Below are 288,358 nucleotides of genomic sequence, written 5' to 3'. Positions count from 1 at the left end.
TACCATCTTAACCATTTTTAAGTGTATGGTTCATCCTCATTGCATTTTATGTTTCTGCATTATATGTGGAAGCTCTTCCTGCTTCCTGGAAACGTGAAACTCTTTCATGCCTCAGTGCCCCTGGCTGTTCCTGCATTGCCTTTACCTTTACCCTTCCTTGTCCCACGCCTTCCAGACAATTAACCACCCTCTCTTCTATGCTGCCTCTGTTCTTTGTATATATTTCTATTTAGTGTGTATCACAGTGCATGATTATTTATGTGCCTGTCTCCCTTATTACTGGACTCTGAACTCACTGACAGAAGGATCTTTATCTTCTTATTTTTGCTTTCTATGCCCCAGAACAGAGTCTGGTACATAGTAGATGCCCAAATAAGAATTTACGGAATTGACCTGAAGGACATTCCAGGCTGTAGGAGCCATATGTGAAAGGGCCTATTTGGGGACTGTGAGAAGGTTAGTGTGTCTAGAGTGTACATTGAGTGGAGAGCAGTTGGAGCTGATGAGGCTGAAGAAAAAGCCTTAGAGTTACGTTTGGAGCCAGACTGAGGCAGGGCCTAACCCAAGAAGTTGAAGTTTGTCTTATGGGCATAAAGAATCATAGGAAATAAAGTGTTAAAAAAGCAGAATTATGACATGGTTATAATTTAATTTTGACAGTTACTGTGGCGTCACTGTGTGAACTAGACTGCAGTAGGGAGAGACTGATGGCAGAGAAACCAAAGAAATGAGAGGGAACAAGGAACTCGACTAAGACAGCAGATGAAGGAATGGGAGAAAAGGTTGGATGTGACAAACCTTTTTTTTTTTTTTTTTTTAGTTTCTGCTTTATAACAAAGTGAATCAGTCATACATATGCATCTGTTCCCATATCCCTTCCCTCTTGCGGCTCCCTCCCTCCCACCCTCCCTATCCCACCTCTCCAGGCGGTCACAAAGCACCGAGCTGCTCTCCCTGTGCTATGCGGCTGCTTCCCACTATCTATCTACCTTACGTTTGGTACTGTACCTTTTTTTTAAATACTGAATTGATAGGGTTCAGAGGCCATCTGGATGAGGAGGAAGAATGCATTGTTGAGGGACAAACAGAAACTGAGGAAGATTTTCAGGTTTGTAGTTTTTTTTTTTTTTTTTTTTTTTTTTGCGGTACGTGGGCCTCTCACTGCTGTGGCCTCTCCCGTTGCGGAGCACAGGCTCCGGATGCGCAGGCTCAGCGGCCATGGCTCACGGACCCAGCCGCTCCGTGGCATGTGGGATCTTCCCGGACCGGGGCACGAACCCGTGTCCCCTGCATTGGCAGGCGGACTCTCAACCACTGCGCCACCAGGGAAGCCCAAGGTTGGTAGTTTATGAAAGTGAATGACTAGAGCAGGTTGGGATAGGTGAATCCATGTTGGGGTGCAGATAGGGAAGGGAGGGAGAAGAGGGTGAGTTCAGGGTTAGACATAGTAAGTTTGAGACGTCTGAAGAATGCACTAATAAGTTATAATACGCAACTGGAAATAATAATCTGAAGTGTAGGAGAAGGTTGGGGTCATAAATACAGTGTTGAGAGTTGTCAGCAGATGGGGATTGAAACTAGGAGGGCTGGATGAGATTTCCCAGGGACAGTGTATAGAGTGAGAAGGCAACCAAGGGTGGAACACTGGTCCAAGCAGTTAGAGGAGCAGTGACTTGTAAAGCAGATAAGAACCAGATAGAGAGGGAAAAGAATCAAGTAGGTGTTGTTATAGAAACCAAAGAATGAGAAAGTTTCAAGTTGTTAACAACGTAAGACAACACAGAATGAGTAAGTCACATAAGATTTATAATAGGACAGTAATGCTGTCAAACAGGAAGGTGTTGGTGACTTGTGAGAACAGGAGCTGAAGAAATGCAGGTATGGGCTTCCCTGGTGGCGCAGTGGTTGAGAGTCCACCTGCCGATGCAGGGGACACGCGTTCGTGCCCCGGTCCGGGAAGATCCCACATGCCGCGGAGCGGCTGGGCCCGTGAGCCATGGCCGCTGAGCCTGCGCGTCCGGAGCCTGTGCTCCGCAGCGGGAGAGGCCACAACAGTGAGAGGCCCGCGTACCGCAAAACAACAACAACAACAACAACAACAACAACAACAAAAAAGAAATGCAGGTATTGATGGTGTAGTACTCTGTTTAGATCTCTTTAATTTTGTTAAGCCTATAATCATTAGCGCAGTGGTTCCCAAACCAACAGGAATGTGAGAAGTCTGCAAAAGTTCTTTACATCTTACAAGTGTGAAACACACCCTTCCTCTCCTCCCTTATGCCCTCCTTGGTTGAGAACCACTACAGTAGGGCATGGAATATTGCCTTTTTTTTAAAAAAACAAAAGGTATAAATTATATTCTTGGGAATATTCATTTATTTGCTTACTCAACCAACATGTGTTAGTTAATAATTCTAATGTTTATGAAGCATTTGTAGTCTACGAAACACAACTGCCCCTTAATCAAACATTTAAGATCCTTCATACTATGGCCCTAGCCCACTTTTCCAGTCTTACTTTTCATTACTCTCTTGCCTATAGCCCTTATTCTAATCGAATGGGATGAATTCTTGCAGATAGCCTTTATTCTAATTAAATGAAACCCCAATCTTTCCTGTTTCTGTACCTTTATTAACTCCAACAGGGAAATCTTTTCTCCTATATCTATCTTTCAAAATTCTACATGTCCTTTAAGATGTATTCAAGTGTCACCCCTAAAGTTGTCACTGGAAGGGTATGGTCAAAGCAATTCAACCATTTGGAGCAGTGGAAGCGCACAAGGTAGCAGCTCTGTTTGCATCTTTCTTGTAAAGACAGAACTTCAAAACTGATATTCAGTGATATTCAGAAAAGAGATGCAGCGCCCTTCCCTCTGCTGCCCTCTCCCACCTCACCAGGTATGAAGACCAAAGCAGCCATTCCAGTCACCCATCTGATGGACAAGTTTACCTTCTTTTAGAAGTCATTCCTTATTTCAGCACAGTTGAATATGATTTCATCCTTTCTTTGAAACCCTCTAGTGCTTTAAAAATAACATTTCTTCTTATAGCTCTGGTCACTTCTACTTTGCATTTCAGACAGTCAGAGGTTTACTTTTCTCTGTCAAACCGGTATGTAAATTCCTTGAAGGTGAGCATGGGTCTCACTCACCTATCCCCTGAAGGGTTTAGTGGCGGTAGACTTGGGTTCAACTCCTAGCTAAATGTTTATCTTTATGAGCCCTGCATTTCTATTTTACCAGGTGGTACTGAGAGTTAAATGAGACATAATGTATGTCCCTAGCACTTAACAGGCAATTAGCAAATCGCAAATTATGGCTACTCAAAAAAAGACTGTTTTTGTTTGTTTTTATTCTTATTCCTCTTCTTTGAAGTCTGTCTTCTTGATCTTTCCCTATTTTCTATTGGATTATTGTTCTAAAACAGACTGTTTAATTGAATTAAAAGGCAGTGATAAAAAAAACTATTTACAAAGGGCAGAGGAGGAAAACACCATAATAGATTTTGTTTGAAAGGATAACAATGTGTGTGTTTGTTTAAGGCAGCATTTATTTATCTGTTCACTTACTCAACAGACATTTAATGAGCATCTACTATGTGCTAAATACTGAACAAACTCCTAGGGATAAGACAGTCTTGGCCCTTAAAGAGATTCATAATTTAGAAGAATAATTATTACAAGATTAAAAAAAAACTTACCTAACGCAAGAGAGAAGTAAATATTTTGCTTCTAAAACACTGAATTTCTCAGGAGACCAGTTTTATTTTAATTCATACGGTTACGGTGATTGCTATTTCCACATTAAATCCCCAGATGTTTTTTCTTTTGGTTGGGCCTCATTATGAAAACATTAGGCATTTTCTCTTAAGATAGCAAAGCACTTTTGATTTTTCATTTGTTTTTAATTAAATAATTTGGAGGTATTATATAATATGTAACATGAATGTATCAAAATGCTATGACTTTAAATTAAATCCCATAATCCAGTATAAACATTTCATCATTTTGAGGTGACTAAACCAATAGTTATTGTATCACTCAGTTAAGTCAACTTGGTTCTTGACAGCAGACAGGGAGCCAGAAGAAAGACAATGTAGGACTCTCATCTGTTATTATATGGTATTCCACCACCACCACCATTATCTTTTACTCTAATAGAAGATCCAATCCTTTCTAGGATTTGACCTCTCTGTACTGCCATGTATTTTATTTTATTTATTTATTTTTAAAATAAATTTATTTATTTTATTTTTGGCTGCGTTGGGTCTTCATTGCTGCGAGCAGGCTTTCTCTAGCTGCGGTGAGCAGGGGCCACTCTTCGTTGTGGTGTGCGGGCTTCTCATCACAGTGGCTTCTCTTGTTGCGGAGCACTGGCTCTAGGTGCACAGGCTTCAGTAGTTGTAGCTCGCGGGTTCTAGAGCACAGGCTCAGTAGTTATGGCGCATGGGCTTAGTTGCTCCGCGGCATGTGGGATCTTCCTGGACCAGGGCTCGAACCCGTTTCCCCTGTGTTGGCAGGTGGATTCTCAATCACTGCGTCACAAGGGAAGCCCTGCCATATATTTTAAAACCTACACACATTTCAGGAATGGCCAGAAGAATGTGATTCTATCACACGTGCTAGTGGATTTCTGTCAATGTGACTTTTCACATAATTACAAGATAAAAATACCATTTGGAAACTATGCAGAACTAGCTTCAGGCAGAAGGCTGTGACACCTTTCATGGCATACTTTTTCAGACTGCACACGGAGGCTTGCCTTGCATACCTATCTCTTGAAGTTTGTATAGCAGGAAATATCTGACACACATAATCTACATTTCTTATTTTCTTCCAAAATGCACATATATTTTCTTCTTGCTTGGGGGGAAAAATGTTCTTCTTAGATTCTGGTTCAGGTTCTGATCCTCCAGCATATATTTCTTTAAAAAAATTTTTTTTTATTAATGTATTACTTTTGGCTGCGGGTCTTCGTTGTTGTGCGCAAGCTTTCTCTAGTTGTGGCGAGCGGGGGCTACTCTTTGTTGTGGTGCGCAGGCTTCTCATTGTGGTGGCTTCTCTTGTTATGGAGCACGGGCTCTAGGCATGTGGGCTTCAGTAGTTGTGGCACACGGGCTCAGTAGTTGTGGCTCGCGGGCTCTAGAGCGCAGGCTTGGTCGTTGTGGCACACGGGCTTAGTTGCTCCACGGCATGTGGGATCTTCCCGGACCAGGGCTCGAACCCATGTCTCCTGCATTGGCAGGCGTATTCTTAACCACGGCGCCACCAGGGAAGCCCCAACATATATTTCTTACCAGTTGTTGATTCTAAAATGCAACCCAAGCACTTACTTTTTATGCATTCATTATGATGAACGTCAAATTAGAACCCAATTGCAATGACATAAATCCTTGACTTCAGCTCTGTCTTCTCCTTGTTAGACATAAAACCCAATAGTAAAGATTGAACTAACATCATATACTATTATTCTAAACTTAATTATTTGTTTAATTACCACTTATGGTGTATTCAGCTGTGGTAAATTGTTCTTGACAGCCAAAAATTGCCTGGTAACCAGTTATGTTTAGAAACTATGTGGCTTCTTACCTAGGTAGCAAATCATTACTGGAGTAATTATTACCACTACCCCCCAAAAGAAAATTTGCCCTAGGCTGCTCTCACATAATCATATTGGCAAAGCAAAATTATTAAAAATGTCATTTTAATTCCTCACTATTGTCACAAGATTTCTTTAATAATGAAAACACCTTATTTTAAACAGTATGTTCTGTACTGGTATGTCCTGTTATAAGAAAACATAACATAGTAATACAAAACTTCCAGAACAGATGAGATAGAGGAAATGGGTACTTTACAAAACATTTCACGACAATTTTCCTTCAAATAATGAATTTAGATAATTGCTAAATGTTGTACAAATTTTACAGATATATATTACAGATGTATATTTGTAATTACATCTATTTTGTGAAGTATTGTCCCTCCATAGAGCATGCACAGAAAAGAGGACATGAGCTGCTTTTCTCCTAGGAAACATAACTATTAATGAAACAATGGCTGAACACGTTTTTAAATAACCTTGTGTATCTGTAAGGCTCTAAACTAATAATTGTTTCAATCGCAAAGGCTGACAATAAATACAGCTGTCTGGAAAGTACCTGTAATATCTCAGGAAGACGTAAAATAAAACAAAGGCAATGTAATAGAGTTGGTAAGGGCACAGACTTAGGAGTCAGACTAGAAGAGTTCAAATTCTGGTTATGAGGCTTACTCCTTATATGACTGAAATTAACCCCCTCAAGTCTCAGTTTTCTCATTCATGAAGGAAGAGTAAAACTACCTAGGCTATAGAGTTGTTTGTGTAAGGACTAAATGAGATAGTGTATATGTGTAGCAATGTTTCAGGCATTTAGTGGTACCATATGCTTAGATAAGAACTATTATTGTTATCTGGATGAAACATATTGATTTTAAAATGTCCATCATTCATTCATTCATTCATTCATTATACCTTTACCAAAGAGTTCTTGAGCTTTAGTGTTAACATGAATTATGCTAGGGGCTGAAGATACAAAGACAAATACAGTCATATCTCTTCAGAGAGGGAAGAGAGATATGCAAATAAATAATTACAGGACAGTAAATGTTAAAACAGAGGTAGACCAGGGTGCATGGAAACACAGAGGAAAGAATAATAACTGCCTCATTATAGATATGGGTTGTTTTTTAAGGAAATTAATGATCTAATTGGCTTTCAAAATAGGCTGAAATTCCTTGCTTTGCACCTGTGAGGAATTGGTGGCAAACAGCTTTCCTGACTAATCTAAATCCTATAGAATTAGGTTCTCTCTTGTTACATGTTCCTTTCTTTGCTTAAAAAAAAAAAATTAATCGGCTATTACTCTCATTTTTTGGATCACAGTATGTTGAGAAAAAGTAGCGTATTATCTATGATCCTGCTGCTTATAGGGAGATACCCTGCCATGGAATGTAGGACAAAAGTCACAGCTGTCAATCTACATGAACATAATAAGCATGTAAACATGGGTACAAAATGGCCAGGAACATAATGGAAGAGTTATGGCTTCCTTTATTTTGATGGGGTTGCTAAAGCATTTGGTGGTAGAGTCACAGGAGACCACTGCTGCCTTTTCATCTTTATTCCCACCTTCACTTGAGCTCTATGAGTCTGCACATCTTTCACTCAGAGAGTGATCCACAGTGCCAAGTGTGCAGCAGGGACAGCCTGCTAAGTTTAGCGTCTCACCTTTTTTAAATTGCCAGAACTCCTTAGTATTACCTGATGGCTCTAGCTTTTGACATTTTATTAGTAAAAGCTACACTTAGAGCAAAATACCCTGAAAGTGTTTGCTCCTGATTTAGCTTTTCTAAAAACAGAACTCAAAGTTCAAGGCCCTTAGCTGGGAAAGAAACTGCTCATCAAGCCCTTTCACCACTGCTCAGCGGCCACTCCTTCAGCTGCGCCTCCCAACCTCCCAACATTGTTTTCTCCTGCAAAGGCCAAGGCCCTACAGAATTTCTGATAGAGAATTTTTTTTTTTCTTCTTTTTTGTGGTACGCGGGCCTCTCGCTGTTGTGGCCTCTCCCGTTGCGGAGCACAGGCTCCAGACGCACAGGCTCAGCGGCCATGGCTCACGGGCCCAGCCGCTCCGCGGCATGTGGGATCTTCCCGGACCGGGGCATGAACCCGTGTCCCCTGCATCGGCAGGCGGACTCTCAACCACTGTGCCACCAGGGAAGCCCGAGAATTTTTAATATCAAAGCCATTTTGAAAGCTGTCCAGCTTCCTGCCGAGGTTCTTAGAAGGAACAGAAGATGACTTTGAGATGTAGCTCCAAACAGAAGGAGACAGTATGAACTGTCATTACTATATTAAGTGTGAAGTTAAATGTTAGATAAAATGAAGTCTTCTACATTTTTTTGGCGTTATTTTCTCCTTCTACTATCAACTGTTGTTTTTTTTTTTCTAGTGGATGGATAGCTACAAATAATAAAGAAAAAACTGTAAATGAACTTTACTCAAAGACAATATGGTTTACCCCTTTACTCTCCTAAGGAGCATCTTTCTATTCATCCTTTAAATGTTATATACATTGTATTCAAAGATAGCTAGTTCCACAATATTCAAGGTATATGTTAATTTCAAAAAAAATTACACTAGAATAAATTTAATAAGAAAATAATCTAAATTAGGATTTGCCTATCAGTTACTGAAATGCAATGTCTCCTGAACTGTACACCCCACACAAAAGAAAGAGATCCATTTATGCATGAGATCTATTCATTCTTGCCTCTGTTGAATGCTTTTAAAAATAAATATAAGGGGGCCTCCCTGGTGGCGCAAGTGGTTGAGAGTCCGCCTGCCGATGCAGGGGATACGGGTTCGTGCCCCGGTCTGGGAGGATCCCATATGCCGCGGAGCGGCTGGGCCCGTGAGCCATGGCCGCTGAGCCTGCGCGTCCGGAGCCTGCGTGTCCGGAGCCTGTGCTCCGCAACGGGGGAGGCCACAACAGTGAGAGGCCCGCATACCGCAAAAAAAAAAAAATAAATAAATAAATAAATAAATAAATAAATAAATAAATATAAGGTATTTAAGTGTATTTCCTATCTGTCTTCTATAAGCTTGTAAATGGGTAATGCAAATAAATACAAAAGTCATGCCCTTTAAAAAACTTTTTAAATTCAATTGTTTGAATATATTCCCACTGAATTTTTATTTTATTTATTTACTTATTTTTGGCCACACCACGCAGCATGCAGAATCTTAGTTCCTCTAACAGGGATCAAACCGTACCCTCTGCAGTGGAAGCACACAGTCTTTTTTTTTTTTTTTTTTCTGCTTTATAACAAATTTAATCAGTTATACATATACATATGTTCCCATATCCCCTCCCTTTTGCGTCTCCCTCCCACCCTCCCTATCCCACCCCTCCAGGCGGTCACCAAGCACCGAGCTGATCTCCCTGTGCTATGCGGCTGCTTCCCACTAGCTATCTACTTTACGTTTGGTAGGAAGCACACAGTCTTAAGCAGTGGACGGCCAGGGAAGTCCCAATGCCCTTTATTTTTAATGCTTTACTATGTGACCACTGCTCAGACCCTCAGTTTGATTTCTGTATCATTCTTTTCCTGTTTACTAGTTGTAACTGAGCCAGTTCCTATTTATTTCTGAGTATATCTAAGAGATCTTAGCAAGCTAAATAGCCAATTTTATATTCCTGGGTTGCTACTTTAGTTAAAATTGAAGAAAGTACTTTTGAGTGTACAAATTTTACTATGGGAAAACTTTTTAGTATAATTTTGGACATTGTATTTTGCTTTGGAGAATTTGGTTTGATCATACACCATTATCTTTTTTGTTGAAGACAGACTTCTATATTCCCAGGCCACTCAGGTACCACACAGGTGCCCAGTTCCTAGCTAGGCATCTAGTGAGAAACTGGGGTCATCTCTAACTCCTTTTTCCTTTGGAGAAAGAATCCCTATTGACTCCATTTATCTCCATGGAACTGACGGGTTAGCCTCTGCTAGATTCTGTCATGGTACCCTTTTCTTCTTAATACTTAATGCAGTTTTTAATTTACATATTTACTTGGGTAAATTTATTTATAGTTTGTTCCCATGGGGTTAGGGACTCTTTTGTTGTATATACCGTGAATAGGATAGTGCTGCCACATGATAGGCACTGAGTAAATCCTTGTGGAGTTTTTAAAAAATGGATTAATTATAGCCAGTTAATAGATATTTCTTAATGACTGATGGTCTTCTGGCCTCCAATGTAATTTTGTTATGATTTTTCGCCTCATTGCTGTCTCCATAGTACATTGTGAAGGCCTAGAAGGTAGGGGCCATGTCTTTTCATCTCTGTATCCCCAAAACCTAGGACCATGACTGACCCATTTTCAGAACTTAATCTCTGTTGAATGAATGTGCCTCTCAATGAGCAACAACCAGGAAATGATTTTATGTTTTGATGAACCTCCTAAAAGGCTCATACTATTTCTTTTACAGGTTTTTAGTATCTTAGCGTCATAGCATTGCAACACTAAGATATTAGAAACAGAACAAACACAGCAAATTCATAAAAAACTGAAATGGTCAAACAGAACAGAATATTCTTTTTTTTTTTTTTTTTTCAGAACAGAATATTCTGAATCTTCCCAGTGCAAGACTGTTCCCTGCATGAGTGCAAGACTGCTTCCGACATTTAAGGCTACACTCAATCTAGTATTATTATCTATTATTTGTAAGAAAAGTTCTTTATTCTAACTCTGCGGGAGACATTCCCCACCCATAAATGCCTCTCACTGGCAGCAAAACATTTTTTTTCACATTAATCAATCTGAAATTCCTTTCCTCACTTTCATCCAATTATATCTAATTATGACTCTTTGTTCTAGGTAAGTTAAGTTATTCTTTGCCCCTCCCTATGTCCCCTTATACCTTTCAAGTATATGTAAAAAGTTGTTGTATTCTCCCTGAGCAGTTTACTAGTTGATCTGAGAATATTTATCTTCTTTCATATTTATTCATTAGTATCTCTCTTTTCCTGATTGTTTTGTTGGTCTATTTGAAGCACTCTCCATTTACCTCCACCTTTCTTATACTAAGATTCCTTAAGATAAATACAGCTCTTAAGATCTAAGAATGCAAGTGTGTGTGTGTGTGTGTGTGTGTGTATATATATATATATATGATATATATATATATATATATGATATATATACATATATATCATATATATATATATATATAATTTCAGATTATTTCTGCCTTTGTTTACTCATTTTGTTTTCATCAGTTAGGTCACAGTATGGAATCAAGTTCTTCGGATCTTTATAGGTCTTTGGATCAAAGTCTGGGGTCAGACAAATCTGGGTTCAAATCTCTGCCTCTGACCAGCTGTGTAAACTTGGACAAATTATGTAGTCAGTTTAAGCCTTGGTGTCCTCATTTATAAAATACAAAAGATACCACCTAACTCTTAAAGATTGCTAAATGAGATAACTTATGTAAATTGCCCAGCACAGTGTCTGACCTATAATAGCCACTCAACAAATGCTAGTTCCCTTCTTTATACCCCATCTAGTTTTGTCTAGGCTTTCTGAGAGTTTAGATATTTTATAATTATTTGCTTGATTATTTAATGCTGCTTCTCATCAAATGCAGAATAGCATATTATTTATTTATTCAGTGAACTGTTCTGGAGACATTTTAGAGAATTCCATGACCTCTCCCACTTCTCTTCCCAAATTTGACTGACTTTTATTATTCATCAGTTCATAAAATGTCTCCTTTTTGTGGTGAATTTTAATGTTATTTAATCTTTTTAAAGGATAGTCCTAGTATGATTATTACATAATGATATATGTATTTTACCTAGCTCTTTCACTTCTTAACCTTCTGGTTTTACATCCTAGATTTTTTTAAAACTGAGATTAAAGTTTCCCAACTCTTATTGCCAAGTCACTGTTCTATTTAAAGTTTGCTTTTCAAAAACAGTTACTTCATATTGGTTCTATGCTGGAATCATTCACAATTGCTTCCAAAATAAAACAAAGATGTCTGTGTTGTTTATATGACGTAAGATGAATTCATGTGGATTTGCTAAAACTACAATTTGAAAGAAAAAGCCCACTGAGCTACTACTGGAAGAAATGTCAGTGACCCTTGGGGAACAATTCTGAGATGGACTGGAATACAGGCACAAGAATGAAAAATGGAAGGTGATGTTGTGATAAGGTATTCTGGATTTGATTAATTTAACAATTTTACTTCAAAGACAATTTGAAGGTAAAGAATAACCATGCTAAAGGTAGAATGAAATAATTGTTAAATAGAGGTACAAGCAGAGAGAGACAGTGATTCTTCTTGGGACCATGTTGAGAAGGTGATATCTGAGTAGACTGTGAAGGATGGAAAGATGGTCTGCAGCAAGATAGTCACCCACTCAAGGCACTTGTATTTCCATCAGTTGAACACTTTTCATCTAAGCCAGAAAGAAGAAAGAAGAAATAAAAAGCAAGAAGGAACACAAGAGAGATTTGAATGGACGATAGAACTCTTTCTTTACAGAGATAGCTTGCTACTTAGGGTAATGGTAACCAAGTAACCAGAGAGTATCTTGGTAAACATTTGGTTTAGGTTTTAGGGCAGAGGGACTAAGTTTATTTTTATTCACTCTCTGCTAAAAGGCAGTTGAATACATTTATTTTGTCCCACCAGGGAAGAAGGAAGGGCATGTCAGTTCTTCAAGAGGTTGTTTACTCTGACAGAGAATGAATGATATTTTCTTTTCCATTTGCTGATTTTTCTTTAGATGTAGAAAGAGACTATGCAATAGTTAAAAATATGTTTTGACATAAAAGTCAATTCATTTGTTGTAAAGTAACTAACTGACTATTTCCCAAAAAGAGAACTAATTCTGTTCTATAAAGCATTTCTTCAAACATCTGTTTCAATCCATGTGTCCCACTAAAGGAAGGGAAATTTTCTATAGAAAAATGTCATGGACTAGCTGTCAATATTCCATACCCAATCAATTCCCACCCGTTGAACATTTAACGTATCCTTTGGTGTTAAAAGAATAGGGAAGCGGGGGAGGATGGGACTTCATGAAGTACTAGCTTCAATATTTATTTAAATACCAACATAACATACTTATATTAGTTTAATGCTATGTTCTGGAATATGTAAACATGGAAGTAAAAGTAAATTGTCAATGAAGTGATAAGCTAATTTTACTATAAATTCCAATCTCATTATAATAATTCACTTTAAAGTATGAGGTACTTATGGTAAATAAATCTGTATACTATGAGTAAGGGAGTCCTCTGAATGGAATTGCTTGGTATTTATTTTGAAACTGTTACATGAAAAACAGACATCCTAGAATTCTTCCAGAAATTTTCTTGGAGAAAAGCAGAGGTTCTGAGTTAGACAGTCTTATGTGGGAGAAGATAATTGAATGAATGCTTACCAGCATTTATATCTATCATTGAGTCAGGAAAAACATGTCTAGCCAGAGTTTTAGTAATCCTTTAGGATTTTCCACCAGAGATATGGCTAATTCAGGGAGTGGATTAAGTTATAGATGAAACTTAACTCAAAATCTTTGATCCAAGGATGAAAGTGAACAGAGTTCACACTAGAAACAGGAATAGTATGTGTAGTGGTTCTCACATGCTAGCCTGGAGACCAAAAGGCTGTCAGAGTCACCAATGATGCTTTTTAAAATAAAATACAGACTTCTGTCTCCATCCCTGTTGGAGATTCTGATTCAGCAGATCTAGGGCAGGGCTCTGAGATTTCATATTTCAGCAAGTTTTCCCAAGCAATTCTGGTCCACGTACAGGTTTGGGAACCAGTGACTAGATAGCAACAGTGCTTGAGATCAGATAAGGGGGCTGTGAAAGTAGAAGCCAGACTTTGTTCAAAGGAGAGAAACCATCCCACTTTTGGTTTAGAGTCTGAGTTCCTGATATTAAAAAAATATATATGGTAGCTTGAAATAGGCCATGGCGGGAATATCTATCTATTTATTTATTTATTTATAATATTTATTTATTATTTATTTATTTGGCTGCTCCGGGTCTTAATTGCGGCACGTGGGATCTTCATTGCCACGTGTGGGGTCTTTGTTGCAGCATGCAGGATCTTTCAGTTGTGGCACATGGGATCTTTAGTTGCAGCATGTGAACTCATAGTTGTGACATGCATGTAGGACCTAGTTCCCTGACCAGGGATCGAACCTGGGTCCCCTGCATTGGGAGTGTGGAGTCTTAACCGTGGACCACCGGGGAAGTCCCCATGGTGGGAATATTTAAACCATAGAAATTGACCAGTGCTACAAATCAGGGCTTTCTCCCCCCTAGAAAGCCAGCATGCCACTGTCCAGTAGGATTATTCTCTTTTTAATATGCTTGCCATAGGAAAATCTACTTAGGTTATAGGCTACTAAAGGCACATAAGTGACTTTAAAGATTTCAAGTGAGCTACTCTAGAAGAAGCTTCTCTTTATTTATTTTTTTATACAGCAGGTTCTTATTAGTTTTCCATTTTATACACATTAGTGTATATATGTCAATCCCAATCTCCCAGTTCATCACACACACACACACACACACACACACACACACACACACACTTTCCTCCCTTGGTGTCCATACGTTTGTTCTCTACATCTGTGTAGAAGAGACTTCTCTTTTAGAACAAAGAGACAGTATTCCTCCAAGTGTCTCAGTACACAGTGATAGTTATATTTCTCATGTATCTTAACAACCAGTTTGTGCCTCCATTCTGCTCTCAGCCCTAGGTTCAGCTGGAGAGATTCACGTTGTCCCTTGTGTTTATAGACGTTAAATGCACTGTCCTTGAAAAAAATTTTTTTTCTGAGTTGTAGAAATAAATTCAGTTTCAATGATCTCCACTAGTCTTAAAACAAAAAAACCCCAACATCTCTAAAATCCTCAGAAGTAATTTCTTGACTATGAAAATATGTAGTTGATTGTTTGGGTCCCACAGTTGACTCTAGTTAAGGTTAAAATAAAGAGGAAGTGAGAACAGAGATGATTTAATTTCTCACAGGAATAAATCTATTGGCTAGTAGATTTGGTTCAGGGCCCTGTTTATTCAGCTTTGGTGAACTTACGGCCATTAACTAAAAGTGTACACATAAGGACCATAGTATTTAGCATGATGTTTGTCAGGAGGAAAAAAATAGCCTAGAACATCCATGGGGCCAATAAGTCCTTGGCTTATTTGGCAGGGAACTAGCTACCTAACTGTGAATAGAGTCCCAAGAATAATGTCACCAATATTTGTTGAATGAATTAATGTGCCCAGACAAGTATTCTATTCAGTGTATAGTATATAGATTCTGTGAGGAAGAATAAACGTCAATTCATTCCCTTTTCTAGATTATCTCGTTAAAGGCAACAAAGGCAATCATCAATTAGAAAGTAGGACAAACTTTGCATTTCGGCACTTTAAAAGGAAAAAATAAAAACAGCCACCAAGGAAGTATCGAAGGCATCTTTTTAAGGAAGCCTCCCCTTAATTGCCCTCACACCATCCCCACACTCTCCTTGAGGCACTTTGTGTATCACTTTCATTGCATTTTCCTCATATGATGGGGGGACATTAATACTTTTGTGCTTTTGTGAAAGTTAAGTGAGTTACTAAATATACAGCCCTTTGAACAGTGAACAGAAAAGAGTAGGCACTCAATAAATGTCAGCTAATTACTATTATATCATTACCATCACCACAGTGTATTGAAATGATCTGTTACTATAAATTTCTCCCCATCTAGGATGTAAGATCCTTTAGGGAAGACCTTTTCATCTTTACAGAGCTAGTGCTTACTGCAGTGCCTGCCATAGAGGAGATGTTTTTCCAATAAGTGCTTCTTTGGCTAAATTGAGCTATGATTTATAAACTTCTAGTAAACTTTGACCTGCTGTTTCAGGTTTTCAATAGTTCCAACTCCTGAGAAGACATAAACTAGGAAATAAGGGTGAGAAGGGTTTTGATACATCATCGCTGATAATCCAATAGATGGTAATTGTCCAGGCCTATTTAATATTAGGTTTGTAATTATTTCACTGATAGAAATATAAAGTTTATTATTTCCTTGATATACAGTTGTAGGCTCTAGCACTTGGAAATGAGGAACAAACATACAGAAGGAATCTTCTAGGATATGTCTTTGTAAGTGACTCTTCATATAGATATGGCCACAAGACAATAGCAATATTTCCCGTGCATTTTGTAGAATGCTGGTCCTAAAAGATGCTCTGTAAGAAAAGCATTCTCTGATTAAATTTGGGAGACAGACTTCAGAGCTCTATAGGAGGTTTATCATGAACACTAGCATATTAAAAGCTCTGAGAAATCCCAAAGAAAAGAAACCTTTGACTAATTCACCACTTCCTGAATTTGAAGGCTGTAGAAAAATTTCCCCATATCTGGTTCCTATTAACATCTTTCGGAGTTAGTGTTCCATGAATCAAACTTTGGAAAATGCTATATCACAGAAACACATTTATTGAGATTTCCATTTTTTTCCTCAATAAATCTCTAGGTAATTCATTAAAAAAATAAAAAAATCTAAGTCTATGTGCATACAAACAGAGATGCAAACTCTGGTTAATTTGGATGCTAAGGGAATAGTGGGATATTGTCTGGCTAACTAATTTTTAAAAATTAACTGTAGAGTAAATGTTAACTGCATTTAACCCTTGATGAAAAATACTCTGCAGCATTCTCAAACTTTAATATAATACAACCACCTGAGAATTTTGGTAAAGTGCATGTTTGATTCAGTAGGTCTGGGGTGGGATGAGAGGTTCTGCAACTTCTAATCAGCAACTGGATGATGCCAGTGCAGCTGGTCTTTGGATCACACAGTGAGTATCAGGTTACTTTTCTGCCTTGGTAAGCACAGTAGAGTAAATATAATAAAATTGTTACTTTGAATAACATTGTACATGCTGTTGATGGAGCCACACACTGAGATAGTTTAAATTTTTAGAGATATCCATTTGTTTTCTTGATACTACCTTCCTCATAAAAGTAAAGTGGGACCCAATGGGCAGAAAAGTTGTAGCTCTAGCGATATTTCTATCAGCACTTAGCGTGAAATGTGGTGTACTGTAGGTACTTAATAACTGTTAAGTACATTAACCTATTTGTCATAAACTTTATTATCAGCCTTGGTAACTCTAAAGGTGATATAGAGACACATCTGCTAAGGAGGGAGTTAATGATAAGAAAATATTACTAAATAAAAATGAAAATGTTGCCAAACATGGCCAATCAAACAGTATAGTATGGGAAATACTTGAAAGAGAAAAAAATTGAATGTGCTAATAAGTGGTGGAATTTACCCCTGGCTCGGAAAAGGGAAGGGAAGAACCAGAATAGTGTTCTCGGAGAAGGTGCCAGTAAGAAAACCCATGCTAGGGAAGTGGACACAGGCATCTCTGCCCCAAACATATGCTGGAATAGTCATAAAGTGAATGGAGATACGCCTTCCTCAGGCAGCCTACCCAGGATCAAGGGTATGTCTAGAAAAGGAAAAAAGGAAATACAGATCTTCCATACTAATCCATCCACCTCCTACAAATTATGCTAAAAGGACTAAATTGGTACCAGTTATTTTCGTAATCCCCCTACTTGGTGCAAGTATTGTGTAAATGTTTTTAACTAGGAGTGATTAGCAATATGAATTATTGGTAGTAGTTTCTAGCTTGAAGTCTTTCAGTACCCCAGATGCAGCGGAATTCTATGATAATTTAAGGGGTTGAGAAACTAATCCAGACAAGTATGTTACAATTGTCTTATAATGTTTTCTTCCTTCCTTCCTCCCTTCCTTCCTTCTTTCTCTGTCTTTCTTTCTTTCTTTCTTTCTTTCTTTCTCTCTTTCTCTCTTTCTGTCTTTCTCTCTTTCTTTCCTTCTTTCTTTTAAATATATTAATGTGCTCTTCATGGAGTTTTCATTAAAATAGCTTTGATACTTTTGGTCTTCTGACACTTGGATATTGCCTATAAATATCAATTGGTAGGGTCCAGGTAATTATACTAAAGGTACCTATTGACTGATTATCGTCTACTTGTGGATAGTTCAATCCACGCCATCTCACTGACTGAGGCGTCCAAGATGAGGGCACCTCCAGCCAACCACCCATCTTCTCTATTTCTCTCATCCTCATACTCCTTTATTGTCCTCCCCCTCTTTTTTTGCCTCTATAACCATTCTGAAATTTTTTCAGTTCTTTGAACATGCTATAGTCTTTCTTCCTTCTGCTCCTTTTTAGCACTGGTTGTTCTCTCTGCTGGGAATATTCCTACCTATGTTATGTTGATTCCTATTAAACTTCAGGTCTCCTTAAGTCAAAAAATTAACTCTTGTTCATTGCCCCTCCTATGAGCTGCCCTGTACACTCTCTAAACAATACTGGTCATACTTGTGTGATCTAACACACACACGTATATACCACTAGTTGCCTATACACACACACACACACACACACACATATATATACACATACATATATACATTTATATGCACATACACACACACACACACACACACTCATAAGCTCTTTAAAAACACTGTGTCTCTCTTGCTCATTGTTATAATTCCCAAGAATTAGAACACAGTAGTGTTCAATAAGAATTTGTAGGGGCTTCCCTGGTGGCGCAGTGGTTGAGAGTCCGCCTGCCGATGCAGGGGACGCGGGTTCGTGCCCTGGTCTGGGAAGATCCCACATGCCGTGGAGCGGCTGGGCCCGTGAGCCATGGCCACTGAGCCATGGCCACTGAGCCTGCGCGTCCGGAGCCTGTGCTCCGCAACGGGAGAGGGCACAACAGTGAGAGGCCCGCATACCGCAAAAAAAAAAAAAGAATTTGTAGAATGAAAGAATACGTTTTTAAAATGTCCTAATTTTGGTCAAGTCTACTGACCTTGGAAATCAAACACTATAATATGGAAAATATTGTCTCTATTGACATTTTCACAGGCTAAAAAATAATTAAAAGTTATGTGTTTTGTTAGTTTTAGCTACCTTCTCAAATTTTGCTTATGTTTTTATAGAACTGTAGTTTGGGGACCAAAAACATATAAAGCCTTTTCGGCACAAGTCCCTAGAAGAGCTATATAAGTAGTGGGGTAACTTTTAAAATAATCTCCTCTTTCATGCTCTTTTTATAAAACTCTGAAGCCATGAGCCCTCTAGGATTTAAATAGTTAGAGCTGGCAACCTTTTTATGTTTTGTAAGAATATGGGCAGTAGCTTGAACATAGAACAGTAACAAAACAAAACAAAACAAAACACAAGGTATTTATCTTGACTCCAAGTCTGCCAATAAACCTTTCTATTTTTCTTTTTATTGGTAAGACAAAGACATTTTTTTAAAAAGTCACTGTTTTAATCTTTTGTACATTTACTCATCTTACAATTTTGTAAAGCTGCAGAATTTAAAATTTGATTAGTAAAGTAAAACACAGTGCATAATATGCAATGCTTTCAAATTAATCTGAACATTATATCAGTAAAATATCTTGGAAATATATGAAACTTTCCTAATTAAATCACTACAATTGCTCCCAGTACCCTAGGGAATAAATACTAAAAAATTTAGGATACCATACAAGACTCTCTAAAATCTAGCCCTAATCAATGTTTCAAAGTTTTCTTTCACTATTCTTGTAGATCTTCTACTTGTTACTCTAATGAAAGTGACCAGCCATTTGCTATACCAGAACATAGGAGATACCTGAATGTTAGTTAGATATTAGAAACTGGGTTTGTTTTAACCAATGTAAGTAAAATTGGGGGGGCCTTCAACTAGACCAGTGTTTCTCAAACTTTAGCTTGCATCAGAAATACCTGGAGGACTTGGAAAACTCAGATTTCTGGGCTCCACCCAAACAATTTTTGATTCAGTTCGTCTAGGCTGGAGTCTGAGAATTTGCATTTCTAACACATTTCCCACGTGATGCTGTTGCTGATGGCCCCGCAACCACACTTTGAGAATCACTGGTTTGCTTGTTAACTTCAACTAAAGTTAAAAAAAAACAGAAAACTCCACAAACTTCCAGTTACAAGATAAATAAGTTTTGGGGTTGTAATGTACAACATGATAACTATAGTTAATACCATACTGTATATGTGAAAATTGCTAAGAGAGTACATCATAAAAGTTCTCATCACAAGGAAAAAAAACTGTAACTATGTGAGGTGGTGGATGTTAATTAAACTTACTGTGGTGATCATTTCACCATTATACATATACTAAATGATTATGTTGTACACCTTAAACTTATACAATGCTATATGCCAAATATTTCTCAATAAAACTGGGGGAAAATAAAAAAAAATACTGCATCTTGTCACTCCTCATTCCAAATCTCTGGCACCTTGGATCCTTCTTAACTTGTTTTGGTGATAAAAGCACTTATCACCTTCTAACATACTATATATTTCACTTACTACTTGTATTTATTGTGTGTCTTCTCTGCTAGAATATAATCTCCTTGAGTGCAGGGGTCTTTGTTTTGTTCCTGAACACATCCTAAGCCCTTGGCACATAGTAGGCACTCAATGTATATCCATTGAATGAACGAATGAATGAATGAATACGTTAGGTACATTGTATAACATACTGTTTCAAGTCAGTGCTATATAACAGTATCTTTTTGAAAATGTTGCCTGTTGCTATACAAGACAGTTACAAGTATCTAATTTACTCAATGACAAATTAATTTCCTTTCCTGTTTTATCTGCTTGTTAGTCCATACATTCTTATTTTTAGACATTTCTACTAGTGGTCTGAGGATGTGGAATATACACATACCCATATCTATTTAAATATATCCTGTACAAATGGTGTTAGGGCTGAATATATTCTAGATTGAAACAGTTTCATAAGCAGACCCTTCAGTCAGCACATGGAGTTGAGGAAACTACATTTTAGTCCCTAAGGTACTGTGGATTTTAAAGAAGTAATTATCTTTGACATAAGGTATTTTTAGTCAATAAAGAGTAGAAACTCTATAGTATTACTTCCCACTGTCTATCTTATAGGACAACAGTTATTACAATACTAGTTTTCATTTCTTGGGGGCTTACTATATGACAAGCAATGCGCTAAACACTCCACATACTTTAGCTTATGTAATTCTCATTACAACCCTGTTGGGAGAAGGAAATCGAAGTGCAAAGAGCTTCAACAGCTGGCATGGGATGACACGGCCGTGAGGGGCAGGGAAAGCTTCTACTCTAGATCTGTTTGAAACCTATTAAAATGAAAGTCTGAGTACAACAAGGAGCAGGAGTAAAACAGAATTCTTGGAGAAATATTATGACATAAATCCAAATTTGGGGCTCAAGGTTGAAAGGGAGCTGTTCCACATTCTATCTTCCAAAGTCTAAGCGAGAATGCTTGTAACAAGTAAGACAACTCATATTTCATGTAGGTATCTCCTGCCTGAGGTTAAAACTGTATTTTCAAGAGCAATAGAATTTTTCCTTTAAATTAAAAACAAACCCAAGATTTTAAATGATTGTTTCCCATTGTATTGCTCCTTTCCTGTCACTGTTTTTTTTTTTTTTTTTGCGGTACGCGGGCCTCTCACTGCTGTGGCCTCTCCCGTTGCGGAGCACAGGCTCTGGACGCGCAGGCTCAGCGGCCATGGCTCACGGGCCCAGCTGCTCCGCGGCATGTGGGATCTTCCTGGACCGGGGCACGAACCCGTGTCCCCTGCATCGTCTGGCGGATTCTCAACTACTGCACCACCGGGGATGCCCCGTCACTGTTTTTGATCTAGAACGTGGAGTCCTTGGCGGGGAAAGGAAGGGCATGATCATTCATCTCCATTAACAGTCTTGAGTGGTTTCTGTTATCTAATAATTTCTGAGTTGACAGACATGGACATGCTCATGTAGTTAAATGACTATTCATCCACACTGGACTTCTGCTTAAGCTCTGCATATATCTTTCACAGTCATGTTTCAGGTAATGTCTCATTAATTGAGCAGATCTTTGAAGATTCTACTCTTTTTTCAAATAAACCTCTTCTTGGAGTTATACCAACAAAAAAGCAGAACCATTCTGTAACAGTTTAGTATTTGGGGGAAGAGTAGGGAATTATTGTTATGTTCTAAATTCATTTATGATACATTGCTACATTAGAGCAGAGTCAACCAAACTGCGTTCACAATGAAACCAGAACCTGTCATTTTTCAGGTGTTCAAATTCACTGCAGAGATGAACACGAGAATGACCCAAGTGCAGATAACCACTCTTTCTTTCATCTATTTGAGTCCATTATTGTCTGCGTCCTACTCATATGTTTGGTCTTAAGATGATCTTAAATATATCTCCCTCTTCATCATTCTTTTTTCTCTTTTATTAGTCATCTTGTTTTCCAAAATGTGGTGCTATAGGAAACAAATTTACTTCATGGAGAGTAAGAAAGGACATTGTTTTTATGAATATTGTACTGTTTCCACCTAACAGATTGAAAATTCTTACTCCTTATTAATGAAGTTAACTGATGTGTGTGAGTGGATTGTCTGAGAATTTCATGACCTCTCTCCCATGCGTGAGCAAATGAAGGATGGAGAGTCATCTCTTCTGTACAAATCAACCTTTTTTTTTTTTCTCCAGTAACCATTAATTCACTTACATTTGCAAGCATCTGGGGCAGAGAAAGGTCTTCGGAGGTCCCGGTAGAAGCCTGGCTTACATCGTTGGCAATGCTGACCTTCTGTGTTGTGCTGACAGTCATTGCAGATGCCACCACTACGATTCCCTGATGCCTCCCACACATTAATGTCAAAGTGACAGGCATCAGCATGTCCATTGCACTTGCAGGCTGGGAAAAAGAAGCATGGGAGGAAAACAAAGAATTAAAAATAAAATGACAGGTTCTCTAATATTCAGGCAGTTAAAAGTAGGGTAAGCTGATTCCTAATTTTTAAAAATTTATTTTTTTCACACTCAGAGACATAGAGAACAGACTTGTGGTTGCCAAGGGGGAGGGGAGATGGGGGAGGGATGGAGTGGCAGTTCGGGGTTAGCAGATGCAAACAATTATATATAGAATGGATAAACAACAAGGTCTTACTGTGCAGCACAGGGAACTATATTCAATATCCTGTGATAAACCGTAATGGAAAAGAATATTTTTAAAAGAATGTATATATATGTACATACATCTATATGTATGTATAACTGAATCACTTCGCTGTACAGCAGAAATTAACACAACATTGTAAATCAACTATGCTTCCATTAAAAAAAATTTAGTTTTTTGAATAGTATACATTTTCACAGTACAAGATTCAAAACAGTATAAAAACATTTATACATTAAGAACTCTTTCACCCTGTTTCCTCTGGCCTTCAGTAGCTGCTTTCCCTTCTTCCTTCCTTCCTTCTCTTTCTCCCCTCCTTCCCTCCCTCCTTCCTCCGAGCCTAGAAGGAACCTTCTGGTGGACAGGGGTTAGTAACTTGGCAGATAGATTGATTTACCTTTCATGAAGTACTATTCCTCAGCTATTGCTGTACTGGTGAGTATGAGGTAGTCTCCTATAGAAGCCTTAATTTTCTTATAGAAGAGGCTTGCAGAGTTTCTTATATAACAATTTCTCAAAGGCATTTCTAAGATTATCAGTCAATAGTGCCAAGTGACAAGTCTCTGTGTTCTATATGTATTTAGGTATGCAAGGGCCAGAATGGCACTCGAGGAATTTAGGAGAAATTCTTTAGATTCTCTTGATGAGTGATTTGAATAAGGATCCAGACTTTTTTCTGGAGGTCAACTGCATTTGAAAATGTTTGTGCTATTGTTTTTCATTGTTTCCTTGATGTGTTATGATATTTTGACCAGACTCATAGTCTTTAAAAAGCATATTGTAAGATAATTTAAGACTTATGCTTAGAGGAAATCCTTTACATTTCCTAGAAACTAAAATAAATCAGTTATGATTCCAAATTATGTAAGGGAAGAGACTTCTCACAATTTTACCCACTGTACTTGCCTTTAAATCCTAGTAAAACTGAAGTCTGTGAGTGTAAAAGTTGTTACGGGCATGTGTATTTCTCTGTGCATGTGTATTTCTATTTCATGTATATTTCATTTTGAATTGCAAAGAAAAAAATGATTCATGTTCCCATATTTTTTACCCTTCTATCTAATCTCCAACCTCAAACCCAAAGTTAGCCATGGCAATGTTAGTCTCATTCTTGACGAATTGGCTTAGTTTTAAATCTAATTTGTCACTACAAGTATCATAAGTGAAAAGAAAGGCATTATGGTATTACAGAAAAAAAGCATTTAATTTGGAGTCTGAAGAGCAGGGATCAAGTCCTGACTCTATCATTTACTAACTTTGGCAAGTTACTTAATCTTATTGAGCCTCAGTTTCCTGATCTCTAAAATGGGATTAACACCACCTACTTTATAGGGTTGTTTTGAGAACTGAATTCAAGATAGCTATTTTCATGATTATAATTCAATATCTCAGCTATGATGGTAACTGCACATTCTAATCCTCAGTTGCTCTTGCATCTAGCCATGTTTTATTATGTCAAAGTCTCAGGGAAGGTGCTTAGGTCCCACGTAGTGTCCCAGCAAATGGGCAACACATTCTTGGCAAAATAGTATATCGGTGATTTTGCAAGCAGTAATTGTTTCCAAATGGCTGAAGTTACAGTGGTCAGTGATATGGTTTATGTTTGATATGGGCTACTACTTTATATTGTGTTTCTAGAGACAACAAGGAGTCCATGGATGTTTACTTTACAAAGAAGGCTTTGAGTCTGTGTGTTTGGTACTTACTTCTGCACTCTTTTGGAGACCCTGTTTTGCCATCAGCTGCCTCCCAGGGGCGGTCATTGTATAAAGGTGCACAATGTTGGCAGTGGGTGCCTGCTGTGTTGTGCTTACACATACACTTTCCATGGACCTGCAAACAAAAATAAGTAAGCGCTATGAGCACAAACAATGCTAGGAAAGAGCACTCTTCCCACAACCTCATCTCATTGGTTGGCTTTAGCCATATGACATTCGTTCATTTTTGCTAAGAAGTTAGTCATCAAGATGAAAGATCCTTTCTTTAGTTTGTCTTGTTGTTAATTCATATCCTTGGCTGTAGGATATGTGACCCTAATGAGCAATTCTGAGATACTGGCTAGGCATTTACTTAAATTTTTTTGGTTTTGTTTTTTGTTGTTTTTTGTATTTTGTTTCTGTTTTTTTAATTACTTATTTATTTTTGGCTGCGTTGGGTCTTCGTTGCAGTGTGCAGGCTTCTCATTGTGGTGGCTTCTCTTGTTTCGGAGCACGGGCTCTAGGCACACGGGCTTCAGTAGTTGTGGCACACCAGCTCAGTAGTTGTGGCTTGCAGGCTCTAGAGCGCAGGCTCAGTAGTTGTGGTGCACGGGCTTAGTTGCTCCATGGCACGTGGGATCTTCCCGGTCCAGGGCTCAAACCCGTGTCCCCTGCATTGGCAGGCAGATTCTTAACCACTGCACCACCAGGGAAGCCCTACTTAAATTTTTAATACCTTTAAATTATTTTATTCTTTACACAGAATTAATACATCTTCAATACAGAAAACTTAGAAATCTGTAATCCCATCACAAAGTGACATCATTATCAACACTTGAAGCATATATTTGAGGTACTTTAAAAATAAAATTATATTTAATAAAATTTTAAAAAACACAATTATATTTAAAACTTCTTTTTTGGATTGAGATCATCATTTCATGTCATTAAATATCCTTGTACAACACACATTTTAATGGCTCCCTTGTATGATGTAAAATTTATTTGACCAATCACCTATTTTTTGCCATTTAGGCTTTAAAATATTTTTACATACTATATTTTAATTCTATAATGAATATCCTTGTAGCTAACAATTTGTGTCCATCTTTATTAGGAATGTGTTTTCTAGAGGTAAAATTGAACAGTCAACATTTGTATATTTTTAAGGCTTTGAACACATTTTGTCATAATGACTGGGCATTTTCTTTTAATCCCACAATTCAGAGTAGTTGAGGGTTTTTAAAATAGTATTTCTCACAGGGAGGAACACTTTAGTGGAATTATCTGGGATCTGAGAGTTTTATGAGAATTTTAATATTTTTTGTATTATCTCACCAATAATTTCTTTTTTAAAAATTTATTTATTTATTTTTTTGGCAGCGTTGGGTCTTCATTGCTGCACACGGGCTTTCTCTAGTTGCGGTGAGTGGAGGCTACTCTTCATTGCAGTACTCAGGCTTCTCATTGCAGTGGCTTCTCTTGTTGTGGAGCACAGGCTCTAGATGCACGGGCTTCAGTAGTTGTGGCTCATGGGCTCAGTAGTTGTGGCTCGCGGGCTCTAGAGCGCAGGCTCAGTACCTGTGGTGCACGGGCTTAGTTGCTCTGCGGCATGTGGGATCCTCCCAGACCAGGGATAGAACCCGTGTCCCCTGCATTGGCAGGCGGATTCTTTACCACTGCGCCACCAGGGAAGTCCCCACACATTCACAGATTTCCCCTAGCCTCCTAGCACCGCAGCTTGGTTAATTTTGTTTCCTCTTCCTGGAAAGTCTCTTCCCTTCTGCCTGTCAGAAATACTGCCCAACTTCAAGAACCATCTCAAAACCCAGTCCCTCTCATAAAGTCCTAAATAATTTCTAAAAATTAATACTTGGGATCATCTGGGATAGTTCCTAATAACTAAGTATTGCCCTGAATTCCAGTAGCAAAATGCATTTATTGACACATGATGTCATGACTGTACAAATGAACGTTTTGTAAAGCAGCTCAGAATGGGATTCTCAAATTTAGATCTATGAGGTATTGTTTTCTTGAGAAACAGTGTAAGAGGTAAATCAGCATAAAGGTAGTAAATTATATCAACCAGTCAACAATTATTTAATGAATATCTACAAGAGAGAGTTGCTATGTTAGGCAATGTTTTGTACACGAAGCATTACAAAACATGATTTCTGTCTTTAAGCAAAGTATAATGTAGCTGGAAAAAAAATTTACATAGAAAAAAATTACAGATAAACAAGACAGTAAATAAATACCTAAGAAACAAAATGATGTTGGAATGCAAAGGATGCAGAAATCACCATAGATTAGCAGTTGTTGAGGACTTCATGAGAGGGACTGGGTTTTGAGATGGTTCTTGAAGTTGGGCAGTATTTCTGACAGGCAGAAGGGAAGAGACTTTCCAAGAAGAGGAAACAAAATTAACCAAGCTGCAGTGCTAGGAGGCTAGGGGAAATCTGTGAACAAAGTTTATTTTAATACATCCAAAATATTCTGACTGTGATGATAAAGGAACTACTAAAAACAACATGTACTTAGAGTGGCCAGAAACAAAATGAATCTTAGAGTTCAACAAATGTGGAAATAACCAAAACCAGTACATTGATGTACTATTGCGGGACCTAATTTAACACTTGAGTAAGTTGTGTTATCTTATCCAGGATCCCCTTTCTCTTTTCATTCCCTTGGTATATATGTCTTTGGTTCTACAGGTACAGGAACTCTGAAAATAGCATATGCATTATCCAAGTGTGTTACATGACTACTGTAGACTTTTATGCACACATAAAGTTCAAGTGCAGGATTTATTCAGGGCTTGGAGGACAACAGCCTACTTGTGAATGAATCACATGAGGCCTAAGAGTTATAATCTGGGAAATTTCATAAATAATAATTTTGGTGGCCATCTTGCTAAATTTAATTTCTATGTATTGTAAAGTAAGGTTTTTGTGCTTAATGAAAATTAATTATAGCTGTCCTTTTCGTTCTTAGGGATTAGCCAGGATATAGATTTTTTAAATGGTAGAATTGACTCAGAGTACAATGCTGTTGCAAAAACTTTTGTTGATTTTCTTTATAGAAACTCAGCTAATATTATAGATTCAACTTATTGGTTTTGCTCTTGGAATGCCCAAGTGTAAGGTGAGTTATAGTTACCTATTTTCCTGGGCTTCTCTTTGTGAGTATGTCTGCTAGGAGCTGTTTATACATAAAGTCCCATGGAGTTGTAAGAGTTTACCATACATCACTATTCACATGTCCAGGCAAGAGCTAAAGACAAATTTGCACTTAAATTTGGAGATCTGCAGGAATTCAATTTCTACTGCTCTGTAAGAATGAGGTCTTTTCATCCTAGCTCCTGGATATCCAATTTTTCATATATTCTGGTAGAAATGCTCCAGTCCAACTGCTTTTTATTAAACATTTTAAATTCAACATTCCTTATCATAATGAAAAAGATAGAAATTCTATCAAATAACTTCTGCATGGTAAGATTCTTTTTTAATTGAAATATAGTTGGTTTACAATGCTGTGTTAATTTCTACTGTACAGCAAAGTGATTCAGTTATGTGCATATATATATATTCTTTTTTATATTTTCCATTATGGTTTATCACAGGATATTGAATATAGTTCACTGTGCTATACAGTAAGACCTTGTTTATCCATTCTATATCTAATAGTTTGTATCTGTTAACCCCAAACTCCAACTTCTTCCCTCTTCAACCCCCCTCCCCCTTGCTAATCACAAGTCTGTTCTCTATGTCTGTGAGTCTGTTTCTGTTTCGTAGATAAGTTCATTTGTGTCATATTCTAGATTTGAATGGTAAGATTCTTTAAAGGCTGTCAGTAAAAGATGGATGATTCTTTGTTTACTTGTACTAGATCCTGATTTCAAACAAAATGGAGTCTTTTGAAAAAAATGAATAAGAAAAATCTTCCGAAGTTGAAGAATTTAGTGAAGCAAAGGCATACTTATGTAGCTGGCACAAGTTAGTAGCATAATGAAGATTAGCAGAAAAAGCAGTTTTGTAACTGTCTAAATTCTATAATAACCTGTGAAAAAATAAAAAACAAACCACTACATACAAAACACCCAGGATACAAATATTTGATAGAATTAGAGTCAAAGTTCCTAGAATAAACCACCCCTAATTCATCATTGCTGTTAAGGAGATTATATGGAATACTATCCGAGGAGGGCATTTGAAACAATGTTAAGAAGTCCAAAGTAAATATAGTAGAGACCAAGGTCAATAATTGCTATCTGTATAAAACTCTAAGTGCGGTCACTGAGGTTGTGTCTTGAAGAGTACCTAGGATTTTCCTTAGGGAACAAAGACAAGAAGATAACCCCAAAGGAATATTCTGAATACTCAGTAAGTAAACCAGAGGACATGTGTTGAATAAGTAGGTTCTATCTAGACCACAGAATACATTAAATAACTTAAGAATGATGAATTTATCCTGTAATACTGAAGATCCTTGAAGATTTTTGAGTAAGGAAGTGATTGAAAGGTATATTATATATACTTTATTTTCCTCTCTTTTAAAAGATTTCCTTTTATCTCCTATCTTGTCTGTTATGTTGTTTCTTCTCCCTCCTTTATTATTTCTTTTCCAAAATTTTTTACCCCAGCTTATACCTTCCAACAGCCAATGGCAGTCAAATGTATTTTCTGATAATGTTTGGAATTTTAAAAGGTTTTTAGTTTTTATTTTATTGCTTTTTTGTATCCTTCCTACTTTTAAAACAACCAGTTATTGAATACTATATAAACATAGATGCTGCAAATTATTGCTACTTTTCTTTAGAGGAACTAAACTATCATTATAAGTCAGTTTATCTGGTTTGGTCTTGGAATGCCCAGGGCCTATATGTAATTTCATCCAACTCATAGGTTAGTCCTGGCCCACAAATTCCAGGCCTCAGGAGGCCACAGACATTTAGGGAAACCTCATCAAACATTCACATGTATCACAAGATAATGTGGACAGGTCAGTTCCCTCTGGAGTAAAGATTTCAGAGCATTCCCTCATTCCTGCATGCCAAGGATTGGGATGAACCTCCCAGGGTCTGAAAGATGCCAGCCCAGCAAATATTTCTGCACACAGAAAAATTCAAGGAGCTGTCATTTTGAGAATTACCAAAAATAGCTGTAAATCATTACCTAGACCATTTGAAACAAGAAATCCTTCCTCAGCAATACAACTGTTACAGTTCAAGCTTGAAAGATCACCCACTATTTGATGCTCGTGAAAAATGTGCAAGTAAAACTAGATCTTCATTGAAAAAAAAAACCAAAACAGAAAAAGGAAAATTTAGTAACAAGTTAAACATAGCTCTTATTTGGTACAGAAACATAAGCTAGATAAAGAGCAGGAAAATGGGATTATGTATTTAAGGCTTAGTTGAAGAAGAGTGATGCCTGGCTTTATAATTGGAAAATGAGAAATCTATTTCAACAAAAAAACTACAACTCCTAATTATCTAAGAGGTATACCTCTTAGATAATACCTTGGCATTTTGGATATTCTATGAATTTCATAAACTCCTTTGTTATGCTGAGAGTATGTTTCTCTGTTGATGTCAAAAGTTTTCCTACCTATATCTGAAACCAAGCAAGACCCTGTGGGACTCCTGGGCATGAAAGCCTTTATGTGTTCCCTGTTTTTTGTTTGCAGGGAATAGACTTCAGCCTCCATGACCTCCCCTGTGTTCCAAAGGGCAGGTCCAAACAGTTGCTAATCAAGGAATGGAGGGGATGCAAAGATAAGGGAGGAGCAGCCAAGAAACAGTAGTGCAGCCTTGGGGCAGGGTCCTGCTTCTGCCTCAAGGGACACACATAACAATATCTTTAAGCTCTTTACAGAACTAAAATTCCCAACAAATGGAAGATGTTAGCATTCTTCATTCCAGAGAAGCTTATCAAGAGACTACCTGAGGCCAGATTAAAGGAGTGCAGGCCCTGCACACACCCTGACCCTTATCAACAATTCTGCCCTTGAACCATCGCTATAAAACTCCTCACCAAATCCTCCCAGGTTGGGACACACACTTTTTTTTTTTTTTTTTTTTTTTTAATTTATTTATTTTATTTATGGCTGTGTTGGGTCTTCGTTTCTGTGCGAGGGCTTTCTCTAGTTGTGGCAAGCGGGGGCCACTCTTCATCGCCATGTGCGGGCCTCTCACTATGGCGGCCTCTCTTGTTGCGGAGCACAGGCTCCAGACGCGCAGGCTCAGTAATTGTGGCTCACGGGCCCAGTTGCTCCGCAGCATGTGGGATCTTCCCAGACCAGGGCTCGAACCCGTGTCCCCTGCATTGGCAGGCGGATTCTCAACCACTGCGCCACCATGGAAGCCCCGGGACACACACTTTTGAGAGGCATGAGCCCGCTGTGTCCCTCTTTGCCTGGCAAAGCAATAAAGCTATTCTTTTCTACTTCACCCAAAACTCTGTTTCCAAGATTTGATTCAGCACCAGTGCACAGAGGCCAAGTTTTCAGCCTCATGTCTAATAGTATTTATTTGTTACTAATATTAACCTACTTGCAAGTCATTTTTAGCATATTTATCTTACAAGGAGGAAATCATACAAACTTTGAACCAGTAGTTTAAGGAATTACTGGAACAACTTGCTTATTAATACCTGTGCACTTTGACAAATATTATATATTAGAGGCAAATAGACATGGAAGAGAAAATACCACTCCTTCATATGTAAGGCTATGGAAGTAAGAATCTAGGTGGGTGCAAAATGAGGAAACAATTCTTTCAAATCCGTCATTAGAAGATACACATCTTGCTTAGAAAAGCTGCTTTCTTTTTTATTATTTTTATTTATTTATTTATTTTTGTCTCTGTTGGGTCTTCGTTGCTGCGCGTGAGCTTTCTCTAGTTGTGGCGAGCAGGGGCTACTCTTCATTGAGGTGTGAAGACTTCTCATTGCGGTGGCTTCTCTTGTTGCAGAGCACGGGCTCTAGGTACATGGGCTTCAGTAGTTGTGGCTCACAGGTTCTAGAGCGCAGGCTCAGTAGTTGTGGCACACAGGCTTAGTTGCTCCACAGTATGTGGGATCTTCCTGAACCAGGGCTTGAACACGTGTCCCCTGCATTGGCAGGCAGATTCTTAACCACTGTGCCACCAGAGAAGCCCGAAAAGCTGCTTTTTAATTGTTCTCTTTGGGGCAGAAGGCCTTCTAGTAGTCAGCAAACATAGAGTTGAGGAAATTGGCCATGGCAGGAGGTTGTGAGAATCTGGTTGTTTGCCATGTCAAGCATATGGGTTGGACAATCACTTATCAAGATGTTGTAGAATATTTAAACATTAGATGGAAGATTGGCTTTGACAACTTGTAAGGTCCTTCTAGTCTTAAGGTTCTATGATTCTAAGCCCTGCTGCTCTGTATTGTGAATACTGCCTGGTTGTAGGCAACTATCCATAATCCTTTCTGAGCTAGCAGATAAGACCTAAATGTCATATGGCTGGGTCCTGTTGGCATCTCTCCAATGCAGCATGTTTCCAAATGATGTGAAACTCAAACAAGGGAGAGCTAGGAGAATATCTCTTCTTTGTTGCAGGCACTACCCGATGTGGCACAAATGAAAAATAAATGTTAATAGTCTCTGAAGATGGATTTGCATTTGTCAATAATGACTATACCTAAACTAAATTGTATTCTTTCTGATTTTTCTTCTACTGTTTTCCTCCTTCTGAACTGCATTTTCCCGATTGCTTGTGACTAAAGTAATTGTAGACTGTCATGCTAGCACCTGCCTTCCAAATAAAGGTATATTTCATCATCTGGTGATGCTCACCACAGACATTCACCATAATGGAATTATCAAAGCGAATAATCAATCTGGTTAAAGCTTTGAAGGACTCAAATTAACTGAATTGTTTTGTGAATGTCTGATAAAATTTACTTCCCAACTGCTTTCCAAGAAAGAAAGGACCAACTATTGTTCATGTCCTACTAAACTTTGTAAAGAAAGTTAGCGGGGAAAAAAAGATTTTACAGCTAAATATTCAGAAATTCCTGAATTTCATCAATTGACTAATTTCCTTGAGCTCTTGTGCCATTATTGTTTACATATACATGATTTTATTTTCATTCTTTGAATTCCAGTGGGAAATGAATATTCTTTCATACCATCATTGGAACTTTAAAAAATGTTTGTGAAAAAAGGATACAAACAGTGCCTATTCTATGAACCTAAGAAAAATGCCCACTTAAAGGCAGCTGTGGTAATTCACGGACCTCCATTTAGCTGTGACAAACCAATGATTTAGAAAGTGGAACAAAAAAAAAAAAAAAAAAAAAGAAAGTGGAACAATGCTTTGTGGCGCCTTAAGACAAAATGTAAAGGCAAAAATCTGATTTAATTTCTAAAGAGATAGTATGTCCCTTTTAGAGAAAAGGATTAACTTCTAAAAGAATGAACTTCTTATGCATGAAAAGAGATAAATTCTAATAAAGGCTAGCCTGTTAGAACCTGCTCCTCTTAAGCAGGGCAAAAACAGGCACAACAATGCGACAGCATAAACCTTTGAATAGAAAGCATTGTGAGGAAAACATGTCTTTTCATTAACAAATAAAATATTCCTCTACCCCTATTAAAGGTTTGCATGCTTTAATTTAACAGAAGAAGTGGGAGTTCTATGGTGAATATGAAGCATAATAATTGAGTTTGGTAAAAGGGGGCTTGAAACATACTGTCAGAATGGGATAAAATAGGCTGAAGCCCGAGTATTCCAAACCCTTGCCCAATAATATATATAGCAAGAATGTAAGAAGTTGAAAAGCTCTACAGTCTATTCCTTGGTCTATACTTTAACACTAGAGAAAACGGGACTTGTAAGAAAGCATGGGCAAAAAACTAAAGAGGTATAGAGCAGAAACAATTATGAGCAAAGAATGAAAATCAGCCACGAGAGGCTTCCCTGCCAGCCTGTTGCCTGAAATTCTTCCTACTGGGACTCATTCCTTTAGCTTCTGAATGGTGCTTTAGGTTCAAGAGCTCCCTACAAAAATGTACTTAAGCTCAGAAGGCGTAAATCCTTAAATTATTAGCAACAAACATATCAGCAGGGATTATAACCATCTGTTTTCAATCCTAAAACTGTACTGAGTTGCTTAAAGGAGGGAAGTAGTTTCCTGGTGGAAGGAAAGGGAATGTCTAAAGGGGAGAGGGAAGGAGCCAAAGACAAACTGTGCCTACTTCACTATTTTGCCAAGAACCTTGCTCTGGCTGACAAACCTGGAAAAACAAAAACAAAAACAAAAAACATGCATGAAGCCAATACACATTTCATAGGAAAACTGCATGTAAGTACACTGTATGGTAATCGTGTTTATATACCTCTCTCCACTAAACTCTTGCAGGGAAGAAACTGTGGCTTAAATTTCTTTGAATCCCCAGTAACTGGCATATAATAGGTTTTCAATCAATATGTTAATTTTTTTTATTCAGCCAATGTATATTCAAATGAACATTGAGAACCTTAGTTATTGAGTTTAGTTCCATTTTAAAAACTTCCCAAGAAAGCAGGGTGCTAATTATTCATTTGAAGTGGGAATAGGATACTTTTGTTTGTCACAGAGCAGGATTTTGGGCAGAGTAGGATTGAAAGACATTCAGCTTTGTCCAGAGTGCTTCTGGTCAAGGAATATTGGTAAATATGATGTTACATAGAGTGGTCATCTATAGTTGATCTGGGAGAACTACTGTAGGCCCAAGGAACATGGATTAGTCAGGGAGGGAAATGGGAACAATAAAGATGAAGAAGAAGATGATGATAATGATGATGATAAATAATAACAATTAATAGTAGTAGTTAATATTGATTAGCACTTAACTATGTACCAGGCACTGTTCTAGGCATTGTATAAATATTAATTCATTGGATTTACACAAGAATAAGTTAGGTATAATTATTACTTCCATTTCATAAATGAGGAAACTGAAGCCCAAAGAGTTTAAGTAATTTGCCCAAGGTCACAAAGCCAGTAAGTGGTGGAGCTATTTGAATTCTAGCAGTCTGACTCCAGAGCCACCATCTTAACCCTTAAACTATACTATTCTAAAGACCCTGGGGAGTAGGATTTTTGAGGGATCTACTTTGGCCAGATCTCTTCAGTGTGTTACTTAAATAATATTGGTATGTTTCAAACCAATTTGTCCTTGAAGAGCTCCTTGGGACAAAGGCTGGTTTGGACTCAAAGTGAGCCATTTCAAGGGTATTAAGTTCTTGAATGGATTATTTGTCCTATTCCTCTGGGAGAAACCTAGCAGTTTTCAAGATGGGTGAATATAGGAAGATTGGCCCCCATTTCCCATACCTGGCATGAATAAGTTCAGGGCATGTACTGGTAGAGAATACTTTTAGATTCTCATTGGTTCAGTGTAAAATCTGTCTGTACACTGAAAATTCTGATGCCTCCTAGGGGCATTTCTGGGTCACTGCAAGTGTTAACAACTCTTAACTTATCAGAAACTCCCCTGAATAAATTTGCAAATGGAGATAACAGGAATGTAAATGAATTCTAATTAAAGATTTGCTCTTTGTGAATAGCCTCCCTTTTGTTATGGGCTCTCCCTATTAGATATGATTTGGTAGGGATAGATAGTAATATTATGTAGTGTGATGGCTTTTAAACAGTTAGTTTTAATTTATAAAGAATGGTAAGTGAGAACACTGCATAGCCTAATGATTCAGGTCAATTTTTAGATTCAGGTTGCTGGCTTATTTGAATTTTTTCACGTGCAAAACTTTGTATGCCCCCAAAGCTTTTATTTATATATCTAAATGGCAGTTTTTCTGTGCCATTGTGCATGCTATTTATCATATGAAATCAGGAGTTGAAGTAGTATTCAGAAGCGTGAATCCACACACACAAAATTTCCAAATGCTACTAAATCTGTGTACTCCAAATTGTGGACATTAATTTTAAGATTTCGTAAAGATGTGTTTCAGCAGACCTCTGTTTTGTAGAACTAAGAACTAAAATCACGTTTTGTGGTTTACCTTTCAACATTCATCATGGCGCTTTCTGTGAAATTAGATGATTGGTCAAAACCAAAAACAAAACAAAGCAAAAACAAAACAGAGCAAAAACAAACTTTCCAAACCAATTTCCCTGCAGAAAGGAAGGCAGAAACTGCTCCAGGACAGAGAAAAGCATTTTGGGCTTTCCAAATAAATTTCAAAACACTTTTGAGTTAAAAAATATTGTTAATAACATAACCTTATTTAAAAGCCACATGAAAGAAGGTTTTAAAATAATCCCATTGTTTTAAAATGTACTATTAGCTCAACAATGGTTTTAAAGTGAGCACTTTAGTTTAAATTTTGGGTTCTTCAGTAAATTTTAGGTAGGATTCTCTCTTACTCTTCAGAGTGATGATTTCCTAGAATAAAGAAAATCTCTCTCTCTTTGTGAGTCCAGGTATAGGGACTACTTTTATTTGTAACAATGGGCTTAAAAGGTTCAAATGTAGCAAGTTTTGGGAAACCACATTATCAACATTATCAGAATACTTTTCTTTGCATATTTCCCTAATTAACAAATAATGTTCTTTTTGCTTGGTAAAATTCAGATAAACTTTGAAATGCTGCCTCCCCCCACCCACAACCCCATGCCAAAAAAAAAAAAAAAAAAAAAGACTAAGTGTTCTGGCTAGCATACTTTTGTGGGTTATCTCTGCCTTTTTTTTTTTTTGTAACTGAAGCATAGTTGATTTTAAATGTTGTGTTAGTTTCAGGTGTACAGCAAAGTGATTCAGTTTTTTGTTTGCTTGTTTGTTTGTTTGTTTAACATCTTTATTGGGGTATAATTGCCTTACAATGGTGTGTGAGTTTCTGCTTTATAACGAAGTGAATCAGCTATACATATACATATATCCCCATATCCCCTCCCTCTTGCATCTCCCTCCCACCCTCCCTATCCCATCCCTCTAGGTGGTCACAAAGCACAGAGCTGATCTTCCTGTGCTGTTCGGCTGCTTCCCACTAGCTATCTATTTTACATTTGGTAGTATATGTAAGTCCATGCCACTCTCTAACTTCGTCCCAGCTTACCCTTCCCCCTCCCCGTGTCCTCAAGTCCATTCTCTACGTCTGCGTCTTTATTCCTGTCCTGCCCCTAGGTTCTTCAGAACGATTTTTTTTTTTTTTTAGATTCCATATATATGTGTTAGCATACGGTATTTGTTTTTCTCTTTCTGACTTACTGCACTCTGTATGACAGACTCTAGGTCCATCCACCTCACTACAAATAACTCAATTTTGTTTCTCCTTATGGCTGAGTAATATTCCATTGTATATATGTGCTACATCTTCCTTATCCATTCATCTGTCGACGGACACTTAGGTTGCTTCCATGTCCTGGCTATTGTAAATAGAGCTGCAATGAACATTGTGGTACATGACTCGTTTTGAATTATGGTCTTCTCAGGGTATGTGCCCAGTAATGGGATTGCTGGGTCGTATGATAGTTCTATTTTTAGTTTTTTAAGGAACCTCCATACTGTTCTCCATAGTGGCTGTATCAATTTACATTCCCACCAACAGTGCAAGAGGGTTCCCTTTTCTCCACACCCTCTCCAGCATTTATTATTTGTAGACTTTTTGATGATGGCCATTCTGACTGGTGTGAGGTGATACCTCATTGTAGTTTTGATTTGCATTTCTCTAATAATTAGTGATGCTGAGCATCTTTTCACATGCCTGTTGGCCACCTGTATGTCTTCTTTGGAGAATGTCTACTTAGGTCTTCTGCCCATCTCTGTATTTTTATTATCACTGAACCATTTTACAACTCTGTAAGTTGTAGAAAATAAATAATAATTCAAATAACTCTTGTCCATAGATATGCAAATCAGTTGTGTCTGACAATGCAATTGATCATTGCCCTTCATATTGACCTATTTTGCACCTCTTTGTATATTTCTTCATTTGCCAGTGTATGTGTGGTTCTTCGAATTTTCCTTTGAAGCAATTATAAGGTCTTACTGGTCCCTCATTAATTACTGAGTTAAGTAAAATGGTTGACACGTTTATTTTATATCTGTGTGACAGTCATGGCTTTACTCTTTAAAAATGTATCCTTGGAGGGGCTTCTCTGGTGGTGCAGTGGTTGAGAGTCCGCCTGCTGATGCAGGGGACACGGGTTCGTGTCCTGGTCCGGGAAGATCCCACATGCCGCGGAGCGGCTGGGCCCGTGAGCCATGGCCACTGAGCCTGTGCGTCACCACAAAAAAAAAAAAAAAAAAAAAAAAAAAAACAACCCTTAAGGGTATGCCAAAATGTATCCTTGGGACTTCCCTGGTGGTGCAGTGGTTAAGAATCCGCCTGCCAATGCAGGGGACATGAGTTCAAGTCCTGGTCTGGGAAGATCCCACATGCTGCAGAACAACTAAGCCCATGTGCCACAACTACTGAGCCTGTATTCTATAGCCCGCGAGCCACAACTACTGAGCCTGCGGGCCACAACTACTGAGCCCATGTGCCACAACTACTGAAGCCCGTGTGCCTAGAGCCTGTGCTCTGCAACAAGAGAAGCCACCACAATGAGAAGCCCGCGCACCACAACGAAGAGTAGCCCCTGCTCGCTGCAACTAGAGAAAGCCTGCATGCAGCAACGAAGACCCAACACAGCCAAAAATAAATAAATAAATTTAAATAAATAAGTTAAAAAAAATTGTATCCTTTAACCTGCCATTTCTTATCCTCCACATGTTACCTAACGTTCTTCTGTCTAGACTACTTGAGGATATACTTCTAAAAGTGGAATTTCAACACGCTTTATATAGCTAAATGGGTTTTGAATGTCTCGTATTTTTACAAGATTAATTCTACTAGCTTCTTTTTTTCAGTTTCATCTTTCCTGTGGGGACTGTAATAAATATTTCTGCCATAAAAGTGAAAATAGCATTAAACTAAAAATTGTGATGCTCAGGAAGCTTATGAAGATTACATTTAGACAAGATCATACTATTACCAATTTATATGATTTTTTTTCTATCATTACTTCCTTACATAGTATTATTTCTTATTTGCTTTTTGTTTCCAATGGGTTTTTTTTGTGTGTGTGTGGTACGCAGGCCTCTCACTGTTGTGGCCTCTCCCGTTGCAGAGCACAGCCTCCGGACACGCAGGCTCAGTGGCCATGGCTCATGGGCCCAGCCGCTCCGCGGCATGTGGGATCTTCCCGGACCAGGACATGAACCTGTGTCCCCTGCATTGGCAGGCGGACTCTGAACCACTGTGCCACCAGAGAAGCCCTCCAATGGGTTTTAAGAATTATTTCTGACTACTGGGCTTTTAAAAATTATGTCTGTCCAACAGGTATATTTATTTGGATAAATCCTACAAATGAATAGTTAGGTTACATGCATAATTTGGTTTCAGATTTGCATGTGTACAATGGCAATAAAGTAAGGTACTCTGATTTTAAGACATTTATTTCAGTGTATCTAAGGAATTGCCTCATAATATCAAATTAACTCCTTTTCTCCTCTATAACAGCTACAATTTCTTCAAGATATAGAACAAGAGAAGATTAACAAATATCATTAGAGTCTTGCTGCAGTTCTTTTTTATAGGCAGACTTTGACTTTCCTAAAATACTATATAAGAAACTATCTTACTATACAGCTAAGGCATCTGAAATTTCTTTCAAGCCCGATTACTGCCTGCGTTACTGTGTTGAGTCACTGGGACAGTTGCTATCATACATAGCCGTGTGACCCAATCCATCTTTGCTCTTCGTTTGATCTCAGTTAAGTCTTGTTTTCATAAGTTTACTTTGCACTTGTCTTTTTATATTTAAACTTTTCCAAGGTCACAACACAAATCAGTGGCAAAACGGAACAGAACTCCCAAGAGAGTCCTAAAATATTAGTCTTCCATCTTAGAACAGTGATGTCATGAGGAAGATTTTGTTTTTTTCCTTTCCACAAACACCTAAAATAACTTCTTATGATAAAATCTCTGGAGGGAAAAAGGGATCATATCAATTTCAATTTTTTAGTATCTATTTAATTTGAATAATTTTAGAAAGAAATAGCAAAAGTAGAATTAACAATATATAACTTCTCCTATGCTGTTAAAACTATCAGACAAGAACCTGAGAAACTAAGTGAAGGGAAAAACTAGAACTCATTTTCTAAGCAACTTATCTGTCAAGCAGCATTTGATGCAAGAAAGAAGGAAGGTCTTGTGGGGTTCTGTTCAATGTCTTTGAGGATTTAGATGGGTTTTTATAATTAGTTGGGGACCAGGTAAATTCTATTAGAAATGCTGTGGGGGATTTTTAAGTACTTTCCACCACATTGACATTCACTTGCTCAGTATATTCACATAGCTTTTGGTTATTTTAAAGGAAAATTCCTTGTCACCGACTATTTTGCATTCTTATAAAAAGTTTTTTCTTCCTTTCTTTCTTTCTTTTTTTTTTTTTTTTTTTTTTTGCTGTATGCAGGCCTCTCACTGTTGTGGCCTCTCCCATTGCGGAGCACAGGCTCCGGATGCACAGGCTCAGCGGCCATGGCTCACGGGCCCAGCCGCTCCAAGGCACGTGGGATCTTCCCGGACCGGGGCACGAACCCATGTCCCCTGCATTGGCAGGCAGACTCTCAACCACTGCGCCACCAGGGAAGCCCTCTTTTTTTTTTTTAATTCATTCTAGTTCACATTTCCCACTGTTTTCCTTTTTTCTTGACAGTTCTGTTTAACTGTCACTCAGTATTCTCTACAGTGCAGAGGGTGTTACAAAAGTTGACTTAAGATAAATGAGCCCCTGATTATAGTACAAGAAGCCAGTTGCTAGGGCATGTTTTCTTCCATAGTCTTTTGTTGTTGAATTAATTCATTCAGGTGATTCTTTTCATATGGAAAATTGCTTGTTTCCAGGTGAATCTTGTAAAACATAGTCTTCATTATTGAGTATGCTCATATGAAAGATTAAGGTGGAAGTACTGATATTAAAAACTTATGCTTGTTTGGCAACTCTATCAGAAAGCAGTCATTACCACATCTGTGATCATTTGAATATGTCCAGAAACAACAACCACAGATACTGAAAGAATTGGTTTTCTTCAATACCCATCCATCCAAAGCTACTGCTTTTTAAAACAGTCAGCTGAATGACTGGGACTTGAAAAGAAATATATTCATTTTGTAAAGTTCCTTTATAACCAGCCATGGATTGGTTGGTTTGTTTTTCTTTTTTTTTTTTTTTTTCTTTTTGCGGTACGCGGGCCTCTCACTGTTGTGGCCTCTCCCGTTGCGGAGCACAGGCTCCGGATGCGCAGGCCCAGCGGCCATGGCTCACGGGCCCAGCCGCTCCGCGGCACATGGGATCCTCCCAGACCGGGGCACGAACCCGCATCCCCTGCATCGGCAGGCGGACTCTTAACCACTGCGCCACCAGGGAGGCCCGGTTGGTTTGTTTTTTAGCTTTTGATTTTTTCTTATTGAGATTATATTCACATAGCATAAAATTCATCATTTTAACAATTTTAAAGCATGCAATTCAGTGATTTTTAGAATATCCAAAAAAATTGTGCAATCATTGCCATCATCTAATTCCAGAGAATTTCCATCACCCCAAAAAGAAAACCTGTGTCCATTAAGCAGTCACTCCCCATTCCTCCCTGAGCTCCAACTCCTGGCAACCACTGACCTACTTTGTCTTTATGGATTTGCTTTTTCTGGACATTTCATATAAAAGGAATAATACAATAGGTGGCCTTTTGTGTCTGGCTTCTCTCACTTAGCATATTGTTTTCAAGGTTCATTTACGTTTTAGCATGTATCAGTACTGCATTCCTTTTTATGGTTGGATAATACTCTATTGTATGGATATACAACATTTTGTTTATTCATTCATCAGTTGATGGACACTGGGTTGTTTCCACTTTTTTTGTTTGTTTGTTTTGTTGTTGTTTTTGGTTTTTTTTGTTTCCACTTTTTGGCTCCTATGAGTAATGCTGCTATGAACATTCATGTAAAAGGTTTTGTGTAGACATATGTTTTCAATTCACTTGGGCAGATACTGAAGAATAGAATCACTGGATCATATAATAACTCTATGTTAAACTTTTTGAGGACCTGCCAGACAGCAGCAGCACCATTTTACATTCCTGCCAGCAATGTATGAGGGTTCCAATTTCTCTACATCCTCATTAACACTTGTTATTATCTGCCTTTTTGGTTATAGTCATCCTAGTGAATGTGAAGCAGTATCTCACTGTGGTTTTGATTTGCATTTCCCTAATGCCTAAGAATGTCAAGCATCTTTTTATGGGCTTATTGGACATTTGCATGTCTTCTTTGGAAAAATACCTATTTGAACCTTTGCCCTTTTTTTTTTTTTTTTTTTTTTTTTTCAGTACGCGGGCCTCTCACTGTTGTGGCCTCTCCCGTTGCGGAGCACAGGCTCCGGACGCGCGGGCTCAGCGGCCATGGTTCACGGGCCTAGCCACTCCATGGCATGTGGGATCTTCCCGGACCGGGGCGCGAACCCGTGTCCCCTGCATTGGCAGGCGGACTCTCAACCACTGCGCTACCAGGGAAGCCCAACCTTTGCCCTTTTTTTTTTTTTTTTTTTTGCTGTACGCGGGCCTCTCACTGTTGCGGCCTCTCCCGTTGTGGAGCACAGGCTCCGGACGCGCAGGCCCAGCGGCCATGGCTCACAGGCCCAGCCGCTCCGCCACATGTGGGATCCTCTCGGACTGGGGCACGAACCCACGTCCCCTGCATCGGCAGGCGGACTCCCAACCACTGTGCCACCAGGGAAGCCCTGCCCATTTTTAAATTGGGTTCTTTTCTTAGCATTATGTAGATAAATGTGACATAAAGAGAATAAATTTTGGAATTAGATACATGGGGTTTCCAACCCCTGCTCTCAATAATCTTGGGTAAATTTCTTCATAAAAAGACATAGCTTCCTACCTATAAAATAAGGATAATAGTGGTGGCTCCATGTATTTGAGGATTAAAGAGAAAATGTATGTAGATGTGTGACACAATCAAGAACAGTCAGTATTATTGATATTTTTAACATTATTATCTGAAATGAATCTCTTATTTTTTCAATGCCATTGATTAATTCATTCATATATTGACTGGGGATTTTTTGAACCCACTATATGTTAGACATTGTGACTATCCCAGTATCTGCCATTAAAAAATCAGTAGTTTAGCAGATAGGGAAAGCTAGATATGTAAGCAAATAATACAGTGAAGTAAATATTTTAATCGTGATAAGTACAGTGGACTCTTGGAGGTCTGAGGAATGATTGGGGCTTTGTGTCAAGGCCACTAATAACCTACTTGTTTGACAAAAGAGGCTGTAATTCTTTGCTTTGCATGTTAGTGAAGTTAGGTGTCAAAGTGTAATTCTCTTTTTATTACCTATGAGAATTGAATTAAATTACAAATGAGAATTAGAAGATAAATATACTACAATTATGATCTTTAGCCTCTATTTAGCATATGGAAATACTACAATTCCATGTTTCCTTTAATTTTAATGCCTACGAGGGGCTTATCTGGGAAACAATGAAACCATTGCCCTTCAGGAATTCTGAGAGCTGACTGAGCCAGCTAAATTACATGCCTGGTACTGGTGCCCTTAGAGATGCAAAAATCGAAGGACAAAGACACTTGATCAGTGTTTACTTTTACAAATTTCGTAATTGTTTGTATATATAACATATTTAATAGTAGGAAAAAGTAATCATTTTTCCATTTCCATATACAATATATTGTAGTTTTTGAAACCATAATTTTCTCTGCTTTTTCTATCTAAACAGCTCTAGAGAGTTAAAAAAGTATCAGAATTCCATATGATTAAAAAAATCTTATTAAGAATTAACAAGTACCATACTACTTCTGTATCCCCACACATGTACTGTTTTATTCCATTAAATATTTACATTGCTAAGATGACTCAAGCTCCAATTATAGTATTAAGGTTTTGAATGCCAAGATTAAGAGACCTTGTCTTCCTCACTATTTGAAATGGCTGTGAGCTTCCTCCATCTTGTGGAATAATTATTATATATATCTATATACTTGTCTGTGTGTGTGTGTGTGTGTGTATGTGTGTATTTTAAACTTATGTGTCTGGTAACTAAAATTCGCCTCATAAGAGGGAACAAGACTTAAATTACAACTTATCTTCTACTGAATGTAATTGTTTTAAGACAAATTGAAGTACATTTCCAGCTCTTACAAAATTGGCAAGACACAAATGAGATACCACAGAGATATGAGACCTGGGGTTGTGAACCAGAAGTCAGATATCTGTAACCTCAGCTTTTCTCTTTCCATGTAGCTTCACCCTCCACTCACTCCATTATCTTAGCAATTAAACAGGGAGACTAGGCTTTCCAGATCCAGAGATCTGACTCTAGGCTCCCAGCTATCCACAGGATGGACCCCCAAATGCTACTGGACTGAAAAGGAAATATTCGTAAGAAAATCTGCAAAGTGAGATATGCCTTGAATATCTAAGGAGTATTTTACAGTAGGAAAAATGTCAAATTTAAGTTGTTGTTTCCCAGTTTATAGAACTAGCAGCTTAAACCTGTTAAAGAAACTCATTTTTGTATCCTTACAGTGCCCAAATTTTGACCTAAAAATACACGTGATTCACTTTCTGTAAAGCATGTTCATGAAAAGTTGAATGTACAAATATTATACTATTTGGAGAATCAACCTTACTTTCCTATTGGCTTATATTTTACTTTCAGAGATGTCAGCTCTCACACTAACATTTTAGCTTTCTGGTATTTTTATCCTTCAACCTCTCTGTGAAGTAGTCAAAAGCCTATAAACAAATACTTAAATGTTCTGGGGGAACCCTTGAAAGGAACCCCACAGGGAATTCCTTTCCTGAGTGCAAAAATTTATTTTGTAACGCCTCTAGGTTTAAAGTTTTCTGGTTTCCTAGTCATCAAATAAAAAGAGTAATCTCAGGCAACTTTTGCCATTAAAAGAGAGTGTGTCTTACTGTTTAGAGGGAAAATAAGGCTAGATTCATTTGCAGTCTTATAGTCAAAACACTAACAATTTGCAGCCATGAACATGTTTTACTGACTTGCCCTGCTACTAGGAAACACAAGGTAGTAAATGAAGTATAAAGAACACTCTGTACACCTTCTATGTAGTTACTCACTGCCAAGGGACTACTGGCAAAGTTATACTATACTAACATAGGAATATTGAAAGAAGAACTCTAAGACCTTGAATTGAGAATAGTCTCACACTAACTGCATCAAGCTGACAGTTTCTATTTTGTTAATATTAGGAATACAACATTGCACGCCCCTTGGTGATAGGATTACCCATTCCTCCTGGTCTAATGTGACAAGTGAACTGCTTGGGATTGCTGCTGCCTTTCATTAGCAGTGAAAATGATTTATGGCTAGAGATGGAAGTAAAGAATGGTAGATCCAGAAATCCCTCTTCCTAATAAAACCAAAGATACTGATCAAAGATGATTCATACCCCCCAAAAGATAGTCACTTCTGAATTATTTTCTTTGTAGATTTTCCAAACTTATTGCTTTTACTCTTTCTTTCTTCCCTTTGGGCCATTTCAGTAATGAATAGAAGAGAAGAGAGAATCAATGATAATTTCTGGTTCAACAGAAATTAGATGACTTGGATAGATTACCTATTCCTATAAAAATAGTCTTTTTAATGAGAGCTTTTTCCTTGGTACCATATTGGTGGTGGAGGTAGGGTATGGTAGTAAGAACTCTGAATGTGAGAAATTGCTCTCTATCACTGTGACTACAAGCAGGTAAATTAATCTCTCTGTACCTCAGTTCCCCTTATCTGCAGAATAGAAACAAAAATGCTTATCTTCTAGGATTGTAGTAAGGATCAAGTGAAATAATGCATGGGAAAGGGCTTTATAAAATATAAAACAAGGAAACTTTGGTTGTGGGAATAGTGTTTTCTCTCTTGTGTCCTCACTTCCCTCTTTGCTCAGTTTATTATTTATTTATTTTTTGGCTGGGCCGCACAGACCCATGCCCTCAGCAGTGAAAACTAATCACTGGACCACCAGGGAATTCCCTTTGCTCAGTTTAGATTCCATGTTCCATGATGACAATCAATCACTTGAGCCCACCCCTACCACACTTGCCCTCCTGTGCTTTCTCCCCTCTTTTTTACTCTGTTCTTGGCATAATATCAAGTATAGATTAAGTACAGATTAAGTTTTTAACAACACAACAACAACAACAAAAAGAGAATGGGTGGTGAATTTAACCTGAGCTCTACTTTTTATTAACTTTTGGGAAATCAGTTAGCATTCCCAAGCCTCAGGCCTCAGTTCCTCATCTATGAAAGAAAGTGATGATGATACTTCATGCAGTTGTTGTGAAGATAAAATTCAATAACATTTGTAACATGACAGCACAAGACCTGGCACACTATAAGCATTTAATAAGTTGTAACTATTATCAGCAGTATTTATAATCCATGATAATTATTTTTTCTCTGCTGAGAAGACCTGACACTAATTTATAGATGTTCATTTCCAAATATACATGCATGTTTTCTATATGAAAATATTTTAAAATTCTGATTTAATATTCTCATTTAATAACTTTATTGATTGTTTTTAAACCCTCTGCTCTTTTCCTTAATACCTGAAGAGCCAAAAGCTTTCTAATTATTATTGTACATTTGACTTATTCACAGTACAAAAAAGAATTTTTAAAAAGAAAACTATGGTCTTAAATCTGTCCTGAATTTATAAAACATGACATATAAGATGTGCAAATATAAATACATGAATAAATGTATTCAGATTCAGATTAGAAAAATTTTTGTAATGAAACTATATGAATGATTCTGAAACTTGCCTTACACAGCTAGGTAGGCTAAGTAATATTTTCCTCAAAACCCACATTATGTTTCCATGGGTTTTAATGTTTTCTTTTAGATTTAGAACACATTTAGTCAAAATGGTGACACTCTTTTATAATGAGTTTCTGGTTACAAAAGAAAAATCCACTTTAACCTTAGTGTAACTCAAGGCATTTAAACAATTCTCCACGGCATTCTATGGCCTCTTGTTATCCAATGAATGATATTTTAGTAAAACAATGAAACGTTCCATGTTCCTTCTTATTACCATCCATCATCCAACAGCTGTAAAATCACCAGCTGCTGGGAAAAAGAGAACTACATCAGTTCTCCCAGCTGCAAGGAGAAAAAGCTTAAGATCTCCTCTTCACATAATTTCTGGGATCCCAGCAGGCTGGAATCAAAGTACAGTTTTCCTTGACACAAAACCTCTAGCCTTGTAAACATGTCAAAAAGCACATACACTATGATTTATTCTTGTCGCTACTGGGGAGAAAGTGTCTGTGAGAAATGTGGTAGAAAAGGCTGAGATAATATAAGATAACAACAGCAATGTAGATAGAGGCTACCATATGCCAGGCACTGGCTATCATATTTTTAAGCCTCACAATAACTATATAAGGTAGACATTGTTCTCATTTTCTTAGGGAACTGAGGTTCAGTGAGACATTAATTTAGTAAATGCTGTGGTGAGTCAAATCCAGATCTATTTGACTCCAATGCTAGGGTCTTAAACACTGCGCTGTTCTGCCTTCCAGTGACATGAACAGATAAGGAAAAATTGAACTGGTGAAGGCTAAATGGAATGGATTGGGAAGAAGGGGAAAATGGAAAAGGTGGTACTACTTTAAAAGACACAGGAGGAGTGTTTAAAGGTAAATGAGGCTGCGAACTGGTACCCCACTTCATGCCTTTTCCTACCCCCCTCTTTCAAAGAAGGAAAATGGCCCTAAAATCTTATATAGCTTAAGAAACAGACTAAGTATCATTTCCATTAACTTCCCTAGTTCTCTATCATCAGCCATCAAAATTTCTAGCCCGTAAAACCAGATTTCATTAACTAATTACTCATCCTCACAACATTGGCTGCAGGGGGTTTGGCATAGTCTATAAAGCAGCAGCTCTCAAACTTTAGCAAGCACTGGAATCACCTGAGGGCTTGTTAAACACAGATACCTGAGCCCCATTTTTAGAATTTCTGATTCAGTAGGACTGGATATATATTTGCAATTATAACAAGTTCTCAGGTAATCCCGATGCTGCTGGTGCAGAGACCACACTTTGAGAATGACTGATATAAAGAAAAACTGTGCTAAAGAAAGTCATTTATACACACATATCTATGACAAGCTGACTAGTAAAAGAATACTCTCTTAAGAGGCTACCTTCTGTTCTGCAGGCACAATTTATGAATCTGGTTATTTACAGCTGCATATGTATAATGAATGGTGTTCACAGATACACAAATATGGGAGGACAATTGACCTTATGACCATGCTCTTAACAAAGCAAAAGACTATGCTTTTAATGTGCAATTTGCTCAGCTAAGCAATCATAGGGATAAGAATATCACATTCAAACCAGGCAACTATGTCCAAATTTAATACCAACTCTTTATAATCCAGAAAAAAATATACATGAAAATAAAATGCACCTAAGCTTAGGGATGGGAAAAATCTGAAACCAGAACCATTCACATTTCTAGTCATAAGCCTCTGCTGGTCCAATTGCTTATGGCTTTTTTTTTTTTTTTTTAAAGAGAGTCGAGACAGCAGGAATCCTTCTGGAACCAGATCCCTGCAAACCATCATGGCCTTGGCCACTTACCTGTTTCTAACCCCTTACCTGGCCCTAGCTCCACGTGTGACTTGGTCTTGCCTGGTTTTGGTACATGCTATAGTTACAGCACTGGGGGCTACCACCATTGTTGCAGAAGTTGAAATCAGTATGAAAGCTGGGGAGTAGGATGTCACAAAATGAGTATTATTTTAAGAAGAAATGGCTTCCAATTTCAAAGGAGCCTGAGGTGAGTAAGGAAATGAGGTTTCCATCCCATAGGGTCTTCGAGGCTGGAGACTCCTCATTCTAACATCCTTTTGAAATGGAAAAAAACACCTACTATACAATCCCCTTTACTTGGTTATCCAGATCCTCTTTTTAGGTTGATAGTTATCTATTTGGGTGGTGTGGGGCAGGGTCTACAGTAACTTTAGTGTAACAGAGAAACCAAGCTGCAATAAGTCTACATGATTAGAGCAGATGAAGCTTACCTTTCCAAAGGGTAAAGCCTAAGCCTAGCTGGCAGCACACAAAGATTAACACTAAAGCCCAGGGAATTCTCTTTTCTGGTACAACACTGCATTGGCCTACTCATGATATGAAATGAGTGACTGCACAAACACGCTGAATGAAAGTATGAGGTCCGACTGGCCAGAGGCAACATCCCGACAGGAGATAATCACTGAAGAGGTTGCTGAAATAAAGTGCAGTTACCTACTCTCCACTACTCCTTGCTGAGAGAGGTAGGGTATGGGATGAGCAGTAAATGATGTTCTTCATTCTTCAAATAAGTAAATCCTGATAGGATGGGGTTGATGGTCAATCAAGTAGCAGAACAGGATGAAAATCTAGGCTAGTTCTAGATCTTTCTAAGGAAAAGAACAGCAGTGATAAGGGAAAAGAGAGGAACATTAAAAATGCCTGCAAGTATTAAAAAGGAGAGCCTTCTTTCTTTTCACTTATATAAGACAGGAGACGGCATCTCTTTTTTTTGTTGCAGTGGCAGCAGACTTGCTGGTTTTCACAGAACACGATTTCTGTATTATGGTCTGTTGACAAGGCTCCTCGACCACTGGAGAACAAACAGGCTGACCGTTAATGTCAGAGCTAGGTCTTCTCACGAAGCCTCGGACAGGGGCTATCTCACATACTGGATCCACAGAGGAACCCCCGACACTGCAGGGCAGTTAAACTTCCGTTAAACTTCTGAAATATTACAATGGAGTGATTGGCAGGTTTTGGGGGGCTCTGACTTCCTTGCACATGTAAATTCTTACAGAAAAGCTGGAAATATAAGGATGGGGAAGATTTAGTTTAGAGCCACAAAGTTCCAGACACCAGCCACAGATGTTTCTGCCCCATTTCACTACATGTTCTTTTCTGAGAAACACATTGCTGAGTGTTAAGCACTGTGGTTGAAAAAAATGATTCACCCTCCCTCATCCTCCGTGTGAATCTCACAACTGCAGAGGCTGAAGACAGGAAAGTTGTCTCTGTTCCCTCTCATCAGAGAACTCACTTGGTGACCTGGTGGATGTCATGAGCAAGGTAGCCCAGTTGTCTGTGTCCCCTGCCACAGAGATGTGGCTGACCTTTGTCATGTAGATGGAGAATTCCTTGGTCAGCCACTCCACCTGTTCAGGCATTAGCCCTGTGAAATAAAACATGCCAATTTGGTTAGCAATGTGCTGCCCATTGTGGGAGAAGCCCTCTTTCTTGAGGCTGGAGACAAGCTGAATCCGAATCTAATGACACAGTCGGCCATGCCTTTCACTTCTTGCAACCGTTGTTTTTGCAAATCCAGGCTGGTCACAATGGTTAAGGCAGTCAGGGCTCCATTGAGAATACATGGGATGGATCAAGATCTTCAAATGTGACTCCACCCTTTTGGCTTCATCAGCATCTTTGTAGGACCACAGTGAAGGCTCCCACATGCTCACCATGTAAGCCCATGTTCTTGGCATAGGATCGGCAGAGACAACATTAATGCCCTCTTGAATGAAGTGGTACACAGCCCAGACATCCATGTTACCATCACCACTGTCCAAGCCTTGGTAGGCTGGCAGAAGATTGTAGAGAACAGTTGTATTTTAAGACTTTTGCCATCAGCAGACCAGGTCAGAGAGGTGTACTGGGTGGCTCTGCTTTGCTGCTGGTACTGATAACTTCTTGCTTCAGTTCATGTACAATGAACTTGCCCTCCAAGTCCCAGAGCTGGGTGTTGGGGCCCATGGTGGCACAGAGCCAGCAGTGGTTGAGGCTGAAGCACAGGGAATTGATGATGTCCCCACCATCTGGCATATAAAGGTGCTTGCTTTTATTGAGGTGCCACAGCATGGCCTGGCCATCCTTGCCTTCGGAAGCACAGAGGGATCCATCTGGAGAGACAGTCACAGTGTTCAGGTGGCCCAGGGGGCTGATATGGTTGGACTTCAGTTTGCAGTATTCCAGTTTCCATACCTTAACCAGCTTGTCCCGGGCACAGGAGATGATGATGGGATTGCTGCTATTGGGTGAGAAGCAGATGCAAGATACCCACTCCCAGTGGCTCTCACCCTGGGCAGTGTATTTGCATATACCCAGAGTATATAATAAAAACTTCCAGAATTTTCTCTTCAGCCTAAGAAAGTGTTGCTAACTCTTTGAAAGTTTACATTCAGAGGATTTACTTTAAAAAAAAAAAAGAGGGCCTCCCTGGTGGCGCAAGTGGTTGAGAGTCCGCCTGCCGATGCAGGGGATACGGGTTCGTGCCCCGGTCTGGGAGGATCCCATATGCCGCGGAGCGGCTGGGCCCGTGAGCCATGGCCGCTGGGCCTGCGCGTCCGGAGCCTGTGCTCCGCAACGGGGGAGGCCACAGCAGTGAGAGGCCCGCATACCGCAAAAAAAAAAAAAAAAAAAAAAAAAAAAAAAAAAAAAAAAAAAAAAAAAGAAAGAAACCACTGCTTTTTTTTGCGGGGGAGTGGCCATGTGGCATGCAAGATCTTATTTCCCCGACCAGGGATCGAAACCATGCCCCCTGCAGTGGAAGCGTGGAGTCTTAACCACTGGACCACCAGGGAAGTCTCAAAACTATTGCTTTTAAATGCATACTCATGAATGCTTTACAAGGCTCTTGAGAACTCTGGTAATTTAGTTTGGTTGACCAGAGCCATTCAGGTTGTCTCATAGGTCATGAGACAAATCAAATATGGCCTATTCTGGGCCATGTTTTGTGGGCTTCTAAGCTTGTATCTGTCCTTTTGCTCAGGACTCTACCCTGAAATAATCCTATAAGGCTTGGATTAAAAGATAGCTGAGGAAACAAAAGGCCAGTGTCGTGGTCCATTTGGGCTCCTAGAACAAATTTCCATAGACTGGGTGGATGATAAATAACAGAAATTTATTTCTCACAGTTTTGGAGGCTAGAAGTCTGAGATGAGGGTGTCAGCATGGTCAGGTACTGGTAAAAGCGTTCTTCCAGGTTGTAGACTGCAGACTTCTCACTGTGTCCTCACATGGCAGAAACAGAGTTAGCTAGCTGTCTGGCCTCTTCTTTTAAGAGCACTGATCCCATTCATGAGGGCTCCCCTCTCATGACCTAATTACTTCCCAAAGGCTCCACCTCCATATACCATCACATTGGGATTAGGGTCTCAACATACAGATTTGGGGGTGGGGACACAAACATTCAGTACATTGCAGCCGGCCGGCCCTCCTTCGCTAATGCACTTAAATATAATGGCAGAACTTTATTAGCATCTTACCTCATGCAAATTTTCTTGTTACAGTCTAGTTGGTTGACATGTATCTAGAATATCTAGGTTATTTTCTATTTGAATAATACCTGAACCCAATTAACTTAGGTATAACAAATTATTCCATCCTTTATTTGAAACAATATTGGTTCAAAAATCCATTAATGAGTAGAAACTAGTAGATGTTTGTTGAATGAGTATTGCACTTCCTTCAACTTGGAAGCCCCAGCTTCACTTCTAGAAGTAATAGCATTGTTTCTATTTTTGTAACTTCCTGGCTACTGTCCTAGTCATTTCAGCTATTCTGCACCCCAGCAACTCAGCCCAGCTAACACAGACTATCCTGCTGGCTAACTGGTTCATGGTCCCTCACGGCCATACCTTTATCAGGGCTGGGAGAAAGAAGACAAATGTGTAAGTCTACTCTTTAGGTAATGAAGTAAGGATATTCTGAGGCCTTTTAAGTTTTATTTATTTATGTTTGGTTTGGTTTGATTAGAAGTATCGGAGCAAAATATCAAATGAAAGAATTAGAGTGTTCTCCTACTTGCCTAATCCTCATTCACAGCTCTGGATGCATCCCAACAAGGTACTTGCTGTCTGAGCCACTTTGTATCTTTTTTGGAAGAAGATGAGGTGAGGACAATGACAGTAATTTTCATCATCTCCCTGTTCCTATGTTGCTATCATTCAACCAAACACCTACTGAACACCTTCTTCTGGCTCAGGTAATACACTCGGTCCTGAGGATGTGAAGATCACACAGTCCCTGTCCTCAGGAAGTTCGTGATCTCCTGGGAGATGCAAACAGTAAAAGTTCAGAGGAAAGCGCAATGAGACGTGTGAGCCTAGAGGAAAGAGCATTTAAGTCTTCCGTAGGGTGAGAGGCTACTCTTTTTTTTTTTTTTTTTTTTTGCGGTACGCGGGCCTCTCACTGTTGTGGCCTCTCCCGTTGCGGAGCACAGGCTCCAGACGTGCAGGCTCAGCGGCCATGGCTCACGGGCCCAGCCGCTCCGTGGCATGTGGGATCTTCCCGGACCGGGGCACGAACCCGTGTCCCCTGCATCGGCAGGCGGACTCTCAACCACTGCGCCACCAGGGAAGCCCTGAGAGGCTACTCTTTACAGAGGAAAATTATTGTTCATTCTACTGGCTGGCCAGCAAAAGATACTGGGCATTAAATTGAAGTTCTTATTTTTTCCACTCTAAAATCTCCTTAACAATGGCACCCATTTACTGTCAAAGCTGGTTTCTATGTGATAATGCCACAAATATGATTATGCCAACCTCTCCTACTGCTCGCCTTACACTTTATATCTGGAAGTCATGGTACTAAAAACTGGCATGGATGTTTTCCAAGGAATCTGGTTATCATACTTGACTATTTATAATTCTAAAATGGAAGATTAAAAACCAAGTTAATAGGCACTTTATAGGATGGGCATGGAGTCAGAGGAGTGAATCAGCAGAGGAAGAAAGAAGAACCATGTAAGCACAGACGCACTCTAAGGGAACTTAGACTACCAAATGATTTTTTTTCGTAAGTGAGGACTTGTTTTACATACCACGTGGAATGCTCCAGGGGCCTTGACAGGTCTGAAGCCATCAACAGGTATACACTGATCAGCGTGGCCATTACAGAAGCAGCTGCCCTTGACAATGAAGTCATAGATTGCATAGTGCGTAAAATGTTGAGGCTTTGCATTCAGGTTGTTTCTCTGACAGGGGCAAGACTGTCGTTTTAGCAGCTGCACACGGAGGTTGGTGATCTTTAGCTGCTCCTGCGCTTTGGCACTGTAAGGGTTCTCCACATCATACGGTGGTGACAAAGCTCTGAAAATAACCTGTAAAGAAAAAGAAAATGCTGTGCATATATAGGACTGTGTGCAAACCCGGAACTATTTGCCCCGTGTAGTCCTGGTTTGATTTATACCTTTTATTATCTGCAAGTAATAAGATAACAAGAGGTTTTCAGACCTTGATCACCACTGGGGAAGAGCTGCCCTGTTATTCCAAGGAACAGATGTGCTGCCTGTTGGGATGCAGAAGAAGTATAAATTGAGTAATCAGCAGAAATCTGACTCTTGGGATGAAGGCAGCCATACAAAGATCTTGCGGGAAGAGCATTCTGGGCAGAAGGAACAGCCAGTTTAAAGGCCTTGAAGTGGAATCAAGCTTGGCTTATCCAAGGAAGAACAAGACTAGTGTGACTAGAGTTCAGGGGACAAGGGGACAGTGGAGAGGAAGACAGAGGCCACGTATGACAGGTCATGAATAGAGAGCCCTTTAAAGGCCGTGGTAGAGTTATCCTAACTGTAGTGGGAAGCCACTGTAAGGTAATAGGCAGAGAAGTGATGTGATCTGATTTGCATTTTTAATAAAGGTAACTCTCTCTTGCTTCTGCGAGGAGAATGGATTATAAAGCGTAAAGAATAGAAGCAGGAAGACCAGTTAGGAAGTGACTGCAAAATAAAGATCCAGGCACTTATATTTCTAAATGAGGTATGACCCTTTCAAAGACTCATCAGTTATTAATTGGGACCACTTTCTCTATGAGTATTTTTGGTTCTCCTTTTCTGGATCTGCCTTGCAACTTGTGGCATATATTTGGAATATTTTTACTGGAAATAAATATACAACCCTTTGAGGGTGGATTTGATTTCTAAAATTAGTCAGAAGTCGCTTGAATCCAATGCAGTGAGTAATGTACCTGATCAAGTTAGTTAACAGCACTTTTGGTTAAATGCAAGGGGTAACTAAGTAATGAGACTTTTTATTGTGCAGGTTATAGACAGACTCTACAGGCAACCTAAGGCTTTAGTTCTGAGGAGGAAACCAGAGGGAGGAAGGCTCAGAAGGGACAGACTTTGGACATGTCTGTGAGCCTATACATTATACAGGGGCAATAAAATGGGCCTTGGGGTGGGGTGGTGCAAATTCTCTAGTAGACCTGTTACTTTGGAGGAGTAGAGGTTAGTGGAAAGGGAAATCACTGCCCAGGGAAACCAATGAATATAAATATAATGTAACATGAAGCATTATTATAAGGAGGGCAACACTGTTACACCTCATTATGCAGTTAAAAAAAAAACACCTCAATCAATCTTGTTGATTTATATAGTAAGAAATACAAAGCTCCTCTGAAAGAGGAGTTGTATTCTTAAGCATCTCTAGGCTTTTTAAAAATATGTCAAAAAAACCCTATTTATAAAAAAACAGAAATATTTTGATAACCACATACAGTCGTCCCTTGGTTTCCATGGGGGATCGGTTCCAGGCCCCCCACGGATACCAAATTTTGTGAATGCTCAAGTCCCTTAGTTGGCCCTCCATATCTGCAGATGTGGAGCCTGTGGATACAGAGGGCTGACTGTAATATGAAAGTAAAGTAATTATTAAAAAGTAAGCTTTGGATAAACTCCCATTTAGAGAGAATGTATCTAAAAGTAACTTTCCAGAAAAATTTTTTTTTTCTTTAAGGAATACTTTGGATAGAAAAATTTCATTTTATAAATTGCTTTTGCATGAAAAGTATGAAAAGGCAAGAATCTACTCTGTAGCATCACATCTCCAGGTCTATTGGTACAGAACTGTCCTCAATGAAACATAACTTAAGGGAAGGTGATAATCAGCACTAGGCCTCCTATAGCCAATTCTCCGTCCAGCAGCCAGAGTGATTCTCTAATAACAGAAATTGGACCATGTCCTTGCTTAGATCTACACGCACCTAAAGACCTCCCATGTCTCTCAGAATAAAATACAAAGTCCTTATAATGGCCCTGCTTTATTTTTTTTCTTAGTGCTATTACCACCTGCACATTTTAGTTGTAGTTGCTTAATGTTTTACCGTCTTCCCCATCTAAAATGTAAACTTTTTTTTTTTTTTTTTTTTTTGGCTACGTGGTGCAGAATCTTAGTTCCCAGACCAGGGATAGAACCGGTGTCCCCTGCAGTGGAAGCACAGTTTTAACCACTGCACCACCAGGGAAGTCTCTAGAATGTAAACTTCTTGAGTGGAGTCACTGGTGTATCCCAGGACAGTGCCTGGCACAGAATAGGTATTCAATAAATTTTTGGTAAATGAATTGATTAACTATAACATTGTTCTTGGCATTCAAATAATAGGTGAGAATTTCAAATAACTTCCTTTTACAGGGTCCTAAACAGATTCACATACTGAATTCATGTCATAGCACCAGAAGGGGACAGGTAAGAAGCTGTATTAAAGCGATAGTTACCAATAATGAACTATTAACCAGTATCTGCATATGTAGCTAATTTTGAACTTGCAAAACTTAAAAAAGTTGTATCTTAAACAATATTCTGCACCATTTATTCACATGGAGAGTGGTAGAAAGCAACATATTATGGAATAAAATTTTCCAATAAACAATACGTCACCTATTTGAAAGTCAATATAGAATTAATGTCTTTTTCTTTTAACAACAGCCTAAATCAGAACATGATTTCATATTTTGAATCATTAAAAAATTTTTTTAAAAAGCATTGAATCCATTGTGAGCTTTACATGGGGTTTATTTTCCATATGACTCTCAAACACTGGCATTACGTTAGACATTTGTGAAGAACTCTTGCTCTAAATAAGATCAGTGATGTGGCTCCCTTCCAATTTATCAACCACAGTGGTGCAAGGACATGGAAAAAGGTAACCAGTGCTAACTAAATAAGTATTCCACTGAAAAGTCTGTTGCATACTACACTGTCACCCACCCATCCTTTTCCTGAACATTGGTGGCAACTGTTTGCTGTCTCTGCTCCTGGCACGTATTTACCCTTGACATTTACCCTAGTTCCCTCTCTCTCCCTCCCCGTGAGAATTGTTCAGCACATGCAGGACTACAGGAAGATCTGTCAAGGTTTGTAGGAACTTAGAAGCTCTTTTGCTTCCTGGACCCAGACTGTGGAAGCTGAATGGCGGCTCTGTGCTTGGTGTGCATGACACCACAGTTGGCACGCTGATATCAGCAGGGAACGGACATCGTGACCCCTGAGGCTGCGTGCTGGAAAGGAGACAGCGGAGTGCCACAGACACAAAAGTGGATGGGAATTTAAACCATGAAATCTTTTTTCCAGAAAGGAGACGCCTTAATCTGATACCCTGGGAAATGGATCTACCCTGTGTCAGGAAACAAAGAGTGTGCCAATCCAGATGCTTCAAACTTCTGGCAGGTCGCCTTTTGGGTCCCACCCAGTTTTTCTTCAAATATCCCCAGAAGAAGCCTGTATGGCACTACTTAAATGAAAGCAGAAAAAGTGTAGAAGCCCTGCATATAATATCAGCCTCTTCTGTTTTTGTCCCCATCAGGAACTGGATGTACCTATGGGCCCATCACTGTTCCTCTGCCTGTGATTGCTTCTGAAGATGCACTCCTAACAAGACCTAGTTAAAAAGCCAGAGGGGGATTAGGATCAAGCCCACTTTGATGTTTCCAGCTTGTTAGTGCCATTGGCCAGGATTTCATGATCTTATTTTTTTAACTAAGAAATTTGATTATGTTTTAGTGATTAATACTATGCTCATTACAGAAAAATCTGTCACTCAAAATGTAGAAGACATTAAAAAACTACAATTCAATCCATCCTAAAGGCAACCAGGGATACCAGCTTGATAATATTTTTCCATCTAAACTTCTATATGTATACATATAGAATATAATGTAAACAACTTTGTTTCAACTTAGCGATACTTTGTGAATATTCTTCTAAATCATTAAAAATAACTCTACATACATCAGTAGTTCTCCAAGTGTGGTCCCCAGACTAATATCATCAGTATCAACCTGGAAACTTGTTAGAAATGTAAATTCTTGGGCCCTACACCAGACTGACAAATCAAAAATTCTGGAGATGGGGCCCAGAAATCTGTGCTTCAACAAGCCTTCCAAGTGATTCTGATGTACAGTAAATTTTGAGAAACACTGCTACATAATTTAAAACCTGGTTAGAATTCCATTGTGTGGATATGACATAATTTATTCAGCCAGACTGTTACTGTTAGTCATCTAAGTTGTTTCCAACTTTTCAGTATAACATTACAATGTACAATCTTGTAGCTAGAATATGGAAGTTTATAATAATATCCTGACACATTTCCAAATGAGAAAATCAAGAGTTAAAGGAATGCATAGTTTTAAAAGCTACCTGAGTTTCTTGAATGAATCATGGACCCTTTCCTACATAATCTTTGGGATCTTCACATTTCTCTGGTCTTGCCTCACTTCTCTAATCCTGGAATCCCTCAAACTTTGCCTAAGGATCTGGATTCTTGGCTTAGGTTCTGCCATTTCTTATGCCCCACTAAAACAAAGAGACCTTTAAGAAGTTCTGAACAGGTTAGAATCACCTATATGTTCTTTCTTTTCTAGAATCCTTACAAAAAACTCTCAATAATACTGAGAATTAGTAAAAATTGTATTCTACATGTGTTATTTATACTCTGAGATAGAAATTTCAACAGAGTATTAACACAGTGTGAACAGAGTAAGAAGTAGAGGAAGTGTTTGGTACATAATAATCAAGGAATTCTTTCAGTATTGAACTCATACCTGACATATTGCTTTGTACCTAAAATTTTATTGCCTGTGTTGAATCATAATAATTTGAGAAACTTAGTTATCACATTAAAAAAAAACTTTTCAGCTGCTAGCTTGAGGAATATTTCAGGTCCAAGTTGATTACCCATCCCATGGACTCCTCTGGCACTTGTTCTTTCCATGACAGCATTTTTACACTAGTACATTGTTATTGCCTATTTACTTGTCTGTATCTCACATTAGACTCTGCTCAGTGGGCAGGCATCTTGTTTGTCTGGTTAACAGCTGTGTCCCCCAGCATGTCCCACAGTCTTTGGCATATTGTAGCATTTCATAATTATGTTGAACGAATAAATGAATGAATGGTTTCTCCAAATAGCAGTTTTTAAAAGGAGAAGCCAAATAGGGAATAGGGTTTAGAAAAATAAAGAAAGCAAGATGGTCTTACCACCAGTTCTGCACTCTTGATAAGGAGTATGTGAACACACACGTTTGTATAAATACCTATGTAAAAATAGGTAATACATTTCAAATGGCTTTATGGATTCTTTCTCTTCAGTAGCACACAAGATCTTTCATGTTCTTCAGAAAACAAATCAGGCAGGCATGATGAGCAAGCACCCAAACACATACAAATACTAGATATTTCCCATGGTTTCTGGTCTAGTTTTCTTAGTTACCAAAAATAGAAGCTTCAGGATCATAACTGCAACTGTTATTTAATGGTTTTGAAACCCTAGACATCTTCATATTCTCAAAAGAGCAGCTTTTGGTTTCAGTGATTTTCTCTATTTTTCTATTTCATTTTTGCTTTATCTTTATTACTTTCTTCTGCTTCCTTTGGGTTTAATTTTCTTTTCTTTTACTAGTTTCTTAAAATGGAACTGTAGATCATTGATTTGAGACCTTCTTTTCCCCTAAGTGCTTCTTTAGAGGCAGCTCATAAATTTTTCTATGTTGTGTTTTCATTTTTAATTCAGTTCAAATGCTTTCTAATTTCCCTTTTGATGTCTTCTTTGACCCATGGGTTATTCAAAAATACATTATTTAATTTCCAAATATTTGGGGGTTTCCCAGATACCTTCCTATTATTGATTTCTAAGTAATTCCTTTGTGGTCAGGGAATATACTTTGTATGCTTTGAATCCTTTTACATTTATTGGTACTTGTTTTATGGCCCAGAATATGGTCTATCTTGATAAATGCTCCCGTGCCCTTGAAAAGATTGTATATACTACTGTTGCTGGTGAAGTGTTATATAAATGTTAATTAGATCAAGTTGGTTAACAGTGTTATTCAAATCATCTATATCCTCACTGATTTTCTCTACTTGTTCTGTCAATTTCAGAGAGAAAGTTGTTTAAATCTCCAACTATAATTATCAATTTATCTATTCCTTCTTGCAGTTCTTGCTTCATGCACTTTGAAGCCTTGTTATTAGGTGCATAAACATGTAAGGTTGTTATATTCTCTTGATTAATTAGCTCTTGATCAGTATGAAATGTCCCTCTTTATCCCTGGCAATATTCTCTTATCTGAAATCTACTTTGTCTGATAATAATATAGCCACTATCAAAAGCTTTTGATTAGTGTTAGCATGGTATATCTTTTTCCATTCTTCTCCTTTTAACTTACTTAGGTCTTAATATTTAAAGTGGATTTCTTATAAGCAGCATAATTGTGTCTTTTAAAAATTTTTATTCACTTTGATAATCTCTGCCTTTAATTGGAGTGTTTAGACCTTTTAAATTTAATGTGATTGTTGATATGGTTGTGTTTAATCTACCATCTTGCTTTTTGCTTTATATCCTGTCCCCTTCTTTTTCTCTCTTCTGTTGGATTGAACATTTAGGGTCCTTTTTGCTTCTGTTTTTGTTTATTAGTTATAACTCTTTTATAAAAAATAGTGATTGCTTTAGGGTTTATAGTATACATCTTTAACTTAGCACAGTCTATCTTTAAATAATGTTTATCACTTCACATATACTTTAAGACACTTACAGCAGTGTACTCCCATTTCCTCCCCTTAATCTGTGTTGTTTTCATGCATTTGACGTCTATATATATTATAAAGTCCATAACACATTGTTAATATTTTTTCTCTAAAAAGTCAATTATCTTTTAAAGAGATTTTTAAAATAAGAAAACAATTATTTTACATGTAGCTACCTATTTTCCCTTTTTGATGATCTTCATGCCTTTGCACAAATCTAGATATCAATCTGGTATCATTTTTCTTCTGCCTGAGGACTTTTTTTTTTAATATTTCCTGTAGTGCAGCTCTGCTGGTATTTTTTTTTTTTTTTTTTGCTTTTTATGCCTGAAAAATTCTTTATTTCTTCATTTAAAAAAATATTTATGTATTTATTTATTTTGGGCTGCATTGGGTCTTCGTTGCTGCTGCGCACAGGCTTTCTCTAGTTGCAGTGAGTGGGGGCTACTCTTTTTTGTAGTGCACGGGCTTCTCATTGCAGTGGCTTCTCTTGTTGTGGAGCACAGGCTCTAGGCGCACGGGCTTCAGTAGTGGCGGCGTGTGGGCTCAGTGGTTGTGGCGCACGGCCTTAGTTGCTCCATGGCATGGGATCTTCCCAGACCAGGACTTGAACCCATGTCCCCTGCATTGGCAAGCAGATTCTCAACCACTGTGCCACCAGGGAAGTCCCTTCTTCTTCTTCTTTTTTTTTTTTTTTTTTTTTTTTTTTGCGGTACGCAGGCCTCTCACCGTTGTGGCCTCTCCCGTTCTTCTTCATTTTTGAAAGCTATTTTTGCCAGGTATAGAAGTCTAGGTTAACAATTTTGTTTGCTTTCCGGATTCTGCCCCACTGTCTTTTGGCTTGCATTGCTTTTGTACAAAAGCTGCCATTCTTGTATTTGTTCTTTTGTACATAATGTGTTATTTTTTCCCCCCTCTTGCTGCTTCAAGGTTTTCTCTTTACTATTGGTTGTTAAACTGTTTGATTGTGCCTTGGGGCATTTTCTTCCTGTTTCATGTGTTTAAGGTTTGTTGTACTTCTTGGATCTGTGGATTTATAGTTACAGTCAAATTTAGAAAAATTTCAGCCATTATTTCTTAAATTTTCTGTTCCCCTCCTCTCTCTTCTCTCCTTCATGGACTCCAACTACACATATATTAGATTGCTTGAAGTTGTTCCACAGTTCACTGATTTATTTATTTAACTTGCTGATTTATTTATTTATTTTTCTGCATTTTTTTTCTCCCTGTATTTCATATTGGATCATATTTCTATTGCTATATATTGAACTTCACAAATCTTCGCTTCTGTAGTGTCTAACCTACTAATCCCATTCCATGTTTTGTTTTTTTGTTTTTTTTTGGCTGTGCCACGCAGCTTGTGGGATCTTAGTTCCCTGACCAGGGATCAAACCCAGGCCACCACCAGGGAAGCCTGTGAATTTTACCTTGTTGATTGCTGGGATATTTTTGTATTCTTGAGCTCTTTTCTGGGGTGCAGTTACTTGGAAATAGCTTGCTCCTTTTGAGGCTTGCTTTTAAGTTTTGTTAGGTGGGGTCGATGCATTCATTAGTATTGGGCTGGCTCTGCACTTTTACTCAGGCAGTACCCTTCTAATTACTCTACTGATGCATCACAAGGTTGAATTATAAAGTTTTCCACTCTGGCTGACTAGTCCTCGTCCTATATGACCTCTGAGGATTTTCTCCCTCTGTCCTTTAGGGTGGTTCTTTCTTTGGCCTCAGGTAGTTTTCTTAAACACATGTGTTGATCAGTACTCAGTTGCAGACTTGAGGGGGACCATCTGTAGATCTCTGAAAGCCTCTTCCAGTGCAGCTGTTTCTTCTCTGGTACTCTGCCCTGCAAACTCTAGCCACCTTGGCCTTCCCAGACTCTCAGCTCTTTAATTCAGGAAATCCATTAGGCTCCTCCTAGGTTCCTCCTCCCTGTACTCCAGCCTGGAAACTCCAGGCAATAAGCTGGGGCAATCATAGGGTTCACCTCATTTGCTTTTGCTCTCTCAGGGATCACTATCCTCTGCTGCCTGATGTGCAACACCTGAAAACATGTTTCATATATTTTGTCCATTTTTTTTTTAAAGTTGTTTCAGGCAATAGGGTTAGTCTGGTTCTTGTCATTGCATCTTGGCTGAGAGCTGAAGTCTAAAGAACCAAGAGAGCTTAATTGTATAAAATACAATTTATAAAACTGAAATTGGACTAAGCCCTTATTTTTGTATAAAAATATCATAGAAATGACATATTGAAATTTTCATAATAAAGCTAGAAGTGTGGTTCCATTCAGCAGATAAAAAGGCTTGAAGAACAAATGAGTTTTCTTATGGGGCTTATCAAACTAAGAAATGGGAAAAATAATTGAAAACATAAGCATTTAAACTTTATAAGTTTATTCGATAATTCAATTTTGGTAATTTGTATATTTTAATAGGTAAACCTTCACTATAACTTTCTTTATAATTTATTATACTTATTATAATCTACTTTATATTTTTATGTTTATGCTATGCTGTGATGCATCTTTGTATTCCCATGTACTACTGTCTGATAGATTCTCAACAATACATATTGAAAGACTGAGTCAATATAGAATCATGTTAAGACAGATTTATTTTTATTTTCTGATACAAGAATAATAATATGGGAATTCCCTTGGGTCTGGTGGTTAGGAATCTGTGCTTCCACTGCAGAGGGTACGGGTTTGATCCCTGGTCAGGGAACTAAAATCCCACATGCTGCATGGTGTGGCCACCCCCCAAAATAATAATAATATAAGTATAATAAAATTTTATTTATATAATGTGAATTTTATTCATAAGAGAATATACTAGGCACATAGTACTTCATAAGAAACTTTATCATCTTAAAAGTATCTTAGTTGTTTGCTAATCTTATACCACTTAAAAGTTTTACTTAAAAATTTTACTTTATTGAAAAAAATGGATTTACTATTAGTCATTATTAAAATACTTTTTGAGTGCCAAATTTGAATAATGTATTTTCAGTAATAAATTTACACCAACTGCCAGGATGACAACCCATTTAGAGAGGAATCCCTGGTACTTTTGCCTAATATAATCTACAGTAATAACTAACTCTATATTAGAAAAATAATCACACTTCTTCCCTACTCTACTTAAGCCTGGTTAGAATAACATCTGTATTAAGAAATATTTCCTTTACAGATGCCTTTTTCTTCTTGATTTCATTTTTTAAAAATATGTAAAACATTTTTGCTTCCATAGGCAAAACTATAATATAGAGTCTATCTAGAAAAGTCTCATATTATTGATGTCCTCTCCCTCCTCTGAAGGCAGTGCCTTTTATTTGTTCTTAGTTTTCCTTCCAGTGTTTCTTTTGGAAATATGTATATATGTTTTATTCCCTTTTAAAAATTATGTTAAATATAAAAATATATTTACCTCTTTTTCAATGGAAAAAGAAAAAAAAAGAAATATTTCCAATTACATTATAAAGCCATCATTTGTTTTACGTGGTTGTTTACTAGTTGTTTACAAATAGCACCTGATAAATTCATTTGAATCTCATAACTACTACACATTGACAACTGTTCTCTTTATTGTTAGGTTGATGACACACCTAAGACCTAAACATAGAAACTGATATATTTGTCTTCATTTCTACTGTTTATCAAGCTATCTCAAAACTGCAAATTCCCATACTTAAAAAGTTCCTAAAATTTAGTGGGATTCACACACTCTAGTTTTATATTGTCACCACACAAACAAGGATGGCTTTATGTCACTTGACTTCTGAAGTTAGTTGCTGGCACCATTTAAGCTGAAGTTTGAAGTTAGGAATTTGAGATGAAAAGCTCAAAGAGCACAGATTCTTTGAGTACATGTATCCTAATATGTTTTTGAAACCAGCTTTCTGCTTTCCTGGGTAGGTAACCTTTGGGAAAGTATGTGAAGTTTCAGGCTTTTTACGGATTGCCGTGAGTGGAGAGTTCCGGTTTCATGGAGAGAGAAGGCTGGACAAGGAAAAGATAGCATAATTAACAGGTGGGCATCTGTGGCGGAGCAGCTGGTTGGTTTAATTTTAGAACATTTGTCCTTGTCTGTGCCACTTTAAGTGGAGCACCTACTTGTCTTAGAGAAGTGTGTCTGTCTTTGGGCAGTGCCAAAATCCTTTTGCTTACACTCTAGAGCATTAAGCACCCTTTTTCATCAGATAGCCCACCTTTTAAAGTGGGAGAGTCTTATCTACTCAACTAGTTCTTCTAAGATAGGACAATATAAGCTAATAAAGCTCTCAATGGAGCAAGCTGAGGAATGCAGTGCACTCAAGTGACTTACTTGTACTATAATAACCTCGATTTGTAAGTACACAAAAGCCTCTTTGCATGTTTCAAGGGCATATTTACAGTTTTAAAATGATGAAAAGGCAGCTTCTTAAATATCTTCAGGGGGAAAGGAAACGACAGAACTGCAAGGAGGAACAAGAAGACAGAAGACCAAAATAAAAATAAAGATTGGGGCTAAAAATAAATTTTAAAACATTTTTCAATACATTCGGAATCCTAGCTTTTCCTTTGCCCTCAGTACTTGGAGTCATAGGATTTGAGTGTCAAAAGTGCTTAGCAATTGATCTAGTCCGACTAGTGGAAACTGAGGCTCAGAGTGCTTAAAGTGATTTGCCAAAGGTCAATCCATAGACTTGTGACAGAGCTAAGACTAGCACCCAGTTTCCTGACCTCCAATCTAATGATTTTTCCATTATATCCCACTTTATACTTGTTTGGCAGCTAGCCATTCCTGAATTAAGGAAATTAAGGATTAAGGAAAATATTATATATGACTTATCCCACTTCCACTTGTCATCTTAATAATGGATGGGACTAACTGTGCCTGCCACCTTTATTTTATTAATGGATGTGAATAACTGTACCCTTCATAAAAGTAACGATACCTACTCTTGTTTGGCTCACAGGGATACAGTGAAGATTTTTAAAAAGATATCAGATATAGAAACAGCTTGAAAAAATTACTGCTCATTATAAATAAAACTGATTGGTGAATAGCTTTTTATTAGGGACCTGCCTTGTTTTTGCCAGTCTCTCTTCTTTGGGACTGAGCCCTATCAGTAAATGCAGCCCAGTGGCTAGGATTCATTGACGGGCCCTTCAGATGTGGATTGTATGTCAACCTGAGTAACTTCTCAGCATTTACCTTATGTTTCCTAGAACCATGTTCGGCCTACAGTCTGGAATACCCTCTGCTTCATCTTGGATCACTGATACCTTCTGTTTGCCTCACCGATGCTGGAAATTGCATGCATGATCTCTCTGCTTTCACTGCCTGTGAAAATTCCAATTCTTGCTCCCTCTCTTTGTACTCAACTTTATATACTCCAGTCATACTGAACACTTTCTGTTCCTAGAAAGCTCCATGGTCTCTCTCCCTTCCCTTTCCAGCCTTTGCCCATAAAATTCTACTGCCTGGAATACTTTTCACACCTCTTTGTCACTGTCACCCACTGCTTGACCCCCTTACTTGGCCAACTCATTACCTATCTTTTAGGTGTCATCCTAGATGTCACTTTCTTCACCATTCCTCTCCACTGCAAGCCTAGACAAGATGTTCTTCCAGTGTGCTACTTCAAGCACCTGTTATTTCTTTCAGACTTAAAACTTAACCATGTCTATTTTAATTGCTTATATTCCTCTCTAGACTGTGAGCCCCATGAGTGCAGAGGGCCTTGTTTGCTTGCCTACAAGTGTATAGCGAATGCTTGGCACATAGAAGAGTTAACACATATTTGTGGAAAGATGATACTCATGCTTGATAAGGATTTACATGTCACAAACTGCATTCACCTTTATTTATCTCATTTCATCCTTACAGTAAACCTATGGTGTGGTTATTATTCATTTCCATTTTTCAGATATAGAAACCCTGAGAAGGTGTTAGTTGACATGTCCAAACTCACCTAGCTAGTAAATGACAGAGCTAGTACTTGAACCCAGGTTGTTGGAGTCCAAGTTCAGTATTATTACCATTACATCACAACTAATTTTGTTTGGTTATATAATAATTAAAAGCCTAAAGTAAGTGATCAGGGGATATAAATAATTGGAACTTCTCTTCAGGAGAATAAATCTGGCAAAGAGAAGAGCTTGAACCATGGTGGAGGCAGTGGGGGAAGGGTGGGGCAGACCACCCCTAGGTAAGAGGCAAAAAAATGAATATTAGAACAAAAACTAAGAACTAAAGGCTAAGTTTTAGGGGCCACTCATAGTTAGAGGCCAGAAGAAAGGAGATGAGCCAGAAATAATACAAAAGAAGGGTCAGTGAGCAATGTAGGAAAATAATGAAAATTCATTTTCCTAAAAGCCAAAGGAAGTGAGAATGCAAAGAAAGAAAATGTAGCTATTAATGGCAGATTCAATTCAGGAGGCAAGGGAGAAGATTGAGAAAAAAAATGGGGGAGGGGTTGGCTGGCTCACAGAAGACTTTTGAGAGCCTAGATGGAATAAGGAACGGTTTGTAAAGGTTTCAAGAAAGAATAAGGGACAAAGTAAAGGAAGCAAGAAAGAAGCGATGGAAGAATTTTGGCAGTTTGTTTATTCATTCATCCATTGATAGACATTTGGGTTGTTTACAGATTTTGGCTATTATGAATAAAAGTGCTAAGGACATTCACATAGAAGTCATTGTGAGAACCTAAGTTATTTTTCATGGGTACTTAGAGGAATTTCTAGGTGGTTTGATAAGAGCGTGTTTAACTTTAGTGGGAACTGCAAGTCTGTTTTCTAAGGTAATTGTACTATTTTGCATTTCTCCTAGCAATGTATGATGAAAGTTTTAGTTGCTACACATTCTCACCAGCACTTGGTATTGTCAGTCTTCTTAATTTTAGCCTTGATAGTGAATGTGAACAGTCTCTCATTGTGGTTTTAATGTGCATTTCCCTGTTGACTAATGGTGTTGAGCATCTTTTCATGTGTTTATTTGATATACATCTTCTTTGGTAAAGTATCTGTTCAAATCTTTTGCCATTTTTATTCTTGTTGTTTTTCTTCTTGTTGAGTTATGAGTTCTTTATAAGTTCTGATATGTAAATATATATTCAGATATGTGATATGCAAATACTTTCTTCCAGTCTGTGGTTTGTCTTTTTCATTTTCTTAATGGTATCTTAAAAGCAAAAGTTTTAATTTTTATGAAATTCAATTATAAATATTTTCCTTTTATGATTTGTGCTTTTTGTGCCCCAGCTAAGAAATTTTTGCCTAACTCAAGGTCATAAATATTTTCTCCTATGTTTTCTTCTAGAAGTTTTATCGTTTTAGCTCTTACATTTAGATATATAGTCCATTTCAAGTTAATTTTTCTATATGGTATGAACTAAGTGCTGAGAACTAAGTTCTTTTTTTCTTTCTTCTTCTTCTTCTTTTTTCTTTTTGCATGTGGATATCCAATTATTCCAGCACTGTTTGTTGAAAAGACTACCTTTTCTTCATTGAATCACCTTGACAGCTTTGTTTGGTATAGTTTTCTTCATGTTTCTTTTGCTTGAAGTTTATTGATCTTATTAGATCTGTGGATTTATAGTTTCCATCAAGTTTAAAAAAGATTTGCCTGTTATTCCTTAAAAAAAAATTTTTTTGTCCTCTGCTTCTCCTTTTAGATTCCAACTACATGAATGTCAGATCACTCAATATTGTCCCACAGTTCACTAATACTCGTTTCATTTAATTCTCTTTTCTCTATGTGCTTCATTAATTTACAGTTTCCATTGCTATGTTGTCAGGTTCACCAGTCTTTTCTTCTGCACTATCTAATCTGCTGTTAATCCTTTGCAGTATATTTTCATTTCAGATATTGCATTTTTCATCTTTAGAAGGTCCATTTGGGTCTTTTGTGTGTGTGTGTGTGTGTGGTACACAGGCCTCTCACTGTTATGGCCTCTCCCGTTGCGGAGCACAGGCTCCGGACGCGCAGGCTCAGTGGCCATGGCTCACGGGCCTAGCCACTCCGCGGCACGTGGGATCCTCCCAGACCGGGGCACGAACCCGTGTCCCCTGCATCGGCAGGTGGACTCTCAACCACTGTGCCACCAGGGAAGCCCCTGGATCTTTTTTTATATCTTCTATTTCTACCTTCAAAGTGTTTGTGTTTTCTTCAACATATGGAGTATATTTATAATAGCTGCTTTAATTGCCTTTGTTTGCCCATTCTATCAGCTGTGTCATTTCTGAGTTTGTTTCTATTAATTGACTTTTCTTCTGGTCAGGAGTCATATTCTCATGGTTGTTAATTATTTTTTTTTATCTTTTATGTTATTTTATTTTAAATTTTTATTGGAGTTCAGTTGATTTACAGTGTTGTGTTAGTTTCTGCTGTACAACAAAGTGAATCAGTTATACACATACATATATCCAATCTTTTTTAGATTCTTTTCCCATTTGGTCATTACAGAGTACTGAGAAGAGTTCCCTGTGCTATACAGTAGGTCCTTATTAGTTACCTATTTTGTATATAGTAGTGTGTCATGGTTGTTAATTTTGATTAAACATTAGACATCTGTAAATATTATGTTGTTGGTTGCTGGATTTTGATGCATTTCTCTAAGTAGGGTTAGACTTTGTTCTGCAGTTAATTTACTTGGGGTCAAATCGTTTTGAGCATTGTTTTTAATTTCCGTTAGGGCGAATCCAGTTTAGCCTTTATTCTAGAGCTAATTTAACCCCACTACTAAGGCCATCTGAGGACCCTTCTGAGAGCCCTTACCAGTGCCTGTGAATTATGAGGTCTTTCCATTTTGGGTGGTAGGAACATGAACTATTCTCAGCCTTCTGGGAATACTAGGAATTGTTCAGTTAGCCTCTGCATTCTATCAGTTCTTTTCCCCCTCTCATAGAGTTTTAGTTCACACATAAGCAGCTCAGTATTCAGCCAAAGATTTGAGGGGACCTTTGGACAGATCTTTGGACTTCTCTCTTTCTGCAGCTTCCTCTTTTCCAGTATTCTTCCCCACAAATTCTAGCTGCCTTGGCCTCCTTGAGCACTGATCTCCTCAAGTCAGTGAGATCACTGGACTCTGGGTTCCCCTTCCTATGCCATGCCTTAGAAATGCCCCATCAATAAGCTGGACAGTCACAGGGCTTGTCATATTTGTTTCCCCTCTCAGAGATCAGTCTTGTGCTGCCTGTTGGCCAGTCTGAAATAATTGTATCACATATTTTTTCCTGGTTTTCTAGTTTTTTAACGTGGAAAGGTAATTCCTACGGCAGTTAATCCTTCACAAGCAGAAGCAGAAATCCCATTTCAAATTGCTAACTTTTAATATGTTGCAACTTCTTGAGTGTCAGAAATGAGACAAAAGGGAGAACCTAACTGATTTTAAGGAGATCACTTTGAATACTTAAATGTAATTATCCTTTCTTTCTTATTCCTTCCCTGTCCATCTCCCCTTCCTCCCTAAAGGGTAAAGGATTCTACCTGAGATCTTTCCCTTGAGCAAATGAAACTTGCAAATGAAATTGCTTTCTATAATTTGTTGTATTTGGAGGTATACTCAGTATTTAAGGGGCAGAAACCATAGTGTTGCAGATATCCCTTTTTTTATTTTTTCAAAGTAGATGATATTACAATAGCTCTGGGTAGCTCTTTCACTTACTGAATTAAAAGTTCCTAGGGTTTCACTTTGGCCCTGCTGTCATTCAACACGATCAGAACAAGGCTCTTTACCCTCTTCTATGCCTCAGTTGCTTAACTGTAATATCAAGGTACTTTAATGCAGAATGTAAAATTGTGCACATGGAAAAGTGAATTTTCCTGAAGCACAGCAATTGAGATATTCCTTTAAATGAAGTGCACTAAAAGAGTCAGCCTTGGATCTCCAGTTTACTTACAAAACCTACCCACACTGAAAAAAGATAAACCATGAACACTCAGTTATTAACACCCAGAAGAATTCTCTAAGTCTACTATATCTACATTTCTATAAATACATAGTTCTTTTCTTTTAGCCTCCTCTTTAAGAGTAAGACAACTCAAAAAAAAAAAAAGAGTAAGACAATTCTTAAACACTAACAAGACTGAGTGCCAGTAAAATTGTCCATTGTGGCAAAAATTTTCAGCCATTTTTTCATGTTAAAGGCTTTAAAATTTTTATTCCCCTCTGTTTATCCCCTCAATTAATCTTCCTTATAAAAATGCATATATACATATAAGTAAAAAACAAACACTTTCCCTAACTATGTACCATAGAAAACCACAGATGGCAATTAGTTTGACTTTATTATTTTTTACTATAAATTTATTTATTTATTTATCTATCTGTCTGTGTTGGGTCTTTGTTACTGCACGCGGGCTTTCCTCTAGTTGCGGCATGCAGGGGCTACTCTTCATTGCAGTGCACGGGCTTCTCATTGCGGTGGCTTCTCTTGTTGCAGGGCACAGGCTCTAGGCGCACTGGCTTCAGTAGTTGTGGCACATGGGCTCAGCAGTTGTGGCTCGGGGGCTCTAGAGTGCAGGTTCAGTAGTTGTGGCGCATGGGCTTAGTTGCTCCGCGGCATGTGGGATCTTCCTGGACAAGGGATCGAACCCGTGTCCCCTGCATTGGCAGGTGGATTCTTAACCACTGTGCCACCAGGGAAGTCCCAATTAGTTTGACTTTAAAACTAGCTTTCTTATTGAACATTTGTGTGCCTATTGGAGGATTTCCATAATGCAAACCTCCACTAGAATGTGCTTTCAACTTTTCATTCAAGAGACTTAATCAGGAGCAACCAAAATGTACTGCTTAAAGTTTAAAAAATATATCAAACTTTAAACACTGTTACCCTGGAGGGGAGATCCTGGCTACAAAACAAATAGACTTCAAAGGGACCTCCTGACTTTCTCTAAACCACAGATAAATATTTGCTATTACTATGGTAATAGGTAGCATAGGGCCACTTTGTCCTTCACTTGTAGGAGACCTTGAAGATAGGTGTTGATCGCCACCATGAAAGGTTTTCCCAGTAGAGATAAATCTCATATACCTTTTCCCATTAAGTTCTAGTCTGACACACAAGGATTAATTGCAAGAGATTAATTAAAGAAGAGAGCTGAAAGCTAATTAGAAGAGAAACTTGCAGAAATAAAAGCCAATAAACTGGCTTAAAAGATAAAAAGTACATATTATTTTCTCTACTTTGACCTACATGTAATGAAGTACAATCAGTTAAACTGAAAGACTGGTATCCCTAATTTATATGTTTGTAGAGATAGAAAGCAAGGGACTTCCCTGGTGGTGCAGTGGTTAAGAATCCGCCTGCCAATGCAGGGAACACGGGTTCGAGCCCTGGTCCGGGAAGATCCCACATGCTGCAGAGCAACTAAGCCCGTGCGCCACAACTACTGAGCCTGTGCTCTAGAGCTTGTGAGCCACAACTACTGAGCCCGTATGCCTACAGCCCATGCTCCACAACAAGAGAAGCCACTGCAATGAGAAGCCCGCACACCGCAAGGAAGAGTAGCCCCCACTCGCCACAACTAGAGAAAGTCCGCACACAGCAACGAAGACTCAACGTAGCCAAAAATAAATAAATAAAAAAAAATTTTTTAAGATAGAAAACAATAAATACTATAAAATTAGTCTATGTTTCCTTCTGCTCCAGAGTAGAGATTTACAGAGAAGAACTGGAAGTACAGAATTTTCAGGATGTTTAAGCCATTGAGCTTACAGAGCATGAAAGCCCATAACAAAAATCCTGACCTCCAAAGAGAAACAAATTAAATCTCATTTCAGTTTCTAAAAATGTTTTTTTCTCATACTTTAGATAAGAAAAAGACATTTCCAACCTGGATAGATTGCAAGCTTGGCTAATATAAATCCTAATTGTGTCTCTTATCAGCAGTGTCATTTCTGAGTGATGACAGAGCTGTGATTAAAGATAAAATTCCAGGTCTATGTAACATTAAGGCTTTTAATCAGAGAAGCATTTATTTATTCATTCAACCATTATTTATTGAGATACTTTGTATCAGGCACTGTGCTAGGTACTCTGGATACAAAACTGAATAAGAAAAATCAGTCATGCGTAGGATTTCAGTTGTTCCCTAATTCCTGAAAATTGAGCAAGCTCTGTTAAAAGAGGTGTAAGAAAACAGCTCAAAATATTATTATTTTTTTAAATCAGAAGAGCACATAAGGCCATTTAACCAAATTTCTCAATGCTGGAAGTTTCTCTAGAATGGCTGATACCCATCTGTTCTCTATTAGATCCCACACCCTCATCAGGCAGCATATTTCATTTTTTGATGATTCTCATTATCAAAAAGTTCCTCTGTGTTAAGCTAGATCTGTCCTCTGTAACTTCTAATACTGATCTTGAAGCTACACAAAATAAGCCTATTTTACTTTCAACAAGCAAGTCCTTCAAATATTTAACGGCAGCCACCAACTTCACTTTCATTTTCCAGGTAAAATATCTACAGTGTCTCATATCATGTAGTTTTTAGACCATTTACCACTCTGGCTAGGTAGCAAATGACCTCTGTTTTATTTATATATGTAAGCTACCGATGACACTATTTTCCCACATTTCCCACTCTAAGATGTCAAACAAATTCTAAACTCTACTGCTGAACATTTTTTTCCAATTCTTTTTCAATCCAAATGCATTTCAAAGGTTTTTCTGTAACCTAAGGAATATTCAGATTTTAAAACACCTGTAGTATTTCAATACAGCTATTTGGGAAGAAATGGAGTTGATGAGTAGGGACAGTGGTATGAAAGTAAAAAAAAAAAGAATTCACCATGAGAATATTATTTATGTAGCCTACTGAGCACTCACCTACAATCGCGGTAAAACAGGGAGGCAAGATTGCCATTCCAGTGTCATTATTTTGGGAGGTAGGGAAGGGAAGGAAAGAGTCACTTCTATATCTGAATAGAATGTCGTAACATTATCTGCATATTTCCATAGTATCTGTCATTGTATTACTTAGTTCATGAGAAAATAATATTTCTGGTTACACACCAACTAAACTGATAGGCAAACTGGCAGGTAAGGCTGACGTAACAAAGCGAGGTTGGGGGTGGCCACAGCAGTCTAAATATTCAGCAGGTACATATGAACAGAATTGGTTCCCCCTGTCTCCATAAGCAGCTGAAGGGATGAAGGTGACTGGTTGAAACTGACCAGGAGATTAAAATGGCCTCTGAGGATGAAAGTACCAGGGGCCAGCTCCACAAGTAACATATCCTTCTGGTTACACTTAGGGCACCTGCTAGAACATCCAGAAGTAGCTAAATGCTTTCTCAAGTGGGCTTTTTAAAAAGGAGAACTAAAAAGGAACAGCAATAATACATCACTGAACTCTTGGCCCATGAATTTCTACATGCGCCTGGTGCATATTTTATAAAGTTCTTGGAAAACAGGTGTTTCCCACCTGTTCTGGTTACAGAATTTCAAACTGATAATCTTTTAAACATGTTATAACTCCCTGACTAACTTGAACAGGACTTCAAGAGAGACTTTTTCAAGCATATTGTTTTAAAAGACCATTAATTTTAACAAAAAACCTACCATACAAAGTCATGAAGAGTATCTATTCTTAACAAAAGAATAAAGACAAGTCCAAATAGGGAATCCAGACCAGGGTCAGGAACTGAACTTTGCTTGCTCACTCTGAGTTCCCTACAGAGCAACCTCTTACTAGGATCACTTGGAGATTCCTCCATGAGTCTGAAATACCAACAAGGTGTAGGTGGATACATTTGTTTTCAGCTTTGATAAGAAGTTTTACTTTAAGCTCATACTTATCTCAACATAACTTTGCCACCTAAAAATATCTTTTAAAACTTAGTTCTTTATCTTGTACTTGACATTCATAATATAGTTTTAAAAGAATCTGTAGAGTCACAATAGATATGTGGAACTAAATATGGAATGAAGAGACATGAACTGTTCTTTGTACATCTGATTTGTTCATTTTTCTCTAAATCTAACTCCTTCTAGTCTATTTTTGCCTGTTTGTGAAGATGACTGGGCTACTGCTTTAATAAAAAAAAAAGTATATAATTCTTTATATTCACTCTATCTACTATGAAATGACCAAGACTGATGTGTTCTCTAATTAAATATCTGTCCAAAAGCACTAAGCAAAAATGTAGACCCTTGAGGCTCTTGAAAAACATTGACAGTTAACCAATGTTAGTACAGGATGTCCCTAACTTACAAGTGGTTTGTGTTCTAAAAATTTATTTGTAAGTCAGTTGCCTGGGCTTTAGAATGCATTTTATGTCTATTTTTGTTTACTACTGTATCCCCAGAGCCTGAGATAGTGCTAGACACATAGTGGGCATCCAGATATTTGCTGATTGACTGGATGAAGTGACCTAAAAGTGCACTTCACTAATAATGTAATTGAACTATATTATTGTTAATAATAATCAGCATTGGGCTTCCCTGGTGGCGCAGTGGTTGAGAGTCCACCTGCCGATGCAGGGGACACGGGTTCGTGCCCCGGTCCGGGAGGATCCCGCATGCCGCGGAGCGGCTGGGCCCGTGAGCCATGGCCGCTGAGCCTGTGCTTCCAGAGCCTGTGCTCCGCAGCAGGAGAGGCCACAGCGGTGAGGGGCCCACGTACCGAAAAACAAAATAATAATAATAATAATTAGCATTTATAGAGTACTTAGCCATTTATAAAACACATTTATATGTGCCTTATTTTGTCCTTTCTCACATTGATTCAGTTTACAAATGAAGAGTCTAAGACCCCTAAATTAAAGAGAGAGCCATTGAAGCTACTTAAGAGGATTGGGTGTGAGATGAGGAACTTGAATTAAAGTGGTAACAGTGGAGGTGGGAACCAATGAGAGATAGAACCACCAGAACCTGGTGATGGACCTGATATGGGCCTCCAACTCCTACACTTATGCTACCACACTGCATCTAGAAATATAAGTTATAGATAAAATATCATCTATTCATACAAAATAGAGACTCAGAGAGAGTAGGGACTCATTTCTTTTTCTGCTGACACCCTTTTCTTTAGCAGTTAAGTGACTTCCTTATGTTCAGTGGTTAAGAAGAAGGACCCATTCACCTTGCAAGAAATGAGATCTCCCCAAAAAGATTACACCAAAATTGAGGGCTCCTGCCTAGCTAGCAGGAAGACTGATGTGACTAGCTAAGCAGTATCCAGCCCAAGACCCCTGCTATTGGAGTAGTTTGGATGTAAAGAATTTTCTTAAGTCATTTACTCACTCTATGGCATAATCCATGTATTCAGAGGTGGTTGAGACATTAAGGGGTCCTGAGACAAATCTTCAAATCTGTACACAAATCCTTTCTGTAACATCTCTCATAGAGGCTCACTCAGCCTTTGCTGAAACATTTCATGGGATGAGAAACTCAATGGATCTCACTTTGTCTTTTGGATACATCCGTGTTTTTTAAGAGTCTTTCTTTGGTCAAACTCTTGCTTTCTGAAAGCATCAGAGTCCATTTAATCCCTCTTCAAACATCTGAAGAATGCTAGCAATTCCTGAACATCCATAAATCCTCTCTCACAGGCGAAATATCCCAAGTTAATTGTTCATGATATAATGAGGTTTCTAATTGATCTCACCAATTCTGCTCAGCTTTCTCTAAATAGGAATATCTTGACCTGAACATAATATTCTAGCTATGCTTTGACTGGAGAACACAACAAAAGGACTATTCTCTTTTGTGTGGAGCATTATTTTTCTATTAATGCAGCCTAGGACTGCATTAGCTTTTTTGGCAGTCATGATGTATTGTTGACTCACATTGAGATTACAGTCAAATGAAACCCTCAGGTCTTTTTCACATGAATGGCGATAAGTCACACCTCTTTGGTGTATTACAGCTGATTTTTGAAAAGAGGAATTTATCACTATTAAGTTTAATCTCATAAGTTTTGCTCAAGAATCTTTCACAACGTTCCGTGAGTTGTCTTTCTTAAACAGTTCTAATTATGTTATCCTTACCCAGAAGAGCTACTGATTGATCTCCACTACCCACAGGATCAAGTCCAAAATACTTTGCACACTAGACCCTGTATAATCTGAACTGAGCCTTCAGGGTTAGCCTCATCTTCCCTCCTCCCTCTCTCTTCTCCATTCCCCACCATTCCATACTCTCCAACCATTCTGAGCATTGACTTTCTTCACACATGTGCACTTTTCCATGGAATTTCCTTCTCCACCTTTCAATTATTTTTTTATTCTTTAAGAGACAGCAATTTAAAAGTCCCAATCAGACTGTGAACTCCCTGAAGGCAGGAATGTACTACAGTGATGTTCAGATAATAAGAAAGAGACATAACTTACAAGTTTTATATTTTTAAGTTTTTTGGTTTGATTTTTCAAAGAAAAGAATATTTAAACCTCTTTCTTCAAAGCTAGTTTCTCCTCCCAGCTCTAGAAATGCAGGTGAGTGGGGTTTGGCTTACTTGAAATAATATTTCTTAGGGATAGGGAGTAACAACTTTGGCAGTTTATCTGAGTGAACCAGATAGCTGCACAGGTTTGTCCAGAGGCCGTGTCATAAGGTGATTGTTTTCCAGAATCACAAAAAAACCCCACCTTTGCACCCAACACAGCATTGTGAAAAGAAGCCCAGCTGGAAGCACTGCAGGAGCAGAAGCATGAGGCCCTCTATTCAATCATTTCCAATGATATCAATGAAAAACTAAACAAAATCCCCCAGTCAACCTTTACATGCACCTTCTGCTGTTTTCCAACAGGTGTTGATAGATTTGTACCTTTCCATCTAAACTGCAACCCTTTGTACCAGGCCTTTGCAGATTAGCAACAGAGCCTGTGGTTTGGGTTTGCAAAGGGATGGAGGCTACGACATTGTTCTTATTGAGAAATTGTACTAATTAACTATCTGCCTTAGGATCTGTCATCCTAAATGGCTAACTTAACAGACATTTAGCAAGTCATCTCTCAAACATACTGTTTCCTGTGCCTGCAGACCAGGTACTCTGCCATAAAGATGCTTTGAACAACAAAAGGTAACAAATAGTTATTATAGATCATCTTAATAATAATAATGCCTCAGTGTTCATATATTTGATAAACAGCTATTTAACAGGCAACATGTTAGACGCAAGGGTAGTGTTTCTCGAAGTGTGGTCTGGACTGCCTTAAGGAGCTCACAGAACAATGCGATAAACGCCGTGACAGAGGTGAGCGTGTGATAAGGGTGCACAGGTGTAAGGCACATACGTAGTGCACCTAACCCAGAGTTTTGGAAAGAGGTGAAGTTTAAGGAACGTCCTTAAGGATGAATAGCAACTATCTATCCTTTCATCCATCCATCCAAAAATATTTGAGTGACAACTTAGCTAAGTGGATGAGAGGTAGGACTTGGGGAGAGGAACAGAAGAGAGAAGCATCTCAGGAAAAGAAAGCATGTGTGCAAGGGTCAGAGGATGAGAAAGAGCATGGTACCTTGGGGTAATACAGTGGTTCAACAGATAGAGCTGGAGGCTGGGGTATAAGCAGCAGTGATGAGGATGAGGCAGCGGGTATTCAGAAGGGGCCTAGCATGCCCCATTAAACAACATGGACTACGTTATGAGGAAACTGGAGAGTCAGTGAAGGGTTTTAAGCAGAGAAGTGACATTTTAGATTTCATAAAGATCCTTCAGAGTGTGGTATAGAGAACAGATTGGGAAGCAAGCAAGACAGAATAGAGAGAACCTTCAGGAGAACATTGCAATAATACATAGAAATGATGTGCACCACCGTTTGTAGCTGTGGGGACGGAGAGAAGCATATGTACTCAAGAGACACTGCAGTAGCAGAATGGGACAGGCCCTGGTGAATGACTGAGGCTGGGTGAAGGAGAGAAAAGAATCGAGAATGAATCTCAGTTTTTGCCTTGATGGGTCTTTCTGGGTTAGACAGTGATGCTATTTGTTTGGGTTTTTATTTTCTCAGTGAGGTAAGAGGCAAACTCTTTGGCTGAGAGCAAGCAATGGGTGTGAGAAGGGGTTTTAGGGAGAGGGGAAGACACTTTGAAAGAGTCATTGCAGGAATGAAAGGGAGCTGAGGGAAAAAGGATTTCCAGGGAAGTGTGAGGGCCAAATTCAGGCTGGAAAACGTAAATTTGTAGAGGTATCTCTCAGCACAATCGTGTTATTATTTTTCCCATTAGAGTTCAGCTATTTAGCTGAAGGAGCAAGAAGGCGAACAGTAGAATTGATCTAGAATGGGGATGTGATGGACAGACAAGGGGGCAATGGAGTTGAGAGAACCAACAGAAGATTCCAGAGAGAAAATCATGGGAGCAGGCTAGGTATCATGTCCATTTTTGCAGACAAATATATATTTGGGGGCCTGAGAAGAGATAAAAGAAGTGGTCTAATGTGATATAACTAAATTATTAAAGAGAAGAAATAAAAATTAGAAAGAAAAATGGCCAAAAGTAACAAAACAGGATTGATAGAGCACGTGGGCAGGAGTTGACGATTACCTTTCTGTTGTTGCAAACTATACCTCTTCACTACGTCCCCTGCCCCAGAAAGGATTCCCCAGTGGGCCTATGTTCTTCTGAACTTCGGTAAGCATCAGAGAGAGAGCTGTTGTTACAACAGGCTGAGTGTAGTGTCCTACCCCTTTAGGTGTGTTGGGATGGTGAACATGGGTTGTTGGAGAGTGAAGTGCCTAGTTCTTCTGACAGAGAAGTGGTTGATGTGGCCTCCATTTACTTTTGCTTTTTATTTGGAGGTGGGAGTGGAGTCAGAGGGTTATTCACTGGGACACAGGATATGAGAAAAATGTAGGCATCAACAAAAGGAACTGATGGAAAGCCTCAAAGACCTCAGCAAGGTCAGGTTGGCTGAAATAAAAAGAAACACAAATTCTTAATGGAGATTAAACAGTATAAGGGAGTGATTACATTTTCTCTCTTTGATTTAATTTTAAAACACTGAAACCTTTTTCAGTAGCTGCCGAAAGATAGAGTGTTAGCACAAATGATGTCACGCAGAAGGCATTTGAATGTCTTTCATACTTTTTTTGTTTTGTTTTGGGAACTGTGATTATGAAGTGTAAAGTAACAACGGCAAACATAGCTGATGCCTTGAAAGACTTCTGCTCCTGTCAGTTACAGGAAAGTTAGGAAGACAAGTGAAATAGGACATAGAAAGAGGGTTGGTGTTTTGTTTTTGTTTGTTTGTTAACAAGACAAACTATCCAGGAAAAGAGCTTGTTTCTTAGAGATAAAGTGAGATGTATACAAAATGCCCAACAGAATAGAAACTGGCACATTATACTGTGATCTCTAAATGATGCTTTTCTCTTCTCCTCCATAATAGAACAACTAAACATTAATATATAAGCATTAATAAAAACATTAATATTTTTCAAGATTGTGAAAATGTAAATACTTCTACATAAATGGGATTAACTTCCACAGCACCCTTGCCTTAGGTAGATGTTCTCCATCACATTTTGCAAATTAAATTTCACAACCCACTAAGCAGAAAAAATGTGTACAATGCTATATTTTAATTTCATTTCCAATACTGTAATAGCTCAGGGGCATTTAAAAATGCCTTTTTAAAAAAATCATTCCAAAAAATTGCTCCTATAGCTGGAATTTTGGGTCAAAAAAAAGATTAAAAGTTGGATGAGTCAAGATAAAATGGAATGTGAGGCCCTTAAAATCTGAAAGCACCCAGAATCAACATTTCTCTTTCAGCATGATATTTTCAAGGGTTATCATCCTCCTTCAATACTGTTCCCTCTCCCTTTTCTATCATCATTCATTACCTGATCAGTGCTTTCCCTTCTCCTTATTTGTTTCAGTTCATCTTTTGAAAACCTAAAGTTGCAGTTCTCATGCCTTCCCTCTGACTTTCATTTTAGAATTTGTACCCTCTGTTTCGACTGTAGCAAGTCAATGTTATTCGAATTCATGTTGTTGCTTAATTAAACAACCATTTAATTACCAACCCGCAGATTGGTAAGACTGGTTCTCGTATAAGCCTGGGCAGTTCCAAGCGTTTTTGGTAATGGCAGCGTCAGTGGACTAACTTTGATCCTCTCCTGGGCTTAGTTCTTGGACTTTCCTCTTTTCTATCCACACCCACTCCCTTGATGATCTCATCCAGTTTCATGGCTTTAAATATCATCTCTGCACTGATGACTCCCAAGTTTATATCTTTAGTCCAGACCCCTCCTCTGAACTTTAAACTCACAGATCCAACTGCCTACTCGGTATTTCCACTTGGATGTCTCACAGGCAACTCATACCTATCGTGTCCACATATCAGCTCCTGGCATTCCTCTCCAAGTCTTTTCCCTCGAGAGCCTTCTTCATCTCAGTAATTGGCTATCCCATTCTTCCAGGTGCTCAGGCTAAAACCATACTTACTTCTCTCTCTCTCTCATACCCTGCATCCAACCTGTCAGCAAATGCTGTTGGCTTTTGTCCATAAAACGGATCCAGAACTCAACAGCTTTTTACCATTTCCACTGCTACCTTCTGTCCATGCACCATCAGATCTAGCCTGAATTATTGCAGCAGCATTCTAGCTGGTCTCCCTGCTTCCCCCTTTGGTCCTTCCTTAACACACAAACCAGAGAAATCCTATTAAAAATAAATTGATCATATTGCCCCTGTGCTCAAGACTCCATGGGCTTCCAATATCATTCAGAGTAAAACTCGATGACTGTATAATAACTTATTGTCCAAACTGGGATCTCTTTGAGAGTGAAAGGGGATGCTACGAATAATTAACAGGATTTAAGTGATCTAGGTGTAAATTTGGGCCATCCTGGGCACCTACTTATGAGGCTCCACATAATCGCCCACACCTCCCCGTTATCCCTCTGACCTCGCCTGTTATACTACACCTCAACCCCTCTGCTTCAGCACCAGCCTCTTCACAGTCCTATCAGTAGGAGGCAGACTTCCTCAGGGCCTTTGCTCTTCCCCTAGACGTGCCCATGACTCATTTCTGCTTCCCTTCAGGTCCTAATTTAAAAGTCACAGTGAGGCTTTCCCTGGGAGCTCTGTCTAAACATTTAAAAACCCCTTCCTACTTCCTAGCCCCCTTCCCTGCTTTTTTTTCTTTCTTTCTAAATTTACACTTATTATTGATACTATCTAACATTCCATATATTTTACTTACTTAACCTTACATTTAGAATGTAATCTCAGGGGCAGCAGTTTTTGACTTTTTGCTGTGTGTCCCCAACTCCTAAAATAGTTGGCACATAGGAGACACTATATAAATATTTGTAAGAAGAATGAACGAATCATGACTAGTTTGAAAGGATACGTAGGAGTTGTGTAACATCTAACACAATTAGTAAACAGTATTATCATTTTACAGTTATTTTCATATAATTCAAGTCAGCACCAGCCCCCTCACTGTCCTGAAGTATTCTCCAAATGTACTCTGGACATTTATGCCTTGTGGGGATCTGTGCTAGGTTCAGAGGTTGGGGGTCTGGGAGCCACAGAGTGAATACAATGAGAGAGGAGACAAAGTTCCTCAAGAAGTGAACACTGTAGGAACAGAAGAGATGGGGGACATGATATTATAGTTACATGTAAGTGACCAGAGTGCATGGGAGTGCAGACGAGAGAGAGATTACATTCAGTGACTTTTCAGACAATTCTGATTACTGATCAGAAGCAACAACTTCCATATTCTCTGGCATGATTCATTTTCCTCGTCTTCCAGAGCCCCCAACCTCTAATACTCCCAGCCTGGTTTGTGTTCTCCACTCCTTGGTAGGAAGTTACCTTGTATGCCCAGATATACCTGACCTCCAGGTGTCTGTTCCTCATTGTCTGGCCTTAATTTTTCAATATGAATCATCAGTTACTAACTCAGCATTTTGCAATCTGATCTCTCAAAGTTTCCAGAAAATTACAACCAAATACTGGCAAAGTTAAACCATCAAATAGAACAAATACGAAGCAAGCAGATGCTAAACAGATTTTTTTTAATAGCTAGAAAGAAGGTATTTGGTGGGGGGGTATTCACCCATTGAAATCAATAAGTCAAAGTTTATTGATTTAATCTCTGGGTTTGTTCAAATTTTTAATGTAGCTCCTTTGAATAATTTTATTTGATAACCATTCTGTGGGTTTTCCTTAAACTAAAGCCATTTTTTAAAATGTGCTGTTGTAAGTCTCTAGCCCCACCCCTACAGGAAGGGAGTAGCCCCAGGGTGTGGATAATTGAAACACTCTAAACAAATATATACAACATTTTATTTTCAAAAAAGTTCAACAAAATTATAGCTGAGAATATGCTTCAAAGCATAACATTAATAACTTAGAAGAATTACTTAAAGTGGTTACCAACTAGATAAAAAGTATTTCCCTTCTGCCCAACAAACAAATCAAATAAAAAGTATGCTAAATGGTACTGAAGAACTGTAATACTCACTCCCATATCATTTATTTTAAATGATCTTGGGTAATGTTAAGTGCAAAGAATCTTTACTTGTTATTTTTCTATCTAATGTAAAATAAATTAACTTTATTATGCAAAGTTCACATATTACAAATTATCAATTGAACTGTAAGTTTTACAGTTTAATAATTACCAGAGCAATTTAGTTTTAGTTTTGTTTTGTTTTTGATTTTGGAGTTATAATAAAACCTAATCATATAAATAATTTTAAAGCAAGCTAATCATCCCAGCTCTGGCACAAGTTAGCTCATTACTTATTTACTCTGACCGAGTTACTCTGACTCACTAAGTCTCAGGTCCTTTGTCTGTAAAATGGGGTCAATACTGGTACCCAACTAACAGGGTTCTTGTGAAAATAAGGGATGCAGAGGACTCTACAGAATGCCTGGCAGATGGGAAAGCTTCAGTATATAAGAGCTGCCACTATGACTCATGACTGATACTGCTGAAAAAATAGGCATGAGCACATTTCAATGATTGAAGAAAGCAAGTAGCTAACCAAAGAGGAGTGTTTAGAAAGCACTTCTACTCATGTATTACTTTGTTTTATCTTTTCAGTTTAAAAATCCTAAATATTGTTTAGGACATTATACATATAAATACCTGTAAAAACCTGATTAACTTATCATTTTCTGCAAATTTGTGCCATACTGACTTTATCACAAGGTATTGAAATATAATCCTTTTCAATGGCCTAAAGAGACAGATACTCAGATCTTGCAAAGCATATTATTTTCACAACATACTTGGGGAATTAATCATGCACTACCTCATATTATTTAATCAATCAGTCCATAAATTATCACATTTAATCTCTTACCCACCGGACTGTAAGGATTGCAAAGGAAAGGAACGTATATAGTTTTTGTATCTTTCACACCACACAGCTTGGTACAAAGGAATTTCAAACTAGTATAGTGGAAGCAGCACTGGGCTAGAAGTCAGGAAATACGAATTTCAGCTGAGTAATTGTAGACAAGTCACTTAACTCTCTTCAGGCTTCAGATTACTCATCAGTCATGTGCTTTTCCATCAATGACATTCAGGTTCCTTTTCAAATGCTCTCATTTTAAGAAACACTAGCAAGAGGGATTTTTACCAATGTTTGTCATTTTAATACACAACTTCAGTTTTCCATATCAACAGGTTGAAAGAAATAGGACCCTTAAGTATAGATTTTGTTCACTCATGAAAACTTGCCAGGAACTCAGAGTTCTTGTCACTGTCTGCTCCATCAAACACAAATCCTTCACCCTGTTTTAAAAACAGCAAGCCCTCCCCTGCCAGCATTCCCCATCCCCTACCCTGTTTTATTTTCTCCTTACTACCTATCACACTCTGGTGTACTGTATATTTTACTTAGTTATTTGTTCTCTATCTCCCCCTTCCCCACCCCCATTCCCAGTACCATGCCAAGCACCACATCTGCCTGTGCCTTTTTTTTTTTAAATGGAGGTATATTTGAAAATTAAGAATTGTATGTATTTAAGGTGTACAATTTGATGATTTGATATACATAAACATTGTGAAATAATCACCACATTCAGGCTAACATTTCCATCACCTCAGATAGTCACCACTTTTCGGTATGTGTGGTGAGAACACTCCAGATCCACCCTCCTAGCAAATTTCAAGTACACAATAAGGTATGGTTAACTATAGTCATACTGTTGTACATTAGATCTCCAGAACTTGTTCATCTTGCATAACTGAAACATCGTACCCCTTGAACAACATCTCCCCCATCTGTGCCTTTTACCGGGATTTTGGGAGCACTTAATACCTCCACCCCAGCATTTCCCAAGTTGTGCTCTGAGGATCTCTAGAGTTCTGAAAGATAGTAATCGGAGTTCTGCAAAAAGAGGGTTGCATGGGCAAATAAGTTTGGGAATGTCCCATCCTATACTTCCCACTTGGAGACAGAGGACACATAATGAGAATATTTATATACTTATAAATGTCTAATTTTGTTAAACCCAGTCAGTGTTTCCCAATCTGGTTTGGCCATGGAAACTTTTATTCCCAGAACACCACTGACATCTCAGAGGACATTCCTGCTCAGGAGAAAGCCATCTGGCAAATTCTTTTTTACCTTCATGTCACATCCAAATGAATAGCAAATGTGAGAGAGTGAGCGAGGAGAAAGACAGATAGCTCTTTGCTAGCAATTCTTAGAGGTAATGGAGAGAGAACATGGTTTTATGAAACAAATACTATACTTTTAAAGTCAGAAGACTTGTGATTTAGTCCTAGCGCTGTCACATAACTAACTAACTGTATGTCGTTGGGCAAATCGCCCTACCTCTGAGCCTCAATCTCCTCTCCTGTAAAGGAGACACATTTTAGGATAACCATATCCTATTCTTTGAAACTGCTGACCAGTTTAGAAAGTTTCTGTGTAGTAGATTTGACTCGGATTTCAAAAGTATTTAAATTTAAAAAGTATTCTTGGATTTAAAAAGTATTCTTCTGAGTGGATTTTTCGGGCCTATATTTTTAAAGTCCTCTTTCAGATGACTGGTGCCTTCCACTCTGAAGATGGGCATATCTGATTTCTTAGACATGAAACTACAGGACTCTCTAGGGCCCTAAAAGCCCAAAGAAATATTTTAGAATGAATAATGGAAACAAATTAAGTCTGGGATGTATTTAGGTTAGTCTGCGTAGTAGGATAATACCTAGAGAAAGCCTGAGAAGTCTTGTATAGAATGGAGGAAGATACAGGTCTAGTATTATAAATAAGGAGTAAATGAAATTTGAAACTACTTCTTTGATGCTAGATTAATTGGCTTATTTTTCTGATCACTCAATTTTCAAAGAGAGTGATTGAGGATACAGGGTTGTACTGAAAAATTAATTTGTAGCTCAGCACTAATTTATATTCCAAAGCAACATGCAAGAGGTAGATAATAATCATTTCCTAGGGGGCTTCCTCGGGTCCTTACCTTTGAGGAACTCTCTTCTACTCTCTAACTCAGGAGGGAAAGATTCATCCTCAAACCTGTCTCTGAAGGGAAGAAATTCTATGGTGGTTTAATGTACACTTGCAAATAATGCTCTAGAGAGAACTAGGTGGCACCTGATGTTTTTCTTGCCATTGAAATATGTCTGCTGAAATAACAACTACAGTAAAAAAAATTTTTTTAACTGGATATAAAAGGTGACTGCACATTGAAAGATCTATCTAACGTAAATTTTAGTCTCTGCTTGAAATTTGATGTAAGCATTGATGACAATAAGTAGTTTGGCTTTAAAGAAGACAAGATTTTGCTCTGCTATAGGTTAAATAAATGTTCCTTTAGTCATCTCTAAGTAATTGCTGGGCCATTGTAATACATTCAACATGATATTTGCTAAGCAAGCATGCCTGCCATCTGGTTACTGAAACTCTATTTTTGCTACTTCATAGGTACACATGGCCCAGTAGCACTGAGATGCAGGGAACTGATAGGAGCCTGTGGATCAATTCCAAAGCAATTTGAGAGTTCAAGCCATTCATTTGTTTGCAACACAAAGTGTTCTCCACGGAAGAAAACAATGAGTCTAACTTATCTGTCTCTTTCCTGTCCTGGTATCTTTAAAAATGTCCATCATGACAGGGTGCGTGCAGGTTTACAATATTAAGCCAACTTTAGAGAAGAATGGAAAGAAAACTAAGAATGGAAAATAGTCTGTGTGCTGCTTGTACCACATCCTGCTCGGCTCTGGTGCCAGCAACTCTGTTCCTGGTCTGAGGAGTGTCCACAGAAGAAGAAGTAGCTGGGTAACATGGCAAAAGTCCATATGGGTCTATGGTAGGAGGGAGAAGAAGTTTCCAAACCAGTCCTTCCATCAAGTCCCTGGCAAGCACCCCTGTCCCCCAAACCGAAGATAGAATTAGCAGCACGGAGTACAATGCCTGACACACATAGTAGGGGCTCAATGAATGTTTACTAAATATAATCATCTGGGAAGTCTGTGAATAGTAATATAAATGACTGCTAGAAGAATGATTATGTTAGTCTCTGAAGCCATTGTAATACGTGCATTGGATATATGCTTAACACCTGGTCCAGGCTTTCTTAACTTTGACACTATTGACATTTTGAGCTAATAATTCTTTGTTGGGGACAGGAGTGGAAGGGATGCTATCTTGCCCACTGTAGGAGGCTTAGTGGCATCCCTGGCCTCCATCCACTAGATGCCAACAGTGTCCCTCTTCCCCGCAAAAATGTCCCCCTCGTGATGGGGGGTAACAAAATCACTCCTTGTTGAGAACCACTTATCTACTCTGTGTGTCTGTGTCATGTACTAGAGTTAGAAATACTATACTCTCTCTTCTCTTTTTTCCTGCATTGATATTTCTTGATCTACACGTTGAAGGTATTTTATTCTTTGAGTCTGCTTTCTCTCAATTGCCTCTAAATTCCATGTTTTCACATATCTCAGTGGGGGAGGGCTTTCTAGGTACATCTGTACAAGTTAAAAAAGACATGTTTCCCCCTTCGGAGAGGTGAAATATGAAACAAAGGGTAAACATTCCATACAGAAATTGGACTAGTAGCTAAGGAGGCTGTTTTGCAGAATGATATTGAGATGGTCTTGCGCCCCGGATAGACCCAAGACCCTAAGCTGCAACTGATATGTATGTGCGTCCAAAAAGAGTTTCTGCATCTTAAAAGAAACTACCTTCATTTGTTTGCTATGCACTCTTGCAATCTTAACAGTAAAACTCCTCTGTTATATAAAAGTATCCTTCTGACAAACATATTTTTTTCTCCCTTGGTTTTGTTTTTATTTACTTCCTATCTATGTTAACAGTTTCAGGAAGATACCAGCATGGGCTCCAGGAACAGGCTGTCTCAGTAACTCCTGCCTCTTCAGAAGCACAGTAAGCAGTCCTGCTACCTGAAGAAATCAGTAGCCTTTTAAACCTCTAAGGTAAAAGGATAATGTTGCATATTTACTCTTTCTTAAAATGAAAAAAATTAAAATCTTAGAAATCTGACTTAAACCTAGCCAGTGGGCAACCTGCTTGAAAATGACTAGACATCCATGTCTAAGGGTGAGAAATAATTTATGACAAATAAAGCTCATGAAAAATTCTAATTTCACTCATGTTGCTACAAGTATACCTTCATGCTTTAAAAAAAATGTGGGCTGGTAACATTTTTCTACCTTCCTTACAGTGTAGAGTTAAACATGTGCCCTTACCTCTCCTCCAGTGCACGGGAAAGGACTGGAGTATCGAGAAGTGCAAACAGCTCCCTTCTTGACAACATCATCTTCCAGGCCAAATGTAGCCAGGCAGTTAGTTGCAAAGTACTTGTAAGGCTTCCATGTCTTCCCAAAGTCCTGGGACCGGTCCAGCACCATGGCTGCCGGCCTGGGGGACTTGAACACCATAATCAGATGAGTGAAGTAGAATTCAGCTTCCAGGTCTAACTGGATCTTTTCTCTGTGCACATCCTCAGCAGACTGCCACCACGTGCGAGGAAACCTGAAGGATGAGTCTGCCATGGCAGCTGGCAGGTGAGCCAGGTGAGGCTGCGCAGCACTGCATTTGTCACATTTGGGCTGCTGACAAGTCAGATCAGTGTTCTCACTATAGAAGCAGTACAGTTCAGTGGCGTTCTGACCACAGGTGGTGTCTGCCCAGAGTTTTCTTCCTAAAGCCAAATTTCCCATGCGAGGGTTACAGGCTTTTTCACAGCGGGAACTCACTCCAGCCACTCCACTCAGTCCTAGAGATGGGAGAGCATATGTTATTCAAGACAAACCCATCTGGAAACCTCTTTTGTCCACCTAGTCCACCTTCAACAGTCGAGTTATCCCCATATTGCCCCAAGGCTTTCAGTAAAGAGGAAATGCTACCAAATTTGAGCATGAATACTGTTCTGCATTTATACTATTTGCATATGCAAGTGTGTGAATGTGCATGTGTGTGTGAGGGTGTGTGCCTGCATGCCCGTTTCATGTAAAATTCACATAGAAGAAAATAAAATCACTTTGGGTAAAGGGCGAGAGGAAGGAAGGTGGAAACACTGGGTAAAGATAATGGGCCTAAAGATAATGGGACTGCTTTCTAACAGTCTCTATTTTTGAAATACATTCATTTGCTTTTGAAGTCATGACATAAATAATACCAAAAACCAACAATGTTTTTAAGATCACTCAATTTAGTCTTTCGAACATAATTTGAGTCTTTAGCATTATCTAACATGTTTATGAGAATGCATTGAGGAGGAAATGTAGAATTCTACTATATTTTTAAGACAAAAACATGAAAGGACCAATTCCCTAAGAAAATCAATATGAGGTATTGGTATACAGTGGGATCTCATTTAGGGAGACAAAGCTAGAGACCACTGGAGCCAAGATGTGCAATATCTATTTTTAATATTAAGTAAATGTAAGTAAGAAAAAACCCTCTAAACTGCCAAATGACAGAAAAGCTTATTTGACACACTCTCTGCCTCTTGAGTGCTTCTACCTATGACAGGTTCTACAGTAGCTACCTGTTTGCTTAACAGGAGAATGTTTACAGTCTGGCAGCCACTAACAGGACCTTTAAACATAATCTGTGAACTAAAACACCTTCCTAAAGAAACATGTGCTTCCACCCAAACAAAGGTCCAACAGACTTTAATGTTTCAAAATTACTTAAAATGATAAACATTATACACCTACTAACATCCTGACTACATAATATAATCCTTAATTTGGGCTTGTCATTTTAATTATGAATACCTGAAGCAATATTATCTATTTTAAAAGTTAAAACAGAGAGGGAAAAAAAGGAAAAAGTCAAACCCCAAATTCCGGCTAATTGAACGTTTCTGCTTAAGAGGGAGCATCTCTGACTTGTTATCACTATACTGTTGGAGAAGCCAAATGAAAGCTTAGACCAAAAGAGAGACATTGCACACACTCAACTGACTATCACGAGCCTCACGAGCCTTATGGTTCTTTGCAACCATAAGAAAGGGCTTCCTTAGGCATATTTTTTAAATGTCAAATTCAAGTGTGCATTATGCCTGGACTCTGTTTGCCACTTTTCTGATTAGCTGGGGCAACAGTTGCTTGTTTGGGTGGCCAGGATCACCCAAACACACAGTGTGCTATGACTCACCTGTAAAGCATTTCAGGGAAAATCATATACTGCCCGTACAAGTATTTTTGACTTGAAACACTTGCCTTGTGATATTTATTTACAACCTCTTGATTGCTTGCATGTTTTTGCCATAACACGGTTTGAAAAGGGAAAGGTTTATTAAAGTTCACTTTGTGGTTGGGGGAGCATGCATAAGTGCATGCAGGGGTGCCTAAGTAGCAAGAATTAAAGTAAAAGCTTAGACCTTTAACGGCTCCTTGGGAAAAGTACTGAATAATTTTAGATGCCCCCACCCGAAACTAGGAAGAAATCCAGAAAAGACTGGAGCCAGATAAATAATCGGTGGACACAATACTTAGCTATCCCTAAAGAAGTGACCATCCAAGTATAGCAAGGATGCTCCTAAGAGTCCGATGCGTTTGGGATGTAGACTCTAAAGCCTGGCTTTTGCTTCATGCTAGCGTCTCTGGGGGCTGAGTGGATGAAACCGAAGGGAAGGGAGAAGTGTGCCAATGCTCCCTCTCCACCAGTCCGTCCCTCCAGCCCACACTCCTCTTTCTGGAGCAAGCGAGATGCGTTTGAGAGACCAAGTGGCCAAAGAGTCCCTCACTTTCTTTCCCCCTTACACCCTGAACCGCACTTACGCCTAACTGGAAACCAGGTGACCTGCAAGAGGAGGGTGAGGAGCAAAAGGGGTTCCCAAATTTAGAAACGGCAAGCTAGGAACGGGTGGTCAAGGGCAGCCCAAGGCAGCCGGGATGGGAGTGGGAGGGAGAGCGCATCTGACGACGCCTCTACCGGTCGTCCAGTTACCGAGACAGGAAGCAGACCCGCCTCCGACCTCCCGCGGAGCCTCGGCCAGGGTACCAATTCCCCAAGGGCGGCAAGCCGGCTCCGTGCAACCCGGGGCGATCACTACCTATCGTCCCAGCCCGGGGTCTCACTGAGTTCTAGCCGCTGCCCAGGGAGAGGCCACTCACCCCGCCCCAGGTGTCCCTACCTGGCTCCCTAGTACCCAGCATGAGGTCGGGGACGACGGCGATCGCTCTCAACAAGAGAGCGGCCCCGGCCCACGCGCGCCCAGGGTCGCTGGGCCACCCCTCCCCATCATTCCTCAGGCCATGAAGTGCCGGGGGATGGCGAGCTTGGTCCTTTGTTCCCTCACAAAATGGAAAGGCAGTTTTTTACAAGTCCAAACCGAGAAAAAAAAAACCAAGGTCGCGCTGTTTCCGGCAGGGCGCACCCAGGATATCGGGTTATCCAAAGGCATGTGTATCGCAGTTGCAAAAAAAAAAAAAAAAAAAAAAATCAGTAGTATTTTAAAGTGCTGAGACCCGGGGAAAGGAGGCGGAACATGGCCACTCATTTCATCCTTGGGAGCTGAGCTCTGCGCTCTCAGCCTGCACTCGCCTGCACCCCCGAGTTCCGAGGTGGGGCACACAAGGGGCGAAGGAAGGGGGTTGGGGGCCCGGCAGCGTCACCACCCACCTGCGGCCACCGCGGAGCAGCCCCAGAGCAGCAGCAGCCGCGCGCAGCTCCCCATGGCCGGGAGGAGCCGGGAGGACCCGGGCCGGGCGGGTGCGGGAGGGAGTCGAGCCCTCGCGGTCGCGGGATGAAGCGCCAGCAGTCCTCGGGAGGAACCGGGGCTCTTTATTTCTTCCTCCTCCTGGGGTGCCAGGCTCGGTCAGTGGGCGCCGGCGGCGGGGAGCTGCGGGCTGGGGCCGCGCCGGGCGGTGGGGTGACCCTCGCGCACCGGCCTGGAGGGGCGCGGGCACCTTGGGGGCGGCGGGAGCCCCGGCACCATAGCCCGCCTGGCCACGCTGCCCCTCGGAGCGGTCCTGCGGGCTCCTCCGCCGCTAGCCCGGGGCTCGGCGCCCGCAGCAACAGCTGAACTTTGCGAGACCTTTCACTTCCCGGCCGCCTCCGCCGCCGCCGCCGCCACCGCCTCCTGGGCGTCCTCCTCCGCTTTTACCACGTCCTCTTGCTGCTGCGTCTCGGTCCCGTCCTTCTCCATGGGCAGTTCCATGGGATGCATTTTTATTGCACCGACAGCGCGGCGCTCCGGTGCCAGCCCTCCTCCCCTCGCACCTCCACCCCTTCCTCCCGCCCGCCCCCCGCGCTCGCTTGACAGCCTGGGCGCAGTAGCCCGCGCGGTCGGGTCGCCGCCGCCGCCCGGGGAGGGATCCTCTCTCCCGACCAGCCGCCCCCGCTGCCTCGCTGCCAGCTCCACCCGCCCGCCTCAGCCCCCGCGCGCGTCTGTCACCTCGCACCCCAGCTTCCCTCGTGCCCCTCCCGTCTCTTGCCCTGCTTCTCCCTGTGTGACCCCCTTGGTGCCCTCCAGCACCCACAGGCCTCCTCTGGAAGCAGTCTCCCACCTTCTCCCGCAACATTCCAGAGAGCAGTTGACTCCCTCTTGATCAGGTCAGGGCATGCCAAGGGGCTTAAAAAACCGCGAAACAGGCTAGCTCCTACTTCCCACATCCCCCAACAAAAACAAGCCCTCCTCTTCTCCCGCCACCCCTTCTCCAGAGTCTAACGACCCAGGGATGGAACCCCTCATCCAGTCCGGGGTCAAGGGCAAGGGAGAGCTCATTAACTGCTAAGTGGCATTCGCCGCTTCTCTGCCGACTTTCGGGGGGGTGGGGGAGGGCATCTTGGCTAAACAATCAATGCTTACTTTATCCGAGGTGTATCCGTTTTGATGTAAAACGTGTTCCCTAATTCAAACTCAAGTGCTAAAAGAAAAGGGTCACAGGATTAGCTAGTGCCCAGTTTAAGAACATCCTTGTCTAGGGGCAGGGGCACGACAAAGACAACCTCTTTGGTCCTTCTAAGCACTCTCTCTCCAGTTGTGCTGCTAAACAATAATGTTGTGTAATAACGTATGGGGAACAATTTAGTAGCGACGGCAAGCAGCTAATTGTGGATAGGATTACTCAGGGCTGCTGCTTATGGAAGACGATTACACAGCCCTTGAGTCTGGGACTTTTGCAAGTTCTGTGAAGTTATAATTGTACGTACACATCCAGGGAAATTGGTTAAAGTTAAGTAGAAAGCAATTTTTTATTGCAGTTTTCATTTTGTGCCTTTAAATATTTTCCAGAAAATTATCTACTTTACAGATACCATTCAGTTGTGTGTGTTACTGATGACGACAGTTCAGAGCTGTGGGGCATACGTAGATATTATTTATGACTCAGCTGGGGACACGTAAGAAGTTTATATCTCCCAGGAGGGACCGGGGCAAGGTCAGCATCATCCATTTGGGAGACATTAAAATTATTCTGGCCAACACTGGGAAGTGGCAAAAGGTGTGGAACAGCAATTTATGTAACACTTTAGAAAATAAACCCTTTGAATTTTTCAAATATTGGTAGTGTTAGGGCTTTCTTCATATCTTATAGACACGTTCCCAATGAAGTCAGTGAAACACGTCTCCAAATTATTCTTCTTACCAAATAAATGATAGGAAATTATAACAACCAAAGGCTCTTAGCACCAATATTAACCTAATTAACAAAGCAAATCTTAAAAAAAAAGAAAGAAAATGCACTTTTATTATTAACTTCTGATTCTACTATTTTGAGGCAGAACTACTCCATTTCTCATTACAAGTGTTAGGGGCATAATATCTGCACCAATCCTGCCTTGATAATATACTTCCTTGATTGCTCTGTAACTGGTTCCTGTTTCCTGTAACAAGAGAGTAAATGCCTTAATGGTCAAGCAGTCTTTTATACTTAGTCTATATAAAACATTATTATGGTTTTCTTTTATTCTTAACTGAGAACACCTGCTAGATATATAGTAAATTTTCATTAAATGTTTTTGACTGAGTAATGTTAAAACTATTACTATATACTAAGAGCAGGGATTAAGAAGAAAACCAGTGAAATCAGAATGATTCTCCATATTCTAAAGAAATCTGTACGTTTATACCAAGATGAAGCAGCTCAGGAGAGAAAAGTAATTAGCATTCTAATAAATTTCATTTGGTTGTATAGTCTAATTTAGTTATAAATTCTATTTTCATTAAAAAATTTTTTTTCTTTTTTCTTTTTTTCTATTTTCATTTTGAAGAAACTATACAGGAAAAGTTTACCTACCTAAGGAAAATCTTGCTCAGTGATCAGCATATATTGCTTATGATTAAGTGTTTTTGAAAATTTTAGTAAAGAGTTTAGAATTCTTTTTAAAAAATTATGAATTAGTAGGAAGCTTAGCATGGAATTTTGATAACCAGTTTTCAGAAGCCACATAATTGACAAATCTAGACTACTCCTGAGAACTTGAAAGAAAGATAAAAGGTCCTTTAAGAACTAAAATAGATGGCAAAAAGTCCATGCACCAAAGACCTTATTCACAGGAGAGCTCTTTAGGTCTTCACTTAAATTATTCATGCAGTGTTAATAAGTTTGGTTATGCTGTTATCCTAGACCATAGCATATTAGAAGTAACAAAGTAGAATGAAGCAGAATCCTGTTAAAACAAGGAATGAGTTGCAAAGTGGTAAGAAAAACATAGCCATAAGGACCAAAACCCCCACAGCCATCTGAAGACTTTTAGTTTAGAGGCAAAGCACCAAAAGGCTGCAAAGGTATCACTCTAGTATAACTTAGTACAGTAAATGAGGTTTCTAATGGATCATGGGATTATTTAGCAGCAAAAGGAACCTTAGGGGTCTTTGAGGCCAACTTCTTACCGCATCATGAATCCTCTCCACAAAATCTCTGTCCAATGGTCATCCAGTTTCTGTTCTCAAAGTCTCAGTAAACAAAAGCCTCAAAAGCAGCCCTTTTCATTTTTGGTACTATTTTGTTTAACTGTGACATCTTTCTTCTTAAAATTCTACCTATGTTTATAGTTTAGTTGTCTGCAACAATACAGAATAGGTCCAATCTCTTTTCTAATAGGTATTTGAAGATTTGAAGTCAAGTTTTATTGCTCCTCCTAACTCTTCTCTTCTTCAAGTGTTTAATTGCCCATGTAGCATGATTTCCAAACCTTTAACCATCTTATTCACCCCTTTTCAGATATACTACAGTTTGTCAATGTTGCTTTTATACTGTGCACCTAGAACTCAACTCCAGGTTTGTCTGAATCGGTGTAGAATAAAACTGAACTAGTAGTTCCCTTAACTTAGGTCTAGGGCTTATATTTCATCAGCCTAAAAATGTATTAGAAGCTTTATGATGTCAGCTGATATTATGCTTGAAGCAAACTAAAATCCCCTTTTTATATACTGATGTCTTAAAGAGTCATTAATAAAACATAAAACATGTTTTGTTTAACCAGAAGGAAAGAGTTCCACTAAAATACATTGCAGATAGCAAACATTCAATAAATATTAAGGAAAAAAAGCAATAAATTCAAATTGCTAAATTTGAAAAATGGCTAAATTTTTAAAAGGAAACTGTTACTCCTGAATGGGATAAGTATCTATTTTCTGAAAAAATCATCACTTCTATGGAAAATTTGATTCAATAACACAGTATACATTGGTATTACTATACATTTTCAAGGAAAGGAGAGACTTTGAAATAGTGATATTTTTAGTATACCTATTATCTTTCCTCCATGGAACTATAAACAGTATCTCATTTATCCTGGAAGCATCAATGTGTGGGAAGGAACAGGTATAATTTTGCACATTTTCAGAGAGAGAAGATGATGTGAAAGATATAAATGCCAAATTAAGATCATCCAATAAATATACACCAGAGATAGGATATGGGTTTCCAGATTTGTTTGTTTGTTTGTTTGAATCATTGCTTATCCATCAGTTTTCCATGAGTACAGTCTTCTTTTTTTGAACTAGAAGACTTTTAGGAGACAATGAAATGGAGAATTGTTCCCATTGAAATAATCCTATATTTTGTTTTCTACCTGGTCTATGCCCTTCAAATGCCCTTTAAAAACACCGTCCTGGGAATTTCCTTAAGCTTTAATCTAGCCTCCTGCCACTGGCACTGTGTTTCTTATTTCGTCTGCTTCCTGGCTACAGCTGCTCATTCCTAGGAAGGGAGTAAGAGCCTTTGAAAATACATGTGCTCTTCCAGGAAGGTAAGCAGTACTTTCCTTAAAAAAAAAAAAAAAAAAAAAAAAAAATGCACACATGCTCTCTCATGTTCAAATTAATTATATGGAGTCTAGAAAGTTCAAACAAACAAGAACAGTTCTGTTGTTGTTACAGAGATAGCTACTCTGGACAGCGCTGTACTGCACAAATTTTAAACATTTTCTCTTCAAAATAGCTCTTAGCTAAAACTTTCTATACATATTGCTATTTCTGACATTAATGAAAAGAGGCTTAGAGACAAATAACTACGTTTTTAAATGTAGGGAAATAGATAAAGAAACAGCTACCAAAGGCCTCATGAGGATGAAAGAACAGTCAGCAATATGGGTAATTTCTCTTATTTATATCTTTTATATAGCAGTATAGTAATTAGGAGCATGGACAATGGGGTCTGACTCCCCGGATTTTAAGCCTGGCTCTGACACCTGCTAGCTGTGTGAGTGTGGGCAAGTTATTTAACCTCTTGGTGCAACCATTTCCTTATTTGCTGTATGGAAATAATAACAGTATCTAATTAATAAGGTTATTATGAATATTAAATGAGTTTATATTTATGAAATGGTAGAAAAGAGCAAGACACATTGGAAGCACTGTAAGTTTTGTTAAATACATAATATAGTAAACTACAAATCCATCACGTACATACAATCTCTTTTGACCTGCCCTAGAATTCCATCTTCAAGTTATATATGGATATTTAATAGGCAGAAATGAAATCGTTGCCCTGGCTTAATTTTAAGTGCTGTTTTAGCTGTATAAAAGGCACTGCACAGGAGATGAAAGTATGAAGCAACAAATCTTTTTTTTTTTTTTTTTTTTTTTTTTTTTTGCGGTACGCGGGCCTCTCACTGTTGTGGCCTCTCCCGTTGCGGAGCACAGGCTCCGGACACGCAGGCCCAGCGGCCATGGCTCACGGGCCCAGCCGCTCCGCGGCACATGGGATCCTCCCAGACCGGGGCACAAACCCGTATCCCCTGCATCGGCAGGCGGACTCTCAACCACTGCGCCACCAGGGAGGCCCCAAATCTTTTTTAACTAGAGGGAAAGAGGGATTAGCACTGATGGAGCAGCTGCAATTTACCAGGCACAACGTTGAATACTTCATAATTCTCACAGCAACTTTATATGGTTAGGTTGTCAACCACTTGATGAGAAAACTGAAGCTCAGAGAAGTTAACTATCTGAGCCAAGGTCAAACAGCTAAGTAAACTGACAGTGCAGGATTTGAACCCCCAGTGTGTCTGACTTTAAGCACAGTATTCTTTCCGTTTCCTCTTTCAAGAGAGGTGGCATAGCAAGGCAGTTAAAGAAAGGATGTGAGACTAGATTGCCAATTTCCTCATTGGTGAAAACACTCATAGAATATTTTCTACTTTAACAATTACAGTTGAACCCACTGAGCCATGGATTTAACTACCACCTACCTCGTTTACTCCCTAACGTCACTCGTGGGCCTCAGGGCTGTCAATGGACAGCTCCACTTAGACATCTCAAATTCAACACATTTAAAACTAAACTCACTCTCTTTCTTCCCTGGGAGGTTACTCCTCCTGTGTTTCCTATCTTAGTAGAAGGTCACAACTATCCATCTACTGGATCAACACAAATGAGTAGTATTTTCCAAACTTCTGCAGAATACTCATGCTCGGTGAGATATACTAAGTGTTCTGAGGAAAAACAGTTCTGTTGTCAAATGATATCAATATTAGGTTAAACAAAATTAAATAGGACTTCTCAGCACCTTTCATATGCTAAGTTCATTGCAAATCTTTAAGAAATGGACATAACATTATATTACATAGGATTGCATTCAGTTGCGTGGACCCAACTCACTAGCTTAACCAAATTGAGATTGATTTTCTTCCCATGACAGGAAGTCAGGAGGTAGACAGTCCAGAACAAGTGCAGCTGCTCAAGGAAGTCATCAGGACTTGCGTGGCTTTCTTCCTCATGGTCGCAAGATGGCTGTTCCACCTCCAGGACTTGTATCCCCCTTCTAGGCAAGAGAAATGGAACAGAGAAAAGGAAAAAAGATGTATGCCATCTGATTCTTAAAAAGCTTCCCCAGCAGCCCCACCCACCTGCTTATATCTAATTTCCTGAACTGGGTTATCTGGCCTTTCCAGACCCTGAGGAAGTCTGAAGAGGTGAATATTTTAACTGGGCACATTGCCACCCTTAAAAAATCAGGCTTCTTCTATTAGAAGGAAGAGGAGATTGAATGTCAAGTAGACATACTGTGTATGTCATCAAATGTTAGTAATTTCACTAGTGTATCTGGCCCAAGCACCTATTAACATATTTCATGGCTCCACATTGTTGACAGATGGAATTCATGCTGCTTGGCACCCAAACCTGCTGTGATGTACCAGTTCCTGCCACAGGGTCTCTGGCTCCACCCAGAGTGAACTTCCTGCAGTCTCTGAGTGAGTAACGGGCTTCATGCCTCTTGTTTCTGCATGCTCTCTCCCTTCCTTTGCCTCCTCTTCTCTTCTCCTTCTGGCTAATTCTGGCAGGTCCTCGGAAATTCAGTTCAGACAATAACTACTGTGACACGTTTCTCTCTTGCTCTCTCCTCTTCCAACAGGGTTAGTTGCCCCCTCTATCATCCCATGGATCACTTCATTATCCTCAATTATAGTTTTCTTCTTATATATTAAGTGGGGGAAAACAGGAAGCAAAATTATATTTATGCTTTAGTTAGAACTATGGGAAACATACATATGAAAAAGGCATGGAATGTATCAAAAATACTAGAGATGCATGTTTCTCAAGCTTCGAAACTTTCAGCAATACCATATAATTGTTATGATCATATTTTTATTTTAAAATTACAACAAATTTTTTTTAAAGATTTTTTTTGCTGTGGACCATTCTTAAAGTCTTTATTGAATTTGCTACAATCTGTTTTATGTTTTTGGTTTTTTGGCTGCCAGGCATGTGAGATCTTAGCTTCCTGACCAGGGATTGAACCCGCACCCCTGCATTGGAAGGCGAAGTCTTAACCATTGGACTGCCAGGGAAGTCCCTAAAGTTGTAACAACTTAAGGCAGAATATGATAAAGTGATACCTGATTAGTGACATACAAATAGGTGATTAGCAGCAGGTGGAACGCTGTGGGCCTAGGAGGTTAGAAATGCTACATGGAGGATATGGACACAGTTGAGCTCTTAACAATTGGACTGGTTTGGACGGATGTGGTGGCCAGTGTGAGTGAGCCTTGCTTGTAATGGTCAGGTGTGAATACACAAAGTGCCTTCTGGGAGAGTGAGTGGAGTCTAATAGGAGAGGGGATTTATAGGGTCAGTAGGAGATGAGGAGAAAAAGTGGACTAGGGCCAAACAGTTAATGCTTTGGTGAGTCCAGCTGATCTGTGCTGGAAAGTTTCATGATTACAGCTGTTATTATCTAGATGTGGCATATAATATAATAAATTAGAAAAAGGAAGACCTAGAAGGAGTGTTGAGAGCTACTTTATGAGGAGGCTTGGATATAAACCAAGATGATGATAGGAAAAATGGAAAGAGAGAGAGGGGTTGAAGAAAAAACAAAAAAACTAAGGAATTGACAGGATTTTGTAATTGATCATGGGATTGATGGAAGAAGAAGTTAAAATGACTTGGTGACTCTGAACCTGGTTAGTTGAAAAAAATAATAGTTTATTTAGCAAGAACAGGAGAATCAGGAAATTTAGTTAGTTTAGGAGGTGGGGCAATAGGAGATGGCCTTGAACAGGTTGAACTAAAGAGAATGGCAGAGCAGTCAAGTGTCCAGATACAGGTTTACGAATGATTTACATAAAGATACAGTTGAGGGACTTCCCTGGCGGTCCAGTGGTTAGGACTTGCTGCTTTCACTGCCAAGGCCCTGGGTTCAACCCCTGGTCGGGGAACTAAGATCCCTCAAGCTGCACCACGTGGCCAGAAAAAAAAGATACAGTTGAAACAATAAGCAATAAACCATAAATTGAAATCCCCAAGAAAAGTGGATAATTTAAGAACATTTTCCATCGGTATTGTAACTACCTAATTTGTAATTATCATGATAAAACATTGGCATAGGAAAAGACTTTGGATGTTATTAGGCCAACCTCCTTTTTTTGACATGAGAAAGCTGAGGTCTGCTGATATTATACATTTAAAATCTATGGGCTTCCCTGGTGGCGCAGTGGTTGAGAGTCTGCCTGCCAATGCAGGGGATGCGGGTTCGAGCCCTGGTCTGGGAAGATCCCACATGCCACAGAGCAACTAGGCCCATGAGCCACAACTACTGAGCCTGCGCGTCTGGAGCCTGCGCTCCGCAACAAGAGAGCCCGCGATAGTGAGAGGCCTGCGCACCGCGAAGAAGAGGGGCCCCCGCTTGCCGCAACTAGAGAAAGCCCTCGCACAGAAACGAAGACCCAACACCGGCAAAAATAAAAATTAATTGATTAAAAAGCAAGTTTAAAAAAAAATCTATTATTCCATGGGCCCCAGTCCACTCAAGGTTACACAGCTAGTTAGGACCAGTGACTAAGCTGGGGTTGAGCCTTCTCTGTGCCTAGTACTCCTAACTCAGCAATCTAGAGCACAAAGGTCCTACTCAATTTTTCTAGCTATTTAGCTTAAAATCAAATAAACTAGTGTCCAAAAATTAGAAAGTTGATTTTAAAGAGCCCATTATCTCCTAAAGCAGAAATTTTTTAAAAATTTATTTTATTCAAGTATAGCTGATTTACAATGTTGTGTTAATTTCTGCTGTACAGCAAAGTGACTGAGTTATACATATATATGCATTCTTTTTCATATTCCTTTCCATTATGAGTTATCACAGGATATTGAATAGAGCTCCCTGTGCTATACAGTAGGACCTTGTTATTTACATATACCTCCACTGTATATATAATAGCTTGCATCCTGAAGCGGCAATTAAAAAGAAAAAAATTTTGTCGGCAAGTGTGATTTCAAGATAAATAATATAGGACAGTGTATTCAAGCTGCTAATTAAGCTAGGTATGCTTCTAATTCAGTTTTACCTATAGATCTTAATTTCACTGGATATTTTTTAATACTAAACTTGGGCTGCGATTTCAAACACAAGCACTTTTCTGTATGTTTTTATTTCAAATCTTACAAGATTACAATGCAATTTAGAGGGCAAAATGGTGATATAATTTGCTTTAACCCTAAATTCAGTATAATGGACCTCATTATAGAAGAGAGATTCAGTTACCAGGAACATCAGAGAACCTCATTATATAATGTCGAACCATAACACCATCCTCAGAGCTCAAGGTAACAGCTTCAGGGTATTAATACATTTCAAAAGCCTATAAACTGAGCAGTAAAAGAAATTGGAAGGCCATAGCAACTCAAGGTTACAATAAAAATAATTTCATTTATGTTCCTGCAAAATGCAAAATAGCACCTCCAATGTTCTACTTTAAACCTTCTCTACTTATAAATGCTATTTACTCACAGAAATAGTGCCTATTAAACTTGAGGAATAAAGGCCTTAAAGCCAAAGTTAACACAAAATTAATATGAAAATAGTCATTGCTCTGGTGAAGTCTAAGCACTTTTTCATGTATGCAGTTAGTCTCTCTAACATAACTGTAGAAGATTCCTTCATCATAAAGGAATAGTACATCATTTTCCCACCTTCTTCCTTCCTTCAAGAATGTTTGAATGGACTTCCCTGGTGGTGCAGTGGTTAAGAATCCGCCTGCCAATGCTAGGGACACGGGTTCGAGCCCTGGTCTGGGAAGATCCCACATGCCTCAGAACAACTAAGCCCATGTGCCACAACTACTGAGGCTACGCTCTAGAGCCCGTAAGCCACAACTACTGAGCCTGCGTACTGCAACTACTGAAGTCCGCGCGCCTAGAGCCTGTGCTCCACAACAAGAGAAGCCACTGCAAGGAGAAGCCTGCACACCGCAAGCAAGAGTAGCCCCTGCTCACCACAATGAAAAAAAAACCTGCGCCCAGCAATGAAGACCCAACGCAGCCAAAAATAAATAAATTAAACAAATTATATATAAGAAAAGAATGTTTGAATGAAGGCAGGTTTTATTACAAACAGAAAAGAAGGAATCCTCTTTGAAGATGGTTGATTATTGTTAGAATACATGATATCTCTATTACGGACAGAACTCTGCTTTTGGTAATGAAAGCATATAGAATTATATTAACACTTTTAAAGCAGTATTATAATTTATATTAAAAAGAATCCTGAAGCAGTAGGAGATTTCTCAGTCTACTAATGACCCTATAGGAAGTTTGCTCTGAAATTATCATATTCTCTGTCTTCCTACTGACCCAACAGGGGAAAAGAAAGAGGTACAGATTACTATCTCTTACTCTGGAAAAAAAAAAAAATCAAAACCTGCAGACTTGAAGTAATATGTAGCTAAACAGTAGCTTTGAACTCTTTTCTCAGTCTCACTGGTGTGGTCCTGGGTATAGTACTTTGTTTTTTTCCCATGACGCTTTGATGCTTCTTTTGTTTATTTATTTATTTTTTTAACATCTTTATTGGAGTATAATTGCTTTACAATGTTGTGTTAGTTTCTGCTGTATAACAAAGTCAATCAGCTATATGCATACTTTTAAATACATGAAGAGAGTCAAATACATTTGTGGTTTTCTAGTATGTACTTTTTTTGTATACAAAAGGATATTTAATTGCCCCTCTATGGACTCAAAATATCTGGCAATCAGTAAACAAATATCTTGAATATGCATGTAATCCAAAGGGATCAGTAAATAGAAAAAAAAAAATCCCTATGCAAATTTGGATGAACCTGTCCTAATGTGCTTACTCTCCATGGGACATTGTTTTTTAAACTATTATAACTGGTAACAATAGCTAGTGTTTACTGGGGACTTAAAGCATGGCAGGCCCTGTGCTAAACACGTGACATACATTATCACCTACAGTCCTCACAGTCACACTAGGGAGAGACCTTCAATCATCATCCTCACTTTACAAATGAGAACTGAGACTCGCACAGCAGAGCTGAGACCCTAATCCAAACCACTGTTCTCCAAAGCCACTATGTCCATCATGGGTCTTTGGAAAATATGGAAAAGTGGCAAAAAGAGCAAACCCATCATACCAAGAAACCAGTTTTCATTTTGGTATATTTCTTTCTGATTGTATTTCTATCCATACAATTTTTGTTCCATACTCTTTCACTTATTATTATTAATTTATTAGAAATTATTTCAAAATATCAATTTTCATGGGCATTAACTATTCCAGTGATTGGATATCCCTTGTTCAACTTAATGCCACACTTGTATGGACACTTGGGCTATTTTCAGATTTTTGCTATAAATAATACTTTTATAGCTATTTATGTGAATTAAATATTTTCTTAATCTGGGATTATTTGTTTATAATCATTAAAATGGAAACACCAGGTCAAATACATACATTTAAAGGCCACATTAAATACATTTAAGATCACATTGCCAAATTTAGTTTCCAAAAAGTTTACATCAATCTGTACAACTACCACCAATATGGTGCCTATTTCACCTCACCCATAGCAGCATTGGGTATTATACTTTAGAAATATAAATTTCCTAGTTCAGTAAGTGAAAAGTGATTTTTTATTTGCTTTTCTTTTACTGGATTATATGCAAAATTGAACATTTTTTTCTATGCTTGCTATTCAGTTTTATTTTACCCTTTTCACTGAATTCCTAGGGTGGAAGCTTAGATTATTGTTTTTAGTTCTCTTTTTCTGATATATACATTTAATGCTTTAAATTTTCCTCTAAGCAAGTTGATTTTGCTGTGTCCCACAAATTTTGATAAGTTGTACTTTTATTTTTCTTTAATTCAAAATATCTTAAAATTTCTCTTGAGGTTTTTTTCTTTGGCTCATGAGTTACTTAGAGGTATGCTGTTTAATTTCCAGATATTTGGGGATTTTCCAGTTATCTTTCTGTTATTTGTTTCTACTTTAATTCATTGTGGTCTAAGAACATACCATGTTTGATTTCTATTCTTTCAAGTTTATTAACGTATGTCTTACAGCCCAGAATATGGTCTATCTTGGTGTATACTTCTTGTGAGTCTGCTGTTGTTGGATGGAGTATTCTGTAAATGTCAACTCAATCAAATTGACTGATCTATTCAGGTCATCTATACCCTACTGTTTTCACCTTTTTCAAATCATACTCACTTAAAAAAAAGTAATTAATTAATTAATATATTTTTAATTTTTGGCTGCGTTGGGTCTTCGTTGCTGTGCACGGGCTTCCTCTAATTGCGGTGAGTGGGGGCTACTCTTCGTTGCGGTGTGCGGCTTCTCATTGTGGTGGCTTCTCTTGTTTCGGAGCACGGGCTCTAGGCACACAGGCTTCAGTACTTGTGGCACATGGGCTCAGTAGTTGTGGCTCACGGGCTCTAGAGTGCAGGCTCAGTAGTTGTGCCACACAGGCTTAGTTGCCCCGCAGCATGTGAGATCTTCGCGGACCAGGGCTCAAATCCATGTCCCCTGCATTGGCAGGTGGATTCTTAACCACTGCTCCACCATGGAAGTCCTATACTCACTTTTTACAACTAGTGAACAAAACAACAGAAGAGAAAAGTAAATTTAAAAACTTAATTACACTTAAAGTTTATAATGGAGGAAACAGATTTCCATGCATGCTTTTCATGAAGTTTTTCGTTTTTGCCTATTACCTCTTTCTAACAATGAAGAGGATGTATGAGAGGAAAAGCTGGGTGAGAGGGTAAGCCAGAAACACAGAAGAAAATGTTGAAAGGAAACACCAATCACGTCACTAGTCTGAGATTTTTTTCATTTTCTAAATGGTGGTTTCACACCTATTGAAAAAGAAAAGCTTATTTTATCTGTCTTCTTGAGAATTCATAGTTTTTAATTAAAAAGTAATAACTCTTAAAACAACATCTATAATCTCATATTTTGAACTGACCCTGCTTTCACTGTAAAATACCAGAAAATCACAGTTATAGAGTTGTAAAGGTAACTGTAGTACAGAAAGTTTGACCGATTACATAGTGTTATAGTTTTAAGAGCTCCTTCAAAAGCAATCAGACTATTTGGAAAACCTCTTTCATAATATATGTGTTCTTCCTTTAAAATGTAAACACTGGGCTTCCCTGATGGCGCAGTGGTTGAGAGTCCGCCTGCCGATGCAGGGGACATGGGTTCGTGCCCCGGTCTGGGAAGATCCCACATGCCGTGGAGCAGCTGGGCCTGTGAGCCATGGCCGCTGAGCCTGCGCGTCCGGAGCCTGTGCTCCGCAACGGGAGAGGCCACAACAGTGAGAGGCCCGCGTACCGCAAAAAAAAAAAAAAAAAAAAAAAAAGTAAACACTGAGCCAATCTTAGAAGCAAACACTGACTGCATACTTATATCAAGTCAGTTGTTGCATTTTAGTTATAGCAATCCAAAAACGTGAACCATAGGTTTACTTTTTAACTCCAACACTGTTCAAAGATCACTTATTGGCCTCTGAAGGAACAGGTGGCATGTCTGTTATAGTTTAACAAGTGGCCTTTGGGTGAGGTATAGTCATTCAGATACCTCTGGATGCTTTGGATGCTCTCATGTGTGGCAGGGTACACTTGCTAAAACATTCTCCTCTCTAGATCTGGAAACCTAGAGTCTGTATCTTAGGCACTGGGCTGGTATTCCAGACTTCCCTTCTGAGTCATAGATGAAAAATGCCATCTTGCAACTGAGATAGTACTTCCTTTGCCAAGAAATCACATTGCTAATTTCCTAGTGTTGACATTACGATCCAGTTCTTGGTATATAAGACAGCTTTTCTCTTTGCAGTATACATATATTTGAGCATTCATCTTTCTGATAACAAACTTTACAGGGATTTTTTTTTTTCTCTCAGAGGTACCGTTAATTATATTAGGCTCCCCAGAGAATTCCAGATTCAGTTCAAGTACCAGCAACTCAATTCTATTCCACTACTCACATCTGTTGAGTTGGGTTGAATTGAATTGTATTACATTAAAAGTTAATTTTAGGAGTATTTACTTTTTTAGGAAATTGAATTTACATTTTTGGGGGTATGGTATAACTCTCCATGTATTTAAGTCCTCTTTAAGGCATTTCAATAGAGTTTTATACTTTTCTTCATAAAAATCTTGTCAATCTTTAATCAGACAGTCCTAGACACTATTTTTGGTTATTTTTATAAATACCTTTTTAAAAATAATATTTTAAAAATCGTTGTTGTTGGTATATTGGTACATGACTGATTTTTTGTGTATTGATCTTATATCTAGCAACCTTACTAAATTCATAGTTCTGATATTTTTACTTTTTGGATTTTTCTCTATAAGCAATCATATCATATGTGTATACACATGGTTTACTTCCAATCCTTAAAACTTTTGTTTTTCTTTGATGACTACACTGGCTAGAACACTTAGGACATTTTGAATAGTCACAATACTGGAAGTCTGGTGAATTGCTCTTTTATATCTTCCTACAAAGGTGCAGCTTGCTTTGTTGCACAACATCAGAGGCACCATTCACATCACTGTCTCTGTGAATGGCGTTTCCTGAAATTTGCAGTGCACAACCTGCAAGGCTGATGTAGTGGCCTTGCCTGTGTGTTTCATTTTTCTGTCTAATTAGGACTGTGGGTTCTCTCTCAAGCAAGTAGTGATAATCTGCAAATGTCTGGCTCCAAAAATAACCCTAAATGTGTTTCAAAAAGATTCTTCGGCTGCAAGCAGAAAAATACTATGTCTAGGAGATGGGGTACTATAATACAGCTTTAGTAGGGTAGCCTCTTCTTCTACCCCAAATCAGTATTGATTCCGTGTTCTTTAACTTTAGTATTATGTAATTAAGTAAATTGTCACTTCCGTTTATATAAACACACAATTAGGATGAGGTAAAAAAATGGAAAGTTGGGTGAATTGCTTGGGGGAAGAGTCAACATAAAACTAATAAATTACAAATCTCACTAGTAGTAATAATAATATTTGTGATTAGATAATGGTAAGGTGGTAATGATAATAATGAACCGTAGTTGTTTGGCTTAGTTCCCTTTTTTTTATTGAAGTTATAGTTGATTTACAATGCTGTGCCAATCTCTGCTGTACAGCAAAGTGACTCGGTCATGTACATATAGATACTTTTTTTCATATTCTTATCCATTATGGTTGATCACAGGATATTGAATATAGTTCCCTGTGCTATACAGTAGGACCTTGTTGTTTATCCATCCTATATATGATAGTTTACATCTGCTAATCCCAAACTCCCAGTCTTTCCCTCCCCCACCCCCCAGCCCCCTTGGCAACCACACGTCTGTTCTCTATGTCTGTGAGTCTGTTCCTCTTTTGTAGGTAGGTTCATTTGTGCCATATTTTAGATTCCACATATAAGTGATATCATATGGTATTTGTCTTTCTCTTTCTGACTTACTTCACTTAGTATGATAATCTCTAGTCGCATCCATGTTGCTGCAAATGGCATTATTTTGTTCTTTTTCATGACTGAGTGGTATTCCATTGTATATATGTACAACATCTTCTTTATCCATTTATCTGTCAATGGACATTTAGGTTGTTTCCATGTTGTGGCTATTGTGAATAGTGCTGATATGAACATCGGGGTGCATGTATCTTTTTGAATTATAGTTTTTTCCAGTCTATGCCTAGGAGTGGGATTGCTAGATCATATGGTAATTCTATTTTTAGTTTTCTGAGGAACATCCACACTGTTTTCCATAGTGGCTGCACCGACTTACATTCCCACCAACAGTGTAGGAGGGTTCCCTTTTCTCCACACCCTCTCCAGCATTTGTTATTTGTAGACTTTGGCTTAGTTCCAAATTTAAACTGCATTGTGGCTTAGTTTCTGCCATAAAAAGTTCTTGAGAGACAGAGAAAGAGAGAGGATTATGTAGCATAGCTGCTACTTTCTCACTAAGAAATGTCAGTGTTAATGATGTATGCCAAACATACAATGATACCAGATTCTCAACTGTTTGAACTCTCATCTCGTGCCCAAGCAATGTCAAAGTTAATTTTATCTGACTGAACCCATAAAGTTCTCTTTAGAAAGGCAGGTCTTTAGTTATAGACTAAAAAGGGCAAAGATTATAGCCAATTCATCTTTATAGCTGTACATCCGCAGTTTCAAGTTATATATATATTTCACTCACTCATTCATTCAGTATTGGATAGCACAGTTTTAGACCTCACGGGGTAATACCACAAAGGGAATAATATGTACTGGGTGCAAAGTAAGCACATGCAACCAGCTTGCGCTATCAGAAAAAAAGCACTGGATGGAGCCAAAAGAGGAGTGTAGATCAATCATGAACTTGATAGAAAAGGATAAAGTTTGGATGCTTGGACACATTTGCAAATAATGATGCTAGCATAGAAGCTAAGCAGAGGGCTAAAATAGAGACCACAGGTTATACGAAAAAGTTATGAATAGTCAAGAGTTCAAAAGCAACTTAAATGAAAAAAATAAAAACAGTCTGCCCTGGCAATGTGTAAGGTATATTAGGCTTGTCACTAATATGAGGTGGCCAGGGACATCAACTGTATTACTTCATCCTTATATCACCAGTGCCAGGCACAGAATAAGTTCTCAATAAATACTTGTTGAAAATGGAAGAAGGATGATCAATTAGATACCTATGTGACCTAATTTAAAATATTCCGGGACTTCCCTGGTGGTGCAATGGTTAAGAATCTGCCTGCCAATGCAGGGGACACAGGTTCAAGCCCTAGTCCGGGAAGATCCCACATGCGGCAGAGCATGTGCCACAACTACTGAGAGTGCGCTCTAGAGCCCGCAAGCCGCAACTACTGAGCCTGCTTACCACAACTACTAAAGCCTGTGCGCCTAGAGCCCGTGCTCCACAACAAGAGGAGCCACCGTAATGAGAAGCCAGGGCACCGCGATGAAGAGTAACCCCTGCTCACCGCAACTAGAGAAAGCCCACGCCCAGCAACAAAGACCAATGCAGCCAAAAATAAATTAATTAATAAAATAAAATAAAATATCCCAACTCCCAAATGTCACATGTGGCTAAAGAAAATCTGTTTCTAAGTTGTTTTTGTAGGTGTGGTTCAGCCAGCATTGGTGACACATCAGGAAAGATGGCAAACAGACTGAGAACAAGCTGCAAAAAAGTGATCTCACTGTAAGCAGCATGGGTGGGCCTGGTAGGTCAGTTCTCATACAAGCACATTCATTCTAGAAAGTTCTCATATGACTAAGAAGACGCTAACAGAAATTGAACAGATTTCATCATTAAATAAATAGGAAACATCAAATAGGTAATGGAAAATGTTGAATGATGATAGGAGGAGACATTTCTAGATAATTTATAACCTCCTTCCTTTCATTCCCTTTCACATGTTGACTTCTCCTGTTCCCCTTGCCCTCTTCCATCCCTACCCTATGAGGCAGGGATGTTTCCCTGTAATCCACTCAAGAGCACTATCTTTGGAAGTTAAGTAACTTGCCCAAGATCACCTAAGAAGAGACAGAGCCAGGATTTGGAACATTGGACTCCAGAGCCTGTGGCTATTACCATTCTGCTAAACTAGATTATGCAGTAGTTACATGGCAGGTAGAAAGCAAAATGCTGTGGTCATGGGTATTTTCCCTATTCTGTCATTAAGCAGCATTATCCTTCAACTCAATCAACGATTCCAACCTTCCTCACCAGAAAAAGCCACCTAAACATTTCTAATTACCTAACAATATAAAACAAGAAAACACCAAAGATCCAGAAATCTCCAGGAATAAAGAATAGAGGTGGGAGGGGACGGTGAGCATTTTACTGCCCACTTAACCTCATTCATAAAATGGGAGTAATAATAACATGTATTTTGTAGGTTTCCATAGGATTGAATAAGTTAATTAAAGCACTGAGAATAATGCTTGGCACATAGGAAGCATTTAATAAGAGTTAACTATTATTTATTTTTTTTCCTATTGGGGCAGTGGATTGTTTTTTCTAATTTTTATTCTACAAAAAAATTACAATATCACTACATGTTTTCAGTTCCTGTAGCCCAAGAATGTGATTTCTAGCATGTACTCATATTTCTTAAAATCCTATAGAACTTATTTGTATATTCCACATTGTAATACAACTTACCTTAACTTACTATTTTAACCAGGAATTCATATTGCTTTAACAAAAATGAATTAAAAGATTATTGATCATGTTGAAAAGGCAGAATAGTGAGATGCTTAGAGACCGGACTCTGGCATTCTAACTCTAGAAGAATCCCAGATCTTCCACTCACTAGCAGTGTGACTTTGGGCAAATTATCTACCCTATGTATACCTCAGTCTCCTCATCTGTAAATTAGGATAGTAATAGTATCTACATCATAGACTTGTTATGAGGATTAAATGAGTCATTACAAGTAAAGTTCTAGGAATATGCCTTGCGCATAGTCTGCACTTACGTGAGTTATTATTTCTTTTATACTTTTTCCATATAGTTGAAAAATATATTTTGTCAATTGATTTTTTAAAATTGGTCAGCAAATGTCCATAGGAAAACATTCAAATTCCCCTACTCTAAATGCCTAAAATATATTTAATATGTGGTTGAAATTCAAGCCTTTCTATCTGTCTAATTTTTGTATATTGTAATTATTGCTTTAATTCTATTTTAATCCTCAGATACTTAGTTCGGAGTAGTTGCCTTTTACTGTCTCAGCCTGTTACTTTTCCTAAAACCCATGCTTAGGTTTAAACTTGTTTATATAATTTTTTTTAACATCCTTATTGGAGTATAATTGCTTTACAATGGTGTGTTAGTTTCTGCTTTATAACAAAGTGAATCAGCTATACATATACGTATATCCCCATATCTCCTCCCTCTTGCGTCTCCCTCCCACCCTCCCTATCCCACCCCTCTAGGTGGTCACAAAGCACTATCTCCCTGTGCTATGTGGCTGCTTCTCACTAGCTATCTATTTTACATTTGGTAGTATATATAAGTCCATGCCACTCTCTCACTTCGTCCCAACTTACCCTTCGCCCTCCGCATGTCCTCAGATCCATTCTCTACGTCTGCATTTTTATTCCTGTCCTGCCCCTATATTCTTCAGAACCATATATATATTTTTCAGATTCCATATATATGTGTTAGCATACAGTATTTGTTTTCCTCTTTCTGACTTACTTCACTCTGTATGACAGACTCTAGGTCCATCCACCTCACTACAAATAACTCAATTTCATTTCTCTTTATGGCTGAGTAATATTCCATTGTATATATGTGCCACATCTTCTTTATCCATTCATCTGATGATGGACACTTAGGTTGTTTCCATCTCCGGGCTATTTAAATAGAGCTGCAATGAACATTATGGTACGTGACTCTTTTTGAATTATGGTTTTCTCAGGGTATATGCCCAGTAGTGGGATTGCTGGGTCATATGGTAATTACATTTGTAGTTTTTTTAAGGAACCTCCATACTGTTCTCCATAGTGGCTGTACCAATTCACATTCCCACCAGCAGTGCAAGAGTGTTCCCTTTTCTCCACACCCTCTCCAGCATTTATTGTTTCTAGATTTTTTGATGATGGCCATTCTGACTGGTGTGAGATGATATCTCATTGTAGTTTTGATTTGCATTTCTCTAATGATTAATGTTGAGCATTCTTTCATGTGTTTGTTGGCAGTCTGTATATCTTCTTTGGAGAAATGTCTATTTGGGTCTTCTGCCCATTTTTGGATCGGGTTGTTTGTTTTTTTGATACTGAGGTGCATGAGCTGCTTGTAAATTTTGGAGATTAATCGTTTGTCAGTTGCGTCATTTGCAAATATTTTCTCCCATTCTAAGGGTTGTCTTTTTGCCTTGTTTATGGTTTCCTTTGCTGTGCAAAAGCCTTTAAGTTTCATTAGGTCCCATTTGTTTATTTTTTATTTTATTTCCATTACACTAGGAGGTGGGTCAAAAAGGATCTTGCTGTGATTTATGTCATAGAGTGTTCTGCCTATGTTTTCCTCTAAGAGTTTGATAGTGTTTGGCCTTACATTTAGGTCTTTAATCCATTTTGAGTTTATTTTTGTGTATGGTGTTAGGGAGTATTCTAATTTCATTCTTTTACATGTAGCTGTCCAATTTTCCCAGCACCACTTATTGAAGAGGCTTTCTTTTCTCCATTGTATATTCTTTCCTCCTTTATCAAAAATAAGGTGACCATATGTGCATGGGTTTATCTCTGGGCTTTCTCTCCTGTTCCATTGATCTATATTTCTGTTTTTGTGCCAGTACCATAATGGCTTGATTACTGTAGCTTTGTAGTACAGTCTGAAGTCAGGGAGCCTGGTTCCTCCAGCTTCATTTTTCTTTCTCAAGATTGTTTTGGGGGCTTCCCTGGTGGCGCAGTGGTTGAGAGCCCACCTGCCAATGCAGGGGACACAGGTTCGTGCCCCAGTCCAGGAAGATCCCACATGCCGTGGAGCGGCTGGGCCTGTGAGCCATGGCCGCTGAGCCTGCACGTCCGGAGCCTGTGCTCTGCAACGGGAGAGGCCACAACAGTGAGAGGCCCGCGTACCGCAAAAAAAAAAAAAAAAAAAAAAAAAGATTGCTTTGGCTTTTCGGGGCCTTTTGTGTTTCCACACAAATTGTGAATTTTTTGTTTTAGCTCTGTGAAAATGCCATTGGTAGTTTGATAGGGATTGCATTGAATTTGTAGATAGCTTTGGGTAGTAGAGTCATTTTCACAATGTTGATTCTTCCAATCCAAGAATATGGTATATATATATATATATATATATATATATATATTGTTTGTATCATCTTTAATTTCTTTCATCAGTGTCTTATAGTTTTCTGCCTACAGATCTTTTGTCTCCTCAGGTAGGTTTATTCCTAGGTATTTATTCTTTTTGCTGCAATGGTAAATGGGAGCGTTTCTTTAATTTCTCTTTCAGATTTTTCATCATCAGTGTATAGAAATGCAAGAGATTTCTGTGCATTAATTTTGTATCCTGCTACTTTACCAAATTCATTGATTAGCTCTAGTAGTTTTCTGGTAACATCTTTAGGCTTCTCTATGTGTAGTATCATGTCATCTGCAAACAGTGACAGCTTTACTTCTTCTTTTCCAAAATGGATTCTTTTTATTTCTTTTTCTTCTCTGATTGCTGTGGCTAAAACTTCCAGAACTATGTTGAATAATAGTGGTGAGAGTGGACAACCTTGTCTTGTTCCTGATCTTAGAGGAAATGGTTTCAGTTTTTCACCATTGAGAACGATGTTGGTTGTGTGTTTGTCATATAAGACCTTTATTATGTTGAGGTAAGTTCCCTCTGTGCCTACTTTCTGGAGGGTTTTTGTCATAAAATGGGTGTTGAATTTTGATGAAAGCTTTTTCTGCATCTATTGAGATGATTATGTGGTTTTTATCCTTCAATTTGTTAATATTATTTATCACATTGATTGATTTGCGTATATTGAAGAATCCTTGCCTTCCTGGGATAAACCCCACTTGATGTGCTGTTGGATTCTGTTTGCTAGTATTTTGTTGAGGATTTTTGCATCTATGTTCATCAGTGATATTGGCCTGTAGTTTACTTTCTTTGTGACATCTTTGTCTGGTTTTGGTATCGGGCTGATGGTGGCCTCATAGAATGAGTTTGGGAGTGTTCCTCCCTCTGCTGTATTTTGGAAGAGTTTGAGAAGGATAGGTGTTAGCTCTTCTCTAAATGTTTGATAGAATTCGCCTGTGAAGCCATCTGGTCCTGGGCTTTTGTTTGTTGGAAGATTGTTAATCACAGTTTCAATTTCAGTGCTGTGATTGGTCTGTTTAAATTTTATATTTCTTCCTGGTTCAGTCTCGGAAGGTTGTGTTTTTCTAAGAATTTGTCCATTTCTTCCAGGTTGTCCATTTTATTGGCATATAGGTGCTTGTAGTAATCTCTCATGATCCTTTGTATTTCTTCAGTGTCAGTTGTTACTTCTCCTTTTTCATTTCTAATTCTATTGATTTGAATCTTCTCCCTGTTTTTCTTGATGAGTCTGGCTAATGGTTTATCAATTTTGTTTATCTTCTCAAAGAACCAGATTTTAGTTTTATTGATCTTTGCTATTGTTTCCTTTATTTCTTTTTCATTTATTTATGATCTGATCTTTATGATTTCTTTCCTTCTGCTAACTTTGGGGGTTTTTTATTCTTCTTTCTCTAATTGCTTTAGGTGTAAGTTTAGGTTGTTTATTTGAGATTAAACTTGTTTATATAATTTTATAGCAGTTTCCCTTACTAACAAAGCAAACTGTTAAGATATCGTAAATGTGATAAGTACTTAGAATATTTTATTTTTTGTACAGACTCTGCTAAACATCACAAGTCTTAGAGCTCAAAAATTAAGCAAAATACATGTAATTTTTTGTACATATTTTTTAATTTTATGTTTAAGTACTGTTTATGAGTATTGAAATTAACAACAGGCTCAAATCAAGAAGAGAAATATGCCAGTGACTCATCACATTTTTAAAAACATAAATAAATTTATTTATTTATTTATTTTTGGCTGCGTTGTGTCTTCGTTGCTGCACGTGGGCTTTCTCTAGTTGCGGAGAGCGAGGGCTACTCTTCCTTGCAGTGTGCGGGCTTCTCATTGCAGTCCCTTCTCTTGTTGCAGAGCTCGGGCTCCAGTAGTTGTGGTGCACAGGCTTAGTTGCTCCGCGGCATGTGGGATCTTCCCGGACCAGGGCTCAAACCCGTGTCCCCTGCATTAGCAGGTGGATTCTTAACCACTGCGCCACCAGGGAAGCCCCGCAACCCATTTTAATGCTGCTTAATTTTTAGGCTTCCTATGTGAATTAGCTAATAGATACAGCAATTTAAATAATAATGACTAAAACCTTTTCTATTTCCTGTTTAATTTCTTTCTAAAGGAAAGTATTGTTTTTAAATATTTCTCAGGCATTCTCTATATAAAGAAAACCAGGAAATTAGAATTCTCTTAACAGGCATATCTTCTAGAGCTAAGAATTTCGGATGAAGGAGAAAGTGAATAGAAGAAAAGTATTTTTGTGAGTTTAGAAAGGATAGGTCTATGTAGATCTAGAGTTTAAAAAGTCAGTCAAATGTTGTCTGTGTCATGTTAATAGAATATTATTTTGTGAATTCTCCAGTCTCGTCCCAATGTCTGGCATCATTCACATACCTGCATACCAGGTATAGGTGGCATGAAGGCAGCACACACTGATAACCTCCCCTTGGAAAAAAGATGAATAAAGAATATTTGCCATTTTGTTCACTCCTCAGAAAATATCAGAGGCATAATAGGAAAAAATTAAAAGTACAAAAAAAATTTTTTTTAATTAACTTATAAAGAAGTCAGAGTGATCAGCTTTCTTATTTATAATTATGGAAAACAATTTACTCACATTACTAACGGTATAGATAAGACTTTCTTTAACTACAGCTATGTCTTTTCATAGAACTGAAGATTTTAAAATATAATGTACAAAATTTAAAACCTCTACTTATCCACAATCAATTGACTATTCAAGAAACTTGTGTCTTCCTCTGCTTCTATTTCATGATTAACAAGGAATTAGTTTCAGCACTCTTTTTAGAGCATAGGTTGAAAAAGCATTTTAATTTCCATCTCAGGGTAATTTTAAAACCACATCAATTATTTTTTCATGTGCAGCTGTTTTTTATCCACAAATTATTGCTCTAGGCATTTTTACTTTACCACACATTTCAGAAGAGAAGGAATGAAGGGAAACCAGCTAATCTACAAATGTTTCATCAACAGTAGATCAGACCACAAAAAAGTGAAGGAGGAGTTATGAACCAACATTTCTTTAGGAATAAGAACTGCTTATTATATATATATATTATATATATATATATAATATATAATATAAACACTGGATATATAATCCACTTTAATTGCATTTAATTATCACTAAAGAATTGATTTCTGGGGCTTCCCTGGTGGCGCAGTGGTTGAGAATCTGCCTGCCGATGCCGGGGACATGGGTTCGTGCCCCGATCCAGGAAGATCCCACATGCCGCGGAGCGGCTGGGCCCGTGAGCCATGGCCGCTGAGCCTGCGCGTCCGGAGCCTGTGCTCCGCAATGGGAGAGGCCACAACAGAGAGAGGCCCGCGTACCGTAGAAAAAAAAAAAAATAGAATTGATTTCTGATTTGCTTTCCCCCTACCATTTATTCATTTAATACATATTTATTTATGTGCTGGGAAACATAAGTGAAGCATAAGACTGTTCTCAAGAGGCCTACATCTGATTGAGAATACAATAATTGCACGTAAAACAAAGAGAGAATGATATAAAGCAATAAAACACACCAGAGACTGGTGTGCCAAGAAGAGGAAGCAGAAGGGTGAAGGAAGAAGGGAGAAGGGAGAAGGGGAAGAGGAGGAAGAGGAAGGGGAAGAGGAAGGAGACGGAGACGGAGAAGAAGGAGAAGGAGAAGAAGAAGGGCAGCTAAGATTTGGATAAGCTAAAGAAGGGCAGGGGAGACATTCCCCAAAGGCAGGAGTGAAGGTTTAAAGTGAATAAGGAGGGCTTCCCTGGTGGCGCAGTGGTTGGGAGTCCGCCTGCCGATGCAGGGGACATGGGTTCGTGCCCCGGTCCGGGAAGATCCCCCATGCCGCAGAGCGGCTGGGCCCGTGAGCCATGGCCGCTGAGCCTGCGCGTCCGGAGCCTGTGCTCCACAACAGGAGAGGCCGCGACAGTGAGAGGCCCGCGTACCGCATAAAAAAAAAAAAATCTCTTAAAATATATAAAATGAATCTAATTTGACAAAATCTAGTGATTCTGTATGCAAAAATAAATGTAGTTGATTTATTAACTTGTGAAAGTCTTTAAACAACCTAGTGACTCAAGATACCAGAAAATATATAAAGACCGTTTTATAAAGATCACTTCAGAGGTAGAACTTTCTCTGTGAATTTGAAGAATGTTTAAAATTAAGAATTCTTCTTGGTAATCTTTAAAAATCATGATGCTACTTGGCGAGTGGAGACCGTGAGGACTGAGACAGGCTTCTTCTCCCAAAGCCAGAGTCACACAATCCTAAACACTGGATTCGCTCACTCATTCATTCAGTCAATACTGACTGAGTTCTCTCAATGTGCCGGGCATTCTTTCTGTGGGAAATAACACTGACCAGGTTTCTGCTCTTGTGACGTTTAACATTCTTTGGGGGTGAGGGATACAGGTGGGATTTAATCAGGAGTGTAACATATTTTCTGTTTGACCAAAATTATACTTTATTGGATTCCCATCTGCCCCCAATTACTTCTATTATGTTAATAAGAAGGAGAAAAGACTGTAAGAAGGAAAAGGAGACATAACTTGAAACAGAAAGAAAGTCTATTTTTCCAAGGAGCAGCATGAGGAAGGAGGTGGAGCCAGCTTTTAGGAACGCCTGGGTCGGATGCTATCTCCCAACAGTCCTCACTGAACTCCCCAAACTGAGAAATTCTCAACCTTAAAACATGCTAATAATTTTTAAAGTGTCAATAATGATGGTAAACACTCAAATTTAGCATATGGTATTATCATATAAAAGCAAAATATTTTATCACAGAACCAGAAATTGACAGAATGGGCAAATGTTATTACAAGATTTTGGCTATAGAACTGGAAATACGAGTCTATTGATTAAGCCATGGCTCATATAAGATGATTTCCTCCAAGGAAAAGGTGGGTCTTTCAATTAAGCACTTATGCTAATAGTTTTTATGAAGATCAAATGTTTCTAAATTCTAAGGCCAGAGAGAAATAGCTAAATCAATAACTGAAAATTTAGAGATTTTATTGGGTAAATGATTAAATATTTAGCTGTGAAAATATGTTTTTCTGCATAGAGTTAAAAAGTTTATATTGATCATTTTCTTTAAGAAAACATCCTAGGCGCATTGTCAATTATAAATAAGGATCAGAATTCAGGTCTTTGCTTTAAGGAAACAGAGCTCTTAATTTTTAATTGTCCAAATAAAACAGCTGCAATGCAGCCTTTTATACCTCTGATAAAGGCCATATGTTCTTCTCTATTAGGATTGTCTATTGTCTATCTATTAGGATTGTCTATCTATTGAAAGTTTTTGGTGGACAAATAATGAGAACCCAAGAAAGATTCTGTTCTCTTATAGCAGGTTCCATTTTCTACATGTAATTTCACAATGGGTGCTATAACCGGATAGTTCTATACAGAGTCATTGCACCAAATCAGGACGCTAAAATACTCTTAGTTTATTTTACCATGGCCTTGCACATGTAGTAGGGTTGCATAATAGGAGAAAAGTAAAGTCTGGTGCAATTCTCATGGCATTAACATAATCCCTATTGAGTAAAACTACAATTTAAAAAAACTGGCCCAATACATCTACTGTTAACTATGGCCTAAGCTGTTTAAATAAAAAGAATTGTCATGTTAAAGAAGAATCCTGTTTGTCTTTCAACACCTGATATTGGTAGACTGAGAATGACTAACAGAACTGAGAGTTCCTAGAAAGAGGGGAGGCCTTTTGAATAAGGGAAGAATTTGAAACAAAGAAGATAAAGAGGTTTCAGACTTATTTGATTTTGAGTATTTTTACACTATATAGTGAAATTTCATTAACTTGAATTCATAAAATCAACTACTATCACCTAGTTTGGTGCTAAAGATTACTTTTGAACTATTTATGATGCAAGAAAGTCAATAATGAAAAATTAAAATAGTTATTTCCATTTAAAATGCATAAAATGAAAAGAGTTGGACAAGGGGGCACAGAAAATATTTTTAATTTTTTTTTTTTTTTTTTTCTGTACGCGGGCCTCTCACTGCTGTGGCCTCTCCCGTTGCGGAGCACAGGCTCCGGACACACAGGCTCCGCGGCCATGGCTCGCGGGCCCAGCCGCTCCGCGGCATGTGGGATCTTCCGGGATCGGGGCACGAACCCGTGTCCCCTGCATCGGCAGGCGGACTCTCAACCACTGCGCCACCAGGGAAGCCCCAATATTTTTAATTTGTGGAGCAATTCCTGGGACTTAGTTTGCTCCGCAGGGAAGAATAATCTTTCAATAAATATCTTAGCAAATAAATATATTATTACATTTTTTCTTTTCTTAAATATTTTGATAGGAAAAAACATATATATATGTAAATATTTTGATTCATATCTATACGCCAAATATTTCCAAAGTAGATATTACCCATGATTGGTTAATACCTGAATTTACAGAGTTTGTTTCTATACCTTTCATTCACACGATCAAATCGTTAAGCCCCCATCATGTATGCAGGCCTCAGACGCACATTCTGGTTATTGCCAGAGTGAAAGCAGAGTTTAAGAGGCTTGGGAAAAGCACCTAGGCAAGTGCTTTTGCCTATCTCAAGCAGGGGATCTCAATCTGGGGCCCATGCATGAGCTTTAATGAGCCGAGGTCTGCAAATCTGCAGAAACATTTTTATGTGTTTATATGAAATTTTTCAGAGAGTCCATGGTTTTTTGTGGGTTTTTTTGCGATACGTGGGCCTCTCACTGTTGTGGCCTCTCCCGTTGCGGAACACAGGCTCCGGACGCGCAGGCCCAGCGGCTATGGCTCACGGGTCCAGCCGCTCCGCGGCATGTGGGATCTTCCCGGACCGGGGCACGAACCCGTGTCCCCTGCATCGGCAGGCAGACTCTCAACCACTGCGCCACCAGGGAAGCCCCTCCATGGCTTTCATGATTATCAAAGGTCATTAGCCCCCTAAAAAGGTAACAATTATTGATTTAAGGAGTCTTTGTTCATGGAAGATCCAGTGCTCCAATAAAATGCAATACAAGATTGGGATTGACATATATACACTACTATGTATAAATAGATAACTAATGAGAACCTACTGTCTAGCACAGGGAACTCTACTCAGTGTTCTGTGGCGACCTAAATGGGAAGGAAATCTAAAAAAGAGGGGATATATGTATACGTATAACTGATTCACTTTGCTGTACAGCAGAAACTAACACAACATTGTAAAGCCATTATACTCCAATAAAAATTAATTTAAAAAAACCCAAAAAACAACAAAACAGAACAAAACAAAAATGCAATACAACTTTGGATTAAAAGATCTGAAATGAGAATTCCCTGGTGGTCCAGTAGTTAGGGCTCGGTGCTTTCACTGCCAGGGCCCAGATTCAATCCCTGGTCAGGGAACTATGATCCTGCAAGCCTCAGGGCACGGCTAAAAAAAAAAAGAAAGATTTGAAATGACGTCCCATCCCCGTTGACCACAAACTTTCCCTGGAAAACCCTTCAAATACCTAGCTGCCATTTGCAAGAAAAACTGTTCTAAATGTAATGTTATAGGTTTTGGTAATATTAAACATTTCTTCTGTTAAAGTCTCTTATATCCTTCGTTCAGCTAACAATATTTCTGCAAATGTATTATGTGCAAATGTTGAGGATAAAAACGATGAACCAAAACAGACCTGTCCCTCACCTTCCAGGATGGATATATCGCAGAAGACACTCTCAGTTTTCCTTGTTCTCTAAATCAACTGGAGGAAAAAAATGTGTAAGACATACTCAAGTTCATCTAATTTCAACTAAAAGCGCTCACATTAAACTAAATGAATGAAGTAAAGTGACATCTAGTGTTGGTTAAGTGGCAGTGAAATATGTATAAGGACACTGTAGCTTTAACTTATTCTTAGGAAATAATGTTAAACTTGGCTTGACCAACTCTTAAAAGCATAGTTTTGTTTTCATTCTTTTTTACATTTTAGAGTAATTTTGAAATAATCTGAATTTAAATGTCAGTAACATTGTTTTTACTTTCATAAAAAAAATCTCAAAGCACAGAGAGAAGTACTGTATAGAGAATAAAATAACACTCATGGATCTATCACCCAGTTTTGGCATTTTGCTGTATTTGCTTCAGATAGCTTAAAAGTAAGACATAATAGACACATTTGATGCCCTGTGAACTCTCTCCTGATTCATTTTCATCTTTTTCTCCTCAGAAGTAACCACTATCTGGTTTACTATTTCTGTGACTGTTTTTATATTTTTTATTACATATTTATGTACCTGTAAAATTTATAATATTGCACTTTTTATGCTTGATATAAATAACACCATACTGTATAAATCCTTGCAGCTTGTTCTTTCTGTTTCAATATTATGCTTTTCAGATTTATTCATATGGATCATTAGCTCTAGTCATTTATTTTAACTGCTGTGTGGTAGTAATCCATTGAGTAAATTGTAGCACAATTTATGTTACAATTGATGGACATTTGGGTTGTTTCCAGTGTCTTGCTCTTTTAAACCATGCTACAGTGAACACTCATATTTGACCCCTTGTGCACACGTTTGAGAGTTTCTGTAGTCTGAAGGCCAAGAAAGTAGTGCTCAGGTATATGTATATATATATATATATATATATATTTTTTTTTTTTTTTTTTTTTTTTTTTTTTTTTTTGCAGTACGCGGGCCTCTCACTGTTGTGGCCTCTCCCATTGCGCAGCACAGGCTCCGGACGCGCAGGCTCAGCGGCCATGGCTCACGGGCCCAGCTGCTCCACAGCATGTGGGATCTTCCCAGATCGGGGCACGAACCCTTGTCCCCTGCATCGGCAGGCGGACTCTCAACCACTGCGCCACCAGGGAAGCCCTCAGGTATATATTTTTATGTTCAATTTGTATCTCCCTGATTAGTAGTAAAACTGAGCTTCTTAAAAAATATGTTTCTACTGTGAATTGCCTAGACCTCACATGTGTCTATTGGATTGCTAACATTTTCCTTACCGAATTCTTGGGGTTCTTTACATACTCTTGATATGAGTACTTTGTAGGTTTAATGCACTGCAAATATTGTTCCCCAGTTTATGGCTCGGCTCTTCATTATGTTCATAGGATCCTTTCTTTTTAATGTAATCAACTTTATCTATCTTTCCCTTTTTATAGCTTAAGAAATCCTTTTTGCAAGCTTTTCTCCTTTATTTTCTTCTAGAATGTTTAAAGTTTTGATTTACATATTTAGGCTTCCATGTTGCTAACTTCTGTGTATTGTATGAGGTTGCGAATTTGTTTTCTTTTTTCTTATAGATAATAATTGTTCCAGCATTATTCATCGAAGAGACTATCTTTTCTTTATTGTTCACTGTAGAAATTAGTTGTGTCAAATTTCTCTTGTATGGCGTTACTTGAATAGGACCTTGAGTTTCCCTCAAATGAGTCAAGTGTATCTACTGACACATTCCACCTGTGGGCTTTTCCCTACTCACATGCTGAGCCTGATTTCCCATCTGCCTGAGAAATATTGGTCAATCTCAGCACCATTCTTCCTAATGTTCCCAGACTGTGTCTGTGTTCTCACCACTGTTTTTTTTCTTGCAGTCCATACCCTTGCCATTTGCACTCCTATTCTGGATTCTGAGTTAGGGTGACCAACCATGCCAGTTTGCCCAGGACTGAAGAGTTTTCCCAAAATAGGACTTTAAGTGCAAAAACTGGGACAGTCCTTGGCAAACTGGGATGGGACAGTAGATCACTTTAGTTTTTACCTCCAGTTTCAGCTTCCTCCTATATTGACCCCTTGACTCTTTAATTTGGCGTTATCTCTGTGCTCACCAATCATCTTTACATTGAACTTATATTTGTTGAACACCTACTATATCAGAGGCTGTATGAAGCATTTTCACATATAGTATCTCACTGAACACTTACAACAGCTCTGTATGTCTTCCTTTTATACACGAGGAGAGTTGCATATAACTGGCAAAGATCACAAAATTAGTGACACAAAAGATTGAAACCCAAGTCTCTTGACTAAAAGTATGTTAGTTCTACTAAACTTGCTATCATTCTAGCCTGAGGAAAGCACAGTTGTAGTTGCATACATGGGGTCCGCCTCTACTAACTGAACTTCTGGGTGGAACCTCATTACTCCTAGCCTCTCGCTGTTCGTACCTTTTTGGTTGAATGTTATTCCTGGTACATTTGACAGTGTATGAAGTCAACTTCATATATTATAAAGCAAAAGTCACAATTCCATTTGTTTTGCAACAGTACAAACATCTCAAATGTTTCATTAGGATAAAAACTAAGAAGAAAGAGAAACATGAATATTATAGCATGGCACATCACACTGCCACATCAGATTGTATCCCTCCAGTCAAACCATCACTGCATGGATGTAGGATCTTTTCATTTTATTGCATCTACTTTATCAATTGTTCCCTTTTTATAGCTTATTTAAGAAATCTTTCATTAAGTTTTCTTCTTTACTTTCTCAAATCCCAACTCTTACTTGTAGATTATTAATACAAAATATTGTTTGTGTAAATATTAGTTCCCCAAATATCAACAGGAGTTATGTAGGGGAAAAAATAATCCAATTAGTGTGGGAAACAAATTTCTTTATTATAGAACTTCTCAGTCTTTATTTCGTTAGTTTGCATTGCTATTTCCCCACACGGAGATAGTATAGCATCTTCCAAATGATTTGGCCATGAAACCTTTTTGTTTTCTTTTTTCATAACTTTTCCCATACTTTGGAATATACATAGGGAAATTCTGTTTGCATCTGTCACAGCAGAATGCCCTCTAGAGGGCAGCAGATTCCCTTGGCATATGGCCAATCACCTGTTCATTGAACAGGTTGACAAGGGTCCTGGAACATGTTCTATTATTATTCAGTTCATGGATGTAAAATTTCTAGTTCCTATAGTAGGGATAGGCATTGAAATTTAGCTTAAGCCTGATAATAAAATACGTGTGTGGCACTAAGATAAATACTCAAAAATCAACTAACTGAGTCTCTGATTGATCACAATTACATCATTGTATTATAAAGTTCAGATAACAGATCATATCTTTTCCTTCTTCCTTTTTATCTTCAATCAAACTACAAATATTAATCAAATGTTCTATAAGGAATAAAATGAAGTATTACAAACAGTTCCTCTCCCAAGGAGCTACTAAAAGATTGGGGAGATGTTTAGATAAAGCAGCACGTTACCTCAGTGACTGTCACACCTGCCTGTAATTTTGAATCACTTGAGGCACTTTTAAACAATAACAATGCCCAGGTCCCGCCTCAGAACAATTAAATTTGAATCCCTGTGTTTGGTCTCAGGCACGTCATTAAATAAATATTTTCAGATGACCTGATGAGCAGCCAGGGTTGAGGACCACTGTTTTATAATGAGCAAATCATGTTTTCAGGAAGTAGTTTCTCACCTTTTCAAAGAGGAGCAGAAATTTAGGCTTCTTATCCTAGAGGAAGTGTTTTAAATGTGGAAGAAACAAAAAGAAATTTGTCATTCTTACATCCTCTGTCCAAAGTTAACATGTGTCAACATCCTTATTCTTTCTTAGCCATCAGGATTGCATACAACAGAATCAAACAAAACCCCCACATCTTATAGTTCCTAAACTTAAATTCAGAAAACATTTCCTAGTCTTACAGCAAAAGACATCATTTTTTTGCCTCCAAAAATTCATTATAGCTCACCTTAGTTAACAAATAGCCTAGCACATTCCAAATAGATCCACTGGACCCCTGAGGGCCTCATCTGACAAAAATAAATTCTACTCAATTGCTACTTGAATAGAGCTAAGAGGTTTATTTGTACAAAAACTAACTGGTGAGACAGAGGAGGAGAGAGCAAGAGATCGAGAAAATATGAATGACTATATATCTTCCAGTTGCAAAGAGATATGGAACAAGAACCTGCCTGGATGGCTGGAATGAGAAGTGTAGGCTGTAGTTATGGATTGGAAGTTTTCTTTATGTAAAATTAACTGGTTTACAGTGGGAAGTGAATGCATGGAAACGTGTCTCGTTAACATCACATTCTTTTTAAAAATTAATTAATTAATTTTATTTTATTTTGGCTGTGCCGGGTTTTAGTTGCGACACGCGGGATCTTCATTGCGGGGTCATGCAGGATTTTTTTTTTTTTTTTTGGTTGCGGCATGAGGACTCGTAGTTGTGGCATGTATGCAGGATCTAGTTCCCCGACCAGGGATTGAACCTGGGCCCCCTTCATTGGGAACGCCGAGTCTTATCCACTGGACCACCAGGGAAGTCCCAACATCATGTACTTACCATGAGCTCAGTTAGTGTCAATAACCTGATAGGATGGCTGTTTTTAGGGCATCATAGAACTGGAGACCTCCTGAAGACAATGACAAGTCTTTGAACTAAAAGATAGTATTTGAAAATAAAATACAGACAGAAATAATGGGTGCAGTTCCTCTGAGAGCTGATAGATATTTTAAGCAAAGAACCAGATCCATCTTTTGCAAAAGGCTTTAGAAATCAAACTAAAAATGCTTAGCTAGGTCTAATGAAGTGTGCTTTGAATGATCCAGAGGAAATATTATTATCCCTATTTTATCGATGAAGTATCTAAAATCAGAGAAATTAAATAACTTTCCCAGGCCTGCAAGCAAATAAGAAGCAGACTGGCTTCAAAGTCTTCATGCTTGACTACTACACTGTATTGCCTCAGAACTTACAGAAAAAACTTCACGTTGCAATAAACACATGTATGTATGTATCACACAAATTACCTGTTCTAAGGCACATATTTCAACATCTCTAAAATTGGGATATTAACAACCCTCAATGGGGTTTACAATTATAATTGACACCTATATTGATACATAAATGATACCTATAATTATAACTGAAACATAATTGGTACATAAAACAATGGTATGTCTTTGAAGTATAGTAAAATAAATCTCATAGGCACTTGCAGTTGTTCCTGCCCATAGGAAGGTGTTCATAAAATCAGAAATCCTTTTCTTTTTTAAGAAAAGCGATGGAGCTTCCCTGGTGGCTCAGTGGCTGAGAGTCTGCCTGCTGATGCAGGGGACACGGGTTCGTGCCCCGGTCCAGGAAGATCCCACATGCCGCAGAGCAGCTGGGCCCGTGAGCCATGGCCGCTGAGCCTGTGCATCCAGAGCCTGTGCTCCGCAACGGGAGAGGCCACAACAGTGAGAGGCCCGTGTACCGCAAAAAAAAAAAAAAAAAAAAAAAAAAAAAGTGATGAAATAAATACAAATTTCTGTGAATGAAAACTCATTCACTCTTTTAACTAATTTCTTGAGTTTGGTGATCAAAGTAGCAAAAACTCTGGAATCAGATGGACCTGTGTCAAATTCTGCCCAAACTATTTCCAAGCTATGTGACCTTGAATAAGGTACCTAATCTCTCTAAACCTCAGTCAAATGAAGACGTTAACAGCAACTCACAGAGTTATCATGAGGATTCAATGTAATAATTCATTTAAGGGACCAACACAATGTTTGGCACATTTGATAAATGTTATCCACTATTATCACTATTAGTTTTAAAAAGTCTGTTACAACGCCTCCATTGTGTCACACAGAGGTCTAAGGTTTGATAATGACCTTAAAACAATGAAATAAGGAAAAGATTTTGCTCTCATAATGCTTATATATATCCTAGGAGAAAAGGACACAATTATTATTGTATTTACTATGTGATCAGCACCAGGCAAATCACTTCGAGTTAAAAGGTGAGTTACGATGACTTGCCTCTCCTTGAGTGATTTACAGTGTAGTAACCTAGTTAAATAATATTTAAAATCTAATTGTAGAAAGTCTCTTTGAAAGTAGTTATGTCCCTAACAAGGTAATTAAGACATTTCTATTTGAGGTCTAATAAGAGATTCAAAATAGATAATCCAAAAATATTTGTCGAATCAAATTGAGCTGCATATCTCTTCTTTCTAGTTTGCTGTGAGTTGGGAAACCAAACAGGGCCTTCTCCCAGACAGTTTTTTAAAAACCAGTTTTCCTTTAAAACTCTTACTATAAAGTCACAGGAAATTTTAAAACATTAAATAAATAGCATCCACCTTCCAATTACACATTCAGATGTTTCACACATTGCCATGTGTATTATCCTCACATATTAACTAAGTTGTCCTTTATCACTATAGTAATTATCTTCTATGATAACGATATGCTGAGTCACCAAAAAATTCAATCCACCACGTAAGGTGAGTTAGGCCCCAGTGATAATTCTTCGTGATATTTTACCCAACTCTAACAAACTTCACATTTATATAAGATGAGAACAAGAGGAAATGAGATAGTTTAGTGGCTCATTTTCTTTATATCAGATGAGAACTAGAGAAACCATGGTGGTTTCATGACTCTTACCTCATGGCTCAGGAAAAAGTGGCTGAGCCAGCAATTTTCCTCGTTCCAATCTAAGACCATGTTCCACTTAAGTGATATTCCTGGTCTCAGTTTTCTTATTTGGAAATACAGGAATTGTAAGAGTTTTTTTCTTTAAGTATTTTTTGCAAATATGTAAGTAACATATCTACTGATTTCTGAATATTTGGAAAAAACAGAAAAATATAAAAATAACCCATAATATTATCACCCAGAGAGAGCCAAATATTAACATTTTGACATATTTCTCTCTAGAAAGAGGAAAAGACAGGTGAGCACATATATATACAAATTAGGAACGGGATATGACCAAATGCATAGGTGAAATCAACAGACTACTTATTACTTTATGAAAGTAAATAAAAACAAGATATGAATGATTCTCAGGAAAATATAAATTACATTAATTGACTCAAGAATAGTAGAAAACCTGAATAGATCTATAACTATGAAAAAAACTGAAAACACTTGCAGAACCATACTTCCACGAGGTAGGTACCATTACAACCCCCATTTTATAGAATGAAGAGGCTACATGTCAAAGAATTAGCAGAGCTGGGACTTGTCAGTGGTTTCCATGATCGCAATCACCATACTCTAAGTAGGTCTGGACCCCAATGAGAAAAGACTCATCCTATGGTAGGCAAGTCATTTAACAATCAGTAACCCAGCACCTTCTCTCTGCATTGTTCTGGGTGCCAGGGATGCAAAGATGAATAAGTATGCCATGGTCCCTGTGTTCAAGAAGCTTCTAGTTGACTAGTTGACAGACAAATAATTATACAGACTATATTGCAACATGTTAATTGCTATAACAGAGGTTAAAAAAAAAAAAAAGCATTGCCAGATCCCAGAGGAAGAAGTGGTGCCATGGGGGACAGGGAAAGGATCATACTGAATGTACTATTTGGGCTGGCTCTGGAAAGGTCAGCAGAGACGGGAGAGAAAGGCATTCCATGAAGAGGGATGTGCTGAGACAAAATGCTATAGATAATCTATACGTTGATGTGTCATTAAATCTCTCTTTAAAAACAGTGCAAAGAGACATTATGCTGCTTTTGACAGAAGGCAGCAGTTGTCAGCAGCATCTTTTCCTTCTTCCATCATGACAAAAACTGCTGTTAGTTCACATTAAAATTATAGTGATATTTGGCAGAAATCTACTGTATTCTTCCTTAATGAGTTGTCAGAGATTCTGCCATGCCATTTGTCTTCTAAACAAGTTATTATGAAGGCTGTCAGTAAAGAGTAAAGATGAGGATAAGCAATATATTCACCAGTCAGCAGGGGGTTGAGAATCTGTTCAGTCAGAATCAGCAGGGGGCTGTGGGAAAATGTCTGTTCTTTAAGCAAGCCTATGAAGGACTACCATTCAAAAGAGAGGGTAGGTTTGTAAGAAGCTAAGAAAGTCTTCCTCTAATTTAAACTCCCAGGAGCTTTCTGTGGGCACTCTATCTGCTTATGGACAGAGAATGAAATAAAGAGTAGCAGACATTCGGATATAAGAGTGATCTTAATTTTGACCACTCACCAAAACCTAATTTGGAGACTGACAGATGAATCTGATACTATGCAGAAGGTCATGTGTATGGGTAATTAAGTGGACAATCACGTATGTCAAAATAATTCCCACTCAGTCTGCAGTATAGAAATTTCACTCTTACTTAGGCTATTAATTACGTGTGGAATTAAGGATTAAGATGGATTGTGTTTGTTTGTTTTCCCTGAGTTTCTTACAGTTTGGATTAGAAGTGCTAAGGAGCAAAATTAGGAGAAAGATCCTGGCTCTGAGGCTTATTCCTTGTGGGACTTTGTGCAAATTATTTAGCAACTCTAGCTAATAATACCTGCTTAACAGAATTGCTGTAAGGATTAAATGAGATAATATATGTAAAGTGTAGGCACATAAGTGCTCAATAAATGGCATTCATAATGATGCTGCTGCTGGCTTAAATATTATTATTATACAGATCCAAGAACAGTCTAGGCTTTCCCCCAAGTATAATAAGTTCCTGTAAGGAGGAGAAAATTTTTATTGTCTAAATAATTATGGATAAGTAAATTATATTATGAATAAAATATTTTCTGCTGATAAATTTAATCTTTTGTCAGTAATAAAATCTAATTTCTTATCTATGATTGGATAGAAACAGAATCAGTTTCAGTTCCCCTTCTTAAATTATTACATTTCTGATTGCTCTATTATACTTTGAGAATCAAGATACAGATGTTAACAGCATCATTGCAAAATCTCATTTTACAGTGTATGGCTTTAAAAAAAATATATTTTACTGCCTAACATTCTCAACATACATGGAAAACTGAAAGGTTTAAGCCATGAGACACTTACTGAAAAGCTATTCTGTCTTTGGGAGGATGAAGGGTTAACCTCCTGTAATTGAAGCCATAGTTACAGCTCAAGGGATATTCTTTATTTTACTCTTCAGTTAATTCCAGCTATTAATTTAAACTATCAGAGAATAATAGTATATTAAAGGTGGAAAAGTCCTTAAGATGATTTATTTCAATCCCTTAATCTGACTAATGCAAAACTAAGGCCTACAGAAGTCAAGGGACTTCACCAAATATCAATGGGACCAAGGGTAATATTAAAAATTTTTTTGTTTCCAGAATTGCAGCAGCTATAAATAATATAACCTGATAATTGCTAGAAGTAAATAATAGAACTAATTTGGTATGGAATAAATCTGACTTTTAAAATCTTAACTGGTTCTCACACCTGGGGTTAAATATCAGCTATTTGTAACACTGTGAATAACATTAGGTGCTTCATTTCTACAGTTCCTTGAATAACAGCCCACTACATTTCTACAACACATGGACATGTTCTTCAGTGCCTTAAAAGTTAAAGTGCTACTCAAAGTCCATCATTTTAGACATTGGATAGAAAAGGATATAGAATCATATTTGGCTTTGGGAAATTTCACAGTTATTGGGATATATTAATATATCACTCAAATATTTGTCTATATTGTCTTGTTCACTGTAACTCTACTATATATTGGCTAACAAGATCAAATAAAATAATTTTTTAACAAAGGATATTCTTTGTGTTTGAGAATAACACAGAATGGCTATTTTCCTGTAAGCCAGTTGATGTCACTCTATAAAATAGGCAGTAATTATAATAAAAAACTAAAATAGACTTCTTAACCTTACACTTCAACAATTTTTCACTCATGCACATTCAGTCATGCATGTAAAGCTGTCATTTCCAATCTAGACTATTTCTGATTAGTCTTAGCTATTCTGAAGCAATGCCAATCAGAGTGATTATGTTATCACTCTTGTGGCAATTAAATGCTCTATTTGTTTACTACTGAAAGCATGACTGATCTGATACATAGTCAAGTTACAAATAGTTCTGTGTCTGATATTAATGAATGCCCATAATGCATTTCTCCAAAGTTATTTCTTCACAGTTAAAATGACACAATTTACAATGAAAATTTTTCCTCTTTAAATCAGTGGTTCTCAACTAGGGGGAAGTTTGCCTCCTGGGGACATTTGGCAATATCTAGGGACATTTTTGATTGTCAAGACTCGGGGGGAGGAGGGATGCTACTGGCATCTAATGGGTAGAGGGCAGGGATGCTACTAAACATCCTACAATATATAGGACAGACACTCCCCTTCAAGCCCAACAAAGACTTATTTGATCCAGAATGTCAGTAGTGAAAAAGTTCTGGAGATTGATGGTGGCAATGGTTGTACAACAATGTGAATGTACTTAATGCCGATAAACTATACACTTAAAAATAGTTAACATAGTAAATTTTATGTTATGTATATTTTACCACAATAAAAAGAAATCAATAGTGCTGAGACTGAGAGCTTTAAATCACTGAGAGTCCTTTTGTAAGGAATGTATTTCAGTACTTCTAGGAAGGCTAAAAGACTCTACATCTGATAAAGTGACATTAATAAAGCAAACAACTTTACTTTCTTCTATTAAATCATATTTTGTTCTCTCTTGACTTGCTTCCAAATTTCTTTCATCCACTAGTGAATGATTCCAAACAATAGTTTCCTCACCAACATGCATATTGCTGCAACAAAAATGAAAACAGAAACTATAATTAGGGTTTTTGTTTGTTTGTTTGTTTTTGCTTAGGCTAGTTTGACTTAGGTTTCAGTTACATGCAGCCAAAAGTCTTGACAAATACAAGGGGCAGCAAAGAAACTTGGACACAGAAACACAGAAAATAAGAAAATCTGACACATGGGCTGTATGTAGAAGAAAGAACAAAACAATATGAAGCAACAGGCTCCAAAAAACAGTAAAGATAGAAGTGAAGATTTATTTTCTTTTTCTGGTGTTAGTCACAAAGGAAGCTAAATGCAGGCATCCACTCAATAGTGGTCCATTAAGCAAGTTTATCAAGTGTAGACTCCAGCCTCAACCTATGCTTCTTCAAATCTACCTTCCCACTACTTTAAATATCTCCCCTGTGTTCAGAGTTGAACCCAGTAGTAAATAGTCACTTCACTTTATACTATTTCAGCTCTGAAAATATTTTATCAGTATTCCCTCTTCCCCAATTAATCAATGGTAATTAAAACATTTCTTATTGGGACAATACATATTATGAATAGCTCTTGCTGAAACTGGATTAGAGAATATCAGCAAAGCCATAGCCCTTCAAAAGTTTTGATATTAACACAAATGAAAATGAAGCTCTAAAACTGGAACACAATGATTAGAATCAAAAGTTTTCTCACCTGGGGCTTCCCCGGTGGCGCAGTGGTTGAGAGTCCGCCTGCCGATGCAGGGGACACAGGTTTGTGCCCCGGTCCGGGAAGATCCCACATGCCGCGGAGCAGCTAGGCCTGTGAGCCATGGCTGCTGAGCCTGCGTGTCCGGAGCCTGTGCTCTGCAACGGGAGAGGCCACAACAGTGAGAGGCCCGTGTACCGCAAAAAAAAAAAAAAAAAAAAAAAAAGTTTTCTAACCTATAACATAGCCACATCATAAAAATAAATATCTTACACAACTTTTACTAAAATTACTCTTAGTTCCATAACAGCACATTAGAAAAAAGATGCTGATAATCTGTCAAAATAAGAATTTTAGTCATATATGTAGAGAAATTCTTGTCACAAAATTTTAATTTACAAAAGAGATGGGGAGAAGAAAATATAGGGAAATATTTAGTGACATTGGGTAAAGAAAAAAAAAACCAAATGAAAAGCAGAAACTATAAAGAAAACGATTAGTGAACTGAAAACATTAAAATCAAAATTTTCTGTGTGGCAGAAGATACCATAGGCAAAATCAAAGTTCAGGCCACAGTCTGGGACAGTGTTTCTCAGAAGCACATAGTCAGCACCTGGGGAGTTTTTAAAAGTACTGATTCATAGGTCCCATTCCCAGAGATTCTGATTTTATGTGGATGAAGATACAGCTGAGGTGCCTAGAGTTTTAAAAGCTCCCCAAGTGACTAAAATCTATAGCCAAGATGAAGAAAGTTGCAATGCATATAACCTATAAGGTATTTTTAACCAGAATTATAAAAGAATCTTATACATCAATGAGAAAAAGTCAAAGAACCAATGTAAAATTGGACAAGGGATTTAAAAAGGCAAATAATGAAAGAGAAAACTCAGAACAGTAAACATACAAAAGATGCTCAGTTTTCTAGTAGTCAGGGAAATCCAAATTAATATGAGATGCCTGTTCACACTAAGCAGGCTGGCAAAATTACAAGAGTTTGTAATGCTGTGAAGCAACAAGAACTCTCAAACAGTGCTGGTAGGAGTGTAAATTGGTACAACCCTGTGATCGTTAATTTGATGTGTCATCTTGGCTAGGTTATGGTGTCTGGTTGCTTGGTCAGACAGCAGTCCAGATGTTGCTATGAAGGTATATTTTTAGATGTGATTAACCTTTAAATCAGTAGAGCTTGAGTAAAGCAGATTGCCCTCCATGATGTGGGTGGGCTTCACCCAATCAGTTGAAGGACTTAAGAGCAAAGACTGAGGTTTCTTAAAAAAAGCAATTCTGCCCCAAGACTGCCCTGCCTAAATTTTCAGTTGCTGAGCTGCCCTGCAGATTTCAGGCTCAAGCCTGTAACATCAACTCTTACCTGAATCTCTAGCCTGCTGGCCTGCCCCACAAATTTTGGACTTGTCTGCCCTCACAATCTTGTGAGCCAATTCAGTAAAATCTGTCTGTCTCTCTCTCCATATTATACGTATATGATATAATCTCTGCGTGTGTGTGTCTGTGTTTTTGTGTGTTTGTGTCTGTGCGTATATACACAGAACCTCCTGATCCTGTTTCTCTGAAGAACCCTAAATAATACAAATTCACTTTGAAGAACAGTTTGGCAATTTCTGGAAAAGCTGAAGCTGAGTAAGTTCTAGAAAAGCTAAAGATGGGCATGGTCAATTTCAGATCTATGTGCGCAGCCTGCAGTCCCTCTCAAAGGAGCAGTACTGGCATTGTGGTCGGGAGCTGTAAAATGAGATGAAGGGAGGGAACTTCTCTATGTTAAAGAATGTGGGGTGGCGTGGGAGACAAATATGGCAAGACGTTAGAACGTGCTAAATCAGCGATGGAGTGTGTTTCATGTTGCCACACATTATTTTCTGCACTTTTTCTGTATGTTTGAAATAGTCTGAAACTTTAATAAAAACACTTTTAAAGCAACTTCTGTTAAGCATGATGGCAATGGAAGTGGCCCTGGCTGGTAGGCCAAGTGCACTTAATCAAGCTCAAAGTAGAAAAGACAGTCTCAGCAGAGAGCAGGGATGGATGAGGAAGGGTTGAAGGAGAAAGCGAATAACACTCGAGGACCCCGAAACTTTCAGAAGTCCCTTCGTGCACAGAACTTCCTTTGGTTTCAAAGATGGTTCATTCATCGTTAACTGGCAAAGGAGAGCATACACATTTGGCAGATTAAATGAGATCCACAGACATTACTGGTCACCTTGACCTTCATTACTTGGTTGAGGCAGTGTTTGCCCAGTTTCTCTGCTGTAAAGGTACTATTTTCTCTTTTCCTAGAAGTTTTTGAGAATCATCTTGGAAAATGTGATAAAATACATGGTTAACTTGCTGTAATATCAGTAGAACCCTTTGATGATGATTGCAAGTGGGATTTATGAGAAGCTGGGAGAAGACAGCACAGAGCAAGGAAAAACTGTATAAGGATTTGAGTAGGACCGCGGTAGGAAAAAATAAAAGATGTTGCTTAGTCCCTTGTAGTTCACTATCTTTCTACTCTGCCTTCCTTTCCTTGCCTTGAAAGTGTTTTTTTCTTCTTCCTTTTGTTAACTGGGTCCAGTTAGTTCCACATGGGCAGGAACCAAGCCTCTATTTGTTAATCTTTGTATCCCCAGAGCCTGTAATAGAGTCAGTGATAAATAGGTGCTTACTGAAGAAAAGGAATGAAAGGGGAGAGAAGAAAAGGGAAGGGAAAAGATGGGAAAAAAAGAGGAAATAACTGACCATAACAGATTATCAATGTATTCTTTAATATTTATTTTATGTTCCATACACAATTTATTATAGGTGGGAGCAAAAAAAAAAAAAAAAAAAAAAAAGGAAAGCCACATACTCGGTCACCATTGTCAAGGATTTCCTTCTCTGAAAGCATCAACCTAAATTAAGACTAGAAAGAGCAGCAATACCTTATGCTTAACCAATGTAGCATCTTCAGCGGAGCTCCCTGTTTGGAAGAAGAGAAACAAGCATTAAGACTGCAGTTTCAAGGCTTTATTGCTTTCCTCACCTATAATTCTATACTGTAGTATGCCTGTGGGATCATCTAGATCAGAGCTGAGTCTGGTCATCATTTTCTTCCATGTGTTCATTCATCCAGTCAATACTGGCAAAGTGAAACACTGCCTTGGGTGTTATCCAACTGAGTGAAGGGTTAGGGCCAAACAGTGCAGGCAGGAATCTGCAGGCAGAAGGGTCAGCGGCCTGTTTTGCATCCCATGGACAGATATGTGTGGGCTTGGCATGGCTAGACACTTCAAGGGTTGTGCTCCAGAAAAGCAAACTTGCCTGCCCCCTCCTTGTGAGAAGAGCCTTGCATGTAGAGGAAAACTGGTCTTCGAGCTTGGTTGCCAACTGCTCAGGGTTGTTCCATACCAGTGCTGGGAACACTAGTTGCCTAGCTGTGCTAGCACTTGGAACCCTTGCAGAGAGAGGGCAAGGAGCCACCAAGCCCCGCAAGCTTATTACCAAGCAACCCAGAGACAGCCACAGGGATGGTCCAGCAGACGCTTTTGTTTGTCTCACCACACTCAGTCAACATTTATCAGTAACCAATTACTGAATTTTTGTTTACCTTGCACTTAAGGAACTTAGAGTAGGATGTCAAATACATGCACACGAATACCACAATACAGAACGATCTATAATATGTACTATATATGAGTAGTCCAATTATTACAAATAGAGGAGTTTTTATGGCTTCTCATATTTTTGGTGTCAGGTTAAATATCACCTCCTCAGAAAAGCCTTCTCTGACTTCCAGAAGGAAGTCAATTCACTAAACACACACGTGCTGAATTACTGATTGCTTTTGAAATTTTCATTACATGCAAGATTCACGGCAGTCATTTTGCCACAGCTGTTTCACTGCAATCATTTTGCCACAGCTGTTTTCATCCAAGGATTTATGGGTTCAGCTCAGTTGATTATCAGTTTTGCGTGTATTTCATCTGAGGATGCCTAGCACTCTCTGAGGGTAAACTTTCCATCAGAAAGGTTTTGCTGTCTTCTCTATTTTTGTAAACTGGACCTTTGCCTCTACCCTTGCCACTCACTGACAGTGAAACCATGGCAGTGAACATTCTGAACAACCTGTTTTAGATATTTGGCAATTTTTGGTATATTCGTCATTTGGCAGACTGGTCTTTAGACAAATTTAGGCAAAATAGAACTTCCTTATCTGAGTTGGTTTCACTTTCCACCATACCATTTCTCTATCTCCTCGCCCAGTTCATTTCCTTTCAGCACATAATAGTTGTAATTATTCCTTTGCTTTCTGGTTGTGTTTCTCCCACAGATTGTTCCTTCCTTTTGGAACAGTTGCATCCACAGCCCCTAGAATAATGATCAGCACATTGTGACACAGTATATATTTGCTGAATAAATGAATGAAAGTTTCAAGAAGGAAAGGATCTCTTTTAATTAGTAACTAATTTAGTCATCCCAAACCTCAGGAGGTAGAGACTACTGTTGGCCCCACTATACAAATGAAGAACTCAAAGTCAGAAGGCCCATGAAAGAACTTGAACTCAAGCAGTGCCTATTCCAGAGTCCACACACTTTACGCTGAACTACCTCTAGTAGCACAGAGGCACCCATGTTACAGAAAGACTTGTACAGAGATACATGGACACAAAGGAAAGAAATATACATACATAAATAGAATATTGCTAGATTGATATTTTATATAGTAACAAATCAAGAAACAACTTAAATCCCAACAATTAGGGTATAATATCTAAATATATGATAAATATTATGCAGCCATTAAAAATACTGATACTGAAACGTTCCTAAGAGAAATTATTTTTACTATAATGTTAAGTAAAATAGAATAAAAGTTTATATATTATTCCAACTATATCAAAATACATACACTTATACATAGAGAAAAGAGATGATAACAAAATTTAACAGTAGTTATTTCAGCATTGGAATTATAGTTGATAAATACCCCAGGACAAAGAAAGGTGATAATGAAGCTGGATAACAATATTGATATACAGCCTAAAATAGAATGAGTGTAAACAGATGGCATATAAGAGGTTAGGTAAAATTGTAAAAAGTAACCTAATTGTTAGAGTAGAATTTCTGAGTGTGGCAGAGACCACTCTGTGTTCACATTGCCTTTTTCCTCCTGTGCACTGACAAAGCACATTTCCCAGCCTCCACTGGACTTAGGTGAGATCATGTGACTGTGTTCTAGCCGACAGAATGTGGAAAATGATGTGCATTGCATTAGGGCACGAAATGTAACAGCAACAAATGAGTTAATGAACAAAATCTTTTCTTCTCTAAAATAGGTGGTGTTAAAACAGGATAGATGGTGGAGAGCCATGTGACAGAATAACTAATGGCCTGGGGAAGTTCAAGAGAAGTCTTCAGCCCTAAAGTGCCCATTTGAATTGGATCATGGAGATAAGAATTTTCCAGGCAAAGCAAACAGGAGAAAGGATTTCTAGATGGAGAGAGTATCATGTGTAAGTACATGGAGTTGTAAAAAAAAAAACAAACAAACAAAAACATGGCCTGTGATTCAAAGGCCAGCTTTGTGATTTGTGGGACAGAAAGGAAAGGCATAAAGCTGGAAAGAAACTTTGGGAAGGAACTTGTTTTAGGCCGCTGGTAAGTGGGAACCAAAAAAGGTAGCAGAGTAGTATGTCCAGATTTTCATTTTATTTTGGAGGAGGGGAGGTTAGAGATACTTCTAGCAACAAGGTGGGTAACAGATGAAAAGTAGAATAACAAGCTTATTTTTAAAAATTTGATTCACTGGAAACATTTGAGGGATGAGGGCGATGGGGACTGTACAGCACAGGAGACTGTGGGAGAAGTTCTATGTGGTTTTGTTCTGTTTCGTTTGTGTTTTGAGAACAGTGAAGTCCCCTTTTGAACAGATCAACTTCCAAGTAAGTGCCTGTATGGTTAGAAATTTTACTCAAAACTCACCACTGCCACCTTGTGGAAGTACGGCAAAGAACCGAACTGTGTTTAAAGTCAGTATTTAACACTGGTCAGCTAGCTGAGGGGTTCCCAGCCTTTTTACCCCCGAAGGGTTTTATTATCTACCCTCCCCCCAAACTGAATCTATGATTTATGAAACTAAAAAACATCATTTATGGACAATTTGCTTTCCCTTTTTTTTTTTTTTTTTGCGGTATGCGGGCCTCTCACTGTTGTGGCCTCCCCCGTCGCGGAGCACAGGCTCCGGACGCGCAGGCTCCGGACGCGCAGGCTCAGCGGCCATGGCTCACGGGCCCAGCCGCTCCGCGGCATATGGGATCCTCCCAGACCGGGGCACGAACCTGTATCCCCTGCATCGGCAGGCGGACTCTCAACCACTTGCGCCACCAGGGAGGCCCCTGCTTTCCCATTTTTATAAATCAGATACGTATATAAATGCCAATCAGAGCTTCTGATCCATGATTATCAACTAGTATTTGTATTTTGAGTTGATTTCATTCTAATCAAAAGCAGAGAAGCATCAGGTTTTCATCATTCTTATACAGTCCCTGTTAAATAAATGTACGATTTGTTAGTTGTTTTGTTTATTTTTTAATAATACAAATAGTTTGCAAAGCCTCAATACTACCTGCAAAGTGATCCAAGTCTGTGGCCTGTGTTTACAAATCATTGATCTAATCCAGTGGTTTTCAACAGGGGACGACTGTACCCTCCAGAAGACACTGGGCAATGTCTGAAGACATTTTGGTTGTCACAACTTGGAGGGAGGGCGTTGCAACTGGCATCTACTTGGTAGAGGCTGGGGATACTGCTGCAATACGTCCATTCTACAATACAAAGGGCAGTCCCCACAACAAGAACTGTCTGGCCCCAAATGTCACTAGTATTGAGGTTGAAAACCCCGATCGAGTCCAATCCCTTCATTGTTATCAGCGAAGAAACTGAGACCCAGAATGGTCACATGACTTTTCAGATTAGGCAATACATTCAAGGGTTCCAGAAATAGAACATATAAAAAGGCATACAGGACTTGAACAGACATTTCTCCAAAGATATACAAGTGGCCAATAAGCACATGAAAAGACGCTCCACATCATTAGTCATTAGGGAAATACAAATCAAACCCACAATGAGACGGCTTATTATTATTAGGATTACTAGGATGGCTATGATAATATTTTTTAATGGTAAATAAGTGTTGGTGAGAATGTGGGGAAATTAGGAATCTCATACATTGCTAGTGGGAAAGTAAAATGGTGCAGGCATTGTGGAAAGCAGTTTGGTAGCTCCTCAAAAAGTCAAGTACAGAATTACTGTATGACCCAACAATTCCACTCTTACATTAGAAGGATCAATCCGTGATAGCGTAAACATCCTCCACCTTCTGCGCTATACGTGCAGTATAAAGACTGTAGCGAGCCTCTACTCACAACGCAAAAGAAACAGATGGAGCGGGAGCCCAGCACACCATGTTCTAGACTCCATCTAACCTCATCTGAAATATATTCTGTACTTGACTTACTTCGGTGCGTTTCACGTCCCTTAGCCTATCTAGTCTTGCTTCTCCCGCTTCCCCTGAAGTGGGTTGACATGAGCATTGAGCATTACAGAACAGAGAGAAGGGAACCGTGTCAGAGGAGACCTCCCAGCACAGATTCTGTGGGAAAGTGAGGAGGAAACCCGAGAGCCCCAAATTCGTTCTCCCAGGTGTACAAGGACAAAGGAACCCCCCACTAGCCAAGTTGGCAAGACATCACGTCCACTCTGCAGGGTACACAGTGCACCCTCGAGGTAGGTGAGCAAATGAGAAACCCAAGCCGCCTCACGGCCTTTGCAGCCTCGCAGGTATCCTCCCGTCGGCTTGGAGCAGCCGGTTTCCCAGAGGCCCGCGGACTGCCCGGGAGGCACGCACCCACTCGGCGCCGCTGGTTGCCGGGAGACATGCCCAGCCACCTCCTCCAATCAGCAAGCACCTCTTTGCGTCCAATCACAGAAGCCAGAAGAGCGGTAGTCGGAGGTGAAAGGTCACGCAGCTATTTGGCGGCCATTTCTGTGGAAGCTACGCGGCTGGGACCCTGCTGTGGCTACTCCAGTCACGAGGGTCGGACGACAGCTGGGTCGGCGGCGAGTAGCCTGCAGCATTTGCCCACTACTGCAGCAGTAGTCGTCGCGATGGTAAGGAGAAAGTGCGGCCAGTGTCCCGTGAGAGAGAGAGGGCGGGTGACCAGCCTTGCCAGGCCTGGTGGTTGGTTCGCGCGTTTCCCATTCATCCGCGTGAGGCGCGGCGCGCCGGGTGGCCAGCCCCTTTCTCCCTGCTCTGGGTGTTTGAGGCGCGCTCTCCTTCCGAAGCGCTCCCCTCCCCAGGAGTGCCCTTGCCCCCTTCCCCGTCTTCTTCGTTTTGTATCCGAGCCTGAGGTGTCCTTGCTGCCTGGGGCCACAGAGCTGTGGTAAAAATGCAGCGGTTTTTCACGTCCCACTTAGCACACTCCACAATCCGCTTTCGTCCCGTGATGTTGGGGGACCCTGCAGCCCTTTGGAATACAGAGTCCAGGCTTTGAGCATTCTCCTGTTCGTTTAGCAAAGCTTTACTGAGCGCCTGCCACCTGCCAGGGCCAGGTAACGTTCTAGGTGCTAGGAATATAGGATAAAAAAGTACTGATGCGGACCCTGCTCTAGGTTAACTCAGACATTAATCAAACAACGATAAATACATAATTTCGAATAACGTTAAGTGCTAAGAAGGGCGCAAATAGGGTGCTGTGTGGGGGCGCCGTGGTGTTAGGAGAGGGGTTACAGATGGCATCCCTTGGAGGAGGGATTGAACCTGAAATCTAAGCGATACGAAATGCAGCCCCGTGAAGAGCAGGAGGAAGCGTGTGTACCTCAAGCTCAGGGAACAGGAGCACAGGCTCTGAGACCGGAAGGAACACCTGACTAGCTGGAGGAATTGAGAGAAAGCCACAGCCGCCTGCAAGGATAGTGGTCATGAGATAGGGTCGGGCAAGACCTCTTAGGCCGTTTTAGGAGGTCTGGGTTCCACTCCCAAGTGCAGTTGGAAGCCATCGAAGCATTTTAAGCAGAGACGTGGTGTGATAAAAATAATACTTGCCGTGTGGCTAATAAGTTGGAGAAAGACAAAAGTGAAAACTGGAGACCCATTTGAGATCACTGTGAATGTGCTTATTCTAGAGGGGTTTAGTAGCCAGGTTTCTTGGTTGTTTTTTTCTTTGGGCCGATGAGTGAGCAGATGAGGAAAGGAAGAAAAGTCTGAATTCACTGGGGGTACTGAATTCACCGGTTTGCTGAATAAACAAACACAAAGTGACTGCCCATGTGTAGGAGGCACTGCAAAGTCAAAGAAGACGCAGTCCTAGCTCCTGGAATTCCGTTGAAGATCGTGGAGCATGGTCTGCCCCTGTCTCCTTCTGTAGCCTCATACAAAACTAATTCGTGTGTCCCTGAGATCCCTTGTTGATTCACTCTTCCCTCCTTTTACATAGGTACCCCACCCCCCACCCCACCCCGCCAGATCAGCCCTTTTCCTTCTGGAAATACCTCTCATCCTTTAAAACAGAGGCATTACTTATTTCAGGCAACTCTTCCTTTTCTTTTAACCCTGGATTGTTTGATTGTTTGGTACCCTTGTACATAGCATACCTCCTCTTACTACATTGAAAAATAATTGTCTATTTGCATGTATTTTGGCCCTCCCCCCTCCCACTGTGGGCCTGAGGACAGGGACTGTTATCTGCTTTTTTTTTTTTTTTTCTTTTTTCTGCCTTTACCTTTGTTTCTTTATGGCCTTGGAACAGTGAGTGATGTATATTAGGTGTTCAGTGTTTCTTAAGTGAACAATGAATACTTTTACAAGTCTTGATGGATTGAAGGTGAAATTGGCTAACTGGGTATTTAAATTTCTCTGATGCTCTTCAACAAAAGTGAAAATTATGTAATAATGTGAGAGGGAAACAAGAGTTTTGCTTCATTTGGATACAATAAAATATTGGTGATTTGATAGAGAAGAGAGTAGGTAATGGAAGCCAAACTACGGAAAAATAATCAATTGGGTTCTTTTTTTGTTCTTTGTGCAGAGTTTGCCCCTCAATCCCAAACCTTTCCTCAATGGATTAACAGGAAAGCCAGTAATGGTGAAGCTTAAGTGGGGAATGGAGTACAAAGGCTACCTGGTGTCTGTAGATGGCTATATGAACATGCAGGTAAGCTGAAGAGTTACAAAGATCATTAAATTGTATTAATTTTTCTTCACCTGACTCCTCAGAGGTTTAGTGTGACGTACAAAGATGTAATTAATTTAACTGACAAGCACAGAGCAAAATTCAGGAATAAAGTCAAGGCCAAGGAGGATGTTGTAACTGTGATAACTATGTACGAGACATATTAAAGCAAAATTCAAGCACAGATTTGACTCCTAGCGGTTAAAAGTAAGAAGAGCTCAGACATTTGATTCACAGTGCCATAAGACAAATACACTAGAGTTCGCAGAAGAAGCAAAACTTTTCCCAGCACTTAGCTCTGAGAGAAACTTTTCCAGTGGAATTCTTAAGTCTTTTGATGAATGCTAAATGTACAACATCAAAGTAATTTGATAAAAGCAATTCTTGAGGGAAAAGACAGACCGACCAAAAGAATTGATGAACTGGCTACTTGTCTGTTAAACTAGCTTCTGTAAATGTTTCAGCCAGGTTTTGTTTTTTGTTTTTAATTGAGGTAAAATATATATAGCACAAAATTTACCACTTGAACCATTTTCAGGTGTGCAACTCAGTGGCATTGACTGCATTCACGTGCTTGTGCATCCATCACCATTATCCATTTCAAGAACTTTTTCATCATCCCAAAGGGAAACTCTGTACCCATTAAACAAGAACTCCCCATTCCCTTTGCCTCCTGGTAAACACTGTTCTTTTTGTCTTTATTCTAGGAACCTCATATAAGTGGAATCCTACAATATTTGTCCTTGTGTCTGGCTTATTTCATTCAGCATGGTGTTTTCAGGGTTCATCCATGTTGTAGCATGTATCAGAATTTCATTCCTTTTTATGGTTGAAATATACCATTGTGTGTAGCGGTCCCTCAGTATCCTTGGGGGGTTGGTTCCAGGACCTGCCTGGTATACTGAAATCCACAGATGCTCGAGTCCATAGTTGGCCCTCCGTATCCGTGATTCTGCACCAGTTTGTTCATGCGGTCTCAAACCTGTGTGGTTCAAGGGTCAACTCGACCTCATTTTAATCGTTCTTCTGTTGGTGAATATTTGAATTGTTTCCACCTTTTGACTGTTGTGAATAATTCAGTGAACGTAGGTGTACAAATACCAGTTAGAGTCTCTGCTTTCAGTTCTTTTGAGTCTGTATCCAGAAGTGGAATTGCTGGATCATACAGTAATTCTTTGTTTAATTTTTTGTGGAACTGCCAGGCTGTTTTCCACAGCAGCTGCACCATTTTACATTCCACCAACAATGTACACGGGATCCAGTTTCTTAACATCCTCACCAACACTTGTCATTTTCTGGGGTTTTTTAATAGTCATCCTAATGAGTGTGAAGTGGTGTCTCATTGTTTCGATTTGCACTTACTTAATGATTAGTGATGTTAAGATCTTTTTATGTGCTTATTGGTCATTTACATATCTTTGGAGAAATGCCTGTTCGTGTCCTTTGTCCATTTTTAAATTGGGGTGTTTGGTTTTTTGTTGCTTAATTCAATAGTTTTCAGCCAGGTTTTTGAAGAAAGAGTTTGAGGTTATATTTTCCTGAAGCACAGGTATTTATGTGATTGATTAATGGCTGATGAATGAATTTAAAGGGTACCTAGATAGGTGGTCAAACCAATCGTGACTCCAAGTATTCCAAACTGGTAGTGCTGTAGGCAGAGTACTAATAGGAGCACTTGTAGGCCCAAAGCTGAGATTTTCCTTAATTTAAGAGCTTACCACCTGAACAGACAGTGCTCAGGTCCCCAAAGTTCTTATAGAGCATGGTTTTGGCCTGGAAAATTCCCTAAGCAGGAATCATTTACTGAGGCCATAGAGAAATTTGAAGACTATATCCATTGTGCTGAAAATGTTCCAGACTTAGATAGTGGTGATAATTAACATAACTTTATGAATATACTAAAAACCACTGACTTGTATACTTTAAAAGAGAATTTTATAAGAATTATTTCTCATTAAAAGAAAGGAATAAAGAATACCCACCAAATATTTGGTTTTAGAAGTAATATAGCTTCCTAGTGAACCTGCCAGAGTTATGAAATGTATCTCTGAGTAACTAACCACATTGGTGATGCTTTTGAGTTTGTTCACTCAGTGAATATTTACTGAGAGCCCCTTATGTGCCTGGCACTGTGAATACACCAGTGAACAAAACGAAGTCCCTATCCTCAAGAAGTTTGTGTTTTAGTGATGGGAGATGGTAATATAATGTGATATGGTATCAGGTAATGATAGATGCTATGGAGAAAAAGAAAGCAGAAATGGAAGAGGGTGACAGGAGTGTACAATATTAGATAGGATAGCCAGGGAAAGTCTCTGAGGAAATAAATTTAAACAGAGACCAGAATTGAGTGAGCAACTGAAGAGAGTGTTTGGGGAAGGAGCATCCCAATTTGAGGGAACAGCAAGTTGCAAAGGCTCTGCGGCAGAAACATGCTTTTTCTTTCAAGGCACAACAAGAAGGTGAGGGCAGAGTGGGTTACAGGAAGTGTGATAGGAGGATTGGAATGGTAGTCATGGAAGACCTTGTAAGGGACTGTAAGAATTCTGGATTTTATTTAAAATGTGATCGTATACAAACAGCTCATACAACTCAATATCAAAACAAAACAAAACAAAACCAGACAACCCAATCAAAAAATGGGCAGAAGACCTAAATAGACATTTCTCCAAAGAAGACATACAGATGGCCAAAAGTCACATGAAAAGATGCTCAACATCACTAATTATTAGAAAAATGCAAATCAAAACTACAATGAGGTATCACCTCACACTGGTCAGAAGGGCCATCATTAAAAAGTCTACAAATGATAAATGCTGGAGAGGGTGTGGAGAAAAGGGAACCCTCCTACACTGTTGGTGGGAATGTAAATTGGTGGAGCCACTATGGAGAACAGTATGGAGGTTCCTTAAAAAACTAAAAAATAGAGTTACCATATGACCCAGGAATCCCACTCCTGGGCACATATCTGGAGAAAACACTAATTCAAAAAGATACAGGCACCCCAGTGTTCATAGCAGCACTATTTATAATAGCCAAGACATGGAAGTAAAATGTCCATCGACAGATGAGTGAATAAAGAAGATGTGGTACATACGTATCACACACACACAATGGAATATTACTCAGCCATAAAAAGAATGCAGTAATGCCATTTGCAGCAACATGGATGGACCTAAAGATGATCATACTAAGTGAAGTAAGTCAGACAGAAAAAGGTAAATATCATATGATATCACTTAAATGTGGAATCTAAAAAATGATACAAATGAACTTATTTATAAAACAGAAGCAGACTCAGAGACATAGAAAACAAACCTATGGTTACCAAAGGGGAAGGAGTGGGGAGAGAGAAATTAGGAGCTTGGGATTAACAGATACACACTTCTGTGTATAAAATAGATAAACAACAAGGACCCACTGTATAAAACAAGGAACTTTAACTATATTCAATATCTTATAATAACCTATAACGGAAAAGAATCTGAAAAATGTATGTGTAACTGAATTACTTTGCTGTGCACCTGAAACTAACACAGTATTGTAAATCAGCTATAGTTTAATTTTTTTTAAGTGTGGTAGAAGGCCTTTGGAGCATTATTATAATTTAGAAACCAGTTTAAATGTTGGTGAACATCTGCCGGAAATAATCACTTTCAAAAAAAATTAGTTGAGGGCTTCCCTGGTGGCACAGTGGTTGAGAGTCCGCCTGCCGATGTAGGGGACGCGGGTTCGTGCCCTGGTCCAGGAGGATCCCACATGCTGCAGAACGGCTGGGCCCATGAGCCATGGCCGCTGAGCCTGCGCGTCCGGAGCCTGTGCTCCGCGGTGGGAGAGGCCACAACAGTGAGAAGCCGCATACCGCAAAAAAAAAAAAAAAAAATTAGTTGATGTTAATACATTATTTCTGAGAGCTGTTGCATACAGAACTAATTGTTGGCAACAATTTCAGACAAAACCATATCCCCTGAGTATAAGAGGTTATTTTTTGTTCTCTATAGGAGAAGGAATAATATCCAGTAGCATTATTAATTCATTAACATGTTTTAAATGCCTTACCTTATATCCTCTCTAAGACCTATTTTTCTTTCCCATTGCCCACTTGCCTAGTTAATGAAGGAAACTTCCCTGTTTCCTTTCTATCTTGTTCATTTCTTTTGTGAGTTCCAGTAGCACTGATTGTAATTTTTTTTAATTATAAGTAAAGTTTATTATCTTTATGTAAAAGGAAATCTAAACATTTTAATGTAAAATTAGAAATAATAGAGTTCTCTAAAGTAACTATAAAGGTCACTCTTAATTAAACCTCCTCTTAAGAACTTATTTTTTTCCTGTTTATTAGCACATAATTTTTAAAAATTCTTACTCAGTTCTTTAGTTTGGTTGTTGACTAATATAAGAGTATTTGGGGGCTCCCCTGGTGGCGCAGTGGTTGAGAGTCCACCTGCCGATGCAGGGGACGCAGGTTCGTGCCCCGGTCCGGGAGGATCCCACACGCCGCGGAGCGGCTGGGCCCGTGAGCCATGGCCGCTGAGCCTGTGCGTCCGGAGCCTGTGCTCCGCAACGGGAGAGGCCACAACAGTGAGAGGCCCGCATACCGCAAAAAAAAAAAAAAAAAAAAAAAAAATTTGGTATTTTAGCCATAACTTTTGTACCCATTGGGTTCCTCAATATGATATAATGCTATTACTCTGAGAAAAGTTAATGTCTGTTACTTTAGACCTGAATTATTCACAGCTTATTCATAAATTGGAGACTGTTTTCCTTGACATGTTGTTTTAATGTTTAATAGAAAGAAATATTACATTACTGAGATATTTAAAAAATTGTGTTGAAATGAGCTTTGTTATGTATCAGTTCTACATCTATTAACGTTAACTTTACTGAATGTTTATATGAAACCAAAAAGTACTACAGTAGTAATAGAAAGCTAATCTTCTAATTATTGTAGGTAAATGTGAGTCGTTGGTACCGAAAGGTCTCAGTTAATAAGTTCTTTCACCAATATTAGGTGTATAATACTATTTTCCTCTTGTGTGATTATACTAATATATTTTCTTTTTATTTAAAGCTTGCAAACACAGAAGAATACATAGATGGAGCATTATCTGGACATCTGGGTGAAGTTTTAATAAGGTAACAAAACTTCAGTAGTTTATATAAGGAGTTACTGGTGAGCAGTAAAAATACCTGTTTAAATAACCTATTAGTGCCCCAATCTCAGAATTACTTTTTTTAAATCACTATTAATTTAACATAACATTCTACAACTAGACTTCAAGATTCTTGAAATTGTTAAACTCGTTAAAGCAGATTTAAATATTTTGAAGTTGTTCATTCTTAAGGTTTTTCTAGTGTTGATATTAAACTTTCTAGGTCTTAGCTGTACCTTTTTCAGTGGTTTTAGTTGCAAGAGCTTGGTTTTGAATTTTAGGTGGGTCTGGCTGCTGTTAGGGATTCATATTACACTTATTTTCTAGAACTAGCTTCACATCTCCAAATTCTAGTTATTATTCCCTTTGGAAGATCATAAAGATACCGTTTTATAACAACCGCATGGTATAAAAGTGAGTGTCATGTGCTCTTTAACAAACCAAAGGTAAATTTTTTTAAAAAAGAAATGATGTATTTGTAATTTTAGCATTAATATTTTTGGAATGAAAAAATCTAATAAAAGTAGTAATTCAGATCTTATATGGTTTCTTGTTGGAACAACAAAATGGACTGTTTTTCTGTTTACAGGTGTAATAATGTCCTTTATATCAGGGGTGTTGAAGAAGAAGAAGAAGATGGGGAAATGAGAGAATAGCATCTTTCGGGGGGAATTTTTTTTATATATATTTGTAGACAATAAAGATTTGTTTCTTTTTCAACTTGACTGTGAGCTATTCATATTCAGATATTTACATGCAGGGCTCAAATGTTGAAACAGTTGAAAAATTATTCACAGAACTAATGCTTTAAAAGCCACCCAACTTGATTCAAGTTGGTTTTCATGGAAACCCAATGCTGTATTTTTTTTTCTATAAGAGAAATTTATTTATATGCTCTATAAATGTTTATGAAAGTCAATTTTAGCCCTTGTAATTGTATATTAACTGAGATCTTTTAAAAGCAACTGTTTCGGGCCTCCCTGGTGGCGCAAGTGGTTGAGAGTCCGCCTGCCGATGCAGGGGACACGGGTTCGTGCCCCGGTCTGGGAGGATCCCATATGCCGCAGAGCGGCTGGGCCCGTGAGCCATGGCCGCTGAGCCTGCGCGTCCGGAGCCTGTGCTCCGCAACGGGAGAGGCCACAACAGTGAGAGGCCCGCATACCGCAAAAAAAAAAAAAAAAAAAAAAAAGCAACTGTTTCTTTTAAAGTTATTTTTGAGCCACTTTTGACACATATAAAGTTAAATATTTTCTTAGAGTTAATATAGACTGTATTATTTTACTTAGTAGTCAGAAAATTACATGTTAATTCTATATCAATGTGAGCTAAATGATATGCACATTACAGCTAAAATTGAAACATCACCTGAAAGTTAAAATGGTTTTGAGTATAGAACACAACAGAAATTGTGAACTGACATGTAGGCTGAAGACATATGGTTTGTTCACTTAAGAGAATTAAGTTTTCTGAACAGAACCCCTTAATGTGAATTAAAAATCAGTCTCATGGTTGGTTATGTCTCATTATGTTCTCATGAGAACATAATCTAGTAGTTTTCATTTAAGTTTTAAACTCCTCAAATCAATATTTTAGAATTGCACATTGTTAAAATGTATACTCCACAGTGATAAAATTTACACTATGAACTTTCCTGTGGACTAGTTGGAAAAAAAAGATTATTTAAAGTCTTATGTTGTCAGAATGCCACTATTGCACTTAAATGGTTATTCACCGTACAGTTACATCAGTAAGGTCACTATGGATGTGTATCCCCACCTGGGACAACAGAAAGTATAAATGTTTAGCTATATAGAATAATGGTTAGGATATGGATAATAAAGGTCTTCAACAAAAGAAAATAACTTCCATTTCCAATCCTAAGAGCCTTTTAGAGTAAGGACCTGTCTTCCTGAAATTGGTTCGGCCTATGTGTGGGGCAGAATATTGCCATTACTGAAAAGCAAAAATCTACAAAATATGCCTAAAGCATTCTGGTTATAAATGTCTTACTGCTGCTATTCAAGTGAAAAAATATTCTTCCTCCAGTGATTTTGTTCTTGTATCCTTGACTAAAAGTAGTTCACGTTTGTTACCAGATGGAGGTTTTGAGCGGTAGATAAGTTGTCTTCCCAGCTGAAACAAAAGAAAAAGTACTTAATATTTTCATATAACCATTTTCTATTGAAGTGTAACTAAAATACTAATATTAACTTGATTTTTCTGAAGAATAATATAGTTTAAAATAGTAAATAATAATCCCAATTACAAAGGGATTGATAACCTAATGGATGTCCAAATGCAGGCAAAGTTAAGTAACGAATGGAGCATCATGGTATGCAGAAGACAGGGCAGTTAGGTTTTATGGGGAAGTGGGAGGATTTAGATAAAGTCATCAGGTAGCTTGTGTTTCAGATATGCTAAGCTTAGAGAAACTCCATGTTTGAGGCCAACACTTCATTTCTCAGCAACTGCCATAGCTAATTTCTACTCCATTGGTTGGAAGAGATCACTTTCCTCTGCTAAGCAACAGCTGACTGGCATTTAAAAATCCTGTTAAACAAAAAAAAAAACTTGAGAAAACCATGTACTATTTTCTTAGGCACTAGAAATCCTGTTGGCTCTTGGTCCCACCAGGAGAGTCTTAGGGATACCCCAGTTCATACCTATTTATTCTCTCTGGAGCATATACTCAAGTATATCATACTAATCTTTCTCTTTGAGTCTTTTCTCCCCCTTCTCCTTATTTATTTATTTATTTTTTGTTTTGCCTTTATATCTGAATTTGTATAAATTAAATGGATAAGAAAACTGTTCTGTTGGACATGAAATTTGATGGGACGTTTCCATTGTGCCTCAAAAGGGGCACCAACCCTGTGTGTGACTGTCCCCTGCATTACAGAATGTTTGACATTCCTGACTCCAGGGAACTAAATAGCACTAGCAATCCTCCCCTCATTATAACAACAAAAATATCCGTAGAGGACTGGAATCCTTGAATTCCTTTCCTAATGCCATATTTTTCCCCCCACTGGTGATGATCTCCTTTGATAACCTTTGTTATTAATTTCTGTCTGAGAAAATTGCCAGTGATGAAATGTCCTAAATGTCCTCTGAAAGAGTAAAATCTTCTTTCAGAGGTCTTCATACATTGTTGACTTATCAACATTCTTTCTCCAATTTTCTTCCAGATTTAGTTTTCATTCTCATTTTTAGTCTGTTAATTCAGTAAGCATTTATTGAGTGTCCACTATGTGCCAGGCACTGGGGATACAAAGGTCATAAAACTCATTCATGGTCTAAAAGGAAAGATGGATATATTAAAAAATAATCACTTTAATTTGGTGAGTTTAGTAAATAATAGTATATACATGTAGCAGGGTGATGAATGGTTAATTCTCTCTTAGAAGAAGAGAAGTTAGGTCTTCATAGGCAGAGTTGAACTAGATAAGTACAGACCCTTTTAAAGATGAAATGCTTGGGCCTCCCTGGTGGCGCAAGCGGTTGAGAGTCCGCCTGCCGATGCAGGGGATACGGGTTCGTGCCCCGGTCTGGGAGGATCCCATATGCCGCGGAGCGGCTGGGCCCGTGAGCCATGGCCGCTGAGCCTGCGCGTCCGGAGCCTGCGCGTCCGGAGCCTGTGCTCCGCAACGGGGGAGGCCACAACAGTGAGAGGCCCGCATACCGCAAAAAAAAAAAAAAAAAAAAAAAAAAAGATGAAATGCTTATTTAAATAAAATTAATCATCACTTTTTGACATAGTACATATTAACAGTTACCATACTGCGGAACTTTAAGTACTTACCTCAAAAGCTGGTTGTGAGGCGCAGAAGCATTCACTATAGGTTAGCTGTGACTATGGTGAGAATCAATGTCCATATTGGCTTTGCAGATAACTATGAGATTGCCTTCCTGGAATATACTTCAGACTCTAGCTCAGAGGAGGGAGAGTGGCATATAAAAACAAAAGGGCCTTCACACCCAGGGGGAGTCATAGACCACATGCACTCTGTGACTGCCCAATTCTAAACTTACTGAACAGGTAATCTTAAAATATGAAGAACCTTGGCTTCTGGTCAGATTCTGCTGCTAAATCTGAAGTGACTCTGGGTAAATTATTTTAACTTCAACTATAAGTCTAATTATTTTTACAGTGTGAGGATTAAAAGACCCTTCCAGTAATAATGTAATTCACTTACTATTATTTTTTTAATTCTCTAGTTTCATGGCACCTGGAGCTAAGGAAAAAGAGGAGAGGGGAGAGGTTTCTTTTACCAAAAAGTTAGTCTAATGGAGAACTGTAGAACCAGTAATTTGAATCATTCTAAAAGTAGCAAGGAACCAGAGAGAGATCAATTTAAGCTGTTAGCAATCTTACTGAAGTTTAACCTGGACAAATTAGATGAGTTAGGTATTTTGTTTTTGTACTGCAGAAGCCCTCACACATTGATGTAGTGGAAGCTATTAATAACAAAACACAAACCTTTTTCTTTGGTTGTGCTACTGCTCTTTCCAGAGCAGCTTTTAGCCTTTCCTCCTGGTGTTTTTGTTTTTCTTTCACTTTCTCTTCACGCAGCCTGTCAAGAGGGGAAGACATTGTCCTAACTATAAATCACAGAAAGTAAAAAAGACCTACATCATTACTATTTGGTAAAGAATTATCTAAATATTATAAAGTTTCCTTTAAGGTTAAATGAAAATAATACTTCATCTTCACCCAAATCTATGGGTTTTGAATATTCAGGTGAAATTTCAACAACAAATCCTGTTTGTGTTGAAATGGGGAGAAAATGCATGTCACCATTTCGGAAGAAGTAAAATCTATCCAAATCTTGGTCTAAAACAAGCACCTCAGCAAAGCTTTCTCATCACTCCATTTACAGTTCAGTACTTTGCAGTTAATCCGTATGGCGGCCACCTGAATTAATTTCCAGCTATTTCCCCCTCTTTTTAAACCTTTTTATTGAAGTATAATGTGCAGAAAAGTACACAGATCATAAGTGTATATAGTTCAATGGATAACCACAAAAACATACTTTCCAGCAAATCTTTTTGAACGTTATCCTCAAATTAAGGCCAAGAAATAGTATTTATCTTTGTTCTCTTTAGGGTTGCTATGAGGATAAAATTAAATGAGCTGACTTATGCAAACTGTCTAGTCCAATGCCTGGTGCAGAATAACCACTGGACAAGTGATAGCTTTTTTATGGCTGTATATAATTATCAATGTAACATTCACTGAACATTTTTTATGCAAAATTAGGTGTTATGTTAGGTGCCTCCAAACCATGGGAAAAATCCAGTAAAATTCTCCTTTTGATAAGAATGATAAGTAATTGGAATTAGATTCATGTATCACTACTGGAAATAGTAGTAATTACAAGATGCAAATGCTCTCAGTGTAATTAGTCAAAGGTCGTCTTCTGGAAGGAGTGATCTTTCATTTATGATTTCTTAAAAAATTTGCTTCCTATTCAATAAAATCCCATCAGGATCACCTTAATATATTCTGGACTTTGTTTTTATATGGAGGAAACAATATCCCCCCCACCCCAGTAATGTAAGCAGTAACAAAGTATCTAATATTAATGGCTACTATTTGAGTACTTACTATATGCCAAGCATGCTTTAGCGCTTTTACATAGATTATTTAATTTAATCCTCACAACAACCCTGTGAGATAAGTTCCATTATTACTGCCATTTTACAGATAGGGAAACTGAAACTTAAGAGAGGTTGTGTGGCCTGCCTAAGGTCACAAAAGTTGTAAATGGCAGAATCTGGATTGAACCCAGGCAGGTCAGCTCTAATGCCCATGCTCATAGTCGTAGTTCTAGTATGCCTGCCAACATGTCTTTCTGCTATAACGTGAATATTATTCCACCTATAAGCATTCTCTATATGATACATTATACTAGGGATCATATTATATTTATAATAGTCATTGCCTCAAAGGTAGTATGTACATAAAATCCTTATTTAACTTGGTATGAAAATTTGTAAATCAGTGGATTCTCTGGGAAAGGCCCCAAGCTAGGCAAAGATGTGGGGACGTGGGAGCTGGGCAGGGGTGGAGGTGAGGGTGGTGGTATGTGTCCCAGGGATGATAATCCTCATGAGATTATCTTGAGGAATAAATGAGTTAATGAGTAAATGTGATGTATGTAAGTGTTGGCAGTTAGGAACTGAGGAAAACCCTCATTACATGGCTCTAACTTTCAAACAATTCCTTCATAGATTGAGTCTCCCTGTAGTTTTCCAGTGAAAGGCTCCTAATTCTAGTCTTGGGCCCTTCACCACAAGTATAGTTCTCCTTCTACATTATAACCCTTTGAAAATTTTCATGTAAGTAGTGAATATTCACTCTGAAAATCCACTTTTTCAGTCTAGAAGGACCGCTTGCCCACCCGAAACTATGTCATTTGCCCCTGATGAACTGTCCTTCACAGTGCTTGTTTTACCATTGATAACGAGATATTTATTTCATAAGAATATGGATGTTATGCGTCTCCACACTAAATAGTAGCTCCATGAGGAGGGCAGGGCAGGGCTGGGTTTGATTCCACTGTGTCTCTATATGGCATATAATAGAGACTTGCCATATAACAGACTTCCTTAATGTGTGTGGAATCCAAGCAAAAACAGCTTCTCATTAAGTCTTTCACTACCTTTGTATCATAAGACAGTGACTGTACTTTTGCCGTCGTTCTGTTTCATCCTCTCAATTGCCTCCACGTTTTCTTTGGGAACGGATTCAATGAGATCACTCAGTTCCACCAGGCGAGACTCTACTTTTATCAGCTTTTGAACTGGGTTGAGGCTGCCAACCTCAGCATCTCCAATGCAGACTTTGTATACTTGATTAATTTTTTTACTGAGAGAGTCTATCAGTTTTTCCTGAGGTTGAGAAGAAAAGGAGAGCAGAAAACATAAAATTTCATTACTATTTTCTTGTTCATTCAATAAACGTAAAATTCCCTCTTACTATATTGTAATGAAAAAGGCTTTTATGTTCTTCTAAATACTTCCTTTTTTTTTTTTTTTTTTTTTTTTTGTGGTACATGGGCCTCTCACTGTCGTGGCCTCTCCCGCTGTGGAGCACAGGCTCCGGACGCACAGGCTCAGCGGCCATGGCTCATGGGCCCAGCCGCTCCGTGGCACGTAGGATCTTCCCGGACTGGGGCACGAACCCGTGTCCCCTGCATCAGCAGGCGGACTCTCAACCACTGCACCACCAGGGAAGCCCTAAATATTTCCTTTTTTTTAAAGAAAAACTTTAATACAACATAGAACAGTGAGAAAATGCAGCATTGAATTTATATTATAATTTATAGTCAGATCATTACTATAGTAACACCTTGGATTATTTTCTTTAAAAATATTTCAGTCTAGGTATAAAAAGTAACTTAATAGGACAGATTGTCTTTTTGCTTGAATTTTTTTGTGTATCATTCCCATTCAAGTAGACACTACATAAACATTTTAAATCCTTTTTTTCCCCACTCTAATGCATTTCCTAGCAGCACAGTGTGTGCTCCCTTTTTTGCACTTACTATTCTATTTGCTAAAACTATAATCCTGTATGATAGTTATTTGCATACATGCCTTATCTCCCCTCCTAGACTGTAAGCACCTGGAAGGCAGGAGCTATTTCTTATTTTTACACTTATATCTAAAGCAGCACCTTGCACATAACTGCACTTAATAAATGTTTGCTGAATAAATGAATGCATTCTCTAAGAGGAAAAAAAAAGTTACAAGCAAACAGATTCCTAAGCTGGCCTATAAAACCTTCTGAGGAGTTTTCATTCTCTCCACTGGGAAGCCATTGTAGTACTCTAAGCAGAGGCCTAGGCCAAACCTTGCTGATCCCTGTACCTGGCCACTGTGCCGTTTTAGCTGTTGGTAGAGGTGCTCGAGCTTGTAGGTAACATGTTTCGGGACCGTAAGGAAACTCTTTCTGTCTCTCCACTGTGTACCCGGCATTCGTGGATAAAAGGACCTCAGTAAACTTCTGGGCAAAGTAAATCGTTCTCCAGGTAGCATCCTGCCCCCATTCCTGCTTCTGCTCAGGAAGATGAGAATCACCATAAAGCCAAGGACAAATAATACTCAAGACAGATGTAGCTCCAGGAGCCATGGGAGACCCCTCCTGAAACCACAGACTCATTCCAGAGCCACCAACACTTACGTACAAGTCAAGATCTGTTACCAGTAGTTTACTTCAGACAGCTTGTCTGTCCCACCTCCTAGTTCAACAAGCTTTCTGATGGTCCTGTTTGCCATAAAGTCCCCCGTTTTTCTTCTGAAGTAACACTTACTGTATTCCCTATTTATATTTAAAACATGCTTCTAGGAAATTTGGAGAAAGACAAAATAATGTAAAAGGAAAAAGTAAAAAAGAGCAAAAGTCCTATTTGCCATAAAGCTTCTTTTTTTCTTTCCCTTTCTAAATAACATTTATTGTATTCCCTATTTATATTAACACATTCCTTTTAGAAACTTTAGATATATAGAAAAATATAAAAGGAAAAAAGTATAAGTAACTCATCAAGGGGCTAAAATATTGTACTTGGATAAAAAAAATTACTGCAGTGTGGGTCATTAAAAATATATATTCTGGGCTTCCCTGGTGGCGCAGTGGGTGAGAGTCCGCCTGCCGATGCAGGGGACATGGGTTCGTGCCCCGGTCCGGGAAGATCCCACATGCCACGGAGCAGCTGGGCCCATGAGCCATGGCCACTGAGCCTGCGTGTTCGGAGCCTGTGCTCCGCAACGGGAGAGGCCACAACAGTGAGAGGCCCACGTACCGCAAAAAAAAAAAAAAAAAAAAAAAATATATATATATATATATATTCTGAGAAAACATCTTTAATATGAGAATGATTAGTAGTTGATGGAAGTTTTGTAGGGAAACCTCTTGAACACTTAGAACTTTAGAGATGGATGGGCAGCGACCTTTCAGCATGTCTTTTTTTTTTTTTTTTTTTTTTTGCTGTACGCGGGCCTCTCACTGTTGTGGCCTCTCCCGTTGCAGAGCACAGGCTCCGGACGCGCAGGCTCAGCGGCCATGGCTCACGGGCCCAGCCGCTCCGCGGCATATGGGATCCTCCCAGACCGGGGCACGAACCCGTATCCCCTGCATCGGCAGGCGGACTCTCAACCACTGCGCCACCAGGGAGGCCCTCAGCATGTCTTATTTTCTTTTTAAGTTCTGCCTGTCAAACAGGAGAGGAAAAGACGAGGAGAGATTTTTATTAAGATAACAAGAACAGTGTAAGAAGTAGGATTGGGGAATGAGGTTAAAGAAAATACTCATGTATGAAAAAGAGATTGAGGGCCTGGCCCAACAGAGCAGAAGGACAAGGAAAAAGGGAGCTCAAGGCACAGGCCTACAGATGACAGAGAAGTAAAGTATCAGTCCATCCCTGGAGCTGCCACCAGATGGCGGGCCCAGCCCAGAGCACCTCGGAGGTGGGGTAGCCAAGAGGCTGCAAGAAGTGGGAGGAGCTGCTGCTTCCTGCTGAGTAGCGGGACAGGATCGTGACAGGACCGTGAAAGGCTGAATACTGGATACGAACTCTGGATGCCTTCAGCAGTGAATGAGAAGTGATCTGACCAGAGCAATGTTTAGGAGAAATAGTTGTATCACAACTGGATAGGCGAGGGGGTAGATGTCTAGATGACCTTTAAAGTCCTTTCCAGCTCAAGGATTCTGTAATTCTACTCCATGTTATCTTCTGCTGAGTGCTGACTGTGCAACTGAACTTGATTAGCTCCCTGTGCCCAAGAACAATAAAACGAGAGATGAGGATGTTCTGCAAATTGAACAACGGAATAGCTTATATTCCATTTCATGTTCGATAAACAAACAACTGCACAAAACAATATGTCTGAATCTCACCAACATAATGCTGAGAGAAAGAAACCAGACAAGCTGGACATATTACATGATTCCATTTATATAAAGTTCAAAAACATGAAAGCTCATCGATGGTGAGAGAAGTCAAGATAGTGGTCATCTTGGGTGTATGGTAGAGACTGGAACGGGGCATGCAGGAGGCTTCTGGGGGTGGTAATGGTGTGTTCACCTTGAGGAAATTCCTTGAGAGATACACTTAGGATCTGTGCACTTTTCAATATTACATTATAGTTGAGTTTAAAATTTTATTTTAAAAGTAAAATATTGAATCAAGGAAAAATGTTTTTAGGGGATTAAGTACAGTTAAGAGTGTGGAAATTTTGAAAGAATAAAATACTCATAGCTCCAAAATACCTATGATAATTTATGAGTATCAAAATTAGACACAGCTATGCTGATTCACTCATAAAGGATTATGTTTTGCACATTTCAACATATGAACAGAACGGGAGTGGGGAAGCTGGAAAAGTCTTAGAAAAGAATACTTTCCCTGCCAATTGTCCTGTTCTGCCTTTGCTTCTCTGCCCCAACATGTCACATTTGTGGGAGACACTGTGAATTATTAGCTCCATTTTCCCAGAGTATATAATATACACGGATGCCAAAATTACACTTGTGACCCAAATGTCATAGTCTTTAAAAAAGTAATTTTCAGATCGATTCTATCTTCTCCATTTAGGGCTCTGGTTGCTTCAAAGTTTGAGTATTGAAATGCCACTTTTTTTCATAGCCACCCTAAATGGATGAAAGGGGCTTGGTGGAGGGCACGGGGAGATACCACTGATATTTACCTGACATTTTTCATGTTAATCAGTTTCGGAATTATTTAAAACAGAATTGAAGGGTGGAAACAACCCAAGTGTCTGTCAACAGATGAATGGATAGATAAATTGTGGTATAAAAATACAGCGGAATATTATTTGGCTGTAAAAAGGAATGAAATTCTGACGCATGCTACAGCATGGATGAACCTTGAAAACATGCTAAGTGAAATAAGCCATAAACAGAGGTCCAGATACTGTATGCTTCCATATATATGAGGCAACTTTATAGAGACAGAAAATAGAACAGAGGTTACCAGAAGCTGGAAGGTGGGGGAATGGGGAATTATTGTTTCATGGGTACAGAGTTTCTGTTTGGGATGATGAAAAATTCTGTAAATAGATAATGGTGATGCTTATGCAATATTGCAAATATACTTAATGCCACTGAATTGTACGCTTAAAATGGTTAAATTGTAAATTTTATTTTATGTATATTTTACCACAATTTAAAAAAAGGTTTAAAAAAAAACCCAGCATTGAAGAACTGAGAGGTGGCTGTCATCACACTTCCTGCTCTGGCAGTGCACAGTCCTATCCCCTCCTATCTCTGGGTGTTATGCCACCCTAGGAAATGTGGGCTGTGAAGGAGCCATAAACAGGTTTGTCTTTTATAACCCTGCCCACCTATGGGCAAGGGAGCACAGTCATCTTCTGATAGAGTCCCCTTAAATCTACCTCTGTTTGAAAATCAAGTTCATAACTATAATTGTGATATTAGTCTCACATATGAGTTTTGAATTTTATTCATTGGAGATTTTTACAAGAAAACCAATGTTAGCTGGAGTTTGTTATGGGTCTTAAAACTAACCTAATCATTCATTGAACAAACATTTATTGAGCACTTACTTTATGAGGACAGTAAACTTAGCTGACTAGATAGGGTAAGACAATCCCTACCCTGGGGTTTGCATGGAGCTGGGGGAAACCGGCACGCAAACAGATAAGCACACGTGGATCTGTGCAGACCCGAAAGAGGCCACAATCTATTACAAGCTCACCGTTGGGAAGATAATTCCTTTCAGTGCTGATTCAGTGATTGCTCTGTTAATTATTTGCCCCTCAAATTAATACCAAAATGATCACAGGTAGTGTACTACTTCATATGTGTGGTAATATGTATACTGACTGAAAGAAATGTATTTATAGGCGGGGAAATCTCAGCATTATACTTTGTAACATTTTAAGAGAACTTCAATGCCAATTTGAATGCTTTCTATCTACTGTGTAAATAAGCTATTACATATTGACAAGGTAATTAATTCCAAGCTGCTTTCCGGGCTCTACCATCAACCTGGGACTTGTGGTTTGCTTTAATTCCCCTATTCCAATGCTTAATACACAGGGAATGCAGATTATTATCATGAGCCAAAATAAAATTACTACAGGCAAAGAATGATTACCTGAGCATCTGAATTAAATTCTCCAAAACTAAATAGCCTGGACCTTAATTCCAGTTCTGCTGCTTTTTCCTCTTCTCTTACACAGTTAGCCTTAAGCATTTCCTTGTGTTCCAAAAGAAACTCTATGTTGGCATTTCTATTGCAAAAGAAGAAAGAGACCCTTGTCTGTAATTTGTGGTTTAGTGAAATAAGCCATCAGTCAGGAGCTTCAGCACTCCCTCCAGATCATGTGTCAACATCCTATGTCTAGCAAGCCAAATACAAGTTTATATTTTAAGACATTGACAAAGTACATGCAACTTTTCAGGTTAAAGTGAGAAAAATAAATGCACAGATGCTTTTTAACTTCCATCAGGAAGCATTTTTCTCACCCCACCCCTACTTCTGTGGTTCCCCCGAGTCCCCCAAATAGAAAGCAGCAGAGCTGAGGTATCGGGAGCCCAAACTGTGTGACCTAGTATGTCACTGTTCTCAAACCTGGCTGATAATCAGAATATCTGAGGAGCCACTGGGTAAAGTACAGACTCCTGACTACTCACTTAGAGATTCTGATATAGATCCCCTTTTCCTGCCCAACCATACCCACCCAATCCCCTCAAATCATATTGTCAGGGTGGGGGCCCCTGAGGACTGGGAGAGAGGAGACAAGGATTAAAAGGATACAGTAGTCTACTGGGTGGTTATGAGATTATGGTTTTAGGTTCTTAACTTATGAACAAGTTAATATGTTCCGAAGTTCAATGTAGTTTGACTTTTAACTATTTAAAAAGATTGCTGTCTTCTGATCCAGAAGACTCTTCCCAAAAAAGGTTCTACACATTTTTAGAATGAGTAGATATAAAGATCTATTCTCTGCAACTTGAAGCTATTTTCCAAAATTGTGATCATATAAAATTTTAGAGTAGAAAGGAATTTTGTGAGTCATCAAATCCAGCCTCGTTCCCAACAGAAATCCTTTTTTATAATAGCCCTGATATATCAATATGTACATTATAAAATATAATATTTAAGTCACACACAAAAAAAACTTTTGCTGAGAGTCACAGCCAAGGAAAATGCATCTATTAGCATTATCCAAAGCATGAATTGATTAGCCAGATGATAGCATAAAACTGTATTGAACAAAAATTAAGGGAGTAGGTGACATTTCAATTCTTTTTAATCTTTTAAATTGTCTTTTATTATTGCTAGCTAGGAAAATATTTTGACAAGTGAAAGTAGGGACTAAAATTAAACTAAAGCCAGTCTATTCTGTGTAAATAGAACTTCTACCTTTTCCACTCTTCAGTGTAAACTATTAATAAAAATCCCATCCTAAATCCAGAGAGACCACAAGGAAGGGCCATACATAAATGAGTTGGACTTTATCTCTGGTTAGAAATCGGTTAATAGAATAAGTCTACTTGTTTTGAATGACTTACATTTTATCCTGTATAAGTTTTTCTCTTTTATTTACATCTTCAAGATTTTCATCTACATCTTGGGAGTATTGTACCAAAGTAAGATTCTGTTCTTCCAGCTCTGTGAGGACCTGAAGTAACTCTTCGGGTTCTTTGAAATAAAGTTCTGGCTCCTAATCAATCAATCATGAAGAATATAATTCGCTTAAAAACATGCTCCCTGTGTACATGTGGAAAAAACAGTGGGGTAAAGGAATACCGTTCTGATTATGAGGGAGACACGGGCAGAGAGTGACAGAGGAGCCTATTTCCACGTGAGAGCTGGCCTTCAGGAAGAGAGCACTTTGGGTGTTGGGGGGAGATGAAGGTTACTAGAGAAGGGGAAAAGGAAGAGGGTGAGGAAAAGAGAAGGAAGAAGGGATGCAGCAGAGGAGGAGGCAAGGGCAGGAGAAAGGGAAAGGCAAGGGGAGAGGAACAGAAGCACGAGAAGGACAGGAGGCCAAGTGGAGGTCGTTTCCTCCCCACATGTTAGTGATTTTCTATGTTCCAAAATTTTAAGTGTAAGTTTATACTACTTTAAGTAAATTTAATTATTAGCAAGATGACTTGGATATTTGCACACCCATGTTCATCCTGTTTACTGTAGCCAAGAGGTGGAAGTAACCTAAATGTCCATAGACGGATGGATGGGTAAAGAAGATGTGGTATATCCATTCAGCCTTAAAAAAGAAGGAAATCCTGTCATTTGCTACAATATGGATAAACCTGGAAGACATGAGGACATGAGACTAAACGAAATAAGCCAGTCGTGAAAAGACAAATACTGCATGATTCCACTTTTACGAGGTATATAAAGTAATCAAACTCTTAGAAATGTAAAGTAGAATGTGGTTGCCCGGGGCTAGAGGGAGTGGGCATAGGGGAGTTGTTCAATTGGTGTATAGTTTCAGTTTTGCAAGGTGAAAAAGTTCTAGAGGTCTGTTACACATCAGTGTGCTTATAGCTAACACTACAGTACCATACACTTAAAAATGGTTAAGATGGTAAATTATGTTTTTTCTACAATTAAAAAAAAAGACTTGGATAAGGTATGTTATACATAATACATGGATGGTGTTTTCAAGTGGTTTTCATTCGTTTTGAGTTTCTGTGGTTGTATTTAGGGTGGGATTAGCTCAAAGTCAGGGTTGTAGCCATACAGGGCTGTTTTGTTGAAGGTCAACTTATCTCACAGTCCAGCTACCCAGTATACCTTTAGCCCCAATAAAATGATAAACAGTCAGAAGGTGGTTATTTTTACAGGAAGATTGTAGATAATGTATATCTCCTAAATTGTTACCTTCTTATAGACCTTTATTTATTTATTTTTAATTTTTTTTTTATCTTTTGGCCACACCGTGTAGCATGCGGGATCTTAGTTCCCTGACCAGGGATGGAACCCATGCCCCCTGCAGTAGAAGCACGGAGTCTTAACCACTGGACCGCCAGGGAAGTCCTGACATTTATTTTTCATTAAATGTCTGATGACAAAGATGAACTGTATATAACTGGTGAACAGTATCAAAATCATATTTTCTTCTGGAAAGTTGTGGAATATTTGGAATAGGACATTTTAATTTCAAAAGAAGAAATGAGCATCTATACTTTTCACCAAACACAATTTTTAAATCAAGAAAGATAATCTGGTTACCAGATCATAGTCCATATCATCATCTAAAAAGAATTCCAAACTGTCTTCTGAACTGGTACTTTCAGCTCGGCTGTAAAAGAAAAAGAAAATGCCTGATTTCTGAGCCACTTTCTGCAACAGATTTGCTTTCATTTCTAAATTGTCTTTGGAACCTAACTGTAACATAGTTCTTTTCAATAGCCTATTTAGCCTTTTAGAGAATTGCTGATTGCAGGAATCCATGGATTCCATGAATATGCAAAAGAAAATCAGATTTAGTCCCAGACAAGGGTGACATATGCAAACAGACCACAAGGAAGGGCCATGCCACATGATACCAATTATTTGAGGTGCATCTATAAAATTTCAAATTTTAAAAAAATTTAAAAAAACCCAATCTACATTGCTACATCTGCTTTGTCCTTTTTAAGGCAGTCTTCTTGAGAAACTAAACATGTGCTCTAGTGCTCAAAACAAAATGTGTGTTCCAAGTAACACAATATTTGTCTTTTAAAGAGTAGATTTTACCTTTTAAAATATCTTCTGATCAGGCTGAGGAAATGTTGGTTGTGGGGGCGGGTGATGAGGTACATCCTTAAAGAATAATTATATGGCTTGCAAGGTGGCTCTGGAAAAATCCTTTAAGAAGGATAAATTGAAAATGATTGGAATATTAAAAGGGGCAGGGACTAAGGAGAGAGTAAGGCGGCTGTTGGTGTGATCGAGGTGAGTAACACTTTCAAGTAGAGGGTAGTGATGATGGGGAAAGTGAGTAAATGGGTGGGGCTTGGGAGAAGAATCTAGAGATGCATGAAAGAAAGAATTCATGGGAACCAAGAATAGAAAGAGCTACTGGGGCCAAAACAGAAGAGACAAAGATGACTCCAAGGCTTGTAGTTTGTGAGCCTGGAGTAATGGAGGTTGCACTAACAGGAAGGAAAACGGTTAAAGGATGGGATAAGAACAAGATTAGGATCTGCTTTGTTCATGTTGAGTTTGAGGGGACAGAATAACCTACCTGGAGCTGCCGTTAGGCAATGGGAAATAAGGTGTAGGAAAACTGAGAAAGGGCCATAGAAGTAAATGAATATTTGGGAAACATCCCCTGAGAGAGCATTTGGTACTACTGTCCATGCCACTCTTCTTGGACTCAGTGATAGCATTTTCTAATCAATCTTCTCCCACCTCTCTGATACTCTTCTACCTTTTGGGGTTCCTTTTCTTTGGGTCTGTGGTTCCTCAGCCTTCTTGCCTCTCCTTCTAACCATTCTTTTGGGCTGATCTCATCCTCTCTCACAGATTCAACCACTGCTAGTATACTGACCCTCACATCTCTCTCTCCTCCTCTTGAGCTCTGGACTTCAATGGCCAGCCTCTAACTGGACACCAATATCCACTTAGGTGTCCCCTGCGGAGCTCAAACAGACACATCCAAAATCACACTCCTTATCCTCCTCCCAGCCCTGCTCCCCTTACTGTGTTCCCAATATCACTGAATGACAACATCATACACCCGGTTGCCACACTAGAAATCTGGGAGTTATCTGTGGCCACTCTCTTTTCCTCACACTTCCCCCAAAGTGTAGGGGAAGCCTGTCAATACCACTTCCCTGATGTGTCCCACAGCCTTTCCTTCTTTGTTCCTGCTGCCACTGTCTGGTTGAGGCAGTCCATTATCTCTCACTTGATGAACTGTGACAACAGGCTCCTAACTGGCCTGTCCATTTAGGAGTTTCATCCCTGTCCATTTTATTCTCTAAAATACCACCATATCCAGTTTTCTAAAATGCAGATCTGATTGGGTCTCTCACACACTTGCTGAAACCTTCAGTGGCTCCCCAGGGCACTTGGAACAAAACAGACTCCTTTGGATGGCACCACTGCTTCCCTGCTCATGATCCAATACCTATTTACCCCTCGAGCCTCGCCCACTTGCACCCCGCGGCCCAGCCATTCTGAACAGAGCCAAATGCCGTCACCCGTGTCCCAGAAGTCCCCTCCCTCTTCCAGAGCGTGTCTTCACTGACCCGTCCTCCTCACCAGGAGCAGCTTAGATGCCAGCTGATCTGGAGGGTGTTCACTGATCCCGCCCTTGCTTTCCCAGTCCCTCACCTCTTGTCTGGGCTGAGAGTCCTTCCTTTGCATGCCTGTGGCACCCTGAGCTTATCCTTCCAATGGCCTTATCACATTATAGTGTAACTGATGAATTCCTTGTCTGTCTCCCTCACTAGATGGTAAGCTCCTGGAGGGCAGAGACTGCCTTTTATTTATTGCTGGCCCTGCGGGGCACTCAATAAATATATGCTGAGTAAATGAAAGGAACTAGGAGAGTGGTGAGCTTTCTGAGAGAATGAAAGTGACGTTTGAGTATTACTGTGTGCATCACCATGAAGAATCCTTATGATATTCTGTATTTGATTGTATCTTGACTCTGTTGATGTCAATATCCTGGTTGTGATATTATATTACAATTTTGTAAGATGTTACTATTGGGGGAAACTGGGTAAACCGTAGTGGGACCTCTCTGTATTTTTTTCTTATAACTGCGTGTGAATCTACAATTATCTCAAAATGAAAATTTAATTAAAAACACAACAAAACAGTGACTCCTAAATGCCACAGAAGTGCAGTCACCCCAGGGCCCCTGGAATTCAGAGCACAGTGTCTGTGTTGGCTTTTGTCATGGATAATACAGTGCTGGCCCAGATCCTTCCTTTGGGGCTGGTGTACCCATCCTAGACATCAATATATTTTCTTAAAAGCTCCCCTGGAGTAGCTAGGGTTGAGAACTACCAGTTTATGAAATAATGAGTATAAATGAGTCAATAATCAAATAAGGGAAGAAACAAAAAATGCTTTATAGTCTCATTGCAGCAATTTTGAATGACATGGTAAAATTGCAAACACACCAGTCAGCAGTGGATTCAAATAACTGGGAAGTGAATTCTGAGAGGCAAAGACCCAGGATGCAGGGTGCAGGCAGTTTCTGCAAATAGCAGTTGTAGGCCCTCATCAAAGGGTGCAGGGAGGCCTATGAGAACTTGGTCACCTCAGGAGCACATGGAACCACTACCTCCGGCATCTGTTACGGTGGGTGTGGATACATGGTACATATGTTAAAGAAAGGCTAAAATAAATATTTGCTTCAAAAAAAAATTCACAGTTTCCAAGAGAGTTAATCAGTATGTACTGTACTTTGATAAGGATGATTTCTTTTGCTCTAGGGTGGGAGTGGTCGTCTTGTGCAGTTTTGCTGTTCAAAATGTCCAGGCGAAGTCCATGTCACTGGTGATGGTGGAAGTGAAAAAAGTAACATAATTAGAAGTGAGTCCTTGTTATTTGGTACAAGATATTCATTTTTTCTGCACCGATATGCCCATTACTTTTTAAAAATTATTATTAGAATAATAATCGTATAGGAAATAGAGCTCTTTTATTCTACTACTTTTGGTTCCAAGCATAAAATCAAAGGTACTGTTTGGGGTGGGGGGGTGCATTTTGTCAAAAACATGGCAAAACTATTAAAGGTCACAAATCAGGGACATAAATGGTGAAATATAAACCATGGTTCTATTTTTACCTAATCATACATATTTCTAATCACAGATTTTAAAAGATCAATATATAAAATAAAAATGATGGACTTCAATTATTACACCTTGTGGAGAGACCTACCATAGGCCCATACACGTGGCCCATGCACTCATTCCCCTGACACCAGTGTCTGGGCCTGACCCTGGTCTGAAACTGAGAAGTGGGCAAAACTGGTCTTGGGTCTCTGCATCCACTGACCCCCAGGTCCCCCCCACAGCCAGGCCACGCTTCCTCATGCCTGTGCTCTCGTGACTTTCAATCACCCTTTCTGCTATTCTGTCTTGAAACCACAGCAGATCCCACTCTCCCACCCTCTACCTGGGAAGTTCCTACTTATTCTTCAAAATCCAGCTCAAACATCACCTCCTCTTAAAGACTCTTCTGGGACTTCCCTGGTGGCACAGTGGTTAAGAATCCACCTGCCAATGCAGGGAACAAAGGTTCGATCCCTGGTCCGGGAAGATCCCACACTCCATGGAACAACTAAGCCCATGTGCCACAACTACTGAGCCCATGCACCACAACTACTGAGCCCTCACGCCACAACTACTGAAGGCCACATGCCTAGAGCCTGAGCTCCGCAACAAGAGAAGCCTCCGCTCACTGCAACTAAAGAAAGCCTGCGTGCAGCAATGAAGACCCAACACAGCCAAAAATAAATAAATAAATAAATTTATGTATATATATAGAAAAAGACTGTTCTAAATGCCTCAGGCATAGATCACATTATTTGCTTTTGCTCCCAGACCCGTCACCATCACCGCTGTATCGTTTGCCCTATTGTATTGTATAGTGTAGGTCCAGGGTGCAGAACTATGTCCTATTGGTCTTTGTGTACTCAGAGTCTTAAAAAGAACCCAATACATTGTATGCCTCCAATATATACATGGTGAGTGGGGGAAGAAAATAAAATGGATGAAGAACCAGTGGATTCTACCACCGCCATAAATTACCATCTTAAGCTTTTAAACTGATACTGGAACACATATTACTAAAACGTCTTGTTAAGGGATGTTATTTAAACTGAGTGACCTCTATATTCAAGATTTTAAAGAGAAGAAGACATTGACCCTACCACCCACTTCCTCCACCCCCCTCCCCTACACTCTACTCCAGATCCTCTAACAGGCAAAGTAATAGGTCTTAAATAATTTGGGTCCTAATTGGCCTCACAGTCTGAAGGAACTCACTTTCTCAATCTGCTGGCCAAGTGCATTTATATCAGGGTTGTTTCTGGGCAGGCAGATTGCACTGTTGAGCTTTACCTGCACCACTAAATACCTCCAGTGGTTGACCGCAGGATGAAGGAGAAAAGGAGTCACCAGAAGTCAGCCTGCATGGGGCGGGGCAGGGTGGGGGTTTACAAACTCAAATGACTACAGGGCAGGGCAGGCTGAGGCTGAAGGCATTCTTGGAGTTGATTATGGGCATGGTAGAGCTTCCTCGGTTTTCCCAGTTACTTCCCTGAGTTACTGGCCAATGGCAGTCACCTGGTTGCCATTGACCTGGTTTGCTGGGCCCTGGGAATGGGTCCATCAATACCAGAAGGCAGGCCTGAACCAGAGGAATGAGGAGGTCCAGCCAGGAAGGACCTCAGGGGATGTGCTAGTCAGCCAGGGACAACTCGTGCCAGATCCTTTGCCCCTGACTTCTCTGCCAGTTCTGTACATTCGCCCACCTCTCTGAGTTTTGTAATAATGTCAAGAGAGAGAGAGACAGAACTCCTAGCTCCCCAGGATTAAGGGTGATGTGGACACTACCCTCTGTTTTCCAGGTTAGTTTATAAGTCCTGGGTCTCCACTTTGAGACGGGCACCTTTTCTGGCTTTGTTTTTGTGAGTCAAGTGCCAAAGCTCCAGTGTTACCTTGGCTACCCCTTCCCAGAGAAGAGTCTTCTGAAAATGATATCCTCCTGGACTCCTCCATGTTACCCTCTCTTCTCCTTGTACTTAATTCTAGAACAGAAAATAAACAAGGTTGGTGGGGGGGAACACTTCTGAGAATGACAGCTTTGTTTCAGGGTGAAGGTAGAGTTATTGTGGAAACTTCCAGGGACAGAAATTTAAGATGGGGACATGGTAACCAGCAAATGTATTATGCAGACGGCCAGGGCTGGTCTCTGGAGCAGGCAGGATGGATGAGAACTGACCTGGGGGGCCTGAAGAGGTCTCTCTTTCCCATATCAGTCTGTCAGAACCGCTAAAATCCGAATGTTAGCCATTCACTCCTCTGGACTGAGACTCACTGCTTTCTGAGTATCCTCTAGTTAGATGACAAGTCTAGAAGCACTGAATCTTAAGTTGTCAAATGCAAACACTTCTCAATTTTCCTTTCATGGGTTTTCTCTCTTGTCAAACATCATGTATTGAGTTTAACCCAGTGTCATCACTGTGCTTGATACTTTATACACATGATCTGATTTAATCACACTCAGCATAGTGAGGGACACAAGAGAACTGAGCAGGGCAGCCACCCCTGGTGTGCTGATAAATGTTTAACAACCGGCTCTCTGGGAAAAAGATTCTCCCTGATTTGTAATTTGCAGATTTCAGAGTGTGAAAGCTCTCACACCTAAGGCTCAGGATCAGCTCTCAGCTGAAGAATGCAGATCATCAGAACCCTCTTTCTGTGTGGCTCTCTCCCCTCCAGTACTCTGCTCTTGGAACTCCAGCCACCATGTCCTCCCTACCCCCAGCTCTGCCTTTTCAATCCATGGGGACTGCTGAGTACCCCATCCCCATGCTGTGTCCTGGAAATGCTCTCCAGGCAGTACACTGAGGCCAGCACAGGACTCATTTCATTTGTTTCCCCTCCCTCAGGGATTACTTTGCTTTGCTCCTTGATGTCTGATGTCTTAAAACTGTTGTTCCATACATTTTTCAGGCAAGAGGGTAAGTCTGGTCCTTGTTACCCCAAAGTTGCTAGAAGAATAAGTCTTCTTCAATTTGCGACCCTAGGTTCATCACTTACGAAATCTTACATGTAATAGGATCTATTCTTGGTCCATTGAGCTGGCTTCCTAATGCCAGTACCAACAGTTTTAATTTCTGAGACTCTGTGATAATATATAACATTTTAAAGGATAAGTAACAACACCCCCATTACATTCTTTTTTTAAAAATTCATTTTCTTATTTATTTTATTTTTGGCTGCGTTGGGTCTTCGTTGCTGCGCACGGGCTTTCTCTAGTTGGCGGCGAGCGAAAGTTACTCTTTGTTGCGGTGCGCGGGCTTCTCATCGCAGTGGCTTCTCTTGTTGCAGAGCAGGGGCTCTAGGCACGTGGGCTCAATAGTTGTGGCGCATGGGCTTAGCTGCTCTGCGGCATGTGGGATCTTCCCGGACCAGGGCTCGAACCTGTGTCCCTTGCATTGGCAGGCGGGGTCTTAACCACTGCGCCACCAGGGAAGCCCCCCATTACATTCTTGCTTCAAAAGTATTTGTTTCTCTTTCTAGATGAACCTCAGAATCATTATGCAAAGTTCTACCTAACCCAACACCCAACTCCCTGACCAATTTTTTGGTAACATTTTTATTATAATTCCATAAAACTTATAATTAATTTCAGAAAAATTGGCAGCTTTACAAAATCAACCTTCCTATTTAAAAACATGACACATTTCTCATTTGTCAAATCTCCTGGTCACACAATTAAGGTTATTATTGCTTTCTTGGATTTAATTCCCTTGTATATTTTCTAATTAATAAAGTTAATCTATTTAGCTTGACATATTAGGTTAATAAAGTATAATTGACTCTGTGTCCACTTACTCTATAGAATGCTTTAATAAGTCAACTTGTTTCCCAGGTTTTTGATTGGGGAGAGGTTTGTAGGTATGCTATCATACTATCTACAAATAAAGTATTTTCTATTTCTCCATGTATATATTTTTATTGCTTCATATCTGAAATTAACCTGAGTTTCCCAATTAATAATTTATAATATCAGAGATAGTGGGATAGTGGGATTGTTCAGGTTCTGCTTAAAATAAAAATTCTGACTATTTAATAAAAAACAAACATAGAGGCAGAATATTTTAGAATTAGGGATATTTACTTAATTGAATTTAAGAATATGGGACTTACTTGTCATTATACTTGGAAGCATGACATTCACATTTTCTTTATTCTTTGACACCCTCTTCATTGCTTGCTGGATTTGCCATTGTTTTGGAGACAATTTCAGCAGAAAAAATCTGTAATTCATGTACTCTTTAAGGAGGAATTCTGTTTTTGCTATTTCACTACTCAAAAGAAATAAAGATATGATTAGATGTACCTGTGTGAAAGCATGTTCATTTTTTTAAAAAGATTTTACAAAAGTCATTTTCTTGGTCATGTATTTGAATAACAATTTGCTTAACAAATATTGTAAATATGGCCATAAAAATATGGGCTTCAGTAAGATGTGAGACAAGAGGCAAGAAACCTGTAGGACGGCATCCCTCGTGGCGCAGTGGTTAAGAAGCCCTGGTCCGGGAAGATCCCACATGCCGCGAAGCAACTAAGCCCGTGCGCCCCAACTACTGAGCCTGCGCTCTAGAGCCTGCAAGCCACAACTGGTGAGCCCATGTGCCACGACCACTGAAGCCCACGTGCCTAGAGCCCATGCTCCACAACAAGAGAAGCCACTGCAATGAGAAGCCTGCATACCGCAACGAAGAGTAGCCCCCACTCACCGCAACTAGAGAAAGCCCCTAAGAAGCAACGAAGACCCAATGCAGCCATAAATAAATAAATAAATTTATATATACATAAAAAAGAAACCTGTAGGAATGTTATTTGAATAAAACATGCCCAAGGATATGCACACATAGAATAGATTGATGATCGTTTTACTGGGCAAGGGCACACTGCCCAGTGTGCATAGATGCCAATACTATGGCACCGGCTTTTGAGAAAAGAAAGAGCTTTATTGAGAGGTTGAGTGGCAAGACGACAGGAGGCAAGGCTCTCAAATCTGTCTCCTTGCCTGTCAACCTCTCAATAAAGCTCTTTCTTTTCTCAAAAGCCGGTGCCATAGTATTGGTTTCTATGCGCGTCAGACAGCGAGCCCTTGCCTGGAAAAATTTTGGCGACCACAAAGGGACATAGGTTTTCTGAGTGCCTGCCAGAGGCACTGTGGCCCTTAGTGGAGTGTGTGCCTTGCCACCAATCCAGAGTGGCCACCTAGACCGAATCTGTCTAGAGGGTCACCTGTCAGGTTCCTGCTTCCCCAGCCTGGCACTCCAGCTTCTTTGGTGCTACTTTCACTTTTGAGAAAAGAAGCAACTCTTGGATCAGAGGTCTTTTGGGTGAGTAAGCTCATTAAAATGCACCTGTGCCTGTCTAATAACCTTGTTGGGATTATAGTTTAGAGCTCCAACCTGGGGAGATTTTTGTTGGGTTAGATTCCCTAACCTTGGGTTAGAGTCCCAAGGCTAAGATCATGGGTTAGAGTCCCACAGTAAGGGAGACAATATAAAAGGTTCTAGCCACTGAGGTACTCAAAGGATGGGGTTAGAGTCCCAAACCCTGGGTTAGAGTCCCAGGCCTTTGGTTTCATTGTTTATCTGTGTTTGTCTTTGTCTAACTGTTTTATTTGTTAGGATTGGCTGATAGCGGTTGGCTCTTGTATGACTGTAGCAAAACTTTATTAAACCAGATATGAATGAGGACCCTCTGACTCAGGAGACCAAAGACATTGCTCCCTGACTAGAAACCTTGCCTTATGGAGGTGTAGGCTTTTTTTTCCTCACTTGTCCCTAATATGATTGCCTGAAGGTATTGATACATGGGTATATTCTTAATGGAACCAGCCCTGATTACCTTGTTGGGGTGAGAGGGTAAAGGAGAAATGAGGGCGTGTAAAGCAGGAAAATCCTCCATCCCAGAGGAACATACCCTGTTCTTGGGTTAAAGGAATTCTATATAATTGGACACATTTTGGTTTTCCCTTACTGAGAATTTTAACCCTATTTTGCATGAGCCAAACTAACAGGGAGTTAGCATTGAACTGCTTTTAGGTCTTTCTATATATAAAAGGAAAGTTTGCTTGGAGGAACAAACATTGGTGGTGGTGCTTAAGGCCATGGGCTACATACATGGAGGCCTTGGGCTGAATGCATTCCACCTAGAAATAGCCCAGACGTCTAGATTAGCTCCTCTATGATCTCTGCTGGGGAGGAAAAATATTTTGGTCGTCTACCAGGAAGATTAAACACCAACATGCTCAGAAAGGAAGTGAGGACTTGGGTATTTCAGCCTGTATCTTCCTGAATTCCTCTCTCAAATTCAGCTCCGATGGAGTCTAAGACAGCCTCCTCACTTCACTTTCTTCAAGGTGGTACAGTCACCTCTTTCATCCTCCTCCTCCTCAGGTAAGTTTTCTGAGCTGGCGAGGGAGACAGTCTGGACTCTCACAGGCCCCTCTGCAATAGGCAAGCCTGCCCTTAGCACACAGGGGAAAATTATTAGGAGCCTCTGGCCAAATTGACTACAGTCTTGGAGCTGCTGGGCAGCTTCCTCAGCAGCTGGTAGCATGCGTGACTTTCAAGCCACAGTTCTTGGCAATCACCTCTACTGGAAAGTTTCCAGTGTTCCCTAAGGGAACTCTCACATCCACGCTGGCCATCTTTGATTCCTCATTGGATTCTCGGAGGAATTCATACAGCCAAGTTGTGAATAGTCACTACTGCATTTGCTTGCTTCTTTCCAGAAACCAAACTAGGAGATGGAATTGGTTCCCAAATTGTACAGCTCTTGCTTTCTCCCTCACACCTCTTGAGGCTGTCTGCTGTTCTGGGTGGGGTGGGGACGAGGGGAGTGAGGGAAGGCCATTTTCTAGAGGTTTGCAATCCGTAGACTGTTCTCGGCTCTTGGGTTTGAAACCTGGGGTACTGGTTAACTGTTGACTTATGAGTTGCTTGTTTGCACACTCTCTCCAAACGTCCATTCTCAGGGGGGCCAGCTAACCCCTCAGAATCAGCACTAAGGTGGAGTCATTGAGGGGGCAAGCCCCGAGTGTGCCCAGGTGCTTCCTACAAAGGAACAAAGTGTGCCCTGAGCTCCAGATTGGCAAATCCTGGTGCTTTCCTTCATCTCCCATGAACTCAAGGGTTTTCCAGGTGCAGCCAGCATTGCACCCCACGGACGTCGAGTCTCTGATAAGACTGACGTCAGGCCCAATCCATGGAGGCTGGGAAGCGGCGGCAGGAGTTTGCTAACGGCAGTTGTTCCAGGCTCTTCCATGTTTTTGCTGGCCAAGAAGTAAGGTACTTGGAGCACAACGATGGAGGCAGCCCGGTCAGCCAACAACAGAGTTCCTGCTTCACGAAGGGGCTTTTTTTTCCTCCAGAGGATGGACTTCCACATGGAGAAATCTTGGCTATCCTACCATCAGCTCTGCCTTGCACTGTGAATATCAACTTTCCTCAGATCAAGAGGAAGCAGGTACAAGTCATTTGACTGTTTTTTCTAACTTATTTTGCAATGTTTTCAGCAGCGTAACCAAATTAGGTCTTTATATCAGAATAAGAATTTGCAGAATAGATGTAACATCATGGTTCAGAGGCAAGACCCTCAGAAAAAGCCTGTCTTGCCTGCAGTCAGAGCCTAATGATGATCTCGACTTACTCCATTTGGCTCCGCCTTGGGCGCCCTGTGGCCCTCCCGCCATATGAAGGGGGAAGTCCTGTGTGGCGTGCCAAGACTTCTACCAGCAATCCTCCTACAGCCACAACCAGCCCTACCCTCGAACCCTCCTTACCAGACAGTCTGAAGGGATCGACTCCCCTCCCCGTACATGCCAGCGTATTCAATTCAGTCCACGTGGTCCTCTGCCTCAGGCAGGGCAATATCCCTTAAGACAAGTTCCTGCCGATCTAGATGACCAAGGTCAACCCAGGGGGTTGGTGTCTGTGCACTCCTCCTTTTTCTACCTCTGATCTATATAACTGGAAAAAAACATATTTAAAGCCCAGCTTTCTGTACACGCCTGATACCCCTGTTTCCTTGTTGGGGCAAGATCTACTAACAAAATTAAATGATTTTCTCACCAGACACTAAAGTACTCCCAGACCAAACCTGCGCCCTCTGAGCTGCACTATTACAACTGGGAGACTCGTCCTTGAGGAAATTCCACAAAAGGTAAGAGCGGATGTTTGGGCTGCAGGAAGGCCAGGAAGAGTCAAGATGCCTGACTCAATAGTAGTAAAACTCCATCCAGGCACCAAGGCTCCAAATTTAAAGCAATACACTTTAAACAGGCATTCAAAGAAAGATATAAACCCTCTGATAACCACCTTTCTTAAATGCCAATTAATCGGACCTCGTCAATCCCCATATAACCCTCCAATCCTGCTGGTACAAAAACCCGGGGCCAGAGATTATCATTTTGTACAGAATTTGAAATCCATTAACCAAACTGTAGGGGACATACATCCTGTGATGCCAAATCCTTATACTTTGCTTCTAGTAAAACTAAGGAAGCTTCAGACCAAAATGCAACCCTCACTTTAAACTTTCTGGCAGACTGGGGACAAAGTCTCCAGGGGAAAAGCGCAAATTTCTCAACCAACTGTAAAATACCCTGGATTTGAGTTATCAAAATGAAATCATCCCTTATTGCTGGATCGAAGGGAAGCATTAGCTAGGGTAGCTGTACCCACTACCAGAAGGCGGTTGCTAGGATTCTTAGGAATGGCTGGGTTTTGTAATATTTGGATTCCTAACTTTGGACTCATGGCCAAACCCCTATATGAGGCTCTAAAAGGAAATGACAGTGAGCCATTAAGTGCACTGTGGAATGCCATAAGGCATCTCATACCATACAAATGACTGAAGAACTCTATTCTAACAGTCCTAACCTAACTGATCAGCCTTTAGAAAATGCAGATATGGATATGTTTATGATCGGGAGCAGCTTCGTGGACTGGGGACTCCAGAAGGCGGGGTACACAGTAGTGACTCCTCAGGAAGTCTTAGAAGCAGAAGCCCTCCCTCCAGGTACGTCTGCCCAGAAGGCAGAGCTCACGGACCTCATAAGAGCCCTGTGCCTCAGAGCTAAGAAAAAGGTAACCATTTATACTGAGTATGCCTTCTCTGTCATGCATGCCCATGGGGCCATGTGGAAAGAGAGACATCTACTAACATCAGGAAGGGAAGAAATTAAACACACAGAGGAGATACTGGCCTTATTAGACTCTATTATAATGCTGGAAGAAGTAACCATAGTACATTGCCCGGGCCACCAAAAGACTGATATTAATACAGTTAAAGGAAATATTTTGGCTGATCAGGCTACAAAATGGGCAGCCAGAACCCCAAACCCAGATCCTAAGGCCCTAGCACTCACTCCACTTACTCCTGTTTAAGCTCAGTATTTAGAAATGGATTTAGAGAGAACAGAGTAAGGGGGATTTCATGCTGATTCTCAAGACTTAGAGGGTGATCAGTACCAAACAACCAAACAAGGCTGGATTTATACTGAATAGGGACTAGTGCTCATTTACTGGAAACAATCACTACTCATCTACATCAAGGAATGCATCATGGGAGGGAGGCAACCTATCATTGTCTACGACAGTTTATTGTTGGTCCACAGATGCAAAGGACCATCTAAAAGGTAATACAGAATTGCAGGATCTGCACCAGAAACAATACTAAAACCGGGCCACCCACAGTAATAAAAGTGGTGCAAACCCGACAGACAGAACCAGGAAATGACTGGCAAATAGACTTTAATATATGCTGGTATTTGTGGACACCTTCACAGGATGGGTCGAAGCTTTTCCACGTTGGACAGACAACGCTTCCAAGGTAACAGAGGCCTTACTGAAAGAAATTATCCCTCGTTTTGGGTTGCTTCATTCAATTAAATGACAACAGAGGAGCTTTCATAGCCAAGGTAACTCAAGGGGTGTCTGGGACCCTCGGAATACCATGGAAGTTACATGCTTCATGGAGACCTCAGTCTACGGGAAAGACTGAAAACATGAATTGTACCTTTAAAGACAATTGCCGAAATATGTCAAGAAATCCACTTAACTTGGGATAAGGTCTTATTACCAGTTTCCCTGCTTAGGGTAAGGGTAGCCCCTAGAAGTAAGTTCCAGTTGAGCCCTTATGAAATGCTATATGGGAGACACTTCCTGAAGACTAAGTATTATTGTAGTCTTGAAAATGATTGTATTATAAAAGAATTAGATACTATAGAATGTGTACAGTCTCTAGGTGTTACTTTATCTGCTATACCTAAATATGTTTCTAGTCCATAAATGTTTCCCACAGACATTCCCCTGCACTGCATAATCTCAGGGGATTGGGTCCTCCTTAAAACTTGGAAAAAGCAACACCCTGAGAATCAGCTGCCACCTGAGTGGAATGGACAATTCCCAAACAGGGCACACTCTCCATGGACTGGAGGAAACAGGAGGACCCCACCGTCCTAACATGGGAGGGAAACCCACTACCGATTTCCCCGCCCCTTGTTACACTTGTGAACCCTTAACTGACCTTAAATTACTTTTCCAAAAGAAACAGGAGAGCTAAGGCTCCACCTGGCCAGGAAGAGAAATGCAGACATCTTCAACCCGAGTCCAGATCAGGACTCCAAATTCAATCACTAAAAATGTTAAAAATAACATATTTTCTTGCATTCCCAAAGAAATAAGGTCCATTTTTGAAGGACTGTTAAAATTAGGAGTTATAGTTCTGTGTATCTTAGAGTTAATCCTTTTTTTTTTTTTTTTTCTTTTTTCGGTAGGCAGGCCTCTCACTGCTGTGGCCTCTCCCGTTGCGGACCACAGGCTCCGGACGCGCAGGCTTAGTGGCCATGGCTCACGGGCCCAGCCGCTCCGCGGCATGTGGGATCTTCCCGGACCGGGGCACGAACCCGTGTCCCCTGCATCGGCAGGCGGACTCTCAACCACTGCGCCACCAGGGAAGCCCAGAGTTAATCCTTTTACTCATAAAATTTTGTACTTATTGTCTGCATTTTATTTTAAATTTATTTATTTATTTATTTATTATATTTGGCTGTGTTGGGTCTTCGTTTCCATGCAAGGGCTTTCTCTAGTTGCAGAGAGCGGGGGCCACTCCTCATCACGGTGTGCGGGCCTCTCACTGTCGCGGCCTCTCTTGTTGTGGAGCACAAGCTCCAGAGCACAGGCTCAGTAGTTGTGGCTCACGGGCCCAGTTGCTCCACAGCATGTGGGATCTTCCCAGACCAGGGCTCGAACCCGTGTCCCCTGCATTGGCAGGCAGATTCTCAACCACTGTGCCACCAGGGAAGCCCTACATTTTATTTTAAAAAGGCCTCCCCAGCTAGCATGATGATTGCCAAGACGTAAGAGTTCAAGGTGGGACTCATAAATAGTTACATTTAAGTGCAAAACAATTTCATTCCTCTTATAAAAATCCAAGCCCTTGGGCTTCCCCGGTGGCGCAAGTGGTTGGGAGTCCACCTGCCGATGCAGAGGACACGGGTTCGTGCCCCGGTCCGGGAGGATCCCACATGCCGCAGAGCGGCTGGGCCCGTGGGCCGTGGCCCCTGGGCCTGTGCGTCTGGAGCCTGTGCTCCGCAACGGGAGGGGCCACAATGGTGAGAGGCCCGCGTACAGCAAAAAAAAAAAAAAAAAAAAAAAATCCAAGCCCTTTACTCAGCAGGGAGCAGGTAGGGTGGTCTTGCCCTCTTTCCCTCAAGACTGAGGAGATGTACAAAGAAAAAGGAAACTGAAACAGCATGTAAAACATTGACCAACTTAAACTGGTTTGCCTCAAATAGGTTGTTGATTGATCAGACCTTGAGTTATTTTAAAGACAGCATTGCGCATGTGCAAGACAGGAACCCATGTCTCCAGGATGACCCCAGAACAAAGAATCTTCAGTCTATGCACTTAAATAATAGAAATGTTGCCACCAGAGCCCTTTACAAAGAGAAGAGTCCTTAAATGAGGGAAATCTGGCTTCCAGCAGCACGAGTAGCTTATGTGGACTGACTTAAGACTAGCCAATCAGCTTATTCCCCCAACCCCTCACATTTCGCCCCAAACCCTGGATCAGGGAGACAGAGTTTAGCCCTGCCTCATGCCTCCTTGTCAGTCGACCTCGCAGTAAAGTTCTTTCATTTCTCAAAAGCCCGTGCCATAGTACTGGGTGCTATGTGCATCAGGCAGTGAGCCCTTCCTTGGTAACAATAGATTTACTCTCCTTATTTCTGAGGGACATATTGTATTAAGTTTTAGACATAGGGAGAAATTAGAAGACAGCAAAAGGTGGCACTTATGTAAGAAGAAGAAGGGAAACTAACACTCAGCGAGCATCCATGTACCAGGTAACATGCAGGGCACGTTGCATGGATGACTTCATCCTCAGTACAGGATAATACTGATGATAATAATAATAATACATCTTATTATTCCTATCTTTTGGAAAAAGAAATAAATGACTTGCAAAGTCATCTGTGTGGTAAATGAGCAAAGTCAGCACACAAACCTGGGTCTGTCTGACTCAGATGCTCATGCTCTCAACAGTACCCAGTGACTTGGACAGAAAGCCTTCCCCCACCCTCGCATTGCTTTCCCATAAAATCATGTTACAAAATGGACCCAGAAGGAATGTTGAAAATAACAATGAAGGTCCTTGTGAAAGGGAGCTCCACTCTTATCCTTCAGAGCCTGCCTTATCCATACCCTTGTCAATACCCTTATCAGTATTACTCCTCTATCTTCAGCCTCAGTACTTCTTTGGCTCAGAACCTCCCTTAAGCCCTGCTGGGAGTGATATTCAAGAGTCAGTAAATGGCGGGCTCATGTATCAGCCGTCCAAAGATGTTGGGAACCCCTCATTCTACCACCACAGTATTTTTAGACTGAAAGCCTCTCTGATGTGCTACAAAGAACAGGATTAAAATGGCTAGAACTGCACAGCTTCCAAGCAAAAGCTTCAGAATAAGCTCCCTTTCTCTTTGTAAACAGATGTCCAGCCCTCCCTTCAGCAGAGGACCTCTGTGGGTCATCCTGAGCCCAAAAAGAGAAAAGGAAATAAATAGCAGATGCTTGCATCCCTTTGCTCTGTTACCAGCCTGTTTTTCCTGGCCTTTTGCACCTTTTTAGGGTGACAAGACACATAAACAAAAAGCAAGTTCTCTATGGCCAGGCTGTTTGGAAGGTTTAACTGGGTGGCAATTGTGTATAATTACTGTAGTTATGCAAACATAGAGGCTGGTACTCTAGTTCTATAAAGAGAATCTTCTAATTACATCATGGAGGGAAGGAAGGAAAGTCAGGATTCTTCATCTTGGAGCACTTTCAACCTTAGGCTCCTGACGAAAGAGGCTGCTGAAGCCAGAATGTGTTTGAAACACACATTTTGTTAGTAGCAGTAGTTTCCAAGAAACTGTCATCCAGTTCATTTGCTGTGTTTCAGACAAGCTATTGTCTTCCTCCCAAAAAAGTCTGGGATGTAAGTCTAGGACTTAGTTTTAGAAAAGAGAGAAACACTGAGTCCTCAAAAAGAAAAAAACAAGTTTTAGCATGACTCGATACCAAGACCAAGTGTCTCCTGGATCGTGAAATTTCTGTTTAAGGATGTGACAGAAGGAAGCTTGAGATATTTAAAATTAGATCAAGTTGACATCCACTTGACCATAGGAGAAAATACCCGGGTTTTAAAAAGAGTAGCTGGTATTAGAATAATTTTATCCCAACTCCTGCTCCTGTAATTTTTGTCATTATAAATCCCAGTTTTTTACTCTTTTTTGAAAAATTGTATTTGATTGAAGTATAGTTTACAATTTGTTAATTTCTACTGTACAGCAAAGTGATTCGATTATATATATACAGATACATTCTTTTTCATATTCTTTTCCATTATGTTTTATCACAGGATATTGAATATAGTTCCCTGTGCTATACAGTAGGACCTTGTTGTTTATCCATTCTATATAGAATAGTTTGCATCTGCTAATCCCAAACTTCCAGTCCTTCCCTCCTCCTCCCCCCTCCCCCCTTGGCAACCACAAACCTGTTCTCTATGTCTGTTAGTCTGTTTCTATTTCATAGATAAGTTCATTCATGTAATATTTTAGATTCCGCATATTAGTGATATATGGTATTTGTCTTTCTCTTTCTGACTTACTCCACTTAGTATGATAATCTCTAGGACCATCCATGCTGCTGCAAATGGCATTATTTCATTCCTTTTTATGGCTGAGTGGTATTCCATTGTATATATGTACCACAGCTTCTTTAGCCAGTCATCTGTCAATGGACATTTAGGTTGTTGCCATGTCTTGGCTACTGTCAATAGTGTTGCAATGAACATTGAGGTGTGTGTATCTTTTCAAATTATGGTTTTCTCTGGATTTATGCCCAGGAGTAGGATTGCTGTATCATATGGTAACTCTATTTTTAGTTTTTTGAGGAACCTCCATACTGTTTTCCATTGTGGCTATACCAATTTACCTTCCTATCAACTGTTGGAGGATTCCTTTTTCTCCTCATCCTCTTCAGCATTTGTTACTTGTAGACTTTTTAATGGTGGCCATTATGACCATTGTGAGGTGGTACCTCATTGTAGTTTTTTTTTTTTTTTTTTTTTTGCGGTACGTGGGCCTCTCACTGTTGTGGCCTCTCCTGTTGAGACGGAGCACAGGCTCTGGATGCGCAGGCTCAGCAGCCATGGCTCACGGGCCCAGCCGCTCTGAGGCATGTGGGATCTTCCCGGACTGGGGCACGAACCCGTGTCCCCTGCATCGGCAGACGGACTCTCAACCACTGTGCCACCAGGGAAGCCCCTCATTGTAGTTTTGATTTGCATTTCTCTAAGAATTAGAGATGTTGAGCATCTTTTCATATGCCTGTTGGCCATCTGTATGTCTTTTTTTTGTTTTGTTTTGTTTTGTTTTGTTTTTAGGCTGCGCCGTGCAGCATGCGGGATCTTAGCTCCCCAACCAGGGATTGAACCCGTGCCCCCTACATTGGGAACGCAGAGTCTTAACCACTGTACCGCCAGGGAAGTCCCCATCTGTATGTCTTCTTTGGAGAAATGTCTCTTTAGATCTACTGCCCATTTTTTGATTGGGTTGTTTTTTTGTTATTGACTTATTCGAGCTGTTTGTAATTTTTGGAAATTTAGCCCTTGTTGGTTGCATCATTTGCAAATATTTTCTCCCAGTCTGTAGGCTTTTTGTCTTGTCTATTGTTTCCTTTGGCTGTACAAAAGCTTGTAAGTTTGCCTATGTCCAATTTGTTTATTTTTTGCTTTTATTTCTACTGTCTTGGGAGATTGACTTAAGAAAAATTGGTACATAAATCCGGTTTTTAATATCAACCAAGTTAGTTTCAACCAAGTGTAAGTATAAATATAAAAAATACTCCCAATTATAATTGTAAGATGACTGTAAAAATATAAAAGCACCCCAATTTCAGAGATGTTAAAATGGGGGAAGAACAGAACAGTACCTTAAAATGAAGAAAAAACGACACTTAGAAAATAATTTATTGTTTACCCCAACATTGGTTTACTTCTTTTCAACTAATTTCTTGGTTTCTGTAATGACAAGTTAGAGAAATGTTTCAGCCAGAGGTCACTGTGTCCTGGCACCCAGGTAGAGATAATCCTTGATCGACAGATTACTTATTTTTATAATGTGATAATACTTATGAAATCATCAACTGATCAGGATTAGTCCCACTGAGGTCTTGCCAGGCACAAGTAGGTTTCAGTGGGGCGAGGACACTTGATGAGGAGAAGATGGTGCCTGGCCTCACCTTTTCACCGACTGTATCTCCATACTCGCCTTCTTCAGCTCTGCTGTCATTTGGAGTTTGTTTATAGTTTCGTGCCCTGCACTGAAAAGAAACAGATTTGTTAGTTTGTTTTGTACTGGGCTGTGTTCTGAGAAACTAAAAAGAAGAAAGAAGGAGGGAAAAAGGCAATCTGGCCAGAGTGAAAAGACGAACATTTTAAGAGCATCTACAGATCTCTGGTCGTTTTCTCGAAGGAACTCTTCAAAAGCCATTGCATCTTCTTCGAGCTTTTTTTCTGCTTTCATGAGTTGTCTTTCCTTCATTGTTGTGTGTTTTTCAAACTTCTGAATTGTGTTTCTTTTGGTTGACAGAGCATACTAGGAATATTGAAAACAAAAGTGCATCAAGAACATGATTCCACATTTCTAGCACATTTCAACGGTCTCACAACAAAGGGAAAAATAACTGGCCTGGTCTGTGATCACTTGTATTAGAAATAACAGTATGCCCAATCTTGGGGCTACAGCCTTCATTGCATGTAGGAATTTTATTTTCAGGATAGTTAGAATGGAGACTCATGCCTTTCTTTCACTTTTATAAAGAGGCTCAATGTTGTTCCAAAATGGTTCCGCAGATCAAAATAGCTACGTATCCCCTCAGGCTCTATCCTAAGAGAAAGGGGGGTGGGCGTCCATATCCCTCCAGAGAGCAAGTCTACTTAGTATTATTCAGTGTCCCTCCAATACTTTCTGGGCCTTGGGAAATTGGGCTGTCTGTAGCCACAAAAGCTTTCCTGTAGGAAGTACCATGGGAGAGTCAGGTTCCAGTGATTCCTCCAAGAGGGTAGGGGGGTGGGGGGGTATTTAACCAGCCTCAGAGCATCCTGTTTAGATCCCCAAATACAACTTTGATAGCTAGCTGCTTTTTTTTTTTTTAGTACATAATATAAAAGAATCCCCACAGCTGGGGACCAGAAAAGTCACCAGAGGTCTTCAGCAAAGGAGGGTCAGGTGTGGAGGACAGGCTGAGTACAGAAAGCAAACGTGGCAGCAGGAGACCCGTGTTCAGAAGGTCTAACAGTAATTCATGCGAGAGCTACTGGCAACACGGACTACAGTGGCAGCAGAGGAGGTCATGAAAAGTAGCATGATTACAGATATAGTTGGAATAAAATATATTCCAAAGGATATTTGGGTGTGGGCTGTAAGAAGGAGGAATTGAGGATAACTCCAATCTTTTGGGCATAAACAACTGGAAAAATGGAATTGCTGTTTACAGAGATAGGGAGCACTGCCTGGGATTCAGATCTACAGGGGCAGGGAAGGGTATAGCAGGGGCGGCTTTGGCAATGCGAAGTTTGAGATGCCTATGGAGCATCTAAGTAGAGATGTTAAGAACTACGATTACAGTTGTTGAGTCTGGAGTTGCGTTTGTGAGTCCGGAGTTCAGGAAAGAAGATCAGGCTAGAGAAGTAAACTTGGAAGCTGTTAACAGGGCAGTAGAATTTAAAGCCTCCAGCCTGGAGGAGTGTAGATAGAGCGTGGGGTGAGGTGTGAGCCCTGGGCATTCCAGCATTTGGAGATCAGGGTGAAGAGGAACAAGAAAATTATGAAGGAGTGAGCTGCCAGTGCTGTGGAAGAACCAAGACATAGAGAGGCTTGGAAACCAGCTGAAGAAGGTGTTTCAAAGGAGGGTGATCACCTGGGCCAATACCTGCTGGAAGTGAGTAGAAGGAAGACTGTGAAGTGACCATTTGAATTTGGCAACAGAAGTGGTGTTGGTGGAATGATGAGAACAAAAGCCCTGATCTTCAAGGTAGGAAAGGCAATGTGTCTGGGGCATAAAGGAAAAATAAAATGTCCGGGTGAAAATTTGGCAGGTATATGCAGGAAGTCTTCTATTCGGCTAATGGGAGAAAGAAATTATTTTACCTACCTCGAGCATAAATCTGTCTCTCTGGTCATTAATAAATTCATGGACAGTCCTTTTTGTGTCTGCACCTTTAAAGAAAATTGAAATAGACTTAAGTTTGATTCATTATCCCTCAAAGATGTTGTATAAAATAAAAGGTATGTAATTAAATTATTGCATACAGTATGTATCTGACTTAAAAAATACCTTCAGATAAACCTCTTCCAAACCACTGAAAAATTACTTTAATAATATTAGCTACCATTTATTTTATGCCCATATTCCAGGACCTTCACTAGACTTTTTTTTTTTTTTTTTTTTTTGCTGTACGCGGGCCTCTCACTGTTGTGGCCTCTCCTGTTGCGGAGCACAGGCTCCGGATGCGCAGGCTCAGTGGCCATGGCTCACAGGCCTAGCCGCTCAGCGGCACGTGGGATCTTCCCGGACCAGGGCACGAACCCGCGTGTCCTGCATCGGCAGGCAGACTCTCAACCACTGCGCCACCAGGGAAGTCCCTCACTAGACTTTTAAAATAGATAATTTAATCTATTAATAACCCCAGTAAGGTTCTTATTACTATCCCCATCCTGTATGTGAGGTCCCGAAGTTCAGAGTTGTCAAGATGCTTGCCCAAGACTGCACAGCTAACAAGTGGCAGAAAGGTATAGTCACTGGTATCACTGTGTTGCCCAGCATTTGCCTCTTTTTCATACAATTATAGTGCAGAATATGCACCTCCAAGAGCTTCTAAATAAGTTAACATGGCTTCCTTCTTCTACATTAATTATTGAATTCAAAGTCCTTTCCTAAGTGATTTTCTTGTTCTCCGAAGATTTTTTTTTTCCCACAATTTGGGAAAGTACATGGATTTTGGGAGCCAAAGAAATTTTCTTTTTTAGTTACCACAGCAAATGCTGGGCACTCCATGTGTGTTTATCCTTCCTTCCTTTTAATTTTCAATTTAAAAATTTAGACAAGACACATTTGGGGGAAGATGTTATGACTCCATCATCGTACCATTAACCACTTTAGCCTCATTAGCTTCAAACTGCTATCAATCTCATTTATAGACACTTCTTGATCTGATGAGTAAGAAACGCCCATCACATTTTGATGACCAGATTGCCCTCATTCATAGAGCAGTAATGAATAGCTTGTAGTATTTTAACAGGTTGCCTTCAAATAACATTAAAACAGGTTATGTTTTTTTCAACAACAGGCAAACTTGCTTAATTCTATGAGCTTCCCGATTCTGGACATAAGAGTTTCACGGCCTGGACAGTCAAGGCTCCACTTTAGAAAGTTTCTGTATTTCTAAATCTGAAATGAGATGAGTGTAAAAGGTGGAACTGAGTGTAAAAGGCCAGAGCTAATAACTCTAATACTGTATCGTTTTGGCCGTGACCTTCTTCCTTAGAGCCACGAAAATGAGTCACAGTCTATTTCTTTTTTTTTTTTTCCTGGCTGCATTTCGCGGCCACTGAACTTCCCTGACCAGGGATGGAACCCGTGCTCCCTGCAGTGGAAGCATGGAGTCTTAACCACTGGACCACCAGGGAAGCCCAAGTCTATTTCTTGGAAAAGGTATGTTTTCTTATTTAAAATAGATTTTCTCCCAACTCTCAACCCCCGTTTACAAAGACCTCCTACCATGTTATGAGACTGCATACTTTGTTTTTCTCACCTCCAGAAAAGCCCCCAAACCTAACATTAACAGTAAATATTCAAAACAATATTCTTAATCAAACAGTAATTTAGCCTTACCTTCTGTTAATCTGAGAATAAGAGTGGGATCTAGCCCCAGTTTTTCAGTTGAGGTACCAACTGTGTCAGCGAAGATTCCTATTTGGCCCAGGTGTGAACAATTCTTCATTCGGGATGAAAAAGTAGACTTTTGGTAGATTTTCATGCTGCGGTTCATAAATTTTTCCTGCCCAAGCGAAAAAGTTTAACAGAATTTCTAATATACGAAAATAATGTTGTGTTAAAATAGTGATTGTGTATAAAATTATCATCTGCAACAAGCCCTTTTCTCATTACTAATTCGTTAAACAAGCAACTTCAAGTTCTTTTGTCTGAAGGATTGTGCCAGTTTTCTATTCCTTCTCATATGAAGCTGAGCACAAAGATAGGAACGTTCAACCTTGATTAAACCTAAACTTCACAAACAGGAGGCTGGAAAGTGTTCTGGTTTTGTTTTCACGATCTCGTCTTGCTCAAAATGCAGGTCTCTTGGAGATTCCACCAATTTGAAAGGATTGGTTCTGTGGAACTGAAAACTTGAGAGCAAATGCACCTCCCCAGTAGGCATTAGAAAAAATCAGGCTTCCTATTTCTTGAATCTTTTCTCAATATCGGATACTTTCAAACTATAGAACACATGCAGAAAACCATGACCTCACAGCTGAATTGGTTAGTAAGCATTTCTAGATTTTTTTCCCCTCATTCTAATTAGGATTTAAAAATTTTTTTTGTAATCAACCTTTACTTCTAGTGATAAGCAAAGCAAACCTCATGAAATCCAAACCATGGATCTGCTTCTGTACTTGTATGACCCTGAGAGTGAGTGCCTTACTTGCCACACCTTTGTCCCAGCCCACTGATCTTGTCTTTATTTAAAATTTTGATATTTTGTTCATCATGGATTTTTTTGCATTAATTTTAATTTTTTACAATAGTGAATTAAAATGTTGCTTATTCTGATTGCTGAGTTTTTGCCTCCCCCTTAAATTTTGCACCCAAGGCAAGTACCTCACTTACCTCACGCTAATCCTTGTCCAGATTTTTATATATATTTTTTTGTATCATTCAAATTTCTCAATGAGCTTATGTAATTTTTACAATGAAAAAAAATAGCAATGATGTTTTCATCTGAGGGAAAAAGGGCATTCAGGAGTTTATATAAAAGGGTGTACTCGCAACAGGAACAATGGGACAAAACATCCTATCTCAGGCCACCCGTTTAAATTTTTTTGGTTTTAATTATTTTTGGCTGTGTTGGGTCTTCATTGGTGCATGCCGGCTTTCTCTAATTGCGGTGAGCAGGGGCTACTCTTCGTTTTGGTGCGCGGGCTTCTCGTTGCAGTGGCTTCTCTTGTTGTGGAGCATGGGCTCTAGGTGCGTGGGCTTCAGTAGTTGTGGCTCATGGGCTCCAGAGCACAGGCTCAGTAGTTGTGGCACACGGGCTTAGTTGCTCTGCGGCATGTGGGATCTTCCCGGACAGGGTTCGAACCCACGTCCCCTGCATTGACAGGCGGATTCTTAACCACTGCGCCACGAGGGAAGCCATCCTACAGGTTTCTTGCCTCTTGTCTCACATCTTATTGAAGCCCATATTTTTATGGCCATATTTACAATATTTGTTAAGCAAATTATTATTCAAATACATGACCAAGAAAATGACTGTTGTAAAACCTTTTTAAAAAAATGAACATGCTTGGGCCTCCCTGGTGGCGCAAGTGGTTGAGAGTCCGCCTGCCGATGCAGGGGATGCGGGTTCGTGCCCCGGTCTGGGAGGATCCCATGTGCCGCGGAGCGGCTGGGCCCGTGAGCCATGGCCGCTGAGCCTGCGCGTCCGGAGCCTGCGCGTCCGGAGCCTGTGCTCCGCAACGGGGGAGGCCACAGCAGTGAGAGGCCCAAATACCGAAAAAAAAAAAAAAAAAAAAAAAAAATGAACATGCTTTCACACAGGTATATCTAATCATATCTATATTTCTTTTGAGTAGTGAAATAGCAAAAACAGAATTCCTCCTTAAAGAGTACATGAATTACAGATTTTTTCTGCTGAAATTGTCTCCAAAACAATGGCAAATCCAGCAAGCAATGAAGAGGGTGTCAAAGAATAAAGAAAATGTGAATGTCATGCTTCCAAGTATAATGACAAGTAAGTCCCATATTCTTAAATTCAATTAAGTAAATATCCCTAATTCTAAAATATTCTGCCTCTATGTTTGTTTTTTATTAAATAGTCAGAATTTTTATTTTAAGCAGAACCTGAACAATCCCACTATCCCACTATCTCTGATATTATAAATTATTAATTTGGAAACTCAGGTTAATTTCAGATATGAAGCAATAAAAATATATACATGGAGAAATAGAAAATACTTTATTTGTAGATAGTATGATAGCATACCTACAAACCTCTCCCCAATCAAAAACCTGGGAAACAAGTTGACTTATTAAAGCATTCTATAGAGTAAGTGGACACAGAGTCAATTATACTTTATTAACCTAATATGTCAAGCTAAATAGATTAACTTTATTAATTAGAAAATATACAAGGGAATTAAATCCAAGAAAGCAATAATAACCTTAATTGTGTGACCAGGAGATTTGACAAATGAGAAATGTGTCATGTTTTTAAATAGGAAGGTTGATTTTGTAAAGCTGCCAACTTTTCTGAAATTAATTATAAGTTTTATGGAATTATAATAAAAATGTTACCAAAAAATTGGTCAGGGAGTTGGGTGTTGGGTTAGGTAGAACTTTGCATAATGATTCTGAGGTTCATCTAGAAAGAGAAACAAATACTTTTGAAGCAAGAATGTAATGGGGGGCTTCCCTGCTGGCGCAGTGGTTAAGACCCCGCCTGCCAATGCAAGGGACACAGGTTCGAGCCCTGGTCCGGGAAGATCCCATATGCCGCAGAGCAGCTAAGCCCATGAGCCACAACTATTGAGCCCGCGTGCCTAGAGCCCCTGCTCTGCAACAAGAGAAGCCACTGCGATGAGAAGCCCGCGCACCGCAACAAAGAGTAACTCTCGCTCGCCGCAACTAGAGAAAGCCCACGCACAGCAACGAAGACCCAACGCAGCCAAAAATAAAATAAATAAGAAAATGAATTAAAAAAAAAGAATGTAATGGGGGTGTTGTTACTTATCCTTTAAAATGTTATATATTATCACAGAGTCTCAGAAATTAAAACTGTTGGTACTGGCATTAGGAAGCCAGCTCAATGGACCAGGAATAGATCCTATTACATGTAAGATTTTGTACGTGGTGAACCTAGGGTCGCAAATTGAAGAAGAAGACTTATACTTCTAGCAACTTTGGGGTAACAAGGACCAGACTTACCCTCTTGCCTGAAAAATATATGGAACAACAGTTTTAAGACATCAGACATCAAGGAGCAAAGCATAGTAATCCCTGAGGGAGGGGAAACAAATGAAATGAGTCCTGTGCTGGCCTCAGTGTACTGCCTGGAGAGCATTTCCAGGACACAGCATGGGGATGGGGTACTCAGCAGTCCCCATGGATTGAAAAGGCAGAGCTGGGGGTAGGGAGGACATGGTGGCTAGAGTTCCAAGAGCAGAGTACTGGAGGGGAGAGAGCCACACAGAAAGAGGGTTCTGATGATCTGCATTCTTCAGCTGAGAGCTGATCCTGAGCCTTAGGTGTGAGAGCTTTCACACTCTGAAATCTGCAAATTACAAATCAGGGAGAATCTTTTTCCCAGAGAGCCGGTTGTTAAACATTTATCAGCACACCAGGGGCGGCTGCCCTGCTCAGTTCTCTTGTGTCCCTCACTATGCTGAGTGCGATTAAATCAGATCATGTGTATAAAGTATCAAGCACAGTGATGACACTGGGTTAAACTCAATACATGATGTTTGACAAGAGAGAAAACCCATGAAAGGAAAACTGAGAAGTGTTTGTATTTGACAACTTAAGATTCAGTGCTCCTAGACTTGTCATCTAACTAGAGGATGCTCAGAAAGCAGTGCGTCTCAGTCCAGAGGAGTGAATGGCTAACATTCGGATTTTAGCGGTTCTGACAGACTGATATGGGAAAGAGAGACCTCCTCAGGCCCCCCAGGTCAGTTCTCATCCATCCCGCCTGCTCCAGAGACCAGCCCTGGCCGTCTGCATAATACATTTGCTGGTTACCATGTCCCCATCTTAAATTTCTGTCCCTGGAAGTTTTCACAATAACTCTACCTTCACCCTGAAACAAAGCTGTCATTCTCAGAAGTGTTCCCCCCTCCCCACCTTGTTTATTTTCTGTTCTAGAATTAAGTACAAGGAGAAGAGAGGGTAACATGGAGGAGTCCAGGAGGATATCATTTTCAGAAGACTCTTCTCTGGGAAGGGGTAGCCAAGGTAACACTGGAGCTTTGGCACTTGACTCACAAAAACAAAGCCAGAAAAGGTGCCCATCTCAAAGTGGAGACCCAGGACTTATAAACTAACCTGGAAAACAGAGGGTAGTGTCCACATCACCCTTAATCCTGGGGAGCTAGGAGTTCTGTCTCTCTCTCGACATTATTACAAAACTCAGAGAGGTGGGCGAATGCACAGAACTGGCAGAGAAGTCAGGGGCAAAGGATCTGGCACGAGTTGTCCCTGGCTGACTAGCACATCCCCTGAGGTCCTTCCTGGCTGGACCTCCTCATTCCTCTGGTTCAGGCCTGCCTTCTGGTATTGATGGACCCATTCCCAGGGCCCAGCAAACCAGGTCAATGGCAACCAGGTGACTGCCATTGGCCAGTAACTCAGGGAAGTAACTGGGAAAACCGAGGAAGCTCTACCATGCCCATAATCAACTCCAAGAATGCCTTCAGCCTCAGCCTGCCCTGCCCTGTAGTCATTTGAGTTTGTAAACCCCCACCCTGCCCCGCCCCATGCAGGCTGACTTCTGGTGACTCCTTTTCTCCTTTATCCTGCTGTCAACCACTGGAGGTATTTAGTGGTGCAGGTAAAGCTCAACAGTGCAATCTGCCTGCCCAGAAACAACCCTGATATAAGTGCACTTGGCCAGCGGATTGGGAAAGTGAGTTCCTTCAGACTGTGAGGCCAATTAGGACCCAAATTATTTAAGACATATTACTTTGCCTGTTAGAGGATCTGGAGTAGAGTGTAGGGGAGGGGGGTGGAGGAAGTGGGTGGTGGGGTCAATGTTTTCTTCTCTTTAAAATCTTGAATATAGAGGTCACTCAGTTTAAATAACATCCCTTGACAAGACATTTTAGTAATATGTGTTCCAGTATCAGTTTAAAAGCTTAAGATGGTAATTTATGGCAGTGGTAGAATCCACTGGTTCTTCATCCATTTTCTTTTCTTCCCCCACTCACCACGTATATATTGGAGGCATACAATGTATTGGGTTCTTTTTAAGACTCTGAGTACACAAAGACCACCCTGGACCTATACAATACAATACAATACAATAAAATACAATAGGGCAAACGATACAGCGGTGATAGTGACGGGTCTGGGAGCAAAAGCAAATAATGTGATCTATGCCTGAGGCATTTAGAACAGTCTTTTTCTATATATATACATAAATTTATTTATTTTTGGCTGTGTTGGGTCTTCATTGCTGCACGCGGGCTTTCTTTAGTTGCAGTGAGCGGGGGCTTCTCTTGTTGTGGACCTCAGGCTCTAGGCATGCGGCCTTCAGTAGTTGTGGCGTGAGGGCTCAGTAGTTGTGGTGCATGGGCTCAGTAGTTGTGGCTCATGGGCTTAGTTGCTCTATGGCGTGTGGGATCTTCCCGGACCAGGGATCGAACCTTTGTTCCCTGTATTGGCAGGCGGATTCTTAACCACTGTGCCAGCAGGGAAGTCCTGCTCATTTAAATATTGGCATAAGCCTCCGTAATCTCAACGAGTCACGTTTAAGACCCAAATGTCCCAGCAACACTGTAGCAGGTGATCACGAATGCAGACTTTGGAGTGGACAACTCTGATTTTGAATCTTGATTTGGTACTTACAGATGTGTAAGCAAGTTCAGTTAACATTCAAAATATATTTCTGCCTACTGTGTGTCAGGCACGGTTCTGCGTGCTGGAGAGAGGGCAATTTTTTTTTAAAAGAACAACAACAAAAAAAGACAAAAACCATTGTTTTCATGGAGTCTAGATTTTAATCCCTTAGCATCTCTGAGCCTCAGTTTCCTTCCATAAAATGGGAATAACTGTTCCACCTCTTAAGGTTTTCATGAGGATTCAATGAGTGTGCACATAAACAACCAAGCAGGATGCCTAGAATACGGGATGAAGTCAGTAAATGGGAGCTACCAGGTGCTAATAGTTACTAATTAGCCTGTGATTTTACTTCTAGTGACTATAAACACAAAGATGAACAGGAGAAAAAGAAACTATGTTAAAGCGTATAAAAGAGAAAATATTAATAAAAACCTACAACATTGATACTATACTTTTCCAGATTACTGAAGTTTTTTCACAGGCATTAGGTTCATTCTGACAGGTAGAAAAGGTTGGTGAAAAGTTGATAACAATCTGTTGGGTTGATGTATTTGGAATTTGGATGGCTAATACTAAAGATTTGCAGATTTCCTTAAATTTATGCTTAGCACTCATCCCCACCCTTAAGATCCTGCTCACCTCTTTCTTGTCACATTTCCCCCCTCTTCAATCCTTCTGCCTATTTAAATTCACTCCCTTCCTCATCCCTACTCTGATTCCCTTTATCCTAAAAGTCTATCTGCAATAAACATCTTTATCCATGGGTTCTGGCACTTTTTAACTCATAGAAAAACTGGAAGTTCTCATTCCTCTAAGCCAACTGCTAATAGCAGACATTTGCTCTTACTCCATCTCTTGGGTAATTCATAGTACACGTAAAGAGAATCAGTGGTCTCTAGAAGTTGTTATACTTCTATATTTCCATATGTATTAATCCCCCTGTTGATTAATGAGGGGTTGGTGATGATCATAAAGGAGAAGAAGAGAACCAACTATGCTTAGGAAGGGATTATAAAGTTCCCGAACTAAACCAATATGGTGTACCAATCAGGAAAAATAAGTAGAAGCTGGTGAATGTCTTTGTTGTGCAAAACAAAAATAGCAGAATGACTAAACAAAGGCTCTGTACCCAAATGAGAGGGAAAATGTTGGATTGCACAGCAAATGCGTGCAAATTCACATCTAAAATACATGTACAAATCCAACTTCTGATGGATGAAAAAGATAAAGATCTCAGAAAACCATGGATTGAAAATGGTGGTATGTGATTGCAAGCCATCAGTTTTATAGGCTTGTGATTAAGAGCATGGACTCTCATTATGCTCCTTCATCCTCACCCCTCAATTTCCCCGTCTTTCAAAAGAGATGGTAAGAATAGCACCTACCTTGTGGGATTGTTAGGGGAGTTAGTTAGCATATGTCCTGCCCCTTGGACAGCATCAGGAGCACAGTAAGTGTTATGTAAGTGTAAGCTCATGGAGAAAGCACTCTAAGGAGGGAAGGTCCTTGGTGTGTTTGAGAAACAGCAAGGAAACTAGTGGAGCTTAAGCACAGTGAACGAAGGGGAGTGACAGCCAAGGTCAAAGAGACAACAAGGGCCCTGTAGGTCATTTACTCAGTGGAATAAAGATCATTACATGAATCACTCTGACTGCTGAGCTGAGAAGAGACTATAGAAGAGGTTGAGGGTCAAGTCGGGAGACCTGTTGGGAGGTTACAGCCATTGAGAGGCAAGAGCGTATGGGGTCTCTTGGGATAGGAGTGGAAGTGGTGAGAGGTGGTCAAATTCTAGATATATTTGGAAAGTAGAGACTACATGACTGTGATGGTTTGGATGTGGGGTATGAGATAAAGAGCCCAGGAAATAAAGAATGGAGTTGCCATCAACAGAGACAGAGAAGGCTGTCTCTGGGGAAAGGGGTGGGTGGGAAGAGCAAAGTTTCAGTTTAGAACATGGTAAGTTTGAGATATCTATCAATATTAGACATCTAAGGGGATGTGGGTATAAAATATACTGTTCTTCCAAGTGAACACGATGCTGGTTGGTTTAATTCTTGCATTATTCTAACATTATGCAATCACACGTGGTCACCACATTATATAAAAGACTGAGTCAGGACCTTTGATGCGTGTCATCGTAGGGGCAGCATGAATGGCATTGTGGAAAGACCCTGGCCTTTGGGAACAGGCAGGTTTGAATCTTGCCTCTGACTCCACCCAGCTCTTTCTCTTAGGCCTACCCGAGTAAACTCAGAGCACCTTAGCTGCTGCTTCTATCAAGTATGGATACTCATACCTTTCTTACAGCCTTGTTGCAATTTCCAAGCACAGATAATGTATGGGAAGTGCCTACTGATGATAGACTGATAGGGAAATAATTGCTTATACTTTCTTCAGAGTAGATATCCAGATCTGTCCTCTTTCTGGTCCACTTTGTCTTGTGAATAACCACAGCACTTGAAAAGAATAGGAGAGGTAGGTGACAACTAGCTTTCCTAAGGAACTCTGAATTAAAGTTATTGAAACCCGGTCGTTTGAGAGGAATTGACCACCAATATCCATACAAATTTGGGGAATCTGACTCACCTTAGGGCTGATTCTTATTATTCCAATATTTGTGGAAGTGGAGAAAGAGGAATGTTTTTTTTTTTTTTTTTTTTTTTTGCGGTATGCGGGCCTCTCACTGTTGTGGCCTCTCCTGTTGCGGAGCACAGGCTCCGGACGCGCAGGCTCAGTGGCCATGGCTCACAGGCCCAGCCGCTCCACGGCATGTGGGATCTTCCCGGACCGGGGCACGAACCCATGTCCCTTGCATTGGCAGGCGGACTCTCAACCACTGCGCCACCAGGGACGCCCTAGGAATGGGGTTTTATAATGTCCAAACCTAAAGTCCTAGACCAATTCTAAATGAATTCACAATAACAATATCTAGCACATGTTATCTGAAGCAGTTTGTGTTTGATTTTCTTGACAACTCTCTCTACAGTTCAATGAAAATGGATTTGCAGATTCTCTTACTAGGAGATAGAAAGCTCTGTTTGTCCCCCACGTGCAAATGAAGATTTAGACAGATTCTCTCAGGCTCAGTGCCTTTCAAGTTTTTCCCACCTCATTCCGGCCCAGTTGGACAAATATTAGGAGAAAGGGCTGTGAACTGTGTCCTGGGGTAGTGTGTGGAGACAGGCACTAGCAATGTTTTATTTACAGGAAAGCCGGGAGCCACTAGGTCCTTGGCCTGCTCTGTGACCCGCCTCTTTTCATTAGGTCAGAAGCAGAGCGTGATGGTGAGGAAATTACCTTCACCTTGACCTTTAAGGACCTGCTGGCGTCAAGCTAGCTATTTGGTATGGGCTTTTCTGTTGACATTTCTGACTGCACCTTTTGCAACCTGAAAATATTACTGGAGTTCAAGAGGAAGGAAGAGTAGGGGAAAGAAATCAGCCAGTTTGAGTCCCATGATGTGAAAAGTACTTTGTAAACCAAAAAGTGCTACAGGGATGCTGGTTATTTCCGAGGAAAACTGTGTTATCCTCACCCCTCTATAATTGTTTAACAATGACCGGAGGAGAGAAGTCCACTCTTAACCTTCTTGCTTCTGCAAACTTCTTGTTTGCAGGAGCTTTTGGGGGAATGTTGTCTATCTGGACTGTAATCGGATATACTCAGTTCACCCACAGATATAAATTCCCGTGAAGAAAAAGTATGATTTCTTTTAGACTTACCAAGAGCTTGTAAGCTTAAAGAACATGGTATATTCTTTGAAGGACTATTGGTTGAAATCAAATCTTTAACTTAATTGACCAGCAAGACAAATAGCAGGATTAAAATAAACTAATAGTAATAATAATAATAATAATAATACTTCTTTAGAGCTAGGCACTGGGCCGAGTCATTTACATTTCATCTTATTTAAAGCTCAAACAAGTCCATAAAGTAGAATCAATTATTCCCATGATATGGATGAGGAAAATGAGGCTTAGAGAAATTAAGTAAATTGCCCAAGGTCAAATAGCTCATAAGTTACAGAAGTGGGATTATGACAAATTTACTGAACCCCACAGCCTTCTATGTGCCTATAATTTCACCCCGTGCTTAGTTTATACCTCTAATTGCAACATCTGCAAATATGCCTATAATTGCAAAATGTAGCAGATTCAAGTCTTTAGCAGAAATTTTATAAACAAAATGTTAATATTTCTCTATGAATTAGTGACTTTATGTGTTTCTATTTTCCACTGTTTCTATGGGTTGGCCCAAAAGTTCCGTTTGGATTTTATACTTCTCTTATAGTATTATTTCTCTGTATATATTATACCTTTCTTTTTAAAACTGTGAAAGACACACATCTGTTTCTGATTGTGTGTCTGAGCTGTGAGTAATCTATGAAATTTTTCCCCTTTAGGGTCTCTTTTATTCACATTGTCTATTTAATTCCACCCCCCTCTTCTTTTTTCTCTCTTTCCTACCTGTCTGATCTGTCTCTTTCGTGGCCATAATATGAAGCTTAGGCATATTCGCATTTATTGTGTTCAGTTAAAGGAGTTTTTGCTTTCTGTTCTTCGTTTTTAAATGGCTTTATAGTGACAAAAAATGGACTTTTAGATTTTGTGGTTTTGCTGGCCGCAGCTTTCTTTTATCGTATGTTATTTGCGTCCATAAAGTGTCTTCCTTTTGATTGTAAAGTTTTTGCTGGGCAGGGAAAGGGCCTTCCTATCTTTGAATGTCCTGCAAGGCCTAACACAGAGCTTCTAATAACAGTGTATAAACAAAATAAAATATTTGAGAAACTCAAAACCCAGTGCCTGCCAGTGTATTCACAGCAACTGACAGGCAGGAAGAGATGTGGCTAAGAATTACAGACCATCTTCCTTAAACAAACTTAATTCGGTCTCCAATCTCGGTGAGGGCAGGCCCCACCGGATACAGCTGCGGTGGGCGACACTGAGCTGAAACCAATCTTACCTCGACGAGTTTGCATTCAGGAGCCGTTCCAACCTATCCTTCAGGAAGGCGGAAGGATAGGGGAAGATGGGCGAAGGCGCCAGTCGATTTTTTAGTCTCGGCTCTATCCTCCCCTGCCCCGCTCCCCCTTCATCTCGGGGACCGTGTGGTAGGGGATCCGAGAGCGGAGCGGGCCAACCGCAAAGTGCGCGGCACCCGCGATCCTCGCGGCCGCGCGAACCCTGGAGCGACCCCCCTCCACCACCTCCCTCTCCTCTCCATCCCCGGGTTCCCTCTGAAGGCGGCCCCCCGAGTCCCAGGCTGCCGCGAGTTTCTGGGCAGAGGTTTCTCCCCACTCTGTACCCTCCCGGGACTCTGTACCCTCCCGGGACTCTGTCCCAGGTCCGGCCCCTGCCCCTACCCAGGTCCCCCTCCTCCCCCATTCTCCCCCCTCCGGGCCCCCTCGCCCTCGGTGGCTCCCTTCCGCCAGGTCACGTGATCTTCGCAGCCCGCCTTTCTCTCTCCCCTCCGCAGAGCCGCAGCTTCTTTACCTGTAAAATAGGGACAGGACTCTCTACCACATTTACCCAGAGCATGACAAAGCGACCAGGAAAGAGATGATTCCATTATAACGTTTATTACTAATCATCATTCTCGTTGCTGGTACTCTTATTGCCGGCTCGATAGCGGGAGGAGGTGCGCATCCCCAGCGGTCCGGACTGGCAGCTGCTACGAGCGCCCGCCCCCGCTCCCGCTCCCGCCCCCGCCCCCGCCCCCGCTCCCGCCCCGCCCCGTTCCGCCCCGCCCCGCCCCTCCCTGCTGGCCCTGGGCGGTGCCGCCTGCGAACCTGCCCCCTCTGCCGCCAGCCGCCCGCGGCGGGAGCTGCGCAGCCTCTGCTGGACCTACGGTGCGCGACGACATGGCGGGCGGCCACCGCCTCCTGCTGGAGAACGCGCGGCAAGTGGTGCTGGTGTGCGCCCGCGGCGAGCGCTTCCTGGCGCGCGACGCGCTGCGCAGCCTGGCGGTGCTGGAGGGCGCCAGCCTGGTGGTGGGCACGTAAGTGGCCGCGCGCTCTGGAGCTGCGGGTGCCCCGGGTCGTGTGCTGGGGGGACCGGTCAGCCAAGGCCCAGCTTGGTGCTCTCTCTGTAACTTGTGCGCTGTGGAGGGGAACGCGGTAACAGCCTTTCCGCACCCAGGGAGTCATTGGCACGCCTGCCTTTTGGCGCCTGTTGCTAATGTATTTGGCCGCCTCCGGTTGTCATTCAGCTGAAGGAAACCTCTCTCAAGCTGCACATCCCACTGGGGAGCATCAAGGTCTCGCTTCTGCTGATAAAATATAATTGCAGCAATCTGAAGACGTAGGGGTTCTCTCCAATGCATCTTGAAGTGCGGACGGGGGACCACCTGCCTCAGACGGCCTGAGATTTTTTTTTTTAAAGACAGACTTCTGATCCCGCCCCTCCCCCCTTATCCCCAGATCTTTTTTCTTTTTTTCAAGTTTTATTGAGATAGTTGGCATACAGCACCGTATAGATTTAAGGTGAACAGCACAATGATTTGACTTACATACATCATGAAATGATTACCAGTAAGTATAGTGAATATCCATCCTCTCATATAGATACAAATTCAAAGAAGTAGAAAAAATTTTTTTCCTTGTGACCAGAACTCCTAGGACTTATTCTTTGAACAACTTTCATAAGTAACATACAGCAGTGTTTATTATATTTATCATGCTGTACATTACATCACTAGTACTTATTTATCTTATAATTGGAAGTTTGTACATTTTGACTACCTTCATCCAATCCCCTCCACCCAGTCCCCACCTATCCCCAGGTCTTTTGAATCAGGATCTCTATGGGTGGAGTTCTGAGATCTGAATTTTTACAGAGCACGTCTCCCACCCCCTTCGTCTGCACCCCAAAGCTTGAGAACCACAGAAAACGTTCAGATGGTGATGGTTTGGGGTGATAGATAATTAAGATTCAGCCACCAGAAAGAGAGGACATTTTCAGTTATTTTCATTTAAACTTCTGAGAATAAAAGAACAGCCAAAGTTTAGAAGGGTGGACTTGGAGTGGTAATGGGGGTTGGGTGCCCATCTGAATTGGAGAGCCCATGGCAGTGCGATTACACAAGTCTCATCCCTTAGCTGAGGCTGCTTAGGGTTGTGTAAGAGCCCAGCTTTTAGGGACTCTGTGTGTGTTTGTTTTTAATTAACAAAGGAATAAAAACATTCCCAGTGTTACTGTCAAAAATTTGTTAAAATGAGTTAACAGAATTGCCTGGATGTAGGCACCTAGGGCTAGTTGATGGCCATACTCCACGGAGTTCTGAGGATCCAGACCCCTACTGTCTTGCTCAGCTGAGCACTGCCCTCTTGCTCACCGTTACTCCAACATCCAAGATTGCTGTGCCATCTCTCATTATGGTGTCTACATTCCAGCCAGTAGGAAGTAGGCAGAGAAAACGATCCTGTTGGCTAGAACTTAGTCACATGGCCACACCTGGCTGATGGGAGACACGGAAAGGTAGTCTTTATTCTGGGTGGTCATGCCTCCAGCTAAAATTTAGGAATCTAGCACTGTGGGAAAAGGGAACATTGATCTTGAGGAACAATTAGCAGTCTCTGCTACACCTGATTTGACTTTTTGCCTTGCATGTGGCTAGAGTCAATTTCCAAAGACACACACTCAAGAAGGAAATACAATAAATACTGATTGACACCAAAAGGCATTGATAATGTGGTCATTGGTCAAAATTTTCACAATATTTCCCCCAAAGTTAGTAATAATTTCTTGATTTTTATTCAGAGATGGGTTCATAAAAGCCATCGGTCCTGCTGATGCTATCCAAAAACAGTTTTCAGAAGAAACATTTCAAGAAAGAATTGACTGTTCTGGGAAATGCATCTTGCCAGGTATTAACCTCTTTTTCAGTAAAGCCCTGAAAGCAGTTTTAGTAGTGTAAAGAGGAAGAGTAGTAACTTGTTTTAAACAAGGTTTCACAATAATATGAAAATGTAATAGTTACCATTTATTGAATTTCTACTAGTAAATGTCTAGCTGCTTTACAAACGCACTTTCATGTTGAATGAAACCGAACTGCCCTGGAAGGTAAGTATCATTATCTACACATTGCAGATTAGAACACTGATGTTTAGGGGTGAAATATCTTACCCAAGATCTCTAAACAGGTAAAGGGCAAGCTGGGAGTCACACCCATTCATTCACTCCACTTCTTCCTACTTATATGCTGAAGAGGACCAGCTGTGCTGGGCTTGGGTTCAAAAGCTGTTGGAAGAATTTTATTAATCCATGGCATAGGGGAGGCAAAGACAGCAAATTGCTCTCTGTAATTCCAGAATACACTCTAAATTTGTATAGAGTATGAAACAAAGGACCCATCTCCAGGCAGAAAAAACATAAACCAAGTAACCCTAGAGATTTCACTGAAGTTCATTTGTATCTTCAGTGATTGATAACAGAATCAGTTTATTAACCATTATCTCCTACATTTTCTATATTTTATGGCTTTATGTAATCCTCTGAAACAAATTTCACAAATTTTGAGTTCTGCGCAAACACAGAGGCTAGCAGTTATACTTGTGTGCTGTGCGCATCTGACAGAGCTACTCTCTGGCCCTTGGGGGTCAGGAGAGAAAGTCAGGGTGAAACCTCAGGAGAAAGAGCAGAATATGGTAGAGAATGTATGGTAGGGACCTTTGATTTTACTCCGGTCGGAACCACTAATGAGCCATTTAATCCATAAGGCACTTTGAATGTTCTGGAAGGACAGACTTTACCAAATTGTACTGGGATAAACCAAAGTTTCAAGTGATCATTTTATAGTTTCTCTTTAATTAAAATATTTTTCTTTCTTAAAGAAAGATTCATCTTTCTGATTTTATACTTTTCCTGCTCAAAATTGAGGGTAGGGATAGTATTCTTTTTCACACCCAGTTTCTTCCTCGGTCATATAGTCCTTGGTTTTGCTCAGCTAATAGATTTGACATCTTGTTTTAAAAGGTTGCTTGGTGAGCATGGATTTATTGGGCAAAAGGAGCTGTATTTCTTTAGGGGATATTTTCATCATGTTGAGTCACCCTCCTCCATTAGAGCCTTCTAGACCAACCATGCAGGGAGTCTTCTTGGAACCCCGCAGACAAATTCTCCCTTCTCCACCCTCCTCCAAGATGGCTGACCACCCTCATGCTTTCCTAAGAACTGTGTAGTAGAGTCTGCCTGCTGTCTAAGTGCTTTCTGTTTCTTAACTTTAAACGTGATTTGATTTATTGATTACAGGTTTAGTGGATGCACACACACATCCAGTATGGGCTGGTGAAAGAGTTCATGAGTTTGCGATGAAGGTAACTGCAATAAACAATGGCAAATCAAAATAAAGCACAAATATAGACGTGGTTTTCTAGAGTTTGTAGGCTGTTAGGCTTTACAACAAATGTCTACATGTCTTTTTAACAGATATTTTTACTGGCTTGGACTATGGAAATAAATTACAACAAAATTAACCAATTTATAACTTGGTACCCAATCTTTATACTGTGCCCAGGGCTATCAGTCATTTCAAGTATAATAGTTTTCAAGATGTTTTAGCTGCCAAATCCTCCTTTTAAAATAGAGCTGACCTGCTTTGCTCATTAATTTCTCCTCTCTTTTCTTTTCCTCATTCCATCCCTTGGTAGCCTTTGAAGGGACTCCAGGAAACAGTTTGAAAATCACCATTCATTGGGGTCAAACTTGGAAAAACATATTATTAATCGCAAAAATAAAATGTCTTATATTGTTTCCACTTTTTTTCCAGAAAAATGAGACTTATTAAGAAACATAAATTGTAGTCTTTGTCAGTCATTAATTAGCTGCAGTCAACCCTCAAATCCCTGGTTTGAGCCATTTTCACATTGTTTATCTCCTTGTTTTTAGTAGACTTTATTTTTTAGAGCAGTTTTAGGTTCACAGAACAATTGAATGAAAGGTACAGAGATTTCCCATATACCACTGCTCCCTGCTCCCTGCCCAAAGCACAGCCTTTTCCATTGTCAACATCCCTGACCAGAGTGGTACATTTGTTACCATGGATGAACCTACACTGACACATCATTATCACCCAGAGTTCATAGCTTTCATTACTGTTGACTCGGTGTTATGCATCCTTTAGGTTTGGGCAAATGTATAATGACATGCCCCCACCATTGTAGTATCATACAGAGTAATTTTACTGCCCCAAAAATCTTCTCTGCGTATTCATCCCTCTCTCCCCCCGGTCCCTGGCAACCACTGATCTTTCTACTGTCTGCATAGTTTTGCCTTTTCCAGAATGTCATAGAGTTGGAATCCTACAGTATGTAGCCTTTTCAGGTTGTTCCCTCCATGTCTTTTCTTCACACTGTTTTTAAAAAACCTGTGCAGCCTAACAGCTAAATTAGATTCTTTCAGAAAAAGAAAAAATTTCTTCAAAAATTGTCTACCTTTCTCAACAACCTAGAACTGTTTTTAAGACTTTCTTAAATCTTTGAATTTCAGAGCCAAAAATCAACCTTAGAGATTTACGGTCCAATTCTCTCATTCTATGATGCAGAAAGTGATTCAAAAAGGGCCGAACCCATCAGGTGGTGGTGGTGTTTTTTTTTAACACGAAATGAACGAAGATCATTTATTATAAAACCATTGAAACTTTCCTTAAAAGCTCGAGTTTGCAATAACTTGAACGTGACAGAATTAAGAACAGAAGGGAAGGGTGTGACTAAGGGAGCCCCGCAGGCCGGCACACTTTGTTTGCACCACACTCCCTGCTGCCCAGAGTAACAGGGGTCCAGTGGGATCCCAGAAAGTGCCTCTTTATTTGCTTGAGTGACAGAGGTCAGGCCCGAAACTCTAGGTGGCCAAATACTGAGGGGTGGAAATGCTCTGGGTCTCTTAGTGGGGACTTGACTAACCACAGTGAGGTCCCTAATCGCCTAAGCTTTGCTTTCTCATAGGTACCGAGACTAGCTGGTGCACACCGAGACTGACTGTGTTGTTAAAATACCGAAATACTTTTGTACCTGTTGGCAAACTGTCGCTAGCCTGAAGCCCCGAGTCCTCCCCACATCTCCCATTTCTGCCACCCCAGTCCCTTCCTGAAACACCTCTGACCCCTGCAACTCCCCACCACCCTGGCAGAGTAGGGACTTCCAGAACTGTGGGCCCCACCATCCTTCCTGATCGGTTGGTGTCTGTGCCGTATCGATGGTCAGTCATGTCGAGTATCACCCCCGTTCGTAGGTTCTCTAGACCTGCCTGCAGCCTCCCTGCATGTTGCAGACCTAAGGGTGGACCGTGTGTTCAGTTGGCAGGAGCCACATACATGGATATCCACCAGGCCGGAGGAGGGATCAACCTCACGGTGGAGCGCACGCGCCAGGCCTCGGAGGAGGAGCTGTTCAGCTCCTTCCAGCAGCGGCTTGGGTGCATGATGAGGGCGGGGACAACACTGGTGGAGTGCAAGAGCGGATACGGCCTCAGCCTGGAGACGGAGATCAAGATGCTACGCGTGATTGAGCGCGCCCGGCGGGAGCTGGACATCGGCATCTCAGCCACTTACTGCGGGGCTCACTCGGTGCCAAAGTAATCTCCGCCGAAGGGACCGGGGTTTAACTCAGGGTACTGAGAATGCAGAAGGGCTCATGTGGTGCCTGAGTGGGGCTGCGTTCTCCAGGGAGTGAAGGTGCACCAGCACGTTAGCTCTTGCAGAGGGACCAGTAGAGCCCTTGGAAAGGTGTTGTGATTCCAACCTTCAGGCATCTCACACACATGGGTTTAGGAAGGCGGGCCCCACCAGGCCCGTTCGTTTGCAAGTCCCTTAACAGTGAAGGAAGAGGAGATGTTCAAAACTCTTGGTTAACAAAAAGAAATTCCCCTGATAGGTCCTTTAAACTGACATATTAATTTAAATAGTTTCCCATGACAGTGAGCGCAAAGGCACTTCAGGACTTGAGTAACACCCCGTGGGAGGTAGATCAAATCTTGACGTCAAGATGACTTAGGGAGGTTTTTATTTTTGTTCATCTGTTTGCTTGTTTAGCAGCAAACATTTTTGTTTTATTGCTGTAAATGTTTTTTTCAGCTTTCCTCTTTATGTGGAAAGTTCCTCCTGTATGGATTTGCTATAGAGAATTCTCTCCCCTTCTGCTTCTGCATCTCATCCATCCCGGAATTACTAGATCAGAAGGCCCGCAGTCCCAGAGCCAAACGATCCAAAAGAAATCCAGGACTTGAAAATTCACAGGGTGTCTCCAAAGTCTTACTGCAGTTTTAAGTTGTGATGACTAACTTAGATAATAAATGCTGCAGGCTTACAAAAATGGTTTAATCACATAAATAGGCCATTTAATTAAGTCATATTAATAAGTTAATTAAATCTTTTAAGGTTAATCATTAAAAAATTTTTAGTTCTGTGAACCTTGACAAAATTTTAATGTTAATATTTCATTTACCATCTTTATTCAAAGGAACTAAAAAAATTAACATTGAAATTATTATGAAAAATTTACAGAACTAAGTAGAAAAGAAATATAAATACTTAATATTTCCAATGATGTTTGTTGTATGTTTTTAGCATTTATACTTCCAAAATTATTATGGCTTGAAACTGCACTAAGACTTTTGGGATATCCTATTATAGTCTGTTTTTGTTTTTTTTTTTAGTAGGAAAGACAATGTGACATGGCAGAAAAGTCTCATGCTTTGGAGGGACACCAGACCTGGGTTCGAGTCTAGCTTAGCTACTTCCAGCTGGGTGATTTTGAGTTAAGTTTTGATCGCTTAACTTTTCTGGACATGAATTGCTTATCTGTAAACCAGCTAAATAACACGCTTATCCTATATGGTTGTCTCGAGAATTAGAAACAGCATATATAAGTACCTGTCTCCTCAGAGCCCACTTCTATCTACCCACCCAGATGGTTTTTGCTGAGAGCCTTCTGTGTGCCAAACACAAGGCTGAAGTTTTACAGAAAATTTCTCCATCTGCCAGTGAGCCTCTGAGGTCTGATCTTGATCCCCGAAGATAAAGCCTGAGGCCCAGAGGATGCCAAATGATGTCTACATCATGTGTACAAAGTTATACGGCTAGCAAGTGGCGCAGCTCTGTGTCTGACTTCAAAAGCCCATACCTTTCTCATATATAACTACCCCAGAGTCTTAGAAAGAATTTCAGGGCCTCCTACTATCTTCTTCCCCTATGTCTGATGAGACAGAAAGCCTTAGGCAGATGCTCCTAGAAACAGTGAGGAGGAAGAAAAAGTCAAGGTAATAGCTTGGCCCAGGTAAGGGGCTCATGTTTGGATTGTCAGGGAAGCATCCAGGATGTCCTCTACGTGTCCTTGACAAGAAGATTCAGTTTTTCAGCCAGGCATTCCCAAAAGCAACCCAGATGTGCCAGAATGGATGAACCATCTGAGTCTCTGCCTATAGGGTCAGTGTATACAGAAGTCTTATCAATACCTCTGCTATGTAGGCTCATCCCGATTGCTAAGAGTCCTGAGTTATAGCTTTGATCTTCTCTTTACCTTTCTGAGGCTCGGGGTCATTTACCTACAATTTCTCAGGTTCTCCCAAGTGCCAAAAAAAACCCTTTCTCCAATTTAAAAAAAAAAAAAAAAAAACCTTGCCCACGGTAATCTCACTTTCTTCTTCCCTCAGAGGAAAAACTGCTACTGAAGCCGCTGATGACATCATCAATAACCACCTCCCAAAGCTGAAGGAACTTGGCAGAAATGGGGAAATACACGTTGACAATATAGATGTGTTCTGTGAGAAGGGCGTCTTTGATCTCGATTCCACCAGAAGGATTCTTCAAAGTGGGAAAGATATAGGGTTACAGATTAACTTCCATGGGGATGAACTCCACCCAATGAAGGCTGCTGAGGTATGGGTGACCTTTTGCTTTTCCTTTGTCAACACTCGTGCTGTGGAAAACTTAATGAGTTTGTTTAAAGGAAGGAGTAACCATCTGAAAAGATAGAGAATGGGGAAATTTGTTTGAAATATGTGCAGGTTGGTGTGGTTGAGCCTTGGAATCCCAGACTTTTTTGCTGATTATTTACTTTTATTATTTCCTCCTGGTGATACTAGTAGAAAAAAGAAGTACCTTTGTGATCTCATTTACTAAACTCACAACCTATTTTGATTGGCACACAAAGCCACCCTAGCTCAGTCTGTTAATTTCACATGTAGCTTCTAGGGTCTTTCTGTGGCAGCACCCAGAGGACTTTGAGTGGAGCATACCATTAATAGCCACAGGATGATTTTCAAATCTATGTGTCTTTTCCAGATTAATTTATTCATGCTTTCTACAAATATTTGAGTATCTGCTGTGTGCCAGGCACTGTTCTAGGCACTGAGAATTCAGCAGTAAGACGCACAAAATCCCTGCAGTTGGGGGTCTAGCTCTTTCCTCTAAGTCCTGGAGCTACATAAACAACTGCCCTTGGGGCATAAATACAGATAGTCTACATGTGTCCCAACCACCACACGTTCAATATGATCTCTTAATATCACGTCCAAATCTTGTCCTGTGTTTCCTGCCCCAGTGAATGACGTCATTATCCATCTGTTGCCTAAGTCGAGACCCTGGATATCATTTTGACTCCTCCCTCCCCCTCACCTACTGCATTTCAGCCAACCAGCAAGTCCTCCCAATTCTCCTCCTAAATATCTCTGGATCCACTTCACACTGCCCACTTCAGATCACCGAGCTTGTGCTCGTGAGGGGTAGTTGGCAAGAAATCTTAATAATAGAGTGCTGTTTATTTTTGCAGGAAAAACCATTTGCTGGCACGTTATTGATTTGTTGTTGCTGTTGGTGAAACTTCTCTCTGTCTCTCTGCCCATTCTGTTTAGCTCGGGGCGGAACTGGGAGCCCAGGCAATCAGTCACCTGGAAGAAGTGAGTGATGAAGGCATTGCTGCCATGGCAGCGGCCAGGTGCTCTGCTGTCCTCCTGCCCACCACGGCCTACATGCTGAGGTGAGGTTGTTTCTCCCCCCAACATGAGAGCTGCAAGTATAAGCTGTGGAGACACAGACTTCCAAGATGCCCAAATATTCATCACCCTTACAAATCCCTTAAAAATGCAGATCAGGAAAACTTAGCTCATGGAGGATGCTAATACTGGTATGATATTTGTAATGAATTACCCCGAGGAAGGAGCTTAGACCCAAATTGTGTTTGAGTGGTGGGATTACTGGGGAGAGTGGCGCTTTCTTTTTCTTTCTTCCTCATTTTTGGAATTTTCCAATTAAAAATCAATATGCATTACTTTTATAATGAGAAAATAGTGATGTAGGCTTTATACTTTAAAAAACACGCATAAGGTATTAGGGATATTTCACAGTATTCTGAATCTGAATGAGCTGCTTTCTAAGAGGATACAAGTGGGGACCATAATCCTCATAAATCCTGGGAGTGGGAGGAAAGAGGAGATGTCTAAGTATATTTTGTGACATCTCCCTGGGGTTTTGGCTGTGTGCCCTCAATGGATTGAGTCCATGTAGTCCATCTTTTATCATTGCCGTTGCTCCAGTTCAAATATGAGACCTGAGGTCTCCTGACTCATTGAACCACTTCCATGACAGCCACTGAATTTGTGGTCAGAAGGTCCAGCATTCAAGGGGCAGTTGATTTCCTCTTAGGACTGGGTGCTTTCTCTGTGGTTGTGATACATGGTTTTTTGCGGGGAGGAGCATGATTCCGCAGTTATGGCCTTAGGACAGTGGTTCTCAAACTTGGAGTGATTTTGCTCCTCAGGGGATATTTGACAGTATCTGGAGACATTTTTGGTTGTCACAACTAGGGGGTGTCACTGGCATCTCGTGGGTAGAGGCCAGAGATGATGCTAAACATCGTACAGTGCACGGAAAAACCTTCTACAAAAAAGAATCATCCAGTCCAAGACATTAATTGTGCTGCGATTGAGAAACTCTGCCTGAGGGATTGGAAAAACAAGTTCAAGTAACTTTGATAAGGGAGAAGAAAGGAATATTGCAGTGCTTTTTTCAAATTTATTATGATTTTATATACATATATATATATAAAATATTATACATTTCTCTTATTACTGTTCTCTTAAAGAGTAGACATAATGTAGGTTACTGTCAGGAAAGATCCATCAATAACTGTTCTCAGTATGATCAGCTGCTTTTCTTGCAAATCTCAATAGTCATCAGCGTCATCAATCAAGACTTAATCTGGTTAGTTTTCCACCACCCAAGGAATAAGTTTTTACAAAAGAAAAGGATTCCTTTAACTCACCTTGAATCTCTTAAGGCAGAGCAAATATCTGAGACTTGTGGTGCTGGAGGGCAGTTCAGCATTAAAAGTCTGCACTTTGTCCCTATGCCAGTGGCAGCTGTCACTCCCTATGCCACTCAGCTGCCGTCACCACAAGATGGGTTTAACATCCTGTTTGGATGACAGGGGCAACCATAGAGAAAGCCATGCTCTTCTCTGGCTTCTCTGTTTCTGTATTTCTCTGATCTCTCCATCAGGAGGAGCTGCAGGTTTCCCCGCTGCGCCCTGAACTCTCTTGACTCTCATTTCCAGAATAACCATTGCCTTATGCCACTCAAGGGCTTCTTTTAATCATTATTTTATGCATCTTTGTGTATAATATTTAAATCTATTCAGGACACATTCACCTTAGTTTATCTGGAGCCCCCTTTATAATTTTACTTCTTTGTACATACATATATTTCTCTTCCTTAAGTAGTTCGGGAAAGGGAGGGGAGGCCATCAGAGTGACCAGCAGGGAAATTTTAACGTCTACCCTTTCCTCACTCTGTATCTCTGCTTCACCCACCTCTCTCACGCATTGTCCTAGCAGAGAAACGCTATTTTAACTGGTCCTGGAAACTACCTGTCGTAGACTGGGAATGCTTCAAGGGCAAGTGTCACTTCTGTACCCCCAATCCTTGATTAATTTCTGTATTCAACACGCGTGTTGGGGGGCCACTACTTGTCAGGCACTGTTCTAGGCACTGTGGATCCAGCCACAAGTAAAACAGAGTCTTGTCCTCAAGGAGCTTACATTCTAATGGGGATGTGCAAACCGACCAGTGAACACAGAAAATGTCAGGTGATGCTTGGTGCCGTGAAAACAATCCAGGTAAGGTGAGAGGATAGAGAGTGTTTGAGGGGAGGGTGCTGTGTTTTTAGGGTGGTCAGGGAAGGCTTTCGGAGGAGGGGACATTTGGGCAGAGACTTCCAGGAAGTGAGGGAGCAAGCCATATCTGGGGGAAGGAGCCAGGATAACTAGAAGAGTGTTCTGAGTGGATGGATGGTGAGTGCAGTGGTAGAAATGCACTGAGAGTGTTTGAGGAGCAACAAGAGTGAGGCCAGAGAGGCACGAGCCAGGCAGGGAGAGATAGGAGACGAGGCCAGAAAGAGGGGCAGTTCTTGAAGGGCTGAGTTCATGGTGCAGACAGGAAGCCCACGGGAAGCCACTGAGAGTGGTTAAAAGCATGGCGGCATGATCTAACTTATTTTTCTAAAAAATCCCTCTGGCTGCTAGGAAGATAATATATTTTAAGGGGCTTGAGGGTAGAAGCAGGAAAGCCAGTTAGGATGGTCTTAACAAATATCCTAGCAAGCAATGATGGTGACTTGGATCCAAGGTGGTAGCAGAGGGATATAAAAAGGAGTTGGATTCTGGATATAGTTTTAAGGGGGAGCCAACAAGATTTTCTGATGGGTTGGATGTGGACTGTGAGAAATGACTCAAGGATGACTCTGAAGCTTTAGTACCTGGCACAGAGTTTTCACTAATGGGATGGTTTTAGAATGACTGGCCGAATTAATGACCAGGCAAGTTTTAGTGATCTCCATGTGTTAGATACCATATGCTTTTCATTGAGGCTGCCAAGAAGTCCCTGTATTTTGGGGAGAAAATAAAACTGAAGTGCAATGAAGACACAATAAAAAAAAATTAAAGAATTCCTTTAACAAAACATAATCAGCTACTAATACCAGGCACTGTACTGGTACTAGAGACACAATGGTGAAGAAGACACACTTGGTCCTTCATGGAATTTGCAGTCTAAGCATATGAAACGTGATAAATGAATAGACAATAATACCTGTAGAAGTAAGGAAAAGGATGATCACTTCTGGCTGAGTAACCGGGGAAAGTGAGCATGGGTGGGTGAGAGGTGAGCTGGGCCTGGGAATATGAATGCATTTCAGGGAGGGGTGGATATTCTAGGCAAAGAGAATGGCAGACTCAGAAATGTACAAATAGAAAACCCCAGTGGTTCGAGGGCAGTATTGGGTAGGGCAGGGATGAGAAAGGAGGCCCTGAAAGAAGTGTGGGCTCAGTTTGTGGGGAGCCTCGAATGCCAAACTTAGGTGGACTTTGTATAAAACATAAATAGAACCTATTCTGAGCACAGCTATAAAGTTATTCTATTCTTTGCCATATTTAGTACACCCCTAGACTATAACAGTATCATTCATTCATTCAATCAAAAATATTAATTAGCCAGAGACAGGACTGGGTGCTGGGACAAATTATAAGAAAAAGAAATAATCCTTTCAGTGATCCTTAGCCCCTGCTGGACTTGCCAGCAGAGGGGCGGGTGTAATAGTCTCAATACTTTACAACCAACCGATCAGTCAAATTGAACTTAAGGCTAGAGTAGGGTCTCAAAGTGGGGATCAGGGTTACCCTCAGGGGCTTTTTTTAAAGACAGCTCCTGGGCAGTACAGGTTCATAATGGCTGAGTACCAGTCCACTATCATTGTCATGAAACAAGAGCTATTGTTTCTAAAATGGAGGGGTATGGGGGTGCTGGGGAAGCCAGAGGAAATGAGGGCCAACAAGGTGACTGGGAAGGCTTTCCAGCGGAGGTCTCTCCTTGACCAAACTTTATTCAGACTCCTCTGAGCCCCTCTCTCCACTAAGCCTCAATCTTGCCTATAAACCTACAGGCTCTTAGCACAAATGATTTTATTCACCCACCTTCCCCAACATTATGAGACTTGAACAAACACTGGCATAGTTTCTAACAGCTGCAGGATGCCTCCCTAGAATGAGCCCAGGCCCCCTTAGAATACCTGTCTGAGAAAGCCCAACCTGCCAGGAAAATTAACTGTTTGTTCCAGTAAAACCTGGTGATAGGCAGATAAGCCTCTGAGCTTCCTCTTAGAGCAGTTACTTTAAAAAGCTTACAAGGAGGTCAGGGAGATACCCAATCCAGGAAGGAGCACAAATATTTTACATATTAGTTTCTTGGGCCTTCAAAAATTTAAAGGACCTATAATAATGTTTGAGACCCCCTCTCCCCCACAAAAAAAGGAGAGGGAGAGATATGAACAAAAAAATTGCAAAATGTTAATTTAAAAAGCATTATTTAAACCTCATTGTTTATATTTGGGAGTCAAAAAAAGTTTATTACATTTGAAAACAATTTTAAGTTTTCTTCCTTTGCAAGAATCTCTGAATATATATAAAGATTGTCATGATAATCCCAAATTTAAAAAGTAGGCCATAGCCAAGTGATTTCAAAAGCAGGATGATAAAAATCAGGAGTCCTGGGGTTCTGCTGGCTGCCACCACTAATCACTTAATCTTGAGTATCTGTTTCTTCTTCCAGAACACGAAAGGGTTGGATATCTTTAAGTCTGCTTCAACTCTGAACATCTGTTCTTCAAAAGTTCCACTTCTAGAGACTGACATCATTTTTTTCCCTCTCCTTAGACTGAAGCAACCTCGAGCCAGGAAAATGTTAGATGAAGGGGTAATAGTCGCTCTGGGCAGCGATTTCAACCCTAATGCATATTGTTTTTCAATGGTAATTATTTTTAATGTGCCATTCATAGTCTGTGAAACTTCTACCAAGCATATAAATAACTTAAAAGTATTTCACTAACTGTTAAAATGTTTCAAAGATCTGAAAAGATTTTCCTGTGAAACAAGAAAAGAGTGTTGACAGCAGTGTAATTGGATATTCGTGCCACTTGAATGCCTCCAGGCTGAGAGAGAAGAGAGAAGGTTCTATTGATACTATGCTTTGATGCAGCCTTTGGGCATTGTGGTTTTATAGTAACCTGTTTCCCCTCTCAGAATTGCATAAGCTCAAGGAAGTTTAGTAAGTTTTAGTAAGTAAATGTGGAGGTGAGCTTCATCGTACACAGTAAGTGGCCTTGAAAAGTAATAAATAAATATTAAATACATATAGGGGGTGGGTGGGTAAGTAATCTCTATAATAAATGAATCTTTCCCAAAGCATAAGAATCTTTATGTGTAAATGTAAATTTAACTTTTCTCATACTAATTTAGCCAGCTCCACTTATACATTTAACTATCATTATTTGTTGTGCTGTGTTGAGAAATGTCCTAGGTGGCACCTGACGTTTTGTTGCTTTTCTCCAATGCTTTTCTTTTCCCATCTTAGCCGATGGTCATGCATCTGGCCTGTGTGAACATGAGAATGTCCATGCCCGAGGCCTTGGCCGCTGCCACCATCAATGCCGCTTATGCCCTGGGAAAATCTCACACTCATGGATCTTTGGAAGTAGGCAAACAGGGAGATCTCATTATCATCAATTCATCCAGGTGAGTGTTCTCCCAACTGAGCCATTTTGTTGTATGCCCACTGTAATATGGAGACTTGGTTTAAATCCCTTTTCCACTGATTATTAGTGTCAGGCTCTGTATAAGCTCAGCAGCTACACAGTCTTCTCAGTGTCACCCCTTTCTAAGCAAAAAGTCTCCCTCCAGGTCCTAAACTGCAGGGTCGACCAACTTTTCTGGTCTCTTCATCCATCTTATATCTTTCATAGATCTCCAGGTTTCTGCTCTGTTTACCTGGACTTTGGACTTGCGCCCTCTGGCCTGTGTTTGTTTTTCTTCTTGAGTTCTGACCTTTTCTGCTTGTGTTGGGCCACGCAGGTCCCAATTCTGGCTTGTCATCCTGGTTCTGATTCATTACCTCTCTGACTTCTCATTCCTGCTGGATCCCAAAAGCCTTGCTTCAGTTTTCCTGCCTCTTGTTTTGTATTACTCACTCACAGCCTCCTGGGCCTCCAGTGTAACAAGTTGAGTTTTATTGTTCTAAATCTTAAAGTTGTGAATCCTAGGGCTTCCCTGGTGGCGCAGTGGTTGAGAGTCCGCCTGCCGATGCAGGGGACACGGGTTCGTGCCCCGATCCCGGAAGATCCCACATGCCGCGGAGCGGCTGGGCCCGCGATCCATGGCCGCGGAGCCTGTGTGTCCGGAGCCTGTGCTCCGCAACGGGAGAGGCCACAGCAGTGAGAGGCCCGCGTACAGCAAAAAAAAAAAAGTTGTGAATCCTACGGTGTCTGGACCCTAGCAAGCCTCTGCCAGGCCTTGGACCTCATGTTCAACAGAAGAGAGTGGCTCCATAGTTCTACTCTCAAGGGTCATAAGCCATTGTCTCTATCGAAAGTGATGCTGATGTTACCATTCATGCATCATTTAACTGAAGCAAATTTTTTTTTTTACTGTTCCAATAACACTTTATTTATGGGCATTGAAATTTGAATTTTATATAATTTTATGTCACAGAATATTATTGTCTTTGTTTTTCATTTTAAGTCATAATTTAGAAAACCCCAAACAAAACTATCTTAGCTCAAAAACAATAAAAAGCAAGCATCAGGCCAGATTTGGCCCACAGACCACAGTTTGACAACTGCTAGTCCAGACCAGTGGTTCTCAAAGTGCAGTCCCAGCAGCAAGGGCATCCTCTGAGAATTTGCTGGAAATGCAAATTCTCAGGCCACTTGGACAGTCTACCAAACCAGAAACTCCAGGAGTGGGCCTAGCATCTCTGTCTTAAAAAGTCTTCTAGGGCTTCCCTGGTGGCGCAGTGGTTGAGAGTCTGCCTGCCGATGCAGGGGACACTGGTTCGTGCCCTGGTCCGGGAGGATCCCACATGCTGCAGAGCGGCTGGGCCCGTGAGCCATGGCCGCGTCCGGAGCCTGTGCTCCGCAACGGGAGAGGCCACAACAGTGAGAGGCCCGTGTACCCTGAGGGCCAAAAAAAAAAAAATTCTTATAGGTGAGAAAGATACATGCTAAAGTTTGAGAAGCACTGATCTAGAGTCATTGTTCTAATGTGAATCAAATATTTTAAGATCAAATACTTAATATCATTAAACAATATTGGATTTATCATAGACTAATTATCATAGTACTCTACCATTTTTTATAAAGCCCAAATATTAACTACTAAGTGTAAAAAAATTTTTAGAGAATGTATTTTGAAATTAGCATTTATTGACAGAGTGATAATTTTGACTTGTATCCGTTTATGTCTGATTTCTTTCTAGATGGGAGCATTTGATTTACCAGTTTGGAGGCCATCACGAATTAATTGATTATGTTATAGCTAAAGGAAAAGTCATCTATAAAAAATGATGGATCTGTAAGGAAAGAGCACACTGTTCTGTTTAAGTCAATACAGTTATATTAAAAGTTAAAATACCTTAGTAGTTTACCAGAATGATGTCACCTAAATCTATTTCTGTGTTTTGTTTATCCACTTGAAAAACCCAGGGGATTCACTTATTTTAACATGTGCACCTGGACGTATAAGCAAGTAAACCATTTGTGATGATAATCTCAAAGGATTAAATTACTTCACAAAGATTTTCTATAAATATTCTGCAGATTAATATGATGGAGTATCACAGAAATGCCTTTGTGGGGAAATGCAGATTGGCAAATAGGTAGACATGGCTTAAAATTCCCATTTTGTTTCTACTTTTCAAATTTCAATTCTTAAACTATATTTACTGAAAATTGTGGGGGGAGTGGGAAATCCAAGTCAAATGCTACAAACTAAGCTAAAATGTAGCCATCTGTAACAAGCAAATCGTTTTTCTATTTCTATTTTCTATTTCTATTTTCAAATAGTTTTTCTAGATGCTCTTCAAATGCATTAGGGTCCTCTGAGGGAGGGTGTTCTTCTGTTTTCTTCTCAACCCTTGCAATAGAGCTTCACAGCAGAGCTCAAGACTTGTCATTTTGTACACAAGTACAGGGACCTTCTTGTAATGGATGCATTTTGACCAAATCCAATAATGTAATTTTTAAAAAAGTTTTAAAGCTTTTGATTCTTCACATTACAAATGTATAAAAAAATCTATAGCTCTCAATAAATATTTGCTGCCACTATTATTGTTGTTGTTTACAGCCCTGGAAGCCAGTCAGTGGTGTTGTCTATTAGAACCTTTTAGGAAATGAACAAATTACAGAAGAAAGTGGATTACATAAAGAAAAAGTGGATGATTATATACATGAGTGTTTCTAAAGCCATGTGTTTACTTGAAATATTTTTAAACGCTTTGATCATTCTTACAATCACAACTGCATGCTAAAACTTTGTCCTATTTATGAAGAAATGACTAGAGAAGTAAACATTAAGTACCCAAATTATCACCTATTTCAAGTTAGTAGAGCCTGAACCAATGAGGCTTTACTGTATTCAACATAGATCAACTCAAGATACCCCTTGTCAGAAGGTTAAGGGTAACAGTGCACATCGCTATCACGGGCTAGTAGCGTGGGGTACCTGGAGCTCTGCCCCTCATATGCTTGGCGAAGAAGCCGTGAGGGGGTATGGAAAGCACGAGTTGCTGTAGGAGACGCCTCCCATATGACCGGTTTCCCAGTCGATGGTGGGAGTTTGGGATGCAGGAGGTACATATAAAGGCCAAAAGTAAAGATTAGGTCTGCCCTGGAACCCAAGCCACGTAGAAGTATATCCTTATAACTACAGAATAAAAAGGTGAAGCACTTCCTATTTTCTTTCTAGGAGATATTCACTCTACACAAGTAGTGTTCATGTCTTTTTTGAATGAAAGCAGAAGATACCCACCTGGAACTGCCTTAGTCCTCCCAGGGCAGTGTCCTGTAAGCTCTTGCAACTCATAGGAGCTGGCTCGAAATGCAGAACTTCAGTTCTACTCCAGACCTGCTGAAACAGAATCTGGTCTTAAGAAGCCCACAGGTATTTGTATGCCCATTAAGTCTGAGAAGGGCTGTGGTCTAGACCCTAGCCACATGGACTTTCACACTGTGCCTCAAAATCGCCATTTGTTTTTGCTGCTCCAGGCCTTGCAGCACTGTTCCCTCTGCCTGGAGTGCTTGCCCTCTCTTCTCTAAGTGGGAAATCAGAGCTAGTCACTGCCCCCCACACCAAGCTCCCATCCCTCTCTGATAGCCTCTATAGCATTGCAATCAAACTGTCTTTCCCTTTAGATTGTGTGTTAGTAGAGGGCAGGAGCCTGATCATGTCCCCAGGATCTAGTGTAGTGACTGGTTCGTAGTAGGCGATCAGTGAATGAATTAATGAATGGCTGCACAAGCATACAGACGGCCCTAGTGAAAACTGCTTATTAAAACACACTCAGCAGGCCAACCCAGGAATGCAGTGTTAAGGAAAATACTTGTTATGTATATTGGGAAAAGCATATGAATTCCTGAATATAATGGATGATGCTTATGGGGGAGTAAAGTGGAAAAGTGAAACCCAGCAAGAAACAATTCCATGGCTGGGTGGAAAGGGGCATGGCCATCCTCAGCATGAGAGGTTGGAAAGATTTTAATGTGAGGGAAAGGCTCCGGAGATGGAGCATCATGGGGTGTTCAGAAGGGGGCTGCCTGAGTCTTCCTAGAGTGGAGGGTTCAGTGGGGGCGGGGACTACAAGGTCAGATCAACTCAGGTTGGGTCTTACTTGCTGCGCGCGGGCTTTCTCTAGTTGCGGCGAGCGGGGACTACTCTTTGTTGTGGTGCATGGGCTTCTCATTGCGGTGGCTTCTCTTGTTGCGGATCACAGGCTGTAGGCATGCAGGCTTCAGTAGTTGTGGCTCACAGGCTCCAGAGCACAGGCTCTGTAGTTGTGGTGCACGGGTTTAGTTGCTCTGCGGCACGTGGGATCTTCCTAGACCAGGGCTCGAACCCGTGTCCCCTGCACTGGCAGGTGGATTCTTAACCACTGCGCCACCAGGGAAGTCCCAGAACTTCATTCTTAAAGTCAGGGGAAGCCACTGCAAGTTTCTGAACAGGTTAGGCCCAGGACAAGAGTGTTGTGGTAGAAAGATTAATCTGGTTTTAGTGAACAGAGTAGGCACTCAGGTATGTGCTGTGTGAGTGGACTCTGGCAAGACACCTTAACCAAGTCCTTTGGTGGAGACAGTAGGAGGGATCAGGTGCTAGAAATCTGGGTGGAAAGCTCTGGAAATGGCACAGTGAGATGTGAACGCACTGACTAACATTGGTTTGAAAAATAAGGAAGTTCCTCTATGACATACATCACAGCAAGACCCTTTTTGACCTGCCTCCTAGAGAAATGGAAACAAAGACAAACAAATGGGACCTAATGAAACTTAAAAGCTTTTGCACAGCAAAGGAAAACATAAACAAGACGAAAAGACAGAATCGGAGAAAATATTTGCAAACGAAGCAACTGACAAAGGATTAGTCTCCAGGGCTTCCCTGGTGGTGCAGTGGTTGAGAGTCCGCCTGCCGATGCAGGGGACACGGGTTCGTGCCCCAGTCTGGGAAGATCCCACATGCCGCGGAGCGGCTGGTCCCGTGAGCCATGGCCGCTGAGCCTGTGCGTCCGGAGCCTGTGCTCCGCAACAGGAGAGGCCACAACAGTGAGAAGCCCGCGTACCCAAAAAACAAAAACAAAAAAACAAACAAAAAAAGGATTAGTCTCCACAATTTACAAGCAGCTCATGCAGCTCAATATCAAAAAAACAACCCAATCCAAAAATGGGCAGAAGACCTAAATAAACATTTCTCCAAAGATGATATACAGATTGCCAACAAACACATGAAAGGATGCTCAACATCACTAATCATTAGAGAAATGCAAATCAGAACTATAATGAGGTATCACCTCACACGGTCAGAATGGCCATCATCAAAAATTCTACAAACAATAAATGCTGGAAAGGGTGTGGAGAAAAGGGAACCCTCTTGCACTGTTGGTAGGAATGGAAACTGATACAGCCACTATGGAGAACAGTATGGAGGTTCCTTAAGAAACTAAACATAGAACTACCATATGACCCAGCAATCCCACTACTGGGCATGTACCCTGAGAAAATCATAATTCAAAAAGAGTCATGTACCACAATGTTCATTGCAGCTCTATTTACAATAGCCAGGGCATGGAACCAACCTAAATGTCCATTGACAGATGAATGTATAAAGAAGATGTGGTACATATATACAATGGAATATTACTCAGCCATAAAATGGAACGAAACTGAGTTATTTGTAGTGAGGTGGATGGACCTAGAGTCTGTTCTACAGAGTGAAGTAAGTCAGAAAGAGAAAAACAATTACTGTATGTTAACACATATATATGGAATCTAAAAAAAAAATGGTTCTGAAGAACATAGGGGCAGAACAGGAATAAAGATGCAGACGTAGAGAATGGACTTGAGGACACAGGGAGGGGGAAGGGTAAGCTGGGATGAAGTGAGAGAGTGGCATGGACATATATACACTACCAAATGTAAAATAGATGGCTAGTGGGAAGCAGCCGCATAGCACAGGGAGATCAGCTCGGTGCTTTGTGACCACCTAGAGGGATGGGATAGGGAGGGTGGGAGGGAGACGCAAGAGGGAGGGGATATGGGGACATATGTATATGTATATGTATAGCTGATTCACTTTGTTATAAAGCAGAAACTAACAGAACATTGTAAAGCAATTATACTCCAATAAAGATGTTAAAAAAAAAATAAGGAAGTTCATTAGCTCCCCCTCGGAATTTCACAGGAAGGACAGGCTTCGGGAGTGGTTTACGCAGCGGCTCTGTGATCCTGAAGACCCACATCCCTTCCCGTCCTCTGCTCTGTCGTCCAGTGTTGGCGGCGCCCCAAGGCCAGGTCCCCCCAGGTGTGGCTAACTCGCAGCAGCCAGAGGGGCTTTGTGCCTTCTCACTGGGGTCAAGCAGGAGAGGGAGAAAGCCTGGCTGTCACGGCTTTCAGGAGAGAAAGCGTTTTCTCAAGCCTGCAGTAAAATTCTTCTGTCTCATTGGCCCAAATTGCAACCTCCGCTGTCTCTTGAACTAATCACCCAGTAAAGGGAATGGGACCCCCTTGAGACGAACCAGGCCTGTGCCCTGAGCTGAAACGAATTTCCTCCAACTCTTTTTGTGGTTTTGTTTTTTGGTATAATTTCAGTGTTTCCATTTAATAAGTTAATACCTTCAACCAAAGTAAACCCCCAAATGCAAAATGATCATGCTATTCATGAGATAATTAGAAGGTTTAATAAAAAAGCTAATAATCCAGGGACCGGATTCAGAAAGGAGACACAAGTTTAAAGTAGTAATGAAAAGTAGCTTCCTGGGAAGTTTTCAGGTTATGTGTAGAATTTCATGTATGCAGCAGACTGTGACAGCTACAGCCCCCAAACCACACACCCACGCCCTTGTGTGTTACTCTCCCAAATTGACTTGGGCTTGATGCGTGACTTGCTTTGGCCAACAGGACATTAGCAAATGTGGCACAAAAGAAGCTTGAAAATCCCTTGCGCTTTGGGGTTTGCTCTGTGGCTGCCCCGAGAGAACAGGTGAAGAAGCCCAGGTGAGCTCACTGGGGCAGAAATCATGATGCCTCCAGCTCTTCTGGGCTGCTCAATGGGGAAGAGAGAGAATGTATACCGAATCAATCACATTTTCTAAAGACACTTTGTACCGTGTGAACATTGACTGACGAAATCTTTCAGAAATGTAATTAACTGCAGTTAGAATAACCTTTCCCTGACAAAGTGTTGAACTTTGTTATAAAAATCTAAGAATACAGCAATGACATAAGACAATTGAGACTTAGTTTATTCCACATTTACCTTGAAACTCCCTTGATGGCATAGTACAGCGCTGTATAGAAAATGACAGAGGGCCCCAGAGGACCGCGCGGGCCTGTGGGAAACCAACCCGCCCCATACCAGTGACGAACAGCCATCAAACCACTGGGTTTACTGGCTCCACTGCCGCTCGTGGATAAGAATGAATAAACTTCATTTGTGTGTTTACATTTCAGCAAAGAACAGCATCAAGAACCACCTTTCGGCAAACAGGTTCCTCAGCACATTTTGCTTCACTGAATTTTGGTTTGCACTCCTGTCTCTACCTTTCCTGTGGACAGGCTGCAACCTAAGAGAAGACTCTACTGTGAAAAGGCTGTAATCAGGTAGGCAAGCTGGCAAGTGTGCCTGCCCTTTCCTTGACCAGCTGCAGTTAGAACCATGGTCTCACATTCCTGCACTTGGAAAGCGCCTTGCTAATGTTTGCACAGAAGGGTGCAAAGTCACAGCTTCGGGAAGCCAAGAAGTCATGTGACCCATCCTTCATCGGGACAATTACACTTAAGCCTTTCCAGGAGGTTCCTTATCTTCTTTGGGGGGAGGGGAGGGAACAGATTGGGTAACATCCTAGGGTGCATCTGACCTTTGTCAACAGGGCCTTGTTTTAATGATTACCATTATAGAGAGGGGGTTGGTTCACTTCTGAACATCAGATTCCTTAGCTGTGAAATGAGGAGGCGTCTTAAGCTGGGTTATTACAAGAATGTGAATAGAGTACTAACACATGGTAAAGTAGCAATAACACTAGCCTCCTACTCCAGTTTAAGCATCTGAATCCTTTTTCTGATATGTGTAGTGACATCTGATAAATATGAAATGCACAATTCACTGAGAACCACTCCAACAGCAATCTTTATATTCATTCCTTAACTCCTTTACACAGAATCTCTTGTTGACCTATTGACTATTCTTTACTATGATTCAATGAATAAAAGAAAAAGCAGCTTAAGAACTAATTATGACCTAAAAAGTATTGTTTACAAAGACATATTAAGGAACATTCATCATAGCATGGCACAGTACAATCAGCCAAAGTTAACTAGTGGAGAGTTTGACAAAACAAAACAAAACAAAACAAACAAACCCAAAACAAAAAAAAAGATTCACAAAAGTCTAATGTTTTTGGAAAACAATGCCATCAATCTGTCTCAAGATTTGAGTTCATCTAATATTGAGTCAAAGGTCCATGCAGTTGTGGTTAGTCTTCTCACCCTGAGAGTGAGTGGCCTGTAGATTTCGTTAAGAAACAAGAAGACTCCTATAATCTGGAAACACCAGCTGCATCTGTAACCAGTGCTAGATTTAGTAAATGTAATACTGTCACCAGCCTAACCAGAGCAGGTATCAGAACTGAACTATATAATTGATTGATCCACCTGAGAAAGTTCTCAGGTCTCTCCTTCAGCGTAATACTGTTTGCTGTTAAACTAAGTACCATCTGATCTGCTAATTCGTGACAAAAAGCATTAAAGATCCCCAGACTCTGGGATTTTGGTCGATTTCTTGTGCAGAAATTCCAATGAAAATGCTGTTGGAGAAACAGGTCTTGATTCCGGAATATGCTCCGTCCTGTATTTTTCGATGTATGGCGCAGCTACTTCCCAAACCTGAAATGCAAGGACAAAACAAAGTCCAAGTGTTGACAACATTGTTTTCACATGCCATTAAACATCAACTTCATGTGAAGTCAAAACATTATCTCTAACTGACTAGATAACAGCAGCTGTTTGTTGCTTTTATTATGAGCCATTTGACACATGATCTGTCAATGAGTCTTTGGTTGCTTTAACAACTTTTAAAATACAAAGTCCAAAATGTTTCTAAAGTTACCATGAAGGTTTTCAGCTGCTTACTCTTCTAAAGCAAAACAAGCCAGGAAACAAACGAAACCCAGAGAATTCAGTGTGGGTGGAATTAAGGAAAGTCGCTCAAGGATGGGACTGTGTGTTTTCTAAGGCAAGCCTTAAATGATAAGAGGCAGTGGATTTACTCTTTGCTGTCTTTCCATGCCACATGCCCTCTGCTCTTTGGACCCTTGCTCCTCAGAACGTGGCCCCTGTACCAGCAGCGTCAGCATCGCTTGGGACAAGTCAGAATGTCAGCCCCACTGCAGACCTACTGAATCCGAACCTGCACTTTAACAAGATCCCCTAGAAATTCACGTGCACTTTACAGTTTGAAAAGCACTGTTTCACAGCCTTGTTTAGTGTTTACCTCCACCCACCAACCTATTTCCTTTCAAGCATAACATCTCTCAAACTAAAGTCTGGCTTTTCGTTTATATTATAGCTGCTTTTTATCTGGTTGCCGCTGACAGGGAAGGAGCATTTCGTATTCTTTTGTATTACCTTAGAAAATGTATTCTTTCAAAAGCTAACCTCCTTGAAAAGATATCTGCACCCCCAGGTTCACTGCACTATTTACAATAGCCAAGGCACGGAAGAAACCTAAGTGTCCATCAATGGATGAATGATACAGAAATTGTGAGATACACACACACACACACACACACACACACACACACAGGAATTTTATTCAGCCCTGAAAAAAGAAGGCACTCTTGCCATTTGCAACAACATGGATGGATCTTGAGGGCATCATGTTAAGTGAAATAAGTCAGACAGAGAAAGACAAATATCGTACGATCTCACTTACATGTGGAATCTAAAAAAAAAAAAAAAAAAAAGAGCTCATAGATGCAGAGAACAGATCGGTGGTTGCCAGAGGCAGGGGTTTGGGGGAGTGGGTGGAGGGGGTCAGAAGGTACAAAATTCCACTTATAAAGTGAACAACTCCTGGAGGTGTCATGTACGGCTTGGTGACTATAGTTAATAATACTGCACTGTATATTTGAAAGTTGCTAAGAGAATAGATCTTAAAAGTTCTTACCATGAGAAGAAAATGGTAACTGTGTGTGGTAGTGCATGGTAACTAGACGTACTGTGGTGACCATTTTGCAATATATGCAAATGTCAAATCATTATATTGCAAACTAATATAATGATATATGTCAATCCTATTTCAATTTTTAAAAAGGCTGAGCTCTCACACACCTCTCTTCTAGCACCAAAGTTGGCAGCAAGCAAGGGAATTCCCCTCAAAGGGTACAGGGAACACTTAGAAATGACAGGAGTGAAGGTCAAAGGAAAAAAATTTTTCCCCAAGAGCAGCGCAGTGGTTCCAGGGGAAAATCAAGCAATTCTAGGGAACATGATACCTACAAATGAAAGGCTTAAAGAACTTTAAAACTATATTTTAAAAATGAGTCCGCATTCTAGGCATCTGTCCCTATCAGACGCATCTGCAGTCAATGTAGCCAGAGGGAAGAAGCAATAAAGAGACCCTGTATCTCACCCAGTGTGATAGGGAAGGACACACCAGTGCACTAGACACATCCAGATCCCTTTGAATAAAAACTCGGGAAATTTGTTTTCTCTTCAGGTCTATGCAGTCACTGAACCAGGTGGTGATGGTGGCGATAGCATTACAGAAAGAGAATGTATTTTTAATAAGAGAGAACCTTCTTGATGGGGAGGGATCCATGAACCTTTTATCTCATTTTCTCCCCACAAATACTTGTCCCCAAATTCCATTTAAAATTCATTCCAGCTTCTAATCCTTAGATAGTCCATGTTTGGGTGCAACATGGGACACTTAAGCGTGTATCGAATAGTTTCTTAGTGACCCTGAAAGTTGCATGAGTACCTTTTGGTTCACTTCCAAGCAACAGCCAGGAAGCAAAAGAATATGAATGCTTTTCCACTCTCCACTCCCACTTTGCTTTCCCATACGACCCCAAACTAAGAACTAAGCCAAGTAGCCAACTTACCTTCTGCTCTGTGAGCAGCCTGTGCGTTGCCTCAATGTCTGGGGCCATGAAGCGATCTTTTATCCAGGGCCTGCAGGGACAGCACATCAAACCATGAGCCAGCGTCAACTGCTGCCAGGGTTCAAAGTTCTAAAACAGTGTCACTTTCCAGGAATCTGTTTTGACTTTACCTTACAACTGAGCGCACCAGGTCATAGACCTTCTCCAGTGGAGTGGTAGTTTTCAAAGGGCGTAGAAACTCTATCCCTTGGCAGGCTGCAAGAAGCTCGATGGCCAGCACTGAAACAAGGAAGGACGAGGGGATGGCTGATTCGAGTCTGACTTCATGCTTGAGGGATATAAATCCCATGCAAGCTGACGGCCATCGCCAGCCAACTAACAGATGGTTGGTTCTCCCAGTCTATGGGGAGAATGAAGATCCCTTGGTATTTGGTTACCATCTTAAATGTGCTTTTCTAACCCCTTGGCTGCATCTTTAATGGTGAGAAGGGGAGGACTAATGTCCAGGTAAATCAGCTTTCGCCTTCTCCCCTCAGCTGATCAAGATGGATGACCTGTTTCCTATTTCCACCTTTGTGTAAATTTTAATTTGTTTTCAGTCTTGCTGTTCCCTATGGCCTGAAATACCTGGCAGATAGACTTTCATCAAAGGATTGAAGGAGCCAGTGAATGAGCAGATGAGTCTTTGGTTGCCCTGGAACTAATTCTCCAATGTCTGTTTCAAACCTTCAAACTTAAAGGCTCCCAAATCCACTAAAACTGAAATTCTAGCCATTGGCATCTTGCCAACTTTAAGTTTCTTGATAAAACAATCTTTACACTGTCTTTTCCTAGCTATGAACGCCTTGTGGAATGTACCATACCTTGAGATCCACTCTGAATATTGAAATCTAAATCTCTCTACATTTGATACAGTCTAATGAAGAATTTTTTATAGAAATATAATTCAAAAGTAAACCACTTTGGGTTCTGTTATTTGCCAAGAAGATAATTTAGAAGCTTAGAGGCCATTTAAGTGGTTAACCAAAATGGAGTACTAAAAACATTTGAGGGCTTCCCTGGTGGCGCAGTGGTTGAGAGTCTGCCTGCCGATGCAGGGGACACAGGTTTGTGCCCTGGTCCGGGAAGATCCCACATGCCGTGGAGCGGCTGGGCCCGTGAGCCATGGCTGCTGAGCCTGCGCGTCCGGAGCCTGTGCTCCGCAACGGGAGAGGCCACAACAGTGAGAGGCCCGCGTACCGCAAAACAAAAAACAAAAAACAAAAAACATTTGACTTCTTGTCTTAAACTTTATAAAGCACATTCCAAACTCTGGTGAGTACAGACAGGTCACGATGGGAGAGGATGAAGTTACAGAATCCATTAGGACCTGGAAGAAACTTCACATCTTCTAGTCCAGTCCCCTCACTTTACATGTAAGGAACTGGAAACTTTGAGAAGTAAAGCATCTTATTAAATAAGTGCTTATGCTTATTTCATAGAGCTGGAGCTCAAGATCAGAACTGGCTAATCTTCCTGATTTTCCCTCACCCACATGACACAAACCTGGCCTCTTGGTTGGAGAAATGTGAGTAAGAAAATGGCAGATTTTGCTAGTGCATATAACAGACAGCTTCTTAGATGGGTTTGCAAGATAAACGTGAAACATGCCAGGAAAACTTTGAGTAACCATCTCCCAGCATTCTGTTAACTGTTCTTTGTTGCTATTCACAACCATGAGTTCTCCCTGATGCCATCAGATGGGATTTAAAAGTCACACACTTCATTGATACAGATGCAAAGTGTTCAGTGTATCTTGATTTACCTGGATTTTTAAAAATACGATTCTCATTTATTTTGAAATAAGCTGAAATTCAGTGGCCTAATAACCACCTTGGTCCTTCCCTTCCAAAAATTTAAATACACTTAAAATATCCTAAGAATCACGGAAATAACTTCTAGTTTCCCATGAATATTTTCTTCACCTTAACAGAGTATGAGTCACATGAACTAAAACCATCCTGAGCAAATAAGTAATAGTTCTACTTAGATATGTTGCAAGGACGTTCTTAAAGTTTTCAAAACTGACGCTATTCACTTTATGGACATCTGAGGCTAATTTATACCTGTGTCCCTTTCACTAAGAAAAGGCTGCTTCTCCTGACCTTACATCCCGTTCCTTCCCACCTCCCCACCATCCCCTGGCCTTGACTGATGTCCGTGCTTGGGCTTCAGACTTCCTCTCACTCCTGATCTTTTTTGGACCGCCACAGGGCACACGGATCTTAGCTCCCCAGCCAGGGGGATGTACCCACACCCCCTGCAGTGGAAGCGCCCAGTCTTAACCCCTGGACCGCCAGGGAAGTCCCCACACTGGGTTTTTTAAGCTGCTCCCTTTGAAAAGTTTTCCCTCCTCCCTCCCGTGGGCTGGTAACATTTCAGGTCTTCTTTTCCCCGGAGGGCAACCGCCTCCCTGTTGCTGGTATTCTTCTCACCTGACCTCCTGCGGCCGTCAGCTGCCTCCACGTAGAGAACAGCCCCTTCATCATCCATCCCAGCTCCTTCCTGAGTGTGGGCATCTGTACATCATTGCCACGCAGCCCAGAGCAATGTATTTTGTGCACACACATCCCCTTTCCTTATTAAGTACTGCTCCCCTCTTCCCAATTAGCTGGCCCTCTTCGTTTCAGGTCTTCATCTTAAATACTCCTTTGGAGATGCCTTTTCTCATCCGTTCAAACTAGGTCCGGTTCAGTTATAGCCTCCTATAACTCAATTCTTTTTTTGTGTGTGTGCTATACGCGGGCCTCTCACTGTTGTGGCCTCTCCCATTGCGGAGCACAGGCTCCGGACGCACAGGCTCAGTGGCCATGGCTCACGGGCCCAGCCGCTCCGCGGCATGTGGGATCTTCCCAGACCGGGGCACGAACCCGTGTCCCCTGCGTCGGCAGGCGGACTCTCAACCACTGCGCCACCAGGGAAGCCCTAACTCAATTTTTTAGTCAGAATTTTGTGAAGTGCTACAAAGAGTTGCCAAGTTGTTGTTCAATGTCTTCCTCTTTAGATAGACTCTAATTTCCAAGAGGGCAGAGAACACCTCATTCACCACTTAATCCACTGTGCTCAGTGATACATGCCTTTCCACCCGAACCAGGCCGGACAGGGAGGAGAAGGGAGTAAAGGGCACAAGGTTTCTTTCTGGGAAGATGAACATGTTGTAGAGTCGACTGTGGGGTTGACTCACAACTCTGATATATTCACAACTCTACTAAAACCCACTGAATTGTACAATCTAGATGGGTGAATTGTATGGTATATGAATTATATGTCAACAGAGCTGTTACCAAAAAAAGAATACTCAACTCTCTCACATTTATCTTAAAATAGTGGTATTCTTTTGTCAGACAATTGCTTCCAATACAGTTGCAAAAATTTAGGAATTTAGAGAACAATGCCTAAAGGAAGGCAGTTTCTCTTTAAGAAACCAAACAAGCAGTGATTAAGAAGGCTGGAAGAGGTTGACTTAACACGGCTCCACCTATGAACTCTCTTTGCTGAAAAGGCTGGATCTAAATCTCGTCAAGTCTTTTTTTTTTTTTTTTTTTTTTTTTTTTTTTTTTTTGCGGTACGCGGGCCTCTCACGTGGGTCCTTTTTTTTTTTTTTTTTTTTGCGGTACGTGGGCCTCTCACGTGACCTCTCCCGTTGCGGAGCACAGGCTCCGGACGCGCAGGCTCAGCGGCCATGGCTCACGGGCCCAGCGGCTCTGTGGCGTGTGGGATCCTCCCGGACTGGGGTACGAACCCGTGTCCCCTGCATCGGCAGGCGGACTCTCAACCACTGCGCCACCAGGGAAGCCCTTGTCAAGTCTTTAGGACCAAGTGCAACACACAAGAAATGATACGACAGAGCACAGAAGTACCACCACTCAGGTAAATCCAGAACGTCCTTCTCTGTCAGAAAACAGACGTGGTTTTTTAACTAGTCAATGGTATGAATTAAAAAAAAAGGGAGAGGGGACTGTTGTCAATGAAAAGAAGCTTAAAACCTTGGCCACCAAATTTAAAAGGTGGGTCTTGAATCCTGATTTGAACAAACTGTAAAGACGTTGAGATAATTTGGGAAATTTTGAATATATACTCGATGATACCAAGGCTTATTGTTGATTTTTGTCGGATGTGATAATGGCATCATGGTGGATAAGAAAGTGTTTGTATTTGAGAGAGAAAGCATGCAGGAAGAAAACGTGACAACAGGGATTTGCTTGAAAATAATTTGGGAAAAGTAAAAAAAAGAAAAAAAAATGAAGCAAATGTGTTAACTGTTGAATTAGAGTGAGGCATGTGAAGGTTCCTGGTACTAATCTCTCCACTTCTGAATATGTTTTAAAATTTTCATATTAAAAAAAAAGCCAGCTGATGAACTGGCTTAGCCAGCAGGCGTGGTTCTTAATCTTCACCGAGCATCAGAACCACCTGGAGGGCTTGCTAAACCCAGCTTGTTCTGCTCTCTTTCCTAGGCTCTCTGATTCAGCTGGTCTGGGACAGGCCCTGAGTTCCCAGGTGATTCTGATACTGCCGGTGGGGATCCCACTCTGAGGCCCACTGGCGTATAGTTTATCAGGGAGGCCTGCGTCCCGGGCTGGCTGGGGTTACCTTGCTCCACGTGCTCAATGACCCTGAGGGCTTTCCTTGCTGCCCATCCTCCCATGGAGACATGGTCCTCCGTAGCAGCACTGGTGGAGAGAGAGTCCACAGACGAGGGGTGGCACAGGGCCTTGTTCTCAGAAACTGCAAGAGGCCAGAGAAGTTAAGTTAGGGACATACTTATGTGTGTTCCTAATAGAAAAATTGCCAAAATGACACATGGCTTCCCAAAGTGCTCCTCAGCGTGGGATACCCTCTCCAGGAGCTCTTGGTCGTCAGCAAAGCACCAGATGGTCCAAAGTTACTTTGGGAAAAGGAAGAAGGTTGGGTTGCTTTTTTTTTTTCCCAAAGTGAGAAGGACTCTAAAACTCTAGTGAGTTCCGAGATAAGACCGGGATGGGAACCCTCATATTACAAAGCCAAGTTGAAAACACTAGAAGCATTTAGCATGACAGGGAGACTTGGGCTAAAAAAGGTGATGGTCATTTCCAGGTATTGGAGGACAATCTGATTATGTGACCAGAGGAGGCGGGATCAGAATTCAGGCGTGGCGTTTGGGGATTGAGGCTGGACCCACAGATCTTGAGCGAGAAGATTTACAGTTGAGACTGTTCAATGATGACATAAGTGGATGTACTGGGTTTAAGCAAGGGCTTGATGACTGCGGGGATGTCTTGGGGAGGTGGGGGGAAGTCTAGAGTTGGCTTAGGTTGCTGTCAAACGTTATGTGCAGATGAATCACTGGTCTTGTTAAAAGTGCAAATGTTGAGTTTTAGATGGGGGCTGATATTCTGCTGTTCTAACAAATTGCTGGTGATGGCTGTATTTTGGGCCAGAGGACCACACCTTAAGTAGCAAGAACCTAGATTACAGAGTTCCTTCTCCCCAGCTTCAGAAGCTGGGAAAGGTCAAACGCAAAGAGTTTTTTCCGCTCTTTTTTTGAACTTTGAGAGCAGCTCTGAGTGAAGCTGCAGTTCTTTTCTATGCTATAGGGGATCCTGAGATAATATACTATAAACAATGGTGATCCACTCATCCTCGTTTGCCCAGAACTTTCAGGTTTCAGCACTGCAAGTCCTGGGCCCCTGAACCTGCTATGTGGATCACCTGGTTTGGTGGGGCTTGTTCAGAAACGTAACTTACAAGTGGCCAAAAAAAGAAAACCACCAGTTTTATTACAATGAAAGCAAGCTGAGCAACTTCAGATGATATCTAGGGCAACGAAACACATTCAAACAAGGCTTCCCAAATTCATAACGCTTCTCTGAACATCAGTTACCACCCCCCATGTTAATGTGAGAAGTTGCTGCCCCTTAGAGGGGTATTTTACTAAGGAGGTAAGTGAGTAAATAGAAAATACTGGACAGAAAATGAACTCAGTGGCTCTTTGTTGGCTGTGTGGAGTCTTAGTGTGAGACTTAACTGAGGAAGGGGTGAGTAGTCATAGTAACAACAACTAATATTAATTTGGTGCTCATGACACTCCAGGCACAATTCTAAGGCATTCCACGCATTCATTAATTTAATCCTCAAAACAGCCCCGTTGGGTAAACTTATCACCCCCATTTTACACAGGAGTAAACTGAGGGTCAACAGGATTAAAAGACTTGCTCCATATCACACTGCTGGTAATGGGCAGAGCTGGGATTCGGACCCAGAGTCTATGCTCTTAGGAGCCACTATGCTATCCTGCCTCTTGGGTACGTTTGCCAGAAAAAAATACCGGATGCCCAGTTAAATTCGAATTTCAGATTAAAAAAAAACAAATAATTTTTTAGTACCTGATAATTTGCTGAATAATTCAAATTTAACTGGGCAGCCTGCATTTCTATTTGTTAAATTTGGCAACCATATTTTAGGATTAAATATTGATTAAAAAGAGATCCTCATTAATTGAAGTGAGAGCACAGATTTGCAAGCCAAAATGCCTGGCTCTGAATTCTGCTTTACTTCTTACTAGCTGTGCAATATTGAGTAGGTCACTTAACTTCTTGGATGTTCAAGTATTCATCTTTGAAATGGAGGAAATAATAGTACCTGCCTCTTGGTATTGTTTGACGATTGAGTAAATATAAGTGAAGCCCTTTGCACTTCCTTTGTGCCAGTCTCTATTCCGATGTTACTTCTCTGTCCCTTACAGTCTCGAGTCAGAAATCTGCTGTATTAAAGCTCAATTTTCATGGAGGGCATCTTGCTTCTTTTTTTTTTTTTTTTTGCGATATGCGGGCCTCTCACTGTTGTGGCCTCTCCCGTTGCGGAGCACAGGCTCCGGATGCGCAGGCCCAGCGGCCATGGCTCACGGGCCCAGCCGCTCCGCGGCATATGGGATCCTCCCAGACCGGGGCACGAACCCGTATCCCCTGCATCGGCAGGCGGACGCTCAACCACTGCGCCACCAGGGAGGCCCCATCTTGCTTCTTATAAGCATTTTTGCATGTTGTAATCACATCCTTACGTTTTTAGTGGTTGGTATGGCTTATGGAATGTATCCAAACTTTAATCATTTGGATCAGTTCAAGTTTCACCAGTAGCTATAAACATCTTTTGCCTTTTTCATTCTGATAATCTTCAAATTGAGATTAGTGAAAAAACGACAAAGATGAAGTTCACATGTGATGTCACATTGCTTCCTACAGAGAAATCGTGGAAACCTCCTTATTTACAACCTCATTAGTGTGTTACTATGTTTCAGTATAATGTTGCCTAGGTTTTATTTTATATTTTTTTCTCTAAACCTGCAGCATTTGTATTGAGGATGCACATGGAGGTGGTGAAAACGTTAGATCTCAAAGACAAAATGTGACACTTTTAGGTAAAATGGAAAGGCCTTTAGGTGTATCCACCTAAAGGCTTGCATTCTGGGCAAAGTGCAGTGTCCTTACCCAGGGCTGCAGCCGTGCAGTGGGCTATCATGAATCCAGAGTTCAGACCACCTTCAGCCACCAGGAAGGCAGGCAGCTCGCTGAGGGAGGGGTTGCAGAGCCTTTCAATTCTTCTTTCACTAATTGCAGCAAGTTCATGGACGCCAATGGCCAAATAGTCCAGGGCCTGAAAGAGTGTCTCAATTCAGTTGGCCTGTATTAGAATATGCTTTCAGGGTCAGGAGCAATTCTAAAAAGCTTACTTTGGCTGGATATTCACCATGAAAGTTTCCTCCAGAAACAGTCTCTCCCCTGCTGGCAAAGACCATCTTTTAAAATAGGTTAAGGTTTTCACATAACACTTGGTGATCACTTCAAGTATAACTCTTTCCCCAGTTGCTTATTTCTAACACTGAGGTGGTAGCCCTTGTACAAAGGTAGGGTGGAGAGAAGGAGAGTCTTTCCACAGGCAGGTGTTGACATGAAGGGGTACAAAGGTAAACAGAACAAAACAAAAACCTTAAAGATGATTGTGTCCACCCAACTGGGGGTCAAAGAAACATGAAGCATGAAATGATGTTTTCTCTTGGGATGAGAGATCCTCAAGCACCATAACATTACTAATCTGGTGGTCAGTACTTGCCCTCAAAAAGTTTATAACCTGAAACGAAGAACAGAATCAGGACACCAGTTTAAAAGCAAATTCTGTTTCTTCAATGGGCACTGTGAGCTTGTGCTCCATCGAAGAACCTGCTGAATGGAAGATTTTGCTGATGAGCAACCACCAAATTGTTGGAACAATCAACTCTGGGAAAACTTTCAGACCTTCTACTCACGGATCCTGTGCCAGTGTTCACAGTAAATGGCGGCCAAGAGGTCATTGCAAACCCACTTAGGTCAGTGGCAACTTTGGACTCACCGAACATTAAGACTCTCAGGGATCATTCCACTCCATCATGTATTTTACTTAAGTCAACAGGAACCCTGACAAAGGTAGCAAAAGACTTTCCAAAGAGCTAATTTTCACCTACTGGACTAAAGACTATTCACAACCTATTAACTAGGAACTCACTCTGTGTAGGAAAGGTTCTGACTTCCAAAGAGGTAGAGGTGCATGTGTTACTTAACAAGTTTGGAATTACCCTTTTCTGTGCATACAACTGTGAGCCTCTTACACCTAGCTCCTGCCCTTTTCCATGGACCCGCCCCCAACGACAGGCCTTGGTCTTCTCTCCGTTCTCTGAATCCTTATAGCAAGTGATCTCTGTGCCAATTTACAACTTAAGCAACATCTGTTCTCTAGTTGTTCCAAATTTGTTTGTTGGCTACTAGGTTATAGCAATTAGAAGTAACTCCTATAATATCCAGCAACTATGTAATAGATGGTCTATATATGCAACAGAAGATTGAGAAAAATATTCTTTTGGGTAACACCAGTATTGCTGGAGAACTCCCAAATATTAGCCAACTGGAAATTCATCAACAATTAAGAATCTTTCACTGAGAAAGTAAAGGACTTTCGGCTGAAATTTTTGCTGAGGCAAGTGGTGGGGGAAGGATTTAGCAGGAAATGATCCTCCCTCCCTTGGCCAGTAATTTAATGGTATTTTTGTTTATTTGTCTTGCTTTTTATTACTCCATAAGATACCCTTTCAAGTCTAAATTATGTAAGTGTAGAATGGATACCTCTGCTCTACAGTGCAAGAAATAAGAGATGAGAGAGGAATGCATAGAGTTCATGAAAACTACTTCTCCATTTGGGGGTGGATGGTGTTGAGGAGGGTTAGTGAGTTGAGGGGTATTTAGTTTGGGTCTGACTTAACTGTAAAACAACCTGAGAGGACATAAAACGCACATCCTGAAGTAAGCTTGTCAGAGAAGCCACATTGAAAAGGTCTAGTGAGAAACCTTATACAGCTGCTCTCTGCTAGCCCGGGCTGTACAAGGCTTTTAGGGCGACTTTCTCCAATGTTAAGAACTGAGGCAGATGTGGGGTAGGAGAAATAGATTCCTAAGGGGTTGGATGGTCTTCAAAGGCAGTATTATCTCTGTGAAGACTTTGCCTGTGTGCCTCCTGACCGATCACATCGACTTCTGGGGGAACTAAGCCATCACAGAACCTTCCATAGCAAAAACAAGAGGACGCTGAGATACCCAGGAAAAGAAGGGCTCCATCCTTGAGAGACGGAAGCGTTGTTACCGTTCTTTGTACAAATATGGGAACACTGATTTGAGTAAACTCCATGTCAGAAATAAACTCAGGATGAGGAAAGCCAGAACTCTTTGATCAATACTTGGCTAAGTGTTGAAAGGTTGCCTCTGTTTAGTGTACCATGGTATCACTAGCCCTAGGAAGGCTCACATAAATGCCATCCTACCCAGGGTCTCTACAATCACACTTGTGATGTAGACCTTCATCCTTCTACCAACAACCTCAGCAGTGGGTTTTAGGGCAGTGGTCTTCGTGAAACCCTGCAGCCAGTGTTGGAAATACCCCCTTTAATCTTTCACCTGTCAGTTTTGGAAGCACAGCACGTTAGACTCTGAACCTGAGACTAGGTTCACAGACCTGCCTCTGCCACTTACCAGCTCGGCTCTAGAGCAAGGCATTTAACCTCGGAGCCCAAGTACTTAGTCTATGACATGGAGCAACAGAGAGGCTACACAAAATGATCACTTAGATCTTAAAATGACCAGCTGGAATTCTATAATCACAGCTTAGTAAACCATCAAAAGATACAGGATTATCTGTTGCACTGTTAATTTCTGTGGTAATGATGTTCTTCGCAAATGCTATTGTGTCGTTCACCACACCGTGGACCTAAAAGACAAGATCAAATGAGCTAATACATGGAAGACACTGATAATGGTCCCTGTCACATAGTCTGATATTCTTATTAGAATAGCAAGAACATTTAAACTGGGATTTATTCTTACTGTAGAGCTAATTTGGCAATTCTTCCCCATAGACGTTTTCCATCTAGCTAAGCTAGAACAGAACTTGCTGAGAACAAGGACAAGAGGGTATTTATGCTAGGGAGGACTCTTTAGTACCCTACAGATTGGAACTTGGTACAACCTGAAATATTGTTTCACTCTTGAGATGCATGTTAGTCCGTCACTTAACTAATTGCCATTTGCAGATGAGTTGGAACATCTGCAATATAGGTTGCCTCATGCCAACCCAGGTCATCTGCATTTTATATTTAAAGTTATGACTCACAGATTCATTTATAATGGCTTATGTCTGCCTGTTAAATGCAGATAAGATCTAACCATGGATATGCCCTTGAATTGTGGTTAGATTTTCCCGTGAACGTTCCTGGCAGACTGCTTCTAGTTCTATGTAACAGGTAGAGCCAGTAAAACTCCATTAACTGGTTAGGATGATGCTATTACTAAGAATTTTTTAAAGTTAGGGCACTAAACCAAAACAACAAGCTGTCCGTTGGACTTCTCTACACATGGGTTGAGCAAAGTAATTCAAAGGGAAACAAGCAGCTTACCATATAAAACAAATTTTATGATAATTGGAAAGTGGAAGTATTACATATACATCATTTTTAATAGAGGCAGGAATGAAACCTGGACTACCACTGACCATTACATGACTTTCTTACACCTTCCTCTCTTTCTATTCCCCATCCCGACAAACTGGGGGAAAGAATAGAAACTTGTTAGCTTTTTTGTTTACCTGTGGACAGCAGCGCAAGGTGTAAGCATCCTGAACATGATCACAGAACCTGTGACTTTCTGTGGAAAAGATACAGGGATGGCAGGGGGCATGTTAGCAGTTCTTTCCAATTATTTCCAAAAGCAAATAAGCTCACTCACATAGGCACGCCCAGACCTGCTATTTCAGATGGGTGGTGATCTGAGTCCAAGAGGGACCGAAACCGAAAAGCGACTTCAACTTGCCCACGATGTGGGCGAACAGCGTGAATGTCTAGAATTAATGAAAGAGGAAAAGTCTGAGCAATTTTTATATTGAATGAACTACCGTCACTGGCACAGAACCATCCACTGTGCTGACACAGCCCTCAAAAGTCCAGGGGTCCTTAACCATCACTCAGGATTAGAAACTTAACTCCAAAGCAAGACTTTCCTTATGGACTTTATTCTTTCTACTTTAAATATCTGAGTGCAAACTACGTGTTGAGATCTCTTGGGAATTCAACTCAAGACACTGGGCCTACCCTAAAAAGATTTAGGCTCATAATGGAAGGGAGCTCAATAGTGGCCTAATTTAACTAAGTCATTTTTAGGCAGTTTTTTTGGTCCTACTATATACAAGAGTAGGGAGTCTTTCCAAGTCATTATTTTCTAGAAAAGCTACCACTTCGACAATTTTTTTCTCCTGATTTTCAAATGGGGATCAGCACTAATCCTACTCTAGTTCTCAAATCCTGCCCATAGATTCCTAAGACAACATGTAGTTTGATGGGAGTCAGAGCTGGTGATCTGGGGCAGGTCACTTAACCCTCTGGGTCAGCATTTGTCTGTGAAACATGGTCGTTTGAAGGGTCAAGTGTGGCGTAACTTACATGAAGCTTCAGCAGTCCTATGACGGCACAGGCACTTGGATTTTCTTCTTCCCTACCATCTACCCCCACCACTCCCGTGTCTGAACTCCTTGACCAGCCTCCCCTCCCGCCCTGCACCTGAGCTCTGACTGAATGAATAGCAAACCAACAAAAGAGCCATGCTGACCAGTATCGAAGGCTTTGGTGGTGCCCTTCAACACCTCGAGGGTCAAGGACGCCACTATGTCAGCCTGCCGAGCAATGGCACTGGCTCTCTCCACAGCTTCACAGCCCAGGGAGGTGATCATCTGCGTCCCGTTGATGAGCGCCAGACCCTTTGTGGAAGGGGAGAGAAGTTTCCTAACGCTGTTTGTTGTAACAGGTGTATGTGCGAGTTGATTTCATATCTTTTGCTTTCATAAGAGAAAAGTTAGCCTGTCAGCTGAATGATGTTGATCCATGGTTTCTAAAGGGCAGGGCAGTAATGCTTACTTAAGTATGCAAGGATGAAGTGCCATCATATGTGAAATCATTAGTATAAATCTAGCAAATGGAATAGCTGTTAAGTATCCCCGTCATTAAGGCAGCAATGGTGGTCCAATGTAGATGGCATATCAAATCTTTAGCTCTTAATTATGCTGCATTTCTTCTTCAACTTCTCATCATTATAGATAAGACACCTTGAAAAATTTCTGGTCTGAGACTCTTGGCTTAGAGCATCCCAAGGGATGTTGGCTTACAGCATCTTTAGGGGCCCTTAGAGATCCCGATTTGAAGTTTATGTTCTTCTGTAAGAGAACCCCTAGGCATCTGTGGCCTGAAGAGTCTTTTCAGTGCTTATGGCAGAGCCCTTTCTTCAGTGCCCAACTTAAGCAAACGTGGAAGCTATGTTTATTTTAAGAAACCAGTGAGGCTGATATTAAGACTGAAAATAGCTATTAAGTAAAGATTTGTTAAAACGAACAAACTTTCCTTAGTCTCCTTACCTCTTTTGGCTTCAAAACAATTGGTTTCAATCCATGAGCTGCCAGGACCTGTAGAATGATTTAAAAGGTAAAAATGGGTATCAAATGAAATACCAGCGTATTTCTAATTTCATGTGGAATCCAATAAAAGAATTTTTAAGCCCAAAGGTCTGTCTTATAAAAGATTAGACCTATGTGAATTGGTTCTGTTTATCTTCGCTGGTCTATCCTCTAGTTCCGTTCTTTACTCTGCAAGCAGACTTAGCTTTCGAGTAATTTTTGTACCTACATCAAGGGCTAGTGTCTACAAAATCAACCCTGAATGTTGGTTTCTAGGTCCTTTGCATTCAGTTTCCACTTTAGTGATTCACTTTTTTTTTTTTTTTTACTGCTGCTTTCTGAGCAGATGCACATCCAGATGCAGATGTGCTAAGGCTGAGCTCCAAACTGTCCACATTCCCTGGCCTCCAGAGCTTGACCTAAAAAGTCCTCCACCCTCGTCCTACTTGTCTGAACACTAGCAGAACCTCAGAGCAGGGCTTCTCACTTGTATGGCAAATGTGTGAGCACCAGTGAAGAGGGACGTATGGGCCCAAGAGATGGACACAGAATCCTGAGGGGAAATGGGCAGAATGATCTTCCCCTGAAATAAAAGAAGTGAAAGCAATCACTAGGCTAAGGTCCCTCTAGGGAAGAAGGAAGACACAGAGGCAGGACCACTGACTCTGTCAGTTTCACAAGCTTATTAGAGTGTCCATCACATGATTAACTCTGTCCCAGGAGTGGGGCTGAGGGTAGGAAAAATGGAGACAGACAAGCTCAAGGGCAAACACAGTCATAGTATGTTAAGTGTTAACAGGAGGTAGGAAGTGGGTAAGGTTCCGTGGAAAATAATCACATAAGATGCTGGGAGGGCACAAAGGAGGGGCAAAAGGGACTTGACGGGGTGGGCCTATAGGGAAAAGAACCAGAAGAGCAGAGAGGGAAGTTTCTCAGAGGACTTATCAGAAGCAGGAAGAGGAGAAGGGACATGGCTGGTCCCTCTGCCTAGGACACAGGGCACTCCAGCCGCAGGCCACCTCTCGCTTCTGTACAGTGTTGTACAGTGTTGCTGGGGAAGGATTTGGCTGGGGGGTGTGGATGTGACAGGCGAGACTCTTGTAAGCCACTTTCATTTTAGACATCATCCTGAGGACAGTGAGAAGCATTACACGTTTTGGCCGGGACATGCTTGGATTTGCTGTGTGCAGTGGGTTGTGGGAACACTGTACCTAGAGAAGTAATCAAGATCAGTCTGCAGAGAAGGAAGGTGATCTAGAACCCAACCCCCCGAAGGCCTATCTGTTCCCTTAACTTCTTCCTCCCAGCAAGAGATCAGAGATGACATTTCAAACAATCCTTTGGGCTGCTCTGATGAATTTGGAGATGAATGAAGAAAACGTTAAAGCTTTATCAAAAACAAGCCTTTCTGATTGGCCACCAGATGAGAGCTTGGGGGGAGAAGCGGGGAGTGGAGCCTCCTTTCCCGAGGTTATAAGTCAGTGCTATGATCCACAGCTCTGTACCTATTAGACCAGCAAGTAAATAAACCTGCAACAACATGTGACCTCCTGGATAGGCACTGGAAATGTTTTAGATGCAGAATAAATTCCCGCAATTGACACTGGCTGCTGTACCTTTTTACCAAGGTGGTCACCGAGTCCAGAAGGCTGACAGCTGCATATGGAAGCTAAGAGCCTCGCCTAGTTTGACATCCGTACTGCGCTAAGGCTGAGCTCCTGACTCTGTCCACACTTCTAAGCTTCAGTTGTCACAGCCATAGACTAGGGATAACATTGGCTCCCTTGTCGGGCTGCTGTAAGGATGGAGTGCTAGAAAGCATGCAAGTACACCTGGTGTCCAGCCTCGGGAAATTACTGCAGGTGGAAGCTGTTATTAAAATCTTACGTATTTAGCGTCAGCCCAGCCACTCTTCGGAGACCACATCTTCCCTTCCCCAATTAGCCCAAGAGCAAGATGAGAGAGTGGGGCAAGGTCTCCGCTGGCACCAACAGTTCCTTTCTCTGGAACATAGGGCAGGCAGGAGGCTGGGAGAGAAGGAGGCACCGGTTACTTCAAGAGAACTTGAAGTCATTAAGTTCTCATTAAGTCATTAAGTCATTCTGGCCATCCTCGCTTTAGGGAAAGACAATTCCTCAAGCACAACTAATGCTCAAGGGACCTGGCTGAACTGCTATAGAAAGAAAAAGGAGACGGGGAGAAAGAGAGAAAGAAAGGAGGGAAGGAAGGAGGACCCTCCCGGGAGCAAAGCCTTCTCTGTAAGCCACTTTAAGTTTAGACTTTATCCTGAGGACAACGGGAAGTGTTACAGGTTTTAGCCAGGACACGCTCGGATATGCTGTGTGAAGGGGTTGGGAGAACGCTGTACATAAAGAATTAAGGTCAGACCGCGTGGAAGAAAGGTGGTCTGGAGCCCGTACCCCCATAACGACCACCTCGTCCCTTCACTTCTTCCTTCTCCTTGGCCCTCTGCCCCTCTGTTCACTGTTACTGGGCGTGTTCTAATCTGACCTAGAAATTTCTAGAAATTCTAGCAGTGTATCTTAAAGATGTGATCAGGAGCTAGCTGTTATTCTTTGCTGCCTTATTTCTTTGTTTACTGTTACTGGGCGTGTTCTAATCTGACCTAGAAATTTCTAGAAATTCTAACAGTGTATCTTAAAGATGTGATCAGGAGCTAGCTGTTATTCTTTGCTGCCTTATTTCTTTGTTTACTGTTACTGGGCGTGTTCTAATCTGACCTAGAAGTTTCTAGAAATTCTAACAGTGTATCTTAAAGATGTGATCAGGAGCTAGCTGTTATTCTTTGCTGCCTTATTTCTTTGTTTACTGTTACTGGGCGTGTTCTAATCTGACCTAGAAATTTCTAGAAATTCTAGCAGTGTATCTTAAAGATGTGATCAGGAGCTAGCTGTTATTCTTTGCTGCCTTATTTCTTTGTTTACTGTTACTGGGCATGTTCTAATCTGACCTAGAAATTTCTAGAAATTCTAGCAGTGTATCTTAAAGATGTGATCAGGAGCTAGCTGTTATTCTTTGCTGCCTTACTTCTAGGAACATAAAGTTTAAAATGATCCAGATAGGAAATTAAGAGACTTTCATAGGACTGATTGGTGTATGTAGCCATTAAAAACTATTGGAGAGGGCTTCCCTGGTGGCGCAGTGGTTGAGAGTCCACCTGCTGATGCAGGGGACACGGGTTCATGCCCTGGTCCAGGAAGATCCCACATGCCGTGGAGCGGCTGGGCCCGTGAGCCATAGCCGCTGAGCCTGCGCGTCCAGAGCCTGTGCTCTGCAATGGGAGAGGCCCGCATACCACACACACACACACAAAAACCTATTGGAGAATGTTTGAAAACATGTAAATGTTTACATTAGAAAAGTAATACAGGGACTTTCCCGGCGGTCCAGTGGTTAAGACTTCACCTTCCCATGCAGGGGGTGCGGGTTCGATCCCTGGTCGGGGAACTAAGATCCCCCATGCCTCGTGGCCAAAAAACCAAAACATAAAACAGAAGCAATATTGTAACAAATTCAATAAAGACTTAAAAAATACATTTAAAAAAAGTAATACAAATTGTTCTAGAAAGATAAGGTGCACCAGGGTTTTAACAGGGGTTCTCTGGGGAGGTAGAGTCATAGTCAATTTGCTCTCTTCTCTTCTGCCCAATTCCTGGTCACCCAGTCTGCCACCTCACCAGCACTTATACATGGACGTGTACTGTTTTGGAGGAAATTCCCATTAAGTTACTCAAAAAGGAGGCGACATTTCCAAGGTAAAGTCAGACTACGGATAGCAGTTTTTTTTCCAACTGCTACGTAATGTCAGTAAGACAAAGCAGTGCCACCCACAGGTCAGCTTTCAGGTCATAGTTCACCCTGGTGAATTCTCAGAACGCTAGGACCCAGAGGTACCCTGGGCTCACCCATAAAGCACAGGTGGATTCACGGCTGAAGTTGCACTATGTGGGATTTTAGGCTTATAGTCAGGCAGACTGGGTGGGAGTAGAAATAGGTGTTGAATCACTGCTGGTTGGTTCAGCACAGCCTTGTATACTATATATTGTTCATTCAATTGCTATTCACTGATGGGCATATCACATTTATACGTCACTTGTGCCTATAGCACAGAAAATCTAGCATGTGTTTTGCTCTGTGTGACTGCCCAGCCCTGCTTTTCCTCCCTCTCCTTCACCCCAAAGAGTCCCCAAGTTTCCACTGGCCTAGAATGTTTAGCCTTATTTGCGGGAAGGGACAATGGCCTCCCACGCATGTCAGATCTCATCTCCACCCTACAATTATCCCAAGAAGCAAGCTCCGAAGAGTTGAACGGCCTCCTATCTTGGCACTAGACAGCTTCCTGATCACAAGCAAGTCTTTCATCTCCATATTTCTGTTCTACCTTTGTAAGAGATGGAATTTCAGTTATTCAAGTCTGGCTATCCCACCCCCTGGGGAGCATGAAGATTTCAGATTCCCAGGCACCAACCAGAACTACTGAATCCGTCTTTGGGGTGGACATCCAGGAATCGTTATGTTTCCCAGATGATTTGATGCAACTTCTCTAACCACATTCAAACACCACTGAATCCAAGGTTCTCTCCAGCCCTGAACTTAAGGCCAGACTTAAGGGGCTTGTTCTAGTCTTAAAGATGCCAAATGCTAAGTGAAGGCTGATAGAGAATGGGTGAAAGTCCACAGGAGAAAGAGTCTCCGCCTCACTCTTACCTTGCACCCCCATCTAGCTAACCTACTTCTTGCCAAGTTCATTTTCCACTCATCTCCATTAGTTTATGTCTCCTTTTCTCACCAATTTCTCACCACCCCGTCAATCAAGTCTACCTGTGGTACACACACAGCCTCATCGGAGGGTCAGTTGGGTATCTGTTGCATTACCATTAAATACTTCGATAACTTGTTTGAGAGTCTCCAGGGAAATGCCACTGTATCCTTTGGCTAAGACATTGATCCTTAAAGCCAAGAGCATCCGACATCTCTCAGGGATTAGTGGCTTTCCAACACCTACAAAACAGAATTGATGTTTTCTCCAAGAAAGACAAAATCTTTTCCTTCTCCCAGCCGTCTCCATCTCAAATTTCTCGCCACGTCTTGGCTCAGATACTTGCACTGCTTTCTCTCCTGATTCTCTTGCTTCTTCAAGTCTCATCTTCCAGACAGATATGAGAATCCAGTTTTGCCTTCTCACTTCCCCTTCTTGGAAGCGTCAGTGAACGCCCCACCCTCCTCAATACCCTTAGAATAGCGTCCAGACTCCTCAGCACAAGCTCTCTTGCAGTCTGATGGGATTCTTGACAGACTTTCCCATCTCACCTCGTCCCGAACAACTCCTCCCTGAGTTCCAACCTTAATTTCGTCCCCTGACTGCATCACTCTCTTGTCACAATGGTATTCACGCTCCCATCCCAGCCCCATCCTTTCACCTGGCCCATTCCTTTTTCTGAGATTCATTTGAAACGTGGTTTTGTCTGATGCTTTCTGCTTCCCCCCTCTCCGCCCCCCCCCCCCCCGCCACCCCGGGCAGCAGAATTGGCACCTACTCCTTGGAATCCGCTAGCTTCTGGACGCTGTTAAAGGATGCCTGACACTGCTACGCAGTCATCCGGGTATTGGTTCCAGGGCCCCCAACCCAACTCCCCTGCAGATACCAAAATCCCCGGATGTTCAAGTCCCTTATATAAAGTGATGTAGTACAGTCGGCCCTCCGCATCTGCAGGTTCCTAATCTGTGGATTCAGCCAACATCCCAGGCTGGTTGAATCTGGGAATGCAGAACCTGGAGATACCGAGGACCGACTGCACTTCATTCAAATCAAACAAGATCTAGGAGGCACTGAATGTTTGGAGTGAGTTACCTGAAGAATGTGAACGTACTAGGTTGACCTGGAGCTCCCTGGAGGAGAAAGAGAAAAAAACCCTCTTAGATACCTCACCGTGAATATGTTCCCTCAGCTGGGAACATAGTTAAGTCTTTGGAGGGACAGAATAGGCATGATGGGGCAATGGAAGAAACCAGCAAGTCTGTGTTTTCTATATCAACTCATGTGTGAGTTAATCTGAGCCTCACCCGCCTTATCTGTAAACTGGGGCAAATGTTAATTATTTCTGTTGTTGAAAGAAATCTCCAAAATGGGAATAAGTGGCATGTGACTGTGTGTGTGTTTGGTGGGGAGGAATCAAACTTACTCTAGTTTACTGACAGGAATTACAGTTCTGGCAAATTTCCCAAAACCTGTAGTAATGCCGTAAACAACTAGAATAAAAACCAGACATTATACAGTTAGACACAGGCGGCATTTTTTAAGCCTATAAAAAGAACTGCACAATACAAAGAGAAAAGGGTACCAGTTTTTTCTTTCACGATGCTTTCTATGACTTCCCTGGAGTTTTTCACCTTCTTTTCAGCAGTGGGGGTGAGCTAGGAAAACATTGGTCAGAGCTGAACATGTCAAAGATTTACACGTGCCGCGAAAAAGGTCAGAGGATGTCCTTCCCCTCCCTCCAGCATACCTTGATTTTGTAGTGTCCCTTGCCCAAGTTGACCAGATCCTCTGTGGTCAGGCTGTCCCCATCTAAGGCAATGTACTGCACAAAAGAAGGGAATCTCCGTGAGTGCAAACAGCTTAGTCAAACAAGAGTAGGGAAGCCTGAAGCAGAATTAAGCTCTGACACGTCAGAGATTTTATCACTACTATCAAACACTAATGTGCTAGTTACAAAGACAGCTTGCTGAAGAGGAGGTTGAGGAAGGCAAATTAGAAGTGGAAAAGCATGATGCCTTTCCCTATTACACAGAGCTGGATAAAGCCCTGTCCTCACTGATGATGCTTGGTCATAAATTTTGCTAGCCCTCCCCCTCCTTAAATGATGGGTGGGGGAACTTAATTTTCTTAAAAAAAGGAAGTGGTTTGAAACTTACCTTTTCGGGTTCCCGGTATTTGCTGTATCTGTAACCAGGTAAAGGAAAATACTGGGTAGTGTGGAAAAGCCCCAGCCCCGTCATTGGCAGCAGTAGCCCCCAGAGCAGACCAACAAGCCTGCAGGGAAGGATACAGGTAAACTCCTTCTGGTTGCGATGGAATGAAGTCGGAAGACATGGCATCCCCTTCTATAACTGAAACAAGAATGCAGGAGAGACCCCTTAGGGATCACAGTGGAGAGCCACTTTTGGCGTTACTGGTAAACCAAGAAAAGGGGTCTTCAATTGCCTTCGAAATTCTACAGAAGTGGCTGCTTTAAAACGACTTCTCATGCTTTTAAATTTACAAAGGAGGAGAGCAAAAGGCAGAGATGTAGGTGCCAGGCAGGCATGAAAGGGTTTAAATGAAAGTTCAAGATCCAACCCCACCTCCATCCCCATCACCAGCTTTATTTTGTTTTAACTCTATTGTTTTAATATTTAATATTTTAAATATATTTAATATTTAAATCTATGTGTTTTAATATTTGATAGTTTCGTTAAACAAAATAGATTTAATTTTGTTTTAAATCTATGCTACTGGCCTCCAGTCTGGTGAGGTTCTTTTGAAGGGCAAAGGGATTTTCAGAATGATTCAGTAAGTGCAAAAGGCTTCAGCCCTGTGGTCTCGAGTTCAAATCTAGTCTTTGCTACTAGTAAGAAGTCTCCTCCTTTCCGAGCCGGCTGCCTCGTTGTAAAAGGTGGATAAGACTCCTGCCTTCCTCGCAGGGGTGTGCGAGAATCCCGTCCCCATCGTCCCTGCTCCACCCCCACCCCCCAATTGGGGAGGACAAGGGACCATCCCTCCCAGGAATGCCTGGCCGAGTGATTCGCACCCCTTCCCTCCAGCCACTCACCCACTTCCACGAACTCGTTGTCCTCCAGGGCCACCTCCAGCGGGTCCTCGTGGTCCAGCAGGCCCAGGCCCTTGCAGCGGCGCATGAGGAAGCTCACATTGTCCACCGAGGCGAAGCCACCATTGTCTGGCTTGTTCTTGACGTACCTCCGCACGGCCTCCCGGCCCAGCCAGCCCACCGTGAGCTGCGCGTCCTGGCAGGGCACCGCCAGCCACTCTCCACGCACGTGCACCGTATACCTGGGCATGGTCGTCTGCTGGCGACAGTCACCGGGAGGGGAGAGTTTTATCCGGGAATGACTACCGAGGTGTGGTTGACAGGGAGAAGTGGGATGGGCTTTCAGAACACGCCCCCTCCCTTGCCTTTACTCATTCACGCATTGGACAAATATTTATTGAGCGCCCCACGGTGTCCCTTTGGTTTTTTTGCAGCTGAGCGAGGGGCAGGAGAGCGGGATGCAGGCCCGCCTTTCCACCTGCCGTCCAGGTCTGCGGCCAGCAAGGCCTGGGTTCTCCCGCCCTCGGTCCTAGAGCCTGCCGACCCTGCTGCTGGCCTTGTCTCCGCAGGGGCCCTGATGCCTCCCTCCCCCGGTTTCTGTCTGCGTTCTCCTCCATTAAGGGCAGCTTATAAACACCATGTTCCTGTCTTTATCTGGAATTACTCAACTGTAAAATGCTCTTCACTGGCCAACTGTGACACCAGGGAGTGTGGCAATCTTCATGCATTTGTTTATTCCCAAATACGTGTTGAGCAACTCCGCCCTTACCACTATGAAGGTTTTCTGAAGCTGTCCCTCCACAAAGGGAGAGGGCAAGGCCGGAGGTCATTTTCACAACTAAAGGTCACCATTTGGGTGACAGCCACCGCGCTTGGACTCCAGCTCCACCGCTTATTAGCCTGGAGCAGTAAGTTATTGATTAGCCTCTGTTTCCTCATCAAAAGGCAAAGGGGCTAATTTCCTCACTGCAGTGTTTGCAGTATCTACCTGGGATCAAATCCTGGTCCTGCCATTTCCCGGCTGTGTGACATTTGGGCAAGTTACTTGACTTCTCTGGAACTCTGTTTCTTCACCTACAATATGGGGATGATAATAGTACCTATTTCAAAGGGCTTTTGGGAGGATTAAGTGAGTTCGTATATGTAAAGCCCTTAGAGCAGCACCTGGTACAATGGAAATGCTATGGAAGTGTTTGTGATGACTATTGTTGGGACTTTAATATATACCTATATTGCTTTATAAATGTTCTTTCATCATGGTATCCAAACGGATATCCCTAATCCAAGTAAGCTTCTTCAACACAGATTACTGCTCCCTGCACCCGATTCATTATAGTAGTATTAAGGAACTCTGAAGAGCATGAAAAGGGAATCAAGGCAATGTTTTAACTAGGCAGCATTTTAGTAGTAAGCCAGTGTCCAGAGATTGGATTACTCCAGTGGAAAAATCCTGAAAAGTCTGTTTCCACTAAAACAGACTTCTGTTGGGAATAGAGACACAGTTGTGATATCACAGAAAACACCCACACCCAGAACGTCCTTCTCTGAAACCCTCCCGGGGAAGTGTACAAAGAAAGAGCTGCTCCTCCTTGAGCTTCATTAAAACTTGCACTTCAGCCACCTACACCCTGATCACACTCTGGAATTTGTCATCACCTGAATTTCATCCACATAAGAAATCTTAAATTCCGGTACCCCACCTTCTGACCACAGCCTCCTCGCCTTCCCGTTCTCCCCTTACGTCAGTCATCTCTGCCCTTGAACCTGGCTTCCGGTCAGTGCCTTCTTCTTTGCACTTCCCACTGGCTTTCTCTCATACTTTCCTTGGAAGCTGGCCCCCTAGTTACTCACCTGGACCACTTTCTTCAGCATTTTGACATTCCTTTATAACCCTAACCCTATTCCTACACCTGAATAAACCGCCACCTGTCCCCCACCCCCGGGGTTATCACAACAAACTTCCATGTGTGTTCACCCAGAGAGGCAGGCTCTGCTACAGAAAGTCTTGTGGAAAAAAAAAAAAATGGGGAGATAGGCAGGGGCCAAATATTCAAGAGTCTTCTATGCTAGGACTCTGAAACTTATTGTGAACTATCTTCATTAAAAAGTTTTAAGCATGAAAAAAAAAAAAAAGTCTTGTGATGGGTACATGGTGGCCCTGCCTCCTAATGCCCCTCCCCCTTAGAGAGTCCCCCAGACAGTCCCCCCCAACCCCGTCCTCAAGGACCTTCTCAATAGCTACCTCCTCTAATTCTCAGAGGAAGCCCTTACCAACTACGTCTCAGAAAACTGAGGCCCTTAGATGTGAAGCGCCTTAAGTTTCTGTCCTCCTCCATTACCTCATCCTACACATAATTCTTGAATGCCTGTTACGTCCCAAGCACTATGCTAGGTGCCGGGAATGAAACAAATAAGATACATCCTCCACCTTCATGGTGCTTACTCTCTGGTGATGAATGCAGATGTATAAAGAAGATGAATAAGAAGTCCAACTATCCCCTGTGCTATGAGAAAACCCAAACTACTTGGGCACTCCAGTTGCTGGCCCCAGCGGAGCCCAGTTTCTGAGTAATCCCAGGCCAGACATCAGACATGTGAGGGAAGAAGCCACCTGATCATACCAGCTCCCAGCAATTTGAGTCATGCCCAGCTGTTTGAGGATTCCCAGCTCCGGCCCTAGACACCGTGGAGCAGAGACAAGCTATTTCCACTGGCTCTGTCCAAATTCATGACACAAAAAACCCATAAGTCAATACCTTATGTTATTCTTTCTTCATCCAGATGTAACACACTTCCAAATTTCTTTGCTTGGCTAGATATTTCTTATTCCATAAGACTCAGTTTAGGCCTTCTCTTCTCCAGGAAGCATTCCCTAAACGCTTCAGTTGGGGTAAGTGGCCCTCTCTGGGTTGCTTTACTTCTTTAGCATTATCTAGAAATTACTTATTTTTGTTCACCCAGAAATTATGTGTATATCCAGCTTGGTACAAAGACATTCAACATATGCTCATTAGCTGAAGTAAGTGTAGACTCTACTGAGTGGACCCCAGGTGAATCCCTACAAACATTTGTCTTTAGTGCCTTCTTCCTCCTTCATAGCGTCCTTCAAGACCACCCTCAAGCATCCCTTGCCCCAATTCACTTTCAGTATCACTAATCAGTGTAGCTGAAAAATGACATTAGCTTAGAGTATGGGGTACACTTATGGGGGGGGGAAGCCTCCAAAAGCATCATCTGGGTCCATGGATTTGCTAAAGTCTAATCACTTCGACTGTGATTATATACCAGGGATTTGAGCTGAACTCTCTCCTCTGATATTCCTGGCGTGGAGACAAGTGAGAGCAGAGCCTGAGAAATAGAAGCACATTGCAGTGTAGAAACATGTCTGAAAGGAGAGAACCATTTGGGAGAGTGAGAACAGGGGAGAAGTCAGGATTACAGGAAGGGCCAGAGTGTTTGCTCCTATTTAAGACTTTTTTTTTTTTTTTTTTAATACTACATTAGCACTTCTGGAGGGTATTTAACAATGATATGCCCCCACCCACATTTATGCTCTAAGACACTATTTTTCTTTGCTAGAGTTTATTTGGCCAGGGGTGGACGAAAGCTAGGCCAGAGTCTCACCTTTGGGAGTTTGGAATTGAGACAGTCTCTCCATGTGGTAAGAACTATTGGCAACAGTAAAGCTGGGGGAGCCAGACTATACAGTGTAGACCAGAGAGACAGAAATGGGGGATAAAGGCTTCCCTGGTGGCACAGTGGTTGGGAGTCCGCCTGCCGATGCAGGGGACACGGATTCGTGCCCCGGTCTGGGAAGATCCCACATGCCGCGGAGCGGCTGGGCCTGTGAGCCATGGCCACTGAGCCTGCGCGTCCGGAGCCTGTGCTCCCCAACGGGAGAGGCCACAACAGTGAGAGGCCCGCATACCGCAAAAAAAAAAAAAAAGAAAGAAAGAAATGCGAAATAAGGGTATTGATGTCTCTGCTGTCCTGGTGTCAGTTCCCATCTGTCTGTCCTCAGATTCTGGCAACCTCCCCCTACCCTGTATCCTTAGTATAATCCTCCTTTTCCCTTTCTGACTTCTAGTCATTGGGGTTGCTGTCACTTACAATCAAAGAATCCTAACTAATACAACAGTGGTTTCCAAACTGTGTGCTGAGGCACCCTGGGGCACTGCATTACACTCATAGGGGTTCTTTGTTACTCTCTCACTTGGATAAAGTTGTTGTTATTTTTAACTCTTTCTTTCTCTGTGCTGTATGCTGTTTATGGATGGAGAAAGTTTGCTGACCACTAAGGAGATGAGGCTGGTTGAATAGACTGTCAGGTATAACTGAGGGGAGAAGCAGTGGTATTCAGGTTGGCCATCTGACCCTAACAGTCAGGAAAACAGGACAGCAGGTGGATCCGGGTATGAGAAGCAGAGTGCTCCCGCTAGTTTATACATTTTGGTAAAAGGGAATTCATCCTATGTCCACCAGCTGGGTGATGAGCAAATCTAACCAAGTATTTATCTTTAAGGTTATTTAAAAAGCAAAGTCCTAATTATGTTGAATTTTTGGTGTGCAACAGATGCAAATTAAAGAGCTTAAAGTAAGAGGTAAATAACATGTTGACATATCTTGTGACCATAGTGGGAGAAAATGAATATGAAATTAATGAAAAAATCAACATTTATAAATCAAAAGGTTAAACTTTGCTAAAATTCACTTTACAAAGAACATGCCACCAGGGGTGGGAGGAGAGATAGATCAGCTTTATTTATGAAAAAAAAAAAATCACTGACCAAACAATAAGAAGCCAAAACTAAAGAGGCATTTTTAGTTACAGTGTGAGCTGAAATTTTATATTTCTTTATGAATTCAATTTTAAAAAGAGAAATGTCTGAAATCAGCAATGGACAGGTCCTTAATCCACTTTTAAATCTTTCCCCACAAGCATGGCAGTCACAGGGTGCATACACGCCTTGTGCTCTTGGTAGGTACGGATGGCTTGATCGTGGGATTTGTCAAAGGCAGCAAGGTCCCTGCATTTATTAAAAAAAAAAAAAAAAAAAAAAGAAAGATGGATAATGACTTGACTTATTTTGGCAAATTTTATTATACTTGCAAAGCAAACAGATTAATAATAGATATTTATGTCTTGGTTATATTTTTTTCAGAATTCCTGACAAATTCATAGTCAAAACAACTTCACTGAGGTATTCTTAAATTGTATCTTGTTGCCAAGATACAACCTTTTTCACTTTTACCAAGCATTCCTTTATTATATGTCAAGCAATCTAGTCTACCTTATTGCAACATTTGAATCAAAAAGGTTTGGCTTTACCTGTTTGATCCTTCTTGCATTTAACTTCGGACACTTTTTTCTTGTCCTTCCCTACTCATCAATTATCTTCTACTTGCTTTTAAAGATCTTTTTGTGTATATAAGATTATCTTCGATTTATTTCCTTTTCACCAGGGTCTAACCCTATTTGGCCCATAATAGGTAATCCATATATAATCCTTCTAAAAAACTAATGAAATCATCTCAAATTTTAAATATTTAGAAGTATTAATTCTTAGATTGCATTTTTCAAAGTATTTTAGCAACATCAAAAACATCTGTTTAAGATTTTTCTTCCCCATTCCTTATATAAAGTCAAAGCATAGTGAGACTTGGTTCTTACTTGAATAAGGGTCGTGTAAACTTCATTCTTCCTTGTTCAGTCACCATTTTTAGAGCCAGAGGAATTGCTTCCTCCCATTTCGATTGAATGCAGAGTCGTAACCATCTAAAAGGAGGGTTTTTAGGGGGTATGGGGTAGGAAATTAGGAGGAAGAAGCAGGATATGACAGGTATACCTGAAAATTACTTTTGTAATGATGAATAATCCCATTATAGTTACACTGTACACCACTTTATATTATGTTTTTATTCTGAGAATCTCAAATCCTTATACATACCATTCAATAATTGGAGAAGAGAAAGAAGAAGAGTTTATTCTTGAAAAAGATCATACGTTTTAAAAGGTTTGGATTATGTAGGTGCTCATAGACCTTACATATGCAATTTCAGAAGGAATAAAACTTTGATTTAAGCTCACGCTACAAATTTGAATTAAAAAAGATGAACAGAATCAAAGATCTCTAACTATTCCCATTTCAGAGTCCAATAGGAAGAATGCCTATTTACCAATGAATCCTTAATTCTAATTTTTTTAAAGGCAAGAGAAGCTTAGAATAAATTCTAACAAAAAAATTAGTACTATCATCTTACAGATATTGCAACTATTCCTTAAAGACCATTATAATTATGTATATAGATGCAGTAAATTTGAAAAGGATTTTTCAAGACTCATGTATGTCTCATACGCTGCTTTCCCTTTCTCCACTTTTTAAACTAGTTTTCCACTTTCTTCCACAGAGACAAGTTAAAATGATGTACCTGAATCGTATTTCAGAATTGTTAATGGCATTGAAGTTGTACACCTCTTGCATTCGCTTTATGTGCCCCAATGGAAGAGGTGCCTAGAGCAAAATAAAGAAGTATAATGTATCATTTCAACAGGATTCCTTGGAAGAAAGGAGCTGGAGAGAAATTCTTAGCCAGATTAAAATCCTCAATATTTTATAAAATAGAAATAAGTTAGATAAAAATAAAAGAAACAAATGCACACTAAAATAAATTTTGTGCAAATTTATTCTGAATAAGGATATTCTGCTAGGAGCCAAGGGATAAGTTAATTTGCGAGGTACATGGAGAGGTAAGTGGGAAGTACTCTCTTCAGACTTCCTGGTATATGTAAACAGTAACTTTCCGAACCTCTCCAGAGTCTTTCAAGTTCTTCCTTATACCTTAAATATCTTAAATTTATTCTGTTCTCCAGATTCAATCACAGTTAGTTTTTTTCCTCACTGACTCCCCTAGCTTTATCTTTGTATGTTTCCTCCGAAATCCCTTTTGAATGATCTATACCCCTACAAAATAGCAGTTTGTTTGTTTGTTTGTTTGTTTGTTTTTTGCGGTACGCGGGCCTCTCACTGTCGTGGCCTCTCCCGTTGCGGAGCACAGGCTCCGGACTCACAGGCTCAGCGGCCATGGCTCACGGGCCCAGGCGCTCCGCGGCATGTGGGATCCTCCCGGACCGGGGCACGAACCCGCGTCCCCTGCATCGGCAGGCGGACCCTCAACCACTGTGCCACCAGGGAAGCCCCAAAACAGCAGTTTTTAAACTTTTATATTACAGACCCTTTTCAGAATCTGATGACTAATACGGACCCTTTCCTGAGGCGGGTGGGATACATTTACCGTATAAACACCAAGTTGTATGTACAGTTTCAGGGGGTTCATAAACTCCTGTGCCCAGGTTAACCTGCGCTAAAGGGAGCACAAGCTTGGGTGAAGGAGAGAAAGCAGCGCTCAGTTTGGGCAGGCGGAGCGTCGGCGGTGCCCGCGGGATGCAGGCGGAGGAATCCCGAGGTAGATGGAAACCTCCCGCTCCAGCCACTTCCCGTCTTACAGAACGCTCCCCCACACTCGGCTCTCACTGACTGCTGGACCCTTCCCAGATTGTTTCGTTTGAACCAATCCCCAAGTCCAGCCGGGTAGGCCAGCTGGTTAAGGTCACCTCCTAGGTCACCTCGTTACTCTCCCATGTTTGCTGTGCCTGCTCGCCAGTCAGCGCATCATGCTTTTTCTCTTCGTGGCTCCAGGCCACACGGCAGGCGGGGCTACAGAAATGTGTGAAACCGCAGTGATGGCTTCATGCACTAATGGGTTCTCTAAGACTCCCGTTGCTTTAAATGCCTGTTCCTCATTTTGCATCAGTTCCATAGGAAATTCTGTTCAAAGTCTTCTTCCATCCCTCTCAAGGTCTTTAGACCTAAGAGCTCCCTGTCACGTAATAGTAAAGACCCCATCACTATCTCCCTCTCAACATACAGCATCTCCTCTCAGCTTCGCATATTCTTTTAGTCACCTGGCTTTGAAACCTTCAAATCTGCTTGGACTCCTTCCTATTAACCCCCACTCCAGTCAGTCCCCAAACCCCATGCTCCATCCTGTGTGTTCTCCCCCTCGCTGTCCTGCTCTTTCCCTTCCCGCCAGCTCCCTCCTGCCTGTCCTGTACTCCTCTGAGTCTCCCAACTACACCCCCAGCGTTCCTCATGTCAATCCAGCCTCCCCAACACCAGCGGAATGGTCTTCATAATCCACCATTTCATCAGATGACTCTCTTGTTAAAAATGTTAAATCCTGGGGCTTCCCTGGTGGCGCAGTGGTTGAGAGTCCGCCTGCCGATGCAGGGGACGCGGGTTCGTGCCCCGGTCCGGGAAGATCCCACATGCCACGGAGCGGCTGGACCCGTGAGCCATGGCCGCTGAGCCTGCGCGTCCGGAGCCTGTGCTCCGCAACGGGAGAGGCCACAACAGTGATAGGCCCGTGTACCGCAAAAAAAAAAAAAAAAAAGTTAAATCCTCTGCGACTGCCTGGAATCAAATCTAACATTCTTAGCTTGGCATTCAAGACTCAGCACATCAGATCCCAGCAGCGTTTCTAGCGTTCTCTTCATTAACCTCTTTCCCAGGGCCACGACTTCCTCCTCCTGCCGCGCTCCGTCACTTGCTGCTCCTTCGGTCTCCCTGCTGACTCTGCTCTTCTCGAATCAAGCCCCACTCCTCCGAAATCCTTCCTGATCACCCCAGCTGGGAGGGAGTCCTTCTTCGCTTTTTTCTCAAATGACACCTAAAATCCCTCCTTTTATTGCTAAATTTTGCACTGGAGACCTTTCCTACTAGATTATAAGCTTTTTGAGGACCCGGCATATTTCTTTCTTACGTATTTTTATATTCAGCACAATACTAAACATAGCAGGCATTCAACAAATGTTTTTAAGTAAACGAATGGATTTTACCAAACCATTTTTTTCTGTTAGCCTCCACATGGATATCTTTTCCAAGTGGGGTTCAACCATAAACGCTGTGCCTTTATGCCCATTTTAATTTCTAATGTTTGGAGCTAGTACTTACTTTCTGGAGCATCTGTGCTAAAAATTCATTCACCTGATGAGAAGAGAAGTCTTTTAGGTCTGCTGAGCTGAATGAATTTAAATCATCTTCTCTGCCCTGAAATAAATGTTGCCTGATTACTGCCATTCCTGTACGATTCAATAATATGTATTGGTTTATCTGACATAAAAGTAAAAGTTAAGAGAGAGAAATACAAGGATGCATAAGATTATAAAAAATAAATTTGAACATTAGCTATTTTAATCATTCTGAGATGGTGTAACTATAACTTAAAGAGCTGATATGACTCCTAAATCTATATTACTTAAGAAAAATTAGACTATTAATAGTAACAGTGGAGGAAACTTTTGACAACGTCTGTACAGTTCACGATATGTGGATTTCCAAAGCAAAGAAATGCTACAAAAAGCATGTCAACTAGTTATAGGCCAATTTGAAAATTTGGGTAAATAATCAAATTGCATATTCTTTTAAATATCACACTAATGAACTCGTAAGGCCACAAACAGATCTTTCCCTTCATCTTCACACATTCTGTTTTCCCCACTGAATCTTGGGAATCATTTAAGGAAAAAAAAAAGTGGGGATGTACTTTTCAATTTAGGATTCATTGCGAATTATCTTTGAGGAAATGATTGAGGAACATTAAAAAAAGCTTATCAAAATAAGTATTTAAAAAATCTTTTAAAATAGTTTTAAACTAGGGTTTCTTTTAACTTTAAAAGAAATATATGCAAAGGTTAAAAAAAAAATCAAAGGACCAAATGAAAAATTCCTTTGCCTTTGCTCCCTGTCTCCAAGTCCCACTCCTCAGGAACCTATATTAATATGTATATCCCTCCAGAAAATTTAATGTATGCATATACATCCTTGTAAAGAATCATTATTTTACATCTTCCTCCCCCTTCAAGACACCCGTAATATCAGAACTTCCTCCCTCTTTAGAACCTCACCTAAATATTAGAACTTACAGATCTCATTCTCTGCTCAAAAACATGCAAATTTAAACTACCTATTGAGGATATATTTATTAGTGGTAAAAACAAAGAGCAGGGGAATGATAAACCAAAATTCATGGTCATGGTGACATGGCAGGGCAAGGTGAGTAGAGAGAAGGATGGGATGGGGAGGGCAAAGCATTGACAGAGGAGGTACATATGTATACAGCCAGCCTACTGCTCTGATCAGAAATTGTTAGATTTTATATCTGCTTACAAAAAACTCTTGAACTTAGATTTAAAAAGTCAGTAATGCTCTAACTTTGTTATGATGTTATGAGAATCTCCAAAAAGATGTTTATATTTTATTTAAAATTAGGGTGTCTTTTGCCATGGTTTCTTGTTCCATTTTCCCGATTTGCCTTACTCCTGATTTGGTTTCTCTTCCTTCCTCTGACCCTTCGTGGGTCTCCCAATACCTGGAGCTTTCTACCTCCTCTCTCTTATTCTCCACACCCAGACAAACTTTGGTGCAAACTATCATACCTCCCTATCTATTCTTCTAAGAGCCCATTCATCTTTCCTAAAAATCACTTACTCTCCTCTAAGAGGCCTACATTCCCCCACCCCTTTGCCTTTTAAGAGCAAGAAAAATCAGAACTAATACCATCAACATCCATTTGTTTTCCCCCTCAAACTTAACTTTACACATTGACGGCTGGTATAATATCATTTTGGATAAACTTGACTTAGGAATAGTAACTCCAAATACATGACTTCATAAGTAAAGCACCACTCCCCCACTTCATTGAGTAGAGACACATTTGTACAATTCAAAAAGGAGTCAAAAATCATACATTACTACTCACAGTAATCCATCTTTGACTTAAGGCAATACAAGCATTTGTCAGAGTCATATCATAACTGCAAAGATTCAGAATATTAGAGATTACATTTTAGAAAAAGGCACATGCTTTTGCATCAATGCCATTTTGAAGTTACAGAACATACTTAAATTTCAAAGTTCTTTGAAAATAAAGATAAACAGCTCCAGAGTGATGGAAATAGGAAATCTTCTACTTGACTTAAAGATTACTGGTATCCTCTAAGAACACAGAAATCCAACTGGATGCCAAATGAATGAAACCCTGGATTATTCTTTGGAGAGAATGCCAAAACACCTCAGCAGAGACCGTCACATGCTTCTGCAGTGTATGCTGAAGGGGCTGGGGCTGAGTTGAGCGTATTGTTTCCCGGATGGTAGGAACAGTTCCAGGCATTCAGGACAACATGGTAAACACCACCAAGTCCTTGCTCTCGTGGCCTTTCCTTTCTGTCGTTCCAACCATCTAAACATCCAACAGATCTGCGAGCAACTGCTATGTGACAGGCACTGTTCTAGACAATGGGGAAATAACAGTGACACCCTTGGGAGACTCCGAAATCATGTGATTTTGATCCTCTCTTTTCAGAAGAAAGCAGAATTCACGAACTCTGACCATTAAGCAAAGCAAGCTGTGCTAAGGTTTATGTGTTCTCAACTTGGAAAACAAATCATACATTTTGCAGCAATGGAAGAGACCATGTAATGTGTGCAAAATTCTTGTAAAACATCCCTCTTTGTCCATAAGTCGTGCTTACTTGCTGTGAAATGCTACTGTTAGAGAACAGAGGGGTACCTGCCCTGCAGGGCCTAAATGAGATAAGTTTTGATTAGAAGTGACCACTGAACTTGCTTTCAGAGAGTCTGTGCCCTGGGGGAGATAATAAAGGGGTCAAAGCAGTGACCTTGTTTGAATCAGCTTCCAGTTTATCTTCATGAAGTAGGCTGTGGACAGTAGGCAAGCCCTTTTGTTTGCCCTCAAGACCAAGTGGGACCAGAGGTCCTTGACTGTGCAGGCAGTTCATTACCTTCAATTAGAACATGACTTAGCACTGATTTCATAAGGAACACCAGGAGAGTAAAAAAAAGACCTTTGGCTGGTCTGTTTCTTGGTGCCTGAAACTTCCTTCTCATTGTAATGAAAAAAATTAAATAAGGATTAGCCCAGGGAGGGGAAGCAACCCTTACTTAGGGCAGGGTCCTAAGAAAAGTAATGAGTGAATCAGGTATGAGCCCTGTTCTCACGGTGCTTCAACATAGTGAAGGAGAAAGACTTAATACTCACTCACACAAATCTCAGATTACGACTGTGGAGCTGTGAAGAGGCGACACACAGCACCAAGAAACCCAAAACGGGAGACTTGACCTAGTTAGAGAGGTCAAGGAATGCTTTCGAGAGGAAGTGGTTCTTTTTTTTTTTTTTTTGCGGTACGCGGGCCTCTCACTGTTGTGGCGTCTCCCGCTGCGGAGCACAGACTCCGGATGCGCAAGCTCAGCGCCCACGGCTCACGGGCCCAGCCGCTCCGCGGCATGTGGGATCTTCCCAGACCAGGGCACGAACCCGTGTGCCCTGCATCGGCAGGTGGACTCTCTACCACTGCGCCACCAGGGAAGCCCAGGAAGTGGTTCTTGAGTTGCGATTGGAATTAGTGGGTAAAGAGTATTCAGGGTGGAGGGGACAGCAAGTTCCTGGCTGCAACATGGAGTAGTTAGCATCTCCTAATATGATTCTTGGAAGACCAGGGTTCAGGTCCCTGATTTGAGGAAGGTGTTTAGTTTAAAAGACAGTGTAATGGAGCGTTTACGACGATGAGGATTTGAATCTCAATTCTCATGACTTGCTGTGCAGCATTCAGCAAGACACGTTACCCTAGCTAAGCCTCAGGTGCCTCCTCTGGAAGTGAGAGTGGTAACTTACGACACTGTTGTAATGAGGAACATGATGCTTCTATGTTATTTTTCTTACTACAAACGTTTTCAAGGAAAGGGCAATATCTTTTTCTTTTCTGTATCTCTCACCATCCTTGTGCAGAAAGGAGGCACTCAATAATTACCTGCAATGAACTGTACTATTTTATATTTATAATATCATGGAAATGACTTTTTTGACCTCAGGGTTAAGGTTCTAACTCCTATGAGCTCAACTCTCATCACAAACTAGTAGTAGCTTAAGGAAGGCATAAAACCCTTTCAGATATTTTGAGGAGCTCTAGGATTTAGGAGAATGAGAAGGAAAAGCATTAGTAGGTAAGTACTGACTTGGGCTTCACAGGGGGCAGTCCAGGAGAGTACAGCCAGGCGTTCCAATCAACTTGATTTAGAATATCAACCTGAGAACAGAAGGAACACCCAGTTTGCTACAGAACAATCTTTTCTCTTGAAAAAAAAAATCTAAAACTGACTTTTAGGACCTCAAATCTATAATTTTGTCTACACTGACATGTCAAGATAATTTCTATGTCTCTTTTCTAAAATAAATTTATGGTAATCAGTAATGTTCTTTTAAATAATTAAAATAGGAAAATTAAGTACACACACAAATTTCTGAAACATACCCCTGTAGATTGCTCTGAAATAGGAAAATTCTACAATTAGTTCATACTGTTGAGATCACATTTTAAACAGGAAAACACTGAATGACAGATTGAATCTTAAATTCTAAACTAATTCTACTATTAAGTAATTCAAATCAACCTAACACATAGCCATTAAATAAAGATATATTGAGCATGCACAATAAGAAAGGTTTTAGAATCCAACCTTATCCTTAAAGTGGGAATACAGGAAATCCTTCCAGTCATCAGTGGTTATGCTCTTGTAGCAAAATTTCTCAACATAAGCCTTTAAGAATCCTAGGAAAACCTCTAAGAGTTTTTAAAAAAGAAGAAAAGAAAAAAGAAGTCAATTAATAGAAAGGTAATTAGTTAACACATTTTTTGGTGCCTTGCGTTGTACCAAACCACGGAGAACAGAGAACATTCAGAAAATAGGGAAACCAATGAGGACTTTAAGAGTAAAAGAATGTTCAAAAACAGAGGTAGGACTTAAGTTGTACATTGAAGAACATACGTAATTTGTTGGAAGGCAGAAGAGAAATCCTAATTAGAGGTAAGGGGATGACACAAGACACAAAAAAGGAATACACAATGCAAGTTCCGAAACCAAGGATCTTTGTATAACTTGAAAAGAGGAAAATAAGATTGGACAGACAGAATGGATCCAGATGATGGAGGGCATCCAAAGTCCATTGACTAAAGAGAATACTTTAAAATGCCCATCAATGGGGAAGGTTACGTAAACTCAGCACACATATATAATGAAATACTGTGATGGCATTAAAAAGCACAAGATAGATTTGTAAGTTCTGACATGGAAGGATGTATGTAAAATATTATTGAGTTAAAAAATAAATGTAGAAGAAATATATAGTATGATCCATTTTCTGTAATTAATTATATGTATATATATCTATATATGTCTTTATGTTCACTTACACTTTGAAAAAGATCTGGAGCCATACACACCAAACTGAAGGACTCTCACTTATGACTCTTACAAATTTCTGTACCACACAAACTTTTTTTCAATGAGCACATACTAGTTTCCTAATTTTTAAAATACTGACGAGCTTTTTATAAGTCAAGCAGCATAATTTAGAAGGCAGAGGTTAGTCAAGGTTTTAAGTAGGGAGGTAACATTAGAAAACAAGACAGATTTCTTAGCTACATAAAAAATGAACTGGAAGAATAAAATGGAGCAAAAGCAACAGTTAAAAATTCTTTCTATTACCCTCAAAACAAAAAAATCAGAAAATGCCAACTGCTTGCCTGGTCCTCCAAGAAGCTGTTCAAGGTAAAAGAGTAAAGCAAAGCCCTTCTCATAGGGAACTGAAGAATAAGCCACATCAGGGTCTACGTTCGTCAGATCAACCACAAGTTTGGTGAAAGGATGTGTCTCTCCAAAAGTCTTTATCTGTGAGACGCAAAATTAGAGGAATGTTCAAATATGAAGTCTGGTTACCACCATGTACACAAGCTAGTAAGAAGTGTTACTACACTCAGTGGTATAATTTTAGGGGAATTTAGAACTTAAACTAGAGACTGGAAACTGTAGGATATGTTAGTACACATTTCTGGAAGTCTAGTAATGGAATGCCTACTAGCGCAAGGTTCTGTGATATTTCTTGCTCAATAAAAGACTAGAAAAATGTTTTAATGCCTGGCTAGCAACTTCAGCTCTCAGGAGAGAGCATTTAAAAATGACATAAATACACCAAATAAAATTCAAACAGAGTAACCAACTATATTATTGCAAAGCCCCAGTGAGGTCCTACTGGTCATGAACATGACCTTACACAAGATAATGACCAACAACAGAACATCATACCAGTATCTGCTTGATTTCCCACACTGGTAAAAATGACTTTCTTACTGCTACTTAGTAAAGCTGCTTTACAAACTGAATTTTTGAACACCTACACAACTTGGGATGAATGCTTTTAAAAGTATGGCTCATTTACCGAATTCTGGAGTTCTCCCCATCCTCCCAGAGCATGAAAATGTCTGAACTTTTCACCAAACAACCGTCCACAAATGTGGCGTTCCAAGTATACAGTATGTCCTTCATTTAACCTGAAAATAATTGAAAAATAAAAACACTGACACAGCTGAGAGGAAAAGGCACTGCAATCAACAAAGATATTTTCTTTTTGGTGTTTCTACAAAGCAAAGCAATTGTAAAGTATGAATATTCAAGTCTAAGCAGACTGCTCTGCATGGCTTCCTTGCATTCAGTTTAGAACAATGGGAAGCCCAGCCCAGAAGATGGAAGCAGGGGAAATGAAGCCAGGGCTCTGGTTTTATGTGTCCATGTATTAAAATGTGACCATACCAGGAACTAAACAGCATCAACTGAAAACCTCTTTTCTGCCTGACATTGTGATAAGTATTACAGAATTTTAAAAAAATCCCTGTCTACCAAAGAGATGATAACAAAGGTATACACACAAAACAATTCAAGGTGGTGGAAGGCAGGGAAAGAGATCAATAACAAGAACCAATAAAGAAATAGTAATAATATATCTTACCAAAAGTGATCCCAAGTCTTGTTGGTCACTAGATTTCCTGTCCAACTATGAGATATTTCATGTGCAATAACCTAAAGGAAATAGTAGAAGTGATTAATGGTGAAATTGATTATCTTAACCTAAAATAACTCATTATGTAAGCATTCTAGTTCTTCCGATTGCACGTTGTTCAATTTATTTTTTTCCACATTGTTCAAGTTTTTTTTAACATTAGCTGAGATATTCAAGGAATTATTCAGTTCAAAAAAAAAATCACAATTTAGCCAAAGATAAAAAAAGTATAGTATAGTTTACAAAATTAGAAACAAAATATTATTTAGAAAATAATAAATGGATACATCACTCCATTAAAAAATATTTCATAAACATATGAAGAGATCAAACCATAAAATGTTCTTAAATCTGTTAACTCCTACTGATTATGTAGTAATGTCTTGCAACTAGAATCCCCAAGTTATCTTTTATAATCATGTCTTCAATATAATGACACAATGGATATTTTAAAATCACTTGACTTAATACTTCTTGAGGATAAGACCATGATAATAAATCTTAACTTACATTGGAGAGTGACTTGTCACCTGCCTAAAAAAGAAGAAAATTACCTTAATATTTCAGAAATCAAATTACAGACTATATCTAAAAGACTGCCTATGTCAAGACATAGTATTCCACCATTTATGGTCCACTGTATTTCTGCTGTGGCACTCCAAAGAGTTCAAAAGCAACATGTACTGAAGAAATTTTTTTAAATGCAGGATTAAAACATAGCATTATTCTTTCTCTCCCAAATCTTGGGAATTTTTCCAATACTACAGGAGCCAGTATACCTGTCTCTAATTAACTTGCAGGAAACATTTCTCCTCTTCTATTTTTTTGTTTTGTTTTGTTTTTGCGGTACACGGGCCTCTCACTGTTGTGGCCTCTCCAGTTGTGGAGCACAGGCTCCGGACGCACAGGCTCAGCGGCCATGGCTCACGGGCCCAGCCGCTCCGCGGCATGTGGGATCTTCCCGGACCGGGGCACGCACCTGTGTCCCCTGAATCGGCAGGCGGACTCTCAACCACTGCGCCACCAGGGAAGCCCTCCTCTTCTATTTTTTTATATCCACTCTTATGCATTCTTAGGTACCTTCATTCTCTTCTTATTACCTGCAGTATATTTAAGAAAAGTCTGTAGTGTCCTGTAGTGCGTTTTACTTATTTAGTTGCTAATCCATTACTCACTTGGTTCTAGGAAGGGTTTAAAGTAGTGAACAAAGACATAAAATACAGCTATATAGTGTGGGCTAATTCGTTCCTAGTTATGGTAAACTGAGTTTTTTAACCAGTACCTATATGCCAAGTGTAAATGGTATAGTTTCTTTGGACACAAAATTCATCAATAGACTGTTGTTACACAGCCCTCCTCCCCCAGCATCCCAAAGCACCTTGAACACTATGTTCTTTTCTCCCAAATGGCCAAATGATTTTCTTTAGAAAGTTGAGGTGATGATAATAACCACAATAAGCAGTCAAATAAGAAACAAGGGTTAGGGCTTCCCTGGTGGTGCAGTGGTTGAGAGTCCGCCTTCCGATGCAGGGGACACGGGTTCGTGCCCTGGTCCAGGAGGATCCCACATGCCGCGGAGCGGCTAGGCCCACATAAATAGAAGACTTTTATTATTTAAAAAAGTCTTTTTATTATTAGGAGTCTAAGGTTCTTCATATCTAGGTTTATGTTTGAGGAAAAGTCAACTTCAAATGAAGAAAGATTTACACTTACCAGCAGAGTAGGAGTTACAAAAGTGAGGCAAGGATGCTCCATGCCGCCATAAGGGAAGGATGGCGGCAGGACCAATAGGTCATACTGCCCCCAAATATATGGGCCTCCCAGATCTTCTGCAATTTTAAGCATAGATTCAGTCTGGAAAATTAATGTATATATATTTGTATGTCTTAATCATTGCCATAATAAATTTCTTAAAAGTGTACATTGCTTTCTGTGAAGGCTATGAGTTAATGATGCTTATTTTAAATGAAAATGATACCCAAAATGCATCAACCGCAAACACCTAAAGTAAGATATGCTATGAGATCCTTTTACCACATTACTTAAAAGCACTGCATTTCATACTCAAAATCTTAAATCTACCATCTACCACAGTTATTAAAAAGGGGAACTTTATGACAAACCTCAGAAAATTCGTAAGCAGACTTTTCCACCTGCTCTTTCTCAGACCATACCAATGTCCTTGGGCCAATCTGCCTGCAAAATGGAAAAGCTTAATAAAAATGAAATTCAACGCAAATTACTCACCTGGTTCTAGGAACGATTTAAACTGTTGTACACAAATCCTTACAGAAGCAGTGTGATGTACTACGTGCTTATGAGGAGGAGGTGAGGCTAAACGGCTTCTCTGAGGTACAAACCTCCTGTTGTGTGAATGCGGCAATAAGTCTGCATGTCTATAAGGGGGTGCAGTCTGGGCCACGTGAGAACTTGACGTGAAGCGCCCCCAAAGGTTAGCTTACTGGCTCTGGTAAGACCTTTAGGGATCTAGTTTCTTCCCTCAATCTTACAACTATAGAAACCCAGTCACGGCTCAGTAGGAGATTATTCCAGAAGGGGGTGGATGTAGACTCTGTTATGCACGTAAAGGTTGAACACTTTTAAATAAGAAGAAACAAACAGAGAGAGGCGGAAATCCTGTCACATGCTGTAACATGGAGGAAACTTAGGGACATTATGCTAAGTGAAATAAGGCAGGTACAGAAGAACAAGTACTCTACGATTCCACTTACGAGGTATATAAAGTAGTCAAGCTCAGAGAAACAGAAAATAGAACAATGGTTACCAGGGACTGGAGGGAGGTGGAAATGGGAGTTGTTTAAAGGGTACAGAGTTTCAGTTTTCCAAGACGAAAAAGTTCTGGAGATCTGTTTCATTACAACATGAATATACTTAACACTAGTGACTACTGAACTATACATTGAAAACTGGTTGAGACAGTAAATTTTGTGGGTTTTTTTTTAACCACAATAAAAAAAAGAAGAAACAAACAGAACTATATATCACTTATAGAGGACTAGAACTCAAAAATATTTTTTCATGTAAATTTCATCTTAAAACTGTTATGCAATGCCAAACCCCAAACAATGTCTTTGCCTTGATATCCTGGCCCAGAGAGGCAGTGGATTCTAGGGCAGGGCCTCTCAAACTTCAGTGTGCATACAAACTATCTGGGGAGGTTGTTCAAATACAAATTTTGATTCAGTAGGTCTGGGGTAGGACCCAAGGACTTTCATTTCTAACCAGCTCCCAGGTGATGCCAAAGCTATTGGTTTGTAGACCACAGTGAGTAGCAATGGTAACCAGTGCTAGCCAATATAAATGAATGAGAGCCACAAATGTGAGCCATGTGTGTAATTATAAATTGTCCAGTAGCCACATTTTTTTAAAAAGGCAAAGTGAAGCAGATGAAATTAATTTTAATAATATATTTTGTTTAAACCAACATATCCAAAATAGTATCATTTTGACATGTAATCAGCATGAAAGATTATTAATGAAATATTTTGCATTCTTCTTTTTCATATGAAGTCTTTAGAAATCCAGTGTGTATTTTACACTTCCAGCACATCTCAAGCCTCATGTGGTTAGTAGCTGCCACTCCAGAGAGCAGAGTTCTATGCCGCATGGGCTCTAAAGTCAGATGGTCTAGGATGGGTCCTGGCTCTGACATTTCCTAGCTCTGTGACTCTGAGCCAGTTATTTAAACTCACCGAACATCAGTTTCTTTATTGGTAAAATGAGAAAGAGTAATTGTATCCATTCCACAGAGTTGTGAGGATTCAAGGGCATAATGCCTTGGAGTTGGTACCTAATGAGACCTGATAACTGTCAGCTGCTGTGACAATTATTATAATTATCATTTAGTGAGTGCCTCCTATAGGCCAGGACCTTTACATATGTTAGGTCTGTTAATCCTCACAAAAATCCCTTGAAGTAAACATGATTATTTCTAGTTTTTAGGCGAAGAAGGTTAAACTCAGAGAGGTGAGTTGCCCAAGGATGTAGATAGTGAACTGCTACAGCTGGAACTGGAATCTATATTTGCCTGATTTGTCCACTGTGTCCACATCCCTGGCAATTTAAAGAATTGTGATTACTATAGCCATTCTTAATTTTCAGTTGTTTAGAAATAAGAACAAACAAGAAATTAAGAAAGAAGGGCACTCTAGCTGCTGGTAAAATTATAACGAAATATCTTATATTTCTGTAATATTTATAGGTTTCCAAGTGCTTTAAAATAATTTATCTCATTTGTTGCACATAACCACCCAATGAAGTAGGAAAGGGGATATTATAATTTCGAGGATGAGGAAATGGAGGTTATGAGAAGTGACTTGTTCAAACTTAGATTCCAGATCTATAAAGGTAGGTAAGACCATGCTCATTCTATAATACTTGGAAAGTCTAAGGGGTGAGTGGTAAAGATTTTTTAAATTTAAAATTAATTTGTTACTTAACATTTCATGATTAGATTTGAATGTTTCTAGAGCTGTTGGCTTGATATCTTGAGAAATACAAAAATGATCTACCAATTAATCCTGACAGAGGTTCAAGACACCTAAGGTTTAATCTTTTCATAAACTTCAAAATGTGTTCAAAGGCTCACCTGCTTTCTAAAGCTCCAACAACCAAAGCAATCAAGTAGCAGGGGATCGGAACCTAAAGGCGGCAAAAAAAAACCACACACCAAATGCTCGAATTAGTGTTTAAAAATGTTACAGAATAAGACAATTCATATTCAGAAGTAAGTAAATTTCCTTTCAAATCTCCAAACATTAGTGTGGATTACTTTCCTCTTGTACTTCTCAAATGGTTCTCATTTTTGAGGGGGTCAAATAGTTCAAAACTGCGATATAAAAACATTTCAAAACGTCTATTTCCCTTTTATCCCATTAGCAAGGGAAGATTCTGAAATGTGAAAAACACGATTGCACATAGTATTACGAGGTACATTTTAAGCATTTCACAAAAATTAACGTATAAAAAGGCAACTATGCTTTTAAGTTTCTTGTCATTTTCTCTTGAATTAAAAAACTTTGTTTTAAAACCACTCCTGGTATATTTGAGAGACATACAAAATAATCCAGCAACGAGAGGATGCTGAAGGTTTTGGAATCCCAGAAGCTGGGGTAGGGGCAAAATTGTCCACTGTGGCTTAGTTACCTGTTCTGCTAAGGAGGACGAAAGAAAACCATAATTCAAGAAGAGTCATGCACCCCAATGTTCACTGCAGCTCTATTTACAATAGCCAGGACATGGAAACAACCTAGATGTCATAGGCAGAACATTCTATGACATAAATCACAGCAAGATCCTTCTTGACCCACCTCCTAGTGTAATGGAAATAAAATAAAAAATAAACAAATGGGACCTAATGAAACTTAAAAGCTTTTGCACAGCAAAGGAAACCATAAACAAGACGAAAAGACAACCCTCAGAATGGGAGAAAATATTTGCAAATGAAGCAACTGACAAAGGATTAATCTCCAAAATTTACAAGCAGCTCATGCAGCTCAGTATCAAAAAAACAAACAACCCGATCCAAAAATGGGCAGAAGACCTAAATAGACTTTTCTCCAAAGAAGACATACAAATGGCCAAAAGTCACATGAAAAGATGCTCAACATCACTAATTATTAGAAAAATGCAAATCAAAACTACAATGAGGTATCACCTCACACTGGTCAGAATGGCCATCATCAAAAAATCTACAAATGATAAATGCTGGAGAGGATGTGGAGAAAAGGGAACCCTCATCCACTGTTGGTGGGAATGGAAATTGATACAGCCACTGTGGAGAACAGTATGGAGGTTCCTTAAAAAACTAAAAATAGGACTACCATGCGACCCAGCAATCCCACTACTGGGCATATACCCTGAGAAAACCATAATTCAAAATGAGTCATGTCCACAGTGTTCATTTACATGTCCACAGCAGCTCTATTTACAATAGCCAGGTCATGGAAGCAACCTAAGTGTCCATCAGCAGATGAATGGATAAAGAAGATGTGGCACATATATACAATGGACTGTTACTCGGCCATAAAAAGGAACAAAATTAAGTTATTTGTAGTGAGGTGGATGGACCTAGAGTCTGTCATACAGAGTGAAGTAAGTCAGAAAGAGAAAAACAAATATCGTATGCTAACACGTGTATATGGAATCTAAAAAAAAAAAAAGGTCCTGAAGAACCTAGGGGCAAGATGGGAATAAAGATGCAGACCTACTAGAGAATAGACTCGAGGACACGGGGAGGGGGAAGGGTAAGCTGGGACAAAGTGAGAGAGTAGCAGTGACATATAAACACTACCAGATGTAAAATAGCTAGTGGGAAGCAGCCGCATAGCACAGGGAGATCAGCTCGGTGCTTTTGACCACCTAGAGGGGTGGAATAGGGAGGGTGTGAGGAACGCTCAAGAGGAAGGCGATATGGGGATATATGTATACATATAGCTGATTTACTTTGTTGTACAGTAGAAACTAACACAACATTGTAAAGCAATTACACTCCAATAAAAATATATTTAGGGCTTCCCTGGTGGCGCAGTGGTTGAGAGTCCGCCTGCCAATGCAGGGACACGGGTTCGTGCCCCGGTCCGGGAAGATCCCACATCCCGCGGAGCGGCTGGGCCTGTGAGCCATGGCCGCTGAGCCTGCGTGTCCGGAGCCTGTGCTCCGCAACGGGAGAGGCCACAGCAGTGAGATGCCCGCGTACCGCAAAAAAAAAATATATATATATATATATATACACACATATATATACATATATATATGTGTATATATATATATTTTTAAAAAAGCATCAGTAAACACACACACACACACACAATTCATTAAAGGTCAAAGATACAAGTCAAACTACCAGCTACTTAGGAATTTTAACTTAAAAGGACTGTAACAGAGTGCTTTCTGGTCTAAGACAGCTCTTCCATCTGTAAACACTACACCACCACACGCCCGAGCTCTGGTACCAGGGCAGGTCAAAGTGTAACTTAGAAAAAGGAAACCTGCTACTGACTGGGATGTAGGGAAATGGGATCAGGCACGCCCCCTGCCATGCCTATCCAGCACCCTCCTACTTCAGTACAACACTGCTAGCAGAACCAAATATTTTAAAAGCACAAAAGAAAAAGAAATGAAGAAAACAAAAAGCAGGAGCTGCTTTCTAAATTCTGAAATATTTCAAAAGCCATTTTGCTCTCTGGGTGGGTAAAAGCTATTTGTAGTTCACCACCAACTAAAACACAAAATCTAGACCCTAAGATCTTACTTTTTGGCTGAATCTGTATATCTTCCTGCTCGTGTCTTCTGGGTCAGGTGCTTCTCCATCACGAATGGCACTCATAAGTGCAACCAGTTCTTTAGGGACAGACACCTAATCGAGAAGGAAAAGATATAAATAAAGATATAAATGAAAAGTTCTATGTAAAATAACCTTTCCCCCCGCTTTTTGACTATCGATACAATAGACTATGAACCCAATACGTTGCTCTGTATCACTTTTATAAACAGAATTGGCAATATGTAAAACTGGCTTCTTTAAAAATGATGGTGACATATCTACCTATCCATTCATCCACCCATATTAAGAGCATTTGGTAGAAACTAGGTTAAAATCCCAGCTCTGCACTTACTAACTTCATGCACTTGGGCAAATAACTTCCCTGAGCCTCAGTTTCCCCCATCAAACGAGGGTAATACTTCATAGGATTGTTGCAAGGAATAAATAATATAAATGAAGAGCTCAGCACCATGCCTGGCGATGGCAGCCACCCGCCCTGCTCCCTTCCACACCCTCAGAAGAGATTCAAAAGGATGCTATACTCACTTTAGATCAGAGAATACAATTCTGAAAAATTAAATATTTAAAGCATAAACTTGGAGTTACAAATTCTACGTTTTAAGGGTCATGAGTGTGAGAAACTTTTAAACTTATTGCTGAGAAATGTGAAATAGTTTTCTCTGGAAGTTTGTATGGAAAAGGTCCTTACGGGGCAAACTGTATGGTCACTTAAGTGTGTACCCTATCTCCATGATTCTCCAAGTCTTACTTCTAATGAATGCCAGAATAAAGGACCATTACCTGAGTATTAATGATCTAGCAGACATCCATTCCAACAATGCTAGGCATTCATGTTCTTCCTGCCTGGCCCAGTCCTCAAAGCTATTACTGAGGCAGGCACAGAATCAGGACCTCCAGAATCAGTGCTGCAACAACCATAGATCCTAGAGCTAAAAACTATTCAGGAAATACCTTGGTTCTGCTTCCTCCCTTCATTTAGGCAGTGATAGGTTATACAGATGAGACAACTGAGGTTGTGAGGCATAAGACTTGCCCAAGGTCATGCAGTTATTAAGTGGTGGAGAAGAGTCCAGGGATTCTTTAAAAAAAAATTTTTTTAACATCTTTATTGGCGTATATTTGCTTTACGAATGGTGTGTTAGTTTCTGCTGTATAACAAAGTGAATCAGCGATACGTATACATATATCCCCATATCCCCTCCCTCTTGCATCTCCCTCCCACCCTCCCTATCCCACCACTCTAGGTGGTCACAAAGCACCGGAGTCCAGGGATTCTTGGCCTCCAAGTAAAGTTTTCTGCAGCACTATGCTACGGGTGGTTTGGTTGTGGAACGATGTGGGAATCAATAAGGCCCCATAAATATAGGTTGGTCCTCAATTCTATTTGCCTGGTCTAAGTAAGTCTAGCCTCTGGGATAGTATTTATTTATTAATTATAGTCTACCTTTTGCTAAAAGGATTAGCAGTACCTACAACAAGAATAAGTTGGAAATGTATACGGATAAGTCTGCAATATATGACCATTAGGATACCTAGATAGATAGTTACATGGCTGTAAAGTACATTTATAGAAACTTTAATCCTACAAATGTCAATTTTTTTAAGTTAAAAAGAGTTGCTCCCAATTCTTGTTTTTAGGTCCAGAATTCTGAATTCCTTTTAAAATCAGAATGATTTATTTTATTTCATTTCATTTTTTGGCTGCGTCATACAGCATGTGGGATCCCAGTTCCCCGACCAGGGATCAAACCTGCACCCCCGGCTGTGGAGTCCTAACCATTGGACCACCAGGGAACTCCCTGACACCCCTTTTTTTTATACTTATGTTTGAAACTGCCTTTAAAACAGAGATTCAAAATGGGATCCATAGCCTTTTTCTAACATATTTCAGGTAGAATTTAATTAAGTAAAGTATTTCTAGCTATAAAAATTCAATTCTGGGCTTCCCTGGTGGCGCAGTGGTTGAGAGTCCGCCTGCCGATGCAGGGGACACGGGTTTGTGCCCCGGTCAGGGAAGATCCCACATGCCGTGGAGCGGCTGGGCCCGTGAGCCATGGCCGCTGAGCCTGTGCATCCGGAGCCTGTGCTCTGCAACGGGAGAGGCCACAACAGTGAGAGGTCCGCGTACCGCAAAAAAAAAAAAAAAAAAAAAAATTCAGTTCTTATCTCTGCTTATCATTTATACCACATTTACTTATATGGATCATTTTGGAACAATATCCCGTGTTCATGGATTGGAAGAATTAATATTGTTAAAATGTCCATACTACCCAAAGAAATCCACAGATTTAATGTAATCCCTATTAAAATAATTGTATGGATCATTTAATTCAGTGAATAATTTCAGTGATGTTTACCTCTGCACTGTAGGTTAATTTCACAGAAGGAGTATCCTGGCAAGGAAGAACTGCTCTACAATGGATTGCCTGGGAGAGGGAGGAAAAAAAAGAAACAGCTATTTCCCTGTCTCATAAGTCATTAAGAAATCATTACAATTGCAGCACTGTTCTTAGACACATTCTTTTTAAAGATCAAAGTGTCTCACATTTCTTCAGCTCTTTTAAAGTAGCAAAAGTAGATCTGTGGATTAAAAAAATCTGCTTTTCCCTTTTAATGTAATGGTCAACTTTCACATTTCAGCTGATGGATGAAGCAATGTTAAGCAGTGATTCCTGAGTAATAGTAGTGCCCAGTGAGAAGCTGTTAGGAACCCTGACAAAAAAGGGCTCTTTGGTGAAGTAAATTTGAGAACCATGGCATATTGCATGCCTGGGAGAGTCACTAGGAACATTAGCCTCCTGAAGGCTCTGAAAAGACTGATAATAAAGAAACCTGTTCAAATTCTCATACTTACTTCAACACAAAACCCATTTTCCTCTGGTTAATTATTAACGCCTAATGGGGCGCCAGTGTTCTAAGGAACACTGCTTGGGAAATGTGGTTAGAGTCTTGACATTTTGATCTTGCAGCAAACTTTGAAAAGTAAACACTAGGAAGACAAGGAAGGAGAAAGAAAAGTCTCTTTCAATACCATCTAGACATATTCATTCACATAATATGTAGAGTGTTTCTTTGCTTCCGTATCAATCTGTCATAAAGATCAGTTCCATTAAGAATGACCAAAGTACCTATGATTTTATACCCTGGCCTGTTTACAGATAAGTCTGCATCTATTGCTGGTGAGCAAAGGAATCCCAGCCTCACTGAGATGGTCTACTGAGCTTAAAGGAACACTGATACTAACATCTCTCTCTGAAGTTGTTATAAATCCCAGACCTACTTCACGCCTCTGCAAACTTCCTTCTATCCTCAAACTCCAGCCCTTTTCACTTCAAATCCAATAGATTCTCCATAGATAGGAAATCCCAAATGACCTCTAGATGGATTAAGTAGAACTAGAAGGACCACCTGGTTCTCTCTCCCAAAATAAGTTTCCAAGACCATGCCTTTAGGGTTCCTTAAAGGTCCCTGGTTATGTGGCTCGGCAATGCCAGGGGTGGGGTTTATATGTATTTCACTGGATAAGACCAAACCCAGAAAAATATGCATAGAGAACGGCCGTAAGCAAACTCATCAAACAAAATCATGTCTACCTGCTTCCTATCAACTATAGTAATTTCTTAATTTAACTGAAATCTCTTTCCTCTACTTCAAAAACTGTGTCCAACAAGAAATGAAATAGTATGTTCAAAATTCACATTCTTCTGACTCACAAATCTTGCATTTCTTGCCAAAGGACATTCCATATGAATTACTGATGAAAATCAGATAAGAGACAGAGTGTACATTATATTGGTACATTCTTGCCTAGAACAGGATATCTCTTCCAGATTAGTGAACTATGAGTTTCTTAGGAAAAAAAAATTTCAATTGCCAATAGAAAGTAAACACGTCTGTACAGGTGTGAACGTTGCTTCCTTTTTGATAGACTTGTTTTCAAATGTGAGCCTACCATAGTATCTATCACAGAGGAATATTAAAAGGATTAAATACGTGAAGTACCTTACACAGTGCTTGGAAATATAGTCAATGTTTAATGAAGCGAGTTCCTTTAATTGTAAACTATTTGATTACTAAAAGAATTAGTCTTTTTTTTCAGAAGAAAGTTTGATACTTATTATCCTTGTGACAGATTGTCTCTAATTATGTGGTTCTTTATTCTTAGATGTTAAACAGAAAACAGATGTAGTCTAAATCATCATTTTAGAGGTATATTCAATATATTTACATAATATGTACACCTGTAAATGTATAAGAAAAATCTGGAAAGGATACACGCCAACTCAGTGGTTACCTCTGGGCAATGGTGTCTGGAGAGGAATGGGAAATCTGATCTTTCCCTTTCCCCTTCTTTATTATTAGCAATTTTCATAACCGGTACCTACTTTGTTTAACAATGTTTTCCTTTCATTTTATGACCATTTATTGAGTTCTCACTCTATGCCAAGTTCTATGCTAGGTGCTGAGGATGTGAATATAAATATGACCTAGATGGTCCAATCTAGGTAAACATGTTTTCAAATTTGAAGGAAGTTTCTTTTTAAAAGTAATACATGAATGTGTCAATAATGACAGGTATAAATGAAAATATGTGTAGTTTTAATAATATAAGATAAAATAAAGTACTATCTTAGGTAAGACCCATGTATCCATAAGACCACTGTCTACTTTGCTTCATTCAACTGCATAAGCTGGGGATAATAAATCATTCCAAGTCCTTTTTACCTGGCACTGACTAAAGAGATAGGGGTGTTCCTTCCCAGAAGTTTGTTCAGGAGTGAGCCACTGAAGAGCAGAAGATTTTGGAGATGTCTCAAAAGAAATTTCTATAACAATTTCTTGATTTCTGTATAAAAGGAACAAATACATTAGTAGAGTACAATTCAGTCTAACTAAAATTTGAATTCATAATACATAAATAACACAAATAATATAAATAATATTTTACGAGGTCTCATCACTGATTGAGAGTAAGTTTTAGGAATGTTTGCCTCACATGTTCCAACTTGAATGCCAGCCTGTGGGTTCTTTTCTCTACATGGTAACTGCTTATGAAGATGTAACAGGAATTAATATTAGTTGAATACCCCAACTTTTTTTTTATGATATCATGTAATCTTTTATAGTGGTGGGAAGGTAGAAGAAATAATTTTGGAACTTCAACTACCACCGTGGTGGGTGCCAGAGCATAACGTAGGGCAGTGCTAGTCTGCAAACTGTTACTGGACAAGTCAAGAACTTGAGAATAAATTCTTATGTCTGTTGAACCTATAGTAAAATGTATGTGTTTGTATGTAATCTCTTCTTCCTAGAAATTCATTTTTATTGCATTTCACAAAAGTATCAGCCTGTGGCGGACTGGAACTAACAAAAACCGGTCCTTCACCCCAGATAGATTGAGCAGCACTGTTAACGAGGAAACAGCAAGAGCCCTGGAGACCAGTGGCTGTGCCTGTGCTTGAATCTACCACTAACTGGTGCTGTGAATTTGGACAAATTATTTGACCTCCCTATGCGGTAGTTGCTTCATCTGTACAATATGGTTAATGATAGATCTCACAAATTATGTGTGAGAGTTTCCTTTCTTTTTCTTAAATGGGAAGAGAATGCATGAAAACACTGACCGCTGAAAGGTGAGGTAGATTGACCTTGTTCTAGGCCAATGGTTTTCCACCCTTTTTTCCCTCCCCAGTATATCTAGGAGTGGGGTATACTCCCAATATGACGGTTCTGGCTACCATTTTGTTAAATAAGTTACCTTCTCTCTCTGAGGTTCCCTTTCCTCGTCTATAAAATGCAGATCATACCACAAAGGGTTACTATAAGGATTAGACGAAAGAATACATCTCCAGCACTTTTTTTTTTTTTTTTTTTTTTGCGGTACGCGGGCCTCTCACTGTTGTGGCCTCTCCAGTTGTGGAGCACAGGCTCCGGACGCGCAGGCTCAGCGGCCAGGGCTCACGGGCCCAGCCGCTCTGCGGCATGTGGGATCTTCCCGGACCGGGGCACGAACCTGTGTCCCCTGCATCGGCAGGCGGACTCTCAACCACTGCGCCACCAGGGAAGCCCTCCAGCACTTTTTAAGTACATAGAAATGGTTCTATGTTTGCCACTGTTGTTATTCCATTAATAAAAGTGGCTGGCCTCTGGGAGAAGGTAAAAAATGTGCAGCTTGTAAAGCTTCCCAGGTGATTCTGAAATGCCTCCTTAAGTGGCATGCTCCCACCATCACTCTAGGTATTACTAAAATGATGAGTAAAGAAGTTAACAGTTATCAAAAGTCCTATTCTGGAGTATCTTATACAATGAATTTCTTTTTTTTTTTTTTTTGCGGTATGCGGGCCTCTCACTGTTGTGGCCTCCCCCTTTGCGGAGCACAGGCTCCGGACGCGCAGGCTCAGCGGCCATGGCTCACGGGCCCAGCCGCTCCGCAGCATATGGGATCCTCCCAGACCGGGGCACGAACCCGTATCCCCTGCATCGGCAGGCGGACTCTCAACCACTTGCGCCACCAGGGAGGCCCCTACAATGAATTTCTTTACTATCTTAAGAACATATAATTTTCACTATAAGCATCAATCAGAACAGCAGATTGGTAGGAGTAGTGTATCAGTTACTACATACACACAAACTAAAAATAGGAAATAAAAAAAATCTAAATAAAAATATATATCCCCCTTATTTAGCTATAAAAGAGAAAGATGAGAACATTCGTACTTGCACAGAGTGATAGGAAGGGAGATTTCCATTGGTGATCCTTTGTAACTTTGTCTTTCTCCAAGAGCATATTTGACTTCTTGTCCATTGATGACCACTTTTTCTATTGTAAGGTCCTTTGTATCCAGAATCTAGAATTAAATTAATATTTTTATATGATAAGAATATAGTTTTAGGCACCAGAGAAAACTAATATACCATATGGGCTGACTACAATGACTACAGAGTAGAACTGGTTGCTTAGGGTGAGTAAGATAGTGAAAGACAGGAATTAAAGGAGTTGAAAGTTAGCATAGGTCCCAATTCATGGGACTTTAAACTTCCCTAAATTTGGAGGGGGGGGCTCTAAGATTTGCATATATATTGTTAGGTAATTCTGGGACAGTCACACAAATTTCCAGCTTTAAGTAAAAGTCAGATCTAAATTAAAATGCCTTTGCTTCTGTCTCCTAAAACTTAACTTCTCTACTAGGAAAAAAATCCATCTATAACTTGTTTCTTTCATCATGACTCCTCAATATATCTTACCATATATTTCTACCTAGAATTCATATAGTCCTACTGCTCTGTACTACTTTCATATATCCCCAAATAAAACAAACCTTGGCACCTGTTAGGCAAATAAGTAGACTGTACCTCACTGCTGTTGTGTATCTAGAAAAAGCCCAACATGGTATGGCAACTGTAACCAAATGACCCAATAGAGGAGTGGGAGAGCCTATCTACTTGCTATGGCCGATTAAAGACAACTGCTCTGGGCAGGAAGGGAGGGTCAGCAAGTGTCTGAGGATTTTCCATCCCAATAATCCTCTATCAGAGCCCTAGAAACCATACCCTTTCATTATCTCTCAACTACTTTTCTAGAATCTTCAATCTTCCTACGCCACAAGACTGTTTCCAAGCAACCTAAACCAGCCTTCCATATTCTTTTTAAAACTTCACTCAATAATTATTCTATTTTTCTCCTTCCTTTCTTAATCTTCAGGGGCAATCTATGGCTGCTATTTCCAATTCCTCATCAATCTCTCCTCCCTTCCCCCTCTTCAATCTGGCTTCTAGCTCCTCTGCCACAGAAAGGGCAGTCCTCCTGAACAGCAGGTCTTTTCTGTTCAGTAACCTTGACCTCTGCAGCTCATAGCCCTAACGGACCGCAGCATCTGTTTGAAGCCCTCTCCTTGGCTGCTTTGACTTTACGCATCAATGGTTCTCCTCCTTGTCTAATGCTTTTTTCCTCCCCCTCCTTTCTAACTCCTAAATATGGATACGTCCCTATGTGCTAGCCTTGGCCTTTTGGTTTTCTTACCGTATTCTTCATTCCCTAGTTCTCACTCATGCCCACATCTTCACCTAGAACCTCTGTGCAGATGACTACCCGTCTATTTCATAGCTTCATCCCCTGCCCAGGACTTCAGCAGATATCTCTAACTGCCTGCTTGACATTTCCATGGGAAATGTCATCTCATGTTCAATAGGCTTCTAGAAATTCTAAAAACAAAGCCACCACTGTGTCCCCTAAGTTTGCTCTCTGCTGATTTCTCTATTTCGTTGATGGAACTCCTCAACTTACCTAAGGTTTGAAACATTCAACTAATCCACAACTGATCCCACTTCCCAATCTCGCACAGCCAGTTAACAAGTTTTTCTTTTACACTGTCCTCATACTTGTTCTTTTCTTCTACCACCACCCTAGGTCAGGCCCTGGACTATTAGAACCGCTCACTAACCTTCCTACCTCTGGCATCTTTCCCTTGAAATCTGGCCTGGAATAGCATGAGGAGTTAGACTGCCAAGAAACAGCCACTTTCCAGTCACCTTTCTTTTGTATCAGTCAACTGTGGTGATAAGCTCAGGAAATTTTAACAATTTTATTCTTCTCTCTCTAGAGTCAACAATTTTTGGTTGGGAAGAAATGTCCATCCTGGTTGTATTATTCTTTCCCTTTCTTTTTCTTTTTTTTTTTTAAGAGCAGCCAAATTTGTTATGAGTATCATCTGTTTCCCTCCCAATGGGCAATTATTTCTTTTGGGGTACTCTCTTTTTTGGGGGTCCCTCAACTGTTGCCCTTACTCTAAATTAGACTGATATATCTTCCTGCATTTGCATATTCAGAAATATTAGATTTTATAGCTTAAGAATAAGTTGCGGGCCTCCCTGGTGGCGCAGTGGTTGAGAGTCCGCCTGCCGATGCAGGGGATATGGGTTCGTGCCCCGGTCTGGGAGGATCCCATATGCCGCGGAGCGGCTGGGCCCGTGAGCCATGGCCGCTGGGCCTGCGCATCCGGAGCCTGTGCTCCGCAACGGGAGAGGCCACAACAGTGAGAGGCCCGCATACCTCAAAAAAAAAAAAAAAAAAAAAAAAAGAATAAGTTGCTCCTTTGTTATATTTTGGCACCTATTTCTGAATATCTGATTTGTTGTAAAAACTTGATTGGAGTATCTTATGTATATAAACTACTTACGTTTATACTACTCATAACCATAAGGGTGAATTATTTGGGTCATTTCCCAGTGGAACACATTCTATTTTCTGTATTTCCTAAACTTCTCAAATCTGTTCTGAATCAGAAGACTACTATACCTATTTTTTGTGAAACCATTTTCATATCCTCTGTGTTTGTTATAACAGTTGGCCCGACCCTCTCCAGTAGCAGTTACTGTACCACATTATAATGATTTATTTCTCCATTAGACTGAGGGTTCTTAAAAAGAAAAAAGTTACTTAGGCTTGCATTCCCAGGGTTTAACACAGTGCCGGAGAAACAGCACATGCCAAGTAATGCACGGAGCAAGTCCTGGACCAAGAGAAAATAGAAAATGCAATGTTTAACCTCTATATCTCAAGTCCTCACCTCAGCTATAACTCTCAAATTACTTAAGAAATTTCCCTTCAAATTTCACTGATAAATGTTATTAAGCAATTGATCAATAATAGTAATAAGAAAGAAAAACAAAGGAAACTGGATAGTTGACAAGTTGGAATTAGTAACTTAAAAATCTTCTCTTGAGATTTGGGGAATGCAAAAACAGGTAGGTTTTTAGACTGGGACATTGAAGGGACATTCTTTTCAAAATGTAAGCGCCCTGACTCTTGCTTACTCATGGAACAGACATAAAGGTTTTATTTTTATAAATAAGTGAGAGTGCAAGGTCATATTAAGCAGTGATAAACTATCAAAGTTCACCTTCTTTTAATAAAAAGAGAGATTGCATTGAAACAGGACTTCAGCTCAGCTGATCCTGCCTGGGCAAAGATGTCTGCAATAAATGATAGCCTGGCACTTCAAGCAGACCAAAGTACAGCCTATAGGGAAATAGTTATCATCTTGCTTATCATCTTGCTTATAATGCTGAATAGTTATCATCTTGCTTATAATGCTTTAATTATTTTCCTTATAGTACTTGTGGTGACTGCAAATCAATACATAGAGGAGTCGACCTATTTTTCAAATCATAATTAGTCTAGCAAATTGCTAAATCACAAAGTAAGAAAGTTACATGCTATATTAGTTCATATTAATGAACTCAAAATACAGGCCTATTACTCAAGCAGGAATAAATCATGAAAACCACCAACTCTTATCTAAACTTATTTTGCCCAATTAACTGACCCTATTCATTTCCCTCCATCAAGTCTACAACATACCTTATCTGACTGCTTATTGCTGGGCTTTGGTAGCTATCGCCACACTACTCTATGCAAAATACATTGTGACTGGCCTTTTCTTGTTCCTCTTATTTCTAAAATGCTTATCTATGAAATTCTTCAGGTGAAAGGTACAATCCAAATACTATCAGACAATTTGAGTAAGAACACTGAAAACAGGTTATGTTGTACAGATAAAATAATTTAATAACATTCCACAAATCTAAACAAGTTTTTCGTCATTCAAGTGGCTAGAGAGCTTGTAGAAGTCATTTTCTAAGAAGCGCAATATTATTTGCTTCTGGGAACCAACTATTAATAAATTGTATTGAGACATCCTTAGGAAGCTTGAAGAGCTTAAATTATTAGAAGAGAAGAGTGATAAGAATCAAAGGTAGGAAGGACCATGAACCCAGAGAGAGGTGCATCTGGAGTTAGAAAGTAGTGACTGCAAGTATCAAAGCAGGGCTGGGAATTCTCTAGGGCGGTTGAGAACTGGCAGGGAGACGGTGATCGGTCGTATCCGGCAGACCTGCGGGTTGAAATAAAGGGGCCTGGGAGGGAAAGGTGGGGCTGAGAATCGGCAGGATATAGGGCCCGAGACTTAGCTGAGACTGTGGACTGAGGAAGGTGCACTGGGGACTGGAAGAATTCTGGGGCCTGAGGAGGGAGTTCTGGGCTGCAGGCCGAGGATATGGGGAGACCACAGGGGGCATTAGCGCTGGGAACTAGGATTAGCGGGGGAAGAGGGATTCGTGCTAAAATGAAACTTGAGCGCTGGGTGAGAAGCGGGGCGTGGAATGGGCCCTGGGATGTGTCCAGGGACTGGGAAGGAGGCTTTGGGGGAAGGGGTGGAGGAGAAGGCAGGTATACGTAGTGAGTGAGGAAGGACTGCAGAGACTCAGGTTGGGTTGGGAGGGATCGATATGGGGTGCGTGGGGGCTGAAGAAGGGGGCGCTGAGAAATGAGTGTGGGCTGAAGAGGAGGTGCAGAACACGGGTTGCGGGCTGCAGAGGAGCACCGAGGGATGCGCAAAGCAGGCGGGGGTGTGGGGCCGGAAAGGGGCCGAAGCGGGGTGAGAGACGAGGGGCAGGTGGCCGGGGAGAGGCGGGCACTGGGAGCCTGTCCCACCGTACCAGGCTGCGCAGATTGTCCTCCTGGGACTGGACGGTGAGTGCGGCGGTCCCGGTCAGTACCCGGCGAGTAAAGTCGACGCTGCAGCGCAGGTGCAGGTGCTTGGTCCGGCAGACGGACGCCGGGGAGGCCAAGGAGCACGTATCCACTACCTCGGGCATGGCTGCGCCGCACGCGATCGGCACCCCAACACTCAGCTGCCAGACTGACTACTCGACTGAGAGCGAGAGAAGGCGGGAGGGAGGTAAAGCAGAGGAGGAGGAGGAGTTCGCGGCGCTCACCGGGAAAGGAAGTTCCTTAAAGTCGGAGGAGAGTGCGGTACGGCATGGATGGAACTACAAATCCCGTGGTGCAGCGCGACAAGGCGTGCGCTTTGCTCTCTGGGAGTGTGTGTGTTGAGGGGTGCAGAGGTGGGTTGATATCGCTCCCGAAGGGGGAGGAAGAGGAGGAGGAGGAAAAGGAAGGGAGTAGAAGTTAGAGGAAGAGTAAGCCGATGGAATTAAGTGCGACGGGGAGATCAAACTGAACGCTTCCATTTGAGTTCCATTCAACTTCGATGGAAGTTGCAATAGCAGTAGAAGAATGTCAGGCCTATTGGTGGTTGCAAATGGCAAGGGAGGGGCGGGGTAAAAAGGGATAAGAGGCCTCCCAGAAAGCCACCTTTCGTGCAGTTCCTCGTTAGTATAGTGGTGAGTATCCCCGCCTGTCACGCGGGAGACCGGGGTTCGATTCCCCGACGGGGAGGCACTTGAGTGTTTTTTTTTTCTTAGCTAATAAAACAAAAATGTTCATACAAACTTTTCAAAAGCTATTGTGAAAGAAAGAGTCAACGTCAAGATTTATATTTTAAAGCTGTTTTGTTACTGCTTTCCATGTTGGCAACCCAGTACAAGTGAGCTCAGTTCTGTCATTCAACAAGTATTTATTGAGTGCTCATTATGTACATTTCCAGGCCCTGGAGATCTAAAATGGAAATAAGCCACATTCCCGCCTTAGAAACTTAGAAGGATTACCTCAGTATACCGTAATGAGAGAATCCTATGCTATGAGTGTGCAGTGGCCGCAAGGGGTGTGCAGAGCTGGGACATCCTGGAAGTGAGGAAGGGTTGAGGGGACGACTTGCCTAAAAAACGGGACCTCAGAGTTGAAACTGGCAAGATTGGAAAAGGACGCGTGGCAAAGGACCTTAAACCGCTGGCCCTTTCATCTTGAGTGCATGAATGGGGGACTCATTGAAGAATTTTAAGCAGGGGAGTGACATGGTCAGATTCATGTTATCAAAGGAACAGTGGTAGTGTTCAGAGAATGGGTATGAGGTAACAAAACCAGAGTCAGGAGAGTTGGGAAACCACTGTTAAAATAGTCCAGGAAGAAGATGTTGGGGGCTTGACATAGGCAATGTGTAATAAGTACGGATAGAGAGGAAGGAATGGAAGGAATACTTAAGAGATGAGTGGTTTCACATTAAGAAGGAGCCTAAGATGATTTCTCAGATTCTTGGCTTCAGTGGCTGGGTAATCATTAAACAAAGGAAGAGACTACGTGAAGAGGACAGATTTAGGTGGGAAAGCTCTAAGTTTAATTTGGGACAAATGGAGTTTGAGAATGTATGTTAGTCAGAGTGGAGAGGTCCTTGAGACACTTGGGTATTTAAGTCAGTAGCTCTGGGGAAGTTTCAGGTAGATATGAGAGTATCACATAATGTGGTGGGTGAAACTATGAGAGTGGGTAAACTCAGCCCAAGGACCGTGTGTAAAAAGAGCAGTGAAAACAGGTGGGAAGCTGGGAGAACACCAGAATTTAAGAAAAAAAGGCTAGAGGATGGGAAAAATCCTTTCACAATGTATACGTATAACAAGTCACCACGACGCACACTTTAAATATCTTAACATTTTAGTTGTCAGTTATACCGCAATAAAGCTGAAATTTTATTTAAAAGGGGGGTGGGTGGTGCTAGAGTAAGAGGAACTCATGAAATAAACTAGAAGGAGCCAAGCATCCATGTCAAATACAGCCTAGAGGGCCATTACAATAAGAAGTAAAAAGTCTTCCTTGGATGTGGCAGTGAGATGGAGGTGGGAAGATGGTGGTTTTGTTGACTTTTGTGGTTTAGTTGAAGGTGAGCGCCACAGAACAGTGACTGAGCAATACAAGAGCAGAGAGGAAACAGGGCAAAGGCTGTTCTCTCAAGACGTGTGGCCAGTGTGAGAAGGAAAGAAAAAAAGAGGAATAGGGAGGAGTACGGTGCTGAGAAAGCATTTTTTATGTTTTTAGGGAGAGGGAGACGTTAACATGTTTAGAGGTGAAAGGATTTCCAGAGAAGATGAATTGAGCAGTTGGAAAGTGCTGCATCACTCCATTCTGTATCAAAGTGACCTAACAATTAAGTTTGACCTCAGCAACACAAAGGGAGGCTATACATTTGGGTATCCTTATGTTGGCCCCTGCAAGCCAGAGGAAAACAAAATAAAAACATCCTAAATTATGACATGGAATACCTTAGACGTGCATAAATCCTAATTCCATAGGGCCTAAGAATTCATGGCATGATGGATGTTAGCCTAAAAGTGTTCCTGGTGTCACCAAATCTAGGGTGACAAATATGATGCAGTAGAATTGATTTAGTAGAAGAATACACAATCAAATAATCTTCCTACTGGAGAAAGTATAGTTTGTTTGTTTTAATAAAAGAATGTCAATATCATCATCTTCCATTATTGATTACCAGTAACCCACGGAGTTTACGCCTCTGTGTTCCAGAAGAGATATCCATAGACAACCACAAATGAATTCCTCAAATTGATTAACAGATGAATCAAAAGATAGATATGCAATAGGAATTGTTTTCTAAGATACCACTGACTCCCAAATATAGAGTGTACAAAATTGACAATTCACAAACAGTAGGAGTGTTATTCATATCCAATGTAGCTTTCCATGCTTCTATAAAATAAGGATAATATCAGGGTGTATATACAAAAGGAGATTTTAATTTTATAGAAGTATAGTTGATTTACAATGTTGTGTTAATTTCTTCTGTACAGCAAAGTGACTTAGTTTTATATATACATTCTTTTTCATATTCTTTTCCATTACGGTTTGTCACAGGATATTGAATGTAGTTTCCTGTGCTATACAGTAGGACTTTGTTGTTTATCCATCCTGTATATAATAGTTTGCCTCTGCTAATCCCAAATTCCCATCAAAAGGAGATTTTATTAAGGATGCAAAAGATGAGTTACATAAAGTTTCATGAAAAGAAATGCACATGTATTTACAGAGCCATATGAGCAGGAGGTATTTCAGCTCTATTGCCCTGCGACTCTACCTTGAAAAGTTACATAATCCCTCTAGGCCTCAGTCCCCTCAGGATAATTGAGATACTCTGCCTTATGGGGTTGTTGAAAGGATGAAATGAGATCATGTCTATGAAATGCTCAGCACTGTGCTTGGCCTAGAATGATCCTTTGTTATGTGTTAGCTAGTATCATTATTTCGGCTGGCTTTTATTTTGTCTATTTTGATCATTTTAATACATATTTTTCCCTTTTTTTGTTAGCATGAGTTTTTAGGAAGACCTGGGCAATGAGAAGCAAATCACACTAAATTAGGCCTCTAAAAAGAGTCTGCAACATTAGCAATGATCATATGTTTTGAAATGCATTTACATTAGGAAATTCAGGGAATTGCAATTGGTGCATTAACACTTTCCTTAAAAGGGTATAAAGACTTCTCATTTCTTTTCCCCATTACTTCACATAGACCTTTCCCTTCTTTAAATAGCCAGTACAGTTTGCAGATATTAAGTGTGTTCTACTACACTGTGCTACCTAGAATAGAGTGAGGGGAGTTTCTGTCCTACCTGCTGGATAATTTACACTCTGTTATAAGCTATGCCAATGACCTAAGATAGCATGATGTTGAGATGAAGGCCAAGGCCCAAGGAGAACTATAAATGCAGTTCTAGAGGGACAGCTTCTTTCTCTTTAGGGAAGGTCAAGAATAACAACATGGGTGGTGTAGCATTTGAGATGAGGCTTGAAGGACAAGCAGGATTTTAATAGGAAAAGTGGTAAGGGCTGTAGGATTGAGCATGGGGAATGGGAGGTGGGCAGCTTTCCAGGTAGAAATAGTAGCAAGAATCAAGGCATGGCCCTCGCGCCTCAACTACTGAAGCCCACACGCTTAGAGCCCATGCCCCGCAACAAGAGGAGACACAGCAATGAGAAGCCTGCGCACCGCAACAAAGAGTAGCCCCCGCTCGCCGCAACTAGAGAAAGCCCGCACGCAGCAGCGAAGACCCAATGCAGCCAAAAAGTAATTAATTAATTAATTAATTAATTTTAAGAAAAAGAATCAGGGCATGGGGCAAAAAGCAGAGATGTGTTTGGGAAAGAACAATTCTGGGGGTAGAGAATCTAAAATCCAGGTAATACATCTGACATGGTAGAGACCATTAGCTGTTCCCCAATAGATATATTTCTTTTCATTTTTAGTAGTAAAACCTTCAGTGTTTAGCTGGATACATGGCCTCCCAGAAGACTACGTTTCCCAGAGTTCTTTGAAGTTATGGTCATGTAACTAAGTTCTGGCCAATGGAAGGTAAGCAGAATTGTCAGTTATGACTTTTAGGAAGTGTCGTTAACAGGGATTTCTTTAATAAACGCTTTGCCTATTCTGCTATCTGGAATGCAGACTTGATGGCTAAAGCTCTAACTATCACGTTGTATCATGAGGTTGGAACCATTGCGAGGATGGTGAAGCAGCAACCTAGAAGGAGCTATGGGCTGGAGGTAGCCAGGTCTCTGGTGATCGTGGAAGGCCCCTGTGGACTGGATTTCCTCTCCTTAAGAGAGAAATAACTTCCACTTGGTTTAAGACAGTTATTTGGGGTTTTCTATCATCTCCTGGGAACTCAGTCTTTACCAAGACACCTGGTCTCTGTTGGATGGGTTTATCAGTTTTGCCCCAGATACTTACTTTTGTCCATCCATTTGTCACCACTTTATTGTGGACTATTGGATAAGTTTGAAAAAAGTTATCAGATCGGCTTTCTTCCCTCTGTCTTGTGTTTTCTGCTAGAGCATTCTTTCTAATCACCTCACTACCCTGCTTAAAAGCCTTCAAGATCCCATCAATATCTGCACTAGATATTCTCTACCTTTTGGGTAGACGTGGCTGCCTAGGGGTGGTTTAGTGAAGCGTGGCAAGGTGCAGACACCAGAGGTGTGGGAGACCATGTAGAGGTAGAAGCAGCGGATTAGAGTTCCTGGCGGGCCAAAGGACGGGTGGAATCAGGGTCCATAACTGGAAAGATAAGGGCTTGTGTGTGGTCGAGGAGTCTGACAGAATAAGATTGTGGATGACTGCCTATTTTTATATAAAAGGGAGAAGGAGAATATACATAAAGTTTGCTCATACCTATGTAAAATATTCCGGAAGGAATCTCAAAAAACTCACGGTATGGTTTGCCTGTGGGAAGGGGAAGTGACGTGGCTAAGAAGCAGAGGTGAGAGGGAGCTATTTCGACCAAGTAACCTGTTAAGCCTTTTGAATTTTGATGTATGTGAACATATTACCTATTCAAAAAAAGTGATTTGTGGATATTAAAAAAAAATAATGTCACCAGACCCCAAACCTGCAAGCAGAACCAAAAACAGCCTTCTGTGACTTCTTATTTACGTGAAGCCCCCTGGCTCTGGAGCCCTGCAGTCAGCTCCACCTGCCGCGCTTCAGCCGTGCTGAACACAACTTGCCCAAGATCTCCGCTCTCCCTTGCTCTCCCTTGATCTGGAAGGAAGCCTCTTCGCGCTGCCCGTCTCCCCGCTGCTCCACGGCAGGGCCCTCCCCTGCCTCCTCAGGACGCTTCCTCCCTTCTCCAGCCTGGGTCTGGGTGGGAGTCTAGCAGGATCTCTTTCCCTAATGGAACGAGGTGTGTGTGATGGCCTTCACATCCTCCTTCCAATGGGTGAGAAAACAGAAGGCTTCAGCCACCTCTTCTTATATTTAGCTCCCAAAAGGGTTGACGCAGCCCTGACTCGTTTCTGCATTTTTCTGTCAAATCTGGTTTTGCTTGTGCAGCCTTGTGCAAGAATTTTAGATTTACATGCACATCTCCAGCCTGTTCTTTCTGTCAAGAAAAGGTTTGGGCAGCTGGGGAGGCAGAAATGAAAGGAACAAAGTTCGTAAAACCCCCGCCGCTCCACCTGCCCCCTCTCCTGGCACCGCCTCTCTCCCTCCCTCCCTCACACGGTTGACAGCAGGCAGGGTCAGGAGAGCCTCATCAGTTACCTGGTCTCCCACCACGGCCTGTCTTGTTTCTCTGCCTGTGCCCTCGGGAGAGACCAACCTGAACAAGAGAGATTGTCAAGCTGTCCTGGGTTCGAGCCCAAGAATCACTCTGGTCACGTGACAGTCTCTGGTAACCCACACAGAGTGGTTCCAGCACCAGCAGCTGTCAGCCCCGCCCCCATCCCGGACCTAGGGGATCACAATCTGCATTCTAATAAGATCCCCAGGTGATTCATGTGCACATTAAATTAAACCACTGCCTTATAGGCTCAAAGGATACTTTGGAAGTTGGAGGAAATTCAGTTCCAGAGTTAATCAGACTTGGCAGGACTCCTTCTCTTGGAGTTCACAGCCCTGGACCCTCAAATCAGTACTCCCGGGCTTCCCTGGTGGCGCAGTGGTTGAGAGTCCGCCTGCCGATGCAGGGGACATGGGTCCGTGCCCCGGTCCGGGAGGATCCCACATGCCGCGGAGTGGCTGGGCCCGTGAGCCATGGCCGCTGAGCCTGCGCGTCCAGAGCCTGTGCTCCGCAATGGGAGAGGCCACAACAGTGAGAGGCCCGTGTACCGCACACACACACACAAAAATCAGTACTCCCATTAACACCTTAATGTCGTCCCCAGCACAGCACTCGACCGCGTTGTGCATAACTGTCAGTAAATATAAGTCCCAGACGTATATTTTCTCTCTCAAAGCATGTTTGTAGTATGAATGAACAAATGTGTAAATGAATGAATGAGATTTCATATGAGGTTCCAGGCATCCTTGTACTCAGTGCGTTGCTCTGTGTTGACTATGGGGCAGAGAGAAAACTGCCCTCTGAGCACTTCCTTGTCCTCTGATGTCACCAGGCAATACGTTTGCTTGCAACAGGGAATGCGCTTACCACCCTCTTGCTAATGGTATACGCTTTAAAAACATTTTTCTTGAACCAAACTATCCATTCATAAAATTGCACCTAACATAAGTGTATAACTCTTTGAACCTTATGAATTGAACACACCGGTGCAAGCAGTAGCCAGATGAGACACAGAACATGACCACCACACCACTAGATGCCCCGTCAAATTCCCTTCCAGTCTCTATAAATCTCACTCCCTAGGGTTAACTGCTGCCTGACTTGCAGTAACGTATTGCTTCTACCTGTCCTGCTCTTTATATTTCCTTTATATAAATGGAAACGTGCAGGAGGTCCACTTGCTCCTGACTTCTTTAGCTCGTGACATTTGTGGACCCTCCATATCGTTGTGTGCAGTTCCAGGTTGTGCATTCTCATTGCTGTGTAGTGTGACACGTGTGGACAGACCACAATTTATTTACGCATTCTACTGTGGATGGGCATCAGAGTGCTTTTCAGTTCTGGGAATAACACTGCTATGGACATTCCAGAACATGTCTTGGTGAACATATTGTAGCCAGGTTTTGATGTGCTGCTTTGAAGTTTGGGTAGCTTTTTTCCAGGAAATTTCCTGTGGGACCCCTGCACCAAGCGAAAAAACAGTCACTGGGGCAACACAGGATCTCTAGTCATGGACACAAACCCAACAACCCTCCAACTTGTGAAGGTGGATCAGGCAGGGAGGGAAGTTGTTTTCAAGTTATAAGAATAAAATTCTTCGCAAGTACTGGTTTAGATCATACTTTATTAACACCTTGGTCACTTCTGTTTCTTTTCTAGGTGTGACTGATTGCAAGGTTTAGCTCTACCGGGTTTTTTCGTGACTCAGAGTTTCCAGCTCTACTTACATTTTTCCTACAAAGAGCCAGTGGTATTTCATCAGAACAGGTACTTCCACCTTTTGTTCTAAAGCATGAGTTGGATTTGACAAGTGTCTACAGGGTTGCGTTTTCAAAAGCAAAATTTCTGTCTCACATTGGATGGCTTTGAGCCCAATTTCTCATGTTTTGCCAACAGAGCCTGTTATTACTACTTGTTGGTGAAATATGTTTTCAGCAAAGACCCTCCCCCCAATGGCTTTCCTCCTAAACATTCTTCTCATCTACAAATCCGTGTTTGAGGAACTATCATTCTGTCATTTCTTATCAAAGGCCCCTTACTTCGTATTTGGAGTTGAGCAACGCGTGTAAGAAGCTCACGGTTTTGACTTGTCTTCCCCTTCTCCCGCAGACGTGTCTCGGTATTTCTCAAGCTGAGGCACATTCTTCCTCTTCCACCTGGTTCCCACCGCCCTTCCAAGCTGCTTCCTCTTGGCTCCCAAGTGCAGCTAACTTCTCCAGCCAGACCCCACTTCCTCTCCCACAGACACACCTCACTGTGCTCAGCTGTACTCGTCCAGGTCCCTGCTAGAAGACCCCCTTCTCTCACCTCTGTTCACCGCCCCCTTCCTCCATGAATATTTTCCTAATGTATTTTCCTTTCCCTTTGGGTCCTTAAATTATCTCAGTGCAAATTTTACACACACACACACACACACACACACACACACACACACACATGTCAACCCTCATTGGTCGCAGACTTCGTATTTGTGAGTTTGTGTACTTGCTAAAATTTATTTTCTGCCCCCAAATCCATACTTGCGGTCATCTGTGCACACAAACAGCTGTAAAAATTTCGACTTGCACAGCTGAGGTTGAGCTCAGCTTTCTTGTTGCTGCTTCTTATACTGTGAATACTTGTCATTTTTGTGGTTTCTTTAGTCTCAGGTTTTTCACATTTTCGTGCTTTTTGTTGGTGATTTCGCTGTTTAAAGTGTCCCCCAAGCCAACCTTGGAGTACTGTCTCGGGTTCCTAAGCGCGAGAAGGCTGCGATGTGCCCCATGGGGAACGCACGTGTGTTTTAGGTCAACTTTGTTCAGGTGTGTGCTCAAGTGCTGTTGGCCGTGAGTTCAATGTTAATGAATCGACTGTATAATAAATAAGGTGCCTTTAGACAGAAACACACATGAAACAAGGTTATATATTCACTGGCTGATGAAAATGTTATGATCAGAGGCTCTCAGAAACCTACTGTATTTCCCCTGGGAGCCATGGTTTGGAATTCACTAATCCAGTGTTCAAGGTGACTTTATGAAACATAATTGCTACAGATAAGGAGAATCAATCAACTGTATATACTTCTCATCCTTCAGTTAGTTTGCGTTTGTTTGTTTCAACTTCTCTCCCTCTGTTCCCAGAGGAGTTAGCTGGTAGGCTTCCTCCAAGCCTACCTTAACTGTCTCGCAGCACCCAGCTCAGTACAAACAACGTGGTGGGTCCTCAGTGGATGTGGAAGGAGAAACAGAAGGAAGGGGAGGGGGGAGGAACAAAGGAAGGAGAGGGATGGAAAGAAAAGCCCTAATCAAGGAAGCTGACGTTATTGCTTTGTCTAAGACGCTTTGGGTCCCCAGAATTTCTCAGTCTCTCAGTCCTCAAATGCTTCCTCTTTATTTCTGAGCAGAGTCATTAA

The 288,358-nt window shown here is 40.5% G+C and overlaps 6 protein-coding genes and 1 non-coding gene across 10 annotated transcripts in view; 3 read left to right on the top strand and 4 right to left on the bottom strand.

Annotated features, from left to right (window-relative positions):
* Nucleotides 1-91,922, bottom strand: part of NTN4 (netrin 4) — a 112,589-nt gene extending 20,667 nt beyond the window's left edge. For all 3 annotated transcript variants that reach the window (XM_060113412.1, XM_060113415.1, XM_060113414.1), the window contains exons 1-5: nucleotides 91,335-91,922; nucleotides 87,947-88,476; nucleotides 53,339-53,617; nucleotides 24,373-24,499; nucleotides 22,217-22,405 (exon numbers count right to left, since the gene is read on the bottom strand). In XM_060113412.1, the coding sequence (XP_059969395.1) occupies nucleotides 22,217-22,405; nucleotides 24,373-24,499; nucleotides 53,339-53,617; nucleotides 87,947-88,476; nucleotides 91,335-91,389 (1,180 nt within the window). In that variant the 5' untranslated portion in view covers nucleotides 91,390-91,922. The remainder of the gene's footprint in view (nucleotides 1-22,216; nucleotides 22,406-24,372; nucleotides 24,500-53,338; nucleotides 53,618-87,946; nucleotides 88,477-91,334) is intronic.
* A 47,689-nt stretch (nucleotides 91,923-139,611) lies between these two features.
* SNRPF (small nuclear ribonucleoprotein polypeptide F) lies at nucleotides 139,612-147,916 on the top strand. Its single transcript, XM_060114239.1, has 4 exons — nucleotides 139,612-139,983; nucleotides 141,900-142,025; nucleotides 147,115-147,179; nucleotides 147,786-147,916. The coding sequence occupies exons 1-4, from the start codon at nucleotides 139,612-139,614 to the stop codon at nucleotides 147,850-147,852; spliced, it is 630 nt and encodes a 209-aa protein (XP_059970222.1). The 3' UTR covers nucleotides 147,853-147,916.
* A 1,299-nt stretch (nucleotides 147,917-149,215) lies between these two features.
* Nucleotides 149,216-196,886, bottom strand: CCDC38 (coiled-coil domain containing 38). The gene is made up of 14 exons (XM_060114237.1): nucleotides 196,840-196,886; nucleotides 185,405-185,570; nucleotides 183,665-183,729; nucleotides 181,943-182,106; nucleotides 181,751-181,831; nucleotides 170,085-170,242; nucleotides 167,867-167,956; nucleotides 165,604-165,661; nucleotides 162,430-162,499; nucleotides 160,761-160,912; nucleotides 159,340-159,475; nucleotides 153,889-154,090; nucleotides 151,677-151,798; nucleotides 149,216-149,329 (listed from the first exon to the last, which is right to left on the bottom strand). Exons 1-14 carry the CDS (start codon nucleotides 196,882-196,884, stop codon nucleotides 149,216-149,218), a joined length of 1,623 nt encoding a protein of 540 aa, XP_059970220.1. The 5' UTR covers nucleotides 196,885-196,886.
* A 250-nt stretch (nucleotides 196,887-197,136) lies between these two features.
* AMDHD1 (amidohydrolase domain containing 1) lies at nucleotides 197,137-214,426 on the top strand. The gene is made up of 9 exons (XM_060112904.1): nucleotides 197,137-197,344; nucleotides 199,105-199,211; nucleotides 200,596-200,660; nucleotides 202,637-202,914; nucleotides 204,991-205,216; nucleotides 206,191-206,315; nucleotides 211,042-211,135; nucleotides 211,739-211,899; nucleotides 213,638-214,426. Exons 1-9 carry the CDS (start codon nucleotides 197,208-197,210, stop codon nucleotides 213,723-213,725), a joined length of 1,281 nt encoding a protein of 426 aa, XP_059968887.1. The 5' UTR covers nucleotides 197,137-197,207; the 3' UTR covers nucleotides 213,726-214,426.
* A 6,238-nt stretch (nucleotides 214,427-220,664) lies between these two features.
* Nucleotides 220,665-244,138, bottom strand: HAL (histidine ammonia-lyase). Its single transcript, XM_060113067.1, has 20 exons — nucleotides 243,892-244,138; nucleotides 243,130-243,190; nucleotides 242,996-243,023; nucleotides 242,587-242,661; nucleotides 242,422-242,494; nucleotides 242,263-242,329; nucleotides 241,932-241,969; nucleotides 240,956-241,081; nucleotides 237,947-238,086; nucleotides 236,021-236,068; nucleotides 235,222-235,369; nucleotides 234,362-234,457; nucleotides 234,206-234,264; nucleotides 233,252-233,332; nucleotides 230,775-230,840; nucleotides 230,533-230,698; nucleotides 227,660-227,794; nucleotides 223,198-223,306; nucleotides 223,028-223,097; nucleotides 220,665-220,805 (listed from the first exon to the last, which is right to left on the bottom strand). Exons 1-20 carry the CDS (start codon nucleotides 244,136-244,138, stop codon nucleotides 220,665-220,667), a joined length of 1,974 nt encoding a protein of 657 aa, XP_059969050.1.
* Nucleotides 244,139-248,624: 4,486 nt separating this feature from the next.
* Nucleotides 248,625-278,887, bottom strand: LTA4H (leukotriene A4 hydrolase). 2 transcript variants are annotated; one of them, XM_060111905.1, is made up of 19 exons: nucleotides 278,660-278,887; nucleotides 273,881-274,011; nucleotides 271,889-272,009; nucleotides 269,521-269,589; nucleotides 267,131-267,235; nucleotides 264,467-264,519; nucleotides 261,981-262,053; nucleotides 261,571-261,711; nucleotides 260,368-260,391; nucleotides 259,807-259,877; nucleotides 259,240-259,351; nucleotides 258,548-258,692; nucleotides 257,481-257,584; nucleotides 256,980-257,050; nucleotides 254,707-254,761; nucleotides 252,900-252,995; nucleotides 250,318-250,400; nucleotides 249,560-249,664; nucleotides 248,625-248,915 (listed from the first exon to the last, which is right to left on the bottom strand). In XM_060111905.1, the coding sequence occupies exons 1-19, from the start codon at nucleotides 278,816-278,818 to the stop codon at nucleotides 248,798-248,800; spliced, it is 1,836 nt and encodes a 611-aa protein (XP_059967888.1). In that variant the 5' UTR covers nucleotides 278,819-278,887; the 3' UTR covers nucleotides 248,625-248,797. The 2 variants fall into 2 exon arrangements, with proteins under 2 accessions (XP_059967888.1, XP_059967889.1); XM_060111906.1 differs by lacking the exons at nucleotides 248,625-248,915; nucleotides 250,318-250,400 and having other exon boundaries at nucleotides 249,596-249,664.
* A 442-nt stretch (nucleotides 278,888-279,329) lies between these two features.
* TRNAD-GUC (transfer RNA aspartic acid (anticodon GUC)) lies at nucleotides 279,330-279,401 on the top strand. The gene has a single exon. It is a non-coding gene; the product is annotated as a tRNA-Asp (tRNA).
* Nucleotides 279,402-288,358: the final 8,957 nt, after the last annotated feature.

Source organism: Mesoplodon densirostris, chromosome 11, assembly GCF_025265405.1.
Source record: "Mesoplodon densirostris isolate mMesDen1 chromosome 11, mMesDen1 primary haplotype, whole genome shotgun sequence".
NCBI lineage: Eukaryota > Metazoa > Chordata > Mammalia > Artiodactyla > Ziphiidae > Mesoplodon > Mesoplodon densirostris.
The sequence above is the reverse complement of the archived record's forward strand: the minus strand, read 5'-3'. Positions and strand labels throughout refer to the sequence as shown.

Bases quoted from the DNA above. Each gene is read 5' to 3' on its own strand.
- SNRPF (XM_060114239.1), top strand. From the start codon at position 139,612: ATGAGAAACCCAAGCCGCCTCACGGCCTTTGCAGCCTCGCAGGTATCC. The intron at 139,984-141,899 runs GTAAGGAGAAAG...TTCTTTGTGCAG, and splicing joins CAGCAGTAGTCGTCGCGATG to AGTTTGCCCCTCAATCCCAA. The intron at 142,026-147,114 runs GTAAGCTGAAGA...TTTTATTTAAAG, and splicing joins ATGGCTATATGAACATGCAG to CTTGCAAACACAGAAGAATA.
- CCDC38 (XM_060114237.1), bottom strand. From the start codon at position 196,884: ATGCTCTGGGTAAATGTGGTAGAGAGTCCTGTCCCTATTTTACAG. The intron at 154,091-159,339 runs GTAATCATTCTT...TCTCAACCTCAG, and splicing joins AATTTAATTCAGATGCTCAG to GAAAAACTGATAGACTCTCT. The intron at 149,330-151,676 runs GTTTGTGTTTTG...CTTTTGTTTCAG, and splicing joins TAGCACAACCAAAGAAAAAG to CTGGGAAGACAACTTATCTA.
- AMDHD1 (XM_060112904.1), top strand. From the start codon at position 197,208: ATGGCGGGCGGCCACCGCCTCCTGCTGGAGAACGCGCGGCAAGTGGTG. The intron at 197,345-199,104 runs GTAAGTGGCCGC...ATTTTTATTCAG, and splicing joins GCCAGCCTGGTGGTGGGCAC to AGATGGGTTCATAAAAGCCA. The intron at 202,915-204,990 runs GTAATCTCCGCC...TTCTTCCCTCAG, and splicing joins GGGGCTCACTCGGTGCCAAA to AGGAAAAACTGCTACTGAAG.
- HAL (XM_060113067.1), bottom strand. From the start codon at position 244,138: ATGCCCAGGTATACGGTGCACGTGCGTGGAGAGTGGCTGGCGGTGCCC. The intron at 236,069-237,946 runs GTAAGATTTTAA...ATCATTCTACAG, and splicing joins GCTGGGCTGACGCTAAATAC to GTCCTGGCAGCTCATGGATT. The intron at 235,370-236,020 runs GTAAGGAGACTA...CCTTCCACAAAG, and splicing joins TTGTTTTGAAGCCAAAAGAG to GGTCTGGCGCTCATCAACGG.
- LTA4H (XM_060111905.1), bottom strand. From the start codon at position 278,818: ATGCCCGAGGTAGTGGATACGTGCTCCTTGGCCTCCCCGGCGTCCGTC. The intron at 274,012-278,659 runs GTACGGTGGGAC...ATTTAATTCTAG, and splicing joins AGGACAATCTGCGCAGCCTG to ATTCTGGATACAAAGGACCT. The intron at 258,693-259,239 runs GTAAATGAGCCA...TGCGTCTCACAG, and splicing joins GGGGAGAACTCCAGAATTCG to ATAAAGACTTTTGGAGAGAC.